This window comes from Barbus barbus (genome assembly GCF_936440315.1).
Source record: "Barbus barbus genome assembly, chromosome: 2".
Taxonomy (NCBI): domain Eukaryota; kingdom Metazoa; phylum Chordata; class Actinopteri; order Cypriniformes; family Cyprinidae; genus Barbus; species Barbus barbus.
In genome coordinates, this window is record NC_136730.1 from 24,814,955 (window position 1) to 25,058,747 (window position 243,793).

The 243,793-nt window shown below is 37.8% G+C and overlaps 11 protein-coding genes across 32 annotated transcripts; 5 read left to right on the forward strand and 6 right to left on the reverse strand.

Moving 5' to 3' along the window:
* Window positions 1-7,367: 7,367 nt before the first annotated feature.
* On the reverse strand, window positions 7,368-9,837 carry en2a (engrailed homeobox 2a; the record flags this gene model as incomplete). The annotated part of the gene is made up of 2 exons (XM_079446619.1): window positions 7,368-7,684; window positions 9,357-9,837. 2 exons carry the CDS (start codon window positions 9,835-9,837, stop codon window positions 7,368-7,370), a joined length of 798 nt encoding a protein of 265 aa, XP_079302745.1.
* A 13,840-nt stretch (window positions 9,838-23,677) lies between these two features.
* Window positions 23,678-30,425, reverse strand: insig1 (insulin induced gene 1). Its single transcript, XM_079433849.1, has 6 exons — window positions 30,212-30,425; window positions 29,714-30,053; window positions 29,015-29,139; window positions 28,306-28,472; window positions 27,271-27,370; window positions 23,678-25,372 (listed from the first exon to the last, which is right to left on the reverse strand). The coding sequence occupies exons 2-6, from the start codon at window positions 30,045-30,047 to the stop codon at window positions 25,343-25,345; spliced, it is 756 nt and encodes a 251-aa protein (XP_079289975.1). The 5' UTR covers window positions 30,048-30,053; window positions 30,212-30,425; the 3' UTR covers window positions 23,678-25,342.
* Window positions 30,426-71,240: 40,815 nt separating this feature from the next.
* On the reverse strand, window positions 71,241-77,179 carry LOC306885081 (5-hydroxytryptamine receptor 5A-like; the record flags this gene model as incomplete). The annotated part of the gene is made up of 2 exons (XM_079441415.1): window positions 71,241-71,573; window positions 76,472-77,179. The coding sequence occupies 2 exons, from the start codon at window positions 77,177-77,179 to the stop codon at window positions 71,241-71,243; spliced, it is 1,041 nt and encodes a 346-aa protein (XP_079297541.1).
* A 26,383-nt stretch (window positions 77,180-103,562) lies between these two features.
* LOC306882366 (uncharacterized protein) lies at window positions 103,563-108,583 on the reverse strand. The gene is made up of 4 exons (XM_079436927.1): window positions 108,438-108,583; window positions 107,712-107,842; window positions 106,881-107,066; window positions 103,563-105,370 (listed from the first exon to the last, which is right to left on the reverse strand). Exons 2-4 carry the CDS (start codon window positions 107,770-107,772, stop codon window positions 104,130-104,132), a joined length of 1,488 nt encoding a protein of 495 aa, XP_079293053.1. The 5' UTR covers window positions 107,773-107,842; window positions 108,438-108,583; the 3' UTR covers window positions 103,563-104,129.
* A 319-nt stretch (window positions 108,584-108,902) lies between these two features.
* LOC306882369 (poly(U)-binding-splicing factor PUF60-B-like) lies at window positions 108,903-122,554 on the forward strand. 4 transcript variants are annotated; one of them, XM_079436938.1, is made up of 12 exons: window positions 108,903-109,005; window positions 110,025-110,107; window positions 110,325-110,420; window positions 111,132-111,221; window positions 112,145-112,195; window positions 113,395-113,556; window positions 116,340-116,432; window positions 117,294-117,507; window positions 119,496-119,686; window positions 120,179-120,296; window positions 121,023-121,285; window positions 121,842-122,554. In XM_079436938.1, the coding sequence occupies exons 3-12, from the start codon at window positions 110,340-110,342 to the stop codon at window positions 122,139-122,141; spliced, it is 1,563 nt and encodes a 520-aa protein (XP_079293064.1). In that variant the 5' UTR covers window positions 108,903-109,005; window positions 110,025-110,107; window positions 110,325-110,339; the 3' UTR covers window positions 122,142-122,554. The 4 variants fall into 4 exon arrangements, with proteins under 4 accessions (XP_079293064.1, XP_079293063.1, XP_079293065.1 ...); XM_079436937.1 differs by having other exon boundaries at window positions 108,914-109,005; window positions 110,304-110,420; XM_079436939.1 differs by lacking the exon at window positions 112,145-112,195 and having other exon boundaries at window positions 108,930-109,005.
* Window positions 122,555-124,747: 2,193 nt separating this feature from the next.
* scrib (scribble planar cell polarity protein) lies at window positions 124,748-211,502 on the forward strand. Of its 18 annotated transcripts, XM_079430926.1 has the most exons (44): window positions 124,832-125,937; window positions 169,188-169,305; window positions 169,842-169,920; window positions 170,292-170,381; window positions 171,155-171,211; window positions 171,331-171,394; window positions 171,678-171,752; window positions 171,993-172,137; window positions 172,848-172,966; window positions 173,329-173,528; window positions 173,643-173,809; window positions 174,140-174,270; window positions 174,371-174,499; window positions 175,269-175,445; window positions 175,647-176,051; window positions 178,375-178,437; window positions 181,256-181,345; window positions 181,438-181,515; window positions 181,613-181,942; window positions 183,218-183,298; window positions 185,604-185,846; window positions 187,177-187,287; window positions 187,400-187,576; window positions 187,849-187,965; window positions 188,116-188,304; window positions 188,627-188,746; window positions 188,830-188,886; window positions 189,359-189,415; window positions 189,660-189,740; window positions 193,383-193,454; window positions 194,500-194,547; window positions 194,707-194,832; window positions 195,848-195,898; window positions 197,042-197,191; window positions 197,641-197,800; window positions 197,897-198,104; window positions 200,092-200,181; window positions 200,266-200,448; window positions 203,936-204,075; window positions 204,180-204,217; window positions 204,596-204,670; window positions 207,456-207,510; window positions 207,622-207,655; window positions 209,192-211,323. In XM_079430926.1, the coding sequence occupies exons 1-43, from the start codon at window positions 125,779-125,781 to the stop codon at window positions 207,636-207,638; spliced, it is 5,322 nt and encodes a 1,773-aa protein (XP_079287052.1). In that variant the 5' UTR covers window positions 124,832-125,778; the 3' UTR covers window positions 207,639-207,655; window positions 209,192-211,323. The 18 variants fall into 18 exon arrangements, with proteins under 18 accessions (XP_079287049.1, XP_079287045.1, XP_079287038.1 ...); XM_079430921.1 differs by lacking the exon at window positions 207,622-207,655 and having other exon boundaries at window positions 124,825-125,937; window positions 174,374-174,499; window positions 209,192-211,319; XM_079430928.1 differs by lacking the exon at window positions 204,596-204,670 and having other exon boundaries at window positions 209,192-211,502.
* On the reverse strand, window positions 210,509-219,074 carry LOC306878606 (kinesin-like protein KIF9). Its single transcript, XM_079431037.1, has 21 exons — window positions 218,982-219,074; window positions 218,768-218,868; window positions 217,810-217,975; window positions 217,610-217,716; window positions 217,300-217,530; window positions 216,832-216,915; window positions 216,592-216,684; window positions 216,277-216,424; window positions 215,990-216,054; window positions 215,832-215,909; window positions 215,382-215,450; window positions 215,135-215,239; window positions 214,976-215,031; window positions 214,800-214,890; window positions 214,567-214,703; window positions 213,557-213,697; window positions 213,221-213,429; window positions 212,928-213,107; window positions 212,529-212,641; window positions 211,871-211,966; window positions 210,509-211,758 (listed from the first exon to the last, which is right to left on the reverse strand). Exons 2-21 carry the CDS (start codon window positions 218,864-218,866, stop codon window positions 211,735-211,737), a joined length of 2,292 nt encoding a protein of 763 aa, XP_079287163.1. The 5' UTR covers window positions 218,867-218,868; window positions 218,982-219,074; the 3' UTR covers window positions 210,509-211,734.
* Window positions 219,075-223,739: 4,665 nt separating this feature from the next.
* LOC306844042 (regulator of G-protein signaling 9-binding protein B-like) lies at window positions 223,740-227,376 on the forward strand. The gene is made up of 3 exons (XM_079375880.1): window positions 223,740-224,540; window positions 226,031-226,337; window positions 226,727-227,376. The coding sequence occupies exons 1-3, from the start codon at window positions 224,451-224,453 to the stop codon at window positions 227,092-227,094; spliced, it is 765 nt and encodes a 254-aa protein (XP_079232006.1). The 5' UTR covers window positions 223,740-224,450; the 3' UTR covers window positions 227,095-227,376.
* Window positions 227,377-229,751: 2,375 nt separating this feature from the next.
* Window positions 229,752-233,438, forward strand: mcur1 (mitochondrial calcium uniporter regulator 1). Its single transcript, XM_079433767.1, has 9 exons — window positions 229,752-230,186; window positions 230,339-230,458; window positions 230,541-230,644; window positions 230,975-231,076; window positions 231,741-231,782; window positions 231,912-231,983; window positions 232,123-232,176; window positions 232,260-232,374; window positions 232,657-233,438. The coding sequence occupies exons 1-9, from the start codon at window positions 230,039-230,041 to the stop codon at window positions 232,710-232,712; spliced, it is 813 nt and encodes a 270-aa protein (XP_079289893.1). The 5' UTR covers window positions 229,752-230,038; the 3' UTR covers window positions 232,713-233,438.
* Window positions 233,439-235,153: 1,715 nt separating this feature from the next.
* On the forward strand, window positions 235,154-238,164 carry dph2 (diphthamide biosynthesis 2). 2 transcript variants are annotated; one of them, XM_079444411.1, is made up of 8 exons: window positions 235,154-235,237; window positions 235,708-235,883; window positions 235,972-236,084; window positions 236,170-236,390; window positions 236,483-236,941; window positions 237,026-237,166; window positions 237,334-237,525; window positions 237,648-238,163. In XM_079444411.1, exons 2-8 carry the CDS (start codon window positions 235,731-235,733, stop codon window positions 237,803-237,805), a joined length of 1,437 nt encoding a protein of 478 aa, XP_079300537.1. In that variant the 5' UTR covers window positions 235,154-235,237; window positions 235,708-235,730; the 3' UTR covers window positions 237,806-238,163. The 2 variants fall into 2 exon arrangements, with proteins under 2 accessions (XP_079300537.1, XP_079300536.1); XM_079444410.1 differs by having other exon boundaries at window positions 236,483-237,166; window positions 237,648-238,164.
* On the reverse strand, window positions 237,794-242,444 carry LOC306886993 (neutrophil cytosol factor 2-like). Its single transcript, XM_079444436.1, has 14 exons — window positions 242,165-242,444; window positions 241,898-241,980; window positions 241,652-241,760; window positions 241,308-241,442; window positions 240,669-240,776; window positions 240,494-240,553; window positions 240,258-240,301; window positions 239,979-240,120; window positions 239,703-239,771; window positions 239,380-239,481; window positions 239,024-239,175; window positions 238,829-238,940; window positions 238,541-238,649; window positions 237,794-238,435 (listed from the first exon to the last, which is right to left on the reverse strand). Exons 1-14 carry the CDS (start codon window positions 242,336-242,338, stop codon window positions 238,338-238,340), a joined length of 1,497 nt encoding a protein of 498 aa, XP_079300562.1. The 5' UTR covers window positions 242,339-242,444; the 3' UTR covers window positions 237,794-238,337.
* Window positions 242,445-243,793: the final 1,349 nt, after the last annotated feature.

The window sequence follows — 243,793 nt, forward strand, 5'->3', positions numbered from 1 at the left end:
TTTAAGTCTGCATTTTTATGTATTTTGCATTGATGTGACTTACTGATGTTCTTTTTGTGAATTTGTCTGTTTGTCACAGGATAGTGAAGAGGAACAGAGCTGATGTGTCTGCAGAGATGATACAGGTAGTAATATTAATATGATTGTATGTATATCTCTTTTTACTGCATTATTCTCTCCCTCACTTTCTATAAAGGACTCTTCTCTGCTCTTACTTTCTTTCTCTCACTATTTCCATCATCACTGAAGCAGAACAGCTTTTACCTACCTTCATACGATCAATACAGATATATAGCAAATTTTAAAAATCAGTATAATATTTAATGTTAATGCTACAATATGTTCTAGTTCTTTTGTCAAGTTGCTCAAATGATCAACACTGTGATAATACAATACTAGACTCGTTCTTAATGTCAGACCTGTTTGTTCAAGCTTGTTTAATTTGTCAAATGTCTTTTTTAAATATATATATATATATCACTTGTCATTTTATTTCATAAACATGATCTTTATGTATTATCCGGATGAATATATCAAGACATAATTGAGCCTTAAGTTAGATAAATTAGTATTTTGTCTGTATTCCAAGTCCTTTTATTATTACTTACAGCCTCATCCATATGCTGCAGAAATACAGCTTTTGTTAATAAGCACAACTCACCACGACAGTAAATGCAAATGAATTGCATTTTAGATGCACTCTACGGATTTTATTATTTACATTTGTAATGAGTGCTTGTAGTGGAGGCGCAATTGTAAAAAAAAGAAGAAATCTACAGGCCTTGAGTTTTGGATTTGAATGTGCTTTGAAACGAAGTTTAAACATGTACTGACATGTTTTCTCTATATCAGGAAGGAGTTAGCATATACACACATCATTCGCTTAAAATTTGTAGACCTTTAAACTGAATAGAATGTTTTAAATGGTTATTTTGTCCTGCTCATGGTTAGTTGGAGTCACGGCCAATTATGTCTCCAAATGTCGTACAGTATAAGGTCAAAAGTCGCTGTGCTGTATTAGAAAGATGACAGTAACCATTCTGGAAAGGTCAGCCATTCAGTTTGTTTCCAAAGACAAAGTGCCACAGTGACGCCTTTTCAGCTTTTGATTTACTTTATATTGGATTTAGTTAATGATATGTCTCCCAGTTTAATGACAGAAGTAAACTTCTACATCCAAATGTCTCAGTTGTGCAATAAGGTTTTAAATATCCTCTGGTCTCATTTGCATTGAAGTCAGATTTGAAAGGTTTTGAGTAAATGGTTAATTAGTTGTAATGTGTGGTTATTTTAATTAGATTTTTGGCATCTCTAGACACTGAACAAACTTTAAATGTAACCCTCACTAGCTCACTTGAGTGATTTAAAAGATTTAGATGCAAGTACACTACAGTAAATGTGAACATGTCTACTTTAATTTTACTTTGGTTTTTAAATAACAATAGATTGTTTAGTTTTTATTCAGGGCCAGTCAGTTAAGGTTTTTTGTAAAAGAAACTTGAGTATATTCAGCACTGCTGTTTTATTAATGCCAAATCCCAAAGCTGCATTTATTTACCCAAAAATACAGTAAAGGCAGTGATGTTTTAAGGATTATCACAATTCAAATAACTTTTTTCTACTTAAATATATTATAAAATGTAACTTATTCCTTGTGATGGCAAAGCTGAATTTTCAGCAGTCTTCGGTGTCACCTGATCCATAAGAAATCATTCTGCTGATTTGCGTTTCAAGAAACATTGTCTTATTATTATCAATGTTGAACAAAATTGTAGTTGTTGCTTAATATTTTTGTGGAAACTGATCAATAAAAAGTTTAAAAGAACTTAATTATTTTAAGAAATCATTTGTAATATTATGAATTTCTTTGCTGTCACACATCCTTTTAATACATTTTTGCTGAATAAGTGTTTTTTTTTTTATCCTGCTGACCCACAACTTTTGAACTGTTGTGTAATAGATATTCATCCATATCTCTATGAGTACAATTGTTTTTTAATATGTATACTATTAAAGGCCATTAAAAAAAACTTTTTAGGGGACAGCTAAAAACTGTACTTTGTGGTCTCCATGAAGTTGTTTTAAACTTTAGATTTGTTAATATTTATTTAACTCTGAAATCACTGTTAACGGGTGCACATGCCAGTCACTAACTTCAATGAGTGACACTTGTACCTTACATGCTCATTCAAATTTCTCATTAGGCTTTTTTTAAATTGGTGTAACCCACGTGGTGGTGGTGCTGATATGTGTGTGTGAGACCTAAGAGAGAGACAGAGCGAAAAAAGCAAGAGACTGGAGTTTCAATGCCTCTGCTTCCTTTTGTCCTCTGAGTTGACTTCTTAGGAGCCCATTGCCAGAGTTCCATACATGAGAGATCAAGAGTTACCAAGGTGCTCAGGAGATAGACACAGACACACACTCACACTCATTCACTCAGACTCATTTCCTTTGCGTGTCAGAGCCCTGCTGGGGTTTCAGTAGAGGTCACTGACATCACCAGTGGAGCTTTCCCCTAAATGAAAAACCAACCCCTGCGTGTGTGTGTGTGTGTGTGTGTGTGTGTGTGTGTGTGTTGCTTTCTGAAAATGGTAAGGTGCTGAAGACGAGGGTCCTGAATGATTTAGTTATGATATTACTGTAGAAGTATGTTTTGATTGAACTGACTCCATCTTATAACTATATTCTCTCATTATGGAATACTATAAAGATAAGTCAGGGGATGTTCTGAAGGTAACTTGAATTGTCTTCCACTGAATCTCAGTGAATGTCTTGTGTGGTTTGAGAGTTAAAATTGTTAGGTGTGCACCTGGATCAGATGCACTAGAGTTGAGGTAAGATATGAGATGCTCTTTCCCATCAACTAGCTGCAGCATTAACTATTGTATTGTAACAAGATTAAAATATATTTGTCCTGCGGATTAGCATTCTTTACCATCCCTTTCGTTGCTTTGCCGGACCGGTCTGCGTATGTGCAGCAGTCTTTTTGATCTGCCGTGCGTAGTGAGGACCCTGGCTTGGGTTTGGCCATCCGAGGGCCTGGTGTGAAATCGGCCTGATGTCATCCCTTTTGTCCTCCATTTGCATCCCTCACTCCTTTAATGACGTTTCCGAACCTCGCAGGCGCATTCCTCAGTGGTCCATAGGAAGCGTTTGGAGAACTCGGGGCAGAAAAGCACAGTGGGAGTGTTTGGAGTTTGGGGGGGGGGTCGAGGGTGTGTGGATCTTTTGTATGGAAAGCAGATGAGTAGACATCCGTATTCTGATACTTTCCCTCCACATCAGGCTTTTGTTGTTTGTCTGAATTGCCATGATATCAGACAAAGTTGAAGTTTGAGAGAAACTGTAGAATTTGGTAATGTACAAATGAATGGTGCCTTTACTGAAAGCACTCTGGCGTGACCAGTAATGTATCTTAGCAGTGTAAATACAGCCTGTTATGACTGCAGTTTTCAGTCATTGACAATAGTGTACTTCCTTACAATCTTCTGATGAGCATTTTTATGTGTGCATAATTTACACTTCTGCAGCTTATATGAATTTGAGATGATAGTTGAAGTGTAAATATATAAATAAAGTGTATGTGTGTGCGATAGAGAAAGTTAAATGTGGGTGTAAGGTGAAGAAAGCGAGAGCTGAAGGGGGTGTGGGCAGGACTGGGGACTATTCCTTGCAGAGGAAATGAGCCACCTGCAGCCATGACAGGAGGTTTTGACCTTCATTTGGGGTTTCTTTCTCTCTCTCTGTCTCTAAATCTCTTTCTCTCTCACACACTCTCTGTCTATCTCTCTCATTACTTTGCTCACACAAACACACATACTTCTACTCTATAGAAAGCCAGTCAGGGACCTCTCCCCTCAACCATTGGGCATCACTTCCTCATACAAGGGACGCTAGAAAAGAAATGTAGATGAGGCATTGTCATTGAGCAGGTCAGTGCATGGGAAATGCCAGTTGTCTGTGCCCCCCTTCACCTCCCCCCAGAGGACAGGTAGACTATGACCAGATGATTTTTTTTTTAAATGAAGATCATTTACATATTTTAGAGAACGTCAAGTTATTGTTTGAGTGACTTACCTAACTGATACAAAAAGGGCATGTCTTTTATGTGTTTATGTAGTTGAGTGCTGTTGTCTGGCCTCAGCGAAAATTAGTTTGAATCGCCAGGAAAACGTTGTTACCTCACTTTGTCAGTTTATAGGCAAATCTCCTGCTTTCATTTTATTTTGCATGTAATAACATAATTGTTGGTCTGCAAATATGGTAGAGCATTGTATTACGTGGTCTACAAAGTTTCTATCAAGTTTGTTGGTCTGTTAATAATCTAAGATGTTGTATTAGGTGGGCTACAAAGTTTATATGAAGTTTGTTGTACTGCACATATAAACAATAAAACTTGAATCTAACCAGATTTGGTTTTACCACATGCATTTGTTTTTTAGCTATTACATTACATTAAAAATGTATTATATTTTATTTGATGAAAAAGTGTAGGCCTGCTTTTCACAATTTCATTTAAATGGTTTAAATATTTTTTCTGCCTTCAAGATTTATATAGGCTACTTACAGATTTATATTTTGAATATTGGCCTACAGTTAACCTATAGGCTATTTGTTTTGCGGAGCGCTTTTGATCAAAGCCAGTCCTGATATATGTATTTCGTCTGTTGATTGAAGGTTTGTGACTTTTAATTAACTGTAATTTTTTTTAATGAGATTCTGGATTCTGAATTAGTGTTGTTGTTTTTTTCGGTTAGATTTGTAATAAAGCGTCCTGCAACAAAAAAGAAAAAAAAAAAAAAAGGCTAAATGCGTAGCAGTTGTTTTAAATAATACTAACAATGGTTGTTAATTAATTAATTAATGCGTTCGTCAAAAGCAGTGGCTGTTCCTATTATATTTAGGCAGGAATTAATAAAACATTTTTTTCTAAAAAAGCTGTAGGCCTATTCATTATCCAAAATCATCGTTTCTGTCCCAGGTCTAAATAAAACTAATAAATATAGTGGAATTTGCATGTTGATATCTACGAAATGGGAGCTTTTTATTTAGAATCCCCAAATATTAGATTTACAGTGTTTGTAAATTTGCAATCAATACTTTGAGTGATTTCAAAGACTAGTTATGGAATAAAGTCAGCCGTAAACTATCAAGCTCTTCTGTGGCAATGCCTCCGTTTCTGTCGTCCCAATCACGGTGCATGGGGCAGGGTAAAGGTTTACAACAAAAATTCGCTAATGCAGAGATTTCAAAAAAGTTAATCTAATAAAGAAGAAGAAGAAAAAAACAACACCCAAACGACCATGTGTTTGTTGGTGATTATTAAATGGGCTTTATGGATATCTGCAATGCTTCTCAAATGCCTTACTGAGGGTGCATTAGCAGCTCACTCCTGAATTGGTGAAGCTTTGTGTGCCAGCGCTGTGACGTCATGTCCGCTGGGCTCAGCTCCCATTTGATGAGAGTATGGCACCTTCTTTTCAACCCAAGAGCAAGATAAGGCTGGAGCGCGAGATAGTTATTAAATCTTATAGTAGAAGCAAATAAAGAAGCTAACGAGACATTGAGAATTATTATTCTTATTGTTTATTTAATTCTTATCAAGATTTCAGGAGGCAGTTAATTACACAATTAATACGTACGTGATACAAATTATTTACATATATAACAAACATTACCTGTAAACACAAAATAAAAATAGCATTGTATTATCTCATTTTTTCATTTCAGCTTTCAACATAGCTTTTATAGATAGATCTTCGCTGATGAGTAAATTCATTAGGTCGTATATCAGATAGAAGGCCATATTCATAGATATGCTCATATGCAATTGAACTAATATTGTTTCTCTGATTCGGCACAGTTCTGTGTTATTAAGTTCGCACTTGAACTTGTAAGGCAAAGTGTGTTAAGTTTGGTGGCTATATAGTCACACACTCTTTTTAGGTATAAAACAAAAAGATTCAAAAAGTAAAAACTCCACAATTTGGTATATGGATACAGTCTGCAACTTAAATCTCGATCATACCTTTTTAACTTTTCTAAACACGCGTGAATATGCCCTAATATGACAATTTGCAGCTTTCATGCAAAGGCCCCAATACCCCTTCATTCACATAAAGAAGTTATTGCAATATAAATAAGCAATTTAAACACCTTAGAAATCTACTCTCACATAAAAAGCAACACCGGTCATTGGATAAAGTTTTTTTTCCCCTTAATATAATCTATATAAATACATAACAAATATGAAGTCAACATTAAAACAGTATTTTAACATCTGTCATACAGTAAACAGCTGGTTTGCTTATTTTTTATTCCATAGTTGTGTGTGTATATATATATATATATATATATATATATATATATATATATATATATATATATATATATAGAGAGAGAGAGCTGTATATTTATATATTTGTTTATATTTCTGTGTGATGTGATGTGGCGCTTACCCTGGCTTTAGTCAAGAGTGCGCATAAGCGAAATCATTGTCAGTGCTACACGTTTATAGGCAGCATTATAATGATCAAAACATACTTTGCTACAAAAGATGATTATATTGCTCTTTTATAAAAACTATGTAGGCCTATGCGATTTAAGACGCTGCGGTACATTTGTTTATTTGTTTAGCGCACCTAGTTGAAATGTTTTGCCCAGGCTATGAAGGTTAATAATCCAGTGTTATTTTCTATATTTTAGGCTATCTCACATGATAGTCCAACCAGATAACCTACAACGTAATGCATTGCTGTTAACGACGTACCCCCCCCCCCCCCCCCCCCCCAATTCACTCATTAAAATTAACCAGGCTAAGACTGTGAATTTATTTACAATAAAAAGAACAGTGTTTTCTTCTTTTTTCTTTTTTTGTTTAAAAAATCCTGCTGAGATCCTACGATTGCTGCGTCCATTTAGTATCAAACATCAAATCAAATACGATAAACGTGGAAATAAGATGCATGTCATAGTACTCACAGTTGCCTGGATGCAGCAGAACAGACTCTTTGGACTTAAGCAAGGTTTTCGCATTTTTTTTTCAACATAGAACGCTCGGTTCTAGAGACAACATGACAAAGAAGAACGATAAAAACACTTGTTTCTTAAGAGAGCCACTCTGCCCAAGTGCAAAAAACGGCACCTATTTAGCCTATTTTTGAAATAATTTGACCATTATTTCATAAGAGAATTGTATTCAATAAATGTATTTTTGACATAATTCGATATAGCCTCTATTTAACGTCAGTAATGCTGGTATATTTATTAACTGGCCCTTTATTCTTTTGAATTATTGCATTGTAAATATAACCTTGCACCCCTCCACCCACCCCACCCATCACCTCCACCCCTCCCCACTTTCTATCTCAGTCACTGTCTGATTTGTCTTCCTTTGACGTGGTGCTGTGGTTGTACAGTCCCTGCGCCATCAGGTGCAATGCCAGAGTGTTCTTGCTGCCACTGGCTTTTTTGATTTTGGCCCGTTTATTCTGGAACCAGATTTTGATCTGTGATTCGTTGAGTCCCAGCTCCTGCGCCAGACTCTGTCGTCGCTGCTCGGTCAGGTAGCGGTTGCTCTGAAACTCGCTCTTGAGTCTCTGAAGCTGCTCCGCCGTGAAGGCCGTGCGTGGTCGTTTGTCCTCTTTATTTGCGTTTTTCTTCTTTGGTTTGCGAGATCTAGGACCTGCGTGTGTGGACGAAATAACAGGTCGTTATAAGAACGAAGCACAAATTGTACCAATATAATCTGTATGTTCATGCAGGGTCTAGAAGAGAAGGGGGCTGCAAACATGCTCAACGCAGAGTTATAATTTATGAATCTGTTTTACGTAGGCTTTATTTATTTATTTATTTTGCGTCACATTTGGGTGTGAGCAGTATGGATCTCTCTCTCTCTCTCTCTCTCTCTCTCTCTCTACATGTGCATGTCGCTCAGTGGAGGCTACATTAATAGGTAATGCGGGAAACCTCAGAGATGAAGCAGAATATTAATGAGGGATTCGCGCCTTGCTCCATATTGGACTTTTTTGTTTAAAGAGCCTTTTCAGACATCGAAGTGGTATGGTTATATAGCGACCATACGTGAAATTAACCCATTCGACATCACAACTGTTTAAGGCTAGTGTTAGTCGAGAGCAGTCCAAGAAAAAAGCACAAAATTTGCTTTACGACGGCTCCAATTGAACGCTCCGACTGCAATTGAATAATAATTTCGTGAAAAAATTCAGAAGACGTTGACTTTAATGAAGGCTACATTTTTAAAGACTGGCGCGAGAAGACATTATTTTACAATGCAGGAAATAGGTTGATTCACTTCTTTGAACGAAAATAACATGATAGACTTGTAATGGTAGAATTAAATACGCTCTCTCTTAGCTAAAACAGTAGGTTACCAGCCAGCATTCCGCTCTTTATTTTAAGCAGTAGCCTAACTGAGAGGTGAGGATTTTGATCCCAATAGTGGTTGACCGCATTCCAAATATTTGTAAAAGTAGCCTAAAAAATACTCGACGGACTAGGCGAAATGACCATTCTTGCTCGAGTTTGCGCTAAATTAGCATAGCTACTCACATATCGTTTTGAAATAATAAAAATACAATTTTAGTTAAATGATCAAGTTAGGAAATGTAGCTACTTTACTGCACACAAACACTCATAAGCAACTGCTTACTCACAATATAGTAGATGCGAGGCCTGCTCCATTGTCAAAAATATGCTAATGAAATATCAACAAAGGCGAAAGGCTCACAGGGCAAAACCTCTCATGTACAACCATTCAACGTTAAAATTGCGTTTCTGATGTATTGTATTTACTTCTTTATTAAAAGCAGATCCATTTCGACACATTCTATGTCTCATTCTCTTCGTTAAAACGATCATTACCAACCCCCAAGCAAACGGTATGAAACTGAAATGAAAGAAAATTCAAATATATTAAGAATAACAGAAACAATAAGTTTGGTCGTATTGACGTAAATACTGTAATAATAATAATTAGAACTACTTTTGTACTTTTCTAAACGTTTTGATTTGACGATCTTAAGCATATTTTACTTTTAGATAGGCTACCAAAAATCCCATCGTAACTGGTCCAGTATTAGGCCTAAATGTTTAGAAATATAAAATATTTTGGTTCATCCGAAATCTTTAGTAAAATGAATCATGTTTTCAAGTATTTGGCAGTTCGTATTAGGCCTACAGCTTATTGGGTTTGTTTTAAAATTACAATGCCCCTCTACATTTGGGATTTACCTGATTAGAATGGAATGTAGTGCAGAGTAGAACTTTCAGTGCTTTGCACAAATTGAACAGGTTTCCTGGCGCATGGCAAAAGGAAATAAAGGAAAACGTACTACCTGACGACGGTCTGTCCGAGTATCGTGTGCAGTAAACCCAAGCGGGCCAGAGCATAGGCTTGCTAAGTTGACCGCTTGAATTGGACTGTGAACTATCCGATTCTGAACCCAGGCACTGATCCACATTCTCCCCGCGGGTCTTCAGGGGCTCTTCGCTCTCTATCTCTGCCTTCTTTCCTCCGCTGCTCGTGTGTGTTGTGGAAGTCTCTTCTGCTGGCACAGTACTTCCCACCTGTCCCGTGCTCGGACCCGTAGGGTTGTGATTCTCTCGCGCGCCGAGATCGCCCTCATTGCGCGTGATGTTCGCTTCTTTCTTGCGGCCGAAGTCCGGTCGCAGGATGTTGTCGATGAAGAAGTTTGTAATGCGGTGCGGGAGCTGCAGGTTCCCTGGAGCTTGCAGAAGGGGTCGTATGGCAATGTTGGACTCATCCGCCGCTCCTCGCTGCTCCGCGTCTCTTGCGCTCTGCTCATTCTCATCCATGCTGAGACACACTTTCCACTTTCCGTCCTTAACCCTTTATCGCTCTCCCGCACTCAGGCAGTCGCACCCCACTCCACGGGCGACTCCGTCCACTTTGTTCACTTCAGGAAAATTTCAAAACTGAGCAAGAAAATCTGTCAGTGAGCTTTAGCGACAAGAAAAACCCTTTGCGCACCGTGGACACAAAGGAAAAACATAGTTACGCCTTCCAATCACGGAATGTTCTCTGTCTAAGGTTGATGAACCGTAACTTGCCAGTTTGGTGCTATTTGTTTTCTGCGCAATGCAACTATCGGGACGTCAGTGGCTACTCTGAGTACAGAGACGTGGGGCTCCTAACTGCTCCTGAAATACTTTCACTCCGGATTTTTGTTCTTATTTTTAATACGAGCCCCCAGTGACGTTACACTCCGGTATCCTAGACACGTGCCTTTGACCAATAGAATAGCCAAGAGCTAGTCACATGGCCCTGATTCGAGAGTAACAGACAACACTCATCCTTGCACTTTTAAAGACACAGTGCTTCACCAAAATACAAATTCAGGCAGTGCCAAAAACGCAGCCTGCATACTGAACACGGTCTGCACGTTTGAATCATAGAGGTTTACTTGTAGCGTAACTATGTGTGCTGTGCATGTTTTTGTGTGTGTGTATCATTTAACCAGATTTGGTCGTCGACTCACTCTCCGAATGCACTCACGAAACTACAGATTTTAAAATCCGATTTTTTAAATAAAAAATGTTTTCTACTATTGATACTATTGAGTTCTGTTAAGTTTTCTGAGAAGGGAAATATTTTATTGTATTATTTATATTGCAGTTTTGATTTAATTGGAAAAATGTGTAATGTAGCCTACAATCTGTCGAGCCAAAACGAGTGGAGCAACATAGTTCCGCAATGGTGTGCTTGGTGTTCCCAAGCCATAACAACCATTACGGTTTTCTTCATGTGTTATGCCATTTTATGGAAGAGCAGTAGGAGAAATTCAAGTTTCTCAACATTCAGATCAATGTTACTCAATTTGATATGATTTACAGTGATAAATATTTTCGGCATTATTAGTCTATTACAGAATCATGAGTACGCACTATTTAAACGCACTATACCCTGCACACTGAAAAAGCAAACGAAAAGGAATACACAGAGAGTTCTTCGTCTATAGACATGAACAGTCCATATTTGAATGGTTACGATGATTGGATGCTTACTTATTTCTTTGGACAGATGCCAATGGCTCTTTAAACATAACCTAGTATTTAAAAAAATATATTAATCTGCCCATAGTCGCACTCCAAAAATGAAATAGCAGAACTTCTCGTTCACTCGTTCAAAAGCTTTAACCAGAGCCTATGCGCCCTGGCAACGAGTGAATGCCTTGTATTGCAGATACGGTTACGGTCTCGCGCTCTCCAGGTACCGAGGAGCAGCAAATGCATCGCGCACATCATTGTGATTCGGATTCATTTAATTCTTTATTCTCAATCAGGCAGCCTAGAGTCGTTACGTCTATTAATAGTGCCTAAGTAGACAAAGCATTGGGCTACACTGGCTGTGACCTTTACAGACTATAGCACAACGAAATCAACACTAGCATCGACCCTCATGCCCTTAGTATACCGTTTGTAAAGACATCACCTTGTTGGAGCTGCCGGTATAGATGGTTAGCTTCTCTCAATGAAAGTGCAGTAGCTATAGCTTTTCTAACTGAAGAGGTTTCTCAGGAGGCCTTCTGTGATTGCAGTTCTCATTATGAAGTTTCTGTGGCGAGCCAAGAGCGTGTAGTCTCTTTTCAAATTGGTGCATATTATCTGCCTAACCACCTTATTTTAATGCCTCTTACGGCATGTTTTTTGTTCTATTTCTTCATGATTTTCCACCTTTTAATAACAAAATATATTTTTTTATTTTCTTAACAGTCCGAATATATATGCGCATATATTTGCTTTTCACTGTGGGTAATGTTGTTTTATTGTGAACATAATTTAATTCTGTTGTTTGGGGAAATAAACTGTGGGCCAAAAATGTTTTTAGTAATGTTTTTATATTGGGTACATTCATATTGATGGCTTATTGTTGCATGATGGAGATCCCCCGACAACAACCATGTGAATGGTCCATAGCGATACAATAGCTACTGGCCTGTTGTATAGCCTTTCTCAAGAGTGGAATGGACACGGCTCTAATCTAAGGGTCTTCAAGGATGCTTTGCCTTTAATGACAAGGGGGCATTCTTTTAGAACGATATTTAATCACCCGCGGGATATTCACCGTAGACTCATGCGCGGAATGGTTGAAAGACAATAGAGCGGTTGACAGACCGCAAGCGCCGTGGCCTGCCCTCTATCACTGTCTCTCTTTTGCTACAGTCAGGGCTGAAACGCTCGCCCTGGCGTAAGCGCGAATTGCATTTTACGCAATTATTTGTGTCTTGCGCCTAGAATATATTCCTTATCAGACATGCAGATCACAACAGTTTGGCTAGGATTGTAAAACCAGAACTTAATTAAAAGAAATAAACAATTCATTAGATCAGTGATGTTCCATAAATGAAGCATCCCTGTCTCCTCACTTCTGCTGCTTCATCCTGTATGTATCCTGTGATGTCACTAACCAATATGAGGCGTCCCCTCCATAACAGTTAAGAGGCTGTTACAGAACAAAAATAATAAATCGTCAGTAATAAATATATCTTTCTAAAGAGCATCTAGGGTAAATCTTGAAAATTCAACATTTCATGCTCTAGTATATTACATCATAATTATGATGGATTACTATCATATGATGCCATTTCAGGCAGGCTCATGCAGTCTTTCATATCACGCTAATTTCATACTATAGCGGCTCTTATAGTGCTTTAAGGTAAACATAACAGCACTGGCACCAATAGCCAAACCTTGTGCATTGGATTAAGGCCATACGTTGTTTTATTTGCCTTGATATGACATCAGTCTTTCGTGTTGTCTATGACGTGTCAGCCGTGTCTCACCCTGGGGACACTTCATTTACTTATCCTTATTCATCAAAACATTTGATGAGCTTTGCATTTCACTGCGCCGTTATGCCTACAGACAAAACAATGAGGTCTGGTCGGCAATTCTATACCTCTTCTTGAACACGTACAGAAAAATGCAATATTTTCTACATAAAGGCAATATATTTCTAAATAATTCTGTTGGCTTTGCACCTAAGAAACGTCAACAATCGGAGCATCGAGGAAAATATTAAGGGCACAGGGTATAGGAGCTGTCAATTAGCCTAGGTAGAATAACATTCAGTCTAGTTTGTAAACCGATTCTCGCTGACATTTTTGTTGACTGTGGTTAATCAATAACTTTGGTTCTTAGGTAATCAAAGATATTTTTCTGTGTTTACATTGTTTAAAGTAAGCTTTGGTTATAGAGAGAGGCTACTTCTGCAAAGAGTTTCGGTAACACTTTATAATAACGTCCAGTTATAAGTAATTTATAAGTGATTAGTTAATGATTAACTAATCGTTTACAAAACATTCATAAGCAATTAATAAGTGATATGCTAACAATTTGTGTATGTTTTGTTAATTCATTTAAAAGTCATTTACAAGTAATTAGCTAATGATGAACTAATCATTTACAAAACATGACTATACATTCACAAATGATTAATAATTGATATGTTAATATTTTTATCTATGTTTTGTAGAATAAGTTTTGAATCATTTACAAGTGATTAGATGATGATGAACTAATCATTTACAAAACATAACTATACATTCACAAATTATTAAGTATATGCTAACAATTTATAAATCTGTCATAAGTTATCTTTAAAAATAGCATCATGAAATAATCAAACAGATCCTTAATGGTTAATAGTTAATAGTTAATATATTATTAATCACTTATAGATCATTGAAATGTCAACATTGTACTATTATCTCAATAAACATTATAAATCATTTACAAAGCTTTCTGCATCCCCTAATCTAAAGTGTAAACTACTCATCAGTTGTAAATGTTTTACAAACTTTATGGTTTCCAGTCGTGTGTGCGTAAATATATATATATATATATATATATATATTCACAAACAACATGTAACCTGGAAGGTTTGTAAAACATTTACAACTGATGAGTAGTTTACACTTTAGATTAGGGGATGCAGAAAGCTTTGTAAATGATTTATAATGTTTATTGAGATAATAGTACAATGTTGACATTTCAATGATCTATAAGTGATTAATAATATATTAACTATTAACTATTAACCATTAAGGATCTGTTTGATTATTTCATGATGCTATTTTTAAAGATAACTTATGACAGATTTATAAATTGTTAGCATATACTTAATAATTTGTGAATGTATAGTTATGTTTTGTAAATGATTAGTTCATCATCATCTAATCACTTGTAAATGATTCAAAACTTATTCTACAAAACATAGATAAAAATATTAACATATCAATTATTAATCATTTGTGAATGTATAGTCATGTTTTGTAAATGATTAGTTCATCATTAGCTAATTACTTGAATTAACAAAACATACACAAATTGTTAGCATATCACTTATTAATCGCTTATGAATGTTTTGTAAATGATTAGTTAATCATTAACTAATCACTTATAAATGACTTATAACTGGACATTATTATAAAGTGTTACCAGAGTTTCATTCATGTTTTCATATTTATTTATTTATTTAGCTATAGACGAAGTGCGATGTTTCCCTGTTTTGCGTGACAGACAAAATAACATTCCTAGCAAAATTAATGTTATCTACATAGACCAAACGGAACAATTTTCTATCTATATACATACATATATATATATTGCTAGGAATGTTATTTTGTCTGTATATATATATATATATATATATATATATATATATATATATATATATATATAGCCTATATATATTGTTATGAATAGTCTATGTGGCATTTTCTTGTTCGTAAGGAGGAATGTGCAAACATTGCACTTGGAAGGCAAAAGTGTTTTCTAAACAGGTCAGTGCCAGCGAGGGCGTAGGTAATTTGCTTAAAAACGTATAAATGTAGAGCTAATGTTCGTGCATAAATGTGTAAACACAAGCACAGATTCAGAGGAAATACAGATCGAAAACTCCTTAAAATTCTTTGGTTTCCGTTTTTTTTTTTTTTTTGCAATCTCCGAACAGACACACGTGTCGATATGCAGAGGCTATACTTAAAAAAATAAATAAAAAAAATAACTGTAGCTCAAACTATTGCCCCACAGGGAAATGTCAAGGTGATGTGCCGTTTGCTCTTTAAAAGACCGATGACCTCAGTGTCTACTATTAGGCCTATGATAGATATGATAGTCAGCTTATAGAGCGGAATTTTATTTGAATCAATGTTTTTTACCAGTTTAGGCTGGAAGTGCCTAGTTTGACCCTCTCTTGTGCTCCAACACACATATGCCACTGGCTCAGTCACTACAATAGGTGCTGACGCTTTGACTCGATTTGTGAATGGACTCGCTGATGTGTCTGTGTGTGTGTGTGTGTGTGTGTGTGTGTGTGTGCGCGCGCGCGCGCGCGAGCCTTGGTGATCATACAGCTTGCAGCCTGGTAAGGATAACACACCCCCCTCAACTCTCTCTCTCTCTCTCTCTCACTGTCTTGCTCTCAAAGCTCAAAGACACACAAACACTTTTACTAACACGGTCAGTCAAAGCAGGTCTGCGATATGAGTCCTGACACCATGGGCAGGGTCCAACCCAGCCAACCACCACTCTAGGATCTGCAATGACACGATGACAGTTATTTTCGATGTTACAAATAAATATATTTTTTCTTCCCAAAGATTTGTAAAGCTCTTTAAATGTTACGATTGGAAGGTCTCCATGAGAAACGCGACTTCAGTGACCGCACCAGAAATTATTTTAGCAATAGGCTACTGTCTGTAATCCACCGCCGAATATTTGGTCCAATACCAAAAAGTGAAACCAATACCTCTGTGGGTATTGGTCTAAATGCATGACTGATGCTTCTTGTTTTAAATCCAGATTCCTCCATCAAAGCCAGGGAACGGTCGGGGTCCGGATCCTAGCAGAGTGGACACTTTGAAAACGCCGGGAGGATAGAGTTGATCGGTTTTAATGCCTTTAATTCTAAAGCGTCTGATCGTCCTGGCGTAAATAAGCCTCCTTTCAGTCGACGCAGTCTCGCTGTCCCTGACCCACCGTGCATGTGGCGTCCTCCACAAACCTAATTAAAGCTCTTTAGATGGGATCAAGTTAATTGAATGCTGCTCCCATCTTGAGACCTTTTTTGGAGAAAATGGCTTCATTGACAGTCAAAGCTTTTGCCTTGTATCTCTCTCCAGTCATCTCACCTTTAAGATTTTAGTGAAACAGAGAGACAAAACGTTTTTGCGTGCTTAGACCTTTTTTTCCCCCACGTCTGTGATGATGCTTAAAACATTTTTAGACGTGTAATGTCGGTTGGCTTTTCAAATGCAAGAAAGTGCCACAGGTGCATTTTCACTTTCACAAATACCAAGCATTTTCTCTCCGTGAAAACTCGCATTTAGAGTGCCTCTCAGACACGTCAGCCCAGATTATATTTCATTAACATCACGGATCAAACGCATTTTCTCAAATTGGTTTGTGACCAGTTGTCAGTAACTTTTAGGAAAGGGGAATTAAAAAATAAATAAATCACGAATTGTTATAAATACAATTTCTTCATGTTTGATGTGGAATAAATTCAATTTAGATTATTTATTTCATTGACTCATTGAAAAACATTTTTTACAAAAAAATTAATATATATATATATATATATATATATATATATATATAGATATATATATAGATATATATAAAATATTATTATTATTATCATTAATGTATTTTTTTAAATATGTATGAGGGATATTATGCATTATGCTATCTGTATTTTATTTTGCTAAACCCTGACAGGAATCCATGAATGAAGGCTACATCCATAAACTTCTTTCACTGTCTTAGTTCCTAGTTGTTCATTTTATGCCATTTAAATGTTGGTCAGTTGTTGTAGTGTGTGTTAGGGACAGATGATATTTAAATGTTCACTTTGTGTTATGGCCAGTTTGTTCTTTTATTTTACTAAAACGAAGTTAGCATGTTTATAATGAATATTCTACTAAAGTAATCTGATTTTGAAGTGATTTAGTTAGAATTGGTACGAGATTAAAAAGTATAAATTGTTTTCGTTTTTCTATTAATGACTTCAAAATTTTAGGCAACTTCCTTTAACTTAAAATGAATGTCTTTTAAATTTAATTGCGTATCTTAATGTTGTAAACATTACTGAAAGGTTGATTTCTTTAAACTAACAAAAACACGCGTAACCCATGTTTCATTCTGAATTTCTGTTCAGATTATGTCTATCTATACTAATTTAACACTGTGACCAGAATTCGTTAATAATAGGCCTATCTAGTAACCTAGCATTTAATTTTCTCATTCAGTTCATTCGAAAAAAGCTAACTATTTGAATAACATTATTAATAGACTATTCATGCCATTTCAAGAAATTATTCTCCGATTTCCTCTCATATAATTTGTAAATGTACTTGGGAGTTTGCTAAATAACAGCTAAAATAATTATTAGACGTTTTATCATATTAATAATTGATCTTATACTAAACGTAATCAAGTTAAAAATCAAGTTATAATTTACTTATTAAAATATACTTAATTAAAATGTCCCTCAAATTTTGTAAAATAAGCTTTGCTTGCTCGAGAGAGTATTCGCCCGCTTTAGCTACTAATAAATGATTTCAAAAGCACAGTGCTATCTGTTGAAAAAGCTATGTGTCAAAGAAATTCAAATAATTATTTTGTGAATATAGCGACTTTCTTTTTTTCATATGCACAGTTAATGTTGGTTCCTCTCTGAATATGAAAAAATGTATATGTATATGCACCCTTCAGGTGCCGGGACATCTTACTAGTGACAATAACAAACACCACGTGGTGGCTATACACTTATCGAGTTAAGGATTTAAAAATGAGCAGCATGAGAAGAGGGAGCCTTATAAATGGGTATACCTACAGAAAACAATACGAAACAATAAGTTACATTAGACGGTGCCTGGTTCGCATTCTGTGGGTTACCTGTATTGATGTCTGAACACCCTGGGTGGGTCACAGGGCGTTATCCTAGTTTCTTCGCGGGTGTTTAGCTGCTTTGAATTCCATTGGCACCTGTTTCGCGTGCTTGTGATTGTTTACGACCTTCGCGACAAGTGTGGCGCGTGACATGTGCACAATAATCACTTCCCTAAACACTTTTCTCACTTTCACCTCACTGTGCACTTGTTGCTTAATTCACTTTAGCGTCACTTATTTTGTAAAATAATTAGTACGTAAATACATAATAAGCACGTTACACCTAGCTCAGTCTGTCAAGTCCCCGTACACACAACACACAACAGCAAAAGGTCATAAATTGGCGAATTAATATGTAGCCTAACAAAGCAAGTAGGCTATCAAAGAAAAAAAGGGAGGGGGTCTGGTTATGAAGAGCACGTGATGTGATAGGCTATAGCCTAGCGTGTCACAAATTAAGTGCCATTTGTATCGAAGTCTCGTTTTTTTCCCGGCTTGGATATTCTCCTTGTGTGGCATCACTAATCATATATTAAGGTTCAACATAAGCGTATATATAGACAAGAGGCTGATTCGTCGCGTGCCCCACCTTTAACCTAACCCCTAAGATATTTATTTTGACCACAGCTGAGATGAGAGGACTTCCTGAAACGAGGCCTTTTACCAGTTGCCAATCATGGTAAGGCATGGACCTGCGGTCAAAGGTCCCAGGCTTGTTTCCTGTGATTACGTTTAAAGTTTTGAATGCAGAATAAATTTCTACCTCAGATAGGCTATTTTCAGAGTGGCTAGGGTATTTTTTTTTTATCCCAGTGTCCCTTCCAGTGCCTCTCTGAGAAAGTTGGAGTCCTCTTTTGTGCGTCTGTACTCGACCGGAACCTGCTCCGTCCACAGCTGCTCTCCTGCTTTGTGATGGGGAATGCGTTATTTCGCCATCTTTCACACACTAATCTATTTATCTCCACTTCCCTGTTTTTGCACTTCGTGTTCTTTATTCAATTTTAAAATATTCCGGTACATAAGCTGCCTGCTTTGACATCACTTGTCAAAAAAAATGATTCAAAGGAGAAACCTCTGCACAGTGTTTGGAAGAAACATGGAACCGTTTTCGTCGTCATGTCTAAATTTGACTTGTAATAGATGTGGATTGAATTTTCTAAATATTTCAGATTACTCAGATGAACTACCAGATGAAAATGTGTGAATGAACGTGTCTCGATAAACGTTCAATAACGCACTTGAGGGCGGAAGCAAGTTCTGCTCCCAATGGATTAGAAATCAAGGCTGTGATCGCTGTTTCTCCTTCCTTCTGCTGCTCGTATTAAAGGAGAGCATTTAATGACAATGGGTGACTGAATATGATGGGTATTTAGGCTTACTAAATTATTTGCGAAGGGTTAGTTATTTGTATAAAGATCTATTCTTGGGTGTGTTAAAAACAGGGTTAAAAAAAAGAAATTAATAATTGGTGCATTGTTTTATTTTTTTTTATTAATTGAGATTAATTAGCCTATAATGTGGGAATTAAAACACTAGACATGAAATTCTCTTTTTTAAGGTTTTACAGTTTTGAATTACAAGAAAGGGAATAACTGCATCTTGAAATTATACTGCTTTTTAAAACAATATATTTTACAAACTGTATTCGTTTTCTTTTCATAAATGTGGCTTTTTTTGGTTACACATTTTTTTAATAATCACAAAAGTGGATTGTGAACTGTTAATAGCACATGAATCAGTTAAAATAATAATTTTCTATGTGTCCCAGGCTGTACAAGCATTTGAGGGGCTGGGATGGCACGAGAAACATATTAAAAGGGGTCCCTGCAAAATATTTAGGTCAAATTACTAATTATAAAATCTCTGGCATCAAATTGCATTATCTAAAAGTGACATGGCAGAAAGCCATAAAAAGGCCACTGATCTCAAGGTAAATGTATTTAATTTTACATCTTTTTTTTTTCATGGAAAATTCAAACTGTAAAATTGAAAATTTAAAGCAGTATTTTGAAGAAAATCAAATAAACTGTATTACTTCAGTCCTAACTTGTAGGGAAATGTCAATGCGTTTATTTTATATTCCTTTCTACAGTTTAACAGCACATGCAGCTGATTTCTGAAAACATGAAATATAGATGGAAATGTACAGTATGGAATCTCTTCCCCATCGTTTTTGAAATAACAGTAGATAAAGCTATTTACACAATTATTTGATCCTTCTATTTTTTATTTGTTTGCTTTTTGCATTTTTATCATTGTTAATTAGACACAGTTAGAAAAATATCCCTGAACAACAGGGTTTGCAGCACTGGCCTACTATTAGAGTATGTCTTCATGTGCTTGATTACGTTGTAATAGTGGCAGGCCTAACGGCGGTCAGCAGACAGTTAATCCCAGACCGTAATGCCATGTGTATTTCATTTGCACTGTAAAGGATTTGTGCGGATCAGACGCTTCATGTGTCAGCACCTGATATTTACTTTTCTGACTGCAGCCATCGCAGAACTGTGAAGTTCATTCCACTGCACACAAGAGAGAAGTGTGTTTGATTTTCATTTGTACAATGCCTGAAGAATATCAGTTGTAGTCTTCATTATATGACCCTGGTGATATAAAGTACCCGGTTATAAATGACTGACCTAATATATTGCCATCACTCTTCATTCCCTTCATACAGCTGCATATCACAACTAGTATATTTCTTACAAATAATTTTTGAGACCCATTGATATTTGTTAGACTAGGATGTGAATGGCAAATAAGATCAACTGTAGAAATATACATATATATATTTTTTTTTTTCTGAAGGGAAGGGGGTTATGCTGTTATAATTACAGCTACACCCTTGTTGATTATTGTAATAACAGAATCCTTGTTGAAACCTGTGACTTTGACCCTCCTTACCGAAAAGCACTTTGTCACCACCTTTGCTATAAGAGTTCTTGTCTTGTGATCGACCATGGAATCCATAAACCAATTAGAACAAGCAGGGCTGAATCAGACTGACTGAGGCGAATGGAAGTCCTGGTCAGTTGTGAGGGGTGAAACGTGTTTAAATGCCAGACTGGCATTTGAATGGCATCGTGGGCAATTTGGACTGAAATGGTGCTCTGTTTGTTTTTTTTTTTGTTTTTTGCACCCTCCTGAAACACCGTTGCTGGTCTGTGTCCCATTAGGTCTAATTCTTCAATTCATTACCTTGCTACCCTCAAAGATTGAGTGAGACGGTGATGAGACAATGAGCGAGAGATACCGAACGAGAGAATGGAGATAGATTGCCAGTATGGCTTAACATGCACACGTCAATCCCCAGAATCAGTGACAGTGTTGACTGAGGCAGAAATTATTTCACAGCCTGGCGGTCCAATTTAAGATAATTTTGTTGGTTGAAAAAGGCAGCGATTAATTTTGTCTGTGTTTTAATTCAGTTTTTGTCCAATTGTGCATGTTTCTATTCAGCTGCATTATATCTTTTCAGGTGCAAGACCTTTAAGAGGACTTGTGTACTCTGTGTAATCTATATTTTATAGTGTCTCGGTCTCTTTTGTCATTAACATATTCTATCTTCTCTCTCTCTTTTTTTCTGTATCCCCCCACTCCCCTTCATCTCTCCTCCACTTGCCTGTCCTCTTGTACTCCTGTGCTAGTTCAGTCAGAAGCCAAAGAAATGTCAGGGGTGAGTTCAATAAGTCTGGGTAATTGCGATTCTGTCTTCTCGTCCGTTCGACTGAATCATCTTCCATTAGAGGAGCGGTGGGGGGGCCCTTACCCAGGGCCAAAGAGCAATCTAAATCCTCAACGCCTGTTAAAGCCTCTGCAAGCCATCTCCATACAAACACATAGAAAATCCACCAACACGCACAGACATTTATTTTGTTGTTCTTTATCTTTTGCCTGTACCTTTCTTTTGCCCTACAGAGTGGTTGATGTAAATTTTACTGAAAAGAACTTGCAGATTTTTTTAGGGACAGACTTCCAGAACAACCTGAGGTTACGTGTCATGTTCAAGGGCAAAATAAAGTATGGTAGAAACATTTATTTTTAATGTATCGACCAAGGTTCAAATCTCAGCCCACACACTTTCACCGCCAGAAATTCAGTGCTGTTGAGTGCAATTCTGACGCAACTTAACACATTCTTTATTCTTTTATTTCTTTATTCAACAAGTGTTGCTGAATTTGTGTTCAGTAACCACCAGAAATGCTGAAATGTACTTTAAACATTGCTTAAAAGCTGATTTTATTTTGGTGTTGAGATTTCCCTCATTTTCACTTGTCCTTTGAAACATCTGGCTTTTGTATTAGATGTGAAGGGACATCTCTTATACACAATGACATGCCTGTCACTGTTGAAGTTTGACTAGGAACAGGCAGTGTTCATGCTACCAGGAGGGGTCCCTCTTTAATGTAATGTGTTAGTGTTGAAAAATGTACAATACTGCCATCTGCTGATGTGAATTGGAACCAAATTTATGAAAGTGTTCGTCGAAATGTGTCAGTTTATACAGTAGTCAGTTTACCCAGTATAATAAATTTCAAGTACGTGCAAGACACAACGCAATTCTTATTCTTACCTTAATTTACTGTTGGTATATGAATTTGACTAAGTATCCAGTCACACATTCTGCACCTCACCCCAAACACACACGAGGAGCATTCTACTGATTGTATTGGCTCATATCTGGCTGCATCTCAAGTATTTTTATATGGTAGAGGTTGAGTGTTTAAAAGGGTTGAAAAAATGGGTATGCATGTATTTCTTCCTATACACTTCAATATGTATATTTAGATTAAATAAATATACGCTTTTTAATAATTTCAAAAATAAAAAAAAATGTAAATCTAAAAAAAATAATTCTAAACATAGTAGCAGCTTAGATCAGTTAACTTAAAAAAAAAAACTCTGAAAGATGCTGACACTGTTATCTCAAGTTCAGGCCCCTTTGCCAAGAAGTGGCATTGCATTCTATTGCACACGAGGGTTCATTCTTTAAACATTCATTTTACATGCAGTTGGACAGCTCATGTTTGCTCTTGACTTTTAAGACAAGACGATGTGGTAGGTTAAACAGTAGCAGGGAATATGTTTGAATATGAATGATGTTTTTTTTGTGTGTGTAAGAATATACATTATAAAAATATAAATTAAAGGATGGGTAAAAGATTATCAAGAATGTGCTTTCATACATTTACATGTATGGTCAATCCTAACCGCTGATATAAATAGATGAGGGGGTAGGATGGGTGGTCTCAGATGACTCCTTCCTCATAAGTCCAAACTGAGGGGAAGAGAATGAGGTCAGAGAGACAGTGAAGAGAGAAGGGTTTATTTGGAAAAAAACATGTTCATCAGTTTGATGTCTGCAATCACAAATTAAGATCAGCTAATTTGTTTTTGTATTTATTTGTGTACATACTAAATGTATAACTGGAAACAACATTTTATTGTACAAAGATTCTTAACTTGTACAAAGGTATAAAAACTTAATTAGATTGGCCAAAAGCAACAAGAATATCAGTAATGTTTTGCATCTAAAATGCACATTTAATATCACAAACTACTACTTCCTATTGTTTGATTCCAAGCCATTTGCCTTAATCCCTCAGTGTAACCAGGTTAGCAATAAAAATAAACCCTATGAAGTAACATTAAAAATTGGTCTTGGTATTAAAGAATAAAACGCATGCATTTTTTCTGCTTAGCACACAAATTTAAAGGGTGACTGAATAACTCTACTGACCATTGTACGACACACGATTTTATTGAATTTCATTCATTGAACCTAAAACAGTATAAATGAAGAGGTAAAAACACAGGGCACACTCACTCCTAGAAACACATTATTGCATTTCTTTAACATCTCTCTTTCCCTGAAGCACAGAGGTTCAGAAAGAGCCTGTTACTCCTGAGAGCAACATTTTATCAATGTTTAAAAACATTCCCTCATGTTCTTTTCCAATTTACTACTGCTAGTAAAGACAGAACATGGTGTTTTCCCCCAGAACAGTGGAAATGGTCATTGGTATCATTTGCAATATAATCTTTTGTGTGTGTCTTTTTGTTTGTTTGAAAAGGAGTCTGCTGTCATAGTACATTTTCACATACATGTATAAACAATGTGTTTATTGCTGGTATGTAGCTATACTGCATATGAGTCGTCTGGTGTACCTTAACATTATAAAAAGTAATAAATATGAAAGAATACCAGGCTCAAAGAAACTGATTGCACTTTTTTTTGATTTTGCTAAGACCCCCAAACCTACACACTAGCCCAGTGATTTTGCTTATATTAGATATAGAAGCGGCTACAGGCAATACAAGATAAGCAATACACAATGAATAAAGTACAAAGAAAAAGAAAAATTACTGTACTGGAGAGGAAGTGACAAAAGCACTTAATTCTATAATACAAAGGCAATCACAGATTGCAAACCTTTGAGGCCACAGTACAAATGTCTTCTGGATGTTTAGTTATCCCAAGTTTCCAACCTTTTGATTTAGAAACCTTTAAACTGACTTCATTACACCATTTTTGTGAGTTTACATTAATACAAATAGGAGCATCCTTGATGTTTTAACTTATGTTTGATTCTTATTTCAAGGTGCCACTTCATTTCTTGAAAACAAATGTTTCTAGTTTTACTTTTGGTCTGCGTTAGCAACAAAGTATGATAAAAACACAATCAATTCAGTCAATATACTATGCTAACCAGTCAGCACAAATGTGATTGGCAAATAAAATCTGTCTGGTACTCAAAATAACGCTCAAGGTGGTCAGTCTGTATGAGAGTTTTTTTTTTTTAACTAAATAAAACTACAACAAATCCTATAAAGACAGTACACAGACCTCTTTGGATAGTTTAGGTAATTTGCACAGTCTTAATTTTTTTCCCTTTGATTTCTCTTTCGGTTCTCCAGCGCAAAGTAAAACAAAAAAAGTGCGCACTTCCACACTACCTTTTTTCCCTGGCCTTACCCACAGGGACCAGCACACATGCCCATTCGTATACACAAAGTTTCACCACTACTTTTCACTCTTTCACCTTCAGTGAAAGTGAAGCTAGCTATGATTTTGTACAGTCCAATAGTGGCACTCCAGCAATCTGGAAATAAGGAGACTGACGTTACCAGTAACACTACTGCAAGGAGCTGTAACGACGAGAACGCTGATGGTAGTAATGAATGCCAGGGATTCTTTTGGCTGTTCAAAAGTGCTGTTCATGGCACATCGGGCCAATTTAGACCAACCTGCTCTTTGATTTCTTGTATCATTATAAAGAGGAGCAAAATTAAGAGCAGAAGTCATGCTTGGACAGAAACCAGGAACACCCAATATAGAGTCTCAGTTTGAAGGCCCTCTGTTTTGGCACTCTTTGAAGCTGACTTCATGACCTCTGATACCCACTTAGTCATTATGAGGCTTCTCAGTTGAGCCCTGTGGAGAAACAGATCGTCCGTTAGTAAAGAAAATGCAGTGTTTGCACATCTCTCATAATAACTAAACAGATAAAAAAAAAAAAAAAAAAAAAAAAAAAAAAAAAAGGAAACCGCTTGATTTGCATTCATCCCCTAATTATTATAGAATAAAGGAACAGGCATAAACTTTACTACTGTGCAAAATACCTAAAAAGAAATATTAATATGCACCAAGTATTGGAAGTCAGAGCACTCAACTTACTTTCTAACCACCTAAATAAAGTATGTTCCAGAACCACAGGTGAGCATTTAAAAAGGTGCTTTGAGCAATTCAAAATAGTTTTTTATTTTCACAAAGCTGAAGCTGCTCCTGTTAAAGCCCACTTGGCCCCTCAACACTGGCTATAATTAGTGTGCACTTATATATTATATATATATATATATAGACACACACACACATATATATAAAACAAGCCTTGTATATGCACAAATTATACAAGGCTTGTGTGGATGTGACACCCTGTAAAATATGATAGCCCTTCATAGGCCAACACTCCCTCATATGTCTCACCCATGGGCAGCTGGCCAGTCTCCATAAAGAGCAATCTCTAAGAGAACATTTAATCCCCCAAAACCAAACTGTGTATAGCGCAAACAGTTTAAATTGTAATCATTATGCTGTCTTTGCCATTGTTTGAATAGTGTTAGTTACTATTAGATGTGCAATCTTAATTCTAGAGTTATATTTAGAAGATATAGCCATCTTTAGACTACAAAATAGAAATTCACAGACACAATGGTCTCTATTCAGTATATTCAGATAGACCTAGTTTGTGAGTCCACTGCATCTCTAAACTGGCCACTTTATAAAGAAAGTTGAGAAAAATACTAACAGAGCACTAATCCCAGCTGGTCAAGCAAAATCAGCCGGTGCCAACTCGAAAACAAAAAACACCCAGGAAAAACACCAGTGGTGTAGAATGCACCACTTGGAGCCAGTAAAGAACTTTGTTTACCATCTCTCTTATCATTAGCATGAAAAACAAGGAGCGTAATCTGCTTTCACGCCCTTATTGAGTAAGAACAAGGTTATGTCAGCAAGACAAAGAGGCACAGCTGACTGAGAAAGCTTGGAGGGGATGGCACAAACATGCCTCAGACTACAATCAGCAGCTAATTAAGATGTCCAGGCATGACGCTTTAGCCCAGCACTAGAAACTGTTAACAAACTCATCACTAAAAAAGAATGCACTTGATAGAAAAGTATTTTTCCTCACATTTCTAGTCAAATTTAGGTGTGCTGTAAAAAATGCTAAAAGTATAGTCCCTAGATTGCCACAAAAGTTCCATATCGAACTATCTACCATTTTTTGGGTTAACTGGTGGTCCTTCATTAAATACAAAAACGAAAGCTAAATTCGTCAGTGTGTTGCCTCTTGCTAACGTTAAAAGCTGGAATACCACTTGAATCCCAACCACGTCTGAATCAGTTTATGAAATCACGGATTTCTTATGTTAACGGCCATATGGCAAATGTTTAGAAAACTAATCTTGTCCGAATACTTGTATGTTAAATTGTACACACTCAAATTATTGTGTATAATAATCTGCCTCCAAGTCTGATTTGTTTCCTAAAACATTCAGGTTGCCTGGTTATTTTATGCATTTACACCGAGTGCTGTGAATAGCTGATGAACCATTCCAGGATATTCAGTTTCACTTTTGCTTCTGTATGTGTGCCCCATTTAAGTTTCATTTCTGAACATAAGTGCTGCCTGGCCTAGTGCAGAGCACTCCAGGAAACTCAGGACATTACATGAGTAATCTAAAAGAGGTGCTTTACTAAAATTATTCCATTGAATACGAAGTACAGGAAAAGGGTTTGGTGAGCAGAAAATATGGGGAAAAGTTTCTTACCATAGCTAGCTGTCGGCCGATGTTTCCTACGGTCACTCCACCAGAAAAGAATATACAAGGCAGCCACGAACGTACATACAAGAAGTCTGGAGATGTATACCTGAGAAACATTAAAAGAAATGCACTTAAACAACTCACTAATAATTACCAACAACTGTTAAAGGTGGGGTATGCATTTAAAAAAAAATGCTTTAGAAAACGAGTCAGGGCCGAGTACCAAAACAAACTTGTAGCCAATCAGCAGTAAGGGGCGTGTCTACTCATGATGCAGAGGAGAGAGTGCTCATCAGTGCATATAATGGACATTAGCTGAGCCGAGCGATGACAGAAAGACAGAGATGGCGGATAAAAAACAAAAGAGGAAAACGTCTGCGGAACAAAAGGCTTTACACCATATCTACACCAGACATGACAGGTGTGTCTACACTGGACGTGACAAAGCGACCGTTGAAAATCATTTGAAGTGTGTGTCAATGTGTCATAAATAGAACACGGCAGCAGTTTACTGTCGGGGATTTGTCGTGTCCCAGCCAGTGTAGACAACATCACTGATTAAAATGAGTTCTATAGACGCGTTCGGTGTAGACAGTGTTACGATAAGGCAAGAAGTAGGACTCGTGTAAATATTAGATCAGCTTTCCAGCGCTGGAGAGAACTCAAGGAGCGGGAAGGCCTGCGATCGGACGCCGAGGTTGCATTGTTTCTTCTCGATAATTGAATAACATTGGTTTTGCTTTGTTTCACAGAACTAATCATTGTCGTACATGTGTGGGGCGGAGCTATCAAAATAGGGGCGAGACCCTTTAGGGTAGAGGCGTGTTTGTTTTGGTGATTCAAATGTCAACACTGGCTACCAGAAATCGCTTACCCCACCTTTAAGCTGTGACGGGAAAATGACACATTCAGACATTTACAAAAATCTCATAGCTGATGACTAAACATGATATAAATACAGAAGTGAGCCTGTGACTCGGCTGTCATTTGGTAGTTGATGATACATGACAAACTGTTTTCGACTGCAATGTCTCAACTTACTGGTAGATGCCATTGTAGACCAGCAGCTGAGCAATGAGGGTGGCTAGAAAAGCAGTGGTCAGCCCTAGACCAAAGCCACTCCTGGAACGGTCAAATGTCCACCAGAGGCCCAGAGACAGGGCAGCCAGAGTTAGTGAAAGCTGCACATTATTGGCAAAGTCCAGTTTCTGTGAGGTACTTTGACTTAAGGGAAATACGAGTTAGTTCTAGGTTAGAACTTTTCTTAGATAAATGTTAAACATTTAGAGACTGAATGTGTGGTAATAAATGAAGGGCTTACTGGTATTTGAGGAAATCAGTTTCTGTGTAATTCCAGTAATAATATATCTTTTTTGATTAAAGGCTTGAATACACTACATGACTTTAGCCCATATTTTTGCACCAAAATGCCAAAAAGTCTTTCGATTCTCAGCAGTCAGGTTTAAAGCTATTGTATGACGGACACAGATTCAGATTTATTTTTTCCCTTTACGTTTTTATTACAAATGTTAAGAGTTATTTTCATCTATCAAGCATCTCCTAGCAATGATGTGCATTTTTCTGCATGAGTTTGGAACAATATCCTCAGTTGTTTGATGTATGATGCCTAATATTTTTGAAAACTATTCAGAAAGGTTGTGTGGTGCATTAGCCTTAAAACAACACAAATCTCAAAACAGTTTAAAAGTTTTTATGGTCTACACTGGCTACAGTTTCATGGTAAGGATACAGCACTGGCGTGATTGATGCCCACAAAAACAGCAATGCAGCGCATCACACTTGCCCACTCCCGCTTAAACTTGTGTGGTTCTCCAAGATGGTGGTCCAAGCAGGGGTACAACAGACCAACCACAGCTGAGGAAAGAGAAAACATAAGTGCTTTAAACAACAGTAACTCTTCAAAAACACAAGAAAAAAAAACACATTTGATGTCTGAATCTAATTTGTATTGTTTGTTTGACTGCTTAACTTGTGTTTTAGCCATTAACCGAGTAACATAAGAGTGAAAGTTCACAAAGCCATTTTCTACAGTAAAAGAGGCAGCCTGGTATGCGTCCACTATGTGGACTGTGAAGAATGCAGGGGGAGGAGTTGTGTGTGACTGAATTATTTATTAAATTCTGCTGCACACGACTTCCGTGTTTCTCTTTACTGTTAAGTGGCATGTTCTGCCTTCCAGCCAATGGCGTGCCTCCTCGCAGCTCACCCGTTCTGAGCGCAGCCAATGAACACGCAGCACCCCAAAGACTGACCCCAAATGCCCGGCTGTTTCCAGGGCAGCGCTAACCGATAGAGACAGAGCCCAATGTCAACAAAACTGCCCCCAAATCATCAGTATGAGGACTCTTACGTAATGCAAAAGATAGTAAAAGGCCCGCGGCAAGCAGAATGTTTTTGTCCCATCGATAGAAACAAAACAAAGACTCACCAGCAGCAGTGCCACAGCAGAGGGGGATCCACCAGGCCGACGAAAAAAGCGTGTCCAGCACTTCCTCTGGAAACAATGTAACATTTCTCTGGATCTGGAGTAAGTTCAGCACCAAAGCGAGAACTACTCCGACGATAAACAACACAAGCCCCCGTCGAATTAAGTTAGCGGACTGGAGGCTGTGCACAGAGCCGTACGCGTGGCGCAGCACTGAGGTTATGATGGACATCATCTCTCCCGTCTTACAGACAATCCAGCCGGCGCTTGACAGATCCTGCGTCTTTACACTGGGTGAACAGGAGCAGCTCCAGCAGCGTTCCTCTAGTCTTGGCATTTGGCACTGCGAGAAGCGAAAATGTCATTATTAATGTGGAAAAACGTTCAAGGAAACGTTCAAATGATGTGTAAAGTCAAGCTATTACGCTAGAAATACTTCTAGCCCTGTCAAAAAAAAAAAACTTCTCAGTGAAAGTATAACGTTAGGCTTTAGAAACTCACCTTGATCCTTAGGCAGTCCTCGTCTAATTGGATCTTTGAATGGATCCAAAGCTATTTTGCAAAACGCTAATCTAACAGAAGACGGTTTAAGATGTGTTGTTTGGTCACATCATCTCTTCGCGAAACGCAGCTGTCTGATTCATTGCACAGTACAATAGTGCCACATGCGCGCTTCCTCTGCAGAAAACAAGCGCGGTCGTGTCTGGTGAGTCGTGCTGGCCAATCAGAGAGCGGCGGGCCATATGACGCGAGCGCACGCCACCTCCCTCTCAGGACATGCGTTTGTTGATGTTCACTGCAGTCAGCTGTGTGTGTGTGTGTGTGTGTGTGTGTGTGTGTGTATGTTTATGTGGTTTATGAGGACACAAATTTGTATAATGACGTGTGTGTGTGTGTGTGTGTACTGATTTAATGACAAAGAGTCATGCAAAGTTTTAAACTTCTGGATAAGGTTTAATGATGTTGCTTGGCCAAATCCTTTTCACAAAACAGTACTGCACTGATTAGAGATTTTCTTGTTTAATTTGAAGCGACAATCACCTGTTTATGCTAAAACAAGACTGAAAGATAGGGAAATTAAGTTGTAATATTTTGCTGCTGTCCTTCAAGATAGCATTATGTAAATCTATACGCTATTTTGTTTGGGAATGAACAGGCCCTGCGTCTGGGAGCTTAAGAGTTAATAAGGATTTGTTGCTTTTTGTATACGTGACAGCGTACAGTAGGTCTTCATGATGCAAGTGTTGGACGGCGTCCATGGGACTGAAATGAGGGAATCGGGTTATGATGTTCAGTGGGCTGTTCCCCCTAGTAAATAAGCTTGTGTACTCATAGTACATTTATTGGTTCAGAACAGAGCAGAGTTCAGACTCTCACCTGAGTGGAACCACTACTCACCAGATAAATGGATCAGCTGTTTGCCCTTTGTCAAGAATGACCATCAACAACTACATACTAAACATGGCTTATCGTTCATGCGAGGTCACGTGATTGTATAGATATGCTGGTACAAAAACAACATATATGTACCTGATGTGTTGTAAGCATTTCAGTTGTGTCTGCCCTGTTTACCAAGCGCAAACAGTAGCCTATGTCTGTCCTTCACTCAAAAACATTTCTCAAATGCTATAATTGCAGGTGCTAAAGATCCATTCATTGAGCAATTTAGCTCCATTAAGCACAGGATCCCATTAAATTTTCAATTCAGTTTGATTTATTTGTGTTGTGGTTTTCACAGTACATATCGTTCCAAAGCAGCTTTACAAAAAATAGTGCCAAAGGCGATATCAGCAGTCGAAAAACTCTGTAAGATCTTAAGTAGATGAGGAAGAAACCTTGGGAGGAACAGAGAGTAGACTGAGGAAGCCTTTCTCCTAGGGCTGGCTCATATTTAAATAAATTTATGACAAAGCAAACACATAATCATAGATCAATTTGTAATGCTCAGAAGTGGAAAATAAACAGTTATATTGTTGAGCTGGGAGATTAACTGAAATCCATTGTGAGCGAAGTTAACATTATCTGGGTGAAAGTACCAAAACTCAAAGCTTTGGAATGTGAATGCCCTTTAGCTGTTTAGATGTGAATCGTCTTTTGAGTTCAGATTGTTTTTCTAAGTGTGGACACTTTGTTTCAAATCCTCAGGCAAGCACTAAGCAATAACTGTAGTGAAGGAGTCATTCTTTTATTGGTTTTGAATATTTTCTAATTTGATATTTAGTCATTGTTTTTGTTCTAGAGCTATAAAGCATTCAGTGTTCTCTCATTCTCAATTATTAACACTTGGGGAAGACATACTGACTTTGTATAATAACAAAACATCAATAGAATTAGAATTGTATTTTTGCTTGAATGCTAATAAAGTGTACACAAATGTCATTTGAATAGGACATTTATTGGCTTAAGATGAATCACACTTAAAGGTCTTCAGTTTTTTTTCTTTGTGCACAATATGACCTAGAAACCTAGAAGAACTGCTGTTTTAAGGTCTTTTCTAAATCTGTATAGGTCAGATGTACCACATGAAAGTTTTCCTAGACACAGAGTTTCACATTTTTTAACATTGATAAACAGTTAATGCACACTACTAGTGCTAGGGATGAAATCAAATGACTAATCTATGTTAAATGTATATTTTCTTCTATATGTTTAAAACATTGAATCATTTTAGGCCTATATAAAATGACTTTGTCATCTTAAAATTGATTTACGGTTTAAAAGTGAAGCAAATTAATGAAACTCTAAAACTTCAACACCATTTAAATCTTTCACTGAGTTCAGTCAAGAATTAAGGCATGATGTGACCCAGGTTAACAAACAGGGATTATTATGTTTAACTACAAACATTTAATCATTTCTAGAATAATTATTCTTCCGTTTCTGTCTTCTAGAATCTTAAGAATCTGATTTAGCCTCACAAACTGAAAGAAGATGGCATGCAGTGGCATAATGCACAGGAGGCTCATGCAAACACAGATCCTTTTCACAGGCTAGATTTAATTTTTGTCTGGTTGAGAGGACAATACGCCATGTGGAAATTATGCTCTATAGTGGCTTATACTCAGCAGTGCTTTGTGGCACAACATCTGTGTGGCAATGTGTGGGAGAGAGATAACGTCTGGGGAGAGGCAGCTTTTCTGAGGAGGGGGAGTGGGTGGTACAGAAGCGTGAGGCAGACAGGAAACTCCCTACGGCCATCCTTCCTCCTCTACAGCTGAGGCCCCAGTGAGGCTCTTCTCATCCTTCACCACGCGCACATGATTTCATACAGTTATCACAGTGCAAGGCAGGACTGCAGAGATAGAGCCCTCAAACATTTTATTTTTCTTCACCGATGTTTGCAAAGATTTCAGCTAAACCGCTTTAATGTATTATTCAAAATGTAATTTCAGCTACATTTTTACACCGTTTTAAGATATTCATGAAAATCTCCCATCGATCACATGGTCCAGCATTTATTATCTAACCCACAGTGATGATCAATGTATTTCCATTGTGAAGTCTTTTAGCATGAATTTAACCACCTATAACCAATAACAGAACCAAAGACAAAAAATGTACTTTTCCTTGCATTAACCTAAGAGCTGAAGGACATGCTGGTGTACAGAAAGGATAAAAGAGGCATACTGTGGCTGCTCAACAATAAATGTGACCATTTGGACACAAGATAATATTTTAACACATGAAGTTATTAAGAAATTAATGATAATTATAATAATAATTATAATTGGCCTTTTAATCAACTAATGCTTCTTCTGGACACTTTTATCAATATCATGATCTAAATTCTGGCAATGAAAGTGAGCACTAAAGAGCATGCTAAATAATTAATAGTTAAACAATTAAATAATATTATGCATATATAAAATCAATGCATAAATTAAGGGGGAAATTTACATATTTTTTCAAAGCACCCCATGTATGGAGATGTATGTACAAACACCACTGCATGTAAATGACTCACCTTATTATTTAAGTAAAAATGTGAAAGAAAAAATCTTTTTCTCATCTCTGCCTTCCCCATTTCTCTCTTACAGTCTCTCTAGACACTTCAGCAGGATGTTATGACAGATCAAATGAATCCCAGATGAAGCGTGGCAGAGATTAAGCAGCCAGTCTGGGTGGAATAGCAGCATATTCAAAATAATGAAAATGTTAAAGTGGCTGCTTTAAATTGACTCATCAGAGAAGACATCCTTATGCCCTCCCCTGACACAACATGAAGTTATGTGGTTGAAACGTTCTAATCCATCCTTTGAGACACGGGATTAAGCTCAAGGGCCAATTTTATCCTCTTTCACAGAATTTTTGGCAATACATTGCTGCGTGAATGCTTGTTGATGTTTTGCTTTTTGCTTATATATTTTTTTCTGTACTCTTTTTTTTCTACTATTAGCTGTAAATACAGACTAGCTCATCTTCAATTCACATTTAGACTTCACCTTTAGAGCTCACTTTAAGAGATTAATCTTTATTTCCATTGCTAGGATTTATCAAATGCAAAAAAAAAAAAAGGATTGCAATGCAATTTTTTTATGAAAAGGCAAATCTCAATTCCTAAAATATCTCTTGCAAAATTATAGTTGGTAATATAGTTTTGTTTGGGTTTTATTGGGTCCTCTAGGTCCTCTTCTATCCTTTCTGACCAAATCTGCAAAAAAATCTGTTGATAATAAAACAAGAACAAAACAAGTACTTGAATATTTAAATTGCTAATGAGCAGAGCTCATTATTTGAATAAACACTGTTGCTGTTCTAGAATGCTCAACAGTTATCATTAGCAAGTTAATTGGAGACCAAATAATCTGGCAACAACAACACGTAAGAGTACATCTGGAGTACAGCAAGTGTAATATAATTGTATTATAATTAGTTTGTGCTACATGACCAGATTTTCCTGCTAAAGTACAAAGGTTGTGAAAAACAACATGTAGTATGGGCTCAGTATTGTTAGCAAATCCGCTCACTGCCAAAGCACCTTCTGATTGAGCCAACCAATCACATTACAGCTACATAGAGGTGTGTGGCAGGCACTTGCAATGTTTTTAAGATTGCTCATTCATAAAAAAGTAAGGTGCGGTTATAGTGCCTTAAAAAGAGGAGAGGGGGAGAAGACTAGAGATAATACACAAGAATAGAGATAATTTGCTAAATATAGTATGTATTCAAAAGCTGAACATTTTACTTTGTAATTTTCATTTAAATTTAATTTTGTTCCTTCTACAAACAATAAAACTAATTCTTTAAGAAAGTGATGGTGATACAAGGTTATTGAATATCTTCTTATCATGGAGTTTAGAAATATGCGAATAAACAAAATGTATATAACATTCATAAACAGCCTTATTAGCTTGTGTAGATTCTGTGTGTGTGTGTGTGTGTGTGTAGATTCTCTGTGTGTGTGTGTGTGTGTGTAGATTCTGTGTGTGTGTGTGTAGATTCTGTGTATGTGTGTGTGTGTGTGTGTGTGTACCTACCATATTTTGGGGACAAATTTGTACCCAAAAGTGAGGTAAACCTGACAAAATCTCCAAAAACCTCCCTTTGGGGACGTCCTCATTTGTAAAACGGGTTTAAAAATAAACTAAACAAAGTTTTTTTTAAATTGTAAAAATGCAGAAAGTCTCCTGTGAGGGCTAAGTTTAGGTGTAGGGGTGTAGGGCAATAACACACACAGTTTGTACAGTATAAAAACCATTACGCCTATGGAATGTCCCCGTTTAGATAGCCAACGTGTGAGTGTGTACGTGTGTGTGTGCTGGGAGTATGAGAATTGTGCCACCTCCCAAAACTTCAGGTTAATATTTGATATTTGTTCTAAAATGTTCTGCTGGAGTGTTATTTCTGTTATCAGATAACGACAACAGGAAGACATTTAAAAAAAAAAGCAAAGAAATGAGCACAACAACAGAATGCCTATTGCACAATATACTGTAATTTGATGGAATTTTTCTGTATTTTTTTTTTTTTACAGGTGTTTTACCAATATTTTGAATTTTACACTTCATTGCATTGTGTTAACAGTTAACAGAAATGTCCATAAAATAATGGATAATGTCGTGTGTAATGAGCTGCCAGTACTTTTTCTGTTATTTTTAGTGTACAGCAACCGCAAATGAATGAATGAATGAATGAATGAATATTATTAGTAGTATTAGTATTATTATAAAATAAAAATTAAAAATAAATAAAAATGCTAGAAAACATACTTCATTAATCTTTATTTACAACTTCAAAAACATATTTTTTACAGTGTGTTAGGAGAAGGTGAGATTTAAAGCTGTTTGTTATCTCACATTCATCTAATAATTTTTTCTTGTTTAATTTTCTTGTTTACATTCTCAACATTCTCGTTAACAGATAAGGCATCAGTGCTAAATGACATTATTATTGACGCAAATCTGGACATGCTACTTTTGATGGAAACCTGGCAGGTGCCTAATGACTTTTTTCATCTAAACCTCTTAACACCTTCTGGGTACATCTACTTATCTCAACCTCGTCTCCATCGTAGAGGTGGAGGGTTGGCTGTAGTTTGTCGTGAGAGTATCAACATATCTAAGATCGAGTTCCATGACGTTGCATCTTTTGAATATCTTGCATTGAAAATGACTGACAAAACAACAATGGCTGTAATCTTAATTTATCGACCTCCAAAACTTCATTTAGATTTTTTCTCTGAGATTAGTGAGTTACTTACACTTGTCTGTGCTAGTCATTCATCTGTACTTCTTCTCGGTGATTTCAATATACATGAAGATACTGTACAATGCAAGGAACTGATGTCTGTTCTGGATTGTTTCAGTCTAACTCAACATGTAACTTTTGCTACACACTCCAGGGGTCATATATTGGATCTGATATGTACATCTGGTTTAAATAATATTATTGTTAGTAGAACTGATTTTGCTTTTTCAGATCACAAACTACTAAACTTCAGTTTTAGTTTTCCAATTTCTACATCACCTGTGAAAAAAATGCTCACTCGTAAAATCTGTTCTGTCGATCCATCTGCTTTTTCTGATTCAATAAGGGTTTCGACCTTGTCTGATTGTTTATTATCCAACTGTCCATCAGAAATATGCAGCATCTATAATAATACAATTTCCCACATACTTGAGAAACATGCTCCTGTTAAAACTAGACTGGTTCCATCTACACATGTTTCACCCTGGTTCACTCCTGCACTACGAGCAATGAAAGCTATGGGACGACGCTTGGAAAGACTGTATAGGAAAACTGGTCTCAGTGTGCACTCTTCGGCTTTGAAAGAACATTTGCTCAATTACCGTACAGCCCTCAATGCTGCAAGATCCTCATATGTCTCTTCTACTATTAAGAATTCCATGTGCAGGCCCAAATCTCTGTTTGCTATGGTCAAGAAACTCACTAATCCTCCACAACATGTTATGTCTGGCTCTGAGGAGCTTGTGAATAACTTTTCTCATTACTTTTCAGACAAACTGAAGTCAATCACTGAATCCATCTCTAATGACACCCCTCATACAACTGACTCAAATGTTCATTTGATGTCAGCTGACTCGTCTCACCCAACATACTCTCTTTCTGCCTTTACTCTCACTACTTCTGCTGCCATAAGAGATCTAATTGTGAACTCAAATTCTACATCCTGCCAGATTGATCCCACACCTACTGTTTTGCTTAAGATGTGTGTTCATGAGGTTGAACCTTTCATAACACACATGACTAACTGTAGCTTAGCATCTGTCATTGTTCCAGCAGAACTAAAAATGGCTGCGGTGACTCCCATACTTAAAAAAACAGTTCTTGACCATCTAGACATGAACAACTATAGGCCAATCTCAAATTTACCATTCCTAAGTAAAATTCTTGAAAAAGTTGTGGCTTCACAATTAAGATCTTACTTAAATGCTAATGGCCTTTTTGAACCTTTTCAGTCAGGATTTCGTTCATCACATAGCACTGAAACTGCTCTTCTTTGTGTGGTTAATGACATTCTTCTGTCCATGGACTCTGGATTAATAAACATCTTGATTCTTCTCGATCTAAGCGCTGCATTTGACACAGTCTGCCATGAAATACTCATCTCTCGTCTCTCTGATATCGGTATCACTGGCTCAGCTCTTTCTTGGCTCATTTCCTACATTAGCGATAGAAAATATTATATCACCATACAGGGGTATAAATCTGCCACTGCTCCAGTTTCACAGGGTGTTCCTCAAGGTTCGGTTCTTGGACCACTTCTGTTTATCATTTACATATATCCACTTGGTGACATCATACGCAAGCATGGACTTCAATTTCATTGCTATGCTGATGACATTCAAATTTACTTATCCACCAGCTCTGATAGGTTATCACTGCCCGAATCACTTACTGCATGCATCAGGGATATCAAGCATTGGTTGTCCTTGAATTTCCTCAAGCTAAATAATAACAAAACTGAAATTTTGATGATTGGTTCTGCTGCCGCAGTCAAAAGGATGGACCTGTCCTTTGAAATTGAGGGGGTTCATGTTTAGCCTTCTTCATCCGTCCGTAATCTTGGTGTCTTATTTGACTCATCTCTTTCTTTTGCCTCTCACATTTCTTCTGTTGTTAAAACCTCTTTTTTCCATCTTCGTAATATTGCACGTCTTCGATCTTCTCTGACTCCAGCTGATGCTGAAATCTTAGTTCATGCATTAATCACATCACGTCTGGATTATTGTAATGCTCTATTTCTTGGTCTGCCTAAAAAACTTATTGCAAGGTTACAGTATGTTCAAAACTCAGCAGCACGACTTCTTACCTCCACCAGGCGTTCTGCTCATATTACTCCTCTACTGCATGATCTTCACTGGCTACCTGTGGCATCTCGTATACATTTTAAGATATTACTTCTCACATTTAAGGCATTAAACGGTCTTGCACCTCCATATCTGTCTGACCTACTGTACTCCTACTCTCCACTCCGGCCCCTCAGATCATCTGAGCTTGGTTTTTTGTCTATACCTCGTTATCGGCTGTCCACTGTAGGTGGTAGGTCTTTCAGTGTCAACGCTCCGAAATGATGGAATTCACTACCCCTTACACTTCGGAACTTATCTTCTTTATCTACCTTCAAGTCTCAGCTAAAAACGTACCTGTTTAATTTGCATTTTGGATAATGTGGCTTTATTTTGCTTATGTTTGTATTGTCTTTTGGGTATGTAAATGTTTTGTATAGCTCTATGTAAAGCGACCTTGAGCAATGGAAAGGCGCTATATAAATAAAACTTCTTCTTCTTCTTCTTCTTCTTCTTCTCATAAATGTAACACATACTTTGTGTCCTACAGCTTTGCTGGAGTGAAGGATTAGTTAAAGCGCAACACTCCCTCATCTGGCCAGGACTGGAACTATGGGTTTTAAATGGCTCTTTGATCTCAATGCTAGTAACAAAGACAGTGTTTGGAATTGAACAGTATAGTGTACGTCTATTGTGCAGTATATATCATAAACTGCCAAAAAAACAAAACAAAAAAACATGTCATTCTTCATGTTTTCAGACAAAAATCTCACTGGATTATTATAATTAATGGCAAAATGAATTAAATTTAAGATGATATTTCCTATTGGCACAGCAAAAGATAGAAATAACTGACTTAAAGCCTTTTTTTTTTTTTTTTAGCTGGTGAAAATACTAGTTTTCTAATAATTTTGGCCACCACTGTAAATAGCACTGTTGAATTATGTATGTTGACCAGAGTCTCAAATGAATGTTGATTGCTATTTTATTTCCTGCTGAGCGAACACATATAGACAGCGATTAGTGTGATTTGGAATCCTTTGCATAAATTATTTGTGGTGAGTAAAGCCTAAACTCAAGAATGGACCACACGACTTTTAAACATTATATAGCACAGAATGTGAAAGGAAAACTATCTTGTGATCTCATTGTGACTTGTCTCTGACCCAGTACTGGCTGTTTATTGGTTTTTGCAATGCTCATTCATTTTAATAAGACGAGAGAGGGAAGGAAAGTAATGTTGAATAATAAATGTCAAAGTTTTGAAACGATGACGATTAACACTGACTTGATCAAACAATAGCCTTGATGATCTTTTCATGACTATTGCTGGATGCGAATCATCGAAATTATGAGGTGATGATATAAACCTTCAATACCAACAGAGAACATGGGATGATTTAGAAAGTGACCTTCGAGAGGTTGACTGTAGTTCATGTATCAGCCAGGAGAGGGCAGGAGCACAAAAGCTTAGCCTATACTTTGATCAAACGGAGCTGTCAGCCAAAGGTGAAATTCTTTTTCTTTCTTTCTTTCTTTCTTTCTTTCTTTCTTTCTTTCTTTCTTTCTTTCTTTCTTTCTTTCTTTCTTTCTTTCTTTCTTTCTTTCTTTCTTTCTTTCTTTCTTTCTTTCTTTCTTTCTTTCTGTGAGTCTCGCACAAACACGTGGCCTACACAGCAACATCTGTCCTTTCATGGCACAACGCTTCTTCAGCAAAGAACAACAGAGATGCTAATTGATAACATTTGAAGATAATTACAGCAATTATTTCTTAAGTTCACTCGAACAATAATTGAGGCTTGTTGTAGATTCATGACCTTTATAGACAATAGAACTGCACAGGATAGCTATTTACAATGCATTCATATCAATTACTTAAATGCACTAATAAAAAATGACAGTCTACAAGCTTTGAACTGCTTGATATGATGGAAATCGTCAGGCTGCTGGATTTACATGATGAATAAACTACAAAGCCATTTTAATCAACTTCCGTTTTAATCAAGTAAGACTTTGGGTTTTCTCCATGGTGAAGAGTCATAAATATTGAAGAAAAAAAGTTATCCTTGCTCTGTCATCTCAGGTTTCTTTAGTGACAACAAGGCTTAGGATGCATGAAGCTGAAAGCTGGTGATCAGCAGTGTTTCTTCCATTTACAAAGCCGTTTCTGCATTTCATGTAATTGCATGTGTTTCACATTATGAAGAAATAGACTGGTGAAAAAAATATATCCAAAAACATAGGTGCAGTTGCTGTCACATTATCAATGCAGTTAGGCCATCCACATAAATGATATATAGTATCTCTTTACATTTGGGATTTTGAGCTGTCCTTATCTGAGAAAATGTAAATGGATTATTAAATCAACCATGAATCAAAAAGAGAGGTGTGCTTCCATGTCTGAAATGCACTGAAAGAATTTGGACTCCCTGGCTAATATGGATGAATGAATGCTTCGATTGAAACTGACAAACATAAACATGCACGTTATTAATCTTACTTAGCAGTGGATGTTTGCTGGTGATTTTCTGATTAGTTACTGCTTGTTGGTTATTTTCACATTAAATCAATAAATCTAAAATGTCACAAAAAGGAAAATCAACTCTATCTATCTATCTATCTATCGATCTATCTATCTATCTATCTATCTATCTATCTATCTATCTATCTATCCATCTATCCATCTATCCATCTATCCATCTATCCATCCATCCATCCATCCATCCATCCATCCATCCATCCATCCATCCATCTATCTATCTATCTATCTATCTATCTATCTATCTATCTATCTATCTATCTATCTATCTATCTATCTATCTATCTGTCCGCCCGCCCGCCCACCCATCTATCATCTATCTATCTATCTATCTATCTATCTATCTATCTATCTATCTATCTATCTATCTATCTATCTATCTATCTATCTATCTATCTATCTATCTATCTATCTATCTATCATCTACCTATCTGTCTGTCTGTCTGACTTTCTGTCTGTTTATCTGTCTACATAGTATATACATATATTATATCATATGACTGGTATCAGCCAGATAATATCATACAGCGTTGAATATCAAAATCTGAACGTAAAATCAATTAGATCCATGTAATTGATTAAAAATGAAATGGAGATTGTTTTTCTTTTTAATCAACTGAACAGTTATTAAAAAACTCCATTTAATGTATATTAGAGGGGTAATTGAAAAATTAATAAAAGAAATCAGAGGGGAGTTTCCATTTCAGGAAAGGTTCAGTGAAAAATACCTTTAATAAGCTGTTATTTTTTTTAACATGAACTTTTAATGAGATGTCTAGTTTAATATCGCTAACTAGTAGTGATATTAGGTTTCTAGCTCACATTCCAGTAATACATGCTTTAAATTATTTAAAGAATTACTGGAAAATACCTAAAGAATAAGGACAGGGATGACAGAAATTACTTTAGATAGGCTATACAATTTAGCAAAATCATCTAAAACACACCGGAGAAGTAACAGTATTAGAGTAAAGTGTTTTCAACAGGCAGGCATGTGGAAGAGAGGCTGATTTTGACAGGAAGACACAGGGACAAAGAAGCAGTGGAAAGGTATTCAGAAGTAAAAAGCGTGTTATATGTGTGTGTGACATAAAGAAAGTAAGAGCAAGAGATGGAGACAGAATAGCTCTAGTATGAACAGGTGCAGTTGTTAGGTCCTTTTGATCTTGCACCGAGCCATGTCCCTTAACACCATCATTACTCACCATACAGACAAATACACATACAGGGTTCTGTTCTCTTGTCAGCGTCATCCTTTTTAACACTCCATCCATCTATTCCCCATTCTCCCTTTTTCAATGTTTTATTTTCCAAAGCATGCAGGTCCATTCAAAATGTAAAAAAAAAAGTGCTAAAATCACTCAGCATCCAATACTATTGTCATAAAAACTCTATATAGCAAATCTGTGGCTCAAATTGGATTCATGCAGTTCCTGAACAGAACAGTAATATTGCCCACTACGGCTATGACATAAAACCTGAGGGATGTCACACTATTTGGATTGCATCTTTTCACAAAACCAGTGAAACCAACAAAGTGCTATATCCATAACGTTCAGACTGTGCAGGTTTTATGCATTTTCTGGACTTTGCTGTATCAATAATTGAGATAACATGTCATATACAGTTCCAGTTAAGCTCATTCGGCAGCATTTATGGCATAATGTTGATTATCAAAAACATTTATTTACCTTTTTCGAAAGAAGCAAAAATCAGGGTTACAAGTGAGGCACTAGAAGTCAGTGAGGGCAATCCATAAAACATTAAAATAACCACTGTTTCAACAATACAGCCACAAGATGTAAACAATATCCATGGTAACATGATTTTAGGGTGAAAAATGGCTTGTTAACCCTTGAAGTGTAAAGAGTCCAGTTTATATCCAATTTGACAACTTAACTGCCAAGACTGCCAAGTGTTACACCACAAACCCTAAAACATTGCTAAAAATAAGTATTTAAACAGCTTTACAAATAATATGAACTGAATGAATGTGTTTTTCACCATACATTTTTAAAAACATACTCAATTTTTAGCTTTTTTAAAATAAAGGATTATTTTAAATAAAATAGATCAATATTAAATAAAATTATTATTTAGAATAAAAATGTTTTTTTTAAATGAATTAATCAGCATTATGGCACAAGAACTGTCTATTATATTGACCCCAGAATATTTCTTAGCTTTGAGCTGAAAGGCACAAGAAATTTGAAATGTGGCACACACACAAAAAAAGTACTGTTGATGATTTGGAGTCACTGTGTTGAATTTGAATGTAGTTGACTAGGTCTTAACTTTCCACATCAGGCTACAAGTATTTCTTGGGATTAATATACATCCACTTTACTCCATCAATTGGGTGCTTCTGTATTTTCTAGGAACTGTATCTCCAGGTATGACTGATATGACCTCAGTATTAGTGCGGAGGTCTTTCTCATTCTCCCTCTCTCTCACTTACATGTACACACACACTAAATGGCTCCCTTATTCTCCTCTTTCTCTCAAGACCTGTAATTGCTCAACAATCAATGACATCAAACACTTTCCTCGGATGCATGAATTTAAATTAGCCTCTTTTACCGTCCAGCACTCTCCTAAAGACACAAATACAGATTCGCACACACATACGCTTTATGTTCTCTGAGCATTCACAACAAGAGGTTGTCATAGATACCAGCAAAATAAAAACGCTTCCTCGCCATTTTTCCATTCATGTATTTGTATGTGTGAATTGCCGCCTTTTCAGTTGTTTTTTTGTGGACATGCTCAGAGTTTAGCGATTCAATTGCAGTGTGAGTTTTTGTGTATGTGTTTGAGAAAGGCAGAAAGAAAAAGAGATAGACTTTAGCATTTGAGCTTTTTGTGCTCTCAGCTGGTGTGCTGCCCCTTCACAACAAAGGGTCTTTCTTTACTTTCCTACACTTTTCCCACACATATTTTATTCATGTGCTTATAGACTTCAGTATAGTCAATCCTCTGAATTTCGTCAGCAGGCAAGGTTTGCAGCACTAATAATATTTTATCTAACTGGCTAATCATCGAACATTAATGTCAAAGGTAATGTTTAAATGAACCTGATGCTTCTGGTTTCAACAAAGGAAAATCAAAACCCAAGTCTCTCTGGTTTGAATGAGTGAAGTAGATAACTTTTAACTTAAAAAAAGTGATATAAGTATATTTCATCATCCTCCAAAATAAATCTAAATCATCTATAGTTCTTCCACTCATATGCAAATGGTACTGCTAATAAAACAGCTCAAATGATTCAGTTGAAATAAAGAGGAATGGTGAAAACATCAGTTGTTCCTTTCAGTAAAATAACAGCAATTTTACAAAAGGCATAAATCACCTGCTGAATTTCCATCCTGTAGTTCTCACTCAGGAGGAGATCCAAGATGTTTTGTTTCCACCTACACATATTTTGTTTTTCTTGCAGTGACGCAGTTTATTCTAGATTGGGAAACTGGGATGTTTCAGACAGACAGACTGTGAATGTGACAAATAAAATACATGACTTCTTTTCCATGTGCCTGCTATTCTGAAGGTTCCCTGCACAATATTATTATTATGTAGGGATCTGTATACTCTTGCTACATTTACACACTATTTATGTATGTATTTCTTTTTCTTTTTAATCATTACATGAAACAGCCTTACATTTGCATTTTTTATAGGAAATAGCTAACATGGCCTTTTCAGCATTTGCATATCTGTAGCAATGAATGATGTGTAGGAAAACGGCTTCTAGTGTGGCTCAGCACCTTGCTGTTCCTTCTGCCAATGCCCTTAGGTGGGCGTGTAAAGAGCAGATATGAAGCGCATTCCAGGGGTCTATAGCTGGCCTAAAGCTGGACAGTCATGACTAGCAGGAGGATATTGCTAACTGCTCCCCGATTTAATTGCCTATTGGGCTGACACAGACATGCCAAATCTGACCACTTCACCAGCAGATCTGTTTGGTGGAAAGAGTTTAAATTAGTGAGAGAAAAGATTTGATGTACAGCTCAGTAGGAGGGCACATGGGCATTTCAGAGTTGACACAGATTCTGTAAATGATTCAACCACTGACTGGAGGGGCTCATGCTCAGCTGTTACGTAACACGAAAATTCTGAGGTAGACCTTAGTTTGTCATCTACAGGATCAAGAATTCCTGTAAAAACTGAAAAGTAGGCCTAATTCACAGTACAAAATTAAAAACAAAGCATACATTTTTATTTAAAGTAGCTTTGTTCTTCGATCTCATTGTGTTTTCACTGCGGTCTCATTCAAAGAAAAAAGTTGACCAAACTTAAACGTTTAAGGCAACCAGTTTCAGCAGATTTTTTAGTTTTCTCAACTTATGTTTTAGGAGATTTATATACAACTTTTTGTTGTATAAACTTAAAACAAGTTGAGAGAACTCAAAAATCTGCTGAAGCTGGTTGCCTTAAATATTTTGCGACAGTAAACTGATGACTTGCTCTATTTATGAGGTACTGACAAAAAGTTAAAATGATTTGCAGCGGTCGCTTGCGACATATGTTTTTTAATAAGCTTATGTTCGTATATGTTTTTTCCTCAGGGACTTAATAGTGTAATATGAAAAACAGTAAGGCCTATGCAGAATATTTAAAAGCCATGACAGTTCTTCTGAATTCTAAAGTACACACCTATCAGGCAAGAGAAGAAGCATGGCTAAAACACACGGGAATATGACTAGAAAATTGCTATGCACAAACACACAGATTGTTCCCTCTGAAGGGCATATAGTTTTGTTTACTTCTTTATCTATAGCTGCATCTCACTAATAAACTCATCCACATGATCTCAAAGGACAAAATGCCAGACATCTCATCTCACCATGGAAAATTAAGTCTTACTCACCTTGGGCAGCCCAAATACGACTGTGTGACTTGTGCCTATATAGATATCAACAGACCTACTCAACACCTTGTTCCTTTGCAGTAAATACAGTAAATCATTTCAGTACACATTTATGGAGTGCTGAATTGCTGAAATCTCATGCTGATATCGGTAGGAGAAAAACTCTTTATGGTGAGTAAAAACATTGGTTAACAAAAAAATCTTATTTTTATTCTTATAGTTATTATTTTGCAATAAAGGTAAAAATGCAACAAAAAAATATATATATAGGTACTTAATTTTAATAAATAAAACATTAATTGAAATGTAAAAATACAAATTAGAATTTACATTAAACATTAAAATAAAGGTTTAAAAAAACACGAATGCCTCTGCATGTCACTGTACTATACATACACATTAAAACCCAACAACAACATTTTGAAGTTGTTAAATTAGTATAATTTACACTACTTTAAACAGAGCAATCAAAGAAAGATGTTTGGGTAAAATAATTCAAGATTCAAATTTGGCAATTGATATTAGAATTTAATCTCAAATCATGATGACCTTCTGTCAGAGGAGTGCATGCAATTGTGTTTAGAATTATGAGCAATATTGTGACAGATGGGGTGCTGAAACACAACAAGCTGCAACAGCTGGACGATGAAACAAGCAGGTTAGGGTGAGAAAGCTGGAGAGCGTGTATAGATAATTGCGTTTCCCCCCAAAAAACAGCAGGTTCAGACATGCCTGAGATGGACAGCAGCATGTGAACATGTTTATGTCAGTCTCACATATTTCAGTCACTAAGATTTGGGGAATACAACTCTCTCTCAAATCATCTGAATGAGGGAACAAAAGGGCAGACAGCTGCATTCTCTCCTTTGAGAGTTCTAGGAAAAGAGAGAGCGAAAGAGAGAGCCAGGCAGCAGAGAATATAATAAGTATAACAGTGAAATGGTTCATTTTTCTCCATTTATGTGAAGATTAGACAAGTACAAGTATCTTTTGGATATGATGCTTCTTTACCCGTATCAAGCTCCGTTTAACTATCAGTTTCTATTCAGCTGAAGGTACCAGGGATTTAAAGTGCTGCAGTTTAATCAGAACACTGATTTGGGCCACAAAGAGCCCCCTGCGGAACAAGAGAGAGGATTCAAAAGGGGATAAATCAAGTTAGACTGGCCACCTGGTCTTCTTATGAAAAAAAAGACTGGACAGACTGTGGCATTAGAGATGGTTTAATGAGGCTATGTGTATGGGTACAGTCAGAACCCAATCATTAGCGGCTTAAATAAAATATGTGCTTGTTCACAGCTAAGAGCAATTGAATGTGTGTTGGGTCTTATGACTGAATGAACTGCTGTGATCTTTGCATTGCGTCAAAGGCAAGTCACTTTGATGTACACTTAACACAACTAGGCAAGCAGTCAGTCTGAGCCTTCACTTTTGAACAAAATTACGTCCCAATCCAATTCACACCATTATTAATTCTCAGTAATAGCTGTCAGTCAGATGCTATCCATTATAATGACTGAAAACCAAGAATTACACACGTTCTTTCAGCTCTGAGATGAGCTGATCCTTGAGGCACAGCCAATCAGTTGTCAATTCCAATTGACTTTTCAATTTCTAGCATATTAACCACGACTCCTTTCCTGCAGACTGCATCAATAGTTTTGTCACTTAGACTGTTGCTGAAGCAAAAAATGGACATCAGCCTTTGTTTGGCTTTGTTCGGAGCTGTATATTTCACTGATTTGAACAGTCTATTCTACAGATGGATCTATATTTGTAATATTCTTATTGTCCTTAAAGGTTTGTTTTGTTTAACATTTTAATATGGGCTATAGTTATATACAGCAGGGTTCATTGATATGCCAGTAGGTGGCGACAAGTCAGTGAGTTCATGTTCAAGTTCAAGTTTATATGATTAGAGCTTTTTACGATACAAATACAAAGCAGCTCTACAGGAAATTAAGTTTCCACAATATATTTATATATTGCAGAACTAATATATTTAACTTGTGGTAATTTTTGGTAATTCTGTATGTTGGCTGAGCGTTGGCATCCTCTGAGGTCCTCTGAGGGGTTGGCATTATCTTTTCTCAGGTGTTCGGTCATCTCAGATCATTTAAGGGTTGGATCCAGACTGAAGCTTCTGTCATTCCAGAAACAGAGAAGCAAATAGAGACATAATTAGGGTAGCTGCTGTTCCATCTAAGCAAAAATTATTTGTTCAACCCAAGCTAAAGAATAATAATAATGCACATTTGATCAGATATAACTGCAGTACAAGATTATAAAATGCATTATGTGAATGCTTGGCTAAAGAGATGTGTCTTTAATCTAGATTTAAACAGAGAGAGTGTGTCTGAACCCCGAATGTTATCAGGAAGGCTATTCCAGAGTTTGGGAGCCAAATGTGAAAAAGCTCTACCTCCTTTAGTGGACTTTGCTATCCTAGGTACTACCAAAAGTCCAGAGTTTTGCCACCTTAGGGAGCAGTTTGGATTGTAGCGTGGTAGAAGACAAGTTAGGTACGCAGGAGCTAAACCATTTAAGGCCTTATAGGCAAGTAATAATATTTTGTAAATGATACGGAACTTAATAGGTAGCCAGTGCAGAGACTGTAAAATTGGGGTAATATGATCATATTTCCTTGACCTGGTAAGAACTCTAGCCACTGCATTTTGGACTACCTGTAGCTTGTTTATTGAAGATGCAGGACAACCACCTAGCAGTGCATTACAATAGTCCAGTCTGGAGGTCATGAATGCATGAACTAGCTTTTCTGCATCAGAAACAGGTAGCATGCTTCGAAGCTTAGCAATGTTCCTGAGATGGAAGAATGCTGTTTTTGTAACATGGGAAATATGATTTTCAAAGGAAACGTTGCTGTCTAATATGACACCCAGGTTTTTGACTTTAGAGAACGTAACAGTGCATCCGTCTAGTTGCAAATTGTAATCCAAGAGATTCTGTGTACTGTTACACAGAAACAGTATGGTCCAATAAGTAATATCTCCTGTCTTATCTGAATTTAATAGGAGGAAATTATTGGTCATCCAATCTTTTACATTTTTTACACAATCTATTAGCTTAGATTAGAATTTTCATCTGGTCTTGTTGAGATATATAGTTGAGTATCATCAGCATAACAATGAAAACGAATCCTATATTTTCTAATAATATTACCAAGAGGCAACATGTATATTGAAAAAAGTGAGTCATGGAATCATTCACTGATCAGATTTGTTCAAAACAGTGATTCATTCAGGAAGGAAACAGGTGTCATGAGTGAATAATTGAATCATTCAGTCAGTTTATTTGTTCAAAAAAATGAATTTGTTCAAGAACAAAAAAAAGTGACTGTGAGTGTCACAAACTCAACCTCTGTGGCTCCCTCCGATCACCACCAGAGAGAACCCTCACCTGAGTATTAACTCTGTCATTCGGACTTCATTTCCCATCACACCCCGTACCTGAGACTGATTACCTGCACAGGTGTTCCCCATTGACTGGTCTATTTAATCTGCTCCACCCTTGCTCTCATTGAGAAGTCTTGTTCTTGCCATGCAGACATTTCTGAGCGGTTATCCCGTGTTTGATTTCCTGTTTATGAAAGAACTCTGCCTGCCTAATCTGACTCTGCCTGCCTTGCTGATCTGTTTTGTTATCTGTCTGCCGCCTGCTCAGACCTCAGGTAACTGCTCAAGCTACGATCTTAACCATGCATCAACAACAACTTAATCACCTTACCCTGTTGACCGAAGAAACGTTACAGGCATTGCGGGATCTTCGTCACCAGACACCCACAGTCCAAACACCTCCCTCAAGCTCACCTCTCCAAGCCCTTACCCCATCTCCATCCACCGCCAGTCCTCGACTGGCGTTCCCAGATAAGTTTGATGGCTCACCCACGAAGTGTAAGGGTGAAAAGTGTAATATGTGCTATTGCAATGCTCGATGTTTGTTAGTCAACAACCCATGCTATATCCCACCGATGATAGCCGCATCGTATTTGTTTGCTCGCTGCTCACAGGCAGAGCACTGGAGTGGGCCACTGCTGTATGGAGTGATGATCATCCTGTCTTTCCTACTTTCACTGCCTTTATCCAGCCTGTTTAAGGAGGTGTTTGAACATCCCGCTGGTGGGAAGGAGGCGGGTGAGCAACTGATTTTGCTAAAGCAGGGAGGAAGTTCGGCGGCGGATTATGCCCTCTCCTTTCGCACACTCGCAGCTCAAACAGGATGGCCAGACGATCCGTTGAAACTTCCCTTTCGCAAGGGTCTGAGTACGGAACTAAAGTCTGAGTTAGCATGTCGGGATGATGGCAAAACCTTGGATCAGTTCATTGACCTGGCCATTCGGTTTGACAATCTTATTCGTTACCGACGACAACCTCGTTTCTCCTCGGCCCCAGTCGGCACTCCAGTTCCATTCTTTAACTCTGAACCCATGCAGATCGGATTCACTCACCTCAGTGAGTAGGAGGAGAGAGAGACGCATGCGCAGGAATCTATGTCTGTATTGCGGACTATCAGGACATATGAGGGCTACCTGTCCCACTCGGCCATCTCGCAACCCCCCGGTTCTAATTTGAATCCATCCACTGTTCTAGAAATACCAGTCACTCTAACTTTCGACGGGCCGATCACAGAGGCTAAGGCTTTAATAGATTCTGGAGCTGTGGGAAATTTCATTGATGCTAGTTTTGCCAAAGCTCACAACATTCCTCTTGTCCCCTGTGTATCTCATCTGGCAGTGGCAGCGCTAGACGGTCGCCCGCTGGGTTCTGGCCGGGTTCAATTCATCACCGAGGACATCCAATTAAGCGTTTGAGTTCTTCACACCGAATCCATCAGCCTATTTGTTTTCTCAGCAGAGACTCCAATCATCCTGGCTAGAGAAACAAAATCCTTCAATCTCCTGGTCCGAAAGGCAAATTACTCAGTGGTCAGAATCCTGCCGACAGAATTGCCTCCCTTCTACCTCAGCCAAAAAAGTGACATGCACGCACGAATTACCGCTCCTCTCAATTCCCAATCAAGAGCTCATCATTCCATCATCCTCGCACCCATTCAATGGGATATTATGATGGCAATCACTAACGCCCACAACACTGAACCTCCACCAGCCGAGACTCCACCTAACCTCACATATGTGCCCCAAGCTCTACGACAACGAGTCCTTAGTTTGGTCCATTCAACCCCCAGTTCAGGACATCCAGGTATAACAACCACACTTCAACTAATGAATAACCGGTTTTGGTGGCCTTCCATTCAGCCTGAAACGATCGCCTACTTCAAGAACTGTTACATGCAACATCTCCAAATCACCTCATCAATTGCCTGTTGGTCTGCTCCATCCATTACCCATACACAACTTCCATGGTCACACATAGCCATCGATTTCGTGACGGACCTCCCAGCCTCACAGGGCCATACCACCATCCTCACCGTTATTGATCGCTTTTCCCAAACTGCCCACAGTCTTTGAGACCACCGAGTCTCTGTGCAATTACGTCTTCAGGTTTTACGGTCTTCCCGAGGATGTGGTCTTGGATCGAGGTCCCCAGTTCACCTCACGAATATGGACAGCATTCTGCCAGAAACTCAATATCAATGTAAGTCTCACTTCCGGTTATCCCCAATCCAATGGCCAGGTGGAACGTCTCAATCAGGAACTCGCTCGATTCCTTCGCTCATATTGCCATAGAAACCAATCCGACTGGAGCCGCTACCTATTCTGGGCCGAATATGCACAAAACTCTCTCTGCATACTTTCTACTGGAATCACTCCCTTCCAATGCACTCTGGGATTCCAACCTCCTCTCTTCCCCTGGTCGGGGGAACCCTCAGAACTCCCTGCAGTCAACTCATGGTTACAGCTATGTGAGGAGACATGGAATGAGGCTCATACCCATCTCCAGAGAGCAGTTCGTTATTCCACTGAGCAAGCCAATCGTCGCCGACACATCAATCCCAATTATCAACCTGGTCAGTGGGTCTGGCTGTCTACTCGGGACCTTCGTCTCCGACTACCCTGCAAGAAGCTCAGTCCCAGGTACGTGGGTCCATTCAAAATCCTCAGACAAATAACTCATGTTTCCTTTCGTTTGGCTCTACCTGCTCATTACCGCATCTCACCCACTTTTCATGTCTCCCTGCTCAAGCCCGCTGGTGATCCGAGAGGAGCGGAGGTCCAGGAGGAGGCTGGTAACCAGAGGGCTCCTCCCATGATCATAGATGGCGAGGAGGCATATCAATTCCAAAAGATTCTGGACTCTCGTCGCTGGGGCAGGATACTTCAGTATCTAGTGGACTGGAAGGGGTACGGCCTGGAGGAACAATCATGGGTCAGTGCGGAGGACATCTTGGACCCTTCTCTTACCGCAGACTTTCATCGAGACCATCTGGATAGGCCGGCCCTGAGACCCTGTGGAAGACCCCGGCGTCGTTTGCCTCTTCGCGTCAGGAGCCGCTCACAGGGGAGGGGCTCTGTCACGAACTCAGCCTCTGTGGCTCCCTCCGATCACCACCAAAGGGAACCCTCACCTGAGTATTAACTCTGTCATTCGGACTTCATTTCCCATCACACCCCGTACCTGAGACTGATTACCTGCACAGGTGTTCCCCATTGACTGGTCTATTTAATCTGCTCCACCCTTGCTCTCATTGCGAAGTCTTGTTCTTGCCATGCAGACATTTCTGAGTGTTTATCCCGTGTTTGATTTCCTGTTGCCGACCTGGACTGTTTACCCGTTTATGAAAGAACTCTGCCTGTCTTGCTGATCTGTTTTGTTATCTGTCTGCCGCCTGCCCAGACCTCTAGCCCAAACGGTTTATGATTATGCCCTGTCTACGTGGTACCTGACGCCTGTGATTGACTTATGCTTGTATGACCATTCTTGTGTGATAATAAAGCTGCACATGGATCTTAAAGACACTGCCTCCTCGTTACAGAGTCATTGAGCCATTCACTCAACCGATTTGTTCAAAACACTGATTGATTCAGAAACAAAATACTAGCTACTGTTTCTCTGAGACACACAATGGTAGTTAGCAATAGTGTTTAAAATGTAAGTTGTTCAATATTAGCTTGTGTATTAAACTGGACTGTGGAGTTTAAAAGCAACATCACAATCCCAATTAGTCTCCTGCATATTCAAAACATGCTGTTACTGTTGTGATATTGCTTAAATTACTGACTGAACCTCGTCTGTAATTTCAGTTACATTCTATTTTGCTGTGCCTTTTTACTGGGAGCGATGTCACCTCCTCCTGTGCAGTTGTGAAAAACATGCATTTTTCATGTAAGATGTACTGTTGTAAGATGTAAGAGTTGTACATTCTGGAGGAGCAGGAGACTAATGAGGATCAGGTGGGAGATAAGCCTTAAGGCAGGTGGATGATGGACTTCACCCCATCTGGTGAACAGTCCCCTATACCAGTTCATCTGGGGGTGGTATTGAGCCAACTAAGGATAGGCGTGGATCAGCTAAACCTCAGAGCCTGGCTGAGATGAAACGGACCCTGTGCCAATTAACACAAAGGCAGAGTGGAACAGTGTTGTGGTGAATCTGCCAAAACTATTACATTGATGTAAAAGGCACACTGGATTCTGCATATAGTATGTCTCTGATTAGCCTGAGAGACATTTACTGAATTGTTCTTTCTATCCACCATGAAACTCAAATAATGTGTGTTTAGGTAAAAAAAAGTCTGTCTAATATTCATGGCACATATGTTTTTTTTTTTTCATCATACTTGTGTGAAAAGAGTGTTTTAGGTGAATCATGGGTACAAATACAGGATTTGCACTTTTTTTTGCACATTTGTTTGTACTTAACATTTTTTACAAATAGTTTTTGTTTTTCCAAAAAATTAAATTTTATTGACTGCTAGACATTTTTGCATGTGACTTTTTTACATGTGTGAAAATGTGTAAATATTTAGCACTTTTTTTCTGGAAAGAATGGTGGCTTGTTAACCTCAACATAAAGACTGTGTAATTTCCTTTTACCTGAAATATGCAGAAGCTCACAATCTTGTCATTGTCTACATTTATGACTAATTCAAACTTGCTGCTTGAAATGTTGGATGTGAAGAATTTAAAATAATCTGACATGGCTGTCTTTGTGCTTCTAGTTTTACTTTTCTCAGAAAATCACTGTTATGTCATGTGGGATAATAGAGGGCACTGAAAAAGTCTTAATGACGTGTCGTGTTGCATGACGTTGATTTTTCTGGGTTGGTGAACATGGTTGATTTGACCCTTGGTTTGAACTTTCCAGTTTGAAAGGTAAAGCAAGCACGAGGGCACTGCTCAGTGGATTTATGGTTATATGTATTTAATCCATTTTGTAAGTAGTTGAGTTTGGTGGCTAACAGATGCAGATTTGCAATGCATGGCCTGTGTAGAAGCAGAAATACAATACAATCTAAAAAAATACGAATTAAAGGAAGCAAAAATCCTTGATGAGCAGCATCTTATATCGCCACACATGCACAGGGACATTCACACATACTCTGCAATCAGCCAGCCGAGCCATTCTTATTCTAATGGAGCATGGCCACCACTTTAGGGAAATTCACTCACACATCTCAGTGTTCGTCATCAGTTGGCCTCATTCAGATCACCTCTTTGAGAGCTCAGTGCTCTTGAATGACTCTCGAGACCATTGGCAAACAAGAACTTCAGTGAACTGATGCTACATCAGTTTACAGGGGAGAAGCAGACCATTAATGATGCTTCAACAAAGAAGGGTATAAAGAGGAAGAACAATGTTATACATGAAAACTAGGAAAACTTCAGCCACGGTGAAGAAGATTATGATGAAGCTCGTGATAGGGTTCTGTGATAGTTCTCAAAATGATGCTTCCTCTCTGCCTTGTGCATTTACTATTTGTGTGAATCTCTGATTTCAGGCTTCAGCTGAGTGTCTTCCTTGAAGAATCACAGCACCCAATAAATGCAGTCCATAGGAATCAAGACTGTGGTATTATTGTACATGGCCAGCTCAGGTCAGGTGCTTGACTTTCTTCAGATGTTTTTTCTGATGTATGCTACAGCTTTTTCCTCATGAATGCTCGGAAATGTTTTGGTCTGTCTTAAAAGTTATGCAATCAAACAATAATCTTCACCATGCTTAGGAAGCATCTAACCAATATAATATTTCTTACTTTTCACACCCCCAGGGAGCAAAGCAGATGTGCATTCAATGAACACACATTTCACTTTTTTGTTTATTAGTCATTTACGATTAGGCAAATCTTACAAACATGCTTGGTTAAGTATTCACCATTAACAGCAGTCCTTACTATATAGCATTTGCGTAAATATTTTGGACGTCAGGCAAGGAGAACAATGGCTCATTTGCATGATTTGGAAGTAAAAAAGGATCTCAGTGGCTAAATAAAAGGAAACCTGTTGGATATTCTTGGAAACCATTAACTCAGTAGGAAGTTGAGTCACTGGGGCTGAGGAACACGGTTGTGCGCAATACCCCCTTCTGATATTCATACGACTATGTAAATGAATCAGAATTTTAAATCAGTTAAAGTAAGCTGATTTGAAGCACTTCACATAAATGTCACTATATAATATTTGATGTATTATATATACATTTTTAAAGTGGAAAGTGAATTACCTTGAGTTTTTCAAAGCTTTGAAAAGCAGGTATATTTATTTTGTGGTTTGAATGTCCACACAGTGTGGGTTTATAATGTTTAAATAATCTTCTCTTTAAACCACAAGAACACATTAATGATGATATGCAGTGGCACAGCTTCTAAAAGTTTTTCACTCACCTATTTCACAGCACTGACAAACCTTCAAACTTCTGTTTCAATGTTGGCTCAATGAAAATGATCTCTAACAATTTCCTGTGTCTTTCACATCCCCTTAATGACCTGTCATGGCATAAGATAGTATGCTGACTTTCATCTTTGTCTCTGCAAAATCTATTTCATGACCACCGTGCTTCACCATAAAATATTGAGACAGGAGCTGACCTCACCTGTCTACTGACTTCTGACTCTTCAGTGCCAGCTACAGCCTGATATTATGTTATGAGCTGTGCAATGCAAGAAAGCTAACTCATTGTATTGCTCAATTTTTCACACATTGCTCATTGCTCACAGCACTAATTCCAGGAACTGGTTACACCTTCATTTTTTGCACAGACAGGGCATCTTGTCCATCTTTGAAATTTATGTTTGAATGAAGCAGGGAATTATACCACAAACACAAAGAAGAAACTTTAAAAGCAATATGTGTAGATGAACCATATTAGCCTTTCCATCTGGATGGCCAGTTAAGCACTTAGTGAGGCACTTTTCACCAATATGAAGATATATTTAGTTGTGGTACTTTATGAATTACATAAGTTAATGTGATCAATCAGCAGTCAACACTGGTATATAGTCCCCTTATATGCATATTGAAGAGACAAGTGGGCAGTAAGCACTGCTACATACATTATACCACTTCACAATGTTGTATAAATAGGAGATATGCAATTTAGTGTACTGTCACATTAATTTAATGAAGAGCACAAACCCATGTGCTATAGTCCAAGCCTTCTGAAAACCGTACAATTGCTTTGTGTGAGGAATGTACTGATAATATGTAACTGTAGTAGTTCTCAAATCTTATTTCACAGCCCAATATGGTGTCGCAAAACTTGCCAGGTTATACATTAGTGCTGTGCATGGATAAAAACTCATGAGAGCATGATGGGTTGGATAACTTAAGATGGATATTGATACCTTGTGACTGTCTCCTTTTACGACACACTGTTGGGAGAATGGCTCTATTTTGTGGCCTGCGTTGAACTTAAGTTGCTGTCAAGTGGTATTTGTCTTCCCCAGTCCACCTGCTACCTGCATGCTATGTGTATCTGGTCTCTTGTGAATCTTGTGAATGCTAGGCAATGACCTAATCGTGCTGACGTGAATATACTTTTTCATGAATTGATTTTTAATGTGGCTGTGGCCTTTGTAAAATATAAAGCCTATTGAGTGGAATTATAGATTTCACCTTGAGGAAGAAGAGAGATCTGTCTTATGAACTTCACAGATATATTAGAATAATTCTTCCCGGCATGTTGTGTGCTTTCTTGGGAGAACTGAACATGCAGTCTCATGAACATGCATTCCTGCACAGCAGTCCAAAGGTCAAGGTCAGGGTTTTTCGCAAAAAAAGTTAAAGGGGTCATATGATTCTATTTTAAAGATAATTATTTTGTGTATTTGGTGTAACAGAATATGTTGACATGCTTTAATGTAAAAAAAAACACATTATTTTTCAAATACTGTACATTATTGTAGTTCCTCTATGCACCCCCTCACAAACGCTTTGTTTTCTACAAAGTCCCTCCTTCCGACAAGCGCAGTCTGCTCTGATTGGCCGGCTGACACAGTGCATTGTGATTGGCCGAACACCACAAGCACGCGTCGGAAATGTAATGCCCCTTTCCATAATCGCGAGCTTCAGCTTTAGTGTAACGCGTTACTCTACACTGCGCAAGACTCGAACTTGAACAGTCAGTAGCAAATACTTAAAACTAATAACAAAACATACTTACAGTCGCTGATTCAGAAGCGCCACATTGTCAGAGCAAAGTCGGAATTGACCCCTTTTTTTTTAGAAATAGCCTCTCCACAGCCAGCCTTGTACTCTCCTAGGTTCACGTAACGGTCGTCCATGAAATGCGTTGCACAAATTCGAACATTTGGGTTGTACTGTTCTGTTGTAAACAAATCTTAATCAAAGATTTCTAAATGCATCTACTTTCGGAAGGCCAAATATAGTGCTTTTGCTTTCGCCTAGAAACACAGTGTCTCCCTGACATGGCTGCATTAACACTAGGCCTGCATGCACATTTGGGCGGCATTATGCAAATATTTTGTGTTTTAATGAGGCGTTTTAGTCTTCTCCTTTGATTTGTTTTTAACTAAACCCTGTTGCATAACCTGAGTACACTTGCAGTACAGTATCCTGCAGCAGTACTGGAGTCTGAAGTTTTAGGCCCGCAGTCCTAAGATCACCTTTTTATTATCCAAGATTTTGTATGTGTGTACACTAGTACTTTATACTATTTATAGTACTTATTATTCAATATATATATATATATATATATATATATATATATGAAGAGTTCAGGTGCAAAACCCTCTAAATCCATCAGACTTCTTTTCTTTTAAATGAGCATTTTTTATCAGGCTCTGATGATCAGGTTCAGTAGTTTCATTTTAAAGGTAATGATAAGGTAATTAGTTAGTGAATAACAACTTTTTTTCAAAAATATCATTTTAGACAAACCATTGGTTTTTAACAAGTTAGATTTTCTTTTACGTCAAAACCAGCTTGTGCTTTTTTTTTGCAAAGACCTCGAAATCCACCTCTTTGGGACAAGACAGTAAATAGTTGAAAAATCACTAAAGATGCAACTAGAAACCCTGTCTGACTAAAGGCAACCCCCCCCCCCCCCCAAAAAAAAATAAAAAATAAAAAAATAAAATATTCACACATTAAACATTAAAAATGCATTAAAAATACATACATCTGGCATAACATCCATATGAGACAGAAGAATGGCATCTTGTTTGACTTTATCATTAGTGAAATAGAGCTTGTTTGATGTATAATAAATCAGATTCCTTCAAAGTAAGAACTGTTATGAGTGCATGTTACCCTTGCGACCGAGCCATTCCCTTCTTTTGCCTTGTAATGGGGAGAGTTTTGAGGTGAATAACATTTTCTTCGGCTATTCATTGTCAGTAGGACAGGCTCATCCATTTCATCGTACTCCAGCTTTTATGTTAAAAATCTCAATCTGAATATAACAGCGCGCCGTATTGAAACCGCTCGGAATCACATGATTCGATTCTCGCCTTCTGATTGGTTCTCAGCACATAGCGGCTTTTGCTGCCAAAGGGAAGTGGCGTCTAGAGGCTTTTGCCAACAAACCGATATTTCTGAATCGGCTGACGCTGGGATTTAGAGGATTTGAAGCAAAACATATTTGTTGAACGTGTATTATGTGCCGTAAGCATTTGCTCAATGTCATTATCTCATTTTTGACGGAGGTGGCGTTTAGCGGCTTTTGCATCTGAACTCTTCATATATATATGAACCTTAAAAATGGCATAATAGGGGCACTTTAAGATTTTGCTTACATCTACATTGTAAATATATATATTTTTTGCTATTTTATTTAAATTTGTTCAGAGGTAAATCAATTACAATTACATTTTTAACTATTTCAACTGAAAGTTATGAGATTTGTTTTATTTTCAATCCATTTTTTTTGTAAAAGGCAAAAAGTTGATCATACTGATTTCCAAAGTTAAGGATTCATTAGTTTGAATATACATTGAACCAAAAAGAATCATAATATCTTAGTTGATAATTCAGTATACTTTCTTTTTAACAAAAAATTCCCATGTTTCAGTCGTGACAGTACATTTTCGGTAGTGACAGTAATGCTTTGGAAGCAACCACATTACATTACAGAATTTTAATTCACATACACTACACAAACATACTAAAATACCAAAAAGTTGCATAACTATACAGAAATTTTGTTTATTTCCCCCAAATGTGCCGATTATGTGTTCCCTTTAGCGAAACGTCATCATTGTTTTGAAAGTGAACGTGACATATGGCCAAGTATGGTGACCCATACTCTGAATTCGTGCTCTGCATTTAACCCATCCAACGTGCACACACACACAGCAGTGAACACACACACACATCGTGAACACACACCCGGAGCAGTGGGCAGCCATTTATGCTGCGGTGCCCGGGGAGCAGTTGTGGGTTCGGTGCCTTGCTCAAGGGCACCTCAGTCGTGGTATTGAGGGTGGAGAGAGCGCTGGACATTCACTCCCCCCACCTACAATCCCTGCCGGCCCAAGACTCGAACCCGCAACCTTTGGATTACGAGTCTGACTCTCTAACCATTAGGCCACGACTTCCCACGGAAGTGACAATTCTATGGGATAACTCCCAAAAAATAAAGATGTATGAAAATTTTAGATACTTTTGAACCTAGCTCAAAGATGCTAATCAGCATAGGGTTAGCTAGCACAGCTCTGAACAGTGGCACACATATAAAAACTAAATGTTATGGAATAACTCCCAAAAAAAAAAAAAAAAAAAAAAGTCGTGACGTATTGTCAAGTATGGTGACCCATACTCGAAATTGGTGCTCTGCGTTTAACCCATCCAAGTGCACACACACAGCAGTGAGTAGTGAACAAATCCACACACACACACACACACACACACACCGTGAACACACACCCGGAGCAGTGGGCAGCCATGCTGCAGCGCCCGGGGAGCAATTGGGGGTTCGGTGCCTTGCTCAAGGGCACCTCAGTCGTGGTATTGAGGGTGGAGAGAGCGCTGGACATTCCCTCCCCCACCTACAATTCCTGCCGGCCGGGGGCTCGAACTCGCAACCTTTCGATTACTAGTCCGACTCTCTAACCATTAGGCCACGACTTCCAATTAAAAAGTGCTTAATTGCAGAAAAAAAGGTGTTCGGTAGTGACGTTCCTTAAAGTTACACAGATTTTTCAGACGTTTGAGCACATTTACTTCAAAATGATGGGACCTATCTACTCACAATGAGAGTAAGCAATGAGAGAGGGGGACAGTAATATTTCCTGATCATAAATTTAGGGGTGTAGTTAAAATCAGTCTCTGCCAATGGACTAAAACATACACTGTTTCTGTAGTGACATGGAAAATGTGGGACTCATTTTTTTGTTACATAAAGTTTAATAATTTACAATGAAAATATGAAATAAATGTTTTTTTAACTTCAGTTTTTAAAATAATTAAACAGATAATAATTTCAATACCATTTTCATAAATTGAAATTAAGGGGTTAGGGTTCGGGAGAGCCACCTCCCAATTGAAAGTACTCAATAAATGATGATTTTATATATATTAAGCTTACTAATATTTTAAGTATTATTGTGGGTTTCAATAGATAACAGAAGGATCTTAACATCTAAGATTTGAACACTTAAATGCTTTTTAAATGTTTTTTTTTTTTTTTTTTTGGTTGTGGGACAGCAGTTTGCACCAGTTCTGTAGAATGGTTAATTTCATGAGCCACTATAGGTAAATAACTATCTGCAGTAATTGTGTAGTAATTGTGCAGAAAAAATTGCACACTGTAAGAAAAAAAGTTACAATTCTGTCGCTGGGGTGGTACCCTAAGGTACAAAAGTGAAAAGTTATATGTATTTTTAAAGTAATATGTGCTTTTATGGTACCAATATATACTTTCAAAGTAAACCTTTAAGGTACTAATATACCGTTTAGGGGTAGGTAAGGTACAAAGATGTACCTTTTCACTTTTCTACCTTATGGGTACCACCCCAGCAACAGAACTGTACCTTTTTTCTGACAGTGCAGTAAACAGTAAAACTATTTGCACTACAAACTACCATATTCATGATTATGATAATAAATCAAAATATTATGATAACACATACAAGTTTACAACATCAAGCAGCATAATGAACAGATTTTGCATAGCTAAAACCAAAACAAGAAGTGAATGACACGAGAAACCAATTTTAAATGTCTTAAACTGCAGTCTCCAGTACTGAGGGATTATACTATTTTGCACCCCCTGGTAATTGGTGCCCTATGCAGTCTGCATGTAGGGAATGGTGCTGTTCTGTCTATTAAATTTCACAAATCAGGACTGTCCTATGGTAATAACTATTTTATATTTGGCTAATTCCAAGAAATAATCTGCCAGGGTGTTGCTATTCCACACACGGTTAAATCCGCTCACACACCTGCCACTCCCTCCAAACGCATGAGGGAGCTGTCTCCTGAATTCTAATGTCCAGTTCTGCCCTGATCTGTTCCTTCTACATTATCCACTAGTGTTTTTATAGCTGGCCAGTGCAAGTCTTGCCTAATGTTTGTCGTTAGCATTCTGAGCGTTACCTTTTATTTGTCTCTTTTGGTTTTGGACTCTTGTCGTTTTCTGCCTCAGCCTGTCGTTTTGGACTTGTTTGCTTGGATTTACTCACCCTTACTGTGTATGACCCTAGCCTGTTTGACTCTGCTTTGTTCACCCCAAGAAATGCCTCTGTACATGGATCTTCTTGAGCCTCCGAGTCTTCTGCGTCACACACACCACCAGTCATCATAAAATAGTGTGACCGTATGTCCAAAACAAAGCCAAAACCTGGACATTTTAGGCAATTTAGAAATCCCGGCCAGGACATACTGTCACCCCAACATAGTATAATATGAACATACACTATTTAAGGGAAATATGCTATAGTAACTCACATATTTCATGCTCACAAACTTGTAATGTGAACTGTACAATTTGTTTAAAGATTTTATCTTTTAATGTTTTTTTTTAATCTTTTATGTTTTTCTAAACCTGAGGATATGTATCTAATAACATCCAGCTGTCTTTCTCTAAAAAGCATTTTAAAAGTAATTTAATAGCCTTTATCTTTTACTCACCTTTAAACTGCAAAACAATGAAGAGTAAACATGTTTCTGAATGTCTCTAAAGAGCATAGCACAGATGAATGAAACAAATTTACCATGAAAGCACCTTTTCCTCTGATGCATTCCACTGTGAATAGCACGCTTATTTACAACACATTTTTCATTGCACCAGTGTACAGACAATAACATTATGTGATGCGCCTGCAAACCACATTATGCAAAGCACAATTTTGTTTCTCTTTCATCTTTTCAAACATGGCACATTGGTATTTAACAGCAAACACGTTATGTTCCATATACTTTTCCAGTAAAAGAAAATTGTATATTTGGCTGCATGGTGGGAAAAGAAAAGTCCATTTCCATTTACTGTACATTCTAAGAAAAGTCAAAAGTAGGCCACTATACTGTGTTAATAAGAAGGGATTTTCCATATTGAGTTTTTACAGGTGTTCTAACCATATTTTGAATTTCATTGTGTTGTGTTTTTGGATTAAAAGGAATGTCCATAAACTTACCAGTACCTTTTTTCTCTACTGATATTTGTCTTACAGTTATGAATTCCTTTTGAAGACATCTAACCTTGACATTGTGGTTTTAAATGAATGCATACACAATAACCCAATGTTACAGTATAAACTACATCATGCACCAAATACTTATATTTCGTTAAAGTGCACAGCTTACACTCTAAAAAAATACTGGGTAAAATATGGACGAACCCAGCGATTGGGTTGTTTAGACTCAGCGGTTGGATTACTGCCCAGAAGGTTGAAAACAACTGTTGGTTGAAAACAACCCAGTATGTGTTCTGTCCAATATTTACCCAGCACTGTGTTGTATTTAACCCAGCATTTTTTAGAGTGTACATTAGGCCTACAGCAGATATGCTGAAACAACATTCCAGCTTGTGTTAAAATGGAATTCAATTAAAACATTTACATGGTTTTAAATGTTTTAAATCAGAGGCAAGAAAACAGGAGCATTGTTTTACCAATCTTCACAGTAGGTTAAATGTGATGGACCATAGTGCTGCTGCACATTTGAATGTGGCGCTTTCTGAAGTGTAATATTATTTTTTTTTCAGTTGGGCTTTTCAAACTGCTTTTAACTCCAGGTTATTGTCAATTTACTTTACTCACTCGCTTTGCTACATTTCTCAGATGACAATGGAAATTCTTAAAATGGCTTGTTCAAACTTTACACCATGCACATCATAAAAGCAATTTTTCATTCTTTTAAAGGTGCCATAGAATGCATTGATACAATATTTTAAATTGTTCTCAGAAGGTATGTGGCTTAGGTAAGGGGAAACGGTTTTACATGTCCATTTACAACTCTAGGATTTCTCCCTAGAATGAAATGGTCTGTTATTACCTTATTTGGAAGGGTCATGAATAATAATGTTGAGCTCTGCTCTGATTGGCTGTTTCACAGTGCGGCTCATTTCAGTAGCTCACACAGAGGGAAGGAAACGTAGGGAAAATATATATTTCAATACTTTCTCGCACAGTTATATCGTTGCGTAATTATACTGTAAATAAAATGCGGGCATCAGGGAGCCTCTATTAATATGCTGGGCATTGAAGCTGCTTTCGAATGCACAATCGCTTTTTAGTTTCACTTTCACTTTCGAGATTCGCGATGGCACAAACTCTGTTTATACTATGTAGCGGGAGTACTTACCACACATTTCACAATATCAGATGCTTGTCGGTGGTGCTCAGGATCATCATCCTCAGTCATCTCTCCTTATTCTGTTTATGTGGTAAGTGCAATCTTATGTACTGTAATGTAACAGGCTACCGCTAGCAAGGAGCTAACCATGTCCCTTTAGTGGCTCGTGTTATTTTATTAGAATGCGTTATTTGCTTTCCGTGCCTTTCTGAATACAGACACCAAACCATCCCTGCACTTTACATCCCCTGCACGTCCTGGAACATAACATTTATTTCCATGATCTGCCATTTTCGCTTGTTTATTCACAATGCCTGCAGAACTTCTGATGGTTCGGCTGGCAGCTGACCTAGAACATGGGCGGGTTCATGCTAATGTTGGGGGCGTAACTATTTGTGATCCTGACTGTAACATCACACAATATGAATATATTTCATATATATATATATATATAAAAATCATCTCAGGTAAGCGTATTTCCAATACGTTCTTGTTCTCTCTCAACAACGCTCTAACATCACACGCAGACGGCAACGCAATCAGGTGAACAGTTAATGGTTAATTTAGTTACTTTATGAGAAGGATTACAATGAAATCTAAGAAGATGCAGAATGAAATTTCAAACAAAACTTAATTTACAATCACTCTCTGGGGCCAGAGTTGTCTATTATGTTGTCCACGGGGGGAAACCAGAGTCCTGCATGCGGGCGGGTATACTGAGGTGAACCGCTAATATTTGGAATAATATTTATGTGTAGGGTGTGGTGCGGGTGCGGGCCAGATGGTTACAAGCACGGGCGGATTGCTGGTCCAATCACCAAGACTATTTAGACTCGGTCCAGTACACGCTGAGCAATGTAGCCAATCGCGCTGCCACTGATTGACAGCTGTAGTGATTATATTAAAGGGGGCGCTCATTGCTTGCTTTAATGCAGGTGTGGTTCGGGTTGCCGTTTTTATTTCAATTGGGTCGAGTATAGGATTAAAGTTAGTGTTGCTGTCAGATGACTTATCAGGTGTTCTGTTAAGTACTGCAGGTGTTGGATGATCATTTCACCAGCCAGGAAATGTGAACGAAAATGCCTCGTGGTAACATCACAGAGAGCCATCGCTTACGTACAAATCTCAGGCTTCTGGAGGGGATGTAGATTCGTAAGAGTGAGGAGGAAGTAGGAGGGTGCTGAACCTGTGACTATACTGTACGCAAACATCAATGTCTTGAACTTGATGCGAGCTGCAACGGGTAGCCAATGCAGGGAGATAAAGAGAGGTGTGAAGTGTGCCCTTTTGGGCTCATGGAAGACCAGTCGTGCCGCTGCATTCTGAAACATTTGTCGAAGTTTGTTTGTGGATGATGAAAGTCCAGCAAGAAGAGCATTACATTAGTCCAACTTAGATATGACAAGGGCCTGGGCAAGAAGTTGTTCAGCATGCTCTGTTTGGAAGGGCCTGATCCTCCTGATGTTGTGCAAAACATGCATGATCGAGCTGTCTTTATAATACAGTCCTTGAAGGTCAGTTGATCACCAAAGAATAATTTTTGATGAACCTAGCAGGATGATGAAATCATGCTGTAGAGTCGGAGTGGCAGGGAAAACGAGAAGCTCAGTCTTTGCCAGGTTGAGTTGCAGGTGATGTTCTTTCATCCATGCCGAGATGTTTGTCAGGCAGCCTGAGATTCATGCAGCTACTATAGGATGATGAGAAGAATGAATGATAGAGCTGTGTGTCATCAATGGTAGAATTTGGTAGGAGAAACCATGTGCTTGTATAATGGGTCCCAGTGATGTAGTGTATATGGTGAAGAACTGATCCCCGAGGAAACCCTGCGGCCAGTTGATGTTCTTTGGATACTTCTCCTCCCCAGGAAACCCTGAAAGACCTACTTGTGAGATAATATTCAAACCAGTGGAGTGTAGAACCTGTGATGTAGACAGGATAATCTGATGATTCACAGTGTCAAAAGTGGCAGATAGATCCAGCAGAATAAGAAGTGATGATTTGGAATCAGCTTTCTCTATCTGCAGGGCTACAGTCTCAGTTGAATGGCCGCTGCTGAAACCTGATTATTTAAAGTTCAGTTGGTCATTCTGTGAAAGAAATAATGTAACTGTGTCTATAAAGGTGTGAACCAAATGGTCCATTCCAGTAGAATAAGAAAGGAACAGAATTCCTCAGGAACGTCTTTTAGATTGCAGGATCTCCAGCGAGAAGGTCCTAAGAGTATTTTTTCTAGCCCTTTTGTCTTCAGGTATACAATTATATCCCACAGTCAGAACTTTGGGAGAAGCTAGGATTCATACAAGGGTTAAGATTGTTTGAAGGAAGACATGCTAATATTGCTATTGAAGAACTGCTACACTACCATCTTCAATAAATTCTTCTCCCCAAAAAAAGTAAATTAAGTCAAGCTGGTTGCCTGATTTGTTAGTGCTTGTGATGGTAAGCCATTTGAGATCGAATGAAGCTAGGAGTGGAAATAGAAGTCTGGAGTGTAAGGCTTCTCCAGATGGATTTCGATGTCACCAAAGACTACAAGTGGACTGCCATGAGGACAGCAGCACATACAGCTCCTCTATAAAGGATTATGTATGACCAGGAAGGTGATAAATCATTACAACATGGAGTTTAACTACTCAGTATTTGAAACCCAAAATAATTTTTAATGCATATGGAAGAGTGGGTTGAGTATTTCCAATTATTAGAAATGAGAAGACCAGTACCTTTCCAACCTGCCGGGGGGTGTGAGAGAAAGGGAAGTTGTTAGAGAGAACAGCAGGGGTTGCAGAGTCTTCTGGACGAATCCAGGTCACAGTAAAGCCCAAGATACTAATGGCACTTTTCCACTGCATGGTACAGCACGGTACGGTTCAGTACAGCTCACTTTTGGGGGGGATTCCACTGGGTACAGTACTTGGTACCTGGTACTTTTTTTAGTACCACCTCGGCCGAGGTTCCAAGTGAGCCGTACCGTTACATGACGTCTAAACTCTGCTGATCACTGATTGGCCGGAGAATATCATCACTGCCTGTGTCATTGAACTTTCGGCACGAGACACAACAGACCCACCAGATTTAAATCACAGTCAGCGAAGGATCGAATGCAACTGTTTTGAATGAGCACACCTTTTTTAAACAACCAAAAAATGGCTGTTTCGTTGTTTGCTGAGGAAGTACAGACGATCCTCTTGTTGATAGCTGAGGAGCGGATCCAGCGAGAGCTTAAGGGAGCGACGTGGAATTAAAAAGTTTTTCAGGAGTCACTGCAGTAGAGGCGGCGCAACTATAAAGACACGTGAATAATCCCGCCCACTCTAAAGCGGTACTAAACTGCCGTGGAAACACAAACTGAGCCGAACTGAGCTGTGTTGTGCCATTCTGAGCCGTGCCAAGCCGAGTCGTACCATGCAGTGGAAACGCGCCATAAGAGTAGACTGAGAAAGCAATGGCCAGAATGAAGTTTGTTGACAGCTGACTGACAATTCCAGAGACCCAGAGAAAGTGACAGAGGTGCAGCAGAAGAGTGCAGATAGGACGTAGTTTAGCAAGATTGCGTTGTCATTTGCGTGTGATGTTAGAGCATTGTTGAGAGAGAACAAGAATGTATTGGAAACATACTACCGCCTACCCAACTCTACCTGAGAGGTAAGGAAAAATACTTACTTGAGATTTTTTTTATATCTCTGAAATAAATTATCGTATTCTTGAAAACAATCTTTTATTGTACTATTGAATAAAATATTATTTAGCTGGTGTGTGGTGGGCATTCTGGCACAATATGGCTGCTGTCGCATCATCCAAAGCGCTTCGAGTACCCAGAAAAGCGCTAAATGTAACAAATTAATAATTAATTAAAACATCATTTTATTGTACTATTGAATAAAATATTATCAAAGAAAGAAAAAAATAATAGCCATAATACGGACTTTTGTAAATGCTGTGATGCTCAGGTACTGTTATTCCTTCTTACATTGCTGATTTCACCATTAACTCTTCACCTGAACAATTTATGTTGCTGTGTATGGTATCATTTTAATCATTGAAACATAAACATTATTCATTATTCACCATCAAAACATAGGGGTAGACATAACCTTTTCTTTGTTATCATGTTTGGTTCAGGAAATATGACACAGAATACATAATTTGGCTATGGCGGAAAGTAAAATGGTCGGCATGGCAACCACGAGATGTTTTTGCGATGGCTCCATTTCTGAAAATGTTTACTTACTTTACTTTACTTTTGTCATTTAGCAGACGCTTTTGTCCAAAGCGACTTACAAATAAGAAAAAGTAACTAAAACTAAAAAGTTACAACTCTATAAATACTATCTACCCACATATTTAAGAAAATAAAGAAATTAAATAAAATTAACACATGCATATAACAACAACATTTCAATAATAAACATATCAATGAAAAAATTTAATAAAAAGCTACTACTATCCCTTGGCGGTGTCCCTGCCCGGTGGAGTCGCACGGTAGAGTCGATGGTCTTTACACTCTTTACTTTTTTACTTTTGTCATTTAGCAGACGCTTTTGTCCAAAGCGACTTACAAATAAGAAAAAGTAACTAAAACTAAAAAGGCCACAAACTATACAAGTGTACCAAATTTCATGCTTTTATGAAAAAGTGAACATATCACCTCAAATTTTGCACAAATCACCTGGACTATATGTTTACTTTTCTAGTTTTTCTTTGTCTTTTCCCTGTCCAATCTCTTACTCAGTATCCAACATACAGTGATATAATTTGTAGTTTGTACTATTGAAACTGATACTTACCATACAGGAAAAGTGTAGCATTGTGCATTTTCATTCATTGTGATCAAAACTGTCATTAGTCATTTCTTACACTGATATACTGCACTGATATATAGAAAACATGGCTAAGCATTCTGAACAGTGATCTTGTTTGTGAACAATAACACAAGAACTTGTCATTATGACGCCAATGATATGTTCACTGACATAAATATTTACTTTTGAGAGATGAACTAAGTATTTTGAGCAAGTTACCAACTTTTGGGGGTTATCCATTTTGTGGCGCTGTTTGTACAAATGGGTTTCCAAATATTAAAGCCTGCATGAACTCAAACTTGACACTATTCACTTTGTTAGCGCACATTGCTGGTCTTGAGGTGAACAATTAGTCTGTGCAAATTAATCCACAGATTGTATTGGTAATCTTGGTAACACTTTAGAATAGGGAACACATTCACAATTAACAACACTTTTCCCTCAATAAATTCCTAATTTACTGCTTATTAATTGTTAGTAAGTTAGTTGTTAAGTTTAGGTATTGGGTAGGATTAGGGATGTAGAATAAGGTCATGTAGAATGAGGCATAAATATGTGCTTAAATGGCTAATATTCTAGTAATATGCATGCTAATATGCAACTAAGAGACCCTAAAATAAAGTGTTACCGTAATATTTAATCAAACTCTGAAATTCACAGGAAATTAGTTAATTGAATTGAGGAATAGATCGTTTTATTCTGACAGTTATAGTCGCCTGGATGGTACAAACTGGATCGTACAGTCAAAAATATATAAAACCGATGAAGCGGCAGAGCGAGACAAGCCGTTATAACACAGGTCGCGTGTTGTGCTTGTCCAATCAATAATATTGACACCGTAAAAATGTGTGTGAAGCAATTCCTTTATAAGTGTGAAACATGGAAAACAGTAAAGCGAGACTGGGTATTTGTGAAAAGCCCTATCATGTTCAAAGTAAACATATCAAGAGAGAGCATATTTATTTGCTTTCCATTTCCTTTTTCATCCCTCAGTATCTGACTCCCCTTATTCAACCTTTGAGTACTACTCTCACCACAGACATTATATTATTCTTATAGACACACAAAGTAAAATTCTGTGCTGCCCTGTGTATGGATAATGGATGAACCGACAAATTGATGGACAGTCTTGAAACATGGATAGTAGAGATGGGGTGACATCAGTGTTCTCATACTTGTTGTCATTCTCTGCACATGCACTGGAAGCATTGTGATAACTGCTGGGGGCATAAAAAAAGCTGTCACTGATCACCTTATTCATTTTTAGCAAGGCATTTTTGCTAATACAAAAAGCCATTTCAGTGAGGATGATAACAAATTTTAGCTCTGGACGTGTGTGGACAAGATTCTGGCAATACAAAATCAGAAATCCTTCACCATCATTTATAAAGAAAGAACTATTGAGTCACTGAGCTTTTCACGTTGTTTTATTTACTGATCCTCCAATTATTGATAACCAATAAACAGAGTAATTATTCTGTATCTTCAATGACCTTGAATGACGGATCAGTTCATATCTTTTATTTAACAGCTCCCATCACAACGGAATTGCAGGCATATTTACATTTCATTTCATGTAATGTTCATATTCCAGTTTACTCTGCTGCAATAGTAGCTTACAAAGAGGAAAGCAGAATCCATTCATGGTAATGTACATAAATGCTGAGATGTGCTGCCTGGAAACAAAGACATTTACGAGGTCATTTATAACAACTATTTTGTTCAAAATTTCCATTTCACTTTATTATACCTCACCTGAAATCATGTCTCGTCTTTGTACATCTTTTGCACATTGACTTTCTTCTTAAGGAAAAATGAATTTAATGAAAGGAAATGTGATGGCAATACAAAATTGGTCCTTAGCCAGGTCATTTTAGGGAGTGAAAGGATATGAATTAGGCCAGATTTTCATAATGTGTACATATGCCTACTTTGTGTCTTCATTGACAATTAGAATAAAAATGTCTTTGATGTTTCACATCCTTCAGAACTAAGGAAAACATCCATGGTTTCTCTCTCAAGAGTTCACAGACATGATAAGGACCACAGACAGTTTGCTCAGTGTCCAAATGAGTGGTTCAGTTTTGCTAGAGGGGGCACTTGGATGGTTCAGCAGACTTGCATTATCTCAGCACTGATGACTTAACGGATAGTGCCCAACTTGTCTAACCATTAAGACATCAGCAGCAGCAGCAGCAGCCATACACAGACACATATTATCACCAGCAGGTGAAAATCTGTGCACCAGGCCTGCAGGATTTTTGATGTGTGTTGGAAATCCCCTTTCCTCCTGGAACAAAGGTTAGAGCGAGTGCATTGCTTTTGTATCTTCTGTATCTGAACTGAGAAGACAGCTTTTCTACTTTTACGCATAAAACCCAATGGTTTTCATTCTGGTCTTTCTGTTCCTCATCGCTGTCTGGAAAAAAGGTTTCTAAACGCATTGTTGTAGTTCTTGTTGAATGCTGTGTAGATGAGTGGGTTAAAGAAGGAGTTTGAGTAACCCAGCCAGAGGAAGACACTTTTCCAGACAGGAGGGATGTCGCATGAACAGAGCGGAATGATGAGCTCAGCAAGGAAAAAGGGAATCCAACAGAGCACAAACACACCAATCAGGATGCCCACCATCAGAGCTGCTCTCCTCTCTTTCTGCTCTCGCCACGTCTCGCCATCCGTCTGGAAAGATACAGTAGCATGACGAACTGCGAAGGCCATCTGTGGCTGTCGTTCAGCCTCCTTAACCTGGCAGTAAACCAACAGGATGATGAAGAAATTTATTGGTAGTATTAATGAAGTACACAACTATTTGAAGTAATTTGCTCATAAAAGGCTTTCATTTTCATCTTTAAAGCTTAAATGGTTTATCACTGCCTAATAGCAGGCAACGTTTTGGCTTTCTTACAACCTATATCAACCTTATCCACTTTGTTTGTTGCTTAAAGCAGTAAACTACACATTTTGTCAAAACTCTCTGTTATCAGTTCTGTGTCAGACGGGTTTGGATCAGCTATGCAGATTCATAGAAAATTAAGTGTTAAATTCATATAAAAATCAAAATTTAATCAAAAACGCTTTGAAGTAGAGTAAGTTTGTAAGGCAGTACAAAATTACTTTGGTACATATCTGCGTCTAGACATCACATTTGCACTGATCTTTAAAGGACACCCGCTATGCTTTTTTTCAGTTTTACATTTCATTTTGCGTGTAATATAGCTGTTTGCATTTAAACGATCTGCACAAAGTCCATGTCAAAGGGAAACACTTGCCTGAAATGCCTTGTTTGTAGTCCTGCCATTACCTCCATGACTTAGCTACCTCACTGCAGGTGTGTTCACACCATGTCGTAATTACCGTAATAACCGCAAGATTCCAACTTGTAAAAAGTGTTCAGGTCCTTGTAGAAGTTATAATTACAACTAGTAAACTGGGATTATTCAGAGAGCTCCAACCTGTACCATATGACCACTGAAGAGTCAATTAGGCATTGATAGTGTTGCCATAGAAACATAATTCAGAGTCAGAGGATGTTAACAGCTCAGAGTAGAATGTCACGTGATGCCATCTAAAAATTACGGTAATTATGACATGGCATGAACGCAGCACATGTTACACATTTACATAATGCCCGCCTACTAGCTGCTTTGGCCAGCCCTCAAAAAACAGTTGGGTAATGATTTCGCAATGTCGAGGAGACACTGTTTTTTTTTTCTGCTGCAACACCATAGTTAGCATAGATTTAATGCAGTTTACAGCTGCCCAGGAAGCCTCTGGAGCTGAAACCCAATTACAGTGAGGGCCATACAGTAAGGAGAAAACTAATCTTAAGATTTTTCCACATACATGCATGCATTAATGCTGGAAAATATAAAGCAGTTTTCCCCAGCTTTGTGAAACTGACGTAGTTTCTGCAACACGTTGTTATGTGACAAATCTCAAAATCGTTCACAAAGCAGAGGTGTGATCTTTCTAAATAAAGACAGAATTTTTGTGAACAAATGTTTTTGCTTACAAAGTTTACTATGGCCAACTAAGAAGTCTGAATTGTTTGAATCACACACAACTTGCCCAAAGCATTTGGATCAATTGCCCCACAGCCACACTTTTGGAAAACTGTCCTTGGTAATATTAGATGATTCTCTATGTTGGAAAATCACCAACATATATAATTAATCAATATCACAAATTTTTATGTGCCAAATAAAGTTTTAAAAGAAGCATCAAGCGTATGTGTTGCCAAGCAACGCACATAAATGACGTCATGTTAAACTCACACCACTCTTCTATGTTTCCATAATGTTCACATACTCTAATCTAGAATGGGGCAAACAGACAAGAAGAGTGATACAAACAGTAAAACATCAAAGTGCTGTTATGAACTATTAATGCCTCTAAATCACAGCTTATCCAGAGGACTATTTATATACATTTAATCTCTAACTATATAAATACCTGTATAAATTCACTTTGACATAAAATCCTACACTACAGTATATAACAATATAGTACACTACAGTCTGAAACAGACAAAAACTGTTTGTCTATTGCATCTTGTGTTTTTAAAATGAGTATTTAAATTTCCTTTAGTAGCTTTTTGTTTGAATGGCTGTAGTTGAGTGCACAGAGTACAGTGGAAGAACAAAGCACAATTACATCATATATGTGGGGGGTTTTTGTGCGTTTCAACAGATAAAGGAGGCAACCAGGCAATTAATAGATTTTTTGGATCAGTGTACGTTAGGGAGAATAATGAACTTAAGTATTTTGTGTGAAAACAGATGAAAAGAGGGAGTGTGAATATGTTTGTGCACATACAAAAGGTAGAACAAGACATAAAAGAGATGATGGAGAGGTTGAGGAACAGTTAATTACAGAAAAAGCTAAAACCTAAAGATGCGTATGCAAACTGTATGCATTTTTTTTTTTTTTGAAGAGAAGGAGTGAAAGTTGGTCTCTGACAAAGCCCAAAGATGCCACATTCTCTCATCAAATTCTCTGAATTGAATGAATGTAGAGAATGTTGAATGTATATTGACTGCTTTTGTACATGTTCTGTTGTACATTTTATTCAGCAAGGTGAGCCATAAGAGACTCAAACATAAATTAAAATAAAAAACAATATTATAGTATATACACCACATCTATAAATATTTTAAAATAGAATATAGGTTGGATTGTTAAGGAGTTTGCTTTTTTTACTATCAAATGCCATCTCTGTGACTTTTTTATTTATCACTATGTTGACATGGATAAATTTAACAATGCAGACAAAAGAAAAGACATAAAAAGACATACAGAGAAGAAAGGAAGAGAATAGAATAACAATGAGAGAGACAGAATCAAATAAATGGAATTAGGCTTTAATTGTGTGTCTACATTAACATTGTAGTTTAACATTTTCCCCTTGAAGAAAAAGGGTGGACACCATCCAGCCTCAATTTTTACTGTTTAAAATGTGTATATATGGAGAATTTAATGATAACGCAAAATTAATAGGATGTTGTTTTAATGAGGAAATTGTTTTAAATTACAGTCATGTGGTGTTATTTGATGTGAAATTAATCACAGAAATTGAATTATATGTTGAAAACGGACAGTAGAGCCCATTAAAATTACAACATGAACGTTATCTGGGAATCTTAAAATCCAATACAGAAATGCATATTATTTACAAATGATTGTTCTGTGTGAGGAAGCAGTGAGAAGCTGATTCTAATTATACCCTTTTCTCTCACTCTGGGCATGAGCGTGTTGGGGCGGGAACTGTGTGTCAGTGTGGGGCACGTGTCAGCTCCTGTGGGTTGAGCCTACCTTCTGAGAAAACAGCTCCGCTACGTTTGATCTTCATCTCTGCACTGGTACCCAAACATTTCTATTCTCTCTGTGTTTTAGCCTTATTCATTTTTGTTTCCTTTTGGCACTTCCCTAACTCTCAATGGCTTGTTCCCACAGTGGGGTTTGTGTTTTGATAATCCTGTGTGTCTGCTTACAGGAGCGACTCGAATACTGTCTGTATGAACAGATAACCGAAGTCAAGGCTCTTAAACTTCTATGATCCTATTTAACAGTCTCAAATTTAAGAAAAAATATATACTTGATTAAAATAAGTAAATAAATAGGCAAATCATTTTCAAAAATTACCTATACCCGGAGTGCATGTATACAGTAAGCAGTCTTACTGTAAATGATTCAGTAAGTGACTCACTGAATCATTTACTCAACGAGTTCTATCTATCTATCTATCTATCTATCTGTGCATACACACACACACAGACCACACACACTAAGTGGCAAGAATACATTAGAAGACCCTTTAAAAATATCTGAATTTCTGCATTGATTGTAAATAAAATGTTGTCTAACACGCAACCAGTTGTACTCTTTTACATTTTATTGAATTTCATTGTGAGATAATTGAGAGGGCAGGCTGTCAGTGAAAAAGTCAGTGAAACTCTGTTATGACTTCTCTAAAAGCTAATTGGAGCCAGTTAAGGAGATGAGATTGGAAGTATGGGTCACGCAGGTGCCCTGCCCTTTAAATAAAGGTGCACAAAGCCTGGTTACTTACAAATATGTTCTTTTCTTAACAGATTGGTTAGTGTGAACCATGCCTTGATCCCAATAGTTTAAAATGCATTACAGAGATGCAAAAAGATGAATAAGCTATACAAAAGCATTGCTAATGAATCCACAGTAATAGACAAATGTAGAAAATTCTGGATGTTGATACCCTCCTTAGGAGTTTGCATTCTGCGATGATGACTCTAAGAACAAAACAGGCAATTCCGAAAAAGTTGAGAAAGAACCCAAGAGTAACAGCAAAAGGCCGTCCAAAAACTCTACAAACTGCAGAAGTCTTTGTTCAAGCATCCACAATCACAAAAACACTGAACAAGAATGGTGTTCCCTAAAGGATAACATGAGGGAAAACATTGCTGCCAATAAAAAATGAGGCATGTCTCATGTTTACACAACACAACTTAGTTCTGTTATGACAACTCTTGGAGAGTTTAGCATGGTAGTATACATGGCAATGTTAATGGTTTTGGTCTTGGAGGAATAGATCTGCTATGCTGCTGTTGCAGAGCAAGTACCGAGATTTGCTACTGCCAATACATCCACAACATGCTGCTGTGACCATGTAAGAAATACTGCTGCTACCCATTTAACATATGAAATAACCCCCATATAACATACATTAAATGACCCCATAAGAGATCTATACAGGTGGAGCTAGGGGAAGGTCGAGGGTTTCTGCTGTGTGATATAGCAGGCACTGTCCAATACTTGAATGTTGTCATAACCTAAAGAGGACTGTGCTATCAAGACAACACGGATAGTGAACTGAAACAGATTTGGATACAAGCAGCTACAAAAAATGTTTGGTGGATGTTTTGCTGCTAAAGTTTTCACTTACTTTGTCCACCCTGTAATGTGAATAATTACTCCGTGCATTCAATAAAAAAGTGAAAAATGTAATTATTTGTGTAGCATTAGTTTAGTCAGATTGTGTTTATCTATAATTGATTTAAAGATCAGACCACATTTTATGAGCAATCAATGCAGAAATCCAGATATTTTTAAAGTGTTCACAAACTTATTTTTGCCATTGTATTACATAATCTTAAATATTTTTTTTTTACCTCTATGACCTCAGCCATGGGTGTGATGGTGTTGGTTTTGCGAGAGCCAATGCGGAACTTGGCAGCCTTGTAAATCTTCCAGTAGACAAAGAGCACCACGCAGAGAGGCAGGTAAAAGGCTCCAAAGGTGGAGAAGACTGTGTAAGAGGGCTCCTGGCTTACTTGACAAGCCAGACTGTCTTCTGAGTACGTCTCACCCCAACCGAAGAGTGGCGAAAGCGAGATAACAGAAGAGAGCAGCCACGTGAGGCCAATCATCACATTGGAGATTCGTTTGCGTGTTTTCAGAGTATACTCCAAGTGGCGTGTGATGGACCAGTAGCGATCTAGGGCAATGGCCGTCACATTCCAGATACTGGCTGTGCAGCAGAGCACGTCACAGGAGATCCAGACCTGACACAGAGCCCGACCCAGAATCCAACGCCTACCGTAGAGCTCCCTAACCAGACTGAGGGGCATTACCAGTCCTGCAACCATCACATCAGAGATGGCCATGGAGGCAACCAGGTTGTGGGGAACACGATGAAAGGTGCGCACCCTCAGGATGGTCACCAAAACCAGAAGGTTCCATACAAAGGTGGCCACCACTAGCATGGCCAGCAAAGTGAGCGTAAGAACACTGAACACAGAAAATGGACGGTACAGATTACCTGATTCGGATCCTCCAGAGACATTAGCTGAGAGAACTGTAATGTTGGGTTGAGTCATTGCAGCATGTGACAGTATGCAAATAGATATCTGGCTCTCATTAGAGGACAAGGTGAAAATAAATGTCACTGTCAGAGTAGATTAATTTTTTACTGTTTTTTTAGGTCAGACATAGTTTTCTTGTTCGATGTTTTCAAGTTCATTCATTTGAAAATATTTGCAAGAGTTTGTTTTCTGAGTGGGCGTCATGTGTTCTTGGCACTACAATTTGTGAGCTTATTGTCCTTTAGCTCACAGTTCTGTATGCTGGTCACTGAAAAGGTAGGCGTTTTAAAGTGCTGCCATACTGATTATAGATGACATACTGATTATAGATGACATTATGATTGCACACATTAATAATCATGAGTTTATAGTCTATGGCAAATTAGAGGTTCTCAGGAAACATATCTGAAGGTGTGAGAAGCCATCCTCCATCCTGTAACACAAGAAAAAAGGGCATAAATAAATTTCATAGTTCATCCCACAAAATCATCTTATTCAGATTTTTTTTTTGTGCCAGGACATTGTAATCGCATCACAAATGCAAATGTGCACACTGTGATGGGTCTCTTTCTGGCCATGAACAGTGCAAACTGTAAGCTTTGTATAACTTTGCATTCCTCTGAATGTCCCCTATAAGGGGAAATTCATCTGTTGCGATGTTCCATTGTGCTGTACCAATTTTCTAAATCAGCAAGGATGAATAATAATGCAAAACATTTGGGCTGATGAATAATTACTCCATTCCACTCTGCACATTTGTTCCTCATGGTTATGCCTTGTGCTCAGATTTCCTGACTTTTTATTATATGACTTATTCTTATTTTAGCCGCTGTAGTCAACTGTACAATAAAATCCTGACAGGGAAAATGATTTAAAGCTCATTTTGACTGTATTTAATATAAAAGGGATCTTTTATTATTTATTTGTTTTAAATCCTCTATTGGGTTAGATGTAATTTGTTCTAAGTGCTTGTGAAACAGATTCGGTTCAATTATTTGTAGCAACGGAAGTTACACAGGAGCCTTCAATTGACTGCCTGTCTTCATATTGACCTTCTTGCAATAATGTCAGCTGGTAAAGATCTATCTCACAGGAAGAAGCATCTTTATCCCAAAAGCACAGCCACCTACACTGACGCTCAAAAGTTGTTGTACCAGAGGCTGTCAAAGAGACAGACATTATTATGGAGCCAAAAGGCTTTGAATTTCATTAGTTCCTGGTTTATGCGTGTCAAAATTGAACCTCTGTTGGCCTTCAAAACTCTATTAGGAGTACAAAGACCAGCATGCTTGTCAAGAGAGCTCAGTGGTAGAATCATCAAAACATCAAATACCTGTCAGCAGCACAACATCAGTGATGTCGTATCAGTGATGACAACAATGAGAGGTCTGAGTTTTCTGCACTGTTGATTGTGGTGTGTGCTTGCCCTCTGTTTGAAAAGAATTAAACCAACACAAAAATCACTCTTGTATTCCTTTGGCTGAAAAGAGACAAAGCATAAAAATAGAAAATAAATGGGATTGCTGACAGAAGGATACTGAGGTGTCAACAGACATTTCGTGTTGATTAACGCACCTCTGATTGCCCATAGTGCATATCATTACCCAGCATGCTCATCAGTAAGTCTGGAGTTTGTCTTGTCAGGAGGAACAGAGAGGAAACACACAATGTCCACACTCGACAGGCTCATTAACACACACAAGCACAGAGGAACACTGATTACAGATTCCTGCTCATTTTCTCTCAGTGCTGCTGAGCTCTATTTACTCTGTTGGTATGACAAAGTCACTCTAAGGAGAAAATGACATTTCTGGAAAAGATCTAAGATATACATCAAAAATGTCCATCATAGTGGCTTGCTAAAATAGCCTACCATTATTTTTGATAATATTTATCCTTTTTACCTATCATTTCACCCACTTTCATCTTCCTTCTCTCTCTGGATCTCTTCACGTCATCTTTAAATATTTCCCTGCTCTCCTTTGCCTCCATCTCCTTTATTAGTTTGTGCCCAAAGCCATGTAATTGGACACACATGCACCTAAATACATAATCAGCAGTAAGAAACGCCCTCAGCATATTGTCTTGGCTGTCAACTAATAATCTCTGACAGTTTCCCCTCAGCAAAGGCACTGGATGCACATGCTGAGATAAAGACACCTGTCATTTATAGCCATTGCCAAAAGAGTGAGATGTTTATTTCTGGCTTTTACGAACTTCAGAGGATAAAAAGCATTCTGTTGTTTTTTAGAGTTTTTGAGTCTCCTTTAGTTAGCATGCCACATGACAGAGACAGAAATAAACAGTAAGAGATTAATGGGATTGTCCACTCAAAAATGAAAATTCTGTCATAATTTACTCACCATCATTTTGTTCTGAACCTGTATGACTTTTAGTGTTCTGCATAACAGAAAATATGACAGAATATTCATATTTGAGTGAACATTCCCTAAGAGAAAAAGACAGAAGAGAAAAGAGAACATGTGTACCAATATACTTTGAAATCCTATACTTTGAAAGTTGTGCTCTTGGAACTCTTTAATGGCTTGTTCAAGTCTATCTAAATATTTAACAGTGTCCTTGGGGTGATAAACTCAAACAATTAACCTGCATAAACTTTTCTTAAGTACTTCAATGTTTTGAACCTTATTTGACAACAACATTTAGCTTTTCAACCTGATTAGAAAGACAAGGAGCCAGTTCCCAGGGTGGCTACAGATAAATGGTTAAGTTTCATTTCCAATTAAGTTGACGCAGGAACTGAACAGTTACAGAGATCACAATCCTGCGCTGTCAATATCATGCTCTCGAACACAGCATATAACTACAAGCTGCTGCAGGGGGTTGTCTCTGCAATCAGTAGTACATGCTATTTTGAATAAATAACATTTTATATATCGGACTTGAATAAAATGGGTAAGGTGTTACCTCGTGAAGCACATGTTTATAGTGCAATTTGACTCGTGAATATCATGTGCATTGGACTGTCCGTGTCCACCAATACCCAGACCCTGCTGAAAAGAAAGCTTGAACAAGGTTTGATGGTTTTAGTGGGTCCTCTTGCTATTTTAGAGGAGTTTTGAGGATGTTTCTGGTCTGACTGAGAATCCAGCCTACAGACCAGCTAAACCAGTAGGACAAGGAGTGTTTTAGCATAACCTATAAGAGCAGATGAAGAGATCAAGTAATGGCAAGCAGTTCAAATAAAGAAATACCCCACAGACACATTACAACACAGTGAGAATAAACAGATTTTTTAATTGTTATAAATGTATGCAAATGAATTATATGATTGGTCTGTGGTGTCTAGATAAACCAAAAGCACTTAATGAGGGCAATTATGACAGCCATTGAACAGAATTACTGTGTAATAGGATAGTGCTTTTGTTTGTTAAAACAGTAAGCAGCTATAACAGTCCACAAATAATGCACAGTAACTATTACATTTCCAATTATACTTGTTCTAATGAGAGGAGGTTACTGCATGCAAACAGCAGAGAGAACGGTTTTACTGTCAATAAACCTACTTAGAGAGAGAGAGAGAGAGAGAGAGAGAGAGAGAGAGAGAGAGAGATCTTCAATGGATTTACTCTGAAGCGAGCTGTTGTGAACGGACGACAATATTTCAGCGAGAGACGCATCAAATGCGCCACATAATATCAAACTGATCTCATCACTCGCTCATTATTGACACATTATTCCCTTTACGTTAGGGAAATTTTCAGTTTTAAAAACGTGGTTGGACTGTTGTTCCTATTGCTATGTTATGTTCTTTGTGGCAGTAAATTATATTTATACGGTGCACAAAAGCGGAGCTTTATGTAGCTAGATCAATGCCTCAGCATGAGTGCAAACTCTCTGATACTAGCACTTGTCTCTCAAATGAGGGTCTCGCGCGGTGCTGAAGCATCAATCGCTGATTTCTAAGAAACTGCGCGCGACCAGCAGCAGAAAGCTGTTGTTCAGTAGTGTGCTGAAAACATCTCACTTCAACAACAACCTATACTTCAAACCTGCCAAGTTCAAATCAACACATTTCAGAAATTAAAGCGAGAGCGACCATGACCGTAAAATAACGTTTACTTCTGGCTTCACGACACGGGCCAGTCAAAATGTTCCTGCATCCACTGGGGATAGAACCGGTCTCCTTCCTTTTCTAAAATCTGGCTTTTTAATCATTGTATTTAAATCCCAAAGGCTTTAAAGGTGCTGCATTAAAAACGTTGTGTCTACACTTCACTTCAAGGGCACCCAAATATTTTCTCGGAGCTTTACATCCTTTAGGACAGGGCAACAATAAATAACATTTAGCAACGACCGCCCCAAATCACTTATTTCGAAATGGACAACATTACAGTCCGCATGCATCACGGTAAATGTGGCCAATGCAGCACATTTAACATAGCGTTATTTACACTTTGAACACAACAAATGTCTACTAAAGCAGTTAATACTCACCCTTAAATCACAATATAGCAATACGAAGATGCTGCAAAAGTGCAGGATTGCTTCGCTTTTGGCTGTCCTTGTTTTGGCTTTTCGCTTTTTTCGCCCACCTGAAACCGTCTTCCTCTAAAAACGCACTATACTTGAGTCAAGGCTTCAACACCGCATGTGGATTGAACCAATGTGTGGCGTAGGGGTGTTGCGTGCATACCTTACGCTGAAGATTTCTAGCTGCAAGTATCACATAATCAGTTTATTAGGGACGTTAAGCTATTGGCAGTGAAACTACTGAAAATGCTGAAAACATCGGTAATTTGTACATTGTTGTTAATAACCGATCAAGTGCATGATGATAAGCTTAAACTTTTTACCCGTCTCCAACAAAAGTTGATAAAAGTTATGTATTTCAGTGACATGGAGGCAGTTTAGATCACGTTAAGGCTCTGTTCCACAAAATGATCTATATTAATATTTAATTAGTTCAATCTAAAACCTATTTCAGTTACAGCTGCTTTTTTTCCTCGAGGTCTGGGTTTTCCCTGAGCGCGCGCTTTCCTATGGGACCCGCGCTGGAAATGATACAATCCTAGTGGCCACGCGGCTTAATGAATCGAAAAAAGGTCTTCATATGTCAAACACAAAAACTAGCAGAGATTCTCATAACTCAGAATAGACAGGAAACGATTTCCTCAATTCCTTGACCCAAGACAAGTCGATAATCCAATAAGAAATCATGTTTGTTGTATCCAGTATGAAATAATTGCATCCAGTTTGATGCCATAAATGTGATTTTGACCTGGTCAATGGAACAAACTATAATTGCTATTTATAATCAATTTAAGGTTTTTAAATAGTAACTGAAATCCTGTAGGCCTAACTAAAGGGACAGTTTAAAGAAAAATAATTATCTTGTCCTAACAGTACCCACTGTAGCCTATTTTTTCTATTGTTTGACTTCCAGCATAATAGACTTGTCACACAGACAGAACTTTTAAGGGAAAATGGGATTAAAGTTCATTTAAAACTGAAAATTGTTTACTCACTCGTGTTTGCACTTCTTTATTCTGCAGGACACAAATTAATATTTTGGTTTGGAAATGATGACCGAATATTACTTCTTGAGTGAACCATCATTTTAAAAGATCTAGAGAGGGTCATGCACAGTCGCCTTCACTATTTTTTTCTCCCAAACAATTTGGTCCAGTCCAGCCAATTTTGTGCATTTGAAGAACCCAACAATCACTCATCGAAATACTGGAAAATCACTATTATAAAACTATGAGACAACAACTTTGCTAATATGCAAACTTCTATTTGACAAATTTTTTTTGAAAATAATGCATGTTTGGGTTGCTTTTCACATACTTTTTCAGCATAATACCTCAAATAAGCATAGCAATTAACAACTTTCACTTGAAAAGGGCAAATTTAAATGGTCGTAAGAAGGATAATGTTGGAGACCAGCAGAGTGGCCTTTTCATTCATTGTCTTTTTTTAATGAATCTGTGGCAGGGACTCAATGGAAAATTAAGCTATTCATGCATTTCAACTCATGCTCTCAACTCAGGGACTGATTATATTATCATCTCCATCTAAGACTCATGCAGGCTGTGTCCTATGGTGTAAAATCAACAGATGACGAACTATGCCTGATGAACAACCTAAACACTGATTTCTGAATGTGTATGCAGTATCAGAGGCATATAAAATATTTAATGTTCAGTTAACACTTACAATAGTCAGTCCCTTTTTTGCTGAACTTAAGATAACAGCTACAGATATTCAGTTTTACGCTGCATTTCGAATCCAACTGATGTAACTTCATTTTGACTGTGTATAGGGTTGGAAATGTGCAATCAGATTTTAGAAATGATGAGTCAGTTCACCAGTCATCCTCAATAAATCATTAAAACAGCATCATCAGTTTTATGTCATGTGCATCTGTATAAGCATTGTCCTAATTTCACAGACTTGTCCACTAGCAGCGGTAATTCTTAAATTGGAGGAATCAATGAGTCTCATTTTGGAGGAATTTTACAAAAAAGTTTAAAGCCGTGAGACCATGCATTCTCTTATTCTAAAGGAAAGCTTTGTGATTTTTATTATATTAGGGATGAACCAATCTGAATTCATTCTTAAAGCTATGTTGTTTACATTTATATTCACACAGGAATCTATAGGCTCAGTTATCAGAAGTAACCGATAAAATCTCTGATTGTTGAAGAGGAATTATGCAAAAAAGGAACAAGAATGATTTGAAAAAAAAAAAAGACAAAGAATGGAAAAACCAAAAAGGCTTGGTATAAGCAGAGGCAGATATTGTGAGGTGAGGGGGAGTACGAACATTAAATGTGAATAAAGGGATTTAGCAAAATAACATTAGAGTCGTAAGAGAGGAGCAGAATAAATGACAATTTAGCAGATGGCAAATCTGTATAGACTAACCCAGCAGAACCACTCTCTCAACATACAGAAAATCACCTGAAGCACCCTCTCCCTGTCCTTCCTTCTCTCTACCATCATCTCTATCTCTCTCTCTTTGGTGTGTGCAGACAGTGGGAGCATGTGTGTTTTTAAGTAAGAGATAGAGAGAGACATGGGGAAGAGAAGATATGAGACTTAGTGGCGGGAAACAGCTTTAGGTAGTCAAAGATGTGAAATACTGGCTGCTGAGTCATTTGCTTCTCTTCCCCTGAGGAGAAATTAAATTCACTGAAGTCCTAAGGGTGTTTCTATTGCTAAAATAATAAAAAGCTGCTGGTCACTGAGCTAATCATATTGAGGAACTGGCCACTGAGGTAACCCTTGTGTTGAATTCTTCCAGCCAGAAATGCACCCAAGAGTAGATTTTTTTCCTGTTCTGTTTCCATTATTTGATTAATTCTGTGAACTGGAAGAATTTCCCTGTAATGATACTGTAGTCAAACTCTTTAAAGAATAGATGCCTGAATTTGATTAACAGAGCAATAAAATAAATACAAAAAAAATAAATAATTCTCTTGTATGTGAAATAAATACAAAGGCACATGAAACATTCATCATGACTTATACTGCTTCGAGTGCACCTGGGAAACTCCTACACTCTAAAGAAAAAAACTGAAGAAATACAGAAAAGGTACTGGTAATTTTCCAACATGTTTACAGACATTAACCACAAAACACAACAAAATGCCAAGTGTAACTCAAAATATGGGCGAAACATCTCTGAAAAATCAATACAGAAATTTTACAGAGTGTACCTCCGAGACAAATGTCTGTAATTATTCATTCTAATTTGTCAATCATAGCATTCAGCAGTTTATTACTTACTTATTTGCTGTTGTCGCTCTTGTCTGTCCATTTGTTTTTACCAACAGTATTTTGACTTTGCCTTCATATCCATTGTTCTGTGGACAAGTTTGTGTGAACAGGCAGTTAAGGTGAAGGTTGTTCTGCAGTGCTTTTCTACATTCTCTGTTCATGTAGAAAATACTGTTTTCTTCAAAAAGTTAACATATCACAATCAGCCTGTTTGTCTCAAAATATACAGTATCTGTGCACATGTGTATGACATGCACTCCGAAGGATCTATGTATGAAATATACTCACCGCACTGCTAAGGGTGGTGGTATAGTGACACACATTTTGAAATAAATGTGTTTGTGTATGTTCGAGAGAGGCACAGTGACAGATGGTGCTTTCATGGAAGACCATACCAACAACCTCTGCTCCAGAAAATGTGAATGGCCTGTCCTGGATACACTATTCAGGTGTGAAATAGATGGGAGATGGAGCCTCTGTCTGCCTTATTGGAAAGCAAATCATTTTTTTTAGTTTTTTTTTTAGCTAGCTCTCACACGATAAGCTGGGCTGAAGAACAGACAAGACATCAATCAAGAAGTAACCACCCATTGCAAAAACCATTGCAGGTCAAGGCTCTCAAAGCTCAGCTTCCAACCCTTGTGTATCTTTGAGAATTTATAGATTACCAGAACCACTCTATAATGCAGCACATGTATAGTCATTCATTATAGCTAATGTTTTTCAATCATGTTGGTTTGACCAATTTAGTCAAAACTGCTAATCTGAGAGAAACAGCATCTCTTCTTAGGTTTGTTATTAGATTATTTTGAGTGACCCCCAAAAATAGATTTTATATGGATTAATTAATTCAATTTTACATTATTTTTAAATACGAATCTCCTATATAAACTCATCCCTACTTTCTAAAGCTCCACTTTTCACCACATTGGTATCCCAGTGAAATTAAAATCATTCTAAATCCCAACATAATTGCTCAGTAAAACTATCAAAATTACTTTTAACAGTTTTACATGCTTGATTGGCTCACATCCGGCATGCAAAATTTATTCTAGTAGATTGCACATTTAGAGTTACATTAATCAAAACACGACAGCTATGACTAAATCAGACAAAGTGTTTTCCATTCCCCTTCCCCCCAAACAGTGAAAATACATATTGCAATAAATACATTGCATTCGCAACAAGATGATTTTAAAAGATAAAGCTATAGATACAGTATATTCTTTAGTTATGACAAAGAAAATTTGGACACTGGTTGTCAATTATTAATGGATTAAGTTTGTAATGAAAAAACCTCAATCTCAAATTGGTTAAAATAATAGAAAATGAAGTTAGTTCTGGAAAAAGTTCTAACAAGGTGCATTTAATGACTATGGATGTAACTTGCAGTAGCCTGCATTTCTTGAGCTGTTTATATCTGACAGTTTAATATAGAAAGTAAATGATCTGCATGACATTAAAAGGAAAAAGGCTTTTTTATCATCCAAATAGAAAAGTGGACTTATTGAGGTGCTAAAGAGTATAAGATGAAGCTTTCCAAGACTGACAGGCAAGCTAAAACAACCACTCATGTTTCTTGGCGGGTGAGAGCGTCATTTAAAAGAGTGTAACAGTTCTTGTGGCTTAGCATCTTTGTAATTAAAATGAATAAGATAAACACTGTCAACACCAGAATGAAGGCAACATATGCTGTCATCCTTTCAGTAAACAAACACTTATTCATGCATGACTAGTTGCCTTTTTATCATCCATCGTGCAACTCTGACAAACATTAAATTAATTGCTCAAATGACATTTCCGTTTCTCCTCACACAATTTGTTTCAAAAAATTCAAATGTCATATGACTCACTGATCATAGTAAGGGATTTTTAAGATGCATAAAGGTTAGCAGAAATACAGGGTTTCTTTAGTTCTGCATATGCGATCTTACCAACTTAGAGAACACCACAGCACCCCCCCCCCCCCCTTATCAAAAACAGTAGTATTTATTAGTGTTGTCAAAAATATCGATATTTCGATAAATATCGATACTGAAATATCTGAACGGTACCAATATTAATTTCCCGAAGTACTAACCGATACTAGCCGAGCTGTCACTTTCACTTCTCTCCAAAGGCGCGTGGACAAGCACCACACGTGACCGCACTCGTCTCCTTCGCTCTGGTTAAATAGCACAAGTGAAGCGAATAGAAAGATGACTGCTCTGGTTGTTAAAGAACACAGCAGGAGCGCTATCTGTAGGGATCTATGATCTCCGCGATGCAGAGAACGCCACGGAATCCAGTCATAAACACGGAATTTACAGTTTAACGCGGAATGTCACGGAATTTGTCAGAGTTTGGATGAATTAATCAAAAGTAGGTCATTACACTTAAATCAAATCGCGATATGGACTAGTATCTGTAAATATTAAGCTGCAAAAGTCGATTTAAATATGAATCCTGCATGTTCTGCGCCTAGGGCTGGGTATTGTGACCAATTCTGCGATTCGATTCGATTCGATTTCGATTCGATTCGATATCGATTAGCTATCAATATTTCATTTAAAATGTTAGTTTTGCAGACATGGGATCCATATTTTGATATAAATGCTGGTAACTGAAACTCTCCTACTTAAGTTTATTACTGAAATACACATCTACATTAATAATAGGGTGCACACAGTTGTTTTTTTTAGTGGAGCAATTCGAAAGATAAGTGAAGTGACATTCAGCCAAGTATGGTGACCCATACTCGGAGTGCAATGGCCAAGCCTCGCTCAGGGTGAACCGCCTTCTTGATCATGGTGTCTCCCCTGCCAGGTAAGTATATCTATAGATGGTGACACCTTCAGGATGAGAGGTGAATATTCATATCCTCTTACTTCACGTACGTTCATGCACGCGCATTAAGAATCGATTCGGGGATTTCCCGAATCGATATCGTTGCGTTAAACTGAAGATCGATTAAAATCGGAGAATCGATATTTTTTACCCAGCCCTATCTGCGCCTCTCTGTGTGAATGTGCTGCACGTGCGGTTGTGTTTACTAATGTGGCGCTCGCGGTGATTTCAGCGCCTGCCGTCTCAATGAGGACATAAATACATCAACAATATCTCCAGAACTGATCTGAAAGGCACTTTACGAGCATTTTACCATTTAATTTGAGTAAAACTAGCTCATATCATACACACACAGAACTTTAAACGTATTCAACCCATCAAAATAAAAGTTCGGTTTAACTTAGCCTATTAAAGACCGTGTGCCATGTTACTATTATTTAGTAGAATGTACATAATACTACTACTTACTACTGCTGTTAATTTTTTTAAAGAAATAGTCACAAAATATTTAAATTTTAATAGTAAATCCCCTTCATTTGCCAAAAAATTTAAATGTTTAATTTTCATTAATTCAAATATAAATTAATTAAAATTGTTTTGTGTCTTCATCTGATATCCAGTAAAATTTAAATACACAACACAGAATTTCTGAGGGGGAAAACACATTTCATAAGGCTACTGTAAGAATAAATAAAAATAGTTTGTATGCATTCAAATAATAGACATGCTAAAACACAGAATTTGGTAACAATAAAACATAAGGTGAGAAAAAAATAAAACATTTCATACGGCCCTAAACGTGTCATTTTTGTTACACTTTAAATAAATTAAATGTTAAATTGTATAATTTTCATGATTTTAATGAATTAGACTGTCACGAATCTGGTCCATGCTCTCCCTGTCAACCACCACTAGAGGTCACCCGTTCACCACAGTGACTTTTACACTCACAGCACATTGGACTCCATTTCCCACAATCCATTGCACAGATCACAGCTGTCACCATTCACACATCACACACACCTGATCACCATTTTCCAATCACCACCACACACCATATAAGCCTGGGACTTGCTCTTGCTCAGGGCCGAGTATTGTTGCATTTATCACTCACCTAGCGATAGCACTTTACAGAGCCATTTTCTTAGCCTTAGCCTTAGTCTTGCCTTGTTTTCCTGCCGTGTCTGACCCTGCCCGTGTTTCCTGGATTTACCCTTCGCCTCTGCCGTTTGGACTCTGTTCGCTCCCCGTTTGGACTATTGCTCTCGTCTCTGGATTATCTCTCTGCCTTGCCCCTTTGGATACTGTTCGCCGATCATCGACCCACGCTTGCGCCCCGGATTGCTCTGTCTTGCCTCTGCCATACCTGTTTGCTGTCTCCTGACCCTGCCTGTATGACCATGTTTTCTAATAAAGCTTTGCACATGGATCCGCATGTCTCACGTCTCGTCAGCCCCGTAACATAGACATGCTTTTAGATTAAAAAAAAAAAAGAGTCCAGAAAAATTCAAACGGAAAAAAACAGAATCCAGAAAAATTAAAATGGAAAATATTGAATGTAGAAACAAATCAAACGGAAATTGGGGAAAAATAAAAGGGATTTCATAGGGCCCTATATCTGGAAATATTTTGGTTATGAAGCAAATGAGAATATCAACAAATAGAACTTTGGATTTTAATTAGTACATGTATTAAACGTTAGTTTCAATTAACATTTAACTAAGATTAATAAAAGATTAATAAATAAATCAACAAATGCAGTACCTCAAGACATTTTTTTGTTCATGTAAAATATACCGCATGTTCTCGACTTGTTACATTTATCTTTAAATTAAAAAAATTACCCCCTTAATATTGTGGCAGTTTTTTTCTCCGTGGTATCGAAAATGGTATCGAATATCGATATTTTTCAAGGTATCGTATCGAAGTTAGAAATTCCAGTATCGTGACAACACTAGTTTTTATGGCACATTGTGTATGAAGGCTCAACTGATGCGGGATGACAAGATTGTTGTTGTTGCCTCACCTGCTTTCATCCAGGCTGCCATCATTAGATCTGCTGAAGCACCAGTGACACTCTGCAAGAAACCCTCGCCAAATTATTGCCTTGCTGCCTCATTAAAATGTATCTTCCCTCCACTTATCCACCTTAGCCTCTAGGGAGGCTGAATCCGAGGGTCATATTCACACAAGCACTGCAAGGTCTTACCAACCTGAGACATAGCGAATTGAACTGCCTGCTCCAGGTCTGCTCTAATGTAAACGTTCTCAAGCCAGCAACCCACACGCTGACCTGCTTGTTCAATGACAATTACCAACACTGATACCAGAGGTCTAGGCCTAAGACCCCTGAAAACTTGTTTGTAACTGTTTGTATTGATAAAAACCATTTATAAAATATTTCAATAAAAACCTGAACCAGGTCAGAGGATATATACATTTATCTAGGTCATTCTTTTATCATTGATCAGTGTGTTTTCAGCTTTTGTATCCAGCTTGCAAAGTTAGTGTCCTTGGCAACAGCTAAAGGAAGAAATTGAAAGTGAACTAATAAAAGCAGGATGCTAACTGCGTTTAGGAATTGTCCTTAACTGGAAAAGTAATATATTGCATGAATTTAATTCATTTGTACACGACCGAAAGATTTTTTTCTGTGTACATTTTATTAACTGCTGGCACATTTTTTCTGTAGCTGCTTTTTCAAATTGTAGCCTGAATAAACACTTCAAATAGACATCTAAGCACTTTAAATATTTATTTGCAAGGTCATATCCACAATAGGCAAAGGTCCAGTCAGTTACCTCAAACAACCTTAGAATGTGTGAGCACACTTGTACAATAATATGGTAAATCTATTTGGTGAGAAACTGTCCTTGACATATTTAAAATAATTAAATCTTTATATTTTTTAAAGAATAAAAGGTAATTATTATTTATAAGATTGCAATATGAAGGTTTGTAATGGAAGAGACTTGCTTTGTTTACATTTACTGTTTTTCTCAGTTACTTTAGCTCATGTTTTGAAATGGTAACCTCCTCTGGTCCCACTTTATATTGTGTCAATAATACCTGTGTACTTACACAGTAACTAGATATGTACATAGTATGTAACCACAGTGTAAGTACACATTGGTACATAGTATCTACAGCGCTAATGTTTGTGTAACTACACATATGTAACAACCCACTGAATGGCATGTGTAAGTACAAATGTGTAACAGGACATCGGTAACAACACTTTTTGGTAATGAAAGTACAAATGTGTAACAGGACTAACAGCACTTTTTGGTAAAGAAAGTGTTACACTTTATATTAAGAAGACAATTCCTATAGATTTACTATGTAATTACTTTGATGTTACACAGCAGCTGCCAGTAAGTTAGGCTTTACATATAAATTGTGGTTGGTGTCCAGAATGTTACACTTAATATTAAGTGGACAGTTCCTGAGGAGTTACCATGTAAGTATTCTGATATTACAGTGGTGCACCAATTCCATCAACTCGAGATCCAACTCCTCCCACTTTACATATCCATAAACCTACCCGTTTCCACCCCCTGGATCAAATTACTCTTATACATACTGTTGTTACAAAATGTAGTTATATAGTTCCTGTTACACAAGTACTTAGTGAAGTGAAAAAAGTGTTATTGTCAATGTCCTGTTACACATTTGTACTTACACATACCATTCTGAGTGTTGTTACATGTGTAGTAACAGAAATATTAGAGCTGTAGATACTATGTACTTACACTGTGGTTACATACTACGTACACATCAAGTTACTATGTAAGTACACAGATATTAGGGACACAATATAAACTGGGACCCATTCTCTAAACTGTAAGTGCATTTGTCACAACTGTTTTATGGGACATCACAACTCACCCAAACAACAGTTACTCAACCATGCTTCAAAACGGTTTTTACAATTTGGCCAATGCCATCAAAATGAAATATTTACTTGTTATTCTGTACTGATCATAATGTTTAGATGTTTTTCACCATAGTAGTCCATAGCTGAATGCTATTGTGTATCACACTAAGCTTTTTAGATGCAGTATAGGTCAAATTTACTGGGAAAGGTCAATAGTGTATTACACAGAAAAAGAATATGAACGTGTCATTGTTACACGTTACATGTACTTACTATTATAATGACAAATAATTATGCATAATTACATGCATGTATTCTTAAGCCCAAACCTAACCATCAGTACTTAAATGTATGATTATACTGTAACAAGGACACCTTAAAATAAAGTGTAACCATTTATTTTTTATAGCAGTGTGTTACATGTAAACAGAAAATTCTCATTTGCATCTCCATTTTTTTTTACATATAAAGTCATACACAGTATAATGAATAGAAAGTGCCACAAAATGACATCCAGACAAGCCAAAATTTCAAAGTTGACAGGTTTAATGGTAATATTGTGATTCCTGTTTCATTACTATGGCAGGATTGTTTTGCATGTGATGGCTCAAAAGAAAGATTTGTTTAGAATTCGTGAAGATTATGACAATTGAGCGATAATCAGCTCATCAGCTTTTGCTGTGAACAAGAAACTCATTGTTCAGATATCTGAAACGATTGCTTTTAAGGGAAATCATTTTGAGAATTGAGCCAACACCATTAAAAAACTGTAAATGTATAAACAAGGAACAAAAAAGGAATTGAATCCCTCAGTCCCTTCACTGCAGAAAGGTTAAGCTTGAATTTACATTAAGAGCTTGCTGAAGGCTGTTTTGTTTAAGGCTCTAAAGTTTCTGGAGAATGACACTGGACTACAGTAAGCAGTACAAAGAAAACTCTTCTCCATGGGAACCGGTTTTATTTAGTAATGCATAAGCAATATGTTTAGATTCCATGGGTGAAACAGTAGATGTATCTATACAGTTTTAGTTCAATTTGTTTTAAATAAATATTATTCGCCTCTACATGTGTAAAAGAGTACACACTCAAAATATTAAAGAATCATTGTTTCAGATGGTTATGAATGTAATGCACTGTGTCTTCATCTCACCCTTAAGCTATAGCAGTGAGCAGGAAACCCATATTAAAAAAAAAGAAAGAAAGAAAGAAAGAAAGAAAGAAAGAAAGAAGAGCATGATCTGTTACAGACTAATTAGAGGTGAACCAAATCTAATAGGATGTTTCTGATAATTACTGCTAAAATGACTGGTGATAATTGAAACTTAATGATTCATTAGAGGACTTAGTTTAAATTTCAGGAATAAGGCATTTCCCAGGTGGTCTTCAGCCCTCTGGGTGGACAGGCTTGGGGCAATGTCCTCTAAAGTTTGGAAAATTAGAATTGTTCTTCCCCAAGGTCATGTATAGCTAATAGATTCAAGCTGAGCTCAATCTTACAGTGTTTAATGAATAAATAAGCATAGGTAAGAACAATGTCATTCTGCAGCGGGAGAAGACAAAAAAGTTACATTTACATTCTGTTCTGGTGTGAGTTCAGGTGCCTTTTTTAATATGTAGAATCTTTGTCATTATGCAGACAGGTGTGAAAAATGCACTTAATGGAATATCAAACAGAAGAGACACTCATCAGCACAGCAGTTCTGCAGACACATACTATATTTTCCAGCATCTCATTTTCAAAACATTGAAAAAACAACAACAACGGTGGTCTTGTTTCAGTTGAATTAGCAATAACGGCCAATTGATTGTACATTTTGCCAGTCATGCAACAAATAACTAATTAAATAATATAGTAAATAATTTCACTGAGACGAAAGATGGTCCATTTGCATTTGTAGAAAATGAGAGATAGCAAGACCATGTCATATGAGAGACATGAAAGTAGCTCTGGTTTTAATTACCCAGATGAGTACACTAATAAATAACATTGCATTAGATCAAATCAAGTCACATTTATTTGTACAGCGATTTTCACAATACAGTTGTACAGAAAATCATGACGTTAACATTTATAATACCTTATACTCATATTTAGCAGATTAATGTGAGAATATAATGTGATAATATAGTTTACATTTTGTGACAACACAAGCAATCAAGCAGCTGAGATTTGTATATATTGATTTACATGAGTGTAATGTATGTATGCATGCTGATAAAGGTGGATATACTTATATGCCCAACTTTATAGAGCTGTGCGATAATATATTTATGAAATATTATGAAATACACTTGAGCATGTCGGACTGTCTAGAGGGAGACAGTGCAGACAGAGCTGGTGGAGAACGGAATACAAAGAAACTCAGGCAGGTGGTGTTGTGGTGTTCCGTGTCATTGCTTCAGATATGGTGTTGGTCTCTCTGTCTTTGAAATCTGACTGGCTCCGTGGCAATCAGACAAGGGCACACTCTATGCTCTCTGTCCGTCTGTCATGAACAAATACTTCTTAAAATAAGAAAAATAAGATTTCCAACTGTGTGAGCTTTGACCTCACTGTGAGACCTGCCTTGAAGCAGCAGCAAGCAGTCGCTGAGGGAATATGTGCTTGGAAAATAATGGGGAAAAAAGCTATGACATTCAGTAAATAAAATGAAAGTAAGACTCAGATCTTATGTTTTACTGATCTCTTGAGCCTTGAACATCATTTAGCCAAATGAGAAAGTATTGGAGAGAGCGGTGTTAAGAAGCAAGTGGTTTAGAAAAGAAACCTTCTTTTTGCAGTACACAATGAAAAAACAAAAAGCATTAATTTTCTCAAATTATATTTATGTTTTTTAATATATTACATTTTGATTTAATATTGTTTATTATAAAGGCCATATTACTTAATCATATATTTTAGACAGAATGTTATTTGTAGGTCAATATAATATTTCTGGGGACTTTTTACAACTTCTTGTTTATAACTTAGCTATAATATGTAAGTAGGATTTTCACTTAAGATAAAAATTGAAAACATGTTGTTAGCTAATGTTTAATTTATTAAATTTTTTATAAATAATGCCAGTTTTAAAAGACTTCATTGTTGTTTTATTTTCCCTTATGTACTTTTAAAAAAGTTATGAACTAAAACATACTGTTGGTTTTTAATAAATAAATTAAAAAAAATCTGAATTTTTTTTTTGTTTGTTTTTTTTAATTCAGTAAAACTGAATTAATAATTTCTTGATAAATGTACTCCAATAATCTGGAATAATCCAAAAAAATTTTTTTTACAGTATGTGTTATGCACATGAAAACTCTGATGTTAAGCCAAATGAATATAAAAAAAACACTTTTTTCTGTAGGATGTGTTATGTGCTTTTAGATGAACTGGCTTTAAACCAGAAACCATGTTTTTAATTAGACCAATAATATAATTAATTTTAAATAAACAACACATTTTTCAGTGCCTAATATCAGTGTGTTTGTGAATCTCACACACAAGTATGTCAACCCGTTCTCATCAATCTGCGTATAAATAACACGGCTTTACACTTTCCAATTGCATATAATGCATATGCCAAAAGCCAATTTTGTGTTCATATGATACGCCAATCCTTCCCATTATCTTCAGTGGAGAGCAGATGCGTCCAAACACCACGCTCATCTTCAGCGGAAGTGACGTCACCAGTTCACCTGATGCGCGTGCACCTTCAAACAGGTAAGGGTATCAATCAATTTAATGAGATCATTATTTTAATTATTTCAGTGATTCTTGTGCTAAAATGGAAGCGTATGCATTCAAATTAGTTAGTGGAACAGAGCCTAACAACTGCTAACGCTAGCCTACCATTGACATTAGCCTAAGCTAACTTCTATTATATATAGACCTGCTGCCGTTTGAAATAAATGAATAAAACCGTTTTAAATCATGTTGTGACATGGGTCTTCAGCTTTTAGACGTGGCTGATGACTGCACTACAAATCAGCCAACCCAGTATCGCGTTATGACCATGCAAAAAGTCCACACATTTACCATATTTTTACCATAGTAACTGTTTCTCTACCGTGTCATGTGTAGTCAATGCACAGTAACTACAACATATTTACCATGCTTCTCACACCACAACTGCAGTTTTACTATGGTATTTGTAGGTATGGTAACCACAACAATTTGATTTTACCACAGTAACTGTGTTTACTGTCTACTCTTTGTATTTAAAGAACAGTAACACAGCTTCTACCAATGTTTTTACTGCATATTTGTTGTTAAAGCACAATAACACAACTCTTAAAATTGTTTTACCACAGTAACCGTAGTTTTACTGTGGTATTTGTAGTTAAAGCAGTAATTGTACTGAAGAAATGATAAATCAATATTTTTTTCTGTCTTGCAGTTACGGCAGATCACATTCTCAAGCAGCTCTTTTAAGAAATCATCTCTTGTAAAAGCCATCACTAATTTTTCCCAACTGTAATCCACTGTTACTGTTACACATAGTTTTGCTCTCTCGCTCTCTTTCTGTGCTTCGTGACATTTTTAAATCTCATAATCTCGTAATTTTGACCAATTCTGACAGAAAGCTGCAGGGAACTTGAACTCGAACAGATGATTTAAAACGGTTTACTTGAACTCGATGAGAATGGGTTGAGTATGTACACACTCTCACTCTTCTGTCCTCGTGACAACACACTGTAACACTCAAAATGTGAAATAAATGAAGCATCTTGTTGACTGAAATGAGAGTGTGTTGTGTGCCACAGTTAACCCATCATACACAGTCTTTTTGACATCCAGTCTCTCTGAACACTTTGCTCTCAGTTCATTGTGCTGCAGTCAGTCATGCAGCTTTATTACAGTGAAAATTGACCTCTGCTTATGAGTATACCTTCATCCTTTCTCCTTCTTACCATCCCTGCTATGATTGCCCGAAGCATCATGGGTCACTGGCAATCAGAGACCACAAAAGCAAATTAAGATAACACATAATGAATTCAGTTACAAATATTGATAATTGTAAATGTTATAGCTTTTAATGAAGGAGTTAATTATTGCAACAAACAATAATTAACTGTGTGTGTGTAGATCCTTACTTCATCTCTCTCAAATTGGGTGCTATCTGACATCACGTTTCAACCTTGTTTTTGACAATAACTTGCCTCTACAAATAAATATTCAAATACTTAATATTCATTGTGTTACATGAAATAAATCACCTAAATTGCAGCAAGAGGACCAATTAAACTTGCATTGAGCTTTATGCTCCTTAACATATTTGGTAATTAGAAGTGTAAATGAAAGTTGTCATCTCTTGATTAACTTCATAGGACTCTTGTTCCTTTGTGAGCATCTTTAAAAACTCTGTCAACAGCCTCATGTGAGGCATCGGGCAGTGCTGCAAGGCTAATTAACCTGTGATGCTTTCATGAGAGATGATATTTTTAATTACTGTACTGTTTGGTTTTTCCTCTCCACATCTGGACTGTCTTTCCTTCAGTTAAATACTCTACAGTTGGATTCTGGGACTATAGGCTAATTAGTGCAGTTGAGCTCAGGGATTAATCAACCAGTCTTATTTACATATTCATAGATGGTGTTGGCAAGTTAATTGAAAATGAGTAAGCTTTTGTAGACACTCTTGGTATTTGTAGCATTTACTTGCAAAATCTTTTGTCTCAGAGACAAGAAAAGAATTACAGTTCACCTGCTTCTTCTGCATCTGTTGCTAACAGATAAAGATTGAAAAAAAGAGTCGCTCATGCTCACCAAGGCTGCATTTATTTGATTTAAAAAAAATTGTAAAAATGGTCACATGTGAGCTTCCCTTAGTTCCTGTGACTGCTGTTCTTGGCTGGTCAGCTTCCTTGCAGCATCTTAGCCATGCTTTCCGAATTGCCTAGACAAGTATGGTATGATGATTGCAAATAAATCTTTTTTTTTTTCATGTGGAAGAAAAAGTCAAGATCTGGTTGTGAGAACTTTCCTTCCACCCTTAGATACAGTGAACGTTTCACCCTTTCTTTGTATCGATTTTGTTTCAGGATTCTTTGATAGAAAATTAAAAAAACAGAATTGAATGCATCACTGCCAAATAAAAACTTTCTTTTCTTAAAACATTTTCTTGAATTTAGGCCAACTCAATGCACTTTTCACCCTTTCTTTGTATCGAATTTTTATAGTATTTATTTATTTATTTTGCTGCAATATTTCCTTTTTTCTGTCTTCCTTCGTTCTTTCTTCTGTCCTCGCCATTGCATCTTGCTATAGGACCTACTCTTTTTACAGTTCTCTCACTTGGTGTTTTCTACCCACATCTTGATTTTTTTCAGCCTTCATCTTTCAAAGCAAGTTTTGCATGATATGCATATTCTGTGTTACAAGGCCACTGAACAACTTTTTTTGTTCTTCTATGTTTTTTCACACATAATGAATTAGGACACCAAGCACAGTGTCACACTGATCCTGCCATCTGTTTTACATGTTTTAATTGTTTTATGCATAATAAACAAAGGATAAAGCAGCTTTAAACATGATGTACTGAAAACAGAAAGACACAACGAAGATGTTCACTGCAGCTCTGGACTTGTGGGAATGACTGCAGCATTCACACATTCAGAGAGGCAAACAGAGCAGCAGCTTTAGCTTGGCCAGTCTGGAGGGAAATTGGATTATACCATTTCAGTCAGAAAGGTGGGTCCCTTCTTCTTTTTTTAAATTGTTTGTACGTTTAAGTGTTTATTTGTGCATTACTTCAGTTATGGTTATGTTTATATGTTTATCTAAATATTTTGTCTATCATTAAGTTTGTTTTGGATTACTTGTTTGGAGTACCGAAAGTTGTCTTTTAATATTTGTCTCCCTGTTGTATGGCCCGGACCTATATGTGGTTTTTTGACTGAATTGAGTATTTTGGCCTGTTCGTTATTTAGCTTTACTCCTCTAAGCACCATCCTTCACTCCAACCTAGATTGAAAATTTTTTTAGAGTCCATTTTTACAGCATGTCATTCAGTCAAGCAATTTAGTGTCTGGCAGGTATGATTGCTCCTCCTCTCCTTCATGGAGAAATATGGATGATAGTATTCTGCACCATATACTTCAGGCAATGTGTGAGCAGAGCAGAATGTAATTAGATTTCCGAATACATACTGAGACCATTCATGTGGTTCACATGACTATTTAGCAATGTTTCAGCAAAATAAGCCACAGCTTTACAGTTTAGCAATGCATGGGGGACTAGTATCCACATTAGAGATGTGCAGTCATCAGAGCTGGGTAGTAACTGATTACATGTAATCTGGATTACGTAATCAGATTCCAAAAATGAAGTACTTGTAATTAGAGTAAATTACATTTTAAAGTACTCGTAATCAGACTACAGTTACATTTTTATGGATTACATGATTACATAGTATTCATACAATTGCAATAAATTATTCATAAATGATTAATTCTCCCTAATTTCTCTTTTTCATCTTTTGCATTTTCCTTTCTAAAATAGCCTAGCGATTATATACATATACACAGAGACAGCATTTGACCACTGGATAAAAATTATTTCAGGTTTAAGAAATGTTTCAACATTGCATCAACTACTGATGAACACATTCATTTTTATTTGAATTATTACTCTGTAGGTTTTTTTAACCATGTGTTATTCATTAATTAAAATGCACATATTCACATTATTTCTTAGTTACATGTAATGCAGGCATTCCAAAACTTTTTGTCATCTATACCTTATTCACCGAATATATTTGCTTTAAGGTTTTAAAATAAATATTTCAATAATTAAGTATCACATTTGCATCTTCACGGTTTCTTTGATGTTGATTAATGATCACATGGCATGCAGGTAAATAAAAATATTTAATCTTTTTTAGTAATTGTTTTATTTAAAACAAAGACTATAGAAATACAAAGACGGTTCACTCCTATAGGCCTACTTATGAATGGAAGAAACTGCAATGCGCAATATGTAGGAATAGTCCCACCTTCTAAATGAAAGGGCCAAATTTCCCATAGAAACCTGACTAGACCAGCTAACGCACATGCACAGTATACGCAGGTTATGATTCCGCATGCGCATTGGCTGATCTAGCCTGAAAAATAAGCTTTTTAAATGCTATTTTAGCATAAGAAACAACATTCATTGGGCCATTAATTTCAGATTTTTGTTGCTGATTTGACATATGTAATTTAATAGTGAGTTCAACAAGCAGTTTTTGAGATTTCAGGATTCCCCCATTCATTAAGATTAAGAAGGCGTTGCAAATATGGCCGCCGAGTGAAGGGACTTTCCTCAAAAGGGAGTTTGTTTTAAAATTATTGTTTTTTTTAATGATTTAATTAATTGTCAGCTTTTCATTAAACACACAACCCCCCTGCAGTTCCTTTACGAACCCTAGTTTGGGAAACCTTGATGTAATATAATGTTTCATGCACTTTATATTGTAAATTACAATGAATGGAACAAGTTTTATTACTCTTTGCATTTTTTACATCATTATGGTACAAGATAATGCTATTTAAATCAATGTGATTAATGAGTTAAATCAAAAGTAATCTAAAAGTAATCTAAAAGTAATCTCATTATATTACCTAAAATGTGTAATGTAACGGATTACGTTACTGACTACAATTTTTGTCATGTAATCTGGAATCAGTAACGGATTGCAATTTGTAAGTAATCTACCCAGCTCTGGCAGTCATCCAGAGAAGTGGCTGGAGAAAAGTAAAGGATCACAATGACGCACAAGGTGAATCCTGTTAGATATTGCAGTGTTTCACAATGTTTTGTACTGCCTTATGTAGTCTCTGACAGTGGATTGATCGAATCAGATCTATAAATAAATAAAATGCCTATAAATAAAAATAGTCTCATGCTGATTAGCATAATGATGAATCTAGAGTTCAGTGAAGCATTCCTAATCCAAACTTAATTAATTAATTGCTGTTAGTAGCAGCTTTTCCAGACTAATTGCACATTGTTACTAAATGTGAGTTGAGATATTTCTTTTTTGATTTTAAAGCACCTGTGTAATCTTATATTTGTTAATGAAAACTGATGAATGACATACAAACAGTATGAGTTTTTTCACTCTTCTCACTCTCTCCACCCATTCTCAGGTTGAATGACATACCTCAACATGACAGATGCTCTTTCCCTGTGACATACAGCACAGGATCATGTGTATCTTATGTCATACTAGCTGTTTTGGACAGCAAATATTGCAGCTGTCTACTGATTTTCTAAATAAAGAAACATTGTTGCATTTGAGCTGAAGGCTTACATTATGCCCAGCCTAAATAGTCCAATTAACTTTTATCTTGTTGGTTTATTATAATATCTAATTAAGCTACCCTTTTAACTAAGGCTACCCAGTATTCATTACAATGTCATTAAAAATTGAAATAACCGATCATTAGCTTTCTTTGTACAGCTCTTCAGGAGTCAGATCAATTAAAGTGGCAATTTAGTAATGCCCACAGAGTGTCTGGTACAGGCATGTACATTTTTTTTCTGTTTAATATTCATGATATAATTATTGATATAATTAAGGGAAAATATTTAATTGGATTAGTTCTCTTTTTAGTTCTCTAAGAGCTAAAATCCTGTGAGATTAAGAAACAATTACAAACATTTTTGGAAAATGATTTTATCTGCTAGGTTTCTGTATTCCTTGTGGATAGAAGTATAATGGGATTTCTCCATTAAATTTACCTGTGCTATTATTAGCGGAGCATATAAGGCAGCATAGGGCCGGAATGGTTTTATTTCAATGCCGTGTAAACCAACGGTTGTGTGTAGATAAGAGTGGTACAATCAATTGTACATTTGTTGCTCTTTTTAGGAAAATCATTGCAGAAATGGTGCCCAACTTTCCTTGACCGAAGCTACTATTGACCAATCGTTTACCAAAAAGAATGGAATAGTATAAGGAATTTAGTTCATGTCCAAAAAACATATAGCTGATTGACTGACTGAAGAAATAATTCAATAATTCAATTGTGCGAACGTTTACTGTTGTTTTTTAAGGAGTTGAATATAATTGCTATTCTTGTGTTTCGAAAAGAGATTTGCAGTGTCAAAGGGACATTAATTATTGCAAAAAAAAAAACAAACAAATTATGCAGTATCCTTGTCAGGAGTACAACATGATGGACATCCAGGAGGACACTGTAATAAAAGTCATCTCAGCTGTTTGTTCTACTTGAAAATAGAAAGCCCTCTGTGTTTCATTGATGTCCTACAGAAGGTTCCCAACAGATTAACTGATGTTTCATAAACCACTGATTTATGTTAAATGGGCTGATGTGTTGAACTGCATTTGGATAAAGTGACAAACATCAATGCATAAAATGGCAAGCGTACAAGCTTTAACACTAATTGTTGCATTCTCATTTACTTACATGAAAAGTAATGGACTCTCAGATTTAAGTGCTTTCGCAGGTGTAAAATCAAAACGGCTCTCAATAAAGTCCCAATTAGAAACATCTTTTGGTATCAAACCACTGTTATTATTATTTTTACACAAGGTCCAAACCTGAAAAATGTAATTCCCTTTTCAGTTATGAATACATTTCAGTGTTTTTGTCTCCTGACTGACATTATTTAAAGAGATTTACATATTAAGACATTGTCTGCAATATGTGACAATCAGAGTCAGCATTGTGTGAGTGGAGTACTGACATACTCTCATTTTATCGCCTATAAACGAAGTGTATCACAAACAGTTCAACAAGACATTCACTCCTCACTTGAATGCTTTCAGTGACGAAGCTATCCTCTAAATCATTTCTACATGTATTCTCTACTTTATGACATCCCTGCCATCTTTTCCCATTTTCAGATCAAGGATAACAACCCCATGTTGCAATGGTGGATGTCTAAGGTAGAAATTGTGTGGATAATATATGCACATGTCAGGAATTTGCTAGTCAGTCTCACTGATGAAACTCCATTAAATATGTGTTTTGTGTAAGGTTGCATGTTTATTTGATGTGTTAATGTTTGTTCATTTTAGGTCTGGTGGTGCAGATCTATAAAAGTTGTGGTGTTTTCAGGCAACTACCTTTTTGGAGGGAATTTTCTAGTTCACCAAAATTTTTAAACAGATATTTAAATAAGGTAAAAAGAACTGTGTAACATATGTAACACTGAGTTTAGAGGTAGGTTTGACCTTGTGCAACATAATCCCAAAACCTAATGCATTCAAATGAACATACTGCCCTCTTTTGGTTGATATTGAATTGTACAACGGATCTTCTACAGGTGACATCCACATGTGTCGAAACTAGTGGCATAGCCAGGCTCATCATTTTCAGCACTATTTTGTCATACACTCTTGAAAATAAAGGTTCTTTATTGCTACCCAGCTCCATGAAGAACCTTTAACATATGCAGAACTTTTTTTATTGCACAACAGGCTCTTTACAGTGGAAAAAGTGTAAATGTTTTTCCCTCTAAAATAATGGTTCTTTTAAGAACTGTTCACTGCTTAATAATGGGTTTCTTCTTTAAGGAACCCAAAATGGTTCTTCTGTGACATTTTAACATTTTCAAAGCTGTTGTCGCTTAGTTTTATGTAGTAATTTATGCTTTGTACGCAACCAAATAACAGGAAAGAATTCATTAAGGTATGCTAAATCTTTTGATGGCACATCGGTTACAATGGATTCTGTTTTATTTTATTCCCAATTGTATTTATAAATGTGAAAATAGAAAAAGCGAAAAAGTATTCATGAAATGTCAATCTGCTGTTTTTCCTGCAAGTTTTCTTAAGCATATTTTTCAAAAATACTAGTATGTACACATGCCAATATACTAATATCATTGTTATGATCATACATGATGCATCTCTATTTGTCATTTTTTCCCCATGAATTCTGAAGCATAAGCTTGTCCTTCCAGTAGATGAACTCCCTTGTAGGTCTGTTTAGTAAAAAAGTATATTTCACTTCTATAAAAGAGAGAGTTTATTTGTGTAAAAGTATGTGATTAAGACAAAAAAACTGTTCTATAATGCATGTAAAAAATAAGTTTACATTGTATAAGTGCAAAGTCTTTACATTGTACCCAAAACGTTTCAGCATGATTTAATGATTTGAATAGAATAAGAAAATAAATTATCACATAAATACAAATTATTAATTTATATTAAATTCAAATACTTCACTGTTTTCATAAACAGTACAAATTTGTTACAACTGCATAAATAACCCTGAAAATCCATTCAAATTTCTTAAAGGTCAAACAGCTAATTTCTTGCTGATGAACCCTATGTATAAATGATGAATAAGATATACGATATTCCTGAACATATAGTCCCAAAATCACCTTTGAGTGTACAGTGTAAGACACAAATAAGAATAAAATCATCAGTAATATGCATTTAGCCAACAGGGTCTTACAGCCAACAGAGTAGCATAGAACATAATACTGTGTTCAGCATGTTAAAACCTCACCGCCGCAACACTCATCAATATACTATATAATCCAAATACATATATCATATTAACAGAAGAATTTCATTATTTATGGTGCACTCTCTGGTGTGCAAGCAGACTTCTCTTGTCTTTGAAGGTCTTCCTACAGTCCGGACAGGGGAATGGCCTCTCTCCTGTGTGAGTGCGCTCATGCACTCTGAGCTGTGACGTCTGTTTGAAGCCCATGCCGCAGACGGAGCATGGATAAGGCTTTTCTCCAGTATGTACTCTCAGATGTATCTTAAGCTCTGCAGCTCTGCGGAAGCTCTTTCCACAATCAGAGCAAAGATGAGGTCGCGCTTCACTGTGAGTGTTCATGTGCATTTTCAGGTCAAATGACCTGCGGAAGCACTTTCCACATTCAGTGCAGGAGTATGGTCTCTCATCCGAGTGTGCGCGCTGGTGACTCCTTAGCAAATACAAATGCGTAAAGGCCTTTCCGCACTCAGTACAGTGATGGTGCTTCTCTCCTTTGTGATGCTGCTGGTGTTCTTTAAGTTGACAGAAAGCACCAAAAGCTTCACTACACACGCCACAGCGAAACGGTTTCACTTCTGATTGAGGTGGCTGGTGCTCTTTTAGTCTCCTGCTGTCGGTGAACGTCTTGTTGCATACGGTGCATCGATAAGGCTTTTCTCCTGTGTGAATGCGTTTGTGTGCAATCAAATTGGCATGTCCTTTAAAGCGCTTCTCGCACACGGAGCACACGTAAGGCCTCTCTCCTGAATGAACACGTCTGTGAACTTTAAGTCCACCCAGCTGGCAGAACGTCTTCCCGCACTCTTTGCACTCGTAAGGTTTTTCACCAGTGTGGGTTCGCTGGTGAACTCGTAACGCTCCGGATGTAGTAAAGGCCTTCAAGCATTGTGAGCACATGTACGGCTTCTCTCCCGTATGAATCCTTTGGTGAATTCGTAGATCTATAAAATGCTGGAAACGCTTGTTACACTCAGGGCAGTGATGGTGTTTTTCATTTCTATGCAGTCTGCGGTGATTAGAAAAGGACCCTGATTGAGCAAAGCTCTTTCCACATTCGGAGCAGTGGTAGGGTTTTTCTCCTGAGTGAACACGCAGATGAACTTTTAGTTCAGAGGACGTAATGAACCTCTTGCTACATTCAGGGCAAGCATGAGGCCTCTCTCCTGAATGAACTAGTTTATGTCTTTTAAAGTGAACTGATGTTTTGAAGCTTTGTCCGCATTTAAAGCAATGGTGATTTGATTTGTTAGAGCGGACTCCTGTTTTTGTGCTCTTTGTTGAGCAACTCCTTTTTCTTTTACCAGTTTCTAAAAAGAAAAAAAGGAAAGACAATGGACATAAAACATGCAGTGAGTGTAACCTGAACAATACACTATTTTAAAATAGAATTGGGCTTGACAACAAATCACTTATAATAAGGCAGTCCACTGCATTTTAAAATTTATAAGCATTCAAAAATTTGGGGTTAGTAAGATTTGTTAAAAAGAAATTGTCACTTCAACAAGGATGCAATAATTGCAGCTATTTCACAATTGGGTAATTACTAGTACAGAATTTTTATTTTATTTACTTATCTTTCTAATGTTTTTAAATGTGTTTTAAGTATGTTTTCTGTATTTATACGGTATGTATAAATAAATGTGTACATGTTTCCATATATGTACATATGTATGGATATTGTATGTTTATGTGTGCGTATAAGTACATCTACGTATGTGTGGGTATTTATGTGGATATACATTTTTATTTCTCCGATTTATTTGATTTATTTATCCTTTTTGATTGACTGGCATGGGCGGAAGGGGATGTTCTGTAAAATGTAAAAGCTTTAAATATTTTAAAAGAAAAAAAAACAAGGATGCATTAATCATTTATCACTGACATAACTGAGCAATTGATTAACAGCCTTAGATCAGTTGTTCTAAAATGTCTGCAGGTCTGATTTGGTTACAGACAGGATCTTTTTCTTGCTGACATTAAGGACTGTGTGTCCAATCAAACTTTACGTAATCTTTCACATGATAATATGGCTAATAATAACATAATGTTTAGCCCATTTGGGTCAGAAAATCACTATTTTGTTTTTTGTTTATGATTTAAAAAATTGTTGTAGAAAAGAATCCTGTTCAGCTATATATGGTCATGTTAATCATTTCAATTTTTAGATCTATGCAGTTTGTTAAAATTAATACATTTTAATATTTACTTAGTAATATATACATTTTATTTTTACTTTATTTTATTATTTTTGTAGGGCAAATAATTTTGATTTTGGGTTGTCACTTGGAAATCTGGATCCTGAAGCAAAACCAGTTGAGAACCACTGACTTGAGTTCATTTATTTAAATGTTTATTTGATTTATTTATTATAATTTAACTATTATTATCAATACACAGAACAGATCAAAAGTTTGTGGCCAGTACAATTCTTTATTTTTTAATTGATTTTTTCAATTGTTTTACATATTCTATTTGAATATATTTTCAAATGCAATTCCTGTGATGGCAATGCTGAATTTTCCACTCTTGTTATTATCCATTATTTGATGTGCAGCTTAATTTTTTTTCCCTTGAGAACCCGTAATCATTTTCTTTCAGTATTCTGTGATGAATATGAAGTCTATAAGCATTTATTTGAGACAGATTTTTTTTTTAACAATGTGAAAGTCTTCAATTTTTTCATGCTGTCATGTAATACCTGTGCTGTGCTTCACTTACTGCACAGATTTATTGTGGCTAGTTGGGAAACCAAACTATATGTTGGTGGTCTCTATTTGATGACCACAGTGAACACAGATTTATTGTTTGCAATTTTACCATGTTTGGGGATCCCAGGCTCCTCCCTATCTGTGAGCATGGTTGAATCCTGGTTGGCTGGACACATATCAGAGGCTTCCTCAACCTTATCATCATCTTTTTTTAAATCCACACAAATGCCAAACACACTGGGATGATCACAAGAAGGTGGGCTTGGATCTGGCTTCTCTTCATTCACCTTAATCACTAGACAATATAATTAGGAACAACATATTATAGCCTATATATGTATAATAAAATGATTGTGTGATTTTGTAATCATCGGGTCAAGCTGAATTATGCTGGGTACACACCACAACATAATCGGGCCGATTTCTCCCCTTCCGACAATCCTAGGTAATGTCCCGATTATCTTGGTGGTTCTAAAGATTATCTTATCAGATTTTCCTGTGGTGCGAGGTCTGTTAAGAGTGACTGAATCTGCTCGGAAGAACATCGGAGGCACCCCGATCACGAATCGTAAATATTCACGATCAGAAATCCTGATGTGTGGGGGGAACTTTGAGGACACCACAGACTATAGGAGCAAAACGGTTAAATCTAGGATTTTTTTCTTTATGTTTGTGCTCTCTCGCATTTTGAAGATATTATAACCCTGCTGAAATAAACAGCTAAAACCAGCCTAAGCTGGTTGGCTGGTTTTAGCTGGTCATACAGCCTGGTCTTAGCTAGTCATAGCTGGTCAGCAGGCTGGTTTTATAGGGTTTGTTTTTTTGCCACTTTTCCAGCTGGCCAGACTGGTCGACCAGCAGGAACAACCAGCTAAAACCAGCTGGGGGGTCAGCAGGGAAGACTTTAAAAATCTTTTAGTGTGCACCCAGCATTACTCACAGTGCTCTTGGTGTCCAGATGTGTTTGTCAGTATCTCTATAGCCGCCAGAAGCACATCCATGCCAGGTATTGGTGTCGGTCCTTCAAGCAGTAAAACACATCAACTGTGTTTGAAGCAGATGCATATTCTCCTGTGGACCGCAAAGACTCTGTAAAGCACCGGTCAGTAACAGTAGGCTTACATGCATTTATTGGTTTCAAGCACAAGCCGAGGACTTATCACAGGTGAAACTGATAGTACTCAGAGAGCACACAGTAGCGTGACATTCACCACTGCAGCGTTTAACAACTAACTACACCGAAGATCATGTCAATTATAATTCACGGCATTAAAACCTAAAGTGAACACACACGAAGTACACAAAAGTCGAATTGGCATCGTAGTCCTGAAGGTGTAATTGTTTTGATTATTTACTTCCTACTTCCGCATTAAGGTTTGTTTCTGGGGTTCTTCTCGTAAACCAGCTGGTTTCCCGTTGACCTAAACTGTTAAGGTAACGAGCTGACTAAGATACAGGACATTTCTGCCAGGATTTCACCTAAAAGGCAACTCTTTACGATTTAAAAAATAAATTAATGTTTTAAATAAACAATCAAATACTGGTATTGTCTGTCAATCCTATAACGCACCACGACAGTGTTTTATACGGTCACTTCTTCTGGACCTTAATATTTATAGACGACACACGCATGCTTATATTTACTTTAATAGCTGTGTGTACATACCTGTGCTCCAGTGTTATCTCAGTGTAACTAAAGGTACATTATACAAACTGAACCAAATATTTTATCTTACCAAAAAAAACATCTGTTTAAACCAAAAGGGTGACCAAAACACAGACTTCATATATCTCTAAAACCGTAGTCAACCTGGTGGAGGCGGTATACTTAAATAAGAAAGAGATTGCTAGCACCAGAGAAGAAGATGCTTCTTTGAAATCCTCTGTGATTCTCGTAAAACTGGAAAAGCAGTTGAAGTAATCTCTGCTGGTTTGAGATATAAAGCCTGCAGGGGGCGTGCCGTGGCTCAAATACCACGAAACTCACTTTTCCACATAAATAAACAAATAAATGGAAATATTTCGAAAGTAAACCCGTTTTCAGAGGTGATAAGTCTAAACAACACATTCATAATGTATATCAAGTGTTTGTTTGTTAAGGGCTGTTGTAGATCACGTGACCGGCGCGGCACGGCGGAGGGCAGGCGCGAGCCGCTCCAGGTCCCGCTGTGTCTCTGTGTCTCTGCAGAGTCCTCAATGTGGATCACTACATGGCGGTAACGCGGAACACTGCTGTAAGGATGATTAACTAACACATTTACTTCAGTATAGAACTATTTTTAATATCTCCATGCTTCTAGTTAACTCTGGGTGAATTTAGTGGATATGAACTTCTTACTGTTTCATTATATCTCAAGTCGTGCCTACACGAGGCCTGCATGGAAGCTCGCTAGCTTCTGTTCATTGCTAACCAGGCTAGCATATTGCTCTCCTTTTCATTCGTGCTTTTTTGGTTTATCTAGAATTTACCTTATTTTACGGAACGGCTACAGCTTCTTTGAGACGCATATAGATAGTAAGCCCATGAATCTTGCACCGCTATCTTAAATCAGTGTATTTAACAGCTGTAAGTCTGCTAGCACCGCTGCTGGTGTAATGTGCGTTACCAGTACAAGCGCGCCACTGCCGTGTCTTTAACCTTTCTTTGTTGATATATAGCAATCGGACGGTGCCAAAACCCTTAGTTACTTTAGTGTTGGTTTTGTGTTTACGCTAACTTAAGCCAAGAATGGCAGAAAAGCTAAAACGCAAATGGAGGTTCCTATGAATTGTCCAGTTGTGCAGTGTTTCTTGTACGGTTTTTAAGTGACCACTGTTTTCAGAATGACTACTGTTGGCTTGTGAAGCAGCTTTATGTTTCATTCTGACTGGACCAGTTTGCATCTTGCTGAAGAAATAATCTAGTTCTAAAATACGAAGAGCGTACAGTATTTCAGCATCATGCTACCGCCAGGAAAGACAATGTAGTCATACTGGAGATATGATCATGACTAGTAGTTACTTAAAGGCATAGCTCCCCTTAAACTCTGTCATTACTTTTTTATTTTCTTTTTTTTTTTTATTGTTTTTACAAATCTATTTGACTGACTTTCTCCTGGGGAACACAAAAGGAGATGAATTGGGTCAATGTAATTGGTAACTAAAGCTTTTGTGTTCCATGGAAGAAAGTCAGCCAGCTATCCACAGTTTCTTCTTATTGCACTTGGACAATGATTTTAAATGATTATGCTGTGTGCATTTCCATGAACCACAGATCATTGTAAAATTGTGAGTGCTTTGCCAGCAAGTCTCTACTACTTCACAATCCTGGTTGGCGTAATACGGTTCGCCTCATAGGTAAGCTGCAAAATCTTTCCTTGGCATTTAATTTACAATATATTTTGGTTTTGATGAACATATATATATTCTGTCTGTACCTATTTTGGGCATGCTATAGATTGAAGTCATAAATTCATATGTGCAAATGGATGCTGAGTAGATGGAATATCAGGTCTGGAAATACTTGAATATGTGCTGTCTTTTTCATTCCAAGTCCATTGTATTGCTTTCTCAGTGAGGCAAAGGTCTGATGATGGAGAATGGACAAAGCACAGGTGCAAAGCTTGTATTACCGCCTCTTACTCCAGAGCAACAGGAGGCGCTACAGAAGGTAATAAGAGATCTTTAGTGTTTTACTTTATTTTTGGAATTTTATGTCTTTGTTAGAGACATGCGAGGGAAATTAGTGAGTAGAGAGAGGCAATGGGATCAATACAGTTCATGGGCTGAACTCCAACCTGCGTCACCTGCTCCAGTGTGTCAAAAGCAGGTGTGCAACTGCTGTGCCACAGCTCCATCTTAAATAGATTCTTAATTAAAAGAGTCAATGCCACACGATGCTTCTTCCTAAGTCGAATAGGAGCTTTTTTGATTTTGTAGGAATGTGGGTACAAATGTTTTGTTTTTTTCTAGGCTCCCTTTTTAATCAGATTTGACCAGGAGCTGTCTCTGATAAGCCCGGTACACACCAAGCCAATGCCGACAAAAGCAGACTGCTATTGCACCAGACGTCCCCTGCCGACAAGGACCAACTTCAGCCGATGGTGCGGAGCACACTGAGAAAACGTAGTCAGCCGATGAACTTAAAAACTGCCGGACGGCCGACCGTCGGCTTGGTGTGTACCGGGCTATAGACTGTTACATGGAGAGAAAAAAAAACAACCTCCAAACAAGCGTGTCCACCATTATCATGAATTGAAGCTTAAAACTGACACTGTAATAAGCTCTCAGATATATAGCACATGAAAATTGGGTGAATAGTGCCCTTATATTGATATAAACTAAATAGCCTGTGTTAATAGCCCATGTCTCTCTTTTTTAGGCTAAGAAGTATGCCATGGAACAGAGCATCAAAAGTGTTTTAGTGAAACAGACCATCGCCCACCAGCAACAGCAGCTCACAAACTTACAGGTGAGCTTATATTATGATCTGATTATGAAGAATGCTTTAAATTAGTTGTTTTCTTATTTGAGAGAATTGAAACATTTGATTGTCAAACCAATAGTGTAACTGAAACTACATAGCGTCACCTCCTGGTGCAGGATTTATAATGCTGAATTGACTGAAGCAAGTCTGCAAAAAGGAACTGATCTTTCAGACTTGCATATTATTTCTCTTAATATTGGGTGATAGTCTTTTAATTATAGGGATTACTGAAAATTCTGACATTTTAAATGATCAGTTTGTTTAAACAATGTGATGTCTGTAAGGGCAAATCCTGCAAGCCTTAAATTCCCATTGATAATGACAAGTTTTTACACTCAGGTGGTCAGGTTGTCTGTTTTATTTCTTTTTTCATACATCACAAGTCTTGTGAATGCTCTCTTTATTTAGTCAGATTAGCCCCAAGATTAGACTGAAACACTCCACTGGAATAACTCCTCATGCCTTTTTTGCCCTCCCTCTCTGCCAGTTTGGTTGAGGTCTGCAATGTGTTTCTGTTTGATCAAAATCAAACAAAATCTAGAAATTGCACACAGTATGTACTGCACTACCCAAGCAGACATCATAATAACTGAAGAGTCAACAGCAGTTATTCAAAGGAAACATGAACAGTTTATTTCTTGACTTTGTGAACCGATGGAAAATCTGAGCAGCCTAATCATTCCCTTTGTTGAACGTACTGCCTATTAGTATCTCTGTTGCTTTAATTGTCAAATGTTTCAGGTCTTCAGTCAAATTAAGTGGTGTTTTAATGAGGTGGGCAGAGTTTAAAGTTGAATTCGGAGGCATTGACCAGTCAGAGAGACTGTCTGGAATACTATGTCTGTCTGCAAAGGATAAAAGAGATATCTAACCTTTTTCAGCACTTTTCCATCTTTACTGTGTTTCAGATGGCAGCAGTGACAATGGGCTTTGGAGATCCTCTCTCATCTTTACAATCGGTCAATAGATTAACTATTATTTACCTTCTGTACGCGTTTTGGCATAATGACTGTTAGCCTTCTTTAACCGGCATTGGCCTGTTAAACTTGACATTTGCAGCAGCATATTTAAAAAGCAGACATGGCTTTGTTGTGAATGGAGTGTTTGTTTTTGGTCGCTCATTTCATTAAGCAGGTTGCAAGATGACACAACATGAACTACCTCTATGAACTGACTGTACTGTTTCAGTGTTAATGAATGCCATGGGAGCTTTTTTAAATCACAGGAACAGGATAGAGGACTTGTAATGACAATTACAAAGGACATTCTTCATTTACTGATAGTCTATTCCATATTTGCCATTCTGAATCACTGCATGGCCACCCGTGTGTGCGCCCTCATATCACTGCTCATTGATCGAAGTTTATTTTTCTACCTGAAGCTCCATGTGTCTTAAGAAGTCTTGTGGGAATTGTGTGTTGTGAATGGCGTGGATGCTCCATTTCTCCTTTGTGAATATGCTGTGGCATATAAATGTCTCCTTTGTCTGCTGTGAAAGAGGGCTAGCGGTCACTACGACAATCCAAATTAAATCTGCCTAAACTTTGAGCCTTGTGTGTAATCGTATACTTTCGTCATGTGGCTGACAGGCAATCCAAAACTTGAATTATAAAAAAATGATTAAACAATGATAAATGTGTTGTTTGGTTGGACTAAAAGTGTTAAACGAATAGATTTGTGCTGATTCTCCCTCAACAGTGATCTGATATGTAAGTCCAAAAGCTCACCTCATGAAAAGAGAACTGATTTCACCTCTGCTCATTATCCTGGGTGTTTAGGGGTTACTTCCACATGTTAACTATTTAGGCTATCAGTATTCTTGGACAGAATTTAGGTCAGTTATAACTCTACATGTTTCAGTCTGCAAGCACTCACACTAATTTAGGAACGTGCAAGCAGCACTCTGGAAATGGTAAGAAGGGGCTGTGCCACATGTTCCTAATTCACGTTGCTGTGCTTGTCGTTAATGGTAAGTGATGTAAGTAATGAGTAAGCATAGAGGACCAAATGAAGTGGGAACTAGTACTAAAACAAGCTAAATTTGATTTTGCTATATTTGATCTCATTGTCTTTGGTGCTTTTTGTTTTCTTTCCCATTTTTTTTATTGTTCAGTATCTAATATTCTCTATTGTTGTCTCTTCCTTTCACGACCGCTAGGTGGCAGCACAGAGGCAGCGAGCTCTTGCCATCATGTGCCGTGTGTATGTGGGCTCCATTTATTACGAGCTGGGGGAAGATACCATCCGACAGGCCTTCGCCCCCTTTGGTCCCATTAAGAGCATTGATATGTCTTGGGACTCTGTCACTATGAAACACAAGGTATGCTATGACCCATGTCTGAGTCATAGTTTTGTCCAAAATTTGCTAAATTAATTAAAGGGGCCCTATTATACATTTTTACAAGATGTAATATAAGTATCAGGTGTCCCCAAAATTGTGCCTGTGAAGTTTGTTAAAAACAAAAAAAAGGGTCATGAAACCCCCTGGTTCCTAGTTTCTCTGGTTAGTTTTATAAACCGCTTAAATAGTGGGCGTGGAGGCGGAAGGGGAGACAGGCAACTTCGGTTTCAGACAGTTTCATTTAGCTCCCATCGAGTTAAAAACACAAATAAATGGATAGGCATTTGCACTCTGCATTGAAAATATATATATGAACGCACTGTTGCACCTCTGGTAATTTTAAGGCTTATTCTGTGGCATTTGTATAAGCCTTTTGACGGGTAGTGCACACGCACAAAGCTCATGGTTTTTCTATATTCCTTGGGTGGGATTTGTAGATAATGTAAAAAGTAGAATAGGGCCCCTTTAAATAACACATTTGCAAACAGTAGTGCTTGTTTTTGATGTATTTTTATGTTCAACAAATAACAATCGCATAAGTCTTTTTACTTTAAAATAGTAACTTTTATTTTTATTTTTAATTAATGCCTAATATTATGCCAGTCTTCCGTGTCACATGATCCTTCATGGTTCTAACATGCTGATTTGGTGCGTAAAGGGGTGGTTGATTGCGATTTCACTTTTTTAAAATTAGTGTGTAATGCATAAAAAATATCAGCAAAGTTGCGGCGCTGAAAGTTCAATGCAAACGGAGATCAATTATGGCAGTTTAATGCCTACAAAAATGGCTCATAGGGACTACACATACCTGCAAACTAGTCGCTTTTCGGCGATTTGAATTAAAATGTAATTTATGTGAACCGTCTAGATCCAAAGGTTTTTTTTTGCGGGGGGGTGTCTGTCTGTCTGAGCGGAGTGAGAGAGAGAAACTGCAAGCTCGTAGACGGGAGTGTGTTCGACCAAAGTCTCTTTCTCGGTTCGTCTTGAATGCGCAGACCGATCGTTGTATGACATCAAAGCACTGCGATTTGAACACACTCATCTCACAGCCAGTCTGTTTTGACAGCACACTTGCGCTCACATCCGCATGTAAACATGTTGTCGGCGTGGAAGTTCTTAATTCTGAGTTAAGCTGACACAAAGTTCGCAATTTGTAATACAGTATTGCCTGTTTTGCTCAAGTTCGCTGACGAAGTTTCAATCAAAGCCAAAGCAGAAGTCTTTTGTGTCTCCAAGCAACACAGCGGTGTTTCGTTACTGAATGAATCCTCATTTTTGAATGAATCAAGTGAGTCAATGATTCAGTAACCTATTCATAAAGATTTTTTTAATGAATCAGCCGTTTGAATGAATGACTAATGACTCGCTCATTAAAACAGTCATTTAGCGCCATCTAATTGTGGTTTGGTTTCATATTTAAAAGTAATGCATTTTTCCCTACAATTTTTAACTTGTATGTTCAAAAATATTTAAAGCATTAATCTTGTAAAATGATTTATGCATTTGAAATTTTGTGGTGTAAGTGCATTTATGGAAGCGCAGCTTCATAAAACAGTCTGTGTAATGCCACTTCAGATGCAGCTTCTGTTTCCTAGTTTGTTGATAGTATGCACACTCTAATGTGGACATTAAAATTTGCAAAAATAAATTACTCCACTGCTCACAAAGAGAAGTATGAACGCTGATGATAAGAGAGTTGCACTGTCCAAGAAATCTGTGGTATAAATGTGCTTTTTTTTTTCTTGAAGCATATGTTGTCTTTTTCCCTTTATTTTGTTGTCAGAGTGCACCAGAACGCTTCATTTACATGTTAAATTCATAATTTTCTTACGGGGAGGATGCCCCCAGACCCCCTTACAAGGTTTCAATTCTGAACTATGTCTCCTTTTTGACCTCTTGTGAGTTTGCAGGTATGCTACAACGAGTTACTTCCCGGGTTCGTGACGTAACGAACCCAGATAAACCCTGTTCTCAATCTGATTCCTTGCATCCCCCGCTCTGCATCTCTCTCTCTCTCTCTCGCTCTCATATAGATCATCAGCTCAGCTCCAACTGTTCCAATTATACACTTATTTTCACATAGCTATGAGAAGCGTTATACATGGACGTGCGTGCGGTAGCTGTTCTGTATATAATCAGGATAAAACTGTATATTAAAAGCGAACAGAAGCAGTAGCATTTACAAATAACAGCGCATCTAAAATTATGAGACCACAAACAAAAAACATACCATTAAGATCCGTGCTTGCACAGGTTCTGCACAATTCTCTTTACTAATATTGTCTGGGTCTCATTCGGGTTAGAATTGATAAGCAATATAGACGACGTCATTGTTTACAATTCAACCGGAGCACATGCCACTGAGGCGAGGGGCGTGATGTTTAGATGCGCACTAGAGGCGGTTTAGCAAATCACAACACACTGGGCCAGCTAACCAATCTATTCCATTGTGTATTTCTGAGGGAGGGGCTTTATAAAACCAGGAAATCATCAGAGAGTTTATTAGAGAAAGGACAAAGCGGAGTAGAATAAAGGTAAATTATGTGAAAAATAAAGCGTTTTTTAAAAAAAATGAAGCATGAACACATGACTGCACCCCATGAACACAATCAAGCCTAGAAAAAAACAGGCAACCACCCCTTTAACAAACATTTCTTATTTTCAGTGTTGAATCTGACATTTGTTAGATTCACACTGCTCTTAAAGGCTGATATCTCATAGGAAGCATGTAAACCTTGTACACATCGAAAACTTTGTCTCAGGGCTTTGCCTTTGTGGAGTATGAGGTTCCTGAAGCAGCTCAGTTGGCCTTGGAGCAGATGAACTCCGTTATGCTGGGTGGAAGGAACATTAAGGTGGGTTCCAAACAGGACAATCTCTATTTATCTAGAGTTTTTAACTTTATTTATTTTTTATTATTATTATTTAACAGCTTTCCGACTGAGCTATTTTTTCTATTTTGTTGCTTTTGTGTGTGCATGACTCAGTACCTGTGTTTTGTGTGTGTGTGTTACTTGAGTAATTGCTCTCGTTTTCATGTGCATAATATCTTTCCTCTAACCTGAATGTGAGTGTATGCAGTGCCATGCTTCCACACTGTCATACTGTTTGTTTTCGGAGCTCCATTTCTCTAGGAGCTGCAGAGGGAGCATTTGTTTGAGACCGGCTCTTCTCTGTCCGGGATGTGCTGATGATGGGCTGCGCCTGGCTGGTGTTTGCTTGGCCGCCCCAACTCCAGCACAGATACCACCAATCCAAAAAACTGTTTTTTAACCATCACAGACACATATTACATTCATGAATCAACGTTTTTGTCCTCTAGCACATCCATACACTCACAGTTACCAGTGACCCTCTGAAGGCAAGAATTAGTTAATGTTGAAGTGCTATCATCAATGCAGGTTTTGTTTTCTCCTGAATTTTGATTTTATTCTGTCATGAGTTTGTAAAATAATGCAGATATTTGAGACTCTTGGGTCTCAGAACATATTTTTCATGTATGCATATAGCTAGCTTGGAGAAAAGGTATTTTAATAACTTTATTTTTTAAAGGGTTGAGCTGCATTATATTTTTCTTTTACGGTACTTGTGTCTCTTTTCAAATCGGTACAGGTTTTTTCCTTTCTCAACCACTTTCGCATTTACATACACAAGCACACACTCATTCCTTCATACACTTCCACTTAGTGGCCCTTGTGCTGGTATGTGTGCTGTAGGTGGGGCGGCCAAGTAACATTGGACAGGCGCAGCCCATCATCGACCAACTGGCAGAGGAGGCACGTGCCTACAATCGAATCTATGTAGCCTGTATCCACCCTGATCTATCTGACGATGACATTAAGAGCGTCTTTGAGGCCTTCGGAAAGATTAAAAGTTGTATGCTGGTACGGGAACCCACCACGGGAAAGCACAAGGGCTACGGATTCATTGGTGAGCCGTCTAGAAAGCACTGTTAACTCTATGTGGAGAATGAGTCATTGTAGTATGTTGTACTTTTGTGCAACTGACTATTTATTTCCAGTGATCCAGCATCAGATCCAGATATTTCAAGTGAAGTTGTGCCATGCTTTATACTTATAGATAGGGATGCACCGATACCGATACTGGTATCGGGTCGATACTGAGCTCATGTACTCGTATTTGTTAAAATGCCCCGATACTAAACGCCGATACCACGCTTGTGATCAGTGCCATATTCAGACAAAGAAACACCAACGACAGAAAAACAGACAGCAGAATGTAGTTATTAGAGATTAAGGATGTCTAAAAATGTACGTGCAATGAATATAATGTTAAACATTCAGTATTAATGCCTGTATAGCTGATGTGAGCAAGCTGATAAGCAAAACACACTGAGTGGATCCAGCGCGCGGCGGCGCAAATGCGCGAGCTTGTCGAGTGAATATCCCTTTCTCACAGATATCACTGGAAAGTTTGTACTTCGGTCGGAAATGTCAAAAACGAGTAAGTAAAACAATGCACAAGTTACTTAACAGTAGGGAGAGATAGAGAGAGCGCGCGCGCACTTCTGTGGTGTGATCTTTATTGATGTTCGCTGAGCACGCATCATTTGAATTAAAACTAAATCGTAAATATATGACAACATATAGGGGCATTCATTCACTTTAAACATAATTTATTTTTAACCTTAAGCATTGAACACGAGTGAAACACAAGTGAAACTATCAGCCTGTGTGAAATGCGCTAGGCTCTGTACTTGTCCCTTTCATCTGCTCCGGTACACAAGTGCGCGCGCTGTGCGTGTTTTCCTTGCTTCATGCGTGTTTCTGCAATTATATGGCTTTGAAATCTAAATGTTTCGGATGAAAAAAAATAAGTAAATTCTATATCTGAAAATTATTGATTTATAACGAGTGGTTCCCTGCATAATTACAGCAAAAAGCGTGGTTACAGCACTGAGCCGCTGCAATGGAGCAGCTCTAATGCTATTTAAGATGATGTACCATAGAGCAAATAAATAAATAAAAAATTAACAGTGAAAGTAACAAAAAATTGTAAATTACATTTTAATGGGCATAATTAAGTGTGAAAAATAACCGAAGGATATACAGTCAAACTAAAAAATATTCAGAGACCAGATATAATTTTTTTTTATTTTATTTTTTTTTTTTTTTTTTACTAGTGGGTGCAGGACACTATAGTTAATTTAAGTAACTGAGGATAGCAAAATAAAGTAAACTGTGACAAATTATACCCAAAAATTCTTCATACAGTGGACTACCAGTAAAATTGATACAAAAGTGAGACCAAAAATTATTCAGACCAAGTAATGGAAAAAAAATTAAATTCAGGCTTTCATGAACCTGGTTGACAGCATGCCAAGGAGACTACAGGCTGCCATTAAGGCTAAGGGTGGCCTGACAAAGTATTGATAGTTGTGTAAATATTGTCATACCAACAGCTGTCTGAATAATTTTGATTGATTGATAGAAAGGTATTATCAAGCTAAATTTGTTCTGACACAGTTTAACTTGGAGTTCTTGTAATATTTTATTAGCATTTTCTAAACTATAGCGAATAAAATGTGAGAAATGTTGAAGGTGTCTGAATAAATTTTGGTTTGACAGTATCTATTTGATGAAGTTAATCAACTAACATTTTACATACTCATTTGTTTTCTTTACCCAATATTTAAAAAATGTAAAAATACAATAAAAATATTGGTATCGGTACTCGGTATCGGCAAGTACCAAAAATTAAAGTATCGGTATCGGGCGAGTACTGGAAAAAGTGGTATCGGTGCATCCCTACTTATAGACATGGCCAGTTGACGTTTGCAAGAATAATGCAAGAATCAAATGTGTAGACAGATTTCTAAAGGTTCCAAAAATGTGAGGTATGAAAATATATTACAAGCCTAGATTGAGGAATCGCTTTCTCCATTTCACTATGGGTAGAATATGAAAAGCCTCAGTCATCGCTGGATGCCGTCTCCTCTATGAACCTGTTTGACCTTGGAGGTCAGTACCTAAGAGTGGGGAAGGCCGTCACACCTCCCATGCCTCTGTTGACACCTACAACCCCTGGAGGTCTGCCTCCTGCTGCAGCTGTGGCGGCCGCTGCTGCAACCGCCAAGATCACTGCCCAGGTGAGAATTAAGTGAAAGTGATGTGACATACGGCCAAGTATGGTGACCCATACTCTGAATTCGTGCTCTGCATTTACCCATCCAAAGTGAACACACCCGGAGCAGTGGGCAGCCATTTATGCTGCGGTGCCAGGGGAGCAGTTGGGGTTTGGTGCCTTGCTCAAGGGTCGTGGTATTGAGGGTGGAGAGAGTGCTGTACATTCACTCCCCCCACCTACAATTCTTGCCGGCCCGAGACTCGAACTCGCAACCTTTGGATTACGAGTCCAACTCTAACCATTAGGCCACGACTTCCCCTTCAATTAACCCTTAGATCAGGCTGAACACTAGTTTACTATTATAGGAAAAAAATTGGTATATCTGAGATTTGCTAGATTTCAGAGAAGCTGTTGTTGATGTGCTGATGCAATTACAGCTATATTATGCATATGTTGTCAAATTTCACTTTGACGTGGCAACTATCATTTCACATTTGTTTTGATGCTGTTGCAGGAGGCTGTTGTTGGAGCGACAGTGCTGGGTTCTCTCACTTCACCAGCACACATTCTCAGTCAGCAAATGGGACTTCCACAGGCCGTACTGGCCGCCCAGGCTCCTGGCATCATCACAGGTCTGCAAAAATCAATGAACACATCTTTGAAGCTCAATGCTGTTTGAATTGAAATCCTAACCCCCCTGAAGGCCTGTGCACATCAGGATGATTGTTCAGTGTGAATAACATCTTACTTTAAGAGAACAGCCGTTAATGCATCTGTTCAGAGTCAGACCAACATAAACATTCTTGTGCCATCAATGCAACAAGTTTTATACAGAGAGGGGTTCTATGTTGTCTTTTCCATAGTGTAACTTGCGACCTGTAAGAGTCAAAGCTCTTGGTAACTTTTTTTTTTTTTTTTTTTTTTGTCACTGCTGTTACACGAAACTACAACTTAGTAGTTTGTAAAACTCCCTGGAGAATACAAAAATCTGAATATTTAATTGAAAATATAAATACTTTGACTCTCTTTTTTGGGACAAGTGGATCAGAAACGGAAAGTTGTGCATTGCTTTATTTCTGTTTTTCTAAATGTGCCACCTACTGTCGGATTGTGAATTTGCGTTTTCATTTCATTTTAACCACATGCCAAAATTGGATGAAATTTTCTTACTGAACATTTGTGTTAGTGTAAACAGGTACCATTACAGCATCTTATACAGCAGACTTTCAGAATCATGAAAATCTAGCTGGTTGAAGCTATCCCAAAAATTAAAAGTTCAAATATTGTTCTGTAGAACGGGAGAATTGATAGAAATGTTATCTGAATCATTCATGTCTCTTCTGTAATCCATTTGGTAGGTGTGACGCCTGCTCGCCCCACTCTCCCTGTAGTCCCTCAGGTTGGTTTGGTCAACCCAGTACTAGCATCCCCACCAGTCACAACTTCTGCATCTGTGGGAACACCAACATCTACAGCACAAACACATACAGAAGTGAAGAGAGAGGAAGACAGCAGGCGGACTGAAGATCAAAGTGCGCCAGTCGGAAATGGACAGGACCGTGAACTGGAGCAGCTAATTGTCAGTGCAAGTGGAGGAAAACAAACAGTCACGCAGTCAAAGGTTAGACAACATTACCTTAGTTGCATGTTAAAGATTAGAGACACAATTGTAAATTGGCCAAAGCTCTAATTAATTTGAGTAATTTAAGAACAATAACAAAAAATTACCTAAAAGTTTTCGACAACTGTCAGGAAACATTGAATGAATAAATTAAGTGTCTTCAAAGAAATCAGAAATGTTATTGTAAAGGCAATTAAGTTAGTTATTAGTTCACCCAAAAATGACAATTGTCTTTTTTTAGTCACCCACATGTTGTTCCAAGCCTGTAGCAATTCCTTGCTTCTTTTAAACACACTATGTTTTGAATAGCCATTGACTTCCATAGTATTTTTTCCCGTATACTATGGAAGTCAATGGGGGACCATCAACATTTTCGTTATCAACATTCTTCAAAATATCTTCTTTTGAGCTTAGCAGACGAAAGAAACTCGTACAGGTTTGGAACAACTTGAGGGTGTTTAAATTACAACAGGATTTTCATTTTTGAGTGAACTATCCCTGTAATATATCATGTCAGTTTACCCCCTTTTTTGTACCTCTCTTTATCCATATGCAGTCAACAGTTATGGTGCTACGCAACATGGTGGGCCCAGATGACATTGACGATGACCTAGAAGGTGAAGTGATGGAAGAATGTGGGAAATATGGCGCTGTTAATCGGGTTATCATATACCAGGAACGACAGGGTGATGAAGACGATGCTGAGATAATAGTGAAGATCTTTGTGGAGTTCTCTGATGCCGATGAAATGAACAAGGCCATCCAGGCTCTCAACAACCGCTGGTTTGCAGGACGCAAGGTTGTTGCCGAGTTGTACGATCAAGAGCGTTTTAATAACAGTGACCTCTCTGCATAAGACTGTCCCGGAATGGCCACAGGCCCCGCCTCTTGGCACCTCAAACTCACTCAGCTTTCGTCACTGCTGCTTGAGATCTGGGCCTCTTTGAAACTTGTAATTATTTTTTTATTGGTGTTGATAGTAATAATATTATTGGAAAAATCCCAATGGTGAGATTTAGCTTAGGACAAAAAACATGCTCCTCATTTTCTTTGTGTCACCTACTGTGAAAGACTTGCATTTTTAACAGTCATTATTATTTGCAGGGTTTTGTTTTCTAATTTTGAAGAAAAGATGCAATTTTCCCCATTCTCACCCCACTTTTTTACAAATGGCAACTTTTTCTCCACTGACATTGTGTTCAGACCCTAAACATTGTGTTGGTGACATTGGTTCTGCATTTACCAAAACAATAAATTTCTCTAATATGCAGTGTTGTCCCAGTCTTTAATATGGATGGTTGGATGAGGTCTTAAGGCCTAAGCCACTTCCCTGATGTACAACGCGCGCACACACACAATTACACACAGTAGAACATAAAACTTATGATAATTGCTAGTGATTTTGTACCAGATAATGTTTGGAGTTTAGCATTTCCTGAGAAAAAAAAAGAAGCATTTGCCTATTTGTGTACATAATTCTGAAATAAATTAAAGCTAAGTATACAGGTAATATTTCGAGCATCACCTATCAAGCTATGAGTATGAACCTTTTGACCAAGGGTTGAAACAAGCTGAAGTTTGTGTCGCTAGCATGTTTCCCATCTAATGCTGATTCATATTCTTCATATACTTTTGTGTTTAGTGGGGATATTTCTCATTCCTGGCTTTTTTTCTCCCAGTGAGTGCAAGTTTAGATCCTTAGAATTCAGAGTTCCTCTGCTCTTGTATGTTCAAAGTAGCACGCTGCTTGGTCAAAACTCATTTACATACATTTCTTTCAAAGTGTAGTATTACATAGAGTGTGTTAGACGTGTATTACTGGTCCAAATAGTTAGGCTCAAAGACATCTTTAAGAAATTTATGTCAATTAAACATTAATATTTTAGGTGAGAATGTATCATCTGACAGTTTATCTATCTATCCTAACAACCACATAGCAACCATCCTGAATAGCCTAGTAACAATGGCCTAAACACAACTCTTGCAAAACCCTACCAACCAGGGAGACTAATTTACTTTCACACACTAAGGTTTGTCCTTTAAAAATAAGAAAAATACCAATTAATAATAAATGGGCCTACTTTAGAACATTAAAAGTTCAGCTGTACCCGACAGGAGAACAAATACAGGCTACGTGCCTTTTAAGTAGACAAAGGAAATATCACATGAAAAAAATTGTTCCGACAGTACCCTATGGAGTCAATTTAATGCCATATATATATATATTTGCAAGAGAATTGAAGCATTGCAAAAGAAAATAAAGGTTTGCAAACGAAAATTAAAGTATTGAGAAAAATAAATCAGAAAAATAAATATGCTTTTTGTAAACAAAAATAATGAATTGCAAAATATAAATGAAACGGAGCAAATGCAATGATTTTGCAATACATAATTTCCATGGCCATATCTAATAATTTATTTATAATGCTGCTTTTATTTTGCGTTTCAGTCCAGTTTGAGCTTGCAATACCGTTTTTCCCTTTGCGCTTCACGTTTCTGCGCGTCTCACTTTGTGGCACTAGGTGCGTTCGACTTCATGCAGCACTTCACAGACCGATCGAATGAATGTTGACTGAATGTGCAGTTTTTTGCTGTTGTTTATACACATGCACACAAACGAAGCACACATTCAAGTTGTCAACGTTTTAAGTCTTCATAAAGACCAAAGATTTTATTTATTTTTTTACTTACCAACACAGCAAACTTCTTCTTTTTAGCGGTTTGCAAACAATTCGACTTATCTTCTTATCGATGCTTCTTCCTGTTTCAAAATAATAAGAATATGATGTATTTGGACACAGGCGTGGCTTGTGACGTCACGCTTGGATGTGGGTGGGGTTGGATGTCCACCGCAGGCTGCTGAGTGAACCGGCTGCTCTCGAAACGCTCTCGCCATACTTTGATGCCACACGTGACAGTGACGTAGCGTCGGCGCCGGTTCAAGTCGGACAAGTTTTCTAACCGGCATGCACTGCTTCAAGTCAGCCACCGATCGGTCTGCGAAGTGCTGCATGAAGTCGAACACACCTAGTGCCACAAAGTGAGACGCGCAGAAACGTGAAGCGCAAAGGGAAAAACGGTATTGCAAGCTCAAACTGGACTGAAACACAAAATAAAATCAGCATTATAAATAAATTATTAGATATGGCCATGGAAAATATGTATTGCAAAATCATTGCTTTTGCTCCGTTTCATTTATATTTTGCAATTCATTATTTTTGGTTGCAAAACTTTTTTTTCTTGCAATACTTTTTTTTCTTTTGCAATTCATTATTTTTGTTTACAAAAAGCATATTTATTTTCTCAATACTTTCATTTTCGTTTGCAAACCTTTATTTTCTTTTGCAATGCTTCAATTCTCTTGCAAATATATATGGCATTAAATTGACTCCATAGTACACGGTCCTTTCCGCTGGGCGGCGCAAGTGCACTAGCTAGACTCCAGCGCTCCTCTCCTCCTCCAGACTCCTAGAGGTCGCCATCCGGGGGAGTAAGAGCGATGCTGTGCGCCGCGGAGTTGCGTGCGAGAGGCGCTCAGAGACACTCACAACAGTGAGGCGGAGCTGGGAATGGATCAGCTCCTGAAGCCTTAACTCAAGCTCCACACACTCGCCTACAAGAGCAGGAAATCCCGCGGCAGATAAAGCCCAGGCGGAGCGTCGCGGGCACCCTGAAGCCAACCATCTAACGTTATATGAGGAGGACATAGAGGTTTGTGACGGATCAGTCCGGACTCGATATCAGGACGAGCAGCAGAGGAGCACAAAGCCGGTGGAGTGTCTCTGGAGCGGCTGAGATCAGCCCAGCCCCCCACATACACACACACAGAACCGGCCTGCTGCTCCTAGCCTGTTGCTGTTGTGTATGGGATAGCTCATACAGCATATCTCACGTATCTTAGCGACACACACGTCTGTAAGTAGTTCCGAGTGGTTTTGTCTTTGTTTAGAGGCTGGCTGGTGTGTTTTGTAGCGGTTGGCGGACTGCAGCTGGCTAATCAGTTAGCTGTAGCATAGCGTCGTGTGTAACAATACAGCAGCCTCACGAGCGCGATGTAGTTTGATTATTAGAGCTCATTTTATTATTATAAGACAAAAGATGTTTGATAAAAGGGCGCATGACATGAACCAACGAGTTTGTCGTATTTGAACTCCTCTGTATTTTAACGCGGAGTCACTTATTCCGTGCGACAATCTCGTTTAATTCAACGAGGAGCTGTTTATGGTGCAAAACTGCGTGCAGCACATAAAATGCGTGTTTTGATGACTCCATTCGGCTTATGTTGAACCAAACTGTGAATGTGCTGAGTAACTCTGGATCTGGATGTTCCCTGCCATCACTGGAGTTAGTGGACATTTGCGGGAGAACCGTTCGCACAGGGGCTTTTATTTGACTGTTTTCGGCGGATAAAGTCCAGGGAGTACCAGTCTGTATCCCCATCGTTTGGCTGCTTGAGTGAGTCCCCGATGCGGAGGGGCTGAGTGCTCCGGGACATGCTGAAGTGTATCCCGCTGTGGCGGTGTAACCGTCACGTTGAGTCCGTGGATAAGCGGCACTGCTCGCTCACTGCGGTGCCCGATGAGATCTACCGCTACAACCGCAGTCTGGAGGAGCTGCTCCTGGACGCCAACCAGCTGAGAGCGCTGCCTAAGGTAAGACACTGCTGTGTCCCAGCACTTACTCTCATGTGCGTGTCTCTCTGCTTGCTAGCCTCAATTGTAAATTTGCATAAACCTGTTGTGACGTTTTGACAGACATGAATGTGGTTAAATCGTTGCTCTCGTTTCAAAGTTTCCCACGTTCACGGAAAGCTTAAAATATCAGGGAAATTTAAGAAGTCACCTTGTATGCTTGGTTGTAAAAAAAATAATTGACTGTGTTTTGTGTTCTCTTGCTGTTTTTGTGTGGGTACAATCTATAAAGTGATTTAGGGCAAGATACCACAGGTGAATAGCTTACATTTTAAACAACGATTTCGCCATACTTCCCCTGATTAATTATAATGCATTAAATCATTTGTTTTCTGAAATGTTGTGTTCAGATATGCAAAGGAGGCATTATCTAATGAAATATTCAATCATTTGCAGCGCCATATTCAAAGTTCTTGTTTCACTTTGACAGGTTAGATTTAAAGGTATTACAGAGGGGAACACTTGTCTGCAGCCAGAAAGAAAACCTTATTTTTTAGGAATCAAATATTATAGAAATGGCATTTGAACTAAGTCCTTTGGAAAAAATAATTTGGAAAAAAAATGTAAAGTTTTGTGTATGTGCTACTGTAAAGTGCAACTGAAAATAAATGGAAAAAAGCTCATTTTGAGAAAACAGCCATTGAAGATATATATTGTAATTGAAATCTATAGATGCAACTATATAAAGTGCATTAAAATAAATATTTAACGTGTGTTTTGCATGTTCTCATTTCACTAGTCTGATTGAAGACATGTTATGGATGCAAAATAGCTCAAAATTGACCAAAGTATGAAAAAACTGCTTTTGCCTACAGTGTTTGTAAAAAAAGAAAAAAGTAAAAAAAAAAATTTCATCCAGTAATCTGAGCATTTGGAAAAGTAAGCGGAAGAGTAATTCATTAGTCTAATGTTGTGTGAATTATTTAAAAAAAATGCTGGGTTAAATACAACCCAACGCTGGGTAAAATATGGACGAACCCAGCAATTGGTAGTTCAGACCCAGCAGTTGGGTTACTGCCCAGAAGGTTGAGTTAAACGTTTAACCCAACTGTTGGTTGAAAACAACCCAGCATGTGTTCTGTCCAATATTTACCCAGCACTGGGTTGCATTTAACTCAGCATTTTCTAGTGTGTACTAAGGTTAAAATAAGCGTTGTCTATAGCATGTATTCATGGAGTATTTGATGAGTATATTCAGATTTTGAAAGATGTTGCGAACATCTTCTCTGCTCCACGCATAAAGAAGTGAAGAAATAATGTTTCTTGTGCAGAAATGGCAAAAAAGGCTGCTGTCTAACATTGACAGTCTATTCTCCTTTGGGGACGCTTTAGTGTGTTACACATGTCTCACTAACCATGCTAAAAGCTGTTTGCTTTTGTCCTTTTAATTTGGATTTACTCTGTTTTGTTTGTGTGTGTGAGAGAGCGAGAGAGAGAGAGAAAGAGATCGATCCTGCTGACTTGGCTGTGAATCAGGTCTAGTAGTCTCTACATACAGTAAACACACAATTTATTTTTTTATTATTACCTTGAGCATTTACATCCACACATAGGAGTCACGAGAGACTGTTGGTGGGTTGCCAGAGCTAGCATTCCCTAAAGTACACTGATAGCAAAATAAGCAAACATGCTTGATTCAACATTTAAACTACTGTAAGCCATTGACAACTACCGCCCAGTCATTTGAAGTGCTCTTCTGTAGGCCGTATAATGCCAGGACTGTTGGCGTAGCCTCGTTGGCAGAAGACTCGATCTGTGTTAGCCGGTCTACAGTCAGCATTGCTAACAGGGTCAGACAGAATGGCACAGGATCCTCTGACCGTGATGTGGAATAGCTGATCCGAGCGGACAGGTCAGGCCCTGAGCTTGGGGGTCTGTGTATGTGTGTGTATGTATACTGTGTGCAGACAGTTGGCATATGGTTTCACCTCAGCCCTGTGGCAGAGAGAGACTGAAAGAGAAATGAAAACTCAGGCATCTCTTGTCTGAAAAAAGGTCTGGAGATCAGAAGTGGTCGACTGATACATCTCGTACAGATTAGGGAGAATGTTGGTGATGTCCGATATATACCTAACGCTGATGTTTTAATATAATTTAATAGTAGGTTGGCTGCAAACACAATTGATACATTTAAATGAACACTTTTGAACATTTGATTGGCACTAGTTAAAAGTAGATGTTAATAGAAAATGAATACGTCTATTCAGCAAGGAGGCATTAAAGGTGCCATAGAATGAAAAACTGTCTTTACCCTGGCATATTTAAATAATAACAGTTCTGTACATGGAAATGACATACAGTGAGCCTCAAACACCATAGTTTCCTCCTTCATATGTAAATCTCGTGATTAAAAAAGACCACTGAAAAACAGGCGAATCAGAACATAACACCGACTGTGACGCAACATTCGGGATCACTACGCCCCCAACATTTGCATAAACCCGCCCTTGTTCTAAGCCGGCCGAACCATCAGAAGCTCTGCAGGTATTGTAAATAAACAAGCGTGGACAACAGCGAAAATAACAAAATAAATGTTATGTTCCAGGCCGTGCAGGGGGTGTGAAGTGCAGGGATGGGTTGGTGTCTGTATTCAGAAAGGCACAGAAAGCAAATAACGTGAGCCACTAAAGGGACATGGTTAGCTCCTTGCTAGCGGTAGCCTGTTACAGTAACGTTACATAAGATTTCACTCTCAGTAAGGAGAGATGAGGATGATGGCGAATGACTTACAGATCCTGAGCACCACTGACAAGCATCTGATCTTGTGAAATGTGTGGTAAGTACTGTTGCTTCATAATGTAAACATAGTTTGTGTGATCGCGTCTCTTGAAAGTGAACTATAACGCGATCGATGGATTGTTCAAAAGCAGTTTCAATGCCTCGCATATTAATAACGGCTCCCTGATGCCCGCGTTTTATATACAGTATAATTACCCGACGATATAACTGCGAGAGAAAGTATTTAAATATATATTTTGTCCCTGTGCTTCCTTCTTGCTGATGAGCTGTACTGTGAAACAGCCAATCAGAGCAGAGCTCATTATTATTCATGACCCTGCCAAATAAGCCAATAACAGACCGTTTCATTCTAGGGAGAAATCCTAGGGTTGTAAATGGACATGTAAAATCGTTTCTGGAGATTTTTTGCCCTTACCTAAGCCACATACCTTCTGTGTAGATATCAGAGAACAATTTAAAATACTGTATCAATGCATTCTATGGCACCTTTAAGCGTAATAGTGACAATAACATTTACATTCTCAAAGATTCTTTTTAAAATAAATGCTTTCTATTCACCAAAGAATCTTGAAAAAGTGTCACTGTTTCATGAAAAAAATATTAAGCAGCTGTTTTCAACATTGATGGTAAGAAATGTTTCTTGAGCAGCAAATCATCATAATTTAATGATTTCTAATGAATCATGTGACACTGAACACTGGAGTTATGGCTGCTGAAATTCAGCTTTTAAATAAAAAATAATAAATACAAATAAAAATGTTATTTTACATTGTAATATTTAACAAATATTAGTGTTTTTATTGTATTTTTGATCAAATAAATGCAGCCTTGGTGAGCATGAAAGACTTCATTCAAAAAATATGAAAATATTTCAGTTCTCAAACTTTTGAGTGTGTGTGTGTATTAATGTATTTTTTGTAAGTATTTTTGCCATTTAATGTTCAAGTTTTTTAGTTAAGATTTGCCTGTATATATATTTATTTATTAATTCATTCAACTTGTTCCAGGATTTGTAGTAGTGCCCTTTTTGTCCGAGTGGTGCTCTGTTACACATTTACTGTAACGCTTAGATGGAAGGTCTCAGCAGGCCTGAGCCTGTGCTTTTGAGAAGGCCATATGGTGACTCCGTGTGTCGCTGCTCAGCCATGTGCTTTGAGATGGGGTTTAAACTGCTTACAGCTCCTTCTCCACCAGACTCACTCTGGACGCTCTGCTGCACTCGTTCCTGCTTGTGATACTCTCTCCGTATAGCATCAGATGTCTTTCCCATTTTTCTTAAAGACTGCTTTCAGCATGGATAATGTCCACATCTTTAGCTCCATGTACATGGTCATAGTGCAGGATTTGGGATTAGCACTGTACCATGACTCATGTTAATGCTTCTCAGGCCGTGACCCTTTGCAATTGGGTGTGAGCCGATGTCAAGTATTTCAGTGTGTTAGGCTGAGGCTGTCTATAGAAGATAGTTTATGTAAAAACTTCAGCTTCATATGAGTGGCCTGGCACAGTTCTTTAAGCTTGAACAGATGGAGGTTTAGGGTCCTCACCTGAACGGCTTATGTTCACTTTAACGCTTGGATATGTATAGTTCAGAAAAAGACCTTTATTGCAAGTCCGAAAATAGACACGTTTGAGAGTTTAACGCAGGGCACAAAGCAGGAGTAAGTGTGGGAAATTACCTCTCAGATAAACAGATGAGCAGCAAATGACTTCGGATCAAGTGTTCTGCCAATTCATATTTTAATATGAGCACCTGAGTGGTTCGCAAAGTGCCTTCAGCTTTTTCCAGGAGCTGGTTTACATGGGAAAACGTGTTGCTAAACAGTCTGAGAACTGAAGCTCCTGTACTGCCGCTGATAAAACTGTAGGCCAAAGCCGTCAACATTCGAGGAATTCCCCATCACACCCTCTGAAAACATCAACATGAAGCTTCCACCGTGTTTATTCATTATGCAATCCCTAATCCTCATTGTTTCCGTGCTATTGTGTGACAGTCGAGTACCCGCTCGTCACAGTAAATTCCTCACTTTGGAGATGTTGAGCGCTAACTGGATTAACCCAGAATGCCCTCGTCCACGTAGCACAGAAATGGCATTAGCTGTAGTTTAATCATTAACAAGTGTGTCTCACACACATACAGCACGTCTGTGGTTTAGGAGGTTCCTGGGGAAGCTTTCAGAAATGTGAAGTCTGTACGTTTTCCCTGAAGGGTTTGGGAGGGAGAAATGCTCCTTGGCTTTGACAGTTGTGGAAGATCTTGTGACTGGTTACATAGTAGGCTCTTTCAGCTAATCTGACGTCTCCCACCCAGCTGCACATATTAAATGTCCAGGCTTATTATCGCAGCTCTGTCGGCATTGTCCTCCTTTATCAGCCGTGACTCGTATGACGACTGTGAAGAAATAGAGGGAAATGTTTATTATGCAGATGGAGTTTTGAATGGGTAAAATACTAGCTGTATGGTTTTTTTTTATTTTAGGTCAAGGTTTCAAGCCTTCCTCTGTTTTATCGACACCCAAAATACAGCTCTTTCATAACAGATGTTGTCAGACCATTTGGTGCAACATAAAGTAAATCAGCTGACACCACTAACAGGAAACAAAGTATTGAACTCTAACTGTAGAAGTAAGCGAAACGAGGAAATCTAATAGCATATTTTACCTATTGCCTATAATAGCTGTGCTTAATTGCTTTGAACCAGAAAGTGTTTTTTTCAGCCCAAGAATGTGCCTGAGTTTCTAATAGAAGTTGTTTTAATAGAAGTTCCTAATACAATAGCACCTAAGAAAGCTTGAACGGGTGTGTGCGTTGTGGCAGATTTGTGCTGTGTTGTTTGCAGAACAGGTTTAATCTATGTAGGGCTCCTCCCTGCCCTGCTCTACATATCTAATGTTCATTCATAGATGCCTGTCCAGCAGGTGTTCCTCTCTCACCTGCTATAAACTACATGTTTGTGCATTGAAAGGGTGTGAAATGATACTTCACACATTATATTCTGATGCATCTGTCATGATTCATGAAATTCAGTGGAGAAATGTTATATGCAAAATTTCAGGACCATGTTTTTCTTATTGGCTGCCTTTGGATACTTAGTCAAAATTGAAAGTAAAAAAAATATATAAATAAAATTTCATTAAAATATTTGGTAACACTTTGTTGAATGTGTCCTTGATACACGTTACATATATTTGCTATAGTAATAACAGTCAATTATGTATAATTATGCATAAAGCTTGGGTGAGAATATGCCAGTCTCGCAAGAACCAAGTTTTCCTTACAGCAAAGGAAAACCATTCTCCTCTTGGCTTATATCGAAATTCTCAAAAGATTTTCTTCACAAATTCTTGTTTTGTACTTCTAATTCTGGATGGTTGTTTTGTTTTGCTTTCTCCTCTTTGCTTCCGTGTTTGTCACTTCTCACCGGAGCTTACGCTACACCTAAGTCCTACCTCATCCGCTGGAATGCCACTCTCGACAGTTAGCGGAAACTAGAGATTATGGTTGATAAAGTTTATAAAGTTTTAAATATGGATATTTTTCTTACACACACACATCACTTCACTTCACTTGAGAAGGCCTTTATTATATTTTTTGGGTGATCAATCCATTTAATTAATAGTACTTAGTAAGGCTGCACGATTAATCGAAAAAAAATCACGACCTTGATTCATACATAAATGTGATCTCATTTCTAAATGGCGGCGATTCAATTCCTGTATTTCCCTGCATTCAGATCATGCTGCATTCACGCGTTATTGGTCACACTCACACAATAACAAAACACTATTAATTCACCAATCAATCATAAATCTCGATCACTTTTCTCCTCTCCCTCATTGGCCACGTTCCGCTGTCACTCACGTGACGTGTAACAAGGCGGCAGACCTAAACGGAGTCAAAATGATCACCGTATGACATCAAAGTACGACGAGAGCGATAAGAAAGCAGTCGGATCCTATGCATTCAAATCGCTCTTGCGGTACTTTGATGTCATACGGTGATCATTCTGCGCAGCGCTGCTTCAACGGGACGTCAGCATCAACGCTTGACGGAGGGCATGTCTGAAGCTTGGTGTTGACCAGAGCCATTGAGAAACAGAGTTGTGACATGCTTTGATCTCGCCGCCGCGCGGTCACGTGGTTCATGGAGCTCTCAATAGTTCTAAACAACTCCGCGCTGTCCATAGGTTTGAATGGGATTAATCGGGTCAGACAACAACAGCGGGTATACTTGCAGCATTTTCCTGCAAATATTAACACAAAACATCCATTGATTAATTTGTTTAATACACTGATAGTAGCATTTTGTCTGTGGAGTTTAATGGAAATAATATTAATGGGTTTTTCTTGTTTAACTATGGAGGAGTAAAAACATAGTACAATGCAACACAGGATAAGGCGGTTACATTTCTTTGTATGCAAAGCATAAATAGTGTAAACTGCTTAAAGATTGGAGACTTGAGGCATGACTGTGTGTTTTTGTGTTACACTTATTCCTGTGGATGTGCAGACCAATGATGAAATAAATTATGCTTCTTTAAAGAGTATAAGAAATCTAATTAGTATGTAAAATGTGTTATTGTATTAATATATATTTCTTCATCTATGGTCATCTATTATTCACATTTTAATATAGTTATGATAACTAGTTTAGTTATTGTAGCTAGTGTATCTATAATAATATAATAAAAATCTAATAGTCTCTCTAGCTATTATCTAACGATAAACATTATTAAACATGACGACATGAAAATACCACTATTAATTATCAGGGATGGAAATTAACTTTTTTGTCCACCGGCCACTGTGGCTGGTGGATTTCAAAATCTACCAGCCACTCAATGTTTTTACCAGCCACTTTCTTGTTTTTAACCGACAATGTGTAACTGCATGTGAAAATTAATACTACAAGATCTACAATACATAAGCAGTTTATTTAATCTCAAGTCTCAATGAAATACTGACATTTTCTCTTTCTCTCTTATACACACACAAACCATGAACTGATATACATTTCATTAAATGAGTAGGGCAGATTAAACAAAAAACTAACATTCCTCCACCCATCCTCCCCACTCCCAGTCCAATTTACGCCTGCTCGGATGATTCGTGGTCTTTTATGGCTTCCAGTTTTAGGTTTTTAGTCCCAACAATGAAACTATTAGTTTTGGCATCTTCTAAAGCGTGTTGACGACATACCGAGCAGAACATTGTCAGATTTGTCTCTTCGTAAACTAACCAATCACAGGACTCCCCATTGTCTGCTTTTCTCCATCGTTCTTTAAAAAAACGTTTTTTGACCTTCGCCTCTTTGTCCACTGGCTCATCCTGAGATGTTTTCTCTTAGGGCTGCAACAAACAATTATTTTGATAATCGAATAATCGAACGATTAATCGACTAATCGTCGATTATTCCACTGATTGACCAGTAGACTTTGATAATTCAGCTTTTGTGATTAGTTAAAATATTAAGTTATACATATTCTAACATAAAGGTCACTTTAGCTTTAGAAAAGTATATTATACTTACTAATAATTACAATTATTAAACAATTAATTGGCAACACTTTACAATAAGGTTCATCATTTAACATTAGTTAACATGGACTAAGAATGAACAATACTTCTACAGCATTTGTTAATCTAAAAGTTAGTTAATTTCAGCATTTACTAATGCTGTTTTTTAAGTTATTAACAAAGATTAATAGTTAAATGTAATAAATGCATTGTTCATTGATGTTAATTAATACATTAACTAATGTTAATAAATGATACCTTATTGTAAAGTGTCACCAATTCATTATACAAATAGATGTATTTGGCACACAAATGAAATGACAGACAGAGACACTCTCTCACCATTTAATTAGCTACATAAAAAAGAAACTGAATGACACATTCTGCCTAACTTCTCCTTTTGTAAGTCATATAGATAAGAAACATAATAAAGGTAAGTGATACAATGCTTTGGATAAACTATTTTATTCACAACATAATATTTTAAAATACCTTATAGGGTTATGAATAATCAAAACAGTCCTTAGCTAGATCAAGCTTTGGTCTCTGTAAACCAAACTGTCACTATAATGAAACAATTTTTTTTCCCACTAATAAAAATATTTAATAATTAGCTAGCTGCACACTGGAGAGCTGCTTTAGTCCGGACATTACTGGAGTAACGTTACATTACTGAAAAGCAGAGCTCATACAAACATCCACATCGTTGTAATCAGATGCATTTTTAAATGCTGTTTTCACACTGCTGTCAGTTTTTATTGTGTTTATTTAGTTACTGAGACGAAAGCGCGCTATATATTAACATGTTCATCCAATCGCCGCTCAAGTTCAGGTGCATTTTCTCTGAAGCGCTGTGTGTCTTCTTCTCTTGAATGCATCCAGGAGGGCTGAACTACAGTCTTGCGCTACAGTGCTACAGTGCCACACTGGTGAAACCGCAGTATTGCAGGCTCTAACATTAGGTCATGTGAGATCAAACGACTACTCGATAATAATCGTTGTCGATAATGTCGACTAATCGTTGCGGCCCTATTCTCTGCAGACCTCTTAACGCCTGCGATGTAACGCCACATTTTTTTGAAGGTGTGCCTCCTCTAAAAGTGTCCGCCGTCCGGGTGAAACAGTATGCTATTTTTATTTACCCGCCACGGTGGCCGGTAGGTAAAGCGAGTTTACCCGCCACAACACAAAATCACCCGCATTTGGCTGGTGGCGGGTGCTAATTTCCATCCCTGATTACTATTCAAGAATAGGTCAGCTAAGGTGTTAAAATATTTTAAAAAGCAGTTATTTCATCAACTTACCAGTGAAAATGCTCCAAAGATACTGAAATAAATGGGGTTAATTCAACTTCCTTCAAGGAGAGAAAGATTACAGAAAGATGTAAAACAACTAGCGTCTGGTTATGATCGCTATTAAGGTGTTTCTCACGTTATCTAACTGCAAATATAGCATATACTGCCTATTATCTAAAAAGAACATTAACTATAACGCGTTTCATAAAATACAACTACTGGTCAGATTTCCGAGAGATAAACTAATGCGTTAAAATGGCAAAAAATGCTGTAATTTCCTCAAATTTCTGGCGACTGTGCTTGAGAAGCACTGAAATGAATGGGCTTCAATGCTGAAACTATCGGTTGTTTGGAACTATTGGCTGCTCCAGGGGGGTTTACTTGAGTACAATACATTTTGGTTGAAAAAATGAGAATCGTTTAAGAGAATCGTGATCTCAATTCCCATGGAGAAAAATCATGATTCACATTTTAGCAAGAATCGTGCAGCCCTAGTGCTTACTTAGTACAACAGAAATGACAATAAGGACAGATTTTAAATAAAGTTTAAACATACATGCATTTGTTTACATACACATTTTCATTCCGTTCATCTAGCTGCTGTGCACTTGAGTTTACTGAAATGCTGAACGTTTCTGTCATGTCCATTGTCATTTACTTGTTTCTGGCAATTAAAAGGTAAATCTGTCTTTGTGACGTCCAGAAGTGTTAGAATGACTTTTGCTTGTCAGTTGTGCATGAAAATGTCACCTCTAAATTAGCATAGCAGCAGTCACAAGGTCTGTTTTAGCTTTCACTGCAAATCTGTCTTCTTGATGGGATGTTTCAAAGCTGTACAGTGTGAGCGTTTCACTCATTTGCAAGTGAAAATTACTCTGCAAATGTGAAATTTTTTCATCTGACACCTGATCAAATCTCAACTTTATTATATAAGAAAAACTCCCTTAACCTTGGACACTTTTACATTTCACACACTTTTAGTTGCTTTCCATTGAAGTCAAAATAGTTGAGGTTTTCACACAAGATGTGTTCTTGTTTTCTGTCTGTGCTTTTTTGTTTTGTTTTGGTTGCATCTTGCCCGTGCCCCTAAGAGTTTTGTACTGTGTATAGTGATACTGATATCAGGTCAGTTTTAAGAGCAATTTGAGGCTTGTTTTATACTTTTGAAATCATTCTTTTAGTCAAAACAATTTCATTGTCCAAACTGATGCCATCTTTGGTACACTGTTTGTCTTGAAGCTGATTCAAACTGAACAAAATAGGCCATTTGAGCATATGACCCCCCCCCCAAATGTCTGTTGTAGTGAACAGCTCATTTTGCCATTACTGTACCCCAACCCAGCATCCCTCCTTTGTGTGACCGCCCTGGGCCTGATTATGGCTTTCATTCATCTGTAAAAACATGTTTAACCCCTTGTCCCCTTCCTCTCTCTGTTGCACGAGCTGTATCGTCCCACTAAGCCCGTCCCTCGAGGGTCTCTTGAGTGGAGTGGCTGTCTGCAGCTGTCCTGCTCCAAGCATACAGTCAGTGATCGTTGGATGAATGAGATCTGTAGAGAAGTGAAATCAACTACCTTCTGACTGCCGTACAGGCCTGTGTTTATCCTGGAGTGTGCAGTCTTCCATGAAATATAGCAGCTTGAGGGTGATGCTAGTGTTTTCTTATGTCAACAAAGTATTTTTTTAAAGCTTTTAAACACATTTTCTTGTTTCTTGGCATCACAGTAATGCTTCAAATATGAGTGCAGTTTATTACATGGCGCAGTCTTGCTGTGCTGTAATTGCAGCAGGTAGGGTGTTAAAATAATCTTTTCATTACTCACTAATTTGCCTAATTTTCTTATGAGGCCAAACTGTAAGCCCTTCACTCTTATTTGGCCAGCTTACTTCATACCACATGCAGCAAAACATTTAGATATGTGTTATCCAACAGGATTACAAGAGCATCTTGAGAACAGCCAGTAATGTTTTCAATGGCAAATCTAGCTTGTGACCTGCCATGCATTGCTTTTTTTTTTATTCTCGGTGGACTTCAGGACAGTATTCTTGTTACTAGGTCTTTTAAAGTTCGTAATGTTTTAAAGGTGCACGAAGCGATTTTTGCCAAACGATGTTGATATTTGAAAGCACCAAAACAAACGCCCTATTTTGAAATCTCTGCCCCACACGTATGTACACAACCCTGGCATAACGACGATCGCCGAAACGAGCAAAGATGACACACAAGCATATTTAAACAAAAGCCAACATCGAAAAGTTGTGTGAAACGATGCAAAATCAACGTTACTCTCCTATCAAAAAGAAACGATGCAACATCTGCGTCTGATTCGAGCCCTTCACGCTACTTAAGTTCTCTCCACCGCTGGTAAGCTGCTCCGATATTTACGTGGGTCCTACCGCTTGCCTGATCGAAACCCTTCTTTTAAATATTTTGTTCCTCCGATATTTGCCTCGTTTTTTTTTATTTCAATTTTTTTTATCTTCCAGTTCTCTCTATCTATAGTTGATCTGCTAATATCCGTCCTGTATACTCCAATTGAGTGCTCTCTTCTCGCTATTTTACAAGACACGCCCCCTTACTGCTGATTGGCTGCATGTATGTTTTGGGACATAGTCGGACACTGCGGTCAAAAGCGTTTTTCAAAAATTGTTTGGTGCACCTTTAAGTTCGGTAAGTTGTTGTTTTTTTTTAATGATTTTGAAAGAATGATAGAAACTACTTTAATATTTTAAAATGTAATTTATTCCTGTGATCGCAGTTGAAATTTCAGCAACCTTTACTTCAGTGTCACATGATCCTTCAGAAATCATTCTAATATGCTGATTTGCTGCTCAAGAATCATTTCTTATTATCGATGTTGAAAACAGTTGTGCTGTTTACTATTTTTCTGGAAATGGTGATACCATCTTTGTTTTTTTTGTTTTTAATTCTTTGATAAATAGAAGGAAACAGCATTTTCATAATCTTAATGCCTCAAGGGTTTTAAAGGTTTTATATAGGCTAATAACACAAAATATTGGTAGAATTCTATGCTACAATTTTTTTTTTTAGACTTTGTCTGCCAATTTGCCTGCTAAACTTCAATAATTTGCTGTATTTACTGTGTAAATGTGTCCCATTCCAAATAATATTTAACAGAATGCCAACATGCAGTACTTGAACCTTAGACTGGAATATGGTCTTTGGACATTAGCTTGGAACATACTACACATTGGTGTTTATTGATCATTTATCAGCTAATATAGAAATTATGTAGTTGTTGTTGTATATCTTGACTTTTCAGAATGATATTGGGAACTCTGAAATGAGAATTAACTAGTTATTTAGGAGCTTTCTTTAGATTATATCAAGACACTGTCCATCCTTTTAATCTGATTGTTTTAGAAACCACAAAATAGCAGTGAACAAAGACATCATTTGAGGGGATCCATAACTAAAGTGAATCTGAGAGTGGGTCGGTAGGTTTACTACTGTTCCTCAGTCAGAGCGTTTAGTCTGGTCATTGTCTTGACTTTCTGCTTCTGTTTTGTGAGCCAGCACATGAGATGTTAGTAAGGGCTTCCCCCTACGGCCCACAGAACTGGGCCAGCAGTCCACATAAATCACAGCTGCCATTGTGTGTGCTGCAGCAAACCTACCCTCATCCCCCATCCCTCTCCTTCCTCTCGCCTCTTTTCTTGTGCTGCTCAGACTGCAGAGGACTTGGAGATCACACTTTGCTTAGCCTCTTCATACAGTCTGTTCTCTTTTTCACTTCAGAATTCTGCTTAACTTTAAATGTATTACAGCAACACAGCATAAAGATTAGGATAAAGATTTTTAGTTTTGAGCATTAAAAGTTGTGAATTATTTTCATTCTGTAGTCATTTTTAAAGAACTTTATTTTTTTAATAAAATGGTTCCTCTGTGTGCATATATATTTTTAACACACACTACCTTTCAAAAATGTTTTTTAAAGAAGTCTTTTATGCTTACCAAGGGCATGCTGTGTTTATTTGATCAAAAATACAGTAAAAACAATAGTGAGAAATAATCTTTTTGAATTTTTTTTTAAATTCTAAATCACTTTATATAGGGGACATAACACACAGTTTCTCCAAATCTCATGTTAAAGGGTTAGTTCACCCAACAATGAAAACAAAAACGCATGGATTCGCTACAGGAGGCCTTTATTCACCCCCTGGAGCCATGTGAGGCATGTTTTATTACTTCACATCTTCTGGACTGTTGACAAAAAGCACCCTCTTATCCCCATTGTAAGGCTTGGAGGGTCCAGGACAATTTTTAATATAACTCTGATTGGATTTGTCTGAAAGAGGGAAGTCATATACACCTAGGATGCTTTGAGGGTGAGTAAAACACAAACTAATTTTCATTTTTGGGTCAACTAACCCTTCTTGACTATCTATTGTCAAGGCCAGCTCGTTCAAGACCGTAATATAATGAGGATCACACATACGAACGAATATTTTAAATTGCAAGATTATTTATTAAGAAGAAAATGTGATAGGTTACAGAAGCAAAAACAACAACAAAAACAAAGTCTAGGGATTGGTAAATATAAAAAAGTTATAATCCAATGTGGTAAAGAACATTGACAAAGGAATAAACAACCAAAGTGTTGGAGCAAAAGGAAGTGTCGTTGAACATATCAGTAAGACCTTTTATACTCTTCGCCCATAATGTCTTTAATTAGCAGTGACATCACATGTAGATGTTACACTGCCACCAACAGGCAGAGAAGAAAAGCCAGGGTCGTCACACTATAGGGTAGTATTGCATCCTTCATATCTCCACAAGAGTCTTTAGTTGTATTATATTTATAAAAGAAAGATACAGCTTTACGTTTCTCTCCGAAAACAGTCGAGCACCTGCAGGTGTGCTGAGGGTGGAGCTAAAGAGTCACAAGCACTTGTACACCGATTGCCAACAAAACACAGAAATTTGATGCAGTTTGATTTCCCGCCTGCGGTTACGAGTCATGACCGGGATCTTTTATCGCTGGGATCGCTCTATCTTTCAGTACCAAACGATGTGCAAATCCAGCGTTGAAAACATTAGTCTCTGAATTTACAGGAACAAACAAACACACTTGCGAAACAACTCCGTTGCTGCCCCAGAAAAACAAACTGCATCCACTGTTCATGTAACGCTGGGTTCTGTATGATAGTAGGAAGCTGAACAAGGTTATCTTTCTCTCACAACCAAAAACACAATTGTTTGGAGACATTCTTTACGAGCAAGTCCTGTGCCTGAGAAATTGTATTAGAAAAAAATCCTAAAAATATCTTATTGACTCCTAGCTTAATGACCTGTACAGTAAATTCTACTAATGTTTTGTTTTTTTTATTATTATTAATATAAATATCTCAGTTCATCTTTAGAAGTTTGTGAAATGTAAAGTTTTTAAATGTTTCCGTGACCATTGCCAGTATGGCTAATGATCATGAAGCAATATTGGTCATTCACGGTTGAAGATGAAATACCATATATAACATATCATAGAGTGGCAGCAGGTGCACTGATGCATGTGTAAAATTAATCCTGTTGAAGAGAGGAAATTCTGGTTAAGGGCAGGAATAGGACTGTGGTGCTTTATTAACACGTTGGCACTGAAATCTTGCAGCGGCTGCCAGTTCTTCCAGAAACACTGAACACTGTCTCTTCTCCTGTCATCTTCTCACACTCTCACAGTCGTGAGATCATGCTCTTGATTTGGCCCGGCTACAGACTGAAAAGCCTCTACTGGCCTGAAATGTGTTACCCTGCTTCCTTTTGTCTGAGCCGGGGAGCAGCTGGCTCACACATCCTGTCCCCGCCCCTCTCAGGGAGTTTAATTCTGGAGGAGGATTAACGCTGGGAGCCCCTCACCCTCTCTTAGACTCACTCACTCTCTATCATCTGCATTTCTGTCTTCACTATTGATTGTAGAAAGTGTGTAGACTTGGTGGCATTGTAAAGTTCTAAGATCAGCATGTACATCTGTTTTCATGTCCCTTTAATCTCACGCGTCTGCACCAGAAACATGAGCCACTCACCTGTCTCTCTGGGTAAACATGGGCAGCACCAGTCGTCATCCAGTGCAGGCTAGCGTCAGTGTTTAGTACAGTTTGCTTGACTCAAGCTCCACTTCCCCGTGTTCACCTCAGACCAGGAAACACCCCCTATAATCATTTACAGCCTCTAAACCTAATGCTTTACCGTTCTGCTTGTGTTTTTCAGGCTCATACACACATACACATAAACATATACAGGTACAGCCACAGCAAGGTGTTCCTGTTCATACTCTGTGGCTGCTTTCAGTTGTCAATTTTTTTTTTTTTTTTTTTAATGGTCAGTTATTTGGAAAATATTCACATTGTGTTTGTTTAGATTAATTAGCCTCATTGTTTTTATCTCATCTTATGGTTTTTGGTTTTTGGGGCCAAATTCACAAAACATTCTTAAGAATAAATTTCTGCAATTTTTCTATAATTTTTTGTCTATAAACACTTTTTACAATAGAGTAAAAAAAAACTTTTTTTCTTAAGATAGTTCTAGAGGCAAAACTTAAGAAGAAATGAAAAAAAGAATGGTCTTAATACATATACTGTTATTAGGGCTCTCTGAAGTGACACCAGTGGTCGATAGTGTAAACATCATTCTTAATTATGCATTTCATGAGTTTTTCTGAATTCAACAACTCAAAGTCAAATAGGGGCTTCATTTATTTGTACACTTTTTTTTTTTTTTTTTTTTAGATTATTATATTTTTCTGGAGGAGGCACAAAAAGGCAGCCTTTGAGGTGTTGAAATTTTATCACTAAGAACCGCCATACAATCAGTTAATGCTAAAGCCTGTCAAGGAGAAAAAAAAATCTTAAGAAAATATTTTAGAAGTTCTTAAGGGTTTCCAAGAATTACACATAGGAACATTGTTGCAAACTGCTTCTCTTGGTTTCCTAAGATGATTTTCTTGAATCCAGACCCTGGTCACACTTTTGTCCAATTGTTGTTTTGATGCATACTTCATTTTTATTTGCAGTTTTTCAAGCGAGTGTGTTGCGAGTCTTGATACCTGAGCCGTCTAGACATTTGAATGGGTCACAGTTACTGTACATTCACCCCCAAGCACATCCTCATGATTACTGTTTACTTGTCACAATATGAACGTTTCCATGGATCTGACCCTTCCAGCAGCTCCTCCTCTATCTGCCTCAACACCTGTCGTGTAAATCTCTCTCTGTGTGTGGAGCACATTGTCCGTGCGTGTTGTGGGACAGAGTAAACACACATACTCCAGTACAGATGGCCCTGTCTTGCTGATCTCCTCCAGATACTCGGATAGGTGTTACTGTAGATGGCGTCTGTGCGGCACCCTGTCATCTGAACTCTGATCTCCTGCTTTGTCTGAAAAGATACAGACCTTTTAGTAAGCTATTAATAAGGCAAGGGTTGGGCAGGTTTGTCCTATATGCCCCGTCTTCGTTTGTAAATGGTGTGTTTTGCCTGATAAAAGTGATAAAGCATGTTTGATTGAGCGATTTGGATGCAGCGTACTGATACTGTGTGCTAGTGGTCTTTTCTTTCTACAGTTTGCTTGTTCTTGTTGGTGACTCATGCAACACACAGAAGCTGTATAGCAAATCCCCACGGACTCACGTTTCCATGGCCACAGGATGCAAGGTGAGCCCACGTGGAGAGCACAATGCTGTTTCTACGTGGACATGTAGCATCTCCCACTCCTACGTTTTATCTTTGTTGGAAGTTAGATGCATTTACATTTGACTGTAAATATCAACTTGGTATGAACAGCACTGACAAAGGACAGGGTGTGTGGTACCTTACTGAAATCTGTGTAGTAACTGGCCACATATTGTTTGTAACAACTTTTATTAAGCTTTATCTAAATTATATTTGAAAAATCTACTTTTTGTTTTTAAAATTTGGAGCATTTGTCATGTGAAAATGCTTTTATTGACTGCAGTGAAAAGCAAAGTTACAAAGGTCTCTCAGTCGAGACAGGAAGGAAGTTAATCAGCTATGCACTTTCATATTTCGTTTAATCTCATTGGTGGTCAAGCACTCTGACTGAGAACTTCTCTTGCGGCTTTGAAGGTTGATGGACCTGAACACTAGTCCAGCTCCAGAGAAAGAGCTTTTAAAATGGCACCTAAATAAATGATGACCGTCAGCTGGCATGTTGGACAACTGCTGTGATACTCATTGTGTTGAGGTCATTTCAGATGTGTTTTCATACATTTTGTTTGATTGAAATTAAAATTATGTGCACTAGGGCTGCACGATTCTTGCTAAAATGTGAATCACGATTTTTCTCCATGGGAATTGAGATCACGATTCTCTTAAATGATTCTCATTTTTTCAACCAAAATGTATTGCACTCAAGCACAAAAAACAAAAAAAACACTGGACATTCAGTATAATAAAGTGCTGGAGTAACAAAAAAATTGTCTCTTTTCTTTATTTTAGACCCCTTAAAGTGAATAATTTTAAACCTTTAAGTTGTTGAACATAAGAGAACATTAACAATAATAAATAAAAATATTCCCATTCACACGGGGCGTCAACGCCTCTCGTTTACTTTGAATGGAGTGACGTCAAGCGCTGCTGAACTGAATTGTGGGTCCCTTGCGTCGCTTCACTGGCGTTGCACGCGGCAGAAGTTGAAAACTTTTCAAGCGCCAACGCAGGCGTCAGCCAATCAGATCGCCTTATGCAAATACCCTAGCGCAGACGCTAGCCAATCCCGTACATGCAGCACCAGAAAAGTATGTGATTGGCTGTTATCACTATGACGATGCGTCAGCACCAGAGCCGTTGAGAAACAGAGTTGCGACGCTTCCATAGGAACTTAGGAATGCGGAAGTAAAGCGTGTCATAGATAGGGCTGGGTATCGAGTTCGATACTTTTTAGGCACCGACCGAATTGCCTCGATACCACCGAGTATCGAAAAACGTCTTGTCGTTCGGTACCAAATTTCGATACCTAAGGGGTTAATCTCATAAACGTCAGTGAGCCAATAAGCCTGCAGCACTAGGTGTGTTTGACTAGAAGTGACGCGGTGCTGATTGATCAGTGTTTGACATCCGCGAGAGCAATTCGAAAGCGTACGGAGCAGTCTGCTCTCTATATCGCGCAGTTTCGCTTACTTGACACAGACTGAAGCTGGCGTGACGCTCGCGGTGATTTCAGCGTCTGCCGTCTCACTAAATGAGGACATAAACACATGAACAACATCTCCAGAACTGCTGTGAGAGTCACTTCATGAGCATTTTACTGTTTGATTTGAGTAAAACTTGCGTCATATCATATACACACACAACTGTAAAGATATTCCCGGAAACCCGTCAAAATAAAAGTTCGGTTTAACTTGAAAGACACTGCGGCAGAAATAAATTAATATTATTCAGCAGAGTGTACATACTGCTGCTATTAAAATTATTAAAACTCTTATTTTTTAATTAATGATCACACAACATTTCCATGTTTTAATTTTAATAGTACAATTTTGTTTGCCAAAATAAATAGTTTTATTTTCAATAATTTAAAAGAAAAATTAAATTAATGTTTTATGTCATCATTTGAAAACCAGATACAGAACACAGAATTTCTGAGGAAAACGAAAACATTTCATAAGGCTGTTTTAAGAATAAATTTAAATAAACTAAGTAGTTTTTATGCATTCAAATAATTAGACATACTACAACATAGAATTTAATAACAATAAAATATATTGTGAAAGAAAATAAAACATCCACTTATGAAAGTGGATAAAGATTTTACATTTCTTGAAGTCTTTAACAACCTAGAATAAATGAATAGAAATGATGATTCTGTCTGAGCTATGCGTTTTAAAACGAGCACGCACTAGTGTAAACTGAAAACTATTTGAGCTTTATTAAAATTATTTGTACTGATTTATTGTGTTGGCTATATTTTGTTCCTTTGTGCAGTGTGTCAGGAGATGAGTCTTTGAGTCTGTATACATGTCAACAAGCTGAAAAAAATAAAACCAAAGTTTTTTGAGAATGTAATGTTGTTAAAACTGTTTTCATAAAATTGGTATCGAAAAAAGTATCGTTCAGGAACCGGTATCGAACTCAAGGTATCGATATCGAACATTTTTGAACGATACCCAGCCCTAGTCATAGAGCAGCCAATAGTTCCAGACAGCCGATAGTTTCAGCATTGAAGCCCATTCGTTTCAGTGCTTCTCAAGCACAGTCGCCAAAAAGTTGAGGAAATTACAGTATTTTTTGCCATTTTAACGCATTAGTTTATCTCTCGGAAATCTGACCAGTAGTTGTATTTTATGAAACGCGTTACAGTTAATGTTATTTTTAGATAATAGGCAGTATATGCTATATTTGCAGTTAGATAACGTGGATATATTATATAATAAAATATTTTGATGAATACAACTGGTTGCCTTTTTTATTTTGAAGTATTTGCAAAACTTAAATTTACATTTTTTTTTTCAGTTACATTTAGTCATTTAGCAGACGCTTTTATCCAAAGCGACTTACAATGTAGAAGCAAACAAACCAACGAAAGAGCAACAAAATAAAATGCTGTGACAAGTCTCAGTTAGTCTAGCACAGTTCACATAGCAATGATTTTTTTTTTAATAAATAGAAATAAATAGAATAGGTAAGTGCTAGTATTAATTGGTCAGATGGTGGCCAAAAAGATGTCTTTTAGATGTTTTTTTTTTTTTAAATGGCTAAAACCATTTCTAGCATTTTTCTTGCATTCATTGATATTCACTTGTATATTGTATCTTATATTTTAACATAATATTGTATTAAAATGTGAATAATAGATGACCATAGATGAAGAAATATATATTAATACAATAACACATTTTACATACTAATTAGATTTCTTATACTCTTTAAATAATCATAATTTATTTCATCATTGGTCTGCACATCCACAGGAATAAGTGTAACACAAAAACACACAGTCATGCCTCAAGTCTCCAATCTTTAAGCAGTTTACACTATTTATGCTTTGCATACAAAGAAATGTAACCGCCTTATCCTGTGTTGCATTGTACTATGTTTTTACTCCTCCATAGTTAAACAAGAAAACCCCATTAATATTATTTCCATTAAACTCCACAGACAAAATGCTACTATCAGTGTATTAAACAAATTAATCAATGGATGTTTTGTGTTAATATTTGCAGGAAAATGCTGCAAGTATACCCGCTGTTGTTGTCTGACCCGATTAATCCCATTCAAACCTATGGACAGCGCGGAGTTGTTTAGAACTATTGAGAGCTCCATGAACCACGTGACCGCGCGGCGGCGAGATCAAAGCGTGTCACAACTCTGTTTCTCAACGGCTCTGGTCAGCACCAAGCTTCAGACATGCCCTCCGTCAAGCGTTGATGCTGACGTCCCGTTGAAGCAGCGCTGCGCAGAATGATCACCATATGACATCAAAGTACCGCAAGAGCGATTTGAATGTATAGGATCCGACTGCTTTCTTATCACTATTGTGGTACTTTGTAAGTTTTAAGTTTTTTGGGGGGGTTTTTTGGGTTTTTGATGGTTGGCAAACCTCAGTATTTTTATTTTATGAATGTTGAACCAACCAGGAAATCAAGCTCATTGTAGTTTAACCAAGCATGACCACATTTACCAGTTATTCCTCTGTGTTTCAGTCTCCTGCTATAATCAAATGTTTCTTTCATGTATCACGACTTAACTAATATGGTACCAGTTTAATGGGCTTGAAAGAAGGTCTGTTTTCTGTGTGCTTGTTCATGTGTGTTTCTGCCTGTCTGTTTTTATATCTGCAGCCCGTTTTGTCAGCGTACGACTTCTTCGGTGCCTCGACTTGCACGGTGCCCAAAACAGACCAAAATGGCCCTTTGTTTACCACACGGTGTGTGTGAGAGTGAGTGAGTGAGGGCTCGGGCGCTGCTGATTTGTTGACGTGTGTGTTTGTCTTGTTGATTCCTCTGTTTTGAGAGTGCTGTGGTGGACAGGAAGCGGGAATAATGGAGAGAGCTGAGGAATGTAGTGTTTTTGTTTTGCAGAGCCTCTCTAACCATCACACTGCTGCCGAGACCAGAGGAACCTTCGCCAGATCAAACACATCTCTCACTTGCTCTCTTTCTCTGTCTAACAATGTGGCCCAATCAGACTCTACAAGCTCTTCTGTGTATACCTGAGCTTTTGTATTAACCAGACAAGAGAGAGGTCATTTGATCAATCTCTGCTTACAGAAAGGGGGATAAAGTCTTGTACAAACAGGCCAAATACACACTGGAAAAGGAGATCAGAGTGGCAAAGAGGAATTATTCTGACAAGCTAAGGAAAAAATGATCTTCCAGTGATTATCTTCCATCATCCCCGTCCCAAAGAAACTCAAAACTACTGGACTTAATGACTACAGACCTGTGGCTCTAACGTCTGTAGCCATGAAATCATTTGAAAGACTGGTTTTGGCTTATCTGAAGGACATCACTGGTCCCTTACTCGACCCCCTGCAGTTTGCCTACAGAGCAAACAGGTCTGTGGATGATGCAGTCAACATGGGACTGCACTTCATCCTGCAGCATCTGGACAGACCAGGGACTTATGTGAGGGTCCTGTTTGTGGACTTCAGCTCCACTTTTAACACCATCATCACGAACACCCTTATAAACTAACCCAGCTCTCCGTCCCCACCTCTGTCTTGTCAGTAGATCAACAGCTTCCTGACAGACAGACAGCAGTTAGTAAAGCTTGGCAAATTCACATCCAGCACTCGTACCATCAGCACTAGAGCTCCTCAGGGCTGCGTACTCTCCCCACTGCTCTTCTCCCTCTACACCAATGACTGCACCTCTAAAGTCCCCTCTGTCAAGCTCCTGAAGTTTGCAGACGACACCACACTGATCGGCCTCATCCAGGACGGTGACGAGTCTGCTTACAAGACAGGAGGTTAAGGAGCTGGCTGTCTGGTGCAGTCTTAACAACCTGGAGCTTAATACGCTCAAAACTGTGGAGATGATCATTGACTTCAGGAGAAACCCCCCTGTTTTCCCCCCACTCACCATCATGAACAGCACTGTGACTGCAGTGGAGTCATTCAGATTCCTGGGCACCACCATCTCTTAGGACCTGAAGTGGGATATTCACATAGACTCCATTGTCAGAAAGGCCCAGCAGAGGTTGTACTTCCTTAGCCAGCTGAGGAAGTTCAATCTGCCACAGGAGCTGCTAAAACAGTTCTACTCCGCCATCATTGAATCCATCCTCTGCACTTCAATAACCGTCTGGTTCAGCTCAGCTACCAATTCTGACCTCAGAAGACTATGGAGGGTAGTCTGGACTGCTGAGCGAATCATTGGTACAACCCTCCCCACTCTCCAAAACTGTACTTATCCAGAGTGAGCAAAAGGGCTGGTAAAATCACTCTGGACCCCTCACATCCAGCACACTCCCTCTTTGAACTGTTACCGTCTGGTCGACGCTACAGAGCTCTGAGCATCAGAACGACCAGACACAGGAACAGTTTCTTCCCTCAGGCAATCCATCTCATGAACACTCAACAATAAATGTGGAACACACAACTATAATACATTATCCATTCACCATACTCACTTATTTTATTTTCTCATTTCTAATTTGCACATACTTGACCTGTACATACATAGTTGTCTATATTATATATTGTGTTTTTGCTGCTTCGTTCATTGCCTATTTGGATATTTGTATATTATTCTTTTATTATCTGTGTCCTGTCCTGTTGCTGTCTTTCTGTTACACTGTGGAGCTTCTGTCACTACAACAATTTCCTTCTATGTGTAAACATACTTGGCCAGTAAAGCTCATTCTGATTCTGATTCTGATTCAATTTGGTAGTGTTTCCTACTGGTAGCCCTCCCTACTGTCCAAAATCCTGCTGTGGAAAGACAAATTGCTGGATGCTGGGAAATTGCATTGTGTCTGGTTTGGACATGGTGTCCCACAAATGTAGAATCTGCTATCATGACGTTTTGTGTAGCAGATTTGGCTCACATTTGTAGTGTGGATTGATAATAAGTGTACAGCTCCACAGCCTGAAATGTTTAGTGTGCAGTTGATTTGACTCTTAAATCTTGCTCTCTTAAAGGGGTAGTTCACAAGAATTAACATTGTTACTCGCCACGAAGTCGTCCCAAACTTGTATGACTTTCTTCTATGGAATGTAAAAAGATATTTTGAAGAATGTTGGTCGCAGTTTAGGTGACAGTTGACTTCCATTGTATGGACAAAAACACAGAGACATTTAACTAAATATAGGCCCTATGGACTGAATCGTGGAATCCAGTCATAAAAACAGGATTTACTGTGTAACGTGGAATGTCACTGAATTTGGCAAATTTTGAATGGATAAATCAAAAGTAGGTCAGTACACATATTAAAACGTGATATGGACTAGTGGGTATGAATATTAAGTTGCAAATACCCTTTAAATATGAATCCTACATTTTCTGCGTGTCTCTGTGTGAATGAATGGTGCAGACATATGGTTTTGTTTACTACACACATACTGAAGCGCACATGATGCTCGCATCGATTTCAGCCTCGAACATGACCTCTAGAACTGCTCCGAGAGTCACTTCCTGAGCATTTTACCATTTCTTTTGAGAAGAACTATGGTCATATCATATACAAACAGAAACCTACAGGTCTTCACAGCAACCCATTAAAATACAATTTTGGTTTAACTTGAAGAAACCATTACAGAAATATTACTTGGTGAAATGATAGTACTACTACTAATAATAAAATTGTTATTAAAACATTATTTTTAAAGGATTTAAAAATATATATATATTTAGCAGATAAATGTAAATGTCTGGAAAAATATAATAATAAATTATATATTTAAAAAAAAAATGATCAATTAATTAGAGATGCTTTTGATTATTAATATTTAATGAAATCATTAAAATGGGATCCAGAAAATTTATTGGAAACACAGTTTGGTAAAAATAAAGCTGAATTTGAGAAAAAAAACATTTCATAGGGCCATTTCATTGCTGTTTAACATTTGTAAGTTTCATGATTTCAATTAATTAAACATGCTTTTTGATGAATACAATTCAATTTTACCATTAAAACAGAGTCTAGAAAAATTAAAACGGAAACAAAATAAAATCCAGAAAAATTTAAATGGAAAAATTCGGAATTCAGGAGAAAATCAAATGGATTTCGTAGGACCCTACATTTATCTATTTAGTTTTATCTCGGATCTCACAGCTGTATAAATGGTAGTGATCAATTAGCTTGACATGAGCTATTACGACTGAAGCTTTTAATTAAATCAAATTAATTGGTCTTGTCTGAGGAGGGCATATTTTAGCAGAAGTTCTTCATTAAAAGAATATGGTGTTTATAGTTGTGTGTGTGTGTGTGGTCTGTCGTATGCACTTCAAACAGTCCTAATCATCATGCTTGAGCTCCTCCAGTGTCTGTCTCAGTTGTAAGTGGAGGAGGAGCTCCACTCCCATCAGTCTGTTCACTAGTAACGGTTCAGCAGTGATCATACAGCTTGGCAAGTGGATCTCTGTATGTTCAAACAGCACGTGTGATGTGTCTGGTCAGCGTCCCTCATGACTGTTTGTCTAAGCTCACGTTACAACAGATTTGTTGAGTCTATTTGGTGGTTGAACCTCCAGCATGGCTTTTCTTCCACCATATTTCAGGAAAAAGCTAATCACTGCTGGTTGGGAAACATTTTTATTTATTCCCTTCTTGTGGGGAAGTGTTTCTCACAATCTAAAAATTGTTTGCCAAATTAGATCAGTCCTACAATCTACAATCTGCGTCTTTTAAGGAAATATGACTATAGGAAATATTGGGAATTGTGTGTATTTGTGTTTGGGTGTGTGTACATGCAAATAGATGTTGACACATTGTTTTCATTGGCTTTTGTTAACATGTGACTGTTGATGAAGTACAGACATGAGCTACATTGCCCTCTGTACATCCACACATCTATTTTTAGGGAAGAATGGAAAAACTCAGTCTTTTCTCTTTTCTTTTTTGCGTTTTTAAAAAAAGTACTTCTTGGAAAAAAAAAATAGAAATGTACATGTAATATCTTAAATTTTGTCTCTGCCTTGCATGTAATTTAATTTTTGTAGAACATGGCTCAGTATATTTTTTTCTACATTTTCTTTAAAGTAAATGCAACAATTCCAACAAAATAAAACAGTAGGTCTTAAAGGGTTAGTTCACCTAAAAATTAAAATGATACTGTTATTTACTCGCCCTCAAGCCATCTCAACTCGCCCTCGTGAACGCGTGTATGACCAATAGCGGAAATTACACAAAACTGTTTATATCGTTTTAAATATGGATATTTTATTTACAAAAATGCATGGATTTGCTACAGGAGGCCTTTATTCACCCCCCGGAGCCATGTGAGGCACGTTTTATTATGGATTTGTGCACTTTATTTGACGTGTTTTGAACTGTGTAACAGAAACACCCGCTAACTGCAGTGATTCCGTTTAGAAGAGCCAGGTCAATTTTGAATATTACTCCAATTGAATTTATCTGAAAGAACAAAGTCATATACACCTAGGATACCTTGAGGGTGAGTAAAACATGGACTAATTTTCATTTTTGAGTGAAGGTTCCCTATTTTCCAACACAATATCTATATTTGCCAAGATTTTTCGTCGGTTATTTGTCTGTAATTATGACAGGTATTTTTGTTTTTATTTTATAATACAATTAAATAATTTCCAGGTATCCTGTGATGGCCCCATGGAAGTTTGGAACCACTGACCTAGACATTTTTTTATGTTTGGTTTTTGTCATATGTTATTTGCACTATAGTTTAGGTGTGTTGTTAAGGTTAGTAATGTGTTAAACAGACATATAATTGAAGGAGTCATGTTTGGGTGTGGTCTATCCTCTTTTGGTGGTGCATGTTGTCATTTGGTCATAGCAACGGTCACTTGGAAATAGAGCCACTGGTAGCTTAAATGAAGCCGGTTCTGCTCTATGGTTGGACTATATCCAGTTGGAACAGTTGACATGTTTTGATCTCCTTGCAAGTTTTCCAGGAATGTACAGGGAATTTTTAGAATTCAGAATGTCCACTTTGTTCAGAAAGTCCTGCCTGAGTGATCACTTAAAACTGCAGTGTGACATGAAGTGTGCGCATTTTAAAAGTTTGATTTTAAACTAATTAAAGTAACTACTTTAATTCAGTTGAAATCGTTCAGTCCACTATTTTTTTTTTTTTTTTTTAAATCAAACTCAGATTTTTCAAACAGACAGGCTTCATCCTGCATCATTACATAATAATATGGCCACAGTTGTCCAGATATTTAATATGAATGCAACAATACAGTTAGCCGGCGGTTGAATGCATGCCTCGGTTTTTTTTAACCATGGTTTTCAGTTCGTTCAGTTCTGTTGGCTGTTCACATGAGTGTTTTCTGAGACTTGCAATTTAAAAATGAGATTTTTAAAACAAAACAAACTCCTTTACATTTCTGTATGTTAAAGTTAAACATTGATTATCATATGTGTATTTCAGATTTCTTTTGAGAGAAGTATTATTTTTACCCGAAATGGGGTAAAAATCTTAAGTCTGTATCTTCTCATTAGCCAGTTGAGTTACATCATCTGAGCTCCGCCTAACCATGTGACTAATCTGGTTTCATAAACACCAGTCTGCCATAGGTTTAGCAAATACATATTGTCCTCCCAAACTCAAGCCATTGCTTGAGTCAAGAGTTGACGTGTCAGAGCATTCAAACAGAGCATTGCTAAAAGCATCTCTGAGCCACAGTGTTTAAAAAGAGCTGTAATGTGTTCTCCAGGGCTTTTCTGTTTCATAAACTCCTTATGATGCGTTTCAAGCTCAAGGGTCTTATAAATGAGTGACGTATGTAATGCCTTAAGACAGTACCTGTACATGACTTTGTTTTCATCTGATTCTCTTTGCACAACTCATGCTCATGAATGTTCAGAGCATAGACTGTAAAAAAAGATTGATGACGCGTCTCCGCTTCATTCCATTATAGAAAAGTGAAGCCAAAACATCTTAGTATGGCTGCTGCCATCGTGAGTAAATGACGTCATTTGGAGCCCGAGTCTGCGCAGTAGAGATTCGTTTGGAGCCCGAGTCTGCGCAGTAGAGATTCGTTTGGAGCCCGAGTCTGCGCAGTAGAGTCGTGAGGTGGAGCTGTGGAATCAACCCCCCCCTCCCCCTCCCAAACTCCCGCGGACCCAATCAACCATAACGACACGCCCCGTTTTTATAGCATCAAATTACTAGCTAAAACTTACCACAAAAATTGAACATATATCAGTGAGATAACAACTACCTTAAATGACCAAAATCGTATTTTGGAAAATTGTATTGGAAGTGTAATTCATTTTTTTGTTATGACTCAAGTCCCATTTGTTTACATGGAGAGGGCGGGGTTTATAACCTGTACTGTAGCCAGCCACCAGGGGGCGATCAAAGAGCCCGCAGCTTCACTTTCCAGTACGAGTGAGACACACCCGGTTCAGAGAGATGCACAAACACATCTTCACCATAGATCAATAACTGCATGCTTTCTATGGCCCTGTTTAACTAGTGCGTTTTCGTTTTAAAACGCTTAACGTTTGCAGTAGTTTACACTTCTCCGGCATTTCTGAGGTCGAAAACGGAGACTTTTGAAAATGCTGGAGACCCCGTTTTAGTTTGAAAACTCTGGGGTTGTGTTATAGTGTAAACGGACCAAAACGGACACTTTTAAAAACATGGCGTGTCTGCCCACATTCGCTCTGCGTATCCTTGATGACCGTGTAAACAATAACATCATGCTCATTGTTTTACCTATAGATATGTATGGATAGATTCCCCATTCAACCACTCCAAGCATGTAGACGTGTCCTCCATCTAAATAATAGGGAATCTAGTCTGCCTATACAAATCTTCTGCTGTGACCCATCACATGATCTGGGGGGTATTACAGAAAGTTTCTTATCTTAAGATATGATATGTTAAATTATGATTTTTCGCAAATTCGTATTACAGAAGCAAATCTTAACTTTGTTTGCGATTCTTATCCTATCTTACAAAATAGTATCTTATCTCTAGTTAGGAAATCTTAAATGGCGTAATCAAGCTCGACAATCCACTCTCAGGTCTGTTACCAAGCAACCAACACTGCTGATGAGGTCAACAAAATAATAGAAGCTACTTCACTTTGAAAATCACCTTTTGCAAAAAAAAGTAAGGCATTAGTCACTTTTTAGTGACACTTTTGTTGGTCTCTATAATGCTGGTTGCAGTTCCTGTGCTAACTGTAATATGTTGTGCGGCAGTCTGTAATTACTTATAAGTGTTTTGTCATCAAAATATAACACATCTTCAGGGTCCTCCAAGAGTCTTTCTACCAATAAACATCTTCGTTCTTCATTTTCAACTATTAATAAATGTAATACCATTGTCGGACAGCACAGTTGTAAGGGTTTTTTTCCGTTAGCTTTCAAATAATTTTGAAGTTAGGACAGCTGTGGGGTTGTCCTAAAGTTTTTTGCTGTTGTTAGAGAGACCATAGAGCCTATAGGGATTTAAAAAAAGTATTTGTTAAAGAGTTACAAGACATAAACCATACCGACCAGCTACAAAGTGAATCACAACATTACGAACCTAGATTTGAAGCAAAAAAGTGTTTGAAAACTGTACAAAATGTGACAGAAAAATTGGCCATTTTCATTTTTGGGTGAACTATTCCTTTATGACACTTATAAGTATATCTACCTGCATAATAACACATCCATGTAAACGGCACAGTTGTTTGAAGTGACTCTGTTGCCCCCTTGAGTACTGTCTGGTTTTATCGCTTGTGTTCTTCTTAACTTGAATTCTGGGAATGTTGCTTGAGCTGCAGAGACTTGACCACATGATTGTTGGACAGGCCTACAAACACTCGCTTTCACAATGAGGCTTTGTGCTTATCTGCTTTCTAGCTGCCGTTTCAGGACAGGCTATACCATGCACCGTTTGCTGTTTTTCTGCACTTCTTTTCTTTCTTTTATCCCTCTCCATCCAGTGGAAATTGGCTACTACTGATCATGGGGATTGGATTGGTCACATGACTGAATGCCTCTCCTGTATTGTTTCACACATGGCAGACACAAAGACATGCACAGGTTCAAACACCATTCTAGCAAATGGGGAATTGAGACAAGTTAATGTGGAATTGTCCATCAATACAGTATATCAGTGTCGTGTAAAATGTCTACTGCTTCCCAAATTAGCAAGTAGTTGACATAGACTGATGGAGCAATGTGTGATATTTAGTTTCCTTTTGGTTCTCGTAGGAACCTATTGACAGTTTTTGGTATCTGAACATTTTAAGATGAGTCTTAGCTCATTATACTTGGATAAGAGAAGTATTTTAACTTTTGAAAAAATGACACAGCTCACTAGGGCTGCAACAACTAATCGATAAAATCGATTATTATCGATTATGAAAATCATCGACAACGATTCTCATTATCGATTAATCGGGTCTGCCCACAGTGCACGTCCAACTTCAGCTGGTTAGTCAAATTACGGCACTGAATAATGCATTTCTATGGACAAAATGCATCTAAAAATAGTGGAGGAAACAGAATGAGATCCGGCCGGAGAAGCACGTGATCCAAGCTGCCCAAAACATGATAATTCTTTATTTTAAGCTTTAAGTTAATGCATAAGAGTAATGGCTTGCCCTGTCAGGCGCTTTGACAGATGCGTGTGCGTCCTCAGCGCAAAAACGTTCAGTTTACGGTCATATCCTTATCTATAAATGCCACAAATTCACGCGAGCATTTCCATTTTTGCATAAAGGTCCGTCCTGACAGTCTGTGTTAAGTTTAAAATACCGAATGAGCGCCGGCGCGGCTTGCGCGCGCACGCGCGTCAGACGGACAGAACACAGTAGAGAGGGAGACAATTAATAGACTTTTCAGCGCAAACATATCCACTGTGCTGAATTATCTGTTGTTGAAAGTTAATTTAAGGTTTAAAATAAATTAAAATATTTTATGAGAGTAGGAACTTTAAAGGGATAACAGCGTGTAATTGTCTGTCTGAATATAAACATGAGACGCTCCATAACGGCCTTTTACAGGATAAAGAAATGACGAGGTGACTGTGATCAAAGTAGTTCCTGCAGAACATTACTCTTACCTGTTGGTTAACACTGAGTTTGTGTTTTTATTCGTCTTTATTATTATCTTTATTATTTTAATTTTTAATAGAGGTTTAAACTATATTCAATTTTTACAATGCTTAACAAATTTATGTAAGTTTTTTAACAATGTGATTATGTAAGGTTTGTGCCACTGCTGCTCTAAAGTAACAGTATTGGTGATAACCAAAATCATTTTTCGGCTTTCTGTACTGGTTAGTACTCCAATATGTGTAAGCTCTTTAGTAACAGTAGTAGGCTATTTTTAATGCTATAATATCATTATTGCTGTTATCTATGAAAGAAAACCAGAGCACTTATTTTTTTTTTGTATTTTTTATTTGAGTATATTTTTTTTTCGCGATACCCAATTGCAGTCAAAAAGTACATAAACAATACCAGCAAGAATGCAAGCTGTTATGAGGACATTTTTTATTATTATGTCCAATAAATGACAATAACATTTTTAAATTTAAACAAATTTTTGACAAATTTCTAAAATATGTTTTCTCTTTATTATGATAAGTGGTCTAATAAATTAAGCACTGTATGTTTTCATAGCATTCAGTTGTCACGTTTGTTTGAAGGACATTGGGCAGAATGTGGAATAGTGTTTTTTTTGGTCAATATTTTTTTAATCCGATTAATCGATTAATCGAAAGAATAATCGGCCAACTAATCGATTATCAAAATAATCGTTAGTTGCAGCCCTACAGCTCACCTTTAATGGCAATTCGTCTGTAGGTTCACCTGAGCTCTGCATCTCATTTGACTTTAGTTTGGAATGCAAATCAAATCGCTTGTTGTAGCTCAATCACAGAGGCCTGTGTGGATGAGACACGCTCTTCTCCTCCTTCTCTGACTTCACTGGTTTGGCAGTGACACCTCAGCACAGCATGTGACAATGAAAGGAGGCTGTCTGCATCAGAACGGTCTGTACGAAGGGGAGGAAGACTGATTTGTGCTTGCATTGCACACCCATTTCCTCTTGTTAATTGGCACTTGTATAAGCACAATGTGATGTATGATGAGAGTAGTTTCTGGCATTGTATACAGGAAGACTAGACCTCTTATCAAAGCACCTTCATTTTAAGAAACTCTTAAATTTGTATTGATTGTGGAAGTAATCATCTACTTTCATAGATGCTGCAGGTGATAAATAAATAAAATAAACCTGAACCTGTTCGAAAGTGTTTTAAGAAATGTTTATTTTATTTAGTAAGGATTAATTTAATCAAAAGGTGTTGAAATATGCTGGCCTTTTGAACTTTCTATTCTTCAAAAATCCTGATAATGGATCATAAAAATCTAAGCAGAACAACTGTTTTCAATATTAATGAGAATAAGAAATTTCTTTCTTGTTCAGTTTCTTGAACAGCAAATCCACATATCAGAATGATTTCTGGATGTAATGACAGCTGAAAACTAAACTTTGCCATCACAGGAATACATTACATTTTAAAACGTATTCAAATTGAAAAGCTTTGTTTTTTTTTTACAATATAGCTTTTTACTGTATTTTTTTTTTTTTATCAAATAAAGGCAACCTTGGTGAGCCTAAGAGACTTCTTTAAATTAAATGAAATATTAAATTTTTTAACCTTGGTACGATGTTTCCAGGTTTTACAAATAAAACCTAGTCCTCTGGAGGTAATTTTAAGTCTGGCTCCATCTCAAACTTTCTCTCTGTCCCTCTCTCTTAGTAAATATTGCACAGTCCTTCACCTCCCTGAGTAAATGATTGCTTTCCCATGATCATTCAGCAGTTAGTTGTATTGAGAGAGGCTTGTTGGGTGGTTTCTCTGGCAATGGTTTCTTCAGTCCCTCTCACTCTATACACTCTGTACATACGCGAGTACATGTCTGTAGTCATTTCTAACCTGCATTAGGGCTGCTCGTTTATAGCAAAAATCATAATCACAATGATTTTGGTCAATATTGTAATCGCAATAATTTAACACTATTATGGGTGGGCCATATGACCAAAACTTTATATGAGTGATTTATGTAAAGATAGTGATATATTGAATATATATTTCCTGGAAATAAGGTTTGTATGACATCTACATTTTAGAGGCCAGCGAAATTTCACAATTTTCAATACCACAGCAGAGTATTAGAGTAACTGATATTAGTAACAAACAAAAAAAGTCCTCAAAAAAGTGCAAGTTCCCTTTAGCGCTTTTAAAAACACAAATAAATCTAATACACTTCGATAAATCAAGCACATCCCATTTTGCAAAAGTCACGTTACATGATTTACTGATTTGCGTGTGAAATTGGGCTTTTATGGAGGAACGAATGGGGCACAATAATAGTTTTATTTGGATTATTGTATTTTCATAATTGTTGGAGGCCGAAATCAAAATTGAAACTGTTTTTCGATTGATTGCACAGCCCTAACCTGCATCCATGTGACAGTCTAATTTAAATTAAGAGACTTGTGCTGCTGTTTTGTGTCTCTTTTACTTGGTCTCTGTTCTCGGCTTAGTGATCTTGAGCTGCTTCCGAAGATGATCAAATATTGATTATTTCTTGATGCTTGATTCTTACTGTGTACATGAACTGGTCCAAATTAGTTTAATTTTTGCAAATCCTGAATGAACCCTCATCTTTGAATGTACCCTCATCTCAGCAGTCTGATAAGTATCTGTTGATTCTAAATTAAATGATCATAAACTAAGGGCTATTAAAGTGATTCAAGTTTAATGAAATTTTGCATAAAACTCTCTTACATGTGTGTTTAATCAGTTGGGTACTGTGTAATTAATTATGACCCCGACTTTCCATTGTTTAATGTTCTGCAAACATTATGCTTTGATTATTTAAACCATTGATTAGTCGCAGAAGTTAATCTCTTTCTTTTTGGTATATTTTTTCCAAGCGAAACATGCTTGATATGAAGAGTGAGACGAGCTGTTTATGTTGGAGAAATATCTGCAGGACAGAAATGCTGTACTCTGCTGATCCAGACACTTCTGCAGTCCTGCCACGGGCCCCCTGTGGTACAATAGCACCAGTGACGGAGCTGCAGTCTGCCTGCCAGACTCGTTTGGCTCAGGACGCTCCTATTAGATAATTATCCTCTCATCAAAACTGAGCCTTTTATTCAATGTTTGATATTAGAGGTAAAAATGGTCTACTAGTCCATCTGGACTTCAAGACCTTTTCTGCTTTTTACTTTTAGAAAGTCACGCAACTTTTAGCAGTCAACATGCTTGACAAACCCTCATTTTTATGCCATTCTTAATGTGAATAAGGGACTTTACAATCCTTTTGTACCCAGCAGTAACTTCCGCTGTGTGCAGGTATGCGATGAGTGGTGAGGATATCACAGCGGCATTGTGTGAGTTCAGTGTCATTGACCCACGAAATGAACAGAGTCACTAATGAACCGTTTCATCCGTCATCAGCCCACCTCTCTGCTCATTAATAATCCACCACTCTCTCTCTCTCCCTCTCTTTTGCTCACTTTCCCTTTCCCCAGTTCCTGCTCTCCATCCTTCCTGACCTCATTTCTCATCTCTTCCCTTTTGTATCCCACATTCTTGCCATCTTTTATCTTCTTTTTTTTAGGCTTGTCTATGCCCTTTGCTTGCGGACAATAGAAAAGTCCTTCACTCTGTTGGTGCCTTTAGTGGGAGGAGCTAAGTGGTCTTAGTTTTGATTGGCAGCACCGTGTGTGACTTCAGAGGCTTTGTCCCAATGCTGAGGAAAAAGAGGGCAGGGGGTTCATTCATATGAAGGACCCTCAGTGTAATCCTCACATGTCAGAGGGAGGACAGGGGAAAACATTCTCATTTAATTTGACATTGATTTGAGAGAGACTTTTTTTGTAATATTTTTGTTCCTATCTCACAAAGCGGAATTAGCGGACTAGGACTTGTAATGCTGGTTTCCCCATTTCATTGTTTGTTTGCATTTATGTGCATTCACCTTTCAGGTTTTTTGGCCGGGTTACTGATGTGACCAATCCCACAATTGCCTTGTTTTCTCTTTATTTGCAGCTGAAAAGAAGAATCATCTCAGAGCTTTGTTTGCCTGCTCCTCCCCCCAAGCACCCCCCCCCCCCGCGTGCCATCGTTTCGTTCAAAGAGAAGGAAGGAAGCCGTGCAAGGGCCATTCTGGCCAAGTAGCGTTTTTAAATCTTCTGCATTTTTAATCGTGCATGGGTCATTAAGACGAGTAGCATGATTGATGACAATGCACATGTGATTGGTGTTAAGTTCAGGAGCTTGTGTTCTTAGTGCACTTAATGTGTATTTGCATATTTTCCTGGATGCATTAAGCATTAATTATATTAAAGTTGAGGGAATTAACATGTCTATCAGTTTGTTACTGTACAGCAAGCCTGCTTTCTTTGTGATTGGCCAGTTCAATATGTATCTTTTACAACTTTCTCTCATCCTAAAAAAACAGAGCAGTGCATAATAGAGTGCAGCAGAACAGCATCAAGAATATAAAATGCACTGCCCTCAAAGTTTGGAAACGCCCTAGAAAAGTGGGGTTTTGGACAATATTGGCATGAATCCTTTTTAATTTGTGATTAATTTTGCACTGATAAGGGACAACAGAAACTACGAAAACATTTTATTACATAAACAGTTTATACATAGAAAAAACTTACATTTTCGATTCATCAAACTATCCACCATTAGCAGCTATTACAGCTGTGCGTAATCTGGGCATCCGAGCTGTCCGTTTATTCAAACATTGACTTTGAATTGGCAATCAATTGTTGAAGCTATTAAGGTGTGCTGAGCCAAAAATATTTTAAAACCTGGGCCAAGTTTAAACCAGTAACCAAGCATCACAGCTGGCAAAGGGGCATATCTGACTTTGACATGTATATTGCCATTATTATGTTTTATTGCTTGTCTTCAATGATAATGTCAAGTTACTTTCATCTATTTGAACAAAAAAAATTAAGTATTTATGCTGATATTGTCCAAAACCACACTTTTCCAGGGGTGATTCCAAACTTTTGGAGGGCAGTGTATAGGTTTGACAATTTGGCCTTAAACATGTCCCCCTTAATGTCTGTATTGGTTATGGCCTTGTCGTAAAGTAACAGATATATTATGATAGTGTGAGAGACATCAGTGAAGTGACTTTTAAAACATAGAATTTGTCTGCAGTCACTTTTCCAGGTTGAAATAATGTTTGGCAATGCTGGTGACTGAAGGGTTGGCTGTAATGATTTAATTGGAGAAAGTCATGGGGTAAGCAGTCACTTGACTAAACACACAGCAGTCTTTGTATTGACCTGGATGCCCTAGCCAACTATTCTTCTCATTCATTCATGGGTAATGTGTTCTGGGAATCATCCCGGGATCGTTTGATTTTGGTTCATTTACACTACCAGTGATTTTCCGGAATCTGTGCGTGCGTTCACACACAACCCGTAAAGATCCCGTAAAGACACGTGACATTTCATGTGATGCGTATAATGCGCCGCGCACCATTTCACTAAACTGGCAAACGATTTCAGCTTCATCGCGGATAGTGAGGAGCTCCCTGATCGCTGCTTCATTCCAGTTTACAAATTTTTCGTCGTGTGAACTTTGATCTGCCTTCAAAACACCCGGTAAAAGAGTCGCATGATAACTCGCGTCATCAGCCTTTATGGCATTGGTTCTGGCTTTTGTTCACACAGAGCTCATTCCGGGACTGAACCCGGCAATGTTACTAGGTCCCCAACCCGGGATCGATCCCGGGACGTGTTTGCGTTCACACAGAAGGCACTCTGGCAATTTTCCGGGACCAACGTGCAGTGTGAAAGGGGCTTTGGAGTGCGTCGACGAGTCGCACCTTAAGCCACGCCCATTGCATGAGCCTGCAGTTATCCCTACTTAAGACTGTTTTTCTGTACATTCACATAGTTATAAAAAGAAAACTCCCTGTCTCCACAAAAAAGTTTCACTTTTGATTAATAATACACCACTCCAGAATGTCATTTGCCCAATGTCAGGGCTGTCTGATTTTCTGTTACAAAATAAAAGCCCTCCAAAAACTCATGACCAGTTTTTGTATTTGATTTTGGATAGCTCTAAAAAGGAAACTCCCTGTTTCCACAGACCTGTTTCAATTCAGATTAATAGTCCACTACCCCAGGGTGTCACTCAACCAGTTTCAAGACGATCTGATGTTGCATTATAAAATAAAAGCCCTCCAAATCTCATATGCTACCTGTTCTGCCTGTGATTTTGCATAGCTCTATAGCCTACTCTAAATTAAATCAGTCTCGAATCGCATGACTTGATAATGACTTTATAAGAACTGTAATTAAACTTTAAAAATCATTTAAAAAATAATTGCAACTAACTATTTAGCCTAACTCAGTGGTTCTCAAACTGGGGTACGCGTACCCCTGGGGGTAGGCTACATGAGGTGATGTAGGGGGTACGCCAATACAATTCTGAGTTTTGGCATTCAATTAATTCTACCCCAAATTAAAGTAACTGAGCATGCATTTCTGATAAGCAAAACGTCACTTCTAATATAAAAACAGGAAAATGGGAGTGGCGTAAATGGTCAAATACATGATATCCAGTTAAATTACCACATCTTTGGAGATCAAAACTGACTGCATCCCGTGCATGTGATAGGATGCCCGCTTAGTATGCTGCTTTAGCTAATTACGCTGCTGTTCATCTCTAAAGTAGATTTGTAGCACTTATATCATGAAGAGCAAATATTGACACTGACTGTACATTGAGTTTGATTTAAGAGTCTCTTTGATACAGACACACCCTGTGCGAGTTATTGTTTTTCATGTTTAAAATACAAGAAAGAATGCAATTTTCCTTGAATATCCAAATGATTGCAAATGTGACATTGATTTTATACAACAGTTCTACAAAAAAGGTGATATTAAGTGAACATTTTACATTTTAAATGTAGCCTATATTTTAAACACAATATCAAAATTGTTTGTTATTTTGTTGCGAAATAATAGTTCCAATGAAATATGCAACATCTGGTGTGCGTCTCCAAGCAACATACAACTGTGTTTCGTTAGTGAACGAATCTGCGGCTTTGAACGATTTGAACTAGTCCCTTTTAATTAATAACCCTTTCATAACTACAGACTTTTGATTCGTTACTGAATGAATGCCGCGACGCCTCGCTCATTAAGATTTGCCGCCACCTACTGGCGGTTTTATTTTTAAATCTACAAGTATCACTTCCTTTTGCCAGCATTTATTGTTTTATTTATTATATTAATAATACACTTAATGAAATATTAAGAATATGACATAAAACATTACATACAATAAAATAAGGATAGAAAACCTTTGCCTCTATAAAGGTAAAAAAAAAATGCACCTGTAAATCAATTTAAGGGGGCAAATGTTGTCCTTTAATAAAAAAGGTGTGACTGCGGTCTAAGTGGAAGAGAGGGGGTACGCAGAAGAATCTTAAATGCCCCAGGGGGTAGCTGGTGTAAAAAGTTTGAGAACCACTTACACAAACTGCAAGCCACGGAAGCAGTGGCGCCGGCGCCTCTGATCAAAGTCTACACACTGCATGACGCTGTGCAAGCACAGAACAATAGGCTACAAGGGGTAGAGAGAATCTACAAATATTGTTTGTTTGGATACAAACACTTCGAAACGGACAACATTCATAAAAAGAAATTTGGTGTAGGCCTATGCACAATTTGCAACCCGAGCATGACCGCCGTAACCTCGAACTTCATTCACCACATGTAGGCTGCACTTATCTTATGGATAATTTGACAGATATCTAGAGATTATGAAGATATTTTTTATATCTAGCTTGTGTTTTATAATTGTCTTAGATCCCCATTAATTATTAACTTTGTTAATAATAATTATCAAATTTTGTAGTTTGTGATTAATGTCAAATTTTTATTTAACTGACGTTTTTTTTGTTTGTCTTTTAATTATTTAAAAAAAAATTATAATGAACATGTTGATTGATAAGGAGAAGAATAGAATAAATCTTATAGTTACCTACACAATGTGTGATTGACGTGCAAAAAATCTGTCATGTTTGAAAGGTTGATTTCTCTGTTATTATTAATAAGCATAAATATGGCATTATACAACTGATAGCATTTGTTTATGCATCACAATTTTGCTTTTATCATCAGCTGTTCAAAATTTGTATCCTTATACAAATTGTTAGAATTTATGAAATTATTGATATAGTAATTTAGAATTGTATTAATACATTTGCATATTGTTATTATTATAAAAAAGTGTATATTTAAGAAATTTAATAATCTACGATGGATAAATAATTCATTTAGTTATAAATATAACCTCTTGATTCTGGTACCCACCTCTGCTAAATATGTTTCTGATCTGCACAGCTCGATTTGCTTCACCTGAATGTCACACATATTACTGGAGAACCATTTAAGCAGGCAGTTCACTCTCCTCAACTTATAATAAGAGGGAAAAGTTGTTCACTATACCAAAGACCATTTCTGACCCATTAAAACCCTGTTTAATGTTTCAAGGCAGTCAGATTGGTGTATTTCACCCAAAAATGTGAATTGTCATCATTTACTCTCCTCTAACCTTTATGATTTTCTCTCTTCCATGAAACAAAAAAGAAAATGTTTTTGTCCACTGCAATGGAAATCAAATCAAGCTCTATTTTGATCACCGTTGACACTCATTATATATGGACAATAACTTTCTTCACAATTTCTTTTGTAACATGGAAAAAAGAGATTCACTGTTTGGAACAACATATGTGTCATGGATTCACCAGGCTCTCCCGCCATACACACACACACACACACACACACATACTGTTTATTGCTAAGTTTTAAAGCTTATACTGAACTTTAAACAATTCAGATATCTACAGTTAAGTATATACACAACATAAAATTGGCCCCTTTCTATTAAGTGTGGCCCCTCTTGTGCCCCCCTGTTGAAAAAATCCTAGAATCGCCCCTGTGTATGTGTATATATATATATATATATATATATATATATATATATGAATATATGAAATGGCAGAACATATAGGCAGAGGCCATAGGAATGAGTTTGTGTTGCACTTCAACACACAAGCTCTCTATTCGATTTGATTCTTGATTCGATTAATAGTTATGAACTTCATTATAAACTTATCCATTTCGTTGCGAGTGCAGTGTGCTTCCAGAGAGGGCCCGCCCCACACATGCTTTTGATTGGTTGTAATATTTGATTGATTCTGTCATGTAACGTCTGGTGTGGACAGCCAAACTGTCGCTGGAATCTTGTCACATCGTGTGTAGTTAAGACACAGTGTAATGCTGTAAACTATACAGGGAACCCTCCCATTTGGATCATTATTATAATATTAAATGTTAAAATGAATTACAGAGCCTGAAGTATTATATTCAGCTGCTATTTATTTTCTGATATAATAATCACTCTCAAATATAAAATCAAAGGAGGACTGACTTTGCTTGGCGGAAGATTACTTTGTTGTGATTTTGATCAGTCATGCATATTTATAAAACATTGGTGTCATTTTATCATTTTACTGTTACTGGCATATATAGACACAGTTAAGGCATTTTCTCACAGTTAAAGCAACACTCTGCTTTGTATAGTGAATTATCATGACTTCTTTAAACCCACTCAGTTCACAAACATGCAAATAAACGCTGTAAAGCCAGATTATCCTTAGGATCTCCAGCATTGTCAGAATGCCTGTAACTGTCAGTGGTGTGTGTAATTAGCAGCTGCAAATGGTCAATATGCTTTACAAGTCAGTCTGGATTAAAGGCACTCAAACTCACATCAGTGTGATGATGTCGGACTTCTGTTTTTGTGTAGTGAAGTTTAAGGAATTAATAGATGCTGAATGTCTTTGTTAGTCACCTGTTGTCCAGAGAGACACAAGTGAGAGAGGGACACAAAACATGCCTGACCACCAAGTCTGTTTACACACTGGGGACGCAGATGGATTACTGGATAGTGAAAAGAGTGTCTTTTTGAGTGTGTGAGTGCAGTAGATTGGTAACTATATGGCCTTGAGCTTGCCTGGCATCTGGCTGCAGTGATGAATGGGCCGCTTTGTGTGTGTTTATAATCAGGCCTTCACTAGAGAGCTTCCTCCCCCCGATAGACCTCATGGCTCCCACTCAGGACAACCTGACTAGCAGTCGACAGTCAGGCACCCGCCGGCGATGCGATGCTCTTCCCCTCGCCCGCCGGCATGATAATTGAAGGAAGTTAGTGCTGGTACGTGTTTTGTTGGCCTCTGTGTGAGGGCATCTCAGCATTTTCCCTTGAGTTTTTAAGGTGACGTGTGTAGTTCAACCATGTGTCATCACACCACTTGTTTTCAATTTCAGTCCTGTATGTGGCAGCTGTACTGAGTTTATTACTTGATCTCTGTGTATTTTGGTCTCATTTCTAACCAGGCTCACATTTCCCATCGCTTAGTCATGTGATCTGTTTCACCTGCCACCGTGGTGGTGGCAGCAGAGCCTCCAGCTGCCCACACTGAACTACAGAGGTGAACGATAGCAGTGATAGAGATGTTTACATTAGCAAACATTATTACCTTCCATGTTTAACTTTATACGAAGTGCCATTTTTGCAAGGGAGCACCTTCAGCTCTTCTCAACCTTTTGACAAGGCACTCTGTTGCCCTCGTCAGAATTCAGTGGCTTCTCCCCATGTAGGCTAATAGATTTCCTCTGGAATATCTGCTGCTGTGACAGAATTTTTTTTTATTAATGACATTAATGTAGAGAAACTGAACATCCATAGATTAAAGAGCATAATCATTTGAATTTAAAATAGAGTTTCAGAATTCCAGGTGTTTTAAGAGCTGATTGTTATTCAGGATTCCTCAGTTTGATTCCATGACTTTTCTAGTCTTTCACGATTTACTAGATAAGAATTGTATTTTATTTTATTTTTGATTCCTTAAATTGACTTATTTTTTTACTTTCACTTTTCATTTTAATTTGTAGTCATTTGTCATTCTTATTCTTTTATTATATTACTATTTTGATTTATTGATTTATTAAGTTATAGTTGTAGTTGTTTTAGTCATTTATTTTCAGTTTGGAATTTCAGTGCTTACTTGTTGTTACTAAAGCCAGCCAGTTTAAGTTTTTTATTTAAGCTTTATTTAATTAACAAAATGTTCTATAGTATAAGTCATCTTGAGACCCCCTGGGAAGTCTGCTTAGTCAGCAGTTAGTTGGCCCCCCGGTTGAAAACTACTGCTTTAGAGAGAGGTGATAACTGACTGTTGTTTGGTTTACTCAAGCTTCGAGTTTCATTTCCCACAATCATGTGCTGTTCTCATCCTTCATTTTTATTTTACATCCATTTTCTCTTTTTACAGAGAGTTTTGATGTTTTGCCCTTGTGTACCAGTGAATCAGAATCACAACAAGCAACTGCACACACACAAACACACATCCCGCAGTATCAGCCTTGTTCTTGGCAGCACATAGTAAGCCCTCTGTTGGTGTTCAGCAGCCAGCCCAGCATAAAAAGAGGAGAGGGCATGACGGGCCGCAGCAGCAGGAATGTACTGAATGTGACCAACTAACAAGCAAGCTCTTGATAAAGTAGCATGGCGTGCAAAAACAGACACGCACACTTTTGCCTTCGCTTTACATGATTGTGTGTGTGGATGAGCTGTTGTCAGGTACTTGAACAGTGGTGATTAGTTTCCAATCTGGCTTTTTTAAAGTAACATGCAAATAACATGCTAATTTGAATTTCATTGGCCTTCTCAATTTTTTGGCTAGCTGTCATTTGCGATTGCAGTATAGGATTGAGTGTATAACCTTGTTTGTTGTAAATCTTTCAATGCTCCAATAATTTTCACCATGCAATGTCTGACCCATCTGTGTTTTTCGTTGTCACCAGCCACACTGATTTCTACAAATCAGTCAGATATAATGCAAAAAGTCAGATACCAGTCGGCCTGTAATAACCAATAAATGGTGACATGAACTCTTAAAAGGGACGCACTCTTCAAGAGTGAGTGCTCTTAACAGGATAACCATCCAAAAATGAATATTTACTAATAATTTATTCACTCTCATGTTATTTCACACCTGTATGACTGACTTTCTTCTATGAAACATAAAAAAGATAAATTGAGAAAAGCCTCAGTGTTTTCTTCGTCTATAAAATGGAAGTCAGCGGTCACTGAAATTGTATCATCATCTTTTGTGTTCCGCAGAAGAAAGAAAGCCATGCAGGTTTGGGATAATGACTGGGTAAATAAACAATGACAGTTGTCATGAACTATCCCTTTGAAGTGTTTTTTTTTTTTGCCATAATCTATCGCTGTTGCTAAAATAGGCATAAAAAATTAAATATCCAATATTATGAGAGTGCAATAACTTAAACATCACCAATATTGGCCAGTAACCAATATGGGGCCTATCTATATTGTGTCTCCCTTGTTGCATTTGTCAGGCCAGTATATAACTGCGTTTTATCTGATCTTACACTTTCTTTACCTTTCAGCCTTTCTTCAAATTGCACAATCTGCGAAAGCTGGGCCTCAGCGACAATGAGATTCAAAAATTGCCACCCGACATTGCCAACTTCACGCAGCTGGTGGAGCTAGACCTCTCTAGAAATGGTATGTAATACTCTTTCTTAAACGTTCACTGCTGCTGAAAAATAAATCCGCTTTTAAACCGCACCCATCTAGAGATATTTACACACTTTCCTACACATCCTGTGTGCCACTTGAAAGTTTCTTTACACAGTGCTCTGGAATGTTTTCTTTTGAGCCACGTCTATTTAAGAAGTGTACATCAATTTCAACGCCAAATTGTCTTCTCATGTGCCTCGCACAGCCCGAAGAACATTTACTGTTAGTCTCAGGATTGATTGTGGGAATGCCGAACATGTTGGTCTGTATTTAGACTATGCAGTGTTATATTCTGCAACTCGGCAAATGAAGCGACTCTCACTAGGTCCCCAACGTGTGGCTCAGATCCCATATAAGATGCACACTTACAGACGACTCACCACAGTCAAATCACCCTCTCCTCCCGTTCCTCCAGGCCATCTGGTAGCCATTATTAAGAAGCCTGAAAAAGTGCTCAGTTTGTCGTGACACTCCTTCAGTATATCTTGCTGACTGTGCCTTTCTCTCTCTTTCTCTCTCAGATATTTCTGAGATTCCCGAAAACATTAAATTCTGTCAGGCCTTGGAGATTGTAGACTTCAGCGGAAACCCCTTGTCCAGGTTAGTGTGTTGGAAGAACCCTCAAATCCCCCAAACCTCTGGCTCATACCAAATAACACTTTCTTGATTATGAAAGGTGGAGAAAGAAAAGTCTGACGCTAAAAAGAGTTTAAAATGATCAATAACAGTATTCTGTTAAAATGCTGTAATGTTATTTATATAGCAGGTGAGAATGGAACAGACCCTTTGTTTGGGTCAGTCAGTGCACACTGCTATTAAAGGATGTCAACTTAATTCATCACACAAGTGCTTCCTACTCATTATTTGCATTAGAGCAGGAAGATGGACGCTGCTGTTAGCAGTAACCGCTTTCACAGACCAAAACTTTTCCACTGTGCGTCTCATTTTCCTTTTGTCTCTGTCGGTCTCAGGTTGCCTGATGGCTTCACACAGCTCAGAGGACTGTCTCACCTATCACTCAATGACGTGTCGCTGCAGTCTTTACCCAATGACATTGGAAAGTAAGTCGATATGAACACGTTCTATTCCAAGGGGGTTTGTTTGTTTGTTTTTTTAATAAAACTGTAAAAAATCTGAAAAGTCCCTTCCACAAGAAAATTTATTGGGTAAAAATTTAATATTTTTTACACGTATAACGTAAAAGATGATTAAAAAAATTAAGGATGGTGACTGTTTTGTCCTTCTGTTGTCCTAGAGAATTCCATCATTTTCATTTTCGACAGTTTGATTAAACCCTACAAGGTCAACCTTTTGATGAATCTATTTATAGATCACTTATTCACATAAGATCTGTAACATGCTTTTAGAAAATAGATAGCGTTAATATTTATTTCTTGCTGATAGATATAAAAAGCAAGCGTCATATTGTATAATAATATAATATGTATCTCTTATGTCAGTCATTTATACAAAACTATATGCATGTTAATATAGTACAGTCTCACAATGCAACCCCTAATTTTATGCAACCAAAGTAATGGATAAAAGCAATGTGCATCACAGAGGAATACCTATGCATATTATTTTAAAATGTCTAAATGCATTTTTCTTTTTCAAATTTTTATTGCCTTTTGTAATTATCATGCAAAGCAGGCATCCCATTCACATTCAGACACACACTGTCTCTCTCCATTTCACACATGTACACACACACACACATGGTTTTTGGCTACTGTTGAATTCGTGCAGATGGAGGAGCCCCTTACTCTTCCAAACGGAGCGACACACTCCCCATCTGACACTGTCTCGACTCTCTCTTTTTTTCTTCTCTCAGCTTGTCAAACCTGGTGACTCTAGAGCTGAGGGAGAATCTACTGAAATCTTTGCCCTCGTGAGTTTTTTCCCATCCAACTGCAGTTATAAGATCCACAGTGTTTATGCTCTGATTATACACCCAAAAAATGGATAAAAATAACGTTAAATGTGAAATCTGTCTCGATCATCCTCTAGCTCTCTTTCCTTCCTGGTTAAACTGGAACAGCTGGATCTGGGCAGCAATGTACTGGAAGTTTTGGTAAGAAGTGGATAATTTTGTTTGGTCCTGAGAATAATTTTGATGTTTTAGTTATGAAATCATGCACACATATGCATGCCATGTTTTCAGGTTTATTTAGAGCTTATTTTTATTTGCCTCAGTGGCTATCTGATTATCATGTACTTTGCTGAACCAACACTTGAGTGCCTGCCGATTAACTTATCATTTGACATTGTTTTATTTTTTTGTAAATTATTGTTTGCCTCATTTTATTGCCTCATATCCTGTCTTTAATCTGCTTGCTGCTTTTTCTTCCGTTCAGCCTGACACACTTGGGGCACTGCCCAATCTTCGTGAGCTTTGGTTGGACAGAAACCAGCTCTCCTCACTACCTCCTGTGAGTACAGGCAGCTTCTGATTGGCTCATTATCATACTGGTCATCTGCCCTGATGGTTTAAAATATTCAGTTCAGATAAAGGTTCAAATTCTTGCAGATGTTGTCCTTTTCAGATGTTGTTTACCCTCAGCACAGCTGAATGCATGTGCCATGTGCTTGTTTTGGTGATAACTGGAGTGGAAACTAGAATACCTTAATTCACTTTCGGCTGACTGAAAGATGACCTCTGTGTTTAACAGGAGCTAGGGAACCTGCGGCAGCTGGTTTGCTTGGACGTGTCAGAGAACCGTCTATCAGAGCTTCCCACAGAGATCAGTGGCCTTGTCGCCCTCACGGACCTGCTGCTCTCTGAGAACCTCCTGGAAGTCTTGCCAGACAGCATTGGTGAAACTCTATATCCCTCTTATAAACATCAAGAAATATGAGATTGTTCCTGCTTTTTGTTAAAATAAACATGTTGTCCTGCCTTCACCATAAACTTCACCATAATCATCTTACTGAAAACTAAGTGCTGCCCAGACTAAAGTCAGTCAGCACCTGTAAGGTGACAACCAAAATGGTCACACTTGCATTCTGTCTGATACCTTATTTGCTCACAGGGTGTAGGCGTTTAGTTACACATGTGACATGTGAGTCTTATGATTTGCCAGAGGGAAATTTTGAATCCTCTGGTGTTAAAGTTCCAATCAGGTTACAACAGAAATGTTAAAATATTTTGTTTCTTTCAGGTCAATAAGATACACCTTAAATAATGTAAAATTGTCTAAATTATTACTTTTTTTAACTTTTATGGTCATAGTCAATGTTTAAAGTTTTTATTAATTTATAGAATCACAACACTGCCCCCTAGTGTCAGCAGACTTAGGTCATCCTATGCTGCACTGTTATTACAAGTTTAAGGTTAATGTTTTTTTTTTTGTTGTTTTTTCAGCTACTATCACTTACATATACCATGTAATTCATTTTAAAATCATGTTTCTTTCCTGTCAGTGATCATCAGTGTTTGTCAGTCATTGTTCATCTTGATACCATATGACTACAATTGTTTTTGTACTTATCTCAAGGCATCCATGAACTTTGTTTTTCTTTTACAGGCTCACTTAAGAAGTTGTCGATTCTGAAAGTGAACCAGAACCGCTTAGTGCATCTCACAGACTCTATTGGCGAGTGTGAGAACCTGACAGAGCTCATGTTGACTGAGAACCTTCTCCAGGTATACAACCTGCACCACCTGATCTCTGTTATGCCTGCCTTTATTTGGTTTCTGCACCTTCTAATTCTGTGACACTGATTTTGGAGCATCAGGTTATATTTTAAGTAATTCTTCCATATGATTATGCTGTAAATGCCCCAGATTTTTTTTTAAATGGTACAATAGTGGGAATGATGTGTCAATAGAGTGGATTTCATTTGCATTGCTTTTGTTTGTTTAAAGGATGTTTTCATCATCTGAAATAACTTAGAAATGAGTAATCACAATTAATCCTAACAATATTAGCAGGACTGCATTACCAAATTTCAAGAGGAAAGCAGACGTGTCAGAGCAGAGCCCATTGTGAAAACTTTCTCTTTCAGTCCCTCCCTCGCTCACTTGGGAAGCTGAAGAAGTTGACCAACTTGAATGTTGACCGAAACCGCTTGAGCAGCGTGCCAGCAGAACTGGGAGGTTGTGTCACCCTGAACGTGCTCTCCCTCAGAGATAACCGTTTGGGAAAACTACCCACTGAGCTGGCCAATGCAACAGAATTACACGTGCTGGATGTAGCAGGCAACAGGTGAAAATGCATTCTCTGTATCACAGGTTTTGGATGGCAGAGTGACCATAAGAATTGTTACCAGCTGCTTGTTTCATGCACTGAAGTTTCTCCATCTCTTGCTCTCCATCCCAGGTTGCAGAATTTACCCTTCGCATTGGCCAATTTGAACCTGAAGGCCATGTGGCTGGCAGAGAACCAGTCTCAGCCCATGCTGAAGTTCCAGACAGAGGACGATGAGCAGACTGGGGAAAAAGTTCTCACCTGCTACCTGCTGCCTCAGCAACCCTCATCAAGCCTTGGTAAGACACTCCACTGACCTTGTGAATGGAGCTGTCATGTCACACCCAAAGAGGCTTTGCATAGCCAGAATTTTGACTAAATGGCTAAGTTTCTACCCCACTTTGCAGATTGTTCTTACTTGGAGCTGCTTACTTGGTCAGAAACAGACCATTTGACTGAAAAAAAAATTAAATTATGCTGTAGTGTTCTTTTTTGTTTGAAAAAGTGCATTTAAAGTCACTACAAAGTGGACTGTGGCTGGTTTGTGCCCATGCAGTCCGAGGCTGAGACTACACACAGTGAATCCAGGACACGTATCATAATGCAATATTTTGTAATATGCTTTTTAGAGAATCTACTGGACAGGAGCGTTGATGAAACCTGGCCCACAGACACTAATTTGAACAGGGTATCGGTCATTCAGTTCCAGGATGACTCCAAACGCGAAGAGGAAGATGAGGAGACTGCAGCAGATAAGAGGGTGAGCGTAGAAATGTGTACAGGATGTTTATGATTTCTGTACAACTGTTTACATGAAACTGTGTACATGTGCTAACACACTTTCTGTATATGTGAACCAGCAGGGTCTTCAGAGGAGAGCCACACCACATCCCAGTGAGCTGAAGGTAATGAAGAATGTCATTGAAGCCAGGAGAAATGAGGCTTATACAGCCAAGCCAGATGAGGAACTGGAGTCCCCGGACTCTGAGGTAAATTCAAACAAAGGCACAATTGTTTTATTTTTTGTTTTTCTTGTGGCTTTTTTTTTCTTCTTTTTGTTTTGGGTTCAAAAGTGCTTCTTTTCGTTTTCATCAATTTGTATGGAAATAAATGCACAGAATCCGTTTATTTGTAGAACTATGGTACTAATAGTATACCATATTTTGCCAAATATGTCACATCTTTTTATCATCTAAAATGTGCCATGTTAATTTTATACTTATTTTTCATTATTGTTCTCTATACTGTTACATTTAAAGAATTTCTTTGTGGAGTGTGGGGAACTAAAATGTGTTTATAATGTTTATAAATATTGCAAATTATATTCAGGTGCAACTTACAAAATACATTAATTTTATACAATTAGTTTAAAAGGAAAACTATCAAGATTCCAGGCATGAATAAATATATTGCTGTTCACATAAATTGACGACAAAAGTTTTGTCTCTTAGGATAAGATTGACTAAGATGGGCTTTGTTATAAAAACCACATTATATTTGAAAATTCATATGAGACAATGGTGCTTGGACTGCTATGATTATGTTGATTATATATATATATAATTTTATATGTATGTATGTGTATATATCATTTTTTTAATTGTATTCATTTTATTTATTTAAATTATTTGATCATTTAAATATTGTCAGTACATATTTTTTTATATTATGTGCAAACTATTTTTTAATCATTATTTAAATATTAGATACAAGCTGCTCAGTTTTTTTCCATTGATTATGTATAATGTTTTTTCACAGGCGAAACGGTTGAGTGGGCTGTCCAATCAAAGTCATGATTCTCAGGCGTCCAGTAGCACCGCCTCTGCCACTTCTCAGGATGAGAAGCGGGCTGTAAACAGTACAGGGGTGGAGATTAATGATGGTCATGGTCAAGAGGAGGAGGAGCTGGATGAGATGGAGGTGGAGTATACTGAGGTATGTATGAAGTATGTTCAGCACATCCTTGAATGTAACTGTGACCTCTATTGTACATGTGCAAGCTACTGTAAAGATAATGTTTTGGTTAGTGTGAGTATGTTGCAATTTGTTTCACAAAGTCCTTCTGTTTTTTTCCTTGATTCAGAACAATAATGATTCTCTCACTGCATTGGTAAACCGTTTTTCTTGCCTTCACAGCCTACTGTGCACTTTGCTGAAGAGCCCATCATCCGTGGTGGTGATGAGGATGAAGATGAAGACGCTGAAAGGAGCGATGAGAACTCTCGAACGCCGCCTATTCCTGCAGAGAAACAGCGGCTCATACGTAAAGACACACCACACTACAAAAAGCACTTCAAGATCACCAAGCTGCCCAAACCAGAGACTGTCGCCGCCCTGCTGCAAGGCTTCAGTCATGACGGCCTTTCACCTACTGCTCACACCCCTGAGGATGAGAGGGATTGTGAGGAGGAGGAGGAGGACGAGGATGAGGAGGACGAGAGAGGAGTAACAGTCAATACCCCTTTTCAGCAAAGACTAGAAGCAGCTGAGCTAGAAGACAGCAGGCTGAGTCAGATGAACTCGTCCCTGCAACCAGTGAAGGTAAGAAGGTCTCACTTCTTGAAGCAGTGGTGTGGGAAATCCTGGTGAAATCAATTTATATTGTCTGTGGGTTTAAGTGGAGTTATTTAATCATGTTCACACATGTTAGTGGAGAGTGCGGAATTTTTTCTGTCTAAAGGCCATTGCACACGGAGACAGAATTTTCGTCCGAAATTTTCTTACGTTAAAAAATACTACCTCACGTTGTGTCAATCACGTTTACACACTGCCACCGAAACTTTCGTTTGTCATAAATTCGGATTAGGTTCGATTTTCTGCGTTTTCGCATACATTGCATGCATTTGGATAGGAAAGGATGAGAAAATTTCTGACTTAAGGTCATTGCGTTTTTCCATTTATTCGTATTCCTCATCCTTTCCTATCCAAATGCATGCTCCGGATGCGAACCTGATCTGAATTTTTTATGAAGGACGAGAGTTTCGGAGGCAGTGTGTAAACGTAATTGACACAATGTGAGGTTGTATTTATTTTTAACGTGCAAAAATTTCGGACTTAAAATATACAAAATACAGTGCTAAAAGTTTGAGACCCCTTGTGTAAATGTGTCCGTTTTACATTTTTTAAATTTAATGCAAATTTTTAAATGCAAAATTTGAGTTATAATACTGTTCAAAAGTTTGAGGTTAGTAGAAGTCTCTTAGGCTCACCGAGGCTGCATTTATTTGGACAAAAACTCAGTAAAAACAGGATTTTTGTGAAATGTTATTCCAATTTTAAATTATAGTAGTATTTTAAATTGTAATAAAAATTTTTTTTTAACTGTTTATTCATGTGATGGCCAATCTGAATTTTCAGCAGCCATTACTCCAGTTTTCAGTGTCACATGATCTTTCAGAACTCATTCTACCAATCTCTCCTGTCACTTTTGATCAAAAGACACATTAATTCTTACTGACCTCTGACCTTTTGAACAGTACTGTGCAGAAAAGTTCAGAATGTCTTTTGATTCGTCCCACTTTTGTTTTAGTTTGTTGTCTCACACTTTTAGACCCCTCTGTGACAATATTTGTTCATTCAGCTTCATTCGTGGTATCAGAGCCATCGTGTCATTGGTATGAATATTGTCAGCATGCAAAGTATGCCATTGATATCTTAGACTCTTTTGTATGAATAATAAATGCTTATTTTAAGATGACTTGTTCCTTTGAAAGGACCGAACCTCAAATGAAAAAGCTTCTCGTTTTGCCCCACCCTTTAGCTATGTTTAGCTCCTCCTCCACAGCTTGACTCCACCCCATTGAGCACTGCTCTTGCTTCTCATCGTATCATTTGCTGTCTCTGTTGCCTGGGGAAATCAGTGCACACTGCTCTCTTTGCCCACCTTTTCCACAACTGTGCTGTGCTGATCATTTTAAATTATACCTGAACTTCACATCAATATTTTTTTTTTCTTTCTATAATTATTATTGTGTAGAAATATGAGGACTCTCATTCGGTTTTTAAAATACTTTAACCAGAAAGATTGCATTAACCCTTTAGGTGTTTTACTGTTAGCAAATATGTAAAAAATGTTACAACCACCGACAGTGAGAATTTATTTCCTACAAACATGCAACATAATGCTTTGCAATCATTCATTGAATTCTTGAATATGATTTAATTCAGCTATGCATATTTAAAGTTAATCTTTGAAGCCAAGATTTATTTATATCTGGTTTAAAAAGTTTTGAACGCGGTCAGCAACTCCAAGGTGTGTGTGTGTGTGTGGTCTCAATGACTGGGTGAATGAGTGGCTGAGGAATGCTTGTGCAGGACTTGTGTGTGCATGTTTTCAGTTTGAAAAAAATTGTAACTTGCTGTTCCTTTATGAATATTCACATTTGTGTGGATGTGGGTTAATATTGACAACCTGTAACTTGGGTTGCTTAAACTAGACAGTTGGTCGTTTTGATTTCGCTGTCAAGTCTTTTTAAATTGCTAAACATTTTAGATTTCCTTTGTAAAGTGTGATGTGACTGTACAGATGCTGTATGAATAGCAAGCTTTTCCAGATAATAGCCCTTTTATTTCATGAGCTGAATCTGCTTGCTGAATGCAGTCTGAGAACAGAGTTGTGTTGTGTTGTTTTAAAGCTCTTTATGTGTGTAAGTCAGTGTTGTTTGCTGTATATGTGGTGGTTTTGGAAGCGCCCTGTCTTACTGTGGGTGGGTGTGTGTGTGTGTGTTTGGAGGCGTGTCTGTCATTGACCTGTGTCGATGTTTGTTCGATTTATTTTAATTTCCAGTCATATAGCTTCTGTTTTTTTTTTTTTTTTTTGGCCTGACTAATCTGCATGCCCTCTCGCTGGTTCCTGTCCTAACAGGGGGTGTCATTTGATCAAGTCAATAATCTGCTGATTGAGCCTGCTCGAATTGAGGAGGAAGAGGTCTGTACCTACTCTCTTTCCGCCCAAACTCCCGCTCTCTTCCTCGCTCTCTCCTTTTGATCATTCCTTCATTTATTTACTCACTCATCGTTCACCTGCAGTTCAGGGAATCATGACCCACCACAAAATTCCTTCATTAATCCACACCGAATGGCTAGGGAAATTGCTGACTAACATTTACTTATAAGTCACAGCTGTAATAGATCTTAGTGTTTGGAGAAGACAATGGTTGTGGTGCATCTGTTAGCTGAAGAATATTCTGGGTTGAGAACTTAGAAAAAAAAACAATTAAAATAAGTTAAGCTTTTGCAGTGATGAAGTTCAAATGTAAGTCTATGGACCAAAGCATTTTCAGTGGTTATCAAAAGCATCTCATAAACTGTATTTTTTATCTTAATAATTGCCCTTAAACTTGAAAGAAACATTGTGTTTCCATTACCACGCTTTTCTCCAAACTAGGTTCTATTACTGTCTGCCACCTGTTTTTCTGTCGTTTTCTTGTTTTTCTTCCCTCTTTTCCACCGCCTACCCCTCTGTCAGGTTCTGCCACCTAGGAGCAAGGAGCACATATGAGCTAGTAGAAACTTATATTTATCTTTTGCTGCATCATATTACAAGTGTCTCCGTTTTGTCTGATTGAAATGAACAAAACCCACAAAAGTAGTTGTTTATAGTTCCGTAATGAAATAATTTACATTTGTTACTTGCCATGTAAAAATATATGCCATACGTATGACTGATGTTCAGGGTTCCCCTAAAATCAGTCAATTCTATAATTGCACGTAAACCAGATGGAGTGAGATTTGTGGTTCTCCAAAACCAAAACCCACCAAATTATTGTTTGTTTCTTTTTCAAAGTGCAATATGAACATATGTAAATACTATATTCTCAGTCACGCAACTAATTTCAACATAATGTTGATGCCCTAATGCGGAGGTCAGTTATTTTCATCCATTTTTTAAATAATTCCTGACCCAGTGCCAATGTAAGATAAGTGACCATCAGCCATAGCATTAGACCAAATAAGATAATTACTTTCCACTTTTTTTTTAATATGCCTGAACCTGAGCATTTAATTATATTAGTCACACAAAGGGCTGTACGTCTCTAAAGATTTCATTATCCAAGAGCATTGTTCTTTCTTCTTCACTTGAGTTCTTTTTTTTCACATCTACCCACTCACTATGCCCACTTTGCATGGCTGCTGTAGAATCAACCACATCTAGTCCATCCCACAAAAAAGTTCACCACCCCTCCCATTCATTTTGTGACTATTTGGTATGTCACGGTGTGACTGTTTGGTGACGTGTGCCATCACTTAATCAGTCAATACAAATGTAAGGTGGTTTAAGATTAAATTGTCCTCAGTTGAACTGTTGATATTAGTTTTTTTTTAAATGTTTCTGTTATCTCATGCCGTCATTATCAAAAAAAGACAAATAACTATGAACTGAATTGGCTTCAGCCTTATTTTTTTAGGCCATGAATGCGTTACAGTACAATGTTCAGTAGCATTGAACTAGATGTGGAGTCTTTTGCCATTAATCTGCAAAACTTGAATCAATGCAAGTTTTGAGACTGGTGATGTTCAGACTTGAGCATGTGTTCTTTATACAGTCTGCATTAGTCAAACAGATCTTTGTGTCCTGTCCCAGCAATGCTGGCCTCCTCTCCTTGATTTTTCAGACTTTTGACTATTTGATCAAATGTATAATGTTATATATGAAAAGTAGTAAATGTAGTGTTAAAGTAGTTGAATTTGACTCGATCAAATGTCTTTTGCTGATTCTTGGAGCAACTTTGTTCTTGGTGTTAATAATTTTATATACTCTATAGTTTGAAGTCAGTAAGACTTCAGCGAGGATGCAGTAAGCTCAAAAAGTAACAGTAAAGACTTTTATAATGTTACAAAAATTTCTAATTCAAATAAATGCTGTACTTTTGAGCATTCTGTTCCTCACAGACCAGTAAACATTAAAACAAAATCTTACTGGCCCATTTCATTCATCACATTAACCTTCTAATGAAATTGTCTACTTGCGATTCATTGATTCCTTACATGCACAACCGACTTGTGACCTATTGATGTGCATGTAAACAAACTTTCAGTATAGAATAGATCAACGTACATTTTGTATGGTGTTTGTACATATAAACTGGGGTAAAGGCTGGAATACTCTACACTACATTTGCCTAGATTTTCTGGGCAAGTCAATGGTAGCTGCAAAAAGTCAGAACCAGTGTGCAGATATTAAAACTGCAAAATAATCGTTGGGCAAAGACTTTTTTTTCCCCCCAGTTAAGTCTATGATGCCCAGTTTTTCTCTATAACACATTTACACAGTCGTCTGGTGTATTCCTGAATAATGCCTTAACTGTGGATCGTGTACAATTCAAACCAGTTCTTTTCATAGTCCTGTAGTGTTGAATTTTTCACTTCAAAGATTGAAAAGATGTAGGTAAACCACTTAGTCTGTCACATGCAAATAACAGAGGATTTGGGCTTCTGTGTTATGTTTCAGCTTGGTTTTTAAATGCATGTCTAAATATGAAAAGGTTGTCCAATAATCCATAAATTAGAGCTCAATTCAAATCAAGGAAAGAAGGCTGGTTGGGACAATATATTTGATCTGTCTGAACATGGATGCAGTCATTCATATTATAAATACTTCCTTTCTAAACAACCATGTACTGCATGAAAACTTTTTTATTTGTTTTTTGTTTTGTGAGTCAAGCCGCGCATATTATAGGAAACGTTTTGAAGTATTTCGTTCTGCTTTTGTTCGTGAATTTCTGATCTCTCTGCTTCATCTGTAGCTGACCCTGTCTATCCTGAGGCAGACAGGTGGGTTAGGCATCAGCATAGCAGGGGGGAAAGGATCTACGCCCTATAAGGGCGACGACGAGGTACATTTCAGTGAGCTTTCACACAGTAGATGAGTTTCAGTAAATGCTTGTGCGTGTGGATTGTTTTAATGTACTCTATATGTCCTTTTCAGGGTATTTTCATCTCTAGAGTGTCAGAAGAGGGCCCTGCAGCTCGTGCTGGGGTCAAAGTAGGAGACAAACTTCTTGAGGTGAACATCTGTTTTCATTTTCTCTTTTGAGTTGCCCCATTCAGAACCAGTCATTCACGCTGCTTTAAATCCTCAATCCTCGCATTCACTCTCTCAGGTGAACGGAGTAGACCTGCATGGAGCAGAGCATCACACAGCTGTTGAGGCCTTGCGCAACTCGGGGGCAGCCGTGGTTATGACCGTTCTGCGAGAACGCATGGTTGAACCAGAGAACGCCATCACCACCACGCCACTAAGACCAGAAGAGGATTATTTCCCCCGGGAGAGACGGTCCAGTGGGCTGCCTTTCCTCCTGGACCCTGCCTCTCCTGCTGTCAGTGCTGGACCGATGCTGCGACTAGCCACTTGTCTGGTCCGCAACGATAAAGGTTTAGGTTTCAGCATTGCTGGAGGGAAAGGGTCAACCCTGTACCGAGTAGGAGACACGGTAAACACAAGACGCTCTTGCATATACACTCGTGACTTGGCTTGTAGTGAATATTTTATGGTGTGTTCATTGCTTCGGTGTCAGGTTGTGCAGTGTGGTTTACGGAAGTCAGAGCATGTCATCCGTTCTCTCCGTATGTTTAACATGTTTAGCAGAAGAATTCTGCATGACGCTTCTCAGCACCTCTAGGATGGCTGACCGAGATGGCAATGATTAGAATTACAGGGACTGACACATGATAGGGCCAGTAGATTATCAGATGGCAAGGGATGAAGTATTTTTGGATCTCTGCTGCAGACAAGCATCATACTGCCCTCTATCTTTCTGACATGGCCACATTTTTGCACCGCTTTCACAAAGGAGACACAGTCACACATTAGCACATGCACACACTCTATGCTGAGTAATTGTAAGTCACGTCTTTGTCCTTCTGCTTGACATTTGTGCTTGTTTTTACTAACAAGTAGCTCTCACTGTCTTGTCTGCTGGTCTGTTTGCTGCTTTGACTCTTCGGCATGAAACGTTCTATTCACAATTTTAGAGAACATACAGTCAGTGTATGTTCTCTACAATAAAGTGGCCTTGAAGGTCATAAATGGTTTGTTCTTTTAATACTACATAGTTTTAAATTACACCTTTTAGAGTTTTAAATAAGCCCATATAATAAACCGTTAAAAGCAAGGCAGGTAATTTTAAGCTGAGGTCAACAGGATCATTTCGGCATTGCAGCATGTTACACCAGCATACTGACTAGTTCTTAACAGCTGTACAGGAGCACTGAACTCTGCTGAAGCCAGCTCAAGTCAGCAGCTAATATAGCACTGCAAGAAATACTAGTATTTTTACTCTCCTAGGACTCTTTACTTTTCTTTTGATTCTTATGAAAAGTGTTAATGAAATGAGACCTGATTTAGTTCTAGATTTTTTTTTTATTCAAGGATAAACTTTTCAATGCTTTTCTTTTGTTGTTTTATATAGTTTAGTTATCTACTATTTACTATATTTACTTTTTCTATTTTTCATTTGTTTCTTGCCATGAGTGGTAGCTGTAAATTTTCATATATATATAATATATATATATAATAATAATAATAATAATTTCCTTGTATATTTTTTGTGTATTATTTTAGAAGACAGTTATATTAATATTTCACAATAGTGCTTTTTACTGTATTTTTGGCTAAATAAATGTATCCTTGATGTGCATAGGAAAATTCCTTCAAAAACTTGTATTGAGATGATATCATTGGCTGTGTTTTTCTGATTTTCTCTCAGGGAATCTTCATTTCTCGTATTGCTGAAGGAGGAGCTGCTCACAGAGACAATATCCTGCACGTGGGAGACAGGGTCATATCAGTGAGTTCATCCACCTCTCATACATCTTAATTTAGGGTTAAAAGTATAGTTCACTCGAAAAATAGAAAATGTTATCATTTTCTCAAATTTATGCCATTTATTAAAAAACCTGTCAGAATTTGTTCCTTGGAATGCGCTTGGCACATTTTTGATGTTTGTTTTCTGTACAAAACATGAATGATTACCAGTCTCTCAAGCTCCAAAATGCCATGAAAGTAATCCATACAATCATGGGCTGCATTCTAAATTTTCTGAAACATAAAAGCTTTGCCAAGAGAGAGACTCATTTATGCAGTTTTCAACTCTCATTCGTCTTCCCGTATGTCTTCATTTAATCTCAGTGATGCCAAACATCATAGGGGTTGGTTCTCATAACTAATTGTAATGCATTAGAGCTGTATATGAGCATGAATATGACTTGATTTCAGTCAATTCTTCACTCAAAGCTATTGTATGGTTTTAAAATGTAGCACACATACGTCTCTTTTGAAGCTTGAAAGTCACTATTCTCTTTAATTATACAGAAGAAATAGTCTCATGTTGTGTCTTACAATATAAAGTCAAACGGGTTTGGGGGTGAGTAAATGACAACATCTACATTTGTGCGTCAGCTATGCAGCTATATAATAGATTTTTTTTGTTCCTTGGTATTAAATCTAAATAAAGTCACTTTACATTGTGAGAAACTTAATAAGCCATTATTGTCCGGCTCACTGCATGGGTTAGTTAGTCAGGGTTAGTTTTAGCACAGTCTTTTGCTGTTTTTTTGTGCTGTACACTGTAACCTTTCTGCTTTGCAATGTGAAATGAAGAAGTGTGTAATTGTGAACTTCTCTCCTAGTAACCTTGCTTGTATTGAGCCTCAGCATTATAACAATTATAATCCCAACTGTTCTGTCTCCCTTGAGCCCTCTCTTTATTTCGAGATTTTGCTGCTTCTCCCTCTGTCCTTGCATGGGTTTTCACTAACACACTTCTTGCCTGCTTGGTGTCGGGTATGGTGATGGGAGGTTTTTGACTTGTTCTGTGGGCCTGCTGTCATGGTAACTGCATGCGTTACCCTAGCAGCTGCCGTTCTGTCACCCTGTGGTAAGCGCCGGTACTGAATGGTCAGTGCTGACCTCTGTTTGGCACCATGGTGGAACTTCTTACTGCTAAACAAAGTAAAGAGAAAACAAGAATAGTCTTCCCTCACATGGGAAGCAGGACAGGTTAGGCCACATCCCTTGGCTTTACAAAGAGGATCTCAAATATTATGCAGTCTTTGTGAAAATGCAGCAGCATTAGGCCACAGTTTCAAAGCAACATATGGTGTCAAGACAAGAGCCAGATCATAATTAAAGGGTAGTATTTAAAGACTTATAGTTAAAGGGTAGTAGTTAAGGCATTAGCTTTTGATGAGTCAGTAGTACTTTTATATACAAATTTATAATGGAGTTGCGACAGGTATGTAGTCAGGTTGCAGTCTCTATCTGTCCAAGTATAGATGACATGATGCATAATCCAATATTAAATTAAATGCAGGTTGTATATCAGCTCAATCCCAAGGCCTTTTGTATTTTGATTAACATGTTAAGATGTTGGACAAGGCCATGTTATAATCACATACAGATCTGTTACCAAAAACCAGACTGATACTATTTCAGTGAGACTAAAGTGTTTACATGGCATTTTAAAAGGTGTTTTATTGCTTTAGTACAGCTGAACTTTTACAGTACATGTTACCATTATAACTGTAATTTGTCCTGAACAAAGCTCACTTTTTATGAGTGCAAGGTCCTCTAATCAAATTATATGAGATAGCTCTGGAATATATTTAAATATGACAAGCTGTAGTAGAGTTTTGTCACGGTTTTCCTGAGGCTGCTCTTTTTATACTTTTTCTAACACACCACGTGATCTTGCTTCCTAAAGCATCTCCAGCATTTCCGCTTTCTCCTGTTGCACATTCCCTTCTCTTTTCACTTCTCTGGTTAAATGTGTATCAATGTTTTGATTTGCATGATTTTTCACTAAGAACCCATGCTTTTAAAACCAAGTATATGTAGGTGAAGTGGAAATAGCTTTCTCTTTGAATGCATGCTTTGAATGTCACATGATCCAGATCAGTCCTGTACAGGAACATATTTCACTCGACTAATATCTGGACTCTAATGTTCCTTGAAAAGCCAGCTAAATGAAATGCTGCATATAGTAATTATAGAGCCCATAAGACATGACACGTGTTCAGCACAAGGGGCTTTCATATGCCCGTTCTGGGCATATTGGCCCTCTCTGATCCTCTGGTGTTTGGCTGTCGCTCCAGATCAATGGTGTAGACATGACAGAGGCCAGACATGACCAGGCAGTAGCGCTGCTTACTGGCACCTCCCCCACCATCACCCTCCTGGTCGAACGGGACCAGGCCAGTGCAGGGGGCACCTCCCCTCGAACTCGACCTCACTCGCCCCCTCCTCCAGAGCCGTCTGACTCACCTGAGCAAGAGGAAGGAGATGAGCACCTTGGAAACCATCTAAACTGCCCTATGGAGGATGAATACCCCATTGAGGTGAGAGCTGGAACTAATGGTGTGATGCTGAACCTTCAGGGAGAGAGTGTGTGTGTTTCTCCCTAATTGAGGAAATATTTAAAACTGATAAAAATCTCTTAAAACTGATAAATGCTGCTTGCTGTAGTTTAATATCATAACAGCTTCATTTTGCTGTTTTAATGCCTCACTCAACAGAGAAAATGGTGCACGGTATGAACATTGCATAGTGGATTTGTGTTAGGATTGTGATTTGGCCTTTTAAAATTTACTTTTGCATTTAATACATTTTCCCTTGATGTTTTTATTCGTGCCCACTTGTAGTTGTGTAGACTTGCCAAGAAAATGGGTCTCCATTACAAATAGCTGAACAATCAGCTTAACTGTATTTACCATTACCATTCAAAAGTTTGGGGTCAGTAATATACATATATATTTTAAGAACTATTTTAAGAATACTTTTATTCAGCTAGGGTATATTAAAATGAATCAAAAGTGACAGTAAAGTCATTTCATGCTACAAAAGCATTTAAAATAAATGCTGTTCTTTTCATCAATGCTTTCTCTTCATCAGAGAATCCTGAAAACAATGCCACAGAAATAAATTAAGATTTTCCACAGAAAAATTAAGGTTAAAAATTTACATTTACATTTAGTCATTTGGCAGACGCTTTTATCCAAAGCGACTTTGGACTATCCAAAGAGGCAATCAGAAAGAGGAAGTGCTCGTAACACCAAGTCTCAGTCATTGTTCAAATAAGTACAAGCTAGTAAGTGGAGATAGAGGGAAAGTTTTTTTTTTTTTGAGTTTAGGATGAAGTCAAGTACTGCCGAAAGAGATGAGAGAAGAGATGATTTTATTTCAAATAAAATATTAAACAGCACTTCAGCAGTAAGCAGCTGTTTTTAACATTGACAAACAGTTTAAACTGTTATTTAAAATTGTAGTAATATTAACAAAATATTAATATAAAATAGTAATATTAACAAAATTTATAGTAACAAAAGCACAACCTTGCTTGGTGAACTTGAGAAAAATAAAACAAAAATCTTCCCAACCCCAAAATTTAAAATGGTAATGTAAATTTAAAAATAAAAATGACATTTATAATTATTGATTAATTTCAAAGATTATGTATATTTCATATTAATTGTAGTAATATTTGTTGTATTTTTACTGTATTTTTAGTCAAATAAATGCAGCCTTTGTGAGCATGAGAGACTACTTTCTTACCAACTAAAAAAAAAAAGATAATTATTGATTCATTTAAAAGATTTTCAGCACTGCATTTATCAGATCTACTGCAATGAGTGCTCCTTTTTCAAACATCTGAATTTCCTGTCTGGACAGGAAGTGACGCTGATCAAAGCAGGTGGTCCCCTGGGTTTGAGCATTGTAGGGGGTAGCGACCATGCCAGCCACCCGTTTGGAATTAATGAGCCAGGGGTGTTCATCTCAAAGGTAAAGTAAATCATGTCATATGATGCAGGTTTATGTAAAAAATGAATGGCATGATTTTTGTTCTGTGACACTTTTGTCCGAATTGATTTCTGCCATTTTTGTTTCTGGGTAGGTCATCCCCAATGGCTTAGCCTCTCAAAGTGGACTTCGCGTGGGCGATCGTATCTTGGAGGTGAACACCATCGACCTACGACACGCCACACATCAGGAAGCTGTCAGAGCCCTGCTCTCCAACAAGCAGGAAATCCGCATGCTTGTGCGCAGAGATCCCTCGCCCCCTGGCATGCAGGTATACACACTGATAAGTAGAGGAGAAGTGTAAACAAAACCTTCAGTATGGTTGGTTACCACCAGCTCAGTCAGATCTAATAAATATCACATTTGGTCTTTTCCTGAAAATCTGGCAAAATGGTCTGCAATGAGAAAGACACTCATACAAATACTTGTTCTAATTTTGGTAACTTTTGATTGGTAATGATCTCAATCTCAAAAACTTTTGAGACTTTTAATGAGACAAGAACATCCTCACATACCCTCTAAAACATCCCTGTGATTTTGTAGGAGATTGTCATTCACAAGCAACCTGGAGAAAAGCTTGGCATCAGCATCAGGGGCGGAGCTAAAGGCCATGCAGGCAACCCCTTTGACCCCACAGATGAGGGCATCTTCATTTCCAAGGCAATCAATGCTATATAAGACACGAACCATGCAGTATTCTGATAACATAACAAATGATGGTCTAGTTACCTACTTCACTACTTCCTCACAACATCAGTCATTTAAGTCCTTGATTTATTTTTTATTTTTTTTTCTTGCTCCTTGCTATAGGTGAGCTCCAGCGGAGCTGCTGCACGAGATGGCCGACTGCGGTTAGGCATGCGTATTCTTGAGGTGGGCAACAACAGTCTGCTGGGTATGACACACACAGAAGCAGTGAGGGTCTTGCGTGCTTCCGGTGACTCCCTGGTCATGCTTGTGTGTGATGGCTTTGACCCAAGAAACGCTGCAGGCATCGAGGTAAAGACCTAGTTATACAGCTCAGGAGGACATGAGATCAGCTCTGGTGTCCAACTGTGACTTATTATAGATGTAATAAAATATGGATTGACACTACCAGTTTGGAAAAATTAAGATTTTGAAAGAAGTCTCTTATTATTAATGCGACTGCATTTATTTGATTGCAATTACAGTAAAAACAGTAGTATTGTGAATTTTCAGCAGCCATTATTCCAGTCTTTCTTTGGTGTCACTTGATCCCTTAGAAATCTTTCTAATATGCATGGCATGCATGCATGCATGTACTACTACATATTTTGCATATTTATGTTATTTCTTTCAGGCATCCCCTGGTGTTATTGCAAACCCGTTCGCAGCAGGTATTGTTCGTAAGAACAGTATGGAGAGCATCTCATCAGTAGACAGAGACCTGAGTCTTGAAGAGATTGACATCATGCAGAAGGTGAGCTCTATGCATCACACAGAGCAGGAACAGCAGAGGAGTGGATGGAAAAATAACATCTGTCTGTCTGACTTTTCCTGCAGGAGGTGGAGATGGCGAGAGAGACGTCCCAGTGGGAACGCGAGGAGATTGAAAAAGTGGTGAGTGACTTCCCTAAACGGGGAGGAAATAACAGATTATTATTATTATTATTATAATTAGAATATGCTATCAAAATGACGACCACTTCCAAATCTTTCCTACAACTATAACTAATATATGTGGATCTGTCTATTTCTTTCTCTCTTTCTCTTATCTTATGCCCCTCTTTTCCCCCAAACCCTTCTGAATGATCTTGGGTGCTGCTCATTCCAAACATCACATTTTGTTTCTGCTCATTTCCATTCTTCTCCTTCATTAAATATGTTCTTGTGTCTTCATGGTCCCTGGTTTTATTGTTCATCCATGATTCTACATCACGTAAACCTCATTCCCATCTGTGCAATTGATGTCATCGGAATGTGTGTGGGTGTGTGTCCATATTTGTGTGGGCAAAATATGTGTCTGTGTATGTGTGTGGTTTGGGTAAACTTTATCCCCCACCCCCTCCTTGCCTTCCCTCTTTCGGTAAAGGAGCGTATGCGCTTGGAGCGCGAGGAGGCAACTCGTTTGCTGGAGGAAGAAACAGAGGTGAGGCTGTATGCCCTACCTGTCTTTATGGCCCAATTAGGAGGGCTCAAGGAGTGAAACACAGGACCTGCCGTCACCTTGAACATGAACAAATGAGTCACATCTGAACCTCTGAGCTATAGAAACTCTTTAGATCCAGTGTCCTCATGCTTGATGAAATATCTAATTAATGTTTAAAAGATTTTTGAACATTCTTTTAATGAACTGATCATTCATTGTGCTCTTTCTAACCCTCTCTCTACAGAATTTGAGCACTGGACCACTGAAACTGGATTACAAGACACTGGCGGCTCTACCTACCACTAGCCTACAGAAAGTTAATAGAGTAAGTAAACGTAAATTGCAGAAGTGTTTCCTTACTTGCTTTTGAATGCTTAGCATATTGGTCTTCTAAAACCCTATCAGATCAAGCTATACATTTGTCCAGTAGTGCTGCTTTTACAAGTAGTGCCAAAGGTGAAGCAGTCCAGCTGCTGGCTTTAGTCTTCGGCAGCAGCAGGGTTGGATGTCATTCCAGCCATACCTCTGACAGAATACAGATTGTATTTGCTGGTGCTTGAGCTGGAGTGAGGGGGATGTGCTGGCCGACAGCTGACAGGAGCTCAAGTTATTTTAAAATGTGTGCTGTGAGCTGATTGGCTGTATGGTTTAATGGGTGGGCCTATGGGTGGGCCTATGAGGAGTAAGGGACCCTTGGAAGATCTTGACAGTTAAGTTTTCTTGAGTCAAGCTGCTTGGAATCTTACTGTGAGTGTATCGCTGCTATTACTCTACAACTCTTGTTTTTTTCTGTCATTTCTTAAGCACTCATTCCTTCATGAGTTCCTTTACAACTTTTTCCTTCTTTTCTTTTTCTGAATGTTTTTGTGTGTGTGCGTGTTACATTTTATTTAGGGTTTGTAATAATAATTTAGGATAGGATTTTTATATAGGATCTGTAATAATAGCAATAGCCATTAGTTGTTGGATGTTGAATGTCAGTAGTTATACCGAGTCAATCATTTGTATTATGCTGACTACACATACTGTAAGCATCCCTCATACAATAATTTATTGCCTTCAGTGATATTCAATAAATGTTATATAATGCAAGTTGTAATTTGAGCTTTGTAACTTTTTACAAACTACAAGATATTCCTTGTCCCTTATAAGCATTTTTAGCCTAAGTCTCTCTTCTAGACATGTTTAACCTACATAGCACTAGCAGCTGTTAGCAAATTCAAGTGAGGAATGGAGAGAGGGTGGACTGCTCTTAGATAGGGAAACACTAGCACACAGTTATATCCCTCACGTGATTGTGTGGTATACGAAGTAGAGTTTAGTCATGGCTATTTATAGATCAGAGCAGTGTCTTTTATCAGCACAAGAGCCGTTGAATGAAGCTTTTATCAGTATGAGGCCATTAGTTGTATACAACAGTCACATCTTAAGCATCACAATGTACCACCAAGTGCACCTGAATTGTTTTGTTTCTTTTCTGTGATGAGAATCCAGTACGGTTTCATAACACTTTGTAAAGTTGCGTCTTTAATGGTAGTGACAGTTAAGTAATTGTTTGTGTATTGTGGTAAGGGCTCACTCAGAAGTGTTTATAAGTTACATGCACTGCTAAAAACTACTTGATATGGTTTCTATTAGGTTATATGTAAAGCAAGCATTCATGGTATTTAATGTTGAATAAGATTTGAAACTGTAAATACCTCCCTAGGTATCTAAAGCAAAATGTAGTAACTGTCAACACAAAATAATAGTATTATTGTTAACTCAAACTTTTTTTATTATTATTAAAAATAATTTTTGCTAGTTTGAATAAAGCTTAAATAAAATAAAATGAATCAATATTAGAATAAAAACTTGAATCAAGAAAGAAATGTTGCTTTGGGAATTAACTGAAATACAAGTACTTACATTTCATAAACTAAACCTGAAATAAAAAGACTATTTAAATAATATATATATATTTATTAAAGCAAGCACAAAATTATGAAAGCTAAAATTAGCTGAAAATATAAAAGCAAAGTCTACATTAGAGCAAACACAGTGCAAATGTTCTTCTGGATTGAGTGACTGTCTACTGTGAGATGTCTCAGGATGATGGGATAGCTGTATTTAGCTCCTCACTCATCTGAATCGGCGTGACCTGTAGATGATTATGACTTTAGCACGGCTTTCATTTCTTCCAACTTTGCCAGACTAAACCCATCTGTTTCATTCTATACTGCTTTTCCTTTCTTTGCTTTTTACATTTGCTATGTTCTAATCTTTTTGTTTGATGCCATGTCATTTTCTTCCTCCTTTTGTATATCATTAGTTGTTCTGCTCTTTTGTTTGTTTTTCTTTCCTTCTCATGTTATTTCTCCCTTCTGTCTCTGTCAATCATATTCTCTCTCTCATTCCTCAGTTTTCTCCCTCCTTTGCTACATTCTTCACAATGGAGGCTGCCATGCCGGCCGTCCCTGTAGACCCCCTGGGTTTTGAGAGAGTCCATGCTTCTATGTACCATGTAGAACCCGTTGTCCTCCCTTCGTCTCCAGTCTGCCCAGCCGCAAGTTCAGCGGCTTCAAAACCTCCCCAAGCTGACACATGGGACCCCCTCCCAGCTCGAGGAGTCCCTCAAGACGCTGAGGAGGAAGAAGAATGTCTTGTGGACTCCCAGCCAATCTGCTTTAGTGAAAATCCTTTTCTTGTGGCTAATCGCAAGAGCAAAGGCTGCCCTCCTGAGGAGCGCATTTTATCAGGGCCACCTGTGGGTTATGGCAGGCATGGGCAGCTGCAGTCCTGGTTGTACAGCAAGGCAAGCAGCCTTGGGGGAGTGTGTTTTCTGACTGAGTGTGTTTTCTAGTCAAGCATGGTGTGTCATCAGTAGCTATTTAGAGTTAACATAGCAATCTCAAATGCCATTCAGAGATTTCTACTGATAGCTGGTTTAGATTTACAGATGTCTTTGAAAATGTTCTTAGGTCGTTTCACTGAAATATTCATGTCTATATACACATTTCCAATATTTAGATGAAATGACGCGGATTCAAAAATGGGACCCTGTAATGTGTATAACCTTTATATGGTCTTGAGACATTTGAACGTTCCCAGAGAGAGTGAGAATGCTTTGAATGTGAAGTCAACAGTTGTTGAACAAAAAGGGTGAAGGGTTAAGGCCTCTCACCTTAAATACAGACTGGCCACCATTTCCAGGAATATAAAACACCATGGTCTCTAAAGTAACATTTGAGACATTGACATTGTTCTAAAGTCTAAAGTCGTGACGTATTGTCAAGTATGGTGACCCATACTCGAAATTGGTGCTCTGCGTTTAACCCATCCAAGTGCACACACACAGCAGTGAGTAGTGAACAAATGCACACACACACACACACACACCGTGAACACACACCCGGAGCAGTGGGCAGCCATGCTGCAGCTCCCGGGGAGCAGTTGGGGGTTCGGTGCCTTGCTCAAGGGCACCTCAGTCGTGGTATTGAGGGTGGAGAGAGCGCTGGACATTCACTCCCCCCACCTACAATCCCTGCCGGCCGGGGACTCGAACCCGCAACCTTTCGATTACGAGTCCGACTCTCTAACCATTAGGCCACGACTTCCCCTTTCTTGACACTGTTTGAAAAAATGCATTTTATTGCACCACTGCTTTATTTCAAATTATCTGTGGCACGTAATACAACATATTTGTCATCAAGAACAACTATAATGTGCAAGCATATTAAAACCTGCTTAAGGCAGTTGTTTATGGTTTGCTATTAATGTTATTCTCAAATCAAGATGAACTGCTTTTATAAAATTGTACATGATTGTTTATTCTTAATAGACTATATTGTAATTTGGCCAATTTTGCTTATTGGAAACAGCAAACCTCATCTTGCTTTGTGAAATACTTAATTGACCTTGAGCAATTTCTTTCTTCTCCTGTTCTCGTGACATGTTGTGATGGATGTTCCTTTTATTTTTATTTCAGTCTTTACCGTCTGAGCCTCACAGGATTGACAGTCCTGTCCGAGATGCTGCACACTCTCCACACAACTCGCAGGTCAGTACCATTTCAGAGCGTATTCACTCCCTTTTCATCATCAGCCCTTTCTTTTCTCATTTGTTTTCATGAGACTATCAAACATTACCATGGATAAGCCTGTACAGATTTATGCAGGTGTTTTGCATGGTCAAAGGCAGGCCTAGTTTACATGTTCATTAAGGTAATGTTCAAGGTCGATGGCCTATGTGCTCTCATTCCACCCCTCGTCATGACATTTTCATATTTCTCAGCAGTCCCACAAATCTTCCTCTGTGATGCTTGGAAGGGAGGTTCGATATGTAAGTGGGCTGATTAGCCCTTGTATGGCCTGCACTAGCTGCATTTGGCTTTGCATTAGATGTTAAGAGCCGAATGGAATATGGGGTGTGTACCTCTGAGCATGTCCTGCTTTTCATGCTCTCTGCAGCAGTGAAATGCTTGACTCTTATTTAGTATTTCCCCCAAACCAAGCAATTGAGAGTGTAAATACGGCTTGGAGAATTAACACAGTATATTAAGGCCTTGTGAATCATATGTAATGTATATAACATAATATGAACTACTGTTCAAAAGTTTGTGATCTGTATTTGTCTTGCTCACCAACAAATCAAAAATACAGAAAAATCTGTAATATTGTGAAATAATATTATTACAATTCAATGTATTTTCAAATGTAATTTATTTCTGTGATGACAAAGCTGAACTTTCAGCATCCATTATTCCAGTTTTCAGTGTCACGTGATCCTTCAGAAATCATAATTGAAAATCGATTTTGTGGAAATTGATTGTTTTTTTCCCCCCAGGATTAGTTGATGAGTAGAAATTTTAGAAAGTAAACGACAGTCTTTACTGTAACATTTGATCAATTTAATACGTCCTTGCCGAATTCAATTTTTAATGTCTTTAAAGAAAATCTTACTGACCCTAAACTTTTGAAAACTAATCTAATTTAATATGAGTCTTAGTCTCAGGCAGTTACTTTACTCCAGAAAGGTAATCCCATGTGAAAAAATGTCTTTCTTCCTGTTAATTTTATATCATGTTCATACTCTCTTTTTTTCAGTCAAACATTCATTTCCCTTCAAATGCAAACACCAAGGATAATTCATCAGTGAGTGTCCATTATGCAGATAACTTGAAAATTGTACTAGAGCAAGTCCGTTATAATGTTGATGTGAATAACATATGTTGGAAAAATTGCATAAATTTATGGTCGATTGATTTTGCAAAAATTTGATTTATTGTCAATTTTATTTCTCCCTCTTTCTAGACTAAACCTGGTGCCATCCAGCCCCTCTCTCGGGTGCGACCCGCTGTGTCTCCAGCCAGTCAGGATGGCCACAGCAGTCCCAACCCTTTCCAACATGGCCTCTCTCCCATCAACTCTCAGACCACTGTAAGATCCCTCACCACTGTCTGAACCCTAATGAGGCCCCTTTCATCCTCAGTTACCAATGCCTAAAGACCAACAGAACGCGACTGTTGTTTTATTTTCTCCATATGCATTCCAATTGTGCCTGTTAAGCCTTACAAACAGTCACACCATAATCCAGGTCAAAGAAACGGGTTGTTAAAAAAAAAAAAAAAACACTTGTCAACTTCTCACTGCAAGTAACATTGTGCCTGTTTTCTATCAAGACACCTCTCTTGGATTTTTTTTCTTCCCCTAATCACATAAACCACATTGTTTGCACAGCAAGGTTTACACTCACATTATCTCAGCATACCAGTGTAAACCAAAATATTGCCCCGAGTCATCACCATAACCACAGACTCCTCCTCTCCCTCCATCCTTTCATTGACATGATCGCAATCGCGGGTTGCATGCGGTCTAGCCTTGCATTTTCCTCCTGTGCTCTGCCTTAGCTGCTCTGTCTCTCATTAGCTGTTCCATCCTTTTTGTCCTTTGTCTGTTTCTCTACCCTTCCACCCCTCCGTCCTCGACCTCCCCCGACCCCTCGTACAGCCTCGTGCCCCATCCCCTGACACACATGAGGAATACCCCATCAATATCAAGCAGGTATATAAGGCCTTCGCAGCTGTGCCACACTCCCTGGCCGTACTGGAACCCCCACAGGTAGGACAAATGCTCCTCAAGGTTGTGAGCATGTCGTGGTTCCCCCGTCATCCAGTGCTTGGTCTTCCCTTTGGACATTTTGTTCCTTTGGGAGCTTGTTTGCTGTCGTTGTGCATGAGTCACTCATGGTGGTGTCGAATCCTGGAGTTCATCTGACAGGGACACTGATGTGCGTCATTCATCTGTCACTTGGTTGTTTGATGTTGGTTTTGATATTTGACGACTCGCTGCGTGTAAAGTTTTTCCTCTCGTCCGACTCAAGTCTTGGTTCTGAGGTTTGTTTGTAGAAAGTGTCTTGACTGAATCATCTTTCCTTTTCACTCTCATTTGTTAGGATCTTTACTCTCCGCGGAATAATGTCAGTCCAAAGCAACCGTCACCAGAGGTATGTCTTCATTTGTAATCTGTATAATATTTAAAGTGATATTTTAAAGCTGGAATACACTATACAACTTCTTCCCAGATTTTTTTGCTCCAATTTTCGATTTGGACCAGTCGACGCCACTTGCCAAAAGTCAGTCAGAGGTTATAGATTTCACAGAAAACAGTACAGTGTATGTTGGCTGCAGACTCCAGTTTTTAAACCAAGCCAGTCGATTTGGTCAATCAAACTTTTAAATATATTTTAGCATTTCTGTAGTTAACGTACAAATTCACACTCGGTGTACCATTTAAGCATGTGAGGTTGTCATGGCAACCAGATACATTGCACACAATTTACTTGTGACGACATCATTGTCTATTTTTGCTGCGCTAGCAATTAACATGCCGAATATAATGCACTATAAACATGTTTGCCAACAGGATTTTGTATGTTCAAGTTTAACATACAAAAGCAGCCACACAAACAGCGTTAAAAATGAAAATTCTGTCATTAATTACTCACCCTCATGTCGTTCCAAACCCATAAGAACTTCAGAACACAAAGCAAGATATTTTTTGATAAACTCTGAGAGCTCTCTGACCCTCCGTAGACAGCAATGGAACTGCAATGTTCCCAGGTCCAGAAACGAAAGGACATTGGTGAAATAGTAGTAAAATAAAGAATAAATTATATTGTTGTTGTTTTCTTTGCACAGAAAAGGTATTCTCGTAGCTTCATAAAATTACATTTGAACCACTGATGTAACATGGACTATTTTACTGTTGTCCTTACTAAATTATAATAACTATATTAAAATAACTACATTATGTGCATATTTAGTTTTGAGTTGAAAACATTAACAAATATTTAATAAAATCTCCGCCCATGATTTTTATCCATCATGCATCTCCTAGCAAAAAATAGTGTTCATCTCCTAGCAAAAAATAGTGTTCACTACAACCAAGTCGACAAGTGTATGATGCATATTGTGTTCAGAATTTAAAAAGTTGTGTAGTGTATTCCAACTTTTTCTCTACATGATGATGACTTTTGTATGAGTCTGACCCATAACCCTTGTTTGGTGCATACTGTCACACCACAACTCAATACGCAATATTGTCTGCAAGTGTGGTGTTGATATGCTGTACATGATGGGTCTTTCAGCCTGAGCTGAGTAATGAGGTGTTTATGGATGAGGCTGATGGTGAGGGCAGTGGTCCTCTCAGGCCTCGTCCCTCCCTCTCATCTGACCGCCGCGAGTACAGGAGCCTGGCAGCTGTGCCACACATGTCTCACCCCACAGTGGAGTCGAAGGTACCCAGCTGATCTCCAGCAGAACCACTCTCGCATTTTAGATTCATCTAAACCTGAGTGGTGGTGGTGCAGGTGTATGTGTCGCAACGAAGAAATGTGATAAATTGTGTCCTCAATGTCAAGAAAGCCTGATCATCTGGCAGCATGGGTTCTGGTAAAATATGGGAATGTGATCGGTCGGTGTTCTGAATCAAAGCAATTATTATTGGTGAGAAGAGGCTTCAGGAGGGCCGTAATTTGGAAGTCTTTTTGCAATGGCAGCACATTATGCAATCATTATCATGGTGGTGGATTGGCAAAGTTTTGGTTTCTTTGTGCAAATGATTAATCATTGTCTGAATTTCAGAATTAACGGGACTTGCTCTTGCATGCCAGTGCATGTAAATTTTGGTTGCTTGTATAGTGTTCTTTACAGTTGGTGTGAAATCTGAATCCTCGCTCTCTCCCAGACCCCCTTCTCTGTTGGCAGAGACAGCCCAGAGCAGCGCTCCTTCAGAGACAGGCAGAAATATTTTGAGATCGATGTGAAGCAGCAGACACCAGACAAACCCAAACCTCGCATCTCACTTGTGGGAGAAGATGACTTGAAGAAAATGAAAGAGGAAGAAGGTTTGTCTGTTTAGTTGTCGAATGTTGATGTTAAGCTACAGTAACTTGAGTTCATTGTTGAATCATGCTAAATAGTTTGTCAATGACTTTCCTTAGCAAAGCGAATTGAACAAAGGGCACAAGAGTATATGCTGGATGAGGATGAGGATGAGGAGGAAGATCTGGCAAAGCAGGTGGCAGATATGAAGGCTCACGGAAAGGTTATCCTTGATGGTGTGGAGTACAAGGTGGAGAGCTTGCGAGGCCACAGTTCCCCGTCTCTGAGGCAGTGTGCCACACCACCCAGCCACTGTGGCAGTTCAGGGTGAGCTAGACGTTTGTTCAATTGTTTGCTAGTATTTCAAAGTTGAAAAGTTGTTTTCATATAGTAGTGGGGTTTTTTGTTTGTTTGCTTGCTTGCGTTTTATCATCTTGATTGCAAAACACACTCTGAACATCTATAACTCCAATTCTGATATCTTTGATTATTAAAATAATTACATACAAATATAGACTAACATTTAAAAGATTGAGGTCGGAACAATTTGTTTTTCAAAATAATTATTTAAAAAAAACTAGATATTAATTTGATTTAAAAAATATAGTAAAACAATATTACAATTTTAAAACTGTTTTTAATTTTAATGTATTTAAAATTATTTTTATTTTCCTGTGACAGATGAATAAAAATATAATAAAAAAATTATATATATATACACACACACACAGTGCCCTTCAAAGGTATTGGAACAGTAAAGACAAAATTGCTCTGTTTGCTATGGAGTCAAGAATATTAATGATATTTAAAGCAGGGAATGTGTTGTATCAGTTATATACATTACTTCTGTATTCTGAAACTCGTATTCGATGATGACACACAAACCAGGATGAAGATGAGGGAGCTGACTTTGAGAGAAAAAGCAAGCAATTTGGATGCTAAAAGAAAAGAGGAAGTCAATTAGAGCTCTAGCAAAAACAAAGGGCATGGAGAAATCAAGAGTTTGGAAACCACTAGCGACACCAGCAACCAACAACTACCTGATCGGCTGAGAAAACAACAGTAGTTGATGACAGACAAATCATAAAAGCTGTGAAAATGAACCCTAAAAGACGTGTCTGTAAAATCACCAACAACTTCCAGAAAGCTGGGGTGATGCTCTGACAATCTACTGTCCTCAGGAGACTTTGGCACATAATTACAGATGCTACACAGCAAGATGCAAACCTCTGACCAGCACCAAAAATAGAAAGGCAAGATTAGAGTTTGCAAAAAAGCACAAAGGTGAGCCAGAAGAGTTTTGAAACTGTGTTTATGGACCGATGAGACAAAGATGAAGCTTTATCTAAGTCATGGGAAAGCAAAGTGTGGAGAAAAAAAGGGAACTGCAAATGATCCCAAGCATACAGCCTCATCTGTAAAGCATGGTGGAGGTGGTGTCATGACATGGGCATGCATGGCTGCCTCTGGAACAGGCCCTCTCAACTTTACTGATGACTAAATGTATGATGACAGTAGCAGAATGAATTTTGAAGGGTACAAAACCATCTTGCCTACCAATATTCAAGAAAATGCCTCCAGATTCATTGGGAAGTGCTTCGTATTGCATCAGGACAATGACCCAAAACACCTGCCAGTTCAGTCAAGGAATTTAAGGGCAAATAAATGGAAAGTCTTAGATTGCCCAAGTCAATCTCCAGATTTAAATCCGATTGAACATGAATTTCACCAGCTGAGAGGAGAGTAAAGGCAGAAACTCCCCAAAACCAGCAACAACTGGAATTGGCTGCATTAAAGGCTGGGAAAAGCATTTCAAAGGATGAGACCAAGAGTCTGGTGATGTCTATGGGTCACAGACTCACTGCTGTGATTGTGCTCAAGTGATCTGCAAATAAATAATAGCTTTTAATCTTTTATATCTGCCTTGTGTTCAACTGTCCCAATATTTATGCTCACATCAATGAGTGGGATGAACTCTAAAAGTGCTGTTCTTTTTATTTGGTAAAACATGTAAGTGTGGAAACGGCTAATAATAAAATGTGACATTCTGTAGTTTTGTCTCATATTCATCTTTTAATCATATTTGCAAGTGTCTTATGTCCACAGCCATCAGAGCAATTTTGTCTTTACTGTTCCAATACTTATGGAGGGCGATAGATAGATAGATAGATAGATAGATAGATAGATAGATAGATAGATAGATAGATAGATATTTTTTTTTTTACTCTTACTGACTGCAAACATTTGAAATGTGCATCAAAACGTTTAATAGTTATAAAATAGTAAAAAGTATTTATTATTTTTTTTAATCCAGTCCTTCCTCCGTGGATGGTAAAGGAGACTCTCAGCGGAATTCAATGGAAGACAGCTTCAGACTGGAGCAGAGACCCAACTCCATGACAGGGTGAGGAACGCTGAAACCTAAAGCTGTACAGTTTTGCATTTTTTGGGATATTTGAATTGCTTGACCCAGTGTTTGTCTTTACAGTTTGATCCCAGTTTATCCTGGTGAATCTGTGGCTCCCATTCGGACGGCCAAAGCAGAGCGTAGGCAACAAGACCGATTGCGCATGCAGAGCCCGGAGCTGGCTGTCGCCATGGACAAAGAGCTATCCCCTGCTGAAAAACGAGCCCTGGAGGCAGAGAAGAGGGCCATGTGGAGAGCAGCCAGGTATGACTGCCACACAGAATGATGTGTTTCGTGAAATACATCACATCAGGAGCGCTTTTCTCTCCAGTATCATCCTTTCCTCTGTAACGCTGATCTCTAAAGAGCTGTCCGCTTGTGTTACTTAAATTTCATCTTCCCCTTGATGAACGGGGCTTTCGAAGCCATTTCCACGTTCTTTGGATATAGGAATCCATGGAATAGATATATATTTTACTTTTACATGCACGTCATATTGTGGATTTGTCTTTGAAGGCCCTGAGTTTCGATGTAGACCTTCCCTTCTTAATCTTTACTTTTCAGAGTGTTTTCTTTCATCTGTAGTCTCTTTCCTCTCTTTCTTTTTCTTTGTGTGTTACCATCTTCTATCCTCTCTACTTTCTTACTTTCTGCTCCCAAGGCCTTATGGTCTAGAGGAGGACGTAAGGCAGTATGAGCAAGACCTGGCTAAGCGGCTCTACCAGTCCCGTGTGAGGGCCTCTCTAGGCAGCGCTGCAGCCCCTCCCACTTCCTGCTCCTCCTCTTCCTGTCAGCCCAGGTCTGCCCTTAACAGCCAGAAAGCATCATGTGGGCTTAGCTGTGATGCTTGACACCGCTTGGGGTGCTTGGTGCTTGTGGACATTTTATAGTGCATAGTGTGTAAAGGGTTAACAATATTTGTAGTGGCTTTTTCTAAACGATGAACGTATCCTACAAGAACCCACTACTGCTTCTGCACTTGTGCTATTTTATTTATTATTTAGTTTGGTAGCACACTCCCTCTTTCTCTCTGCTCACTCACTTTGCTTCCCATCTGTGTAAAAGTAAAGGTCTTGTATAGTCCTAATAACATGCATATTTATTTTGTTGTTATTCAAGTTGCTTGTAGTTGTTTTATAAGAGGTGCACTGATAGTAGTTACAGTCTTTAACAAGACCTTCATTAAAAGCACTGATGCTGGTTACCTTCATATAGAAGCTATGGAACTCGTTTCCATCAGTGAATAAAAAATAAATATAATGTAATTGTGATTTTTATCTCAAAATTCTTACTTTTTTCTCCCAATTGTGTTTATATCTTGCAATTCTGACTTGCATGATATAAACTCACTAACAGTAGTTGCCACTTTAAAAAAAAAATCAGATTTACAAGATATAAACTCACAATTGTGAAAAGATAAGTCCAGTTCTGAGGGAGAAAAAGACTGTTTAGAAAAAGAGAAACTTTTTTTTACTTTTACTTTTTTTTTTAATTCTGTGGCAGAAACGGGCTTCCATAAAAAGCTTTTAATCGGTGCGGCATGTTAAAACCTGACATTTTTGACATGTAGGCAGAGTTCAATTAAGCAATATTCACTGAGTTTAATGCGTGCGAGATTTCAGCAATGTTTGGTCCGCATTGCAAGGTAAAGACAACCAACCACACAGCTTTTTAAGGTGATGTTTAGGTTTGGCTAAATCTGAAATGATACCACAATGACATACTTGTTAAAGATTAGAGCTTGGGATTTTGGAACACTTGTGTCATTTTTGTTTGCAATATAAGTCTGTGCATGGACAGAGTGCACCATACTGAGACTAACACTAATCTAAGGAAGTTTGGCAGAGCTCATTTTCTTGGCTGGCTTAAATGGATAGTTCATCCAAAACCTGCCGTTGTCTACATCAAACCAATGGCCAAGGTCAGGTTTTCACTAAGTAATTAAAGTTTGCTTTGTCTTTTTACAAAACCCTATTGTGTGTCCTTGGAAAATACGTCATGAGTTGTATGGGATCACTCTATGATACTTTTGCATCTTTTTGTTAAAACTGGTCACTAATCCCTGCTATTATTTAGACAAGCACATGTTTGTGGTCTGAAAAAGAAGGTCACAAGTAGGGCTGGGTATCGAGTTCGATACTTTTTTTAGGCACCGACCGAATTGCCTCAATACCACCGAGTATCGAAAAACGTCTTGTCGTTCGGTACCAAATTTCGATACCTAAGGGGTTAATCTCATCACCGTCAGTGAGCCAATAATCCTGCAGCACTAGGTGTGTTTGACTAGAAGCGGTGCTGCACTGATTGATCAGTGTTTGACATCCGCGAGAGCGATTCGAAAGCGTACGGAGCAGTCTGCTCTCTATATCGCGCAGTTTCGCTTACTTTTTTAGTTTTGTTACCGTACGGAGCAGTCCGCTCTTTAAATCGCGCGGTTTGTTTACTAAACACAGACTGAAGCTGGCGTGACGCTCGCGGTGATTTCAGCGTCTGCCGCCTAACTAAATGAGGACATAAACACATGAACAACATCTCCAGAACTGCTGTGAGAGTCAATTAATGAGCATTTTACCGCTTGATTCGAGTAAAACTAGCGTCATATCATATACACACAGAACTGTAATGGTATTCCCGGAAACCCGTCAAAATAAAAGTTCGGTTTCACTTGGAAGACACTGCGGCAGAAATATATTAATATTGTTCAGCGGACAGTACATACTGCTACTACTGGGCTACTATTAAAATTATTAAAACTTTATTATTATTTTTTTATAGAAATTATCACACAACAGTTATTCCATTTTTTTATTTTAATAGTAAACCCCCTTTGTTTGCCAAAATAAATAAACTTTGATTTTCAATCATTTAAAGAAATTAAATTAATGTTTTATGTCTTCATTTGAAAACCAGATACAGAACACAGAATTTCTGAGGAAAAATAAAACCTTTTAAGAATAAATTTAAATAAACTAAGTAGTTTTTATGCATTCAAATAATTAGACATACTACACCAGAATGTAATAACAATAAAATATATTGTGAAAGAAAATAAAACACCCACTTATGAAAGTGGATGAAGATTTTAAATTTCTTGAAGTCTTTAACAACCTAGAAATGATGATGTGTTTTAAAATGAACACGCACTAATGTAAACGTAGCCTAACAGATGTATAAACTGAAAACAATTTGAACTTTATTAAAATAATTTATTTATTGTGTTGGCTATATTTTGTTCCTTTGTGCAGTGGCTCAGGAGATGAGGCTTTGAGTCTGTATAAATATCAACGTTAAAAAATAGTTTTTTGAGATAATGTAATCTTATTAAAACTGATTTCATAAAATTGGTATCGAAAAAAGTATCGTTCAGGAACCGGTATCGAACTCAAGGTATCGGTATCGAAAATTTTTGAACGATACCCAGCCCTAGTGACATGACATTAGAATAATACCCAAAAATGCAAATTCAGTAAATAATGGGTGAATTATCTCGTATATAGTATTCTTCCCCCTTGACCTTTCACGGTTGTTTTATCTCATGAAAGCTAATCAGTGCATCTCTTGTTTGTGTGATTCTCTCATAACTTTCACACATTTTTGACGGCCTCCATCAAATTAACTTGTTCTCCTGTATTAACCAATCAGTGTGCACAGCACCTCTGCTTATCTTTCATCTCTCATGCTGTCTCTCTCCAAGCACCGTTTGCATTTCTCCTTTCACTCTCCGTGTCTCACTGTATCTCACTCTTTCCAGGATGAAGTCTCTAGAGCAGGATGCTTTGAAGGCCCAGATGGTCATTGCCAAGTCTAAAGAGGGGAAGAAGCGTGGAACGTTGGATCAGCTGTCAGAGTCGCCGTCCCCTGCGCCCACACCCTCTCCAACACCAATGGAAGGTGACGATCTCATTTACCTTTGTCAGTAAAACAATGCCAGAGTATACTCTGTTGTGAGTTACTGGGTCATTTTTAAGATTCATTTCTTGTTGTTTCCTAAACAGATATCAGTCCACGGGCGGTGACTTCACCAGGCAGACTGGTATGAGACCATCAGTTTTTCTTTCGTTTTTCATATAGTACAAAGCAAACAGCACATTTTGAATCACCAGTAATGTTGTTTTGGGAGACAAATTCACTTAGTAGGATGTCAAACCATCCTTTTTACTTTTAATGATAGTCATTCTTTACTCTAACAGTCATGTCCATAGCATATAGAGCAACATCCATGAACTTTTCCTTTATATCTTTTCTTTGTTGTCCTTTCTCCTCCTTTTCTTGTACTTTTACACATCTCTGCTTCTCACCCTCTGTCCTTCCCTCCATCCATCCTGCCATCTCTCTTTTGCAATATTGATTTTTTTCCCCCTTTTTCTCTCTCCATCTCTCCTCTGCTTATGCCTGTTTGCTGTCCTTTTAGTCCCTGTCAGAAAAGAAGTTTGACTACCGACAATTTGCTGCCATTCCTTCTTCCAAACCCGTTTACGACATTCAGGTATTGCCTGCATGCAAAGCGTCGAGGAGTCCAGCCTGCCCGATCCCTTTGAACCACTCCTGTCCTCCTGGCTTTCCCTGCTCCCCTGCTCCTTCTCTCCCTGGCCCTTTTGATAACTAGTTCAAAACTGAACTGTCAGGGCCGCTGGGTCGCCAGCGTGAGCAGCATGGTCATTCGCGTGACTGCAGCTTTAAGCATCATTCTGGATCAAAGTTGTCAGCGATTTGGGTTTAGTTTTCAGCTCTGAGGATCATTTCTACAGCTTAACACACATCCTGTTCTTAATCTACTTACATTGTCAATACCATGTGCTTCTCTTCTGGGTATGCGGATGTAGCGTAGAGGTGGGGTTTACAGTTTGGTCCATGGGCTTTGCATTGATCCAGAACATGGGATAACATACTAATGCACTAAAACACTCAAAAGGAAAACATCTTTGCGTTGTCTTCTCCCTCCCTCCGTTCTATGTACAGCCTCATGCACATTCAGCCAAACCGCTCTGACTCCTGCAGCATGTCTGAAGGCCATTCTTTTGATTATCAAATTGAGTAAAAGAGCTGAATGTGGCTGTTCCATGTGGTGTCACTGGGAGAGACAGCTCTACTGGGGATGCAGGGGGTCATGGGAACAAAGGAACGTCGTGTTTCTTGGTCTTGGTGTTTTGTGGTTCTTTGTGTGAAGGGTAATTTGGCATGTGAAGTGAAGTCATTTTTATGATTGTTAATGTTCTAATACTTTTCCTCTGATACCAGACCAAAAGACCACCAAATCTGTGAGACTGACACAATCCTAAATAGGAATTTACATTTTTTTCAGCAAATCCCTTAACGATCAAATTTGCTTAAAATTGATGATTTCAATTACAGCATTCAGCAAATCTTTCTTTGGAATGTATAATTATTGCAGAACTTTTTTTTTAAATTTCATTGATTTGAATTGAGTGTCGTGGGTGGAGGACATGGTTTTTAGGACCTGCATTATTTACTTGATAAATTAAGCTGGAATAGTATGTCTTTGTCATATATGGGGTTTTACGAACAGCTGTGACTCGCATTGTCCTGTTCAGTCAGAACTGGGTCTAATAATGTCAGGCAACAGAAGTCAGTCCTCTTCTTTAACTCGTGGCAGCCTTTTATAAAGCCTTGAGGATTTTTTTAATATTCTAAATATTTTGCATTTTCATTCTGAAGCATTTTGTCCTCTGATATGCAGCCAAAACGTTTTAACTTAACTGAAATTTTGTTTCTCTCTCACAATAGCCACATAATATGACTACTGTGTCAGAAATGTTCAGTGTTACTAGTTATTGACTGCTGTTTTTTGGTTTAGTTTTTTTGGTGTGTTAAAGTGTTTGTAAAACATGTAATTGTTGCATTTTAGCATTAATAACATCAAGCAAGCTTACAAGGATATATATTACAAACAAATCTATTTAAAAGTTTATGGTTGGTAAGATTTTTAAGGGCGATTAATACTTCTTTTCAGCAAGGAAACATTCAAATTATCAAAAGTGACAGGCAAGACTTTTACATTCTATTTCAAATAAATACCGTTCTTTATAACTTTCTGTTCATCTAAATTTAATTTTAATTCAAATGTTTGTTGAGCACCAAATCAGCATATAAGATTGATTTCTGAAGGATCATGTGACACTGAAGACTGGAGTAATGATGCTGAAAATTCAGGTTTACCATCACAGAAATATTACATTTAAAATATATTAAAATAGAAAACAGGCTTTTTAAATTGTAATACTATTTTAATACCCCAGACTTCTGAACTGTAGTGTAAGTTCCTATTTAAAAATCGCCTTTAAAACCTAGACTTGTTTGATTTATTGGATTATGTTAGATGCAGGTCATTTAAAATGCCAGCTAGTCAGTCAAGCAAAGCAATGTACAGGAAGCCAGGTGAACCCTTATGTTATTTGGTGGCCTTTTGAGGCTGCCATAATTTGATTGTGTGTTGTGAGTTTTTATGTTGTGTTATGTGACTTAATGTGTAAAGAAGCACCTTCACCCTGACTGCTCTTAGGGTTTGTCAGAGGGATTTCAAGCCTTTGTAAAAGAAAAAATGAAATTATTTTTGGTGGGGGTGAAGGTTTGTACAGCATGCCTGTGTTGTGTTTAAAAGGACTGTTGTCAAGTTTTTAGTGGACTTTGTGAAAAGCAGAGGTTGGCATGTTATACATTTTCTTCCATTTCTTAAAATGATCAGGTGAAGAGATGGTAAAGGTTGTGTTGTGGGTAATTATTGGGGCGTTATCAGCATTATTAGGCCAATCCTGTAACAACACATCCCTGGATCTCTAACAGAGGAACATTTTGCAGGGTTTATGGACCTGAAACAGCAATCTGAAGCATTTTAATCTAGATGTGCCTCAGTAAGTCTGTTAGCAGCAGTGGTGTGAGTTTTTTTGGACTGTTTTAAATTCAGTTTTTAAGCATCAGCTCCCCTAAAAAGTGCTTTCTGGTCAGGTGAAGGTGAAGCGGCGTCTCCCAGAACAGCTCTATGGTTCTGATAGCAAGAGCGTGTTCCAAACAACCTCTGTGCCATTCAAAAGACCTCATCTTGTTATCTACATGTGTCTTTTAGATTGAATGAGAAATTATTATAATTATTTATACCCCGGCATTTCAGCAATTCAGCCAAAAAGAGCTATTCTTGGGGGACACCTAAAGGTTTCACTCTTTCAGTAGTGTACTCTGGTGGAAAGAAACAGATGAGCTGGTGAATTCTTACTGATCTCCGTTTCCTCCTCTCACGCTCTGTCTCTCTCTTGCAGTCTCCTGGTGCAGGTGATGACGTGCGCTTCATGGATGATGCCTCCAGTAACCCAGGTAAGATCTCCTCATGAGTGGGTCGTGTGTGTCAGTGCTGTAGTCTACAGGGTATCTTTATATGCTGTGTTCACTAGTACTTGGCTCATAGTTATTGTCCTTTTGACACAGGCGACTTCCTTGGATAAGTGCTCTTCTAATTTTGGTAGGAGATCTGTGTGTTTTTTGTGTGTGCATATGCATTGGTTTTTGATACAAAGCCTGCTGTACTGCACTTGTTTCATGGGCCAAAATTTATAATCTACAGGAGGTTCAGATGAGCTGTGGGTTTCTCTGTGCTTTCATTCTTCAGCCTGTTTTTAGAGAATCAAGGTTACTTGATTAAGAGTTCTACCAATTTTTCAAAATAGGTGTGTTCTCTAACACTGGGAAGCAATTTGTCTTGCAACACATCCTGACGGCAGTCTGAATGTGATGCCACATGCTGCTGTTTGCCATAACATCATCATAAGTGTTAGAATGGATCTTCTGTTTGGCGTAGTATGTAACAGCATTGGCTGACACAATAGGTAACTAGTAATGCACTGATATTAAAATTCTGATAATTGTAAGCTGACAGTTATTTTTATTTAGATTTTATGGCTGATAACAATGATCCGTATTCAGTGTTGTACACTTCTGTCTAAATAAATTAAAGGGGTGGTTGATTGCGATTTCACTTTTTTAACATTAGTGTGTAGTGTTGCTGATTGAGCATAAACGATATCTGCAGTTACGACGATGAAATCATCTTTTAAAATTCTGTCAGTTTAATGCCTACAAAAACGGCTTGTAGGGACTACAACGAGTTACTTCCCAGGCCTCATGTAATCAGATACATTTCAAAATCTTTTTATTTTAGCCAATAACTGATATGGTACCAATATATTGTGCATCCCTATTGTGCATAATCATGCAATTTTCAGTGTCCCAAAAAACAAAATGCTGTCTCTGCTGCATTGGCAATAAAAACACTAACATGTCATTTTTCTGAGCTTGCATGTTTTATATTTTGAAAAATTGGTGAACCTGTTGTTTGTATGTCTAACAGGAGATCTGTCACTGCAACTTTTATTAAAATAGGGATTGATCTCAAAATCCAGAAGGCATTGCTGTACAGTGCATATATATTTTTACCTGTGTGCTTCTAATCTCAATAACAGTGTACTCAAGGTGCCCAGATGTGATCAGTGCTCTGCAGGGTTTTTTCTGCATGGTGTGTAGCTCTGCCTTTCCGCTTACGCACCGAATGGCTCTCCTGAATCACTGCTTTGCGGGAGTTTGTGGGATTTAAACTGAAATCTACATGCATTTAAAGACAAGGGGGTGGTATGGAACGTCGGCCCTGAACAGACAGTCCTGCAGAGTTTAGCTCCAGCCTTGATAAAAACTAACCTGTCTGTAGCTTTCTAGTAATCCTTGGCTTAGACCTTGATTAACTTGATAATCAAGGGTTTGATTAGGGTTGGAGCAGAACTCTGCAGAACTGTAGCTCTTCAGGACTAACTTTGGCCACCCCTGGTATAGAAGCATCTATAAAAGCAGGGCATTCTCATTTCTAAAAGCTGTCACTTGTCAATTAGAAGATTGCAAATTTCTTATTTTCATTGGATGAAGGGGTGCTTTACATGTGCAGCATCAAAGACGGCAGCTCCTCTTTACAGTGCAATATTTAATACATTTGTTGTCTCTCTCCTTTCAGTGTCTGTTGTAGATCCAGAAGTTCCTGTGGCTACCACATCTGCTCTAGAGGAGATGGCTCTCTACAGTAACAAGCGCAAACTACGACAGGGCCGCCGCAGCCTGGAGGCTCCTGTGCCCACATAACCTTACACTCACACACTAATGCATCTGAACTGTGAAGATAAAACACACATAGTGATCATCTAATGCTAAGAGATGCCACACATGGCATAGAATGCTCTGAAATACACATTGTACACAGATATTAAACCACTCTTATTTCAGTGCTGACAACACAGGTTGGGAGGTAAGTCTTCCAAATGCTAGTCTTGCCTTTTCAGTTGAAAAGGGTTGCTCAGATTTTACTACGAGAAGTCCAGATGATGGCTGATTGATTGGCCCATTTTACCCAGTTTTCTGTCTGTCAGAAGAGTTATTTTAAGAGATGCTGTGGGTTTCTTTCTTAACACTTTGGAAACCTCCTCTAGAAATGGAAATGTGGAAAGGCAGAAAAGGAGCTATTTAAATGTAACCGTGTTCTTGTTTTGGGAGATTCAGTTTGTAGACAACATACTGCTACCTTCACTGCCCCATGTAAGCCAGACTTTCACTTTTGTTGCTTTTAATTCACAATCAGAAAAAAGTTTTTATTCCTTTTAAATGTAATTTATTAATGTAATATACTGTTTTTAATCTATGGGATTCCAATACAATAGAGGAACAAATTGAGGATTTTGGACATATGTATAAGCTGATTACTTGTGGTTTTGTGACGAATTTTGATTTTTGGTTTTGGGATAGTTTTTCTTGCACACAACATTTTAAAATTGAAAATGAGGCCTTGGCGTAAAGCTTTGTTTCCATTTTATATCATATCAGTTTCAAAACAGAATCTCTTTTTTTAAGGTGATGCAAATGAATGTAATATTTTTGAAAGGTTGCATCTAAACCTTATTTAAAGATCTGTTATAAACCTTTTGGTAATATGTATGGTCATGAAGTATCATAAAGTCTGACCTACTGTATGGAGTAGCGTCATTCTAAACCTTTTAATTGATTTCTAGTCTTCCTTTACTGGATAGTAGATTCACAAGATTTGTTACTTTGGTGATCCTCTTCCTCAAGGACACTAACACACATCCTCCGTTTTTATTTCTGCTTCTTGTTCTGGGCCATGTATGCATTGAATCATTCCCTTTGCTACACAAGAGTGGAGAATTCACATTTGCCAGACCTCACTTTACCTCTCCATAAACACATGGTACCATTTTGGGAGAGGGAGGAGGAAATCGAATCATCTGAAAACATTCGATCTCTATTGACATCTACAAATATTGCTCATATCTTTTCTTTCTTTATTCTGACAGGTGTGTGAAGGTAGTAGATGTTTTCTAATATACACTTTAAATAGTTCCAACTTTTAAAGCCACTGAAAAGCTCATTGTGTGAATAATGTATAAATGCTAAAAAATAAGCAACAATCAGAGTTGAATCTGAGCCTTTCTGCCCCAAGACCAAACTAAAGTCTGGAGGGTATAGATGATTCTACCAGGGTCTTGACTGACTGATCCCTGTGTTTGTATATTGGCTTATTGCAATTTTGCAATTTTACTGTCAATCCTGTGTGAGGACTAATATGATAGACTTTTATTATTCCTTCTAATAAACAGTTTTATTTCACTGTTCTCAAATCAGTTGTTCACCACCCTAGCTGCCATCAACACTGTTTCCAGATGAACCTGTCAAACATATGAACTTTTTTTCAGTTTTTTTTTTATTTACTAATCTTAGCTTTTGTGTTGCTCTCATCGACTGAAATTCAGTTTTGGTTAAAAGTTTGGGATTGCTCATCATTGTATTTTTTTAAAATTGTAGTTTGAGTAAAAAAGAAGTTGGTTCTGTAACCAATGGGATAATGGGATTCACTACATTTTTACTTTTTCAAAGCAAAAGAGTTTGATCTCTTATTATTGTTTTCTTGTCTTGATTTCTTGTTGGGGAGGATTTTTTTGTTTAGTTTTGTGCTAAAGGAGAGGGTGGGACTAAAGGTCTGGGGATAGAGCTCATTCAGGACTGTAACTAGTGAATTTGTACAACCAAAGAAGTCTATTTTGTGGTTCAGGAATAATAAAGTTTACTTTTCATTTAACAACCTGATGTATTGAGGTTGTTCTTGCCTCTAATTAGAGCAAACTACGGCTTTTTCAAAGTGGAAAATATTTTGTAAAGTGTGAACTGATATTTAAAAAAATACTAACAATAGTAATGTACAGTTAAAAATACACAGCATGTTATTTTCAGAAACTGACAAATTAAAACATTAAGACGTTGTCTTTGCGTTTGAACAATATCAATTACAAGTTTAAGGATAGATTAGCACATGATACAGCACAAGCAGATTTCAGATAGCAGATGTTTTCATATGTCCTAGTGATTTCACACATTCATGGAATCAGCAAGTGTCAAGTACTCCAGAGACTGAGCATACAGAGACCTGCATCAGATAACTGAAAGAATAGGGAGTTTTGTTTTATTCCTGCTGCCCCTCACAGACTCTGGACTTCAAGACACCTGTCTGCTTCCCCTCTGAAAATGAAAGACTCCTTCATTATATAGTTAAATAAATTTAGCATTGCATTCAGCATCATTTGAGTGCTGAATAATGAAGGCTAGAATTGGGTGTGTGTAAATGTCTTACCCTCTTTAGAGTCCTGTTATAGGCATTGTAAAACGACACAGTACTGTCTGCATGCAGCTTGTGATGGAGACCATCACTTTGCTCTTCATCATCCATCTGTCCAATAATACAACATCTGACACAAGCACACTGGAACAAGTCTAACACATTATCAAACTTTGAATAGTTTCTGCTCGTTACATTGTTTCCAACAAACATGTCAAACCTTTCCTGAGATGTTTTAATTTAGTGGTAAAACGCAGACTAAGATCTCCACTCTTTGACATTTAAATGTGTTTGAAAGAAAATGCAAGGATTATAAAAAAAAAAGTGGTGCCTTTTAATAGATAGTATATCCATTACAGTTCAAAAGTTTGAGATCTGTAAGGGTTTGTAATGTTTTTGAAAAGTCATGTTCACCAATATTGCAAATATTACTGTTTTACTGTATCTTTGATCTATTTATCGGATCAAAATACAGTAAAACAGTAATATTGTGAAATATTACAATTTCAAATAACTTTTCGGTTTTAGTATATTTCAAAATGTAATTTAAGGCTGAATTTTCAGCAGCCATTACTTCAGTCTTTATTGTCACATGATCCTTCAGAAATCTTTCTAATATGCTGAGAAACATTTCTTTTTCTCAAACATGAGCACATGTGGGAATGTTACTGACCAGTGTTAAAGCTTTGTCCACAGGTATGTGACCTGGTCGAACTGGTCCTGTCTCTAAGACTGCCAACACTTCATCCGGAAACAAGAAAGACTCATCGTACCATCTCTCAAACTCTGGCAAACACAAAACAAAAACATTTTTGTGGCATTAGAAAAAGATGAGCTTGTGTATAATAGCGAGGTGCAGTAAATACAACTATGAATATATTTGTATAGATCAGGTAAGCAAATGTGTTTTTGTTACACAAAATGTTGACAGTGAGTCAGTGACTGTGTATTACAATTGTAGTTGTCTGAATCGGTGGAGTTATTTAATTTCTCATCAGAAACGGAAGCCTCAGAAGAACCATGGAGAGACTAACAATAACAATTTGCTGTGTGGAGAACCAGAGAAACTCACCTGATAGCAGCCGTGTGCGGCACTGATTCACCAGGTGCCGACAGTAGCTGACTTCAGTCTTTGTGCTTCTGAAATCCTCGTAGGCTTGTCTATAACGGTTCTTGAGCTCTTTCAGCTGCATCACTAGAGACAGCTCAGCCTCCTCCAGCACAGGCTCCCCCTCCGCACTCACAAACTGACCTATGAAACAAACCAACAGAATCTCATTACATCTCATTCAGAAAGTCTCTATTCCTACACTTCCCTACAGTAGGCAAATTCATGTAGATTCGCATACACCGTGTAATACTCACCTTGGCCTTGTTTTCGCTCTCTGAATTGCCGCAGCTCATATGTAATATAGTCAAGATCCCGTTTAGTGGCATTGATGACATCTGAGAGTATGCGTAATTGGGTCGTGCGCTTCGACAGCACAGCCTTGTTCTCCTTCAGTATGCGGTTGATCTCACTTCCTCGTTCTGCCTTGAAATCCTCAAATGCCTCGGCTTTGGGTGGAGGAGAGCTGAGAAATACATTAAATTCGACATGTATTTTCCTAGTCTACAGTTATTAGCAGCTGCAGTACTTGGTACCGTCAGCAGAGGTCGCCTCAAGCTCACCGGCTCTGCTTAGTGTAAAGTAGTACGTACTCGGTTCTGTGTTCTTCTTCTTCTGGAGCCTGTTGTTCGGGTTCCTGTGTGGTCATGTCAGATTCACTCAGGTTTAGAGGCTGTTCGGCTTGCTGTTCGGTTGTATTTTCCACTGGTGGTTGACTCACTGCTCCTTCCTTTCTGTTCAAGATCAGATTCGAAGTACCATAATTCAGTCTTGTAGTCAAAATTTGGTTAGTTTTTCTTTACTTCAAATGCTCCTATTTTACAGTGGTTTTTACTTATACACATGGATGGAGACATTGTTTGATGACCAAAGTGTTCTATTATGGCCTTTTACTTAGTGGAAATGTTTTTAGAATGAGATCATTTTAAACATTTAAATTTCTGAAATATGATTGTGATGCATGCTCTTTGCTGTTTTATTTTTTCAAATTAAGTTCAAATATTGACATTCCCAGAAAATTGCCACTGAAATGAGTGGGTAGATGGACACAATTGCATCACACTATCTTCTATGTCACGGAGATTTCATCACGTTTATTGACAGAGAACATGGCAAACTAAAGGCTGAAATACACATCACGATTTTTGCCCCTGTTTGCAGTCTGGATGAGTCAATACTAGCTGTTGAGAGTCAGAGCCAGGCTGCAGATTTTGCCTATAGCCAGAGTTGACCGATTTCACAAACAATCATGCGGTGTTTGATGGGCACAGACTCTGATTCTTTAGCTTCAGACTGATGATATAAAACATGTCTGATATTTTGAGCTTATTTTAGAACATTTTGTGTTCATTTATCATGCATCTCGTAGCAATGAAGTGCCTGTTTCTGTGCGAGTTGTGTTGTGTTGTGTTCGGAATGCATCTTCAGTCGTGTAGTGTATGGTGAGCAGTTCTCAATAAATATTCACAAAGTCAGCAACTGTATGATGCTGTACATTTTAAAATGTTACATTGTGTATTTCAACACGAATATCTAGATTTAAACATGAATACTCGTTAATTTTTCACATCCTGTCTCGCACATTAGAGAAAGAGATTGTCACCTGCTGATCTGTTTGTCTTTTCTTGCTTTACTTGGTTTTGGTGACACAGTTCGCTGATGTTTCTGTGAAGATTTAGCTAAACCAAGGCCATATCCACAACTCTCCACCTCGCCAACAGCACCTACAGACCCCTGCACCTGTAAGCACAGTTAATGAGGCACAAGACATCAATTTCTACCTTTTCAGGTCTCACTGAAGTATTGTTGTCCACCAAATATCTGTAAATGGCTAACCTCTGCAACAGTAGATGGTATTGTGTTCATGGCTTTCTCTACGGAAGAGTTTTGCGGCCCGAGCTGCTCTCGCAATTTCTTTTGCTGCTCCCTATTTAATACACATTCAAACATTACTGTATTGACTTCCATTTTAAGTATTGTGAAATTGTTTATGAATAGGTAACTCTACTTACACCACCTCTTTTTTGAACTGGGCAAACACCTCTTGAATTTGTGTAATGCTCACAATCTGAAAGATTCAATAATTTATTCAGTTCTAATAAAATAAGACTGATTTATGAAAATGTGGACTTGAATATTTGAAGAATTGAGGTATAAACTATGGTGTTTACCGGGATCTCATCCAGTAATCCAGACAGATATCTCTGCACCTGACTCCTCACTTCCTCCACATGTGCCTCTGACAAAATATCATTAGAAACTCCAACCCGATTAGTCTACAAGTAAGGAGGACATCAAATTAGAAGCCGAAGTGTCATAGTTTGGGAAACCAGAACTTGGTAGTTGGGATGATTGTGCTTTGTGAAAAGCATCAGATTTTAGTCACAGATTCTGGATGTGTGTATGTTGTGTACTCACCAGTGTGTTACTCATTGACAGCTCCTCCTTAAGAAACTGGATTTCTTTCTCTAGTCTTCGCACCTGGAGCTGATAAACAGTCACAGTTTTAACAATCATCTGAAAGGATTTTCTGCATTAAAACTGTTATGCATTAATTGAATGTGTGCATGAATCTTTCTTAGATATTATCAGATGATCAGAGTATTAGCTTTGTAATACACAGGCCCGGGTTCACAAACGGGGCTTAGTTTAAGGACTAGGCCTTAGTTAAATTAAGATATTTAAGCAACTTTTACAAAAATGCCTTAGAAGAAAACATTAAGGTGTGCATCTCTACACAGAACAATGACACTGACACATTTTAAGATATGTCAGAGCAAGATATTTTCAGTTGAGACAGCTCAAACATGCATTTTAGTCTGGAACTAGCTTAAGCCTTGTCTGTGAAACCGGGGGATAAAATCTTACCACTGGGTCGACATGTTCATTGATTGACGGCTTTGTCTGCACACATTTCATTCTGGTGGCAAAGCGAAGAGTTGAAAGCTGCCAAGAGAACCAAGAGGTTTTTTTAGACATATTACTTTAGACTTGGTAAAAAAAAAAAAAGAAAAAAAACATCTCACCGTCTCCTCAATTTGTGCCGCTTCACCATATATGTTTGCCACAAGCACTGTGTTACAGTTTCCTCCTGTGTGGTAACAGTTGAGCCAGAGAGAAATCATTAGGTCACACATGTCCCATTCAAGATTGTTGATTTTTATTTATCAGAAATGAAGATTTCCCCATTGTCCAAAATGAATGTTTACATGTTGATGGCTGAACACTAGCTGCTGCTACAGCTCAACTTCTAATTGATGTGGGTTTGTTGGTGAAGTTCTATGGGAGAAACTAACTGCAAGGGCACACTAACCGAGTGAGTCTTTGAGAGCATGGGTAAGTTTACTCTGTCTGAAGGGAACATGTTCCCTACGTCTGTCAGCTAGAGCCAAGATGACCTGCTCCAGGAAAGACAGGGACTTGTTGATAAACATGGCCTCCATTTGAACTTGACCTTCTGACTAGAGTAAAAAACAGAGTAGAGAGTAAAAACTGTAAAATGTAAGCTAAGCATTTGAGGAGCTTGCCAAGATTAACACAATGGTGCTAATATTTGAGAAACTATTCAACAGTTTGCTGCTGAACTGTAAGGCACCTATGGTTATGATAAGAGGAGAAATAAACTCACCCCAGTTTTGCTAAGTCTTTCAGATCCCGCCAGGTCCACCAGGTTCAGTTTAGAGGTGATGTATTTTGCATCCGACAGTGTGCGAGAGCGAGACTGTGCCACACACAAACATATTTAATGTCATGCCAAATAGTACCACCTTGTGTAAAAAAGGCAGGTTTACCCAAGCATTTTAAGATCCTATGATGTTCAATATATTTTAGTCTTGAGATCATGAATCTGATGAGGCTGTGGACTTACCTCAATGTGTATAGTAAAAATGCAGTGAGATCTGGAGGAATGTTTATTAAGGGCATGTTCTCCAATGATTCTGTTCATCTCCCCCTGTTAGTGCAGTGGGAGCAATGTTATTTATCACACACATGCTGATTTTGTAACACAAATATGAAAATCCAATTCTAAATGTCCTTTAGTTTTTGCTTTTGATCATGTGGGCAAAACATTCATGTTTTGGAAATCATTTTAATGTAATGGGACCACAATGAAGTTTCTGTTTTTTCTGATGGTGGTTATGTTGTGTTGTTTTTCATTAGCCAATTTGTCAACAGAAGTGATGAGAGATAAGAGCAAACCTTTGCCCCTAACGGTGCAAACACAACCCGATAAGAATTCAGCTAACTGGAAATAGACTATTTTTGCTGCGATAAATGTGCTATTTTTTTAATAAGCTGCTCAAATACCTCATGGCTTTATGACTTGACCTCTTACCTCGAAAAGCAGATTAAGAGCCTCCTCTTCATTGTGAACCAGATGTAAAGACAAGCCTTTAACTGAGACTCCAGCCCCTGGTTCTTCTATCACAGTTAAGACCCCACTATTCGAACTTTTTCCTTGCTTTATGCTGGAGAGCAAGTCTACCATAGTCTCATTATAGATTTCCAGAAAGGAAAGATGAACAGAGAAGGTATGATCTGCACGATGTTCCACCTCCTGGAAAACCTGAGGAAATGAGAAATGGTTTGTTAGCCATAAGAGCAGAAACACTGGCATGTGCTTCTTTATCATAAATCTGAATCACCTCCTGTATGGCTCGAGGAATGATGCCTCTGTGTTTGTAAGTCTCTGCAGCACCTGTCATAGTGTACGTTTTCCCAGCTCCAGTTTGCCCAAAGCACATTAATGTACCTAAAAACACATTTGATAAGCTTTTTATTTCAAAGTATAGACTGCCTATGTGAATGTTTGTGATTTTCAGATGTATGCTTTTGAATGACCAACCATTGTAGCCCGCGAAGGCTCCCAGCACTACACTCTGGGCAACACGATCATAGGTGTCCTCTTGTGACACATTATCCAGCACCCCATTCAGCTGAAATACCCATGAGCTCAGCTGATTATTCCTCTTTTCTTTACTGGAGTCTTTCCTTGATCTCACTTTCAAAGTCTTAGACAGAGAAAAAAAAGGACAGGCATAATTAGCATTAATAAATCTGTTTTATTCAAGCATGTTTCCTGTGGATTTGGCCCTGTTGGTGATCCCAATACTATGTGATTTAATCATTTCTGGCCTTAATTTTATGCAGAGGTTGTAATAATAGTGCTTTAAAAAGTATTTTGAATGCACAGGATTTCCCTTTTGAAAGTCAGAGTGACCCCTTGTTTTTTATTTCTCCAAAGAGAACGTGTCTCAAATTCTCTTCTTCTCTACTGAAGGCTAAAGAGGTTAAGTTTTAAATAATTAATGACATTTATTCTCAGAAACAGATTTAAACTGGATTGTAATCAAATAAAACTGGGACCACTTTAATGTTGGCTAAGTTTTAAATACTTGAAAACTATAAAGTAAAGTTTTAAATACTTGAAAATGTTTTCCCTCTCTCTCTGAATTTTGATGTTGAATTTTTAGTTGAATTCTAATTTTGTGGATTTATTTAGTCATTTACCAGACGCTTTTATCCAAATCGACTTACAAATGGATTTGGCCAATTATTTAAATGTGGATTTTATTAAATATTTTGACTTTTTGGCCAAATCCTCCTGCATTTCCAGAAGGAAATCTTCTTTGAATCTTTATAACTTGCACAAAAGTATTTTTATAGGACTTATGTTTTACTGCTGTTTGAAGTTGTTGGAATAAAAACAGGCTGCAAGAAACAATACAACGCTAACTTTACAGATTGGTACATTTACAGCAAACATCTGAACAAGATAAAATTGGGCATATGGCATAGGTTACCTGCTGGTCTGGTAGGCATTCAATAAGCTCATGAGCAAAACTGGCTGTGGGCCTGATGCGAATGAACACCTTTACCGGAGACGCCTGCGAGCTCATCATTCCTGCACACAGCGCCACATATTAGTCTGTTTAAACTATTATATGACATAAGAGTTGTGTTTTTAATCTCGAGCAAGAGTAAACGTGGTGGTTTAATAGCGTCTCGAAGACTCACCTTAGCGGCCCGTGCGCTAGCACACCATTAGCCTCGCTGTTGTTGGAGACCGTTGTCATGACAACGCCTTGAGCTGTGTTTCCACCACAGAGTGACCCTCAGCCGGAGTGTGTTTGTGTTAAACACTGTGGTATGAAATGTTCACACGTTCTTATTTGTTACACTGTTTATTTAAGTTTATATTGTAATAATGTTTTTATTCTATTATTTTGATCTTTTCATTGTTATTATATTTCTCCACATATATTTCAAGCTTTGGCAATATTGTATTTTTTACAGTCATACCAATAAAGCAATTTTGAATTGAATTCTCTCTCTCTCATTTTTCATTAAGATTTTATAATTATTGCAAAGTCATCAAAACGGACTCGTGGCATAAAAACTATGTTGTGACCAAAAATTCTAAAAATAAATCTAATTTAAAAAATAAGTTGATCGTGCACGACAAACGTAACATCATGTCACATGTGAAACTCGTTCGTGAAATCACCACCAGGTGGCGCAAAAGGACAATAAGCCTGGAAATTTTCACTTGTAAATGAGGCATTTCAGTATATTTTGAAGTCACATACTTTTTGCAAGTCTTCAAGGTCTTTAGTTGACCTTTTCGATCTGCTGCTTTGTCACTTTCTAAATTTCGAAGAACCAAATGATCCAAGATCAAGTGAAATCGGCAACAATCCAATCCATCAAATCCTAACTGAGTTAGCAACATGCAAAGAACGGGCCCCTGTTTTCTTGTCTTGTTTTCTGTTTTGTACTGTGAGCAGTTCTCTAGTCTGGTAATTAGTTCATGCTCCAGTGCTCCAGTATCGGCTCTAGCCCCTGAGTCTGCTCCAGTATCGGCTCCAGCCCCTGAGTCTGCTCCGGTGTCGGCTCCAGCTCCTGAGTCCGCTCCAGTATCGGCTCCAGCCCCTGAATCCGCTCCAGTATCGGCTCCAGCTCCTGAGTCCGCTCCAGTATCGGCTCCAGCCCCTGAGTCCGCTCCAGTATCGGCTCCAGCCCCTGAGTCCGCTTCGGTGTCGGCTCCAGCTCTTGAGTCCGCTCCGGTGTCGGCTCCAGCTCCTGAGTCCGCTCCAGTATCGGCTCCAGCCCCTGAATCCGCTCCAGTATCGGCTCCAGCCCCTGAGTCCGCTCCGGTGTCGGCTCCAGCTCCTGAGTCCGCTCCAGTATCGGCTCCAGCCCCTGAGTCCGCTTCGGTGTCGGCTCCAGCTCTTGAGTCCGCTCCAGTATTGGCTCGAGCTCCTGAGTCCGCTCCAGTATTGTCCCTGTTCTGAAGCTCTTGTTTTCTGCGATTCTGTCATGGACATTCCAGAGACTCCCGCTCTTCCAGAGACAGTCAAAGACGACATCTCCGAGCCACCTACTCCTGCACCTCCCTGGCTCCCTGAGCTGCTGGCACCAACTTGGCTCCCTGCACTGTTAGCATCTTCCCAGACCCCAGAGCTACCAGCTCCTCCATGCAAATAGTACTGCCCTGGAGGCTTTCTCCTGCGAACTATTGTGTTTATGTTGGTGAATTCAAATAAAGTACATTGGATCTTTGCATCTTCTTCGTCGAGCGCCTATCTCAGCAATACAGCTGTGACAGAGGGGTCTAACCTAAGTCTTTTTTTCTGCATTTCTATTATTGACGTTAAATATTACTGTAGCTATTATAAGTCTGTATTATGTATACATGTATGTTAATAAAAAATATTCTGGCATTAACTGGAGCATTGACAGATAAGATTGTAACAAATGAAATTGCGTTCAAGTGGTTTATTTTTTAGAGTCAATTTTTGCTTTGACTTTTTGAGTCTGTTACAAAAAAAAAAAGCAACTGATCCAACAGTTGAATGACCATCAGTTTGTTCATGGCTCCTCCTTGTTGAAAGCAATAAGCTAAAAATACACAAAAACAACATTCACAAAAAACCTCTTCTAGACCCCTCTGACATCTCCGCTACAAAACCTCCATCTCACTGATACAGTGACACTGACGATGGCAACAAAATTGTTCATCTGTGCTCTTTGTGTCTGTTTGGTAACATTTCTAGGGCATGAGGTATGTCAAAATATTTCTCTTATAGCATTAATCAGACACTCCTGACAATTACAGTTTCGCAGTTACTCAGAAACAGTTAATAGTGTAGGCTATATGTTTTTTTCTGTTCTGAGATTTATTTATATTTAGAATTATGTATCAATAATTCTGATAATGAAAATAAGTCACTGATCAGTAGTACATTTGTCCATTGTACTATGCAGAATTGGTTTAGCTGTATATCTTATGTTTTATAGTGGTTATAGTATTAGAAGCTTTCAGAATTTCTCTTTTTTATATTTGATTGTTCACTATCACTGTAAGTGTTGTTTTTAATAATACTACCTGATCTTTACACAGACATCGTCCAAGGACCAAAACGCACCCAAGAGTTCTGTAAATGCATTTACATTTTTGAAATACATACCCTCAACGGTAATAAGCTGCCTTTAAAAGTCAAAACACAAAAACAATTTTGTGCTCAAGACAAACTGAATTTTTAATGAACATCCCCAAAAATACTTTTGCATTCATTTATGACGAAGACATCATAACTTTTAACAATTTACATAGCATAGCTGCTGTTTAAGAGAATAAACCACATTAATTGCCTTGTTGATATCTACAGGAAAGTACTGTTAATGGAAGTAATTCTGAGCAGGTAAGTGCCGTTTTTGCTTCAAACGGAGTAATATTAGGAGCCACAGTTATACTATATCATGCTGTAAATCTCACCTTTAATAAGATAAAGAGCTTTAAAAGATTTCAGATTGTTATTTTTTATATATGTCATGATTCTTATCCACGACAGATGACTAACCAAACGCTAAATGCAAATACAACCCAAGAAAGTATTTTGGAGTCAACCATTGCACCGAACCTTGCAGAGGTACCCTTCAGTGCCTTCATTTCTCATGAAAAAAAAAATTGCTACTCGTAAATCTATCCTGTACAGAATACAGTTTTATCTAGGGCTTGTAGGGTTTCAGGGAAAGTGGTATATTAAGTTTTTCATTTGTGACCCTGGAGCACTTAAAACCAAGTCTTAATTCGCTGGGGTATATTTATAGCAATAGCCAAAAATACATTGTATAGGTCAAAATTATAGATTTTTCTTTCATGCCAAAAATCATAAGGATATTAAGTAAAAATCATGTTCCATGAAGACATTTTGTAGATTTCCTACTGTAAATATATCAGAACTTCATTTTTGATTAGTAATATGCATTGCTAAGAACTTGATTTGAAGAACTTTAAAGGCAATTTTCTCAATATTTTGATATTTTTGCACCCTCAGATTCCAGATTTTCAAATAGTTGTATCTCGGCCAAATATGGTCCTATATCCTAACTAACCATACATCAATGGAAAGCTTATTTATTCAGCTTTCAGATGGTGTATAAATCTTAATTTCGAAAAATTTACACATTACTGGTTTTGTGGTCCGGGGTCACATTTATTCACACTCCTGTTGTTCCCAATCATATACTGTTATTTTTTGCATGGAACACAAAAGAAGGTAGTTTGATGTCCACATTCACACAACGACATACCTCTTCTGGAAAAAAAAAATTATATGGGGGTGAATAAATGATAACCAGTCTGCTGTCTGTCAGCCCATAGGTGGAGTTATGAGGTCTTTGGTTTTTGTTCTTTGCTCAACCTTAGTGAGGTTGAGGTCCATTATATGTATACATACATATATATAAGCTGAAGACCCATATGGTGAAGTTTTTAACATTTTTCTTTCACCAGAATGATGGGAAACAAAATGACACCTAAGTCTCAGACACAACTCAAGGGTTACAAAACCCTGAAGACAAGCAATGGTAAGTTTCATGTGGTTCATGTAATAAAACATATAACATTGCATTGTTTTTTTAATGTTATTTGTGAAAAGCTGTTCAACTCTTTTTCTCCTCAGGTTAAAGACAAGTAAACACAAGCGAATTGGAAAACAACCTGTTTAACAGTCAACCCTTCTGAAATAACACACTTCAGTGTTTGTTGAACAAATTACCTTTGTATTGTACAATATGCAATGTCACATGTAAAAGATGTACCATGTATAAACTCATGATCACAATGACTGTGCTATGTTACACGGTGAATGATAAATATTATTGTAGTACAGTATATCAAAAGTAGATAATTGCATTAGTAAAGTTTAAGGGTTAAATAACATTTTTATTAGCCTATGTATGCTTATCAAAAGTGTAATTTTCATTATTTGGTGATAATGTCAAACTAATTTAATTAAACTGTCCACTGGGAAGTTGTTCCTGGGTTAAAATTTACAATAAGTACTTTGAAATCACATCTCTTACTGGAATCATCTCAAACTGTGATAATCCGCTGATTATTTGTTCTTAAATAACATAATATAAAAAAACAAGTAGCCAACAAGCCTGCAAAACTACCAATGTTAAATGCCAAGAGAATCTGATTTATAATCTCTTGGGTAGAGGTTTAAACCCTAAGGCTAGATGTTGTGAATGGACAAATCACAAAACCAATAGTCAGTTGATAATTTAGGCCTATTTCTTCTCACATTCATTTGTTTGTTTTTATTTTCAAATTACTTCATATATTGTCCAAAAATATATTCCATATGTTAGTCAAAAAAGGATTTGCACCTGTATGGTCTGTATGGTCATGGTTAAGATGGGATAACCAGACCAATCCAGCAGATATATTTCAGGGATTATTTTAACATGCCCCTAATCTAATTTGACCTGAGACAGAGGAGACTAACAATTGCCTGACTAATCCTTGCTTACATTTTTTATATTTTTATTGTATATGTTTAGATCGAAACTTTAGATTCAAAGTATTGGAGTTCATTTTGTGTAAGCGTGTGACAAATCTGCAATGTCACTCTGGACATGTTGGTTGACCGTTACAAGAACCGCAGCAAACACTGGACCACAACTTGCCCCTCAGGGCCTGGCCTGTCAATCAGGCACACACACACAAAGAGAAAAGAGATATAAAGAAAGAGAGAGTGATGGAAGGACAAGAAGAGGGGGGTCCTGGAGGAGCTAGTGACGTATTCCCAGGCCCCAGCATCTCCGCACCTCTCAGCAGCATGTAATGAGCTTAACCACACAGCTTCAGTGCAAAGGGGTCAATCGCTCGGATTATCACACTCGACTTTCACATTATAATGCTCTACACCTCTCTGGTTTTATGCTCTTTTTTTGGAAACCTGTGAAACTTTGTAACCTTGACCTTTTGTAATCTTTATGTTTCTAAGATTTGTATTTTAGTAGATGAAAATTTATACATTAAGTTTCACAGGTTCAGAGAGGACCGGCAGATCAAATATGGACCGTAGTTTACTCCAGCTAAGACAAAGGGTGTATAAGGGTTGTTGAGTTTGGGGGTGGATGGTAGCTTTTGGAACAGGGATTCACCCTTGTTACCTTTGAAAACATAACCCAATGCCACTGTGCAACAACAAGGTCGCTGACGATGGAACTTCAGCACAGCCACTTCAAGAGGGAAAAGCAATGGTGGACTCCCTCATCAAGGTTAGTTGATATTACAATGTCCAATATCTGAATGTTCCTCTAACCACGCTTTTCAGAAAGTTTTGTGGTGATATCATTTCTAATCATTTTTCTTATAATCAGGGCACCATTCATTCATTTTTTGCTAACAGACTGAATATTATATAAAAAATATAATATAAATCTTTCCCTAAATATTATATGTTGTCACATATGTGTGGTCTAATGCTAAATATCATGATAAAAAAATGAGGGGAGTACATCAATTAGATTATAAATATGGAGAAAATCATTTTCCATTGTGTTTAAGACGTGATGACAACCTTATTGAGGTTTAGATTGTCAAAGGATGTGTCCTCATTTCTCCTTATTTCCAGGCTGAACATGAAAGCATCTTATAATGGTGTGTTCCTCAAGCCTTAGGGTGAAAAGGCACTATCTCTGAGTAGGGATGATCCACGCTCCACTGCTTGATTATCTTCAGTGGAGGCATGTGTCAGTACTCTGACTAGAGCAGCAAAATGACCTGTTTACTCCGTTCACCTACTTAAGCATTAATACATATTCTCTTCAGACATACAGTTTAAAGAAAAAATTTAAAATTATTAGCACTGATCAAATCTTTTTACATCTTTTTCAAATGCAAATGACCATAGACAGCATGTACTAAACCAAGATCCCAAAAGTTTCCAAAGCTTATCCTGAAATAGCCATCTTATGGCAAGCAGATTATAAGTAATATTTGTCACTCAAACTAATCCTTAGTCCATAACGATGTTTGAAAATCTAAACAGTTATCTAGCCTTATAAAAACCAATGATATGTGTGATTTTATAACATTAAAGGATCATGTGACACTGAAGACTGGAATAATGGCTGCTGAAAATTCAGCTTTACCATCACATGAATAAATTACATAAAATAGCCTACATTAAAATTGAAAACAATCTTTATAAATTGTAATATTTCACAATGTTACTATTTTTATTGTATTTTTGATCAAATAAGTGCAGCCTTGGCGAGCATAAGACATCATTTAATTAAAAAATCTTACCAACCCCAAACCTTTGCATGGTAGTTTAGTATATATATTAAGATTTGGATTGGATTTAAAGAACCAAACAAAGATTTCTTCCAAAAACTCTTAGATATGTCCTTTTTCCTGCTTCTAGAATTGGGAAGATTTTTTTTCACCACATGCAGTGTTGTTTAGTCTAAAAAAGGCCTAATGTATGTCAAGTAAACCACCTGCCTTGTGCTCCATGAAACTTGGGATGGAAGTAATTAATGTTTCTGAACCTGGGTCAGTGAGGTATGTAATCATTATTAATAACTGCACTCAGAACAGTTTGGCTAATGTATGACCTGTTATTCTGAATGAAATCATATTGTGCCATCAAACATTTTCTGTTTATTAATATGAGATATCAGTCTAGATATTGAAGAATGAAAACCATATATTATTTTATTTCTAAAGTTCATAACTCCATAGTTGATCTGATCTGACTCAGGTGGTGGCATGTTATCGGCACTTGGCCTCCTGTGTTGGTGGATGCATGGACAACTCCAGTCTACGACGTGATCTTCGGCAAACACGAGAGCGAGCCCAGACGCTAGCGCTGTCCTGCAGAAACCACCTGACAGCTCGACTGAGGGATAAAACATTACCGGAAGCAGAGAGGAAGGAAACAGAGCTGCTTTGGGTGGCATTCTCCTCTTGTCTGGAGCTCTTACATGCAGACATGTGCAAGGTTTTCACCATGGTCAAGCACTTTTCCCTTGCCAATAACAGTGCCATGGTGCAAACAGGCATACAGGGTAAGCTTACATAACTGTAGCAGTTTCATATCAGATTACTAATTATTTAAGACTAGTGTCAAACTTCTGACTAACTTCTGTATATTCCTCAAACATATGAATGTACAGGTGCTGCCAGATTTACAAAATTTCAGCAAAATTTGCCATGGAAAACCATTGATAAGTGTCCATTGTTCATAGGACAGTCTTTACAGAGCCTTACAGCTTTTTAAAACTATGGTATGGATTTTTTGTCTACTCAAAGGTTTTTTTTTTTTCGGAAAGGGATTTCATCAGCTGAACAATCAATATGTTGTTAATAAACAACAGTAGAATTGATTGAAAGCACTGTACTTCATTCCCTTTAAACATTTCTGTAATTAGTCTGATACACGTATTTGCTTAAGCAGGGGGGACAACAGAGGTGGCGGCACGGGCCTTGAGCCTTCCTGACCTGCAGGAGGCAGGTGACGGGTCCCAGACATCCAGCATGGAGGGTCAGGAGCAGAGTCAGCTGGAGCAAGAGATCGCACAGGTGGACCGTACGCTAGAGGACATGGAGCTGAAGGTCAATGTGCTGCGCTGGACTGTAGAGGCGCTGGGTCCTCAGTATGCTGACCCTGTCAGCACCGACAGCGCTTCGCTAGCGCTGCTGTCCATCGACGAAGAAGCAGCTCAAGGCTTTTGCAGTCGCAGCCAGATGTTTGCAGTAATGATTTTGTGTGGTGTGGCGATCTTTGCCGTGGTGCTATCAGTGTGTGTGGTGTTCCTGGTCTGAAGTCTTATCATCACTTGTGTTGTGTAGGCTTTTTATTTTCCAGAATTCTCTTTAACTGTGTTCAGCCAAACATCAACAGTCTGTGTATTTATTAACTATGTAACTGTTTCTTACTGTTGATCTCAACAGAGCCTGTGAGTCCTTTTTACACATCAAAAAAACTGCCATTAACTTTGGGTGTGTGATCTTTTATAGCAAAAGAGAGCATGATGAATGAATCTTCGCTCTAATGCAGAACTGAAATGTGAAATTTGGGCAAGTAGTAAAATCTGATTTACTTTCTGATTTTCTGATGTACTTTCAGGATGCTGTATAAACATAAGTTGCACTTACTGCATCTCATGTCGTGGGCCGTTCATAAGCCGGTTCATCATGTAGTACCTTCAGAACTCATCAATTGTTTTATTATTTGACTATAGCAAATACAGTATCAACACTCACACAAGATTTAATCCTAACGATTACCTAGCAAGTCTGTATTGTATTCTCAAAACACCACCAACAGAAACGCATAGGGCTTTAATATGCTATCCACATGTTTTTTTTTTTTTTTAATCTATTGTGACTTCTAATTATTTAGTTTACGCCAAATGTTTAAAAACCCGGTACAATAGCCAGAAACAATAGAATTATTTGTTTTAAAATGATAGTCATAGTTAAGTGGTATTAATACTGAGTCACTAATTATAAACAAGTAGAGGTTAATTGATGATACAACATAGGTAAGAAAAGGTTTACAGAAAAAGAATATTGTAAATACCTCAATTTGAAGGTTGCTTTTTCAAAGAGATATGAAAAAGATTATTTCAATGGTGTTATTTTAAAGAGTATTTTGAGACACTGTTGATAATCCTTTTGTTTTCCTTCATGCACTGTAATTTCTTCACTTACAAATATCTCATGAATATTATATTTTGTAAAATAAATGCATTTTAAAATAAACTTTTAGAACCAGTTTCCTGAATATGTTGTAAGATCTGTCAGGCAACATCAGACTGACATTGAGAGTCAGTCTCTATACTGTTTCTTGTTTATGGGTAGAAAGTACACCTATGTCATATACACACACACACACGTTAGGTTTCTGTGAATTCTGGGGACATTCCATAGACTTCTATTACTTTTATACTTATATTACTTTTATTCTGAACAAACAATATTTTGTATTCCCTAACCCAAAGGTCATTGCACATTGAGTCCGAGATTTTAGCATGCGTTTTTCCGTTTTTTCGTATTCCCCATCCTTTCTTATCTAAATGCATGCTACGGATGCGAAAACGCAGAAAATCGAACCTGATCCGATTTTTTTTTTGACGGACGAAAGTTTCGGAGGCAGTGTGCAAACATGAGGTCGTATTTATTTTTTAACGTGCGAAAACATTTCAGTGTGCAGAGACCTTAAGGCCATTGCACACCGAGTCCGAATTTTTCGTCCGAAATTTTCGCACGTTGAAAAATAAATACGACCTCACGTTTTGTCAATCACGTTTGCACACTGCCTCCGAAATTTTCGTCCGTCAAAAAAAAATTCGGATCGGGTTCGATTTTTTGCGTTTTTCGCATCCGTATAAAGCATTTTGAGATGCTTTGAGAAGGTGTTTTGACTATTCAGAGCCACCGTACAAGCGAAAGCCAAAATCCAAAATAGTGTCAGACAAATTAATACACTTCGTCTTGCAGCACAGAGCACTTTATGACAAACAAATTGCAGAATACAAAGATACAGAATATAAAGAACTGCTGTAGCCTATTTTTTATGCCTGGCGCGCACCTTTCCGATGCCGTTCGGTGTGTGTGTGTGTGTCTGTGGGTGTATCCATACCTCAGACAGTCTCTGTTCAGGATCAATTGGTTCACGGAAATTGGTGGTCTTCTTTTTAATATGTGGATTCAGTATCGCTAGCAAATTATCAAATTGAGGCACTGACATCCTGAAATAAACTTTGAATCTCTCGGGATAATCCCGCAGCTCTTTGATGAGGAGGTGGAACTCTCCTTCCTCTCTGCGCAATCTAAGGATTAGATGGACCCAATATTTCCTTTTTTTTTTCTTTTTTTTAAAAAGAGAGAAGACAACAAAATCATCCTCACTGCTTGAAGACATTTTGTATAGTTTTGCGAATTTTTTCGCAACGGATTAATTAAAACGCATCGGACTCAGTGTGCAAGGTCTCTGTGCGTGACGAATTTTTAAGATTGCGAATGCGAAAAAACGCATGCGAAAATTTCGGACTCAGTGTGCAGAGACCTTTATACTTTCAGATAAACACCATTTATTTTATTATTTTATTTACAATTTTTTTTTCCTCGTGGGGACCGGCCAATGTCAAAAATTTCTGATTTTACTATTCTTGTGAGGACATGTGGTCCCCTCAATATAGCATTAACAAGTACACACACACATAAAATCAGGGGGTTACGCTGTGCATATTTTGGTAACAATATCAACAATATTGTAAATAATATTTCGTTTGACCTCTGGGTTTGACAATAAACATGTGCTGAAGCACCTCTCTTCGCTTACTATTTGTTGAACAATAAAAATGCATAATTTTTAATCATTTGAGGCACTATTTTTGTACTTAGATAAACTTCATGACGTGCTTACGTTCAGAACGTACGTACGTTTTGTATTAAAACCATGTGCGTGAAACGTCATTGTTTACTCGCTGTGTTACAGGAAGTTTGAGGTGCATCTGTCACAGAGAAGGAGAGTAGTTTGGAAACCTTTATAGTGGCTTTTTCTCACAAATTTGTCATAGTTTTAGTTATATACAATTCTTCTAAATGATTTCAGGAATTTAAGAAGCTTTGTTGTATGTAATGACTTTAGGGGACGGACACAGAGGATAAAAGCAAGATCATGCGGTCACATCAGGCCCCCCGCCGCGATCCCCAAACATTTTAAAGTCCTCTACATATTTTGTACATTATATACAAACAAATGCTTGTTTTCAGCAGAATGAGGTCTGCACACAGCAGACGTCTGATCTCGGCGATTAGAAATGGTTTTAACGGAGTAGGGACTAATTATTTAATGTTTGACACGGAGTCCATTCGGCTTTTGAGAGGTTCGCGCATGTTAGTCAGAGGTATGTATGCATGCACATATGTATGTTTTTGCTATTAGAACAAGTGATGCACACGTCTAGGTTTGCAGATATTTTATTTATTTACTAATGACCAGTTCTCTATGATTTGCATATTCATCTAGGGACACTAATTGTTCCCATTGTCTTCACAGAGTTGAGAACCTCAGTTAAAACTCTACAGTATGACCTGAAAAAATCAGACATCGCTAAGTCTGGCAATAGGAAGTTATTCTTTGACACTCATGCAATGGTTCAGCTGCTTGAGGAAAGCGGTGAGATTTCTTGTCTGTGTTTTTAAAGTGCTCTGGCTAAATCCAGTTCAGTGATTCATCAAATTGTTCTGTGTCCTTTCAGGTTTCGTGACTCAGCAGGCAGAGGTCATTGTCAATATGATGGTAAATATCACAAATTCAAACATGGACGTTATGTACGGTGACATGGCAACCAAAATGCAGCAGGTGAGATTTTCATTGTCCTTCCATGCTTTTCTGATTGTTTGAGTGGGCCATGCCCTGTGGCCCACACTTATTGGTTTAGCTAATGTGAGGGGTGAACCAGAGCTCTCATGAGGTGTTACTTTGTGTATTCAACTTTTGATGAATAATTTGTTGTGTAAATGACTGTCAGATTCATGATTGGCAAATGATTACCAAAGTTGATTATGGTGTGTGTGATGTTTTTAATGTACACATAAAAAAATGGCTCTGTTGTTGTCTATACAACTTCCCTCATATCAGAGCCCAGGTCAAAGAGGTCAGTTACTCTACTTAACTAGTTTAATTTTACAGGAAATCATGTTGCAGAAAGTCATGTCTCATATTGCTGCTGTAAAAAAGGACATGATCATTCTGGAGAAGAGTGAATTCTCAGCATTACTAGCAGAAAATGAGGTGAGGTTGTGTTATGTGATCTATTATCATCATCAACCACTCCGTTGCTATACTTTAAAATGATTTTCTGTATTCACTACCGTTCAAAGGTTTAGGGTCAGTAAGATTTTGTTTTTGAAAGAGGTCTCATGCTCACCAAGGCTGCATTTGATCAAATATAGATATATTTTTACTATTTAAATTGTTTAAAATCTAATTCTTGGGTGTGCAAAGGTGGAGTAATGAAGCCATTACTCCAGTCTTCAGTGTCACATGATCCTTCAGAAATCATTCTGATATGATGATCTTATCAATGTTGAAAACAAGTGTGCTGCCTAATAATTAAAATATTATTTGATAACATTTTTCAGGATTCTTTGGTAAATATAAAGAACAGCATTTATTTGAAATAAATATTCTGTAACATTGTCTTTTGAACAATTTAATGCATCCTTGCTCAGAAGTATTCATTAAAGAAAAAAACTACTTTTGAATGGTAATGTAAGTATATATTTATAAATCTTTCTTTTCTGCAGTTTCTATATTATCTTGGTGAATTCAAATAAATATAACATAATAGCTGTGAAATAAAAAGTTTGCCAATTCCTTTGAATTAACTTTTTAACAGCTTTGTGCATTCACTTAATGAAGAAGTATTATGTACTGTATCTTAATTCTTTTACAGAAAATCAAGGTTGAGCTATCACAGCTAAGAATACAACTCACTGTAAGTAAAAAAAAAAAAAACAAATTAATGAAGAAAAAAAATGTTTGTCAAAGAGTCATACATAACCCTTACACATGCATCTTTACTATGTGCAATAGTCATTGTAATTGTCCTCTTTTTTTGCTGCAGGATGTGATAAACAAAAGGCGTGCAGATGCCATTTTAGATTTGAATGTAGAAAAAAGCCGTGTGAAGGAGTTGGTAAGTACAGTGAAATAATGACTCGCCAGAAGAAAAGGTTTGGAAGATTCACCGTCTCTGAAATCCAAAGATTTGTTGGTCATTTGAGTTGTCGCTGGCAATTGAGATGCTTTAATTGAGATGTTTGCTCTTGGTACAGACAGCCGACTTTGACAGAAAGCTTATTGGGACCAGGAATGAATTGATGGAAATGGTGAGACACGCCAGTGTTTAGGACAATAATGTAGTCTTGATTTTTTTAGTATGAAACTTTTTAAACTGGATTTTCTTTCTTAGCATTCTGAGCAGGATCGTCAGGTGACACAGACTAACATGAAAATCGACACAGAAGTGGCAGGCCTGAAGACTTTGCTGGAGTCACATAAACTGGATACTATCAAATATCTGGCAGGTAAAAAAAATGTTATTTTTTGGAATATTTTGTTAGTTTTACTTGTTTGCACATTTGAATTATCAGTAACTTAAACTGATATTTCAGTATATTGAGATGTTTCCACCGCACATTTTTTCACACAGCCACAGAATGTCCTTGTTGTATTAATCATACAGATTCAGAAGTCAAGATTAACTTTTATTGACAAATTAATTTATTTGGTCATTAACAGAACAAGTTTGTAGGAGACCACTTCAGTATTTAGTTTGACTCGTGCTTTATTTTTGTAATTTTTTCTAGGTTCAGTATTCACGTGTCTCACAGTCGTACTTGGATTCTATCGGATATGGATGTAAACATCAGCAGACACTGTTTCTCCTGAGAAAATGTCTCATCAGTCTCGGGTCATAAGAAGAGTTGTGGTATTCACAGATCCTGTACGAGCAAATGTTCAGTCCTGCATCATTTTATCAAGTTCTGTTAGGAAAAATAAATCACATTTACATGCCTAAATTGTACCTATATAGTGCTACATCTTGCATTGGTTCATGATGTTCATGCTTATCAAAACCAGTGTCAACAGATGAATGAATTCCAAGATAATACAGTACACAAATATACCAAAGAAGGTGCAAGGTATGTTATAAATCAAAGATTCTTGCCAATAAATGCACACTTTTTTTTAAACAAACACACAGCCATTTTTTAAAACACCGCTACTAACTTTGCAGTAGTTTATGTTGGGCATAAGATAATGTCACATTTTTATGTGTGATGTAATAATGGCTTTTAAACAATGTCACAAGTAATAGTGCTGTTGTACTGAATATTGGCACAGCTGCGACAAAGCTCAGACAAACTGTTGCATGATGTCAATTAAAGTGCCTTGAGTTGTTTTGGTAATGATTTAAGGAATAAAGTACATGTATTTGTCGAAATGATTTCAATTCATGTTGAAAACTTGACGAGAGGTGAGAACTAAACGCACAAGATGTACCAAAAATGTTTTTATTGTAATATGGTTCTGATTAAATGTAAGTCACAGTTATTCTGATTAATAAAACATTGGCCTTGAATTGTTGAATTTTTTTGTACACATTCTTTGTGAGGTCGAATACGGAAGCTGTCACTCGCAGTCTCTCAATGGCCGTTGTCACTACACGAATGACAATTCTGTTTTGCGACGATTTACGACACTGCACGATCTGTTCCACGCTTGCGCACCTTTGTATTGAATTACTGAAATTGACAAACTTTTAAAATATTCAAATTTTTTGAGACCTACCTGTATTTTCTTTGTGCATGTTATGGTTATATGAGTTAGCGGATGCTTTTGTCCAAAGTGGCTTACAAATATAAACAATACAAAAGTTAGCAATTAATAGCCTAATGAAAATACCATAATATACAAACCATAACTCATAACTATTTAATGTATGCTGAAAAGATGTCTTTAGGCCCCTTTTGAAAGACACAAAACATCTTATGTTATAGGGTAGTCTTAATTTATGGTATTTTACTTTATCAAAGGAGGAACAGGTAGAAGTGGAGGAGCTGCCCCTCACATTGAAACATATGTACCAGGCGTAATACATCGTGAGGAACAGTCCTGGGCTTTTCACTGGCCAGGTGCAAGAACCGTCATACATGTTGATGGATCATGATGACCAGATGAATGTGTGGAGGGTGCTGATGGAGTCGACGGAGTGGGATGCCAAGGAGCCTTTCACGTTCATTTGTGAAAAAATCCAGGACATGGAAACATTCATGATTATGTATTTGCAGAGACACCCTCAAGCTGAGAGTAAATGCTGGACGTGGGGTGCACAGTCACCCAGATATAGTTTATTAGTGTGTGTGAGTGTATCTGGGTGACTGTGCGCCCCACACACTGTTTGTTAGTGTGTGTGAGAGACTATGTTTTTCTAATTTTTTCTTTTCTCATTTCTTATTAAAAATACTCTGGTTCACTAGTTCACCAATACGTCTCATGTCACTTCTGTGTGTACACTATGCATTCTTTCAAGTCATTTCCATTGTCAGTTTGAAATACTCTATAATGTTTCCCCAGACTTGTTTGTAGTTCTTTCTTCATGTAAGTGCAGATAGGCATAAATGCATATTATGTTCCTTATGGTCTTCTGTAAACACCATTGAAGGGATTATTTATATTATATAGATAGATATATTAGCCTATATAGACCCATACTAATACAAAATTACTCAAAGTTAACTAATATTAGCAGCTTTTAATAAAAAAAATGACATGAACCGTCTTTGACAATACTACTGACCTCAGATCGAAACACGACAAGTTAAGTAGGCCTAATGCCATACAGCAGAGGTCTTCAACCCTGTTCCTGGGGACCCACTATCCTGAAGAGTTTAGCTACAACCCTAATCAAACACACCTGAAGCGGCCAATCAGGCTCCTCAAGACTGCTTGGGTCCCCAGGAGCAGGGTCGAAGACCTCTGCCATACAGCAATGAATCGCAAAGGGGAGTATGGGGGAAACTGAAGTTTTGCAGTGACAGAAAGGAGGTCGCATTTGTAGACTGCATACGTTATAAAGAAAATCTTATTTTAGAATATTAACAGTTATAAATTTGGCCATTATTTTTAGTTAAGTGTAAATTGTTGTAATATGCTTTTGATGCGCGAATGTAATGCTCAGTTAACTGAAATACACCAGGCTTGATGACTTACGCAGCCTACAAATGCGACCTCCGGAGGATGCAGCCTTCGCTTTGAGAAACGGCCCCCAGGACACTAGAGGGCAGAATGATAAACGCATGTCAAAGGGGCTGAACGACGAAGAAGAGCGTGCCGTGCTCCGCAAGCTCACGTGGAAACTAACATGTAATGTGTTTCTGTGTTTTGGTAAGTTGCGTTTTGTTGTGGTTAATTATAGTATTTATTTTGGCTGCACGCGTTTTCAGTTATCAGATTAATTTATCCATCGGTCAACTAATTTTAGCTGCTTGTAGATATGCCGATAGCAACTCACAGCTGGTTTCATGGCAACTTTTTATCCTGTATAATGTATTAGAAAGATTCTGTTGACTGCAGTAAAAATAAATCTCGTCTTCAGGGTAGGAAGAAATAGCAGATGTATATTTTAATAAAAATGATTCACTTATAGGAAAGTCAGGGTCATCACAATGTAAAACTTGTCAATATTCCGGGCCTTTAATGACAGCTCCGAGCTACTTTTATGGTTGGATAAAAGTGAAATATTAGATTGTGTGCTGTTGTGGGGAAGGATAATTGCTTTGATATGTTTGGTCTTTCCTGTAGTATGAAGAATGGAATACTGCTTATTGCTTAATTATAACTGTGATTGTTTTTAGACCCAGAGTACTCCTGCCAGAAGATGACGGATGCCTTCAGTAGCAGCAGTGAGGCAGTTCTTCAGCGCGCCGTCAGTGTGTCCTCCATCAAGACGGGCAGCCACGCTGGGAATCTGGTGCAGCTGTATCAGATAGCGGAGACCTGTCAATTTATCACCAGTAATCAATTCAAGAAGGCAAGACGACATCTTTAGAAGTCTTCTGTCTTGTTTACTCAAACCAAGTGTCCAACTGATCTATTCAGGGCAACTGTTTTTATCACAGGTAGCCTTGCAGTTTCCAGATGAACTCCTGCCTGATGCCGTCCGAGTCTCTGTCGAAATAGAGAAGGAAACCCAAGCCAAGACATTCATTTTAGGAGACACATCCTATGGCAGGTAAGAACTGGGTTCATTTTGTGTGGCTGCACAACCAGAACTCTGACTTCCGTTTACCTGTTTATTTTTTATCTATATTTTTCAGCTGTTGTGTGGATGAGGTAGCCGCAGAACATGTGAGAGCAGACTGTATAGTGCATTATGGGCCATCTTGCCTCAGCCCGTGCATAAGACTACCCCTTCTGTATGTGTTTGGGAAGAGTCCTATTGATGTCCAGCAGTGTGCCGCAGCCTTTAAAGAGCTGTACCCTGACCACCAAAGTCATGTCATCATACTCTACGATGTCACCTATTCACATGCTATAGGTAATTGTTCCTGTTCAGTCTATGCTAATGTTTAACAGTGTTCATTTTAATGAATGTGTGCATGAAAGTTCATTTATCTCATCTCTCCTCAGGTGATCTCAGGACACTTTTGTGTGATATCTACCCCAATGTTGTGGTCTCTCTTCTAAAAACAGATAATTCCTGCGGTGCTGAGCTGATTCAGGACAGCTGTGTGGATAGTGATCGCATAGATTCACAGGATAATAGAGTCACTTTTAAATTTGGCAGACAGTTTAGTGTAAAAGCGGGGCAGTGTGTTGATAATTACAGTATGTTTTACATTGGCCAGGAAGGCTTGACTCTTACAAACTTCATGATGACCTGGAACCAGTGTGCCTTCAGCTCATTCAATCCAGAAACACACACAGGACGAGTGGAATCGGTTAAAATCAACAAGGCACTGATGAAACGCTATTATGCTATTGAGCGGGCCAAAGATGCCAGTGTGGTGGGAATTTTGGTGGGCACCCTGGGCGTTGCTAACTATCTGACCATCATAGAGCAGCTAAAAGACATTATTCACAAAGCAGGCAAGAAGAGCTATATGTTTGCTATGGGGAAGATCAATGTTCCCAAGCTCGCTAACTTCTTGGAAATTGACGTTTATGTGCTAGTTGCTTGTCCAGAGAACTCTCTGCTGGATTCAAGTGAATTCTACAGACCTGTGGTAACTCCCTTTGAGATGGAGTTGGCTTGCAATAAGCACAGAGAGTGGACTGGAGAATATGTCACAGACTTCAGAGATTTACTGCCTGGTATGTGGTTGACTCATTTCAACAAATCATTCTACAGAGCAAAATTATTGTGATGTTGATCGTGTTGTTTAATATATTTACAGTAGACTAAGAATATAGGCCTTGAATGATGTCAGTGTTCATATATGGTATTGTTCTAGGCATCTAATAGGAAACATATATTATAGGTGGAAGCAGTCATGTGGGCTTTCCTGAACCAGACCAGTCTGCCATTGAGGAAGAGATCACAGATGTCTCTCTAATCACAGGAGCTCTGCGAACGTGTTCCACCACCTCATCAGAGATCATAAATGCCACATCAGAGTCTTCACTTGTCTTGAGAAATCAGACTCTCACTGTGGCCAACACAAACACAGCAGGTATAGAGTCTGAGGCCGTACTGGACTGTAGTTGCAGTAGTAATTCTTCAACTTAGTAGCTTGAAATTGACAATTGACATCATGCAAATGCAGAATATAATCATGATCTTTTTGTTTTGCAGCATCATTTTTGTCTGGCCGTAGTTGGCAGGGACTGGAGCCCAAACTGGGGCAGACGCCAGTGGTGAAAGCTGTGGAGGGACGGAGAGGCATTGCTATCGCTTATGAGGAGGAGGGTGTGGGAAATAAAGATGCTTCAACACCTCTTCAAAAACCATAAAAGTAATTTATTATTGGACTGTCATAAGAAATCATCAAAGGACTGCTTTCACACTCAAAGCATATGAATTGAATCAACATATTGAAAAGGATGTAACTGTCTGTGATGATGCAGAATATCTTTTGGGAACATGTTTCAATTCCTTTGGCAAGGCTGAGTGTTCCCTCTGCTACTGGTTGAAAATCAAGGAAGGTAAATTAATATTTCTTTAATATAAGAATGTTAAGTTCTATTGTGCTACCAATGATAGTAAATTATAGCAAGCGAATAATAGAAAAAATGTAAATTATGTCGAAAGTGATTTAATGTGGTGTTTGTCTTTATATTCAAACAGAATAAAACTTGTTCTCCTGACTTCAAAAATATTATCTCAATATATGAAATGTGGAACGACTACCGCACAATCAAAGTGGCATAGCAGCAAGCTCTGGCATGAATGATAATATTAATGAAAAACAGGCCCTAAAATTCTGCAGGTCTCTCCCAAATGATCAAATCAACACATTAGTTGTAACTTGGATGGATGAATGATTCATTCACATTGCTGATCCCCATTAAGTGCTTTAACAAAGGATGATGGAAATATGCCAATCTTCCCGTTGCATTGACCCTCAAGCCACTCATCATTGACTGAAAATGAAACAAAGTCAACAGAAATAATCTTTAGAATGCCTTAGTTCATACTGTATTTTATGCCCATATTAGTAAATTACAAGCATCAGTTTCAATTCCTACCTTTGGAAAGAACTGTGATGATGTTTCCCTGTTTGAAGTCCAGGTCTTCAGGGGTAGAAGAGTCATAAGAGTACAGAGCCACCACTTTCTCATGAGGCACACTTTTACCCTTTCAGACAGCAGTTTTGGGAAGTGCCAGAAAATACATTTTGCGGTTAAGTTACTGGTAAAGCTGAACAGCTGTGTGTCTTATTTTAATACTGTTTTTAAGTGTAGTGTACAGTAAGCTATATTATGCTGTTAGTTCAATCTGTGTGAACCTAGATGAGTCAAGCTGTTGTATTTTACCTCAGTCACTGAACACCACAGCGTAAGATGGTTATCCTTCACACTATTCCACACAGCCTCCATTTGAGAGTCCTCAAGATTCACTCTTTCATCAATGCCTTCCTTGGCATAACTGAAAAGTACATTGCAACTTTTGTTTTTTTCTCCCGAAATGTTTCAATACAGTGCTGGGAAAGTTATAATTGGTATAGTTACCATAAAGTTAACGTTGATGCAGGCAGTTTAAGTTTAGAGCTTATCGTCTTAAGAATGACTCCATATGATTGTCCATGTGCAATTCTGACTGCTATGGTGAAGTGAAAGTGCACTTTCACAATGCAGCCTGAACATTCCCTAATGTTAGTAGTCTGTGAAGAATAAAGCAGAGCTTGAGAAATAATCTTGTTAATAATAATCAATATGTTCATGATGCCATAAACAATGAGGTTGTTTCTAATAAAAGTTGGCCTTTCAATACGTTATGTAAGCATTGTGTGATAGCTATGTTAGTTGATATCCATTTACTGTTAATAAACTATGATTATATCTTGAGTATGTAGGGAATACTGAACCTCTGCATTCACAGTCGTCGGGCCTTCTGTACCCACTGGTCTGCTAGGTGGTGCTCTTCTTGGTGGAGCTGGTATATCATCATTTTCATTTAATGGTTCAATCTACCATGTAAGTGATAGAAATGAAAATGTGTCATGTTTGCTTATATGTCCGTGCTATCATAATTATGAATGCCTGACTCAGAGGTATGACTTTCCCAGGTGCACTTGAAGTCATCAAAAGTGGATTGTATGATAAATATTAAATTTGTAATACTGGAAAACTGAAAATATGGTGTTTGGAATACTGTACTGTATATTTGTTCAAAATGCAGCTACTGTACCTGCATTGGTTTTGATGTCATTGTAACAATATCCAAGGGTTCAAGGAAGTTATAAGGTACAAGACCCCGCTGGAAATAAGGGAACAAAAAAATAAATAGACAATAGGGCATTATTATCTGTACTTTAAACACACGTTGGTTACATTAGCATTGGACACTGGAATGTTCTCTTGACAGCGAACACTGGCTCTCATGTTGGAGTTTTTGTTACATTTTTTCTGTTCTCATTGTACTTTCCTTTATGAAAAACTTTTTTTTTTTTTAGCAAAAATATACCTTTTCATTGAAAACAACAGATGCCCAGTTGTCAGCTCCTTTCTGAAGAACAAAGACAATGTTGCCAGGCAATACAGCTAGCTCCGCTTTGGTCTCAGGGTAAAACTCATAGAGAACAGTGTGCGGCTCACCTTCAAATACCCTGATGATTTTGACATTTACATTTATGTAAAACAAGACAAAACAAAACCTCCATAAATTGCAAATATATTTAAGATTTAGTAAGAAGTTAAGATAGTGTTAAAATAGTGTTTTCCATGTCCATGACCCTAAACTTACCTTAGTACTTCTGGGACTTTTGGTGTAGATGGAACATCGTCAACCTAACAATTCACAAATTAAAGAAATGCACTGTGGTCATTAAAATGACAGTTTTGAGCATATACATTAAATGTGTATCATTAATGTATATGCTTATCATTAACATTATCTTCAAACCTCTGTCTGTTAGGCTTATTTTATGCTAGCATTAACATGTTAATTTCATAACTTGACTTATTAACAACATTATTTACTTGAGGCTGAAGTGGAGCAAACCCAGAAAACTCATCTGCAGGTACAATAGAAGATACAACCTATAAACAAAAAACAAAACGCTAATCTTAATCAGTTTGTCTGATTTACTGGCCAAACTGAAAATGGATCTCTTCAGTAGCATTGCACACTGTACTGATATAATAATGGGGATACCTTGGCTTTTCCAAGATAGTCCCTTTTCTCCAGCTCTGCCACATAGTGCTTATTGGGTTTGAACAGCAGCCCAGCTCGAATCTCCACCAAAGGAAAGAGCTTCTGCTTCTGAAGAGAGGAAATCACAGTTTTTCAATTTTAAAACAATGCATTGTCAATCACCACATACAATTCATGCTGTTTGCACTATGCTCATCAGTGTATTATAACTTGTTTATTTATTTTAGATTTATTCCTTTTTCAAGAGTATCCTTGTGCAACAATTCTAAAATGTCATTCATTAAAATGCTTACAAAAATGTCACAAGAAGTAGAAGAATGACTAATGACTAGTGACAAGTGTCTGAGTAGAAGTCTTGTGAATGTTGTCCCTCCTGCAGCTTACACAACTTCCCACAAAACTAACCCGAAGCAGTAATTATGAAACACCAAATTTCACTCATTTCTAATTAGGAAAGCTGCAATATGTTACAAAACAACAGCACATATAAGATCATTCCCTTAGATTTTGTTGCCTCAGATACTAACAATAATGTTAAGATAAACTTAAAAACTGGCTTTATATCACTGCAAGAACTGTGCAAATTATTCAATGACTGATGTTTAGAATTGTAGGACTGAATTGTATGCAGTTACATACCAATATGGCATCCAGAGCATGGTCAATATGGCTGAACTTGGCGTCTGCCCTCAAGCTTAATGTAGTAAGAAGGTTCTCTTGAGCTTTCTCCCATTTTCCCAACTGAGCCTGTACTAGTCCTATGTTGTGCAGCACCTAAATTGCATATGACAAAATGACCATTTCAGAGACTGATACAACTGAAATGTCATTAAGTGGAATTAATCAATCACTCACACCACAACTATTAAGTACATTAGGTATACTGTTAGGTATAAAACCAATGATGGTCAAAAAACAAACAAATAAACAAAAATATTATGTGGACATAAAGTGTCCAATGTACGGCACATCTCTGGTCTTACCTCACAAGCATACAGTTTATATCTCAGCCCTAGAGGTTTGTAATCTATTAGTTGATTTCCTCGTAACTGCTTAAACGCTTGCTGGAAATCCAGAAGAGACTCTTCAAACCTGAAGATACAATTATGAACATTGTCAATATATAGATTATGAACAGTATTAATGTATTTCTTCTGAAGAGACAGTATGTGGTGTTTTGTAGTCCCCTCTAAGAACAAGCCATAAAATATTTTAATTAATGGTCTTACCTTTCCTTTTTGTAGAATGTTACTCCTCTCTGAAAAAATGCCACAGCCAGATGCTCATCTTTGCCAATACTTCTGTCAAATGCCTTCATATGTATAATAGAAAAAAAAGTCCCCATAAAGTGAAACCACTTTTACTTCCTTTTTACAGCCATGGGCATTTTTTAAAATAGCAAAAACAGTGTGAGACTATTAGTCTAAAAAATACCTTATTTAAAGTTACGGTTTTCTTCAGTAGCATAAAACACAGAATCTGCCATGTAACTGTACCTTTTCAGCTTCATCTAACTCACTGTTGTTCAAATAAAGACAGCCAATGTTGAAGAAGATCTTGGAGCTTTTCTCCTCGATGTTGAGGAATATCCTGAGAGCAGAGGCACGGTCTCTTTGCTCCACACAAGCCACGGCCTCGTCCCACTGACGGAGAGTGCTTACAAATGACATGCTCCCTCAAAAGACTATTAGCAATGAACAAATGAACGCTGTTCTTCTCTGCTGTGAGCCCAGCAGAGGCAATTTGAAACTTTTCTTAGAGAACAAGCTCAGCCCACACTCTGGGAGAGAGGAAGTGATCAGTTTCGTGTGTCACTGGCTTTATTTCTTGTTTCCTCACTTGCTAGTTGAGTAAGTTCACTTTTTTTTGTGTTAGTAAGGCATATTTATTAAATGAGTAAAAAAAACAGGCACTTATTTTATTAGTTGTTTTTATGTGTGAAGCACATACTCTCTTACAAAAGAAGAGCTGTGGTGTCATGATTGTATCAGGTGATAAACATATGCATGATGCCCTCATATATACCATGGTGCTAAATAATTACCAAATTAATGTCCTTTGATATATACATGGGCCTTCAATGCCTGAAGAAAAAAAAAAAAATTCAACCTTTCCTAAATATCAGGATCCTAAATACCATAGACAGGCATGCTTGCATATACATTACTCTGATTAACGTTAAGTATTTACCAAAAATATGTTTATATGCTCTACAGCTACTGGAATGTCCTGTAAACATGCTAATCAGCATATTCCAAATAAAGACAACCACATTATTTGTATACTGTTCTCTTGTGGTGTTCATGATCACTTATCATTCAGTTTAATTCAGTTTTAGTCATTCTGCAAGGTCATTTATCAATAGTGTTCTTGACATCAGTACACAAGCAAGCGCTGAATTTTAAAATGTGGGTCATGAGAGCATCTGTATGTGTGTTCTTTGCCTTCAATTTCTTTTCATCAGTTTCCCAAAAGTCTGTCTTTGATAGCTTGAATTTTTGGGAAGGCAACAAAAACAGAACAATACATTACTGTCAGCATGTCCAAAAGTACATAATACTTGTGTTAGTGATATTTGAGTCCAGTTTAGAGAAGTGCACTACTTTTTAAAATTAAAAGTCTTGTTTTGTATCACAGTCCTACCCATCAGCAGAGGGGTCATTCTTCAATTGGGGTGGCAAATGAGAGGGAGAAATTGTAAAAATGCTTGCTTGTTTTCTTCTAATAAAATATATTGCTATGCATTTAAAATTAGTTTAATATGCTATATCCATTAAAATGAAAGCTTAAGAACATTTAGATTTTTAAATAATTTCAATCAAACACTGGTTACACAGCCACTTATGTCCATGTCATTTTGAAGCAACACCGCAGACGTAATATAACACCACAGACTTTATATTACAAGTTACTATAGGCTCTGTGATGTTACCAGAAAAGATAGTAACACCACAGACAAATCAGCCTAAATCCAGACTTTTCTAAAATGGAGGCTGCCATCATGATGATTTCAAGATCAGGGGACATTTTGGAAATATTAAGTATGTATTAATCACAAATTGATTAAAATGTCAGATCTACAAGTTATCAACATAACACCACAGACACTAATAAAGTGCGACACA

Bases quoted from the DNA above. Each gene is read 5' to 3' on its own strand.
- insig1 (XM_079433849.1), bottom strand. From the start codon at position 30,047: ATGCCAAGACTAGAGGAACGCTGCTGGAGCTGCTCCTGTTCACCCAGT. The intron at 29,140-29,713 runs GTGAGTCTTTGT...CTCTTTCCTCAG, and splicing joins CTGCTGTGGCACTGCTGCTG to CTGTGGTTGGTCTGTTGTAC. The intron at 27,371-28,305 runs GTAAGTTGAGAC...AATGTTTCTCAG, and splicing joins GTCTACAATGGCATCTACCA to GTATACATCTCCAGACTTCT.
- LOC306882366 (XM_079436927.1), bottom strand. From the start codon at position 107,772: ATGGATGTGCTTCTGGCGGCTATAGAGATACTGACAAACACATCTGGA. The intron at 107,067-107,711 runs GTGAGTAATGCT...TATATTGTCTAG, and splicing joins ATCTGGACACCAAGAGCACT to TGATTAAGGTGAATGAAGAG. The intron at 105,371-106,880 runs GTAAAATTGCAA...TTTTCTTTTTAG, and splicing joins GCCTGGGATCCCCAAACATG to AAACTGGTAAAAGAAAAAGG.
- LOC306882369 (XM_079436938.1), top strand. From the start codon at position 110,340: ATGATGGAGAATGGACAAAGCACAGGTGCAAAGCTTGTATTACCGCCT. The intron at 117,508-119,495 runs GTGAGCCGTCTA...CACTATGGGTAG, and splicing joins CAAGGGCTACGGATTCATTG to AATATGAAAAGCCTCAGTCA. The intron at 121,286-121,841 runs GTTAGACAACAT...ATCCATATGCAG, and splicing joins AAACAGTCACGCAGTCAAAG to TCAACAGTTATGGTGCTACG.
- scrib (XM_079430911.1), top strand. From the start codon at position 125,779: ATGCTGAAGTGTATCCCGCTGTGGCGGTGTAACCGTCACGTTGAGTCC. The intron at 170,382-171,154 runs GTAAGTCGATAT...TTCTTCTCTCAG, and splicing joins TTACCCAATGACATTGGAAA to CTTGTCAAACCTGGTGACTC. The intron at 174,271-174,370 runs GTGAGCGTAGAA...TATGTGAACCAG, and splicing joins AGACTGCAGCAGATAAGAGG to CAGGGTCTTCAGAGGAGAGC.
- LOC306878606 (XM_079431037.1), bottom strand. From the start codon at position 218,866: ATGATGAGCTCGCAGGCGTCTCCGGTAAAGGTGTTCATTCGCATCAGG. The intron at 215,910-215,989 runs GTGAGATGTTTT...TTCTCTTGGCAG, and splicing joins CGGCACAAATTGAGGAGACG to CTTTCAACTCTTCGCTTTGC. The intron at 214,704-214,799 runs GTTAGCCATTTA...CTGTGCTTACAG, and splicing joins TACCATCTACTGTTGCAGAG to GTGCAGGGGTCTGTAGGTGC.
- LOC306844042 (XM_079375880.1), top strand. From the start codon at position 224,451: ATGCCACTGTGCAACAACAAGGTCGCTGACGATGGAACTTCAGCACAG. The intron at 224,541-226,030 runs GTTAGTTGATAT...GATCTGACTCAG, and splicing joins TGGTGGACTCCCTCATCAAG to GTGGTGGCATGTTATCGGCA. The intron at 226,338-226,726 runs GTAAGCTTACAT...TTGCTTAAGCAG, and splicing joins GGTGCAAACAGGCATACAGG to GGGGGACAACAGAGGTGGCG.
- mcur1 (XM_079433767.1), top strand. From the start codon at position 230,039: ATGCTTGTTTTCAGCAGAATGAGGTCTGCACACAGCAGACGTCTGATC. The intron at 230,187-230,338 runs GTATGTATGCAT...TTGTCTTCACAG, and splicing joins TTCGCGCATGTTAGTCAGAG to AGTTGAGAACCTCAGTTAAA. The intron at 231,984-232,122 runs GTAAGTACAGTG...CTCTTGGTACAG, and splicing joins AAAGCCGTGTGAAGGAGTTG to ACAGCCGACTTTGACAGAAA.
- dph2 (XM_079444410.1), top strand. From the start codon at position 235,731: ATGACGGATGCCTTCAGTAGCAGCAGTGAGGCAGTTCTTCAGCGCGCC. The intron at 236,085-236,169 runs GTAAGAACTGGG...TATATTTTTCAG, and splicing joins GGAGACACATCCTATGGCAG to CTGTTGTGTGGATGAGGTAG. The intron at 237,526-237,647 runs GTATAGAGTCTG...TTTGTTTTGCAG, and splicing joins GGCCAACACAAACACAGCAG to CATCATTTTTGTCTGGCCGT.
- LOC306886993 (XM_079444436.1), bottom strand. From the start codon at position 242,338: ATGTCATTTGTAAGCACTCTCCGTCAGTGGGACGAGGCCGTGGCTTGT. The intron at 241,443-241,651 runs GTAAGACCAGAG...TATGCAATTTAG, and splicing joins ATAAACTGTATGCTTGTGAG to GTGCTGCACAACATAGGACT. The intron at 240,302-240,493 runs GTAAATAATGTT...GTGAATTGTTAG, and splicing joins TTGCTCCACTTCAGCCTCAA to GTTGACGATGTTCCATCTAC.